The sequence below is a fragment of the Eublepharis macularius genome, chromosome 1 (assembly GCF_028583425.1).
Source record: "Eublepharis macularius isolate TG4126 chromosome 1, MPM_Emac_v1.0, whole genome shotgun sequence".
NCBI lineage: Eukaryota > Metazoa > Chordata > Lepidosauria > Squamata > Eublepharidae > Eublepharis > Eublepharis macularius.
The window spans coordinates 132,000,227-132,288,584 of record NC_072790.1 but is presented as its reverse complement, the minus strand read 5'-3'; the positions used below and the strand labels follow the sequence as shown (position 1 = coordinate 132,288,584).

Below are 288,358 nucleotides of genomic sequence, written 5' to 3'. Positions count from 1 at the left end.
CTTTCCTTATCCAAGCTATGCAGGGGGTAGATCTACGCTCCGTCAGCTGCTTGGCCACCACCACCACCACCACCACCACCCCTCCCAGGTATAAGAGGACGGGGGGGGGCACCTGAAAGGAGAGGTTTGAATGGAGAATCATGCATTTTATTGCCACATAAGTGTTCTTCCCATCAGTAAATGAGACATGCCAGATGTCACATTTCCAATTTAGCACAGGATGAATGACAAAAGCGAAGAAAAATCTGGGAGCCAGATTTGGCTTACAGCCATCCCTAGATTAGAAGTTTATCAAAAGCTAGGAATGAGACATGCTGTTAAGGCTTGCCGGGGTAACTACATATGTACAGTTTTACACTGCCCATTGTTTATACTGTCTTTTTTTACACAAATATTATCCACTGTATGAACTTTGCAAACATGGAACAAATACTGAAGAAGTTAGATTTGATTGCCTTTTTTTGAAAAAAAAAGTGTAGTACATAATATATAGCATCATTTTAAAAAAAAGGAAAAGACTCCCTACAAGCTAGCTGTACATGTTTAAAAGCCCCCTTGAAATTGTTAGCATCAGCACAGAGTTGCCAAAGTCACAAAACTGTCTATAAAAAGCAAGAAAGATAGAGAACTTTATTCCACAAAAGCATACAAAGATAGCTAAGGAGGAATCCGCTGTCTGCTAACACACACTCTACCAATACATACTGAACAATCACAATAGAAATATGCACAAGCTCCAGAAACCAGCCACCAATTTTGCTTGAAGCCTGTGAAACCTATTCAGAGGAAATGGCCAAAAGCACATCTCCTGACACAGAGGAAGTCATTAACAGGAAAGAAGAAAACAAGACTGCACGCCAAGCACTATCTTAATATCCGTTTGAGATTCCTATAAATGCCAAAACTAACGCATTTTTTTCTGTTTTTCTGTTGTAATCAAAGGGTCAGTCTAAGTACTTTCTTCAATACATCATGTTATTAATATTTAGAAAACAAACATTAAGAACAAGAACCATAAAATATGCAAGTTACATGATAATGCTAAGGTTGAAAGGTCATTTATAATGCAATAATCTCAATGCATTTGCCTGCTTAAAGCTGCAAACAGACGGTCCTGATAACTTAAGACATCCAAGATTAGGCAAAGATCAGATTGCTTTTGTGTGGTTTACGTATCATCCTGTCCCGCCTGCTACGGTATATCAATATATCTATTTCTCAATATGGCCAAATCTGTGGTTACTTAAATTCAGAGACTGGAGTTACAAACAAACAAGATAGATCTTTCCACAGCCTAAAAAAAGCCATAGATTTGCCAAAAAATATGAAATGTTACATAATTGCAACAGTATTGCCAACCTTCAAGCCTTTTTTTTAAAAAAGATTTTTTATTCTTTTTATTAACTACATTAACTAACAATACAGAGGAAAGGAAGGGGAACAAGGGAAGGAAAGAAAGAAAAAACCAACAATATATAACAACACTACATTACACAGAATGCTTTCCCTTCATACTGCCATTATTAAAAAAAATTAAAGCTTTGTATAATATTGATGGAGTGGTTGACCTTGCAAAATACAAATTACAATTCAAATTAAGTCTTCCTCCCCCTCCTGGGTCCCGGACGCAATTCTCTCTGAGCAACTGCAGCCGCAGTGCTCGTTTCCTCCCCCCCCTCAGACTTCGCCTTTTCTTCTTGCTTGGTGTTTTGCTGGAATTCCGGATTTTTGTCCTCAAAATCCCTTAGTTGATCTTCTGATATTATCTTGTAAGCTTGATCTTTGTAACTGAACCAGATACCTTCCGGAAATAGCCATTTGTACTTTGTTCCACATTCCCTCAGAAGAGCTGCGAGCTTTTTATACTTAAATCTTCTTTTCCGGACTAAAAATGGGACGTCTTTCAGTATCTTGACTTTATTGCCCAAAAAGTCCAGATCCGCGTTGTATGAGTTGTATAGGATAGTGTCTCGGATCCTTTTAGATGAAAAATCGATGATGATCTCGCGAGGCAGCTGACGCTTCGTTGCATATTTTGAAGAAGCCCAACGGACTTCCAAAATGGCGCTTTTAACCTCTTCTTTAGTTGCCTTCGCGGGTGTCGCCAATAATTCCGAGACCAGACCCCATAAATCCTCATTTTCCTCCTCTTTCACGTTCTGGAGGCGCAAAATTGTCTGTGTTCGTTCCACTTGTAGCCCGATCAGCTGGTTCTCCACCAGCTTTAACTCTTTATTCGTAGCCTTCACGAGTGACGCACTTTCCCGAGCAGACTTCTCTGCCCCCCCACTACTTCCTTAATGGTTTTCACTTCGCTCTCAATTAAGCCCACCCTTTGATCTGTTTCATTCAGCTTGTCAACAAAGGGTTTTATGGCTTCGATAACCGACCTCTTCACCAATTCCTCGAGCAACTCTCCTTTCCCCTGCAGGGCAGCCGAGATTGACTTGCCCAAAGCGGGACTCTGTTTTTTCGCTGCCATTTTAGGGGGGGGACCGCCAGCCGGATTCTGAAACTCAGCGGGGGGGAAGAACGAACCTTCTTAGATTCAGATCCCACCACTCCTTCGCATGCGCTTGTAATAACAGAAGGGATTCGCTTACTTACAGTCTTCCGCCTAGTTCTGCTCTTTGCCGTTTTCCATGGCCCGGCAGCACTTGAGGCGCTGCGCATGTCTGCCGGCCTCCATAGGGACAAACGGGCAATTTACCCCCCGCATTGTTTTTCAGGGGGCTCTTCCCGCAGCGTCCCGGACCCTGCCTCCCTCACTGGGAGTCCTGGGGGCTAATCTTCTCAGATCATCCGCCCGGTCAGGGTGCTCGGGCGCTTCCTCCCGGACCTGCGGAGAGGAGCATCCGACATGGCCGAGAAAACGAAACCTTCAACCTTCAAGCCTTGATTTCTCTCAGTAAAAGGCAGGGGGAGGGGACAGCCCTTTATAGGGTTGTTTTGGTCTTTGAGGGAGGACTCATCAGGGTTAGGCCTGGAAGCAATAATGAGTAAGGGTGTGCACTTCGGGTTTCCGATTTGGGTAAAATACCTGAATCAGACCCAATCTGTAAAGATTCTGGATTTCTGAATCGGGGCCAGCAGATGTGGAAATCCTGAACCAAAGCTTTCCAAAGCATTCGTAATGCTTCGGGACCGAGTTTGAAGAGCCCCTTTCCTGCCACTTGCAAGCAGCAGGGCCCTTTAAACATCCTCCAACCCCCAGCCCCGTTTATCTTGACCCTGCCGCTGCTGGTGGAGGCAGCATCGGCGGCAGCATTGGCTACGGCCCTCTTCGCCGCCCTGCAGGGCCATGGAGCAGCGGTGGAGAAGAAAGCCCTTCCTGCCCGTCAAATGGTCGCTGTGGTAGCTATTTGATGGGCAGGAAGGGCCTAAGGAGGCAGTTCCAGCCTTCCCTGCAGCCCTGCAGGCCCGGAGAAGGTACCACGGCAGCGGCAGAGGAGGTGGAGAAAGCCCTTCCTACACCTCAAATGGCCACCGTCCCGGCCTCTCGCATCAAGTTTTCTTGTCATGTCAATGACTGCATTCAGAAGGGACAAACTAATTATGACTGGATATGAAAACAAATGAGCAACAAATAATCGGACTTACAAGCTTCCCCCCTCCTTCACTTGTACATGGATCCACAATTGAAGGCTTCCTAGTCAGGGTATCTTCATTCTGCTGTAAAATCCCAATCTGAGTACTTTAAAAACTAGAATTTCAGCCTCACAACAAAGTGGTGTTAAATTGAAGGATTTCTAAACTAGGATACGTCTCCAGCTCAAAAAGAAGAGGGAGAGAACATGTAAGCTCAAGGACTGTGAGGCTTGTTCACCTTCCTAGCAAACCACAACTTGTCTGCGATGTCAGAATACAGCCAAAGTTTGTACAACTTAATTTTAAGATTTACAGGTTTCGTGACTGCAGAAAAAAAAGATCTCAGATAAAACTAATACTTCATTTCTAAAGCTAAATGCATTTCTAGACTCTTTAAAACAAGAACAGTAAGATACCATCCACTACTTAGTCCGCTGTTTCTTAACACAAGCTCCGTAACCAAGGTGGCTACTGTACATCTTAATCTGAGACCAAACCTTGCATCCTAAAGTAACATCCTATTGGTGCAACACCAATTTCTTTAACTGAATGGCTTTACCATCTGAACAGAAGGGGAAGAACTTTCATTGATTCCGCCTCCCCATACACACACCTGCTACAGACTCCCAATTTGACCCCTACACTGTTTCTTCAGGTGCACAGGAGCACAATTTCAGGAGGCATAGAAGGCTGTGGTGTGAGGGGAAAGCAGGGAAGTTGCATTTCTCAAGCACAGCCCTGCTTGAGCTTCTTAAAATCCAGGCCCAAATGTTATGTGTATATATAACAGGCTTACTTTTTAACCATAACACAGAGATGAAATGACACGCTCAGACCTTTGGATAATTCACAAATGTCAATAAAATTGCAGAACTACTCTGACATAAATTATTTCAGCCCATATTAGATTCAGGTGTGTATATGTATATACACATATAGAGAGAGCAATACACAGTAAACAAAGAACCCAACTGTGTTCTTATTTTCAATGCTCTTTGTAAATAAAGAATAGAATGCCAGCTGAGAAACAAGTTTTTCTTCAGAGATGTCATTTCCATCTAAGTCTCTGTCCAGGAGGTTTTTGCGCTATTGATCAAAGATTGGTGATAAAGACTTTAATTCAGCAGTTAACCAATGTGCCATAGTTTTAAGACTCACTGAAGATTGCATCTCAACAGAAACTCCATTTGGAAATTGATTTAATAATATTCTTTTAGATTTTTTTGAAACAACAATATGAAAGAGAGAGAGAGAGAGAGAGTGTGTAAAACAGAGAACAAGACAAAGGATTACATGGGGTCTCCTGTTATCATCAGTTCCCACCCCACCCATTGCAGAGCTATTCTGGAAAGAAATGGAAGAGATGAACAAGTGTCTAAAAGGAGTGATTTGTCAGCACCTGTAACAACAGCAAGGAAATAACAAGAATTGCCTGCTGACATTTGAAAAGGTATGTAAATTAGAGGTTTGTGTGTTTCTGCAATTTTAGTGGTATGAACATTTTCTCTTGATATATTATTTTAGAATGCTAAAATCTATATTCCCCTTTGGGGAAAAAATAAAATATTTTAAATACTTATGGAGCAAATTCACACAGCCAGCAAACTCAAGTTCATGTAGATAAGTCTGCAAAAAGCATCCCCTCTGTCAACAATTTTTTTAAAACATTTCCTACAGAAAAAGATAAAGGGTATCTGTCGCATACACACAGCATTTCCTGTCTTTCAGCAGTGGCATGATCTTTTAGATGTGAATAGATTTTCTTCTAAATTAAGTTCATCATCACAAATCTAGGTAATAGCAAAAAGAAAACAGATGTACTTAACTAAAGTGAGATGGTCTAAGTATACTACCAGGAAGTACATCCCACTAATCAGTGAGTTTTACGTCCAAATCATATTCAGATTTGGCTCCAATTGCATAGATCTACATGCCTGTTTTCCTGCCTCTAAACACATATTTTGCAACTTTCATCCAGCTAGCCTTCTACACAGCTTTCCTTAATAAATAAATCTCATCCCCTTTTTGCTGATATCCTAAAAAAGATTCACAACTTGAAATTCCTCAATGTTGAAAATACTTTATTATTCCTCAACACTCCCATTCTGTGTGTCTCCCCGCCCCCACCCACCCCTCACCCCCATGACTGGCCTTTTCACCCAACTGAGGGACCCATATAGCCTCCTATAATTTGGGGGAACTAGGTTTTTTTTTTAAATATAAACCTTACCCACAGTTGCTAGATGTTCTCATGGTAGCAACTTTAAAGGCTTTCGGTTTACTGCTACGAGGTAAGTTTTATATTGAGCACAGAGGGTACAGAGATCACTCAAGCAGGGGGCTTATAAAAATAACAAAGAGCATTTATGTGCAGGTTGTTCTTAAAGAACAGATCAGCAGCCCAGGTCTCCTAACATTCAAAGGAGCTAAGGCACATAATTCTAAACTAGTTATCGCTTCAGATTGTAATTTTAACTCCCTTTCAAGTACAAACAGGCACCAGGTTAGAACCTTTCACACACAAGATTACACCCACACCAGCATGCCCTTTACCAAGATTCAGACTAAAAGGTATAAGGGCTTCTCATCACCAGAGACAGTCCTCACAACTCTATCCTCTCACAGAGGTAGAGTTAAACCACTCTTCCACAGTAGAAAACAGCAAGAGTCCAGTAGCACCCATAAGACTAACAAAATTTGTGGTAGGGTATGAGCTTTTGTGAGTCACAGCTCACTTCTTCAGATACAGCTAAAATGTGAGTCCATCTGTCCTTATATCTAAGAGAGTGCAACTGATAACAAAGCTCAAGACAATGCATCCACATGGACTGAATCAATACCTAGGCTTCCTGCCTCATTACCAATGCTGATTTCTCCATACCCACTACCCCTCTGCATATCCCACCCTATCCAATCACATCTGCTATTGTCATTCGCTGGGTGTTAACATTCGGCTTCTGTAATCACTCCACTCTCCTAGATATAAGGACAGGTAGACTAACATTCTAGCTGTATCTGCAGAAGTGAGCTGTGGCTCATGAAAGCTCATACCCTACCACAAATTTTGTTAGTCTTATAGGTGCTACTGGACTCTGGTTCTTTTCTACTGCTACAGACAAACACGGCTACCCATCTGGATCACTCTGCCATAATACTAGGAAGAGCTACACACAACTTTTTCTTCTCTTTTGCTGAGACAGACACCAAATGAACTGCTGCTACTGCTCCCTCCAACATTCCATCCCCCCACCCCCACCCCGAAAGGTGATTGGATGCTGGGACAACCCTCCCATGGGCTCAGGGATGAAACAGGTGAGTAGCTGTTTTACCTTTCAGGGGAGGACAGTCTCCTCTCTGGTTAGTTAGGTGGGTAGCCATGTTGGTCTGCAGTAAAACAGCAGGATTTTTGTCTAGTTGCACCTTGGTCTCTAAAGCGCCACGGGACGAAAATCCTGCTAGCTTCCCATCTGTCACATCTCTCTATAAGAATATGTCCCTTCTGTATCTTTACTCTAAAGACAAGATTTAATGCTGGTTGTCTCCTAGCCTCCTGCCCACCAGTGACATCAGGATAACTCAGATTTCACCTGATTAGTTTGTTTTAACTTAATCAGCTTATAATGCTGCAAATTAGTTTGCTGCAATGGCTATGGGCTGCTTTAGCTAGCAGCCAGACAAATGTCAAGATGATCATATGCCAGAATTTTATACCCTATAATCAGGACATATTCAAGTACATGTGTCTTTTATGTAACATTTACAGAGCTAAATCACTGGGCTGCAACCTAATTTTTAGCATTTCTTATAGTTTACAGTCTCATACAAGAAATATAATTATCTCTGATCCATAAAACTCAGAGCACTTAAAACTTGTGATTGCTAGATGGCCAGATGAATCATCTCTCACTCTCTAGATTTCTTAAAGTGTTTCAGGACTTAAGAGGGCCTGAAGGGCAGAAAGCAACAGAAGTACAGTTAATGATGTTTCAACTATATAAAAAAGTAACCCTGTATTTACATTCAGGCATTTGCACAGGGCTGAGCCTAGCAAAAACAAACAGGCATGGCTAAATATAAAAATGCAGATTACTAGACGACAATATAGAAGAAATGCACCAGTTTGAATAGTTGATTACTTATATGAAGCAAAAAGGTACATGTATTTATCCAGCCACAACTGAGTACATTACCTGCAGGTACTTCATTTCTACAACAGCAAGTCGTTAGGCAGCATTTACTTAGGATAACTGTGAAGATCCACTAAACACTGCTTTTCCGTGTCTTCCTGACAAGAACCTAACGAAAACCAGAGCATGCCAGAGGTGCAAGCCAAAAGGCTCTTGGCCTTTGGTCCTATTTGAACTACTCCAGCAAGACATAGCACTGGCAATGGCCAGAACAACAGAAAGCTGTAATGAAGCAGACTACAAGTAAGAAGCCCACCAGCTGCCCTTATTTCTGGCTGATGAGTCACTCAGGAGGCTACTGACATCAGTAGTAGCAGGAACAGTGGCTGAAATCTGGAGGACTGGGATGTGCTACACAAGGAATGGGAAAGAAGTGCTGCTACCGAGGTACAGGCAGGCACCGAGACTAGTTCTGGTGGTGGGAAAAGTGCCACTACCAAGTTGGCTCATAGTACAGGAATTACTAGGAATTAATAATGAATCTAGGAATAAATACTGAATGAAGATGCTGATCTAGTATGGCAAGCTGGTGGGGGTGAAGAGCAAGGGGTTTCTAGCTTTGCACTTCAGGCTTCCTGATGAAAAGGATACACCATCTAAACTGTGCTTTAGTTTTGTTCTTGCTGATTCAGGTACACATCCTGACTGAGGATAAGAGGCAGGAGCCAAGGACTTCTTTGCCCTTGGCTCACAACATGTGACTTGGACAACTGATCTGTGAGATTTCAGACCAGCTTCAGAATATAGTTCTTTTCTATACTAATTAAGAAAACATATGGACATTCACGGAACCTCCAGAAGAACGGAGGACCATTTAGGGCATCCCACACAGAAGAATGAAGGTTTCTCATAACCCTTGTGAGCGAGGTTGATATTGATGTTGATACTGATGAAATGGTTGGCAGATGCTTAGACCACAAAGTGAAAGAAACTTAAAAAGAAAGTGATTTGAACTTGAGAGAGTATATTATCCATCAGGCCTACTCTGTAGCAATGATGATGGCAAAGAAAGCTCACTTCAGCATTAGAATTATGTCCATGAAGAGCTTTTCCAGATGGTGAGGACTTTTATCTCAATATACTGCTCTGGCTCTTGACCAATTTCCTTCCTGACCCTCGGTTCTTCCCAGACAACCATCCCTGGCTCCCTGTTGCCACCTCTCCCGCTAGCCTCCCCCTGCTCATCCCACCACCCCATATCAGCTCTTCCACTGACAATACTACTCCCTCCCCCAATGCTTCCCACCATCAACTCTAAGCCTCCCCAAGTCCCTGCTCTAGTTCTCAATTGACTCTTCTCTTACCATTTATTCAGACGCTGCCTGCTAGTGACTCAATCCGCATCCTTGGCCTCGGGCAACTTCTCTCCCTCTCCCAGCTCCTTTCTAACCTCATCTACATCCACACCTTCTCTTGCTAAGGTAGGACCCCAATGAAACTACTTGTGGGGAGAACACCATTCAATATTTTTTGTATTTTCAGCACTAGGACAATTTGCAACTTTATTGACTGCCATATGTAATCATTTTTTTCTGCCTGTTTTTATTAACTTGTCAATAAAAGTTTAAATCTGCTTAATAAAAGTCTCTCACTTTTTTCCCTGAGGAAACAGCACACCAAATCTGCTCCTGTATATACATAGACCATACTTGGCCATTAGCCTGTTGGGTCCCACAAGGCTCCATCTTGTTCCCTACGCTTTTCAATATCTGCAAGAAATCACCGGGTAAGGTAATCCAGAGAGACTTCAGCTGGGTTGCCACCAATATGCAGATGACACTAAGCTCTATCTCATGTTTCTGGCTGCTCTCAGGGAGGCTGCAGAAACCAATGCCTGGAGGTAATTTTGGAGAGGATGTGAGCTAATAAATTGAAGAATAGTCCTAACAAGACAGAAGTACTACTGGCGAACAGAAGGTGTGACTCAGGACTTAAGGTGTCACCCATGCTGGATGGGGTTGTACTCCCTTTGAAGGAACAAGTCTGTAAGTTTGGGGGTACTTTTGGACTCAGGCCTGCTGCATAAGCAGATGGTAGCTGTGGCCAAGAGTGCCTTTTACCAGCTTCAAACTGTTAGCCAGCTATGGCCTTTCCTGGCCAGAAAAGTTCTGGCCACTGTAATGCATGCCTTGGTTATATCTAGATTAGATTACTGCGGTGCATTCTATGTGAGACAGCCCTGTTAAAGTATTTTGAAATGTCAATAATTGTGCAGAATGCTGCAGCCAAGATGTTAACTGGAGTGAGTAATAGGGACCATTATGCAGTCTTGGCCCACTTACACTGGCTCCCAATTTGTTTCCAGATGCAATTCAAGGCGCTGATGTTGACCTTTAAAGCCCAATATGGCTTGGGGTCCCCATATCTAGACCACCCCTTACAAACCTACCTGACCACTGGAGTCATCTTCTGAGGCCCTGTTACCGCCCCCCCCCCCCCGGTGTCTGGCTACCCAGGAGAGTGCTTTCTTATGTCATGGCACCAAAACTCTTGAACTCTCCCCTCAAGAGAATCACCTGTCCCCTTCTGTTGCCATCTTCCACCAGCTGGTGAAGACCTTGGCATTACCACAGTGATCCCTTCTTCCTGTCCTATGTTTTAAAGGTTGCTTTTTATATTGTTGCATGTATAGTATAGCTTGGTTTTAAAGAGATGTTTTTGTATTACATTAATGATTGCTTTTATTATGTATGTTTTTATTGTTATTCACCTTGGTAAAACTGATGAGGCCAGAAAGGTAGGGTATACATTTTGTAAATAAATAATTTCAAGGAACTGGGTCAGGACATACACAGGTGGAGGTGCTGTGTGTACCCCTGATTTTAGGTAACAGGGGTGAGAAACACCTCCATGAGAAGATGTGGTTCCAACTATTGAGTAGTCACAAGAACGCTCATGAAGAAGGTATCCCTGAAACTGAACTGCCCAAATTATTATTTCTCCATAGCCAACATTCCACTTGAGGCAAGATGCTTGAACAGATGGCAGTTACATAGCTTCAAGATGAAAAGAAAGGCACATGTGTGATGATACCAGCAACAAACCAGGTTTAGGCACAAGTGGGGTTGCCAACCTCCAGATGGCACCTGGAAATCTCCAGGCATTACAACTGATCTCCACACTACAGACATCAGTTTCTCTGGAGAAACTGGCTGCTTTGGAGGGTAGATTCTAAGACACTATACCCTGATCAGGTTCTCTTCCCTCCCTGCTTATATCTTCAAGCAATGTGAAGTTTAAATGCCATTGAGAACTTAAGTGTACTGTCATCCAACTGAATCAGAAGTACTATCATGTTATTAATGAATTATGACTCACAGTCAACAGAATACAAACATCAATATAGGCCAAATAGATAGTTTAATAACACATACTTATACATGATCTCAGTTTTAAAAAACATCATATATTGTAATAGCCAAATGGCTCCAATATGCAAATATTTAAATCTAACAATCTAGGCCATGCAGATATTTCTACAAACTTGGGGTATCCCCAGCTTTATAGAAGAACATGTAAACCTACTAAAATTACATAGGGGAGTAAAAATCCTAAAAAATAACAAGATTTTTCTGCACAGAAATGCACCTCCCTCCAGGTGTTGAGGTGGAGGTGTTGAGGCTGGGGCTTAGTAGGGAGTCCCCAGTGTTATCACCACCAACACCAAAGGCATAAAGCTGGAACTAGCCAAGCTGGGATTCATCGCCACCATCAAGGGGGTGAAGGTGGGGGTGGGCAAGCAGGATTCATTGCCACCACAGCCAAAGGGATGAAGCTGAGGCCAGATGAGCAGGCAGCAAGCTCAGGAGCCACACTGAGCCCAGAGACAGAGCCCGCCCACCCCCCATGCAATTCTTGCATTGAAGCAATATGGCCAGGCAGCTACCCGGCCCAGTTACTCAACCAGCAAAGCCACCCACATTGCTTCAGTGCAGAAATTACACGGGACAGGGAGCTCCCAGCTTCAGATGGCAGCAGCAGCACTGCTGAGCCAGGCAGGGAGCCTGTCACAGTACCCTGCAATCCCCACACAATTTTCGCACTGAAGCAATGTGGGAAGATGGCCACCGCACCACTTCAATAAGAGAAGCATGGGGGAGGGGCTCCCAGTCTTCACTGACAGCGACAGTAGTGGGGTGGAGTGGAAAGCCTGGCATGGCTCCCTGGAATTCCATGATTCTCGATGGGAGGGGCCTTTGTACCCTACTACATTAGAAACAGGATTACAAATAGAAAATGGTTAGGAAAAAATTACGGTTTTGTGGTGATGCCTGAGAAAACAATTTTGTCCTGTATTACTATTTACAGTTTTTTTTATCTGTGTTGTAATTAGCAATAAGACTATGCTCAACAAGAGAACAACTAAGTAGTCTGTCAAGTGGAAATACTGCTATTAAGAAATGTAAATATTAATTGAACAATATATATCCTCTCAAATACAGTTCTGTGTGCCTCATGATCTACTTTCTCTGGACTTCTCTGAAAATTCCAGCTATTTCCATTCAAAGGCTAGTAACAATATAATAGTACAAAAAGTTCCTCTCTGCCACTTCTAATGGTGAGGTTTTCTTAGATTTAAAATAAACCAGTGCCAATCAAAACTTGACAGCCAACTGTGAAAATCCAAAAGTTGGCAAGAAAAGTTGACATAATCCTGTGGAGAAAGTAAAACTATGACAAATAAAATAAACTGAATTAGTTAGGAAGCAAATGATGACCATATTTTTAATACAAGAATCACTGAAGCAAAAATGAACAAAATGTACTAAAATCAACTGGTTACAAGCTAAATTCCCCTCTATATTATCAGGGTCTAATATCACAGCCAAACCACAGTTGGACAGTCATGAATATTGCAGGCTGACATGTTCCCTCTGCCTCCTCCCCCATGGATGTGCAAAGTTCCTCCACCCTTTTTTGGTTCCCTTTGACTTAGCTTACAACAACATCTAAATTGGGCAAACTATGGTTACAGCTAACTGGGAACTGCCTCCAAATCATGTCTTCACAAGTCTACTGGTTCACAGTAATCATTTCAGATGTCACAGCAAACTATGGTTTAAACAAACCAAGGATGGGAATCGTTGTGCAAGAGGGAAGGAAGAAGTTTGCAAGGCCATCATTATTCATGGTTTAGCCATGACAGCATCCAAGGTGGACTAATACCCAAGAAACTAAGACTAATGTTATGTAACATACTAGGGTTGGACTTAAAGGTGGGAGAGCTAGGATCAAATCTCTACTCAGCTATGAAGGGGGTTTTTTATGTAAATTACTACTGACCCTACCTTACAAACTGGGAGCCAGTTTGGTGTAGTGGTTAAGAGCGCAGGACTCTAATCTGGAGAGCTGGGTTTGATTCCCCACTCCTCCACTTGAAGCCAGCTGGGTGACCTTAAGCTAGTCACAGTTCTCTGGAGCTCTCTCAGCCCCACCCACCTCACAGGGTGTTTTGTTGTGGGGATAATAATGACATACTTTGTAAACTGCTCTGAGTGGGCATTAAGTTGTCCTGAAGGGTGGTATATAAATCAAATGTTGTATCGTTATTGAGAAGATAAAAAGGAACAGTAGCATGCCTCCCCAAACTCATTAGAGGAAGCGTATGTTGCAAAGATGGTCAAAATATCTCTACAAATTTTCCTTCAGAGCAAAGGCAAATTTGCCATTTTATAGGACATAAAGACCTGTTGTCAGCAAGATTTGTTGATGTACATCATGTACACAAAAACATAGCAAAATTACAATACATTTTTGCAGAAACAAAGCTATAGTTATATGTTGTCTAATGGGTACAGTGCTCTACAGACACATAAGCTACATCCAACATCATGAATGATTAGAATATAATGCACTCATCTCCAAAGATTCAAGGCACATAAACTAACGCCAATGGCTAAAATACAATAAAAACACACAAAAACAACTTCCTACAAATCCGAACACCAAACAACTTGGCCTGAATATCATGACGACACAGGGTTGCCAATATCCAAGTGGGGCATGAAGATCTCCCAGAATTACAACTGACTATAAAGATCAGTTCCCCGGAGACACTGACTGCTTTGGAATGTGAAGTTTATTGTGTTATATCCTGCAGAGGACCCTCCCCAAACCCTGCCCTCCCCAGGATCTCACCCTCAAATCTCCAGGAATTTCCCAGCCTGGAGTTGGCAACCATATGAGACAACAAGCTAGAAAGTCCATGGGAATTTGCTCTCACTCAGCTTTCCCTCCTCCTGTGCAAAATGGAAAATGTGATTTTCAACAGCATACCTATGGGACCGCCTCCCCTCTATGTTCCTCCACGGCAGCTTCGCTCATTTGAACAGGACTTCCCTGCACATGGGTGAAATCTACAGCTGCCTGTACACATGCATTCTCTGTGGTGGCCCCTACTCTGTGGAACAGCCTGCCTGAGGAGGCCAGGCTTTCCGCAAACAGTGCAAAACTAAATTATTCAAAAGGGCTTTTTTCTAGAGAGGGGTCTCAGCAACCGCAGATTTCACCATTATGTTGCCTTACTTGTTTAAGTATGTGCTCCTATGTGCTACCTGTGCTTCAAATCCTACTAGATAGTTATATGTTGTCTAATGTCAGTTCTAGAATTGCTTATACTTATGCTCTGTTTCAACATTTCTTCAACTCTGTATTGAATTCTTGCTAATGCTGTTTTTTTTTTTAAACTTATATTTATTTACCCTATGGCATTGTTTATGGAAATGTCCTGATATTGATTGTACTAAGCTCACACTATGTAATCTGCCTTGAGTCTCAGTGAGAAAGGTGGACTATAAATGACAAATAAAATAAAATGTCAGCCCTTTAAATAGTAAATAGCAATAATATTAAAGTAAGGATTTTAGCAGTTCTCCCCAAGGAAAGCCACAAAGATGTTACAAACAATATGAAGGAAATTGCTATGCATAGGGCTAAAATAGAGGTCAGTGTCTCTATCGAAGTATAGCCACTGGTACCACATTTTAGAATACAATGCAACAATGCAACAGCACAATTAACAGTGTTCAGATGGGTTGCAGGCAACTAGACAATCAGCCTGAGTTCTTTGCTGAAGACATCCAACATTACAATGATCACACAGAAGTAAAATTTAATAATCAAATGCCTTCCAATGCTTGACTGGCCAATTGCTTTCTGTAAAGTGTGAACAGATGATACTTAAAGCTTAACAATGTGGTATCCTGGAATTCTATTAATTAGATTAATGTTCAAACTGGCCTGCTGGCACAACGTATCTGGAACTCAAAAACTGAGCAGCAACAAAATTTGGGAAGATAACTGTTACATCCAGAAGAAAAAACAACGTTTTTTACAACTGAAAAAAATCATACAAACTTTGCATTTGTTAAACCAATGAAGTTTTAACCTCTAAAAGGGGACTACGTCTGGTTAGCAGAGCTTCAATTCACAACTTGCTTGTTTTGTTAGATATTAAGCAGAGTTACTCCATTCTAAGCCCACTGAAAGATTTCACTGTCTGTCTAGTAGGAAACAAATGCAGGGAATGGAGAGAATCTCAGCTCTGGCTGTGCAGTGAAGCCCAGCAGCAGGTCTTCTCATATTGTTGCATAATGCTACCTCATGAGACTCACAGAACTTCCCATTTGGGACAACCTCAGAAAGATTTAGGCCCAATCCACTTTGAAAAGACGCGTGCTTTATGTAATTTAAGCACGTCAAAGCCTAGCATGCCTGAGAAATACATTCACATCCCCATCACAAAGCTTCTGCTCTGGTTCTGACAGGCAATACCAATGACCAAGTAATTTGTCACTTATAGGAGAAAAAGACTGACGTCGATTACTATGCCACAGAACTAATGGCAGGCTAGATTAAGGGAATTTTAATCCCCTACTAAGCACTGGCAACAGGTGGTCTTCAGATATACTGAAGTAATTTTTGTATTATCGAGGGTTTTTTTTTTCAAAAGCTGCTTTAGAAATGCAACTAATGGTTGATATTCTACTAAACACAACTACCAGCACTTTTTATTTCAAGATTACTAAATAAGCAAAGCTGTACAGCTATCATATTGTTAAAATGTTTCACAGGTATAGTTCCATAAAACATCAACGAATAATTTCTTCTGCACATATTAAAACTAACCTATGGCTTGTGGTTACCCTTGCACTTCAAACCAGATTAAACAAGAAACTACAAACTACACACACACTGTCACCCACCATAAAGCTCCCTATACAGGCATGTGGCTGCACAGGCAGTTAAGGGCAGCCACAACAAGCCACCTGCCTAACTTCTATTTGTCAGGTAGGCAGAGAGCCCTTACCCAAATCCACAGCAGGTTCTCTTTCTTTTCTCCTCAGAGGCTCCATGCTCCCTATATTCACCACCCCTCACTCAGCTAGTGCCCAGGGCTATTAGGGAAAGGGGTCTCAGTGTTTAGTCCATCTATATGCTACCACCATTTAGTTAAATTAGTACCACTGGTCATCGTAACCAGAATGCTTCATGTTTTTGTGTGTGTTTTATTTCTCCTTAGCCAATAATTTCAGGCCAGCCAGGGTCAAAAGATAAACTAAAATAACTTTTATTTACAAGATGTTTAACACAGGAATTAATTATTTAAAACAAACAGAAATATTGGTGTTAAAAGGTGGGCATGTAACCTCACACTCTTATAAGCCCAAGCCTCCCAACTCTCCGGGGGGTGTTGTTTGCAAGCTGCAGAATGCAGGGTCTGGGACAGGGTGGCCACCATGCTCTCTTGGCCCGGATGGCTCCGAGTGGCCTCTGTGCCTCGTGTGGGGAGCTAATGGGCTTGGGTCACCCAGCTGGTTGATCAGTGGTGGCCTGATTGGGTAGTGGGAGTACCCTGGCCAGTGAACATGGCATAGGTGGGCTTTGCTCAAGTCTGTGGGAGGGGCTCAAACAGCAAGCCGGCTTGGCTTGCAGGTGCAGTTGCCTAAGATCAGCATTGGAGGCAGTGGTGTCCTTGGCAGCAGCATTTCATTAGAGGTGGCAGTGGATGCTTCCCAGTAGTGGTCCCCACAGCAGTGGCAGCCCCCTCCTTTCAGCTGGGTGCTGTTCTCAGGGTCTTCTGGCCCTGTGGGCTTTACCACTTCACGGCAGCAACTCTTTCCACAGCAGTGGCAGCCCGGGCAGCCAAGTGCCATCCTGAGGGTATTCCCAGCCCTGCAGGCTTCACAGCTTTGTAGCAGCAGCTCCCTTTCCCCATGGGGGCTCCTTCCCACGGTGCCAGCAGCCCACATTAGCTGGGAGCCATCCAAGGGGTGCCCCCGGTGCTGCGGGCTTCTCTCCTTCGCAGCAATGGCCCTCTTTCCTGGGGCAGTACCATCACATAGCAATACTTTTTTAAAAAGGGAACAAGAAAGATAAGAAGAGATGAAGGGGAGCAAAAGGGGTGCAGGGAGGAGAGACAGCCACAGCCAGGTACGTGCCAGGATCAATCAGAGGAAATATTCAAGCAGGTGTGTACAAAGGCCATGGCTCCCCCGCCCCCGCTGAGGGGCCAAAGCCTCAGTGCAGTCAGCCTATACGGAGGCAGCAGCCTCCATAAGGGAAAGGGACAGTTACCCTGTCCCCTCCATGGCTCCTGCCCAGGACAAGGATGGAGGGCTGGTGCGGCAGGCTCAGCCTGCCCAGGGACACATGGCCACACAGCAGGGTAGCTGCACACTGAAAAGGCTGTCCAAGGCCCTTGAGCGACTCACAGAACATGCAGAGCAGCTGGGCACCTCCAGATCCAGTGCTGTGGCAAAGGCTGCAGACCAGGATCCTATCGAGGACCCTCTCGGCTGGCTGGTGAAGTTGCCAGGGGGTCAAAATGTGTGACAAGGTGCAAACTTACCCAGTCCACCTCCACCAGCAGCTCCAGGAGCCCAGAGCAGAGAGTGAGACCTGCAAAGAAGCAGCACCACAGGTCCGTCAAGCCCTGAAGATCCTTGTGCTACAATAAGGATTCCGACAGCACTGGATCCTCTGGTGAGTTCTCATCCGACCAGAAACTTTGGCTGTGGCTGGTGAGTCCCCACAACAAGGGCAAGGTTGACCCCTCTTGGGGAGGGGGGAAATGGGCTGGAAGGCAGGAATAGGGCAAGGGCATATGTTGGGAGTATAACTATGGGAGGTGCCATCGGCCCAGGGGCCAATTTAGCCACAGCTGTGACAGCTGCTTTGGCCCACACCCCATCCCATATTGCTCCCACCCCACTGGAAGTCAGCAGTCCTTTCAGGCTGCTTGGCCACCTTCCAGTAAGAAGCAAGGATCCGACAGCACTGCTGCCCAGCCCACCACTGCTAGAAAGCAGCGGTCCAGCCACTGGGTTGGGTCTGACATGTACCCCCATTCAGAAGGAGGCTCTCTGCCCTCTCCTTGATTGCTATCCCAACCAGGCAGCAGTGGCTTGCTTGTAGGCAGTTTTCTGCAACCAGTTCCACATCCCTTTCAAGAGCCCTCAGATGACCACCACCTCCAGCAACCTCAAGTCTGCCAGGGAGCTGCCAGAGGTCATGGCTAGGAAAATCAACAAGGAGCTGACGGCGGGCCACATTGCTGGCCGTTTCCTTAGCCCTCCTCTCCCCAATTTAAGGGTTTCTCTTCTGGGGGTGGTGTTAAAGAAGGCCCCAGGCAAGTACTGCCTGATACACCATTTGTCCTATCCACGAGTTCCTCTGTGAACAATGCCATCCAAGCAGAATACTGCTCCACCCATATGTATCATTCGATCAGGGGGTCTGCCTCACTAGGTCTTGCAGCACTGGAGCCCTTGTGGCTAAGTGCGATGTGCAGTCGGCCTTCTGGAAGCTGCTGGAGTGTCCAGAGGACTTCTGCCTTCTGGGCTTTAAATTCAGGGGTGCCAGTACGTGGACAAGGCAATGCCTATGGGCTGCTCCATGGCCTATGTAGCTTTTGAATCCTTTAGCATATTCATTTAATGGGTAGCAAAGGAACACATGGGGTGCCCACACGTAACCCATCACCTGGACAATTTTCTCATAATTGCCCCGGTGGACAATACCACCTGTGTCAACTGCCTGGCTGCCTTTCAGGTGCCGGCCAGCAACTTGGGAGATCAACTTGGCCTAGGAGAAGGAGAAGGGTCCATCTTTCCACCTGACCTATCTGGGCATCAAGTTGAATTCAATGGCTGGGTGTTCCTGTCTCCCCTCTGACAAGCTCCATTCCCTCCATGCACTGATCCAGCACACCCTGTCCCACCTTAAGTGCACACTGAGAGTGCTACAGGCTCTGCTCAGGCACCTTAAATTTGCTTGTAGAGTGTTTGCCCCAGGTCAGGCCTTCTGCATTAGGCTCGCTAGGGCAACAGCTGTGGCCATCACCCTCCACCAGCACATCAGGGTCTCCTGGGGAATGAGGAGGGATCTGGAGATCTGGGTTTTGTTCCCATCTGGGTACAACAGGGTTTCACTTTGACAGGACTCGGTGGAACTAGGGCCAGAGCTGCAGGTGCACTCTGACACCACCAGCTGCATGGGTTTTGACGTTTATGTCCAGGGTCGGTGGTGTGTCCAGAAAAGACCCGCACACTGGGGAGTGTCTGGGACCAGCTGGGATCTCAAATTCCTTGAGCTCTTCCTGATCATGGTGGCGGTGGCATCTGGTAGGAGCAGTTTAAGGACAAATGGATGCGCTTCTGATGTGACCACCAGACAGTCATCTGGGTCCTGAACAGCCAGTCCTCGTGCTCTGGAGCGGGTCATGCACCTCATCCGCCCACTGGCCTGCTTGGCCACTAATATCTTGTTCTCAGCCTGTTATGTCACAGGCATTGATAACAGCATGGTGCATGCCTTGTCTCGATTTCAAATGGAGCAGTTCTTCGCCCTTGCCCCAGACACTAGTCAAACCCCAGATCTGTTCCCAGAGGAACTGTGGAGGTGGAGCGATCCGCCCCACTGTGATTCACACAGGCTCATCAACAGGAACATTCTTGCCAGGGTCGTTTGACAGCTTGTTTACACCTGCCAGTCTGCGTTCGAGGCTACCTTCATGCTGGCCTTTTGGGGGGCCTGCTGCGTGGGAGAAATGGTGGCCATCTTCTGTCATGACACCTCGGGGCGGGCTCTCAAGCTGACGGACATCTCCTTTTGGAGTTCCTGGATTCACCTCACCTTGAAATGGTCCAAGACTGATCAGCAGGGTCGGGGAATTTACTTGGGGTCAGCTGGACAACTAACATGCCCAGTCAGCACTCTGTCAGCTTACCTTGCAGCCCACCCACATGGCCAGGGCCCCCTGTTTATTTATGCTGACCCCCCCCACACTGCATTTCCAATTCATCATGCTTCAGGCATCTTTAAAGGCCTATGGCCTGCCTGCCAGCGAGTTCAGAGCTCACTCCTCTCGGATTGAAGTCACCATAGCAGCTGCAGGCCTTGGCCTTTCCCCTCCTGAGGTCCATACAGTGGCCAGATAGAAGTCTAACACATATAAAGCATATGTACACCTCAGGCTGGCCATTAATCCTGCTTGGTTTTAGTTCCTAACAAGGTGTTGGAAGGTGGAGCTCTTGTGGCAGTTTGGCATGTGGCACAGATCCTTTGGGGGGCAAACATAGCCAGCTGGCACTGTTCCTCCATAGATGAGGATCCCCTTAAGTGATCTTGGGAGTTACGCAAAGAAGGGGCAAGCACAGCTCAGGGCAAGAGAACTACATAGAGGCTTGCATGCACGTGGATTTCCACAGTTTCTTCCTCGGTTCGCTGAGGGGATGTGGGGTCATCAACTGGCAGGTGGGTCAGCCAATACTTGGACCCGAGCCCCATGCACTTTAAAGCTGTATTCAATAAAGTTGTGGCCTTTTAAACTCCATCTGATGTATCTGTGTATTTTCAGTCACCTTGCCCCTTGCCCTCCACCCCTCAAGTTGGCTTTGCAAGCCAACTCACTTTGCAAGCCTCCCAACTCACTGGGGGGGGGGGTGCCGTTTGTTGACTGTAGGGTGCAGTGCCTGGGGCAGGGCAGCTGCCATGTTGTCTCAGATTGGGCGGCTCCCAGCAGCCTCCACACCCAGCGTGAGAAACCAATGGGCTCAGGTCATCCAGCTGGCCAATTAGCAGCATCTTGGCCAAGTGGTGGGAGGGCCGCTGGCCAGCACACCTGGCATAGACAGGCTTTGCAGGTGGGGCTTAAATATGGAGTGGGCTGGGCCAGCAGGTGCAGATGCTTGCAATCGGCATCTCTCCCATCGTCCCCTTGGCTTCAGCAGGATTTTCCTCAACTGGAGTTTGGCCTCTCCTTCGCTCTGGGGGGGTCCGCTCTTTGCTTTGGGTCGTTGGTTGGGGTTTATATGTATTTGTGGGTTTATTCCCCACTCACACTTAACAAATCACCAAAAAATAAGTGTACTCTTACACAACTCCAAGGTACAAAACACTTCAAAAACATTAACTACAACTTTAAAGCCTGCCTAATATCACATTGGCAATGGCATCCACTTATTTTTACCAATTTTCTTAAACAATGAATCTTTAGAAATGGGAAATTTTCCATGGAAAAATGAAGCATTGGAAACTTTTCTAGAAAACTGTCTGCCCAGCATCTCTGGCAGCAGACCGTATCATAATGCTTTACTACTAAAAGCACATTGCCGAAACTTAAGTGAATACATGCTCTCCCTCCTTTGCAAAAGTTTCATTCAGATGCTATAAACAAACTGGAATTTAAACCATGGTGTGGAATGGTGGTTACAGGGGAAAGAAGGTGCAAGTTTGTTGGAAGTACCTGCATCCAGACTTCACAACAAAATGGAGTTTTGTACATACACACACACACACACTTAATGAAACAAACAAACCTTGATTATCTGCTATCTGGTGGTCTTACTCATCTTCACTGCATCTTGAACTGACAACACTGAGGCATGTTAGAATTCGAGCAGGCTGCACATCTTTACTTCTCAACCAGATGAGATACTCTTCTGAAAGATAAAAAATATTTGTATGTGGATGAGTACAGAAATGATTCAGAAATTGTCTAATAGCCATTTTCATATCAGCACTCCTCAAGGCTGGTTCAAAAACAGTACACCAGGATTGCTTTAACACAGACACATGTGCCTCCCTAAGCAAAGAAAGTATAAAAGGTAATTGTGTCAGACATTTCTGCTAATGACCAACTAATCTCCAAGGGCACATTCGTGCCAGTTACCTTGAAAGCAATCAATCCAAGAGACAATCTCTGACCTAACTGTTTATCTGCACCAATGATTATACCCTAGTATATGTTTTCACAATATAAAATAGCTATGATGTGAACCAAGGATTGTTTGTTTGCAAAGTTGTCTGTATGCCACTTCCTAAAGGGAATAGTACTCCCATGAGGGGAGGTACAGAGGACGTGAAGCAACTAATTGACTGCAAGTAAGCTCTGGAGGAACACAATTATACACAAGTAATCAGAACAAAATAAAAAGGGACAATATTTATTTCTCTCCTACCCTGCTTTTCCTCAGACAACCTCAGAGCAACTTACAGCTGACCTTATACCTGCCAAATAACTCTTACAGGCTTCCTTATGTTCAACAGAAGTGCTGTTGCATGTGCCTTCAAACCACTTGTGCCTGCCTAGGAACATGGCAACCTAGCTGAATGCCCCACTCTTTAGAACAATAAAGCAGCATGATAAAACTGGCTGTGTTAATTCAGACTAGTCAGGCCTTGCTTGGAGAAATCACTACAAACACAGTGAAACTGGCAAAGAAGATAGTATATGTAAAATATGTTTGGAGAACAAGACCTTTGTCCATTTTCACTTTCAATGTCCTTACTGAACCTTCATAAAACAGAGTTTTAAGAGTTAAGGCAGCAACAAAGTTTTGAGGGAACACCAAGTAGAATGAAATTTCTGTTTACATCTGATAGTGTTAATGTCAGCCAGTAGTTAGAACTGGCACCCCCGTGACAGCTTTTGGGGTATATGTCCCTAGTTTCAGATTTACCCGATGCAGAAACATGAACTTTATCAAAACATCAATTCTGAAAACAGCATTTAGCTATAAAATGGTACTAAAAAGAGCTGCCTCTTCTGGTGATGTTTCATGGTGCTGAACTACTGTACTATGGTATCTGTCCTTCTTATGTCATGACTGCAATGTTAAGGTCCCTGTGACTGTATGGAAGGAGCTCAAAACATGTCTCCTTCCCACACAATCTCTACCCTAGCCTCCAGGAGAAGCTGGTATGGGCTCCTCCCACGTGATCTTAGATTTCTGACCCTGCCAGAGTATAGGAAGGTGACATATGACAACAACAAATGTGCTATGAAGGGAAAACGAAGAGACACTACAAATTCTTTTCAAGGCACTGAGAGAAGTTCTGGCACAAGTCAAACAAAGTCAAAGGCTCTAAGCCATTGCTAGTGTTAGCACGTTATTCTTTCCCCTATCACCTTTTTATATAACAACAGAGGCTATCACCGCTCTGCTTCGCTATCCAAATAAAGTGGCTTGAACAGTAACAGCTCAATGGAGCTTTTCATTCCATACCAACTCATCACTTTCTAGTTGGCAAAATATCTCATATGGACCAAAAGTAAAATGGTTGCTTTTCAACAACCTCTTACCAGAATTTAGCATGTTGTCAGGCCAGATCTTTATTTACACAACTAATTTCACACTGAAAAGAAAAGCATTTGAAAAAACATTTGGAAATGAAGATTTCTTTCAAAGTCCAGGACAAAATAAAATATCTTGAAATCTTCACACCCTTCAAAAACTTGAAGTAATTGTCCATTGTTTCCCATTGATGTATACTGCTTTTGAGAGAGATTACATAGTGAAGCAGCAGCACCTGACCCTTGCCTGCTGGCTAGCAAGAAGAGTACTACAGTACAGAAGAATATTCTCTTATGTTCTCTTCCCACCTGACTTACTTATGAAGTTGCTTGGGGAAAGAGGCATCATAATCACTTGGCTATGCTAACACCCCTAAAGCTGTGACGGCTTCTCATTGTCAATAATCTTACAATCTCAAGATTCTAAAATCAACTCTAGGAATTTCCATTTTTCAATTTGACAACATGAAGTAGAGACTAATGATCATTACTGGAGGGTAGATAAGAAAGACAGTAGGAGAAAGGGAACTCTTGTATCTACACAAACATGCCATTCTCTTTAATTCATGAAAATTCTCAAACATGCTAATGTAGATGTTCACACAACCTATTCCATGTGCATGAATGCACACACAATGTCTAGAATGAGGCAGAGCAAAAGAGTAAATGTACACTTCATCTCTGGCCTCCACTACTTTACATCTATACTTTTCTTCTCCCCCTAGTCCCATGTCGGGCTAAAGTACCTCCAAAGATCCCCTCTGGATCCCCTTATGCTCAGAAAAACACAGACAAAATGATTGGTTGGAGCAGATATGCTGTTCCTATCCTCTACCTTGATGAGTTTCCTAGGAATCCTGAATTTTATACCCCTAATCTCCATCTATCTTTCTCCTCCCCATTTCATAAACATTGAATTTATGACTACAAGATGTTTCAGGATACATTTCCTAAACCAGCTGCTGAAATAGCGAGTGCCTAGATTAGGAAAGCTATCCAAAGATGCAGTTCAAAGTTCCTCCAAGACAACAGCAGAAAAGTTGGAAGTGGCAGACTTGCCTGATAAAATCACTTTATAGCATAGACAGCAATTTCTTTGTAAGCACATCTTGGGCAAATGTTTTAGACAGCGCCAGGTATCATCATTTTTGTTTTCACTGTGTGCACACAGTTGAATTACATCTGCTGTTTTCATTGTGCAGGCTAAGCCACCATTCTGTGCCTCTGTTCTAGCACAAAATGCTCCATCACTTTCACGCACTATCAGATGCCAAGACTTAGGGAATCAGAGAACCAGAGTATAAACTGGATCCTCAAGAGTAATCTGGTCTGATGGCAAAGCTGCAACTAAAGCCAATTCACAGTATTATTCCTGTTAATGTACATTAACAGTCTTTTAACAATAAAATATTCATTATGATTCATGTCATTCATATTCATTATATTCATAATGGGGAAATCCTAGGCAGATTTACTCAAGTCCAAACTCATTAATGTTAAGGAGCTTAAACTGGAGTAAGCATGTATAGGATTGTATTGTAAATACAATTATTTTCAAAAGATAAGCAAGTGGAATAGTCCACTGCCATGCAAACAGTTAGTTTCAATATTCTGGACCTACAAGATTTAGCAGCTAATTATCCACTGCATAAGAAGTGGAACTCTCTTCATAGTGCAAAGCAGAACACCATTAGCGCATACTAATAATGCTGGCAATCACACCCAAAAGGAAATGTAAGTAATAAGACTTTTGTTCCCAGATATAACAACATAATTACTTTGTGTTTCTGTTATATACTCTTCCTCAGCAGCAAAGCTACTTTCCAATGCATCCTGCCATCTAATCAAATGCTCACAATTCCAGTCTTTAAAAGAGAAGACAGAGCATTACAACATTACATATTCTTGTGTTCAATACAATAAGAATATACACTGGTTTCAATTAAAACTTCCAGGAAGTTATGAATGAAGAATGTCTTATATTTATTTGTAAAAAGAAATCTAATTAATAAAAGAGGCACAACGCCAAGAATAGGTTTGCGGAAGATTTGGGATTTTTAAAATTGTAGGGTTGAGGGGGGAAGGTGAGACACAGATGAGAGTAGGCCATTTTAAATTCTATAGTGTACATACTATCATTTGCTTACTGAGCATGGTGAAATATGTTTAACATGCCATTAGAAAAAAAACACACAGGGCACCTATAAGGAATGAGAAAACGTTATTGTAAGCCGACTCTCTTCAATTACAGTTCTGTTTAGGACTGCTCTGTAAGTCTTGCAGGCCTGTAATCAGAGTTATCCAGGAACAGTTCCTCCTCTCCGTCACCGTGCCATTTGCTGGACTCCTGCACGAAACACAGACTTCAGGCACAGTTTCACAATGCTACAGAGCCTACTACACTTGCGGCTCTCCCATTCTTACTGAAGAGCTACTAGCCCTTCAAGACCACAAGGCTAGACAGAGTATTTGCCGCTGTAGGGGTTACGCTATGAGCAGCTCTCTCCCTGCCTTAAAAAAATTAAAACACTACCAATAATATTATTGACAGGCTAAGTATTCATGTACTAGCTACAAGCAGGCAAAAGGGAAAGTTAAATGACTTAAGCCATATTATAAATAAATAGTACTTCCAGAAATACGTTTCTGAATTTTTATGCTCCATAACATTCAAAGTTTGATTCATAAATCCCATTGTGAGCCTTAAGCTCAGTAATCATTATCCACTCACATGATACACACAATCTCAAAAAGCTGGGAGAAATCCAAAGAGGAATGCAAGGACAGTAGGCTACATGCACTAGTAGAGACTCACACCTCAAGTCTAGCAACATATGGGCTTGGACCCTAAAGGAGCACAAGTAAAGTCGAACTACTGCAAGGCAACTTCTCTGCCTTCCGCTTTCAGCCCCTTGAAATTGTGCTCCTGCAGGTCAGTGGGACCAGAGGAACAGTGTGAGGAGCAAACTGGAAGTCTACAGTTGAAGGAGGGAACTGGCAAAAATCTCCCTCCCCCTTCTGTAGATGGAAACCCCATTCTGTCAGAGAAGCTACTCCTGCATCAACAGAGTGGCACCATAAAAGACAAGCCACAAGAACCAAATTAGCTCTTAAAACTGCAAAGATCCTGACCCAATAAATCTTACATTGTTGTGTCAACAGAAGTCAAGACTTCCAAACACACTACTTTCAATACCTCCTAAGACAACAAAGACATGCTCCACTAATGTTGTATGTCTGGACAGGCCACATGTATAAAAATAATAGATCAGTTACCTACACAATAAGAACTGTATTAAAGTTAGTATATTTAAAAGCAGTAAGTTAGTAACAAAGGGATGAGTGGTCAGAAGCACATTTAACATTAAAGCATTTTTATTCAACTATAGTAAAATCTTAAAATTATGTTGAAAGAACGGTACAGTCACTCCTCCTTAAAGCCAGTTTTATGCAAGTGATGTGATAGACTGCTGCTCCTGAAAATGTAAGTATCATGGACAGAGTCAAAAGGTTAGGTTCACTGCACGGTCTGATTTCCTCTGGCAAGATATCAACCCCTCCCTTTGCAAACAGCAACCCACATACTAACAGAATGATTAATTAAACAAAGAATTATCATGGCAAAACAAAATAATTCAATGTGTGCATTTGCCTCATTCATTGTACATCTTTTAAGTTCAAAAACAGGCTATGTTTCATGTCACATTTCTTATAGAAAAGGTTTAGCTGTATATAAAAATATATACAGCAGATCAAAGAGGTACTCCTGATAAAATTGTCACATATGGAACACACTGCGCTCTGTATGAAAGTAATACAGCCTAATTTCTCTGGAAACAGGTTTCTATGGGTAAAGGCTAACGGATGTACATTTTGCATTGTGCAGACACAAGCAATGAAGGGGAGCTGCTTAACAAAAGTCTATCATATGGAGACTCTAACAGCACGGGAAGGTGGGTCATCAACAGCTGTCAACTGAGCAACAAGCCAATCATTACCAAACATCTCCCACTGCCACCACTGTGAATTCTGTATAGAAAGAGAGAGATGAAAACAGTAGTCTTCTTAATATTGATTTAACAAAATTTATATTCCACCTTTCTTCCCTCCTAAGGGGCACCAAGGCAGCTAACAAATTAAAACATAATACTAAAATCACATTATAAAACCATTAAAATCAACCAAAACACATTATTTAAAACAGAGCATAAAAACATACAAAGTCACAAAAACAACAGTTGAAACATTTAAAACAATTAAAACATGGAGGGATCACTCCTCCTTCATATGTACTGTTTTCAGAGCTCCCCATGAAGCTCTGAATTACAACACTTTCTTTCTGAGGCAAAAGAGGACAAATATCTTCAACAAATTCCCCATTATTTAAATAACTCTTTTTAAAAGTTTACAGGGAACTATGGCTTGGATCCCAAGGTTCTGTTCGTTGACACAGTAGCAGCTCCTCTGATAAAAGAGATTTCCAATCTGTGGAGGCAGGGAGGAAAATTTTACCATCACCTCTCCCCTCCTGCTGCAAACTACCCCACTTTGTCCCAATCCACTGTTCTGGGGGGAAGGAGTCCAGTGACCACAAAAACAAAATTTCAGAGGGCACTGAATACAGTAGTGAGGGGCAAGTAGGAAAACTACTTTCCTCTAATGTGACTTAGGATCCAAGCCCATGTGTTCCAGTTACAGAATCTTGATTTTGAGCTATTTTATATACTAACAGCCAAATGGCCCTGATCTGAGGATACTTAAATCCAGAGACTGGAGTTGTAAACGGACAAGACAGATCTTCCTACACACCTGAAAAAAGCCCCAGGTTTGCATAAAAAACTGAAACCTAAAAAAAAAACACTAGGTTTTTTAAAAATATGAATATGCCAAATAGTACCATATGAATGTGAATATGACAAATTTTATACACTAAATGATGCTTCTTATGTTGTTAAAGCAATGTAAATCAAACCTAAGCCTACTGAACATTTTTGCTCTAAATGTCAGCCCCAAATGTCAAAAACAGGTAAACGAATTTTCTATTCTTTCAAAATGTTCATGAAATTTTACATCTCTGTGTAAGGCTGAGAACAGAATTCCTTCCTATTTTTTCCAATCTTTTTGCAGACACTGCACGGTTGCCTCAATGAGGAGGTGATCACTAGAGATGTGCACCAAAAAATGGTTTGACTAAATCTAAAATTGTTTACCAAGTCTGAGAATAAATTCAGAATTCCTTGAATTCCAAATTAGTTCTCTAATTCGGCTCAGCTATTTCTGAAAAATTCGGTAATATTCAGCCATTATTTCCTATGGGGAAATAACTTACTTTGGGTTAATTTGCAACAGTGTCCTGGTTTCAGTGGAATAGACATGATTCTCTGCTATGATGTTGGTCCCCTTGATTCATTTTGGTTCAGGGAGAATTCCATTTTTGTGCTTCAGTTTGGTTCTGTTTGGCTTTCTCAGGGATGAGCTCAGTTTCCATTTGGGAGTGTGTCTTGGCCAAGGCAGCCTTGCTCCAGTGTGTTTCTGCAGTGGGAGTTAGCTTGGGAATTTTTTTTCCTCATAGAAAACAATGGAGTGGCTTAGGGCATCTTGTTCAGGGGACCATAGAATTGGCCCCCAAGGTTCAATTTTCCTGAAACTTGAGGGGTCTTTAGAGGACAGTCAGAAGTAGATCTTCTGAAAATTTGGTGGAGGTTATTTGAAAAATGCCACCCCAGCCTTCCAGATAGCCCCCAGATATTTTTCCCCAAAGAGAATAATGAAGAGTGGCTAGAGGTACCTTCTTTGGGGGCTCATAAAATTGTCCTCCAGGGTCTAATATTCACAGAACTTTGGAGCACTTTAGTGGACAATCAATTGTAGGACTCCTCCAAATCTGATGAAGTGGGCACCCAGCCCACCAGCTAGCCTCCAGATTGATTTTCCTCTAGGAAAAAATGGACAAATTTTGCCTAATTAATTCAGTAAAAATTCAGAATATCTGAATTCAGTATTTTTTTAATTCAAAATACTCAGATTTCACTGAGTCAGCCAAAATTCTGTATATTAATCTGTATTCTGAACTGAACTGCACACCCCTAGTTATCACCTGTCTGGAAAGAACCAAAAAAGATTCTCAGGGTACCAAACTGATGCCAAGATGTCACATTCCAGTCCTGTGTGATAAATTTAAGTACACAACATACACACAGCCCCAATCATCAGGAAGGTCCAAATCGCAATGGCATGGTTCATACACTGTAGGATTTGGTGAAACTTGGACAGGACTGAACTAGATAGAACAGCAGTCATATGAGGCAGCTTTGTGGGTTCATATGGTTAAATAAACCTCTAAAAAGGAAGCATGATGTGTTTTCCTTTCAAAAATAAATTCATTTTCTTCAAATGGATGTAGCAACCTGAAAAACACTTCAGGGAGTAACTTTTCTCTCATCCAAAAGACCCACCAGAGTGAACTGAAAACGCATTTTATGGGAGTTTGGAAGAAGGAAGAATGTTTTTAGGCCAGTTTATGTATATCCAGGATATCCTAGACTCAAAATTCTATGCATCAAAAAGCAGCAAACCCAGGTATTTAAAACATTTGCATGGAAGATTCTCCAATTACAGGGTTTACGTGCCAGCAAAAACGTTAGTCATTTGCTTAGTAACAAACCAAAATGAGATCCTTTTAAATATGGCTTTCATACAATATCATTTACTTTTAAACTAGATTGGCAAAATGTTATTCTATCTTTAACACTACATTTTGTATAGTGTTTAATTTACCACTGTTGCTATATATAGACTTTGTTATACTAAAATAGTAATGTGCAAGTCCATGGGTGGAAACCTAAGAGTAAATATGGGCAGTTTAGAAAAGTGGTGTAAGGACACTTCACTTTATAGAAGGCACAGAGTAGCAAAAAAGAAACACACACTCAGGCCTTTGTCAGATCCACACATGACTACCTCATTATAACAACTTACAGCTAAATTCCATACACAAGTCCTAAAAATACTTAACAGAACACAGTTGGCTTTAATCTATAGACAAGAGCCGCACATAGCAAATCACAAGATCTCAGGCATATGGTCAGAAGGCACATGATCTAGCAGCCTTGCTAAGCTAAGCCATCCCTGAGCTTCACAAAGAAGACAGTAATGGTTGTAAATAAATATTTTTCATCTCAAAGCCTCAGGTGTTGAAACATTCTGGTATTGCAGGTCAATATCAAAGTGAAAACAGGAATCTTTAAAAAAAAAACAACATCTGAATCCTCTGCATTCCCCACAGTTTATCTAGTTGCTTTGTTACCGAGACACAAGTTTCTTCCCAAGTTGCAATTCTTCTATGCATCCATAGGAAAAAAGGCAAAAACCTGTTTTCTAGTACATAGAATGATAGGTTTTGACAAGGCATAACAAATGTGTTTTATTAAAAATGGAAGGAGGGTGCAGAATTGCTCTCCAAAGAGTTCCCAAATCACCTCAGCTCCCAGCTTACATGCTTGCATGGTGGGGGGAAAACAATGTTGGGTGCATGCGGGAAGATAGTGATTGGACAGCAACTGTTGAAGCGTCTCCCGTCCTTCTTCTTCAAGATAAACACAACCACAACATTAGAAGCAGGAGATGCTGTTTTAAGTCAAGCTGCAAAGCCAGAGATATTGGTTCTGTGAGAAAAAATCTGGGATTCCCTTTTGTAGTGGGGGCAGAGGGTAAAATCAAAAACAAAATGGGAAGGAGGGAAAAAATAAAGTTACTGAATTGTATCCGGGGTAGAAAAACGGAACAGGTTTGCGAGAGTGGGATCAGACCCCACTTCCTGCTTCCAACAGCAGCCAGCCAGTAAGTTATTCTGGAGGTTAATGTGTAGGGCAGGCAAACAGTAGCGTGCTCTATTTGTCCCCTGTATCTAGTCAGACACATACTGTGTTTAAATACAGACTTTCTAGTTAGCTACCATGACTAATGAAAGGAGATTCTATAGACAGGGTTGGGGTGGAGCAACTTCATTTTCTTCATTCCTTTCTCCACAATGTGGACCCAAAGCAGTTTACATTATTCTCCTCTTGTCCATTTTATTCTCACAATAACCACCAAGGGACAGAGTGGTGGCTTGGCTAGGTAGGTGGCATGTGTAGTGCCTTCATTTGGGGGAGGCACCAGTCACACCAACAAATAGGGTTGCAAATTTAGCTTCAGACACCCAGGGCTCTCTGCCTGTCTGTAATACAGCACTAAAAATATGTGAAGCTATTAACTTGCTTAAGAAGAATAATTGGCTAATTAGGCTAAAAAACAATACTCAACCGCAAATTTGCAAACCACCCTATTAATAAAGATTTTTTCCAGCTGCAAGAAACTTGATAATAGCTGAAAATATTACTTCTACCTGAACTGTTGCAGACATTTTTCCATATAAGGTGAAAAATGTGCTAAACATTCATTTCACATTCTTGCATCTTTCCTGGTCTAATTCTTAACGTTCAAGATAAAGAATTATATATGCTTTTATCCATATAATTCTTTAATCATACAGTTATGACCTGCTCTAATGAAAAAATTTCAATGGATGAAGAGCACCAATTTTAACCTAGAGCGGAACTACAAGTGACAAAAGGCACAGGTTGGACACTTGTCAGCTTCCCTCAAGTTTTGATGGGAAACGTAGGCAGCTTGGCGGAATGTTGGACAAGTGACAGTTGAAAAGTCCATTGGACAGCAGTCACAGAGCCAAGCTGCAAGAATAGGATGCCTACATTTCCCATCAAAACTTGAGGGAAGCTGACAAGTGTCCAATCTGTGCCTTTTGTCACTTGTAGTTCCGCTCCTAGTTACATTTTTTTTTTTAACTTTTGGGTTATTTGTCAGCAGTATACATTCTTCATTATGGGCAAAAACGCCTGTGCTCAACCCAAACCACTCACATATTTGCAAGTCTCCCTGCTGAGCACTCAAAGATGGTTAATGGCCATTTGTGCATGCGCGATAGAATACTCACATAATACACAACAGATGTCTGCCCTCTTCTCCTCAGCTGCCTTCTCCCAAAGTCTCCCAAACCTTATCTTTCCAAAGGGGAGGGAATAACCTGCTGCAGGGAGTGGCTTTAAAATCTAAAACAAGCTGTAACCCAACATTATCTTTTGAATAAGTTACCATTATTTTCCAGCATGGACTTCCTGCTAAAGTTGATGGAAATGAAATAGGTATAATTCCAAGCTACTCAGGCAGTTCTGAGCATATACCAACAGCAGCTATTGGTGAAAGACAATGAATTGGTGAAAGACAATTGGTGGGAGCTAATGAATCCAGACAACCATGCAAAATGCAAAAATACTGTTAAAATACTGTTCATTTTAAACCGTGAACAAATCATCGAAATGAGCCCAATACTTGACTGGAATGAAAATGGGAATTTTGAGTAAGGCCAATTTGGTTTCAAAATGCTGAGAAGACTGATTGATGCTCACATCATATTTATTTAAAGCATTTAGATGCTGCTTTTCCACGCAAATGGGGTCCCAAAGATAGCATATAAATATAAAACTTTGAACTTTGCAACCATACCCTAGAATGCTACTTGGACATTACGTTGCTGTGATATGGCATGGTATCCCACATTCTGACAAGTCAACTTCCTGTTTATACAAACTAGGAATGCCAACATTCAGGTTGAAGCTGGCCTTCTCCAGGAATTATAAATGATCTCCAGACACCGCATCAGTGCCTACATAAATTCTGAAGTTACCAATTCATGGATATTATTCCCAAATAAGCCCTATGCTCCTGAACAAAATAATATTGTATGAATATTGTTTGTCTGGGACATTGGAATATTTATGAGCATTTCACAATGTCACAACAGCTTAGCCATCGGTAAGATAGAGTTGGCAGGCAACAATTTAAAAAAAGCCATTTTAAACTAAGTATAAATCTAATGCTGCTAAAGTTGAGTATCTAATTTTGAATTATTCCAGTAAAGCAAAACCCTTCCATGAAAAATTGAAAATTCAATATTCATTAGATTAGGCATTTCAGACTCTGTGGAATTTTGAGAAAGAGTTTTAGACTTTTTTTTCTACGCTGCCAGAGGGAATCTGTTAGAATTTAGATTTGTGAGATGGGTTTTGGATTTTTAGAGCCCTCCTCCTTCTTGCATATTTTAAAATATGATTCCAAAGAATTGAAATATTTGGGAAAGGGAATGTAAGATTTCACTGTAGAGGATACAGAAAGGAAACAAGCCCTTTCTCATAATAGTGTAATTTCCCAAGCTTACTAACATTTATCTCATCGTAATGCATTGTGCTGGGTTCCGGGAAGCGGGGCCACTTCCGGGAAGCAGCGTCATCACACATTTTCAGGAGCACGCACACCTTGCGCTCACACTTGTGATAATAGAGAGTTCCACCACCTCTTTTCCCAGAAAAAAAGTCCTGTCCTAAAGTAACTAATGCTAACAGGCCCCATAGGGGAAGAAGCTAATATGTTATCCTTAAAACAAGTAAGAAATGTAATGATTAAAAAAGAACTATTATTTCAATTAAGAGATTATCGCTGCCCTATAACATTATGACACTGTACATCTTCAATATTCAGTGAAAATAATAATGGATATTTTACAACCAAGAACTACTCACAAAGATTACCTAAATGTTCTAAAAAGGAGTCAATTATATTAATTGCCCTTCTGAAATGTGTTCAGAAATTATCTACAAGAGCAACAACACAGAATAATTAACAATATAGCTTCTTTTCCTGGCAAAAAAGTTGGAAGGGAAAGTTAAGTTTGCTGAAGTCTAATTTAGATCCCATACAACGCAGGTAAGAAGCAAACGGCTCCTTGTACATCAAAGATAAAATTGCTGGAAAACATGTTAATCTGATTATGATAATTCCAGGATTTTTTTTACATTAATAAAACAGTATCTGATAATAAATTTCACATTGCTAAGCCATGTAAATATGCTTTTATACAGACATGGTACTAAAGCTACAGGAGCAAGGCAAGAGTCAAGAGAGTGGTTGCAGCAGTAGCAAGAATCCAACACATTGCTTCCACACCTGGCAGTTCCTCTAGACTGGCTTTTATAGTCAGGCATGGTTTGCAGCCAGCTGCTTGGCTCTATCCTGATGCTACTCATCGTTGCTATCCGCAAGCAGCTGGCGTTGGCCCAGGAGACGAGCACTGCGCTGTTTCTCCTGCTTCTCCTGCAGCTCCCCTCGCTGCCTTCGTCTGCAGCACTCTTTGAGTGTGGCAAACCTTGTGGGGTGGAAGCCCCTGGCTGGGCTTCACCTGTGGTGTTGGAAGTCCCTGGCTGAGCTTCCTCTGTGCTGTTGGTGCTGGAGGGCGCCAGTGGCTCTGCCTCAGCTGCTGGCTGTGGACTCTGATTAGCCAGCAGCTGTTCTTCCTGATCACTGGCTTCAGCTGAGTCAGGGCTGGCTACACAAAAAGCTCCTCTTCAACTGAGGAGTCCTCATTTTCACTGAGCCCAGACTAGTCCATGACACCAGGGCTCTTCCCACATATTCTGGGGCTCCTCAAATTATCCAAAAATGGAGGAAGGGGCCATGCTGCAGCCACTCACATACTACCAATGTAACATGAGAAGGGGCCCTCATATACTAATAGATCTGCCAAGTATTCATAAACTAATAACTTTGGGAAGCATTTCCTGGCAGCAAAACATTAAAAGGTGAGCCCCAACAGATCCTACAGTTGTGTTACCTTTCTCAACACAAACAAATCTCCCTCCCCCACAACTAGGTTTGTCTTCTTTCTTGGCTACTTCAGCCCTTCCAAAAGCATCTTTAATTCTCGGGGGGGGGGGGGGACACCAAAGTATTTCAGTCAACTTAAATTACTAATCTGCCCACATCACTTTGTTTGATAAAATAAATTCTTTACTTCCAGTCAGTTTGGTTGGAATAATAAGGATGTTCTGCATCAAAGTCAATGTTAAGTTAACAAAATGATTAGAAGTGACAGAAAGACTGAAGTCAATTTTGAATATCAGAAAGCCTAACTCAGGAGACAAAATAAGCACATCACACAGGAAAGTGCAAAAAGGGATGGTCATGTCAATGCTTGTGTGCTGCTCTGACTGAACTGAAATTTTTGTCGTTGGCTTCAGAGTCTTCCGACTAGCTGTCTGAAGAAAAACTTCTCACCATCCATGAAATGCGAGCTACTAAGAATAAAGAATAATGTACAAATCATAACCAGGAAATCAAGAGAAGCTATCAAAATACATTATTACAAGCAACAAGGCTTGTAAAATCCAAGCCACGGCAACTGGGCACAGTTGGGGAACCCAGGCACAGTGGCACCAGGAAGTATTGCTGGCATAAGTGGGGTTTACACTGGCATAGCAGGCAGATACACCAATGTGGTGGTTCAATGACTTCCTAAGCACTCCCCCCGCATAGGATTGAGCTGTGAAATTAGTAATATGATCCCTATAAGACTATAGCGAAAGCAAGTTATTCTGAAATTGCAACGGTCATACAGGAAAGTACTCTCATAAAACCTTTTGAGACATTTGATCTAGATCATGTTTTTTTCATTCCCCCATTGGAAAAGGAACAAGATGGAAAGGTAATAACATAATAATAATATTTGATTTATATAGTGCCCTTCAGGACAACTTAATGCCCACTCAGAGCGGTATGTCATTATTATCCCCTCAACAATAATCACCCTGTGAGGTGGGTGGGGCTGAGAGAGCTCCAGAGAACTGTGACTAGCTCAAGGTCACCCAGCTGACTTCAAGTGGAGGAGTGGGGAATCAAACCCAGTTCTCCAGATTAGAGTCCCGTGCTCTTAACCACTACACCAAACTGGCTCTCCAGGAGAAAAGAGGAACAAGCTGGCAAGAACTACTTCATGTGGTGGCTTATGATAAATTATAAAGGAAAGAGTCATCAGACAGCAAACACCAACACCTGGAGATAAGGGTACCTACCAATACAGTGTTATACTTGCCGTTTAATTATTCCAGAGGGGCCACTTGCAACTGTTATACCACAGAACTTGATTAGTATTTACAATATATTCAAGACTCTGAGTGGCACATTCAATAAGATTTATTTATTTAGAACATACCTATGCTGACAAAAATTCTGACAAAAGCAGCTCAATGAAGTTTTCAAGAAAGTTAAAAAGTATTACTTCCAGCAATGTTGATCATTTAAATGAATGTAAGTTAAATAATTATTTCGATGTTGCAGCTAGTAGAAGAGTAACAACAGATGTAGAAATTGAAGTTTTCCAAATTGTCTTCCATACGGTATTTTTAATCTTAAAGGTACACAATTCTGTAACTAGCTTTGTGATCTAAAGGATATCTTAATTCACTATTTTCTACTTTTTGTTCATACATAGCAACAGTCATTCATGCCATTACTAACTTCACACACAATTTCACCAAGAGTGCCTTCCTTTAAAAATTCAAGAATTACTCTCTAATTCCTGGTACCGTCTACCAAATTATAACTATTGCTGGGAATAGCAGTAGCTCATATCTTCACTCTAGATAAGTCTACCATCACAGAGACCAAACATATCTCACAAATCCCGAATTCCTTACCTGACCACTGGAGTCTCTCATCACCAAGTCTCTCATTACCACAACAGTCTACTGTCAACCTACCCCTACCCTGCACATATGCGATTACTACCCTGCACAACATACTCCTACCCTGCACACATGCCAGGGGAATTAATGACTAATTGGGGGGTGACTTTGGATGTTATGCTGAAGCAGGAAAAGGATATATGCAACAGACTCTCGTGAATCCATTTTCATGCTTCTAATGCAACATATAAAAGGGGAAGGGAAAAGTATGAAAATAACATGTGCTTCATTGGAAGATACGTATATATATACACATATAGAGAGAGAGCTCATACACCTACCTACAGAAGTGATGTAAAGCTTACCATTAAGGTCACACACACAGGAAATGGAAAACTACTTCAAAGGTCACCTTCAGATGTTACATATTTGCCAAACTCATTTTTGTCATTTTGTGTAAAGTGCTGAATGAAAAGAAGATTGAAATTCACAAAATAAACTTTGAATATTAATAATTAAAGATTCGTTTTACATGCAAACCTGCCTTTTCCCTCTTGCCCATCCCTGAGTAAAAAAATCACACAGAAAATCCCTCTTGCTCATCCCTGAGTAAGAAATCACGCAGAAAAACACCTTGTGCAAATTGTTACCAGTGTTTCTCAATCAGAACCCTGGAGTTCCACAGGCCATTGTCAGGGGCTCCTCAAGAAACAATAGAATAAGTTTTAAAAATGTAATACTGCAGAAAATTCCAAACCCTCAAAATATAGCAATTAAGGTGATGTAAGTTGACTCTATGTCATTATCTATCGATCTATAATCAGCACTTTACAAATAAATCTTTTTACAATTATTTAGCAGTAACTGAATTGTACTCCCTATCATCAACTTTTTCTGGCATGTAAGCATTTTCATATGTACAGGTTCTTCAGGATTTGAAAAGTTAACTTAGAAGTTCCTTCATGGAAGAAAGGTTAGGAAACACTGATATAGTGCAGCTTTTTTTAATGTCTGAAGAAGCATTAGACAAATTTCCTCAGCCCTAAGAATTCGTTATTCCACCAACTTCTTTAGAGCTCCAGAAACCACCATTATCAGTAACACATGATCATAACATTATACTACCAACGTACTTGTTTGAGTGTCAGACTAGATCTGGGAGACGGAGGTTCAAATCTCTGCTCTGTTAAGGAAGTTTGCTAGACAACTCTGGGCCAGTAACTTTCTCAGCCTAGCCCACCTTACAGGGTTGTTGTGATGACAAAATGGGGAAGAGGAGAATGGGTTCCCATTTTGCAGAAAGACAGGGTATAAATGATGTAAATAATATTCCTCAAAACTACCAAGTGTTCATTTCATACCATTAATTGTGCAAGAGGTCCAATACAAAACTTCTGTGCACATCTTTCAAAAGTAGTAATTAGAAGACACAGAGAAGGAAGTTCAGGTATTCAAGAACAGCACTACTCACAAGGATTCCAGCCAGATACTGAATAAAAACTCTTATACATCACATTGGAACTAATATCTTTTAAGTAGCAGACCCATTACAAAACTACAGCTTCATTCAGACTGAAATCTGATTATGATAGGCATGAACATACTTGCCACATGAATATACTCCCTCCCTCCACTCATTGCTCAGTCTGCTCAAATGTATTTATTTATTTAGTACATTTATATTCTTATTTTCTCCCTAATGGAGACTCAAGAAGCTAACAATACAGAGAGAAAAAACACAACAAACGAGAAAGATAGGGGAGACCTCTGACTGCCAAGCAGGTCTTCTCTTTCCACCAGCTGATCTTCCACCCAGTTCTAGGTTCCAACCTACAGGCTAAAAGTCAAAGAACAAGAGCCCTTGCCCTTTGGCTTCTGCCACAGGTCTCACACCTTCGGGCACACCCATGCTTTAAATATATGTGTGAAGAAATTAAAGCAAACTCAGCCAGATGTTACTCAGCTGCTGCTAATTAGCAGAATCTTCCCCAGACCTTCTCTTCCCCTGAATGTATTCAACTAGACCCAAATTGTTGCAATATCTGGATGAGAGCTCCTTAAATGGAAGTCCATCTTTTTCCAGTAACTGGAATTTTCAACCAGGATAAAACCACCTAGAGGTTTGTCAACAGGCCTGGAAAATAATGTTCTGTCTCTTTAAATAGAGGCTTAACATATATAAATGGACAGCTGAAACTTTTCATGGCATGGACTTGAATAACATCACCTGGTAAATAACATCCCATCCCAGCCTCTGTTAAAGGGACAGGATAGTTTTTCTTGAAGCAGTTGACAACCATAAAACCACAACGAACCTCAATTTATTAAGACACCCTATTCAAATGACATGGCACACTGGAGCTGGTCAGATGCTTGTCTTCGATTTCACAGCACCATACAAGGATGGAAGTGTTTGAGCCTGAATTAATCAGGTCCAAGCTCACTGGAATTGAGTCTAGGAATGGTTCCACATTTTACAGGGCAAACATACATGCTTGTATATCAGAGTTTTTACAGCAGACTCAAAGACAAAGAACATGTACATATCCATAAGCACCAAATAACATCAGCCCATTCCAGGTATACATATATGGATATTTAAGGACATTTACACTTCACATTTCACAAAGGAAAACACCATTTTTTTTCTCAGCGAGCATGATTGCTTTGTAATGTACAGAGCCATTCTGAGTAGCATAGCTACTATACTGCTTGAGCTAGGCTGAGCTTGGACTACCATTTAATAAATAGAACTAATGAAAACAACCAAAGCTAAATTGTGTAGTGTGCGGGCAGGAAGACTGAAAATGAGAGCTGTCCCAATGAACACAGTACTTCAGTTACTTATGGAAGCAGACGACAAGTCTCTGTGAAGAAACTCTTCAGCATGGTTCATGCAGATAAGTGTTTTCTATTGTAAGTGATAAAAGATAAAACCCTGTATCATATAAGCTGTTAATAAATTATTTATTGGAACATATGACAGCATATGTAATAATTTTGTTTCCCTTATCTGAACTACTAAAACAATCATCTCAATAAACAGATCAATTCACTTTCCAATGCCAAAGCTCCCACTAGTTTAGTGGAACCAGATAGTACCCCAATCTCTACAATTCAAGGGTTTGTACTTTCTTTTGTAAAAAAGACAAGCACATTCATAGATGGTGCCCCTAATGATGCAATCTGGTTCAATTAATTAGAAGAATATGTTCTCCTCCTTGGCCACTCTCCTTCTCTGTAAAGCAGGAATTTCCTTTTGGACAAACAATGCATGCAAGTGAAATTGTTACTGCTCATGCTAGCCACGAAGAATGCAGACTTATATTTCCACAAGAGACTAAACAGACCTAACTTCTTGATGTGCTGCCTTTCGATTCCTCTTTTTGAAATACACTATATAATGCCTTGGTGCCGAAATCTGATGGTAAAAAGCATTACAATGACAGTGAATATTCAGATTATTTGGGGGGAATCTTACCCAAAAAGTGCAAGAGTCAAGAAAGAACTTCTGTTTATCTGGATGTATACCCTGTGAACCAGCCAAGAGAAAGGGTCTTAAAAAGTAAGGCAGCTGGCTCGAGAAGTATAGGAAGAGAGAGAGAGTAGCAAAAAGAGGATGGGTTCATTCAAATATTACCCTGCCTACACAGCAGTCACCAAAACATCCACGTAGCCTTCCATATGTCAGGGAGCGGCATCTGCAAGAGCACATGCCATGTGACATGCAGATATGTAGAAAGCTTCCACTCCTGAGCACATAGCCAGCAGGAAGATATGCTAGGCAAGTGTAATGACAAACACTCGCAATCTTTACTCTATGCCTTATCCCTGCACTTTTATCTAATGTGATACTAGATGGGAACATTTTGGGCGGTCTATAGTACATGAGTGTAATAATATAGGAAACTGGCTATATCAGAAAGGAAACAAGGTTGCTCTAGGTTGCTTGGGCTCATTAGAGGAGAGAAAGGGCAGGAAAACAGGAAGAAATCAGTAGGAGGGGTTTATTTCACAAGTTGACAAGACTATAAATGTTTCTCTAGTTTCACATCCCTCCACTGGAGCTTGCAGCTTTCTAAAAAATCCACAAACTATATTCTATGCCACATTCCCTTACAAAACACAGTAAAATATGCCCGTTTCTGCACTTCCCTTTGTATATCAAGACATAAGCCCTGTATCACAAAAGCCTGGTACTGGCAAAAAAATGTTGTTAGTCTTCAAGGTGCCACTGGACTTGTGTTTTGTTTTGCTACAATAAACTGACATGGCTAGTCTACTGGAACTTTTCTACCTATGCACTCAGTGAAAACTTTTTCCTTTATTCCTTTATTCAAGCCATGACTAGGATGGGTGTCAACACTAGTTTCCACTCTTGCCCCATACAGAGCACAAGCCCCTTGCATTTACCCTCCAAGCCCTCCATGGCTTTGCCCCACTTTTCTCTCTCAATCCTCCCTCATCTCCTGTCCATTTAGATTCCCATCATTCCCTCTTGCAATCCTTGCATGAAGGCCATCACTATATATACACGTTTTCCTCTTCCTTCAACTCCCATCTCAAAACCCAAAGAACACAAGTGCTCTGCTGCATCTGGAGGGAGTTTTGGGATGGATGAGGGATAACAAACTGAAGCTTAATTGCAACAAAACATAGATGCTAAAGGGTCAGATTCATAACTTGGGAGTACTGCTGGATCCCAGCCTCCTGTCTGATAATTTATCTTGTTGGGCACATACATTACACTGGTGGCCTAGGGTGCCTTTCACCAGCTCTAGCCCTTATTGGGCAGGAAAGACTTTCCACTGTACTGTAGAGGTGTGCAGCGGGTTTTCCCTGAAGCAGGAAAATGATTCAGAATAACCAAACTGGAATCACTTCGGTATGCTTCTTAATGATTCGGAGCATACCAACGTAAATCCCCACCTCCCTCCCCCCAACCCCAACCCCACTTACCTTTCCCAAACGCCAGAGCAGGGTGGCAGGGAAGACTGCAGCCAGCACCTCTGCCGCCCGTGCCACCACTTCGGCCTCCACAGCAGCCAGCAGAGTGGCAACGAACGCCAGCACCTCCGCTGCCGCCCTGCCAGCCGCCACTTCAGCCTCCGTGGCGGCTGGCAAGGTGGCAGCAAGCGCCGGCGCCTGCGCCACCGCTTTGGCCTCTGTGGGGGCTGCCACGGAAGGCCACAGCTGCTGCCTCCACTGCCCATGCTGTCGCTTCAACCTCTGCAGCGGCCAGCAAGGCAGCAGGGAAGGCTGCTGCTTCCACCGCCACCAGGTAAGTGGGGTGGTGGTGGGAGGGTGCTTTGGGAATTGCTTCGGGAAGCTTTGATTTGGTATTTCTGAATCAGGGCCATCATACTGACCCAATTCGGAAATACCGAATCTTTACGAATCGGGCCCAGTTTGGGATTTTTTCCCGAACCAGGAACTCAAAGCACACGCCCCTACTGTACTGCATGCTCTAGTAGCATCCACTTTAGACTACTGCAACGTGATCTACGTTGGATTGGCCTTGAAAAGTGTCTGGAAGCTGCAACTGGTACAGAATGTTGCAGCCATTCTGTTGACTAGAATAGCTCATAGGGACCATATCATTCCAGTCCTGTTCCATCTATACTGGCTCCCAATTTGTTTCTGGGCCCAATTCAAGGTGCGGGTATAGACCTTTAAAGTTTTATATGGCTTTGGGAATGTTTTTTCCCATATGAATCCACCTGTCCTCTTCAATCAGCTATGGAGGCCTTGCTTCGAGTGCCCCCCCCCCAATTAGGGAGGTGACAACCCAGGGAAGGGTCTTCTCAACTGTGGCACTGAAACTTTAGCACTGAAACTTTGGAACTCCTGCCCAGGGAAATTTGCCTGTTTCCCACTGACATTGTCTTCTGCTAGTGGGTGAAGACTTTTTTGCTTCATTTGGTGTACCCCAGTAAACTCTTACTAACTCTCCTTCCTGGTAGGGAGTGCGTGTTTGCTGTTTGTTTGTATGTTTATATGTTCTTGCTATATTTATATATACATTTAAGTGTTATTTTAATGTTTTAATGTAGGTGGTTGCCATCTTGAAGACCCCATTTGAGTAGAAAGGCAGTATGCAAATCAAATAAATAAATGAAACTGCTATCCCCCAACACTTGCCCCACAAGCAACTGGTATGCAGCAGAATACTAGATCTGAACATGGAGGCTCCCTTTAAGCATAATGACTAACCACTGTTGATAGACTTATTGTCCATGACTTTATCTAATTCTTTTTGCCCTGCCTAAACTAAAATGTGCAACTGTATTTTCATACATTGTTCTTCTCTTTCAGCCAGTGCCCGTACTGTCCTCTTGCCCCATCCACCAAAATTTAAACTGTAAGCAGGGCAGGGGTCCATCTTTTTGCTTGTTACTTTCTAGTCACATATACAGAGATAGCAGTATGTCACAGTAGTGGAAACAATATATTCTGATTGTTCAGGGCCACTGAATTAATTTCTCAATAGCTTAAATTACAGAGATTTCTTTTGAAAGCAACCATACATGAAAAAATAACTATTAAATGCATAAAAATCATGAGATTACTGACCCATGGGGGGTGATGTAGCATCATGACATTTTCTTTGCAGACTTTTTGTTACGGGGTGGTTTGCCATTGCCTTCCCATCATCTACACTTTACTCCCAGGAAACTGGGTACTCATTTTACCGACCTCGGAAGGATGGAAGGCTGAGTCAACCTTAAGCCAGCTACTTGAACCCGGCTTCTGCCAGGATCGAACTCATGTCGTGAGCAGAGCATAGACTGCAGTACTGCAGCTTACCACTCTGCACCATGGGCTCTCTGATCTCTCTTTACAGATGTTTAAATCCAACCTCTTTCAGTTTATTACAAGTGGGTGTGCATGCCCTCTGTAACACTCAATTTTTAAGACAGGCTTCAAACAAAGGCATTTTAAATCTACATGTTAGAAAATAAAGCTATTTATAACTGGTAAGTAGTTAGCAGCTAATTATTCTTGCAAACAAGCAAGCAACCTTCTCAAGAGGGTATCCATTTCTATGGTAACACAATGTGAAAGTTTTCAGGAACTAGGGAAGGGAGTTATAAAATCAAAGTAGACTCAGTATAAGAATACAAGTTACTGGGAAGGAAGCTAACTGCAGTTTGTTCAGATGCTCACATTCAGACACCATGAATAACTGGATTCAGCCGAAGACCATCTTCAATTTCATTGTGCCATAAAAGGGAAGAAAGCACACAAACCTAACATTCAATCAGGTTTGTGTCTATCCTGAAAAACAGACATTTGTTCATGAAATTTGAACTGAGAAGTGGTGTTTGCTTCCAAAGTACCCTTTGCAAAACTTGCTGGGTAGTCTAAAAGGAGTTCTACACCAGTAAAACATCAGAGAAAGACTGGACAAGGTGCTTACATTGATCTATCAAAATTGTGACTACAGTCAACAGACAGCAATGTTTAGTAGTATGCATATAGTGAAGCAATAACAGGAGAAGAGGGGAGATTTTAATAGACTTTGGAAATACTCCGGAAATCTAGTTGGTCTTTAAGGTGCTATTGGACCTGGATCATATATTATACCGGAATCACCATGGGCAGTTCGCTGTAAACTTCAATTCACTGCATCCTTATAGAGGAGGGGGGATATGACAAGTGGATGGAACACCAAACAGAAATGCTAAGCGCAAACTATCGAAAGAAGGAATCAGCAACTGGTTCTACCAACAACTTTTTGATTTAGATATATCTTGAATGCTTATTCAAGTGACTGAAAGTACACTGTATTAACTGTTGTCCAAATCTGCAAAATTCAGAGGTAGTTTAAGAGAAGTTTGGGAGAAAGAAAATATAGTAAAGCTAGTATTTTCACATTCAACTTTCAAGAGTATGTGACATTTTCTAACTATAAAGTCAAAAGTCTATTCATTATGTTCTGTACAGTGTGAATCTTAGAAATCTAAGCACTCGTTGAATTCTGTCACAGGGGGCCATCCTCATGAAAAATGTATCTGACAACCTGTAATACAAGCTTTGCCCTTGCAGTGGCAGATCACTTCCTGGTTTCGCAGAATGTACATGCTCCTACGCATCCTCAAACAGAAAGCCAAGTAAGCAACAATCAGCACCAGCACTAATGAACTCATCCAGCTTCCAGCCAAGCTCTAGGTGAATATGAAATCCAACTCTTATGAAGTTCCTGCAGAGACACATTATACCATCAGATTCTCATGCAACAATCCATTCAATACTCCTTAAAGTTCCAGGCAAAAATCCTGAGGACACAATGCTGCCCAAATTACAGCTAATTAAAACATTCAGTTTTCACAGCATTTCTGCTGCTACAGTTAAAACACTCCTTACAAACCCGCCTATCTTTTTTGGCCCATTGCTGTATTTTTTTTTATTTTAAACAAGAGATTATAATCTGTATAAATTTAAGGCACACTGCTTTCGTATATATCTGGATTTGGAAGCAAAAGAACTTCACATTCTGACATTAAACCCTCAAGAAACCACAAATATAGAAGAATTGTTTTTATTTAAAAGTACTGAATTATAGAAGAAACAGAATTGTAAATTCAAGAAGAGGCTTAAGAGAAGCAGGTGCTTCTTGTTTTAATAAGTAGGTCACCAGTCAGAGCAGCTGGGGGGAAGGGAGACGCCATCCACAGGAGAGGAGAGATGGGAAGTGGCAGCCACATCTTATTTGCAAATAATGGCCTTATCACAGCACTCAGATGCCGTAATCGTTACAAGTGTCACCAGACAGTGAGTGCCTGGAGTGCGGGGACCCTTTACTTGGCAAAGGGAGCTTGGCAAGAGCTCCAGCTGCATAGAACTTAGTGCAGGACTCTACCCCTTCCTTTCAGATGAAGCCTAGACTCCACTGAAAGGAAATCTTCACAAGTGTAAAAAGAACCAGCTTTAATCAGGGAGCCACATGAAATCTATTCTCCCCTTTTTCTTAGCATTCTTTGTCACCAAAATCCTTTGGTTTCCAGTCACACAGTCACTCAAGAAAAAGAAGGGGGAAGAAACACAATTATTATTCTTTTGATGCTAATCTGGCTATGTGGACTTTCCAAAACTACATTTATTTGGTATTGTGGAAACAACACAGATCTCCCATACTATTTAACCTAGATGTTTTCATTTTCTTTAGTGAAAATAAATTTACTCTTCTAGCCTTAGTGATCTCTGCATTCAAAGTCTATTCCATACCCCCATACATTCACCAGTGTAGTCTATGGCAGGAAACAGTTTAAGATAATGAAAAGTGGTTTGTGAAAGGCATCACTTTCCAGGATGTGCAAATTGCTTTTGTCTCATTGTTGCCTCTGGACAGAGAGGTTTTGAAATAACACACCATGGAAAATTTCTTTGATGGAAGTAAAACTAGGATGTATACACAAGCTATGAGTAACTATCCCTCTATCAAACTATAAAATACTGCAAAAGCTATTATCTTTCGCTAGTCTTTGCTAAGGAAAACCTGAGTTTATGTGCCTCACCACTCCAGTATTTTCACTAAGCAAGGAAGCTATTAAACACAACAGCAAAATACTTATAAGTTAATGTAAACGAATTACTCTGTGGAACTATCTGGCTGGCCCCGCCCTCCAAGACTTCCAAAGCAGCAGTTCAAAAACATTTTCACTACAGTTTACATGCTTATTTTTAGCATCCTCTTAGATGCTTTGTGATGAAAGGGCTGCAGTGAAGTTAACCAGACACACCAAGTACAACTGCCTTCCCCGGAAGGGCACTAAGAAAAACACTCATGCGAATGTATGAAAGACAATTTGCACAATTCAAACCATACCATTTAAAATCGCTGCTGGATTATAAGGATGTAAGTAAGCATGGCTGCTCTGGGATGCGTGGCCAGAAGAATGAGGTTTAAGGCTACATGCACAAGATCCTATCTTTGCACTCCTGACGCCAACCATTACTGGACCCCATGCAGAAAACTGCAAAACTCTCAAGCATGGAGGCTTGTCCTGCCTTTGCTTTTAACTCGATGCTAAAGGCTAAAAGGCACCTAATTGTGTCACATGACTCGAACCAGCACCGAAGCGGTGGCCACTTAGGAAAGCCCTATGCCTGTGTGGTCCCCTTAGAATACAGTTCGGACTTGAACAACACAGTGCCACGTTGTGGTACTACACACTACACGCCTTTCCACTGTGTAGAAAGTGCCATCTACGTTCACCCCACAAGCTACGGTTAAAAAAGCACGCGTAACACAACGGGAGTGTGACCGCATCAGAGCGCCACAAATCTGGATCCTCACCGCCTGCGAGATTTACGGCTCTGCTTGCAAACTGACCGCGTGAAGTTTCAGAACGAAGGATTTATCCTCTATAGAAGCCCTTGGGACAAGGTCAGTTCATTCGATCCAAGACCCCCCGCTGAAGTTATCATCGCGAGTCAGACAATATAAGCAACGAGATAGATAAATGCTGAAATCGCCATCTGAAGAGCCTCCCGACTCAGCGACTCGAAGGCAGACTTGTTGACTTCAGTGGGTCTACGTGATCGGAGTCCACGAGGAAGTGCATCTTCTTCCTTGATGTGAAAACTGCATAACAGGTCGCCCCACGCCAGTCTTTAGAGCTTCCCCCCCCCTCCCAATTCCAGGCACAAGAAACAGAAACACACACGCATCCGCAAGGGAATGAGAAAGGCAAGCAGCCGAGTTTGGGCTTTGCGTCAAACAAGCGGGGGGGGGGGCTTTTCCATCCCTACCGTTTTGTCTCCTGAAGAGAAGGAAAGGTCCTTCGCCGCCCGGAGAGCTCCACGCAGAGTCCCGGCCAGTCTGGGGACACCCCAAAGCAGCCCAGCCCCGCCCGGCTGCTCTCAGCAGGCAGCGCCCGGCGTGCTGCCACTCGCAGAAAGACAAACAGGCGGAGCGAAGTTTCTCTTGCCTTGCTTGGAGTTTGCTCGGAGACTGGCGGCCGCACGCAGCTCAACTCCGGACTCCTTCCCTTCCCTCCCCCGGAGCCGCTGGGACTGGAACAACAGCAATACAAGCCGAGCCACTCCTCTGCGGTGCGGCGGCTGCCCCCTTGCGCGCACGGGGGCGAGGGAGGCGGCGGCGGCGCGAGATGCGTCTTCGCCACCACGAGGCAGCCTTTTGCCTCCCCGCCCCCTTCTGGATAAACTTCGCCCCTTTGTGTCTCCTTTGAAGCAGGGCCGGCGGACTGGAAGCGCTGTGACTTAACTGCTCGACGACAAACCGAAATTCAACCGGGGCGGCCTTTGCGATTTGCTAAGTAGCAACGGGGCGAAGGGGAAAATTTCAGATGCAGCATTTAATAATTCTACCTGGACTTTCTGACTTCCAGAAACATAAACATATAGAAAAGTTAGAGAGGTCAACATGGTGAACTCAGTGATCTTTCCGGGAATGAGATCGGATCATTGAGCTTAATTCTTTCTTCACGGGTCTGCGTTTAGAAAATTAGGGGTCTGACTGGACATAACTTTTCCACACGTCTGCACCTACTGAATAGCTCTTCAACAGCTTGCTGCGTGATTTTGCTATCAATTTCCCATCCTTGCCGTTGCAAAATTCTACTTGTTTAAATAATCTTTGTGATGACAGTTACCTTACTTTTCTCCTAGGTGGAGATTCGAAGCAGCTGACAGTGCTTCACCTCCTCTATTTTATCCTCACAACAACAGACTTGTGAGGTAGGTTAGGCAGAGAGAATATGAGTGGCCCAAGGTCACCCAGCAAGGTCTCAGATCCTAGTCTGACATTCTACCCACAACAGCACAGTGGTACTGTCAAGAAAGCAAATCACAATTGTCCTAGCAATGTGAACAATGTAAGTTTCAGGACTGTCTGCATAGGATCAGAAGACTGGATTTTAAGAAATCCTATACTATTTCTTTACTGGTCCAATAAACTTGGCCCAAAGCAGTTCTCACCACTATTCAGGTTCATCTGAGTACAGTCCCTACCTGTAAGGCTAATAGCCTTGTGAAAACTGTCACAATTAATAACAATAATAATAGCATTTGATGTATATACCACCCTTCAGGACAACTTAACACCCACTCAGAGAGTTTTACAAAGTGTGTTGTTACTATCTTCAAGACAATCACCCTGTGAGGTGGGTGGGGCTAAGAGAGCTCTGGAGAGCTGTGATTGACCCAAGGCCACCCAGCTGGCTTCAAGCGGAGGTGTGAGGATTGGAGAATCAAACCCAGTCCTCCAGATTAGAGTCCTGCCACTCTTAACCACTACACCGAACTGGCTCTTACCTGCATAACACCTGCATACTGGATAGATAGATTTTCTAAAGGAGGAATTGTAATTTAATTCCATCTTTAAATAGAGAGCCTTGAGAACTTAGGTTGTTGCTAAGGTGTGGAGTGTTTGTATGGAATCAGGCTTCCAACAGCCTCTGTCACACTGAACAAACCAGTCCTTTACTGAGAGTGATCTAGATAAACCTAAGAATTCTTTCCAGCTCATAAGTTGGGTCCCTTTACCTATAGCATTCAAAATCTATCTCAGACTTGCCAAATATAAATAGTCAGGATATTAGCTAAAATAGTTTTATATTTCTTTTAATATGCTTTTAATTATATTCCGTTTCCTGAATACATTGCCGCTTGCTAACAGTTCTTTGTTCTCAAGGGCATGAAGGTTTTAGGCCAGCCCACAAAGCTTTGCTCAGATGCTATTCCTATAATATTATGGAGGAGACATTAATAGTAGGTTGGAAAGCCATCTAATTTGAATGAGGAAGGAATGCATAGATGAGTGATACTCACTCTGTGGCTCTTATGAGCACTGCTTCCTAATATGGCATCTGCCCCATGTTACAGGAAAGTAAGCAAGGACCTTGAAGAGAGGTGGTGGTTGGTAGGTAGTTCCCACCTTGGAACAGCTGCCGCTGGAGGAATGGGTAAGCTGCAAGTCTCCTTGAACTGTAGGCCTTGTGCCAAGGATGCAAGTAAATGTGGCTGTTTTGGTTGAGGGCAAGTGTGAATGTGGCTGTCTCTGAACTGTACCAACGGCATAGACATATATCAGCAAAGTACTGGAAATTTTGACCTGGAGCCTCTAGCTGTCTTGATGTTTGAAGTAGAAAAGAGCAAAAGTCCAGTAGCAACTATAAGACTTAACAAAATTTGTGGTAGGGTATGAGCTTTCATAAGCCGCAGCTCAAATTTTGTTCTTATAAGTACTACTGGACTCTTGCTCTTTTGTACTGCTACAGACAGACTAACACGGCTACTCATCTATGGGTGATTCCCCACTAGTGGTTTTCTGCGGTTCAGCTTCCAAATGACCTCAAATTTTTTTTTCACATGTGGGAAGGCAATCCTAGTAGCAGCTTCGAAGTCACTGCAGGTTTTGTCCGGTTTTTTTTCCTTCCTGCTTTTCCCTGATTTATTTGTCCATTTGCTGCAGATTAGGGATTTTAATCATGCAAAATTCTTTATCCGATGTTTTCCCCACCCTTGCCCGTTTCTCCTGCCCTTCGAATAAACTAAATTTGATTGGCTGATCACGTTTTCCAAGCCACACCCACTACCCTTTCCCTTCCCCTCGTTTCTCTCTTTTAAAAAAAAAATTATAAAAAAACGTTGCAACGTTTCTACATGTCTATGCAGAAACATGTCCTGTGTCATGTGACGACAGCTGCCCAATAACGGGTCCGTTTTTCAATGCACCAAATTTGTTACGTTGCTTGCTGACAGCTGACAGCTTCTGAGGCAGCCAATACTCATCCCACGATATTGGCAGGAAATGCTCTGACCTATCAGATGTGTTTGTTTGATGCAACGTTTATACGTAGCAATGTTTTTGGGGGGAGGGGAATTTAAAAAATGAAGAAGATGCATGACTGTCAACACTTCCCCCGGAAAAAGCAATAAGGAATCGATTTTTATACTGGCAAATTCCGCACGATGGACTTTGAACATGATGAAATGAAATGTCAATGCGAAACAAAAGCCTTAATGTGGAATCGGGGAGCGGTGGATTCGTACGACTCCACTTCAGCATGACTGCTCAGAAAGTCCGATCAAAATCGATCATGTGGAATACCCCTTGATCTGTCTTGATGTTTGAAAGTTACCTAGAGCTAAAACCTAAAATTAAATCTGACTGCTATGGTCTCATAAGAGTTACCCAAGCTGTATAATATGGAGGATTTTCTGAACCTTGACACCTCTCTGACAAGGGTCTACCAAAACACTAAATAATACTTTGAATGATGAATTTGTTATATATTAAATAGCACACAAGCAAAGGAGGCATTTCCTCCATGTTCTCTGAATTGGGATTATTGTTTTACACATCTACTTGTAGAACAAGAGTCCTGTAATCAGGGGGGGGGAGCTCCAATCTATTTTTGCCAAAACATCTGTATTAATTCACTGTAATATGTGGTGCTAAAGTAGTTACTTTTCAGAACAGTTCGCCTGCTTAAATGGGGGAGGGGCTATGTCCATGTGAGGAAGTCTGATAGTATTCCCCCATCCCCAAAGGAACAAAATAAGACGATTCGGTTTCGTTTTCGCGGCCATGTCGGACGCTCCTCTCGGCAGGTCCGAGAGGAAGTGGCCGAGCAGCCTGACCGGGCGGCTGATCTGCAAAGGTTAGCCCCCAGGACTCCCAGGGAGGGAGTCTGGGTCCGGGACGCAGCGGGAAGAGCCCTCTGGCAAATCGAGGCAGGGGGTAAATTGCCCGTTTGTCCCTATGGAGGCCGGCAGACGTGCGCGGCACCCTGCGTGCTGCCGGGCCACGGAAAACGGCAAAGAACAGGACTAGGCGGAAGCCTGTAAGTAAGCGAATCCCTTCTGTCACTACAAGCGCATGTGGAGGAGTGGTGGGATCTGAAGTTAAGAAGATTCGGATTTTTCCCCCTCGCAGAGTCTCGGAAGATTGGCGGTCCCCCCCCCTAAAATGGCAGCGAAAAAGCAGAGTCCTGCTCTGGGCAAGTCAGTTTCGGCTGCCCTGCAGGGAAGAGGGGTCGCTCGAGGAATTGGTGAAAAGATCGGTTATCGAAGCCATAAAACCCTTTGTTGACAAACTGAATGAAACAGATCAAAGGGTGGGCTTAATTGAGAGCGATGTGAAAGCCATCAAGGAAGTAGCGGGGGGGGCAGAGAAGTCTGCTCGGGAAAATGCGTCACTTATGAGAGCAACGAACAAGGAGCTAAAGTTGGTGGAAAACCAGCTGATTGGGCTGCAAGTGGAGCGAACACAGACCATTTTGCGTCTCCAGAATGTTAAAGAAGAGGAAAACGAGGATTTAAGGGATCTTGCCTCGGAACTTTTAGCGACACCCGCGAGGGCAACTAAAGAAGAAGTTAAAAGCGCCATTTTGGGAGTCCGTCGGGCTTCTTCAAAATATGCAATGAAGTGGCAGCTGCCTCGCGAGATTGTTACTGAGTTTTCATCTAGGAGGGTCCGGGACAATATCCTATATAACTCATATAATGCGGACTTGGACTTTCTGGGAAATAAAGTCAAGATACTGAAGGACGTTCCATTTTTAGTTTGGAAGAGAAGACTTAAGTATAAAAGGCTGGCAGCTCTCTTGAGGGAATGTGGTATAAAGTACAAATGGCTATTTCCGGAAGGAATCTGGTTTAGTTATAAAGATCAAGCTTATAAGATTAATTCGGAAGATCAGCTAAGGGATTTTGTGGACAAAAATCAAGAATTTGGGCAAGACACCAAGCAAAAAGAAGACGATTCGAAGCCTGGAGGGAGGGGGGAGGCAATGAGCGCTGCGGCTGTAGCTGCTCAGAGAGAACTGCGTCCGAGGCCCAGGAGGGGGAAAAAGATTTAATTTGAACTGTAATTTGTATTTTGTAAGATCAACCATTCCATCATTACTTTATTAAGCTTTAATTTTTAATTATGGCAGTATGAAGGGAAAGCATTGAAGTGTAGTGTTTAGTGTTTGTATGCTGCCTTCCCCTTTTTTTCCACCCCCCCTTCCCCTTCTTTTTTTTCCTTTTTTTCCTCCCCTTGTATTATTGTAGTTTCTTGTAGTTTACTGTTTTAGATGTTAAAAATAAAAAATATTATATAAAAAAAAGGAACAAGATAAGACTGCTAAAATAACCCTTGCCACAATAAACAGAGAATCCTTATTCTCTTATTGCTTGTGACTGCTACCCACAATCTCAGGGTCTGATAAAAATGAGTTGATGCATATTGCTGAGGGATGCTGTCGCAGGTAAGTATGAGTAGAGAGCCTCTATAAGAAGCTTCTTTCTTGTAGAGAGGAAATTTCTTGTGAGGTTCTCTGAGACAGCTAGAAGTGATTAGGCAGCATCCTAATCTTATGCTATTCCTCAGGTAGAGTCCTTACTCCAACCTGCTAAAGGTGAATGCTGATTTATTCAGTGAATATCTGTGTTCTGAGTGTATCTATCGCTGCTCGAAATCAGGTAAGAGATGCTTTGGTTTGGACATTCTGGGTAACAAGCCCTTTCCCTCTCATCTAAGAACCCTTTGGGGACTTTCCGATCATTGACTGTGAGCAGTGATGATAGTCACTCCAGTTCTCAATTCTGGACTTGGTAGAAACAAACCTATATATCTTGATCAGTTGTCTTTCTTGAACTCCAAGTAACTGTACATTCTGATATTTGATGTCTATACTACCCTGAGGGTTGGCTCTCACTAATCTACAGACCCTATGAGAAGCTGAGCAATGTGCAAGTCCAGTAGCACCTTAAAGACCAATAAGCTTTTCCGAGGTATAAGCTTTCGAGTGTCAAGCTGTTTTCATCAGATACCAGTGAGAGTGGAGATCTATGAGTCTTTGTATCCCAGCCAAAAGGTAGGAGGGGTGTTGCAAAGAAGATAGGATGTAAAAGTACAATGTGAAATATAATTAGCTTGATGACAACAGGGAAGAGAATGCAGAAAATAAGCATCGATAGTGAGATAAGAATCCTCTGTCCCTATTCAGCCGTGGGGGGTGGGGTTCCATTGTTCTGAATCCCATGTTGTAATCTCTTCTTAGGGTTTCTCTGTTTGGGGAAAGCCACGTTTAGGTCAGTAATGGAATTCCCTGGAAGATTAAAATGTTATTCCACTGGTTTTAAGAGTTTTGATTTTTAATACCAGGTTTATGTCCATTTCACAGAATCACAGAGTTGGATGGGGCCAGATCGACAGGGGGGGCAGGGGGGGTAGTCTGCCCCCAGCACCGTCAAAGAGGGGGCACCGGGCGCAGCTGCCAGCCCCCGGGAGTGCACGGGCAGCTGAGCAGAGGGCAGTGGGAGCCCGCCCGCGCCATTCGCCTGCCGCAAGAGCACGGGGTGTGCGGCCAGCTTGCCGCCCCATCAGTGTGCCATACGCGCAGCAAGCTGGCTGTCCCAGCGCACTGTGAAGCTGGCATTGGCAGCGTGGGTGGCTGGGAGGCCGCCCGCACCATTCACCTGCCCCACAGGACAGGGGGCCTGCAACAAGCCGGCCGCCCCCTCAGCGGGGTAGGTGAACTGCACGGGTGGCCTCCCAGCCACCTGCGCTGCCACTGACAGCTCCATGGCGCGCCGGGGCAGCCAGCTTGCCGCGCGGGGGTGGCGCGCTCCGCAGTGCACAATGACGTCATGTCGCTGCGCGAGGCTAGACTTGGGTTGCCCTGGGCGCCGGCAACCCTAGATCTGGCCCTGATACAGACCTTCTAGTCCAACCCCCTGCCCAATGCAGGATGAGCCTAAAGCATCCCTGACAAATATTCATCCAGCCTCTTCTTGAAAACTGCCAGTGAAGGGGAGCTCACCACCTCCCTAGTAAGCTGATTCCATCTTTGATCTACTCTCTCTGAAAAAGTTTTTCCTCATATCCAGCTGGTACCTTTCTGCATGTAATTTAAGCTTCGAGTCCTATCGTCTGCTGCCAACTGGAATAACTCCTTGCCCTCCTCCAAATGACAGCCTTTCAAATATTTAAAGAGATCAATCATATCCCCCCTCAATCTCCTTTTCTCCAAACTAAACATTCCCAAGGCCCTCAGCCTTTCCTCATAGGGCAAATTTATTCATTTGCGTAGAGACTGACTTGTTTGTCCAATGCAGAGAGCAGAACGGCATTGTTGGCACTTGATGGCATATATAATCTTGGAAGATGACCAAGTGAATGAACCTGAGATGTCCTGTTTGGTGTTGTTAGGTCCAGTGATTGTATTGTTAGGGTGAATATGGGGACAAAGTTGGCATCTTGGTTCATTACGGGCCCTGGTCCCATAGTCTGTGTCCATGTTAGGAAGTGCATTACTGTGAGCGAGCAGTTGTTTAAGATAAGGGGATTGTCTGTGGGAAAGAAAATGCTTGACCTGTGAGAGAGCCATATAATTGTCCAGCATAGGTTTCAAGTAATTAAAGAAGTGTTGAACTGGTTTGAGCTGAGAGCTGTCTGTGGCCACCAGTGCTCTGTTGTTGTTCCGTTTGGACTTAGCAGGTTGACCCTTGGTATATTCTGGCTTTTTCAGTCTGTTTCCTTGCTATATCAGGAGGGCATTGTAATTCAAAGCATGTGTGTTATTGTTCTCATCTCCCACAGGTGAGAATCTCTGTCAGAGGGATTGGAACAGATGTGGCTGTAACATAGAGCTTTGCGGCAGATGATGGATTATTTGGAGTGTTCGGGATGGTGACTGGAGGGGGGAGATGCATTTCATGATCATTAGGTTTCTAATATAACATGGTTATTATGCTTCAATCATGAATTTGTACAGTAGTACAGTAGTGTCTGGAAAACTTATTTCTTGTGTGGATTTATTCATGGTCAGCTTGATGGTAGGGTGGAAGTTTCTGAAAGCCTGGTGAAATTTCTCCATTGTTTCTTTTTCATGTGTCTAGATGATACAAATGCCATTAAATATATCTCAAGCCTAAGAGGGGTCTTAATGGCTGGGAGATGAGGAAGCCCTGCTCCAAGTCAGCCATAAAAAGGTTGGCATATTGTGGTGCCACGAGGGTGCCTATGGCTGTGCCTTTGATCTGAAGGAATAAATCATTACTAAATCTGAAGTAATTGTCAATTAGGATGAGCTGGCGGAGCTTGGTAGCAAGATCAGCTGTGGTGTTCCTAATGGCTTGTAATCCATTTTTGCAGGGGATGTTGGTGTACATCCATGGTGGTCAATATGAGAAGCTGTATCGTTATTATCTATATTGCAGTGGACATATTAGCTCTCAAAGTGGTTGTTGAAACTTAAACTACAAAAATCATACAATAACCATAAATCTAAATTAACATAAAAACCACCAAAACAGAAAACATCTTCATGCTTGGCATCTAAATCTCTCTCATACACACACAACATGTTATTACTACTTCATGAGGACCTAAGAAGCAAGCAACTCTAACAAAATAAGATGGTAGTGGGAATAGAAATGAGGGGAGGGAAATGTCCCTTTGTTTCTCATGCTGGTTTCATTTCCCTGGGAAACTTGCTTGAACCCAGCCTTCTCTGTATCAGAACTTGCAGCTGATGCAGCCCATGAGTATTGTAGCTGTGCTTTTTAAAAACATCAATACAAGGAAATTTAGAAGGAACAGAGGCAAAATTGCAAGGGCCAAATGGAGCGACAGGGGTGCCTAATTATTCCTGGATAAAAACTAGAAACGTATGGAAATATTGAAGCTAGATCTGTTGTTTTGTTCTGTGTACTAAAGTGCAAACAGAACCCAGCGCTGGATTAGATTAACATGCTTTATGACATAATCCTTAATGTATGTTTTCATATTCCACTGTACTGCTCCAGCCACTATGTGGTGTGGATGGTAAGCCTGTCTGTCTGTTGAAATATGTTGGTCTTCAGCATAACCACTAAGTGATCTTGTTTCAGTTGAGTTTTTATCAAAAATGACTCTGGCTGTCAGTCTGGGCAGATTCCTGTTTGCCTTTTCTTTCACTCTGGCGTGTGTGTGTATATTGCTTACCATAAACTAGTCTTTCATATTTTTAGAAAATTACATTTTGTACTAACAAGACAAGAAAACACTGATGTTTGTTCTTTTACTTTATAATCATACCAGACAAGACTGTCAGAAAGAAGGCAATCCTGAGGCATTCTTTGAGCCTTAAAGCTCTTTATGCAAAAAATACACACCTGGATTTCATCCCTAGTGCACAAGAAAAGTCTGTCAAACCTAACAGTTTGTTCTGAACAACAAGACTACTGATAAGATGTTGGGGATGGGAGTGGGAAGTCCCACCACTTACTATTCCAGGCCTGTACAACTTATAGAAATGTAATTCACCACCCATGTATTTTGTCTATCAGGTGCTTGGTAATTTCTACCCAGGACTGCCCCAGGCAGGCAGCGAAAGAACTACTGGGGAAGGAGAAATGTGTGTTTGCTTATGCTGTGCAGGCCTGTGGTATTTTCTAAAAAATCTTAGCAAACAGCTACCTTGTTTAAACTTCAGTCCAAAATTATTAATATATCTTAAGGGTCTTGGAGGATCTGGTTGTAAGGCTTCTGAAATCAGTAGCTAATTCCACAAACAGAAGTAGGCACATGGAAGCATCTCAGAACGTTTTTAGATATTGAGCAGTGAAAGCATATCATGGTTTCCACTGATATGTGCAGGGAGCTTTCCATGTTTTGTTAATAGGATAATATGACACTTTCGCTTAGCTTTTTCTATTTGCAAATTAAACATGACTGAGAATGTGTACAGTTATTTTGACAGATCACAGGGGAGACTGGGACTTTTCTGGTCTATACATTCATGAAAGCTTAGAAAGATGGAAATAGGAAATCTAGGAAAACTAAAGATTGTGGCCAGTGAAGCCTTTTTGTGGATGGAAGGATTTCCCTCTCTACAGTATGATTTTCTTGCCTCCCCTTCCCGCTGAGGCCTGAAGTGCCCCTTGAAATGCTGTTCCTATGGGCCCCTGGCTGCCTCCCAGGAACAGCATTTGGGAGAGATGAGGTGAGAAAGACACTTAACAGATAGAAATCCTCCTGTCCTTAAGAAGGCTCCATTGACTCCATGCCATAATCCATGTGCAGATTAATTAGTTTTGTTGCTCTGATACAGTAGCAGTAGTAGAAGAAAGAAGAAAAGAGGAAAGTAACCTAATTGCAACCCGCTTGATTTACCAGCAAGCTTCACCTTAAGTGCACATGATGGTTATTTTCAAAAGGAAAGGCCTATTAATGTATGATGGGGTGGAGTGGGGAATTACCATGTGTGTAATAAGGCTAATCATGTAATTTAGTGACATGTGAAGTGGCTTTCTGCTTTCCAGAAATGTGGTGTAACCAACCATGTAGCCAAGCTGCAAGTGACGCCTGACACAGGTTGGGCACTTGTCAGCTTCCCTCAAGTTTTGATGGGAAATGTAGGCATCCTGGTCTTGCAACTTGGCTCTCCATTTAATTGAAGTTTGTATGGCTTATGGCTTTGGCCGGAAAAGCAATAAACATATTATTATTATTATTATTATTATTATTATTATTATTATTATTATTATTATTAATTGAAGTTTACAGAAACCCACACACACACACCCAGTAGAGGGGAAGGGGGGCGCCTGGCAAGAGCCCGACGCCTGCACTCCCCTCCCGACCACATGGTCTCCCTCCCATAGACTGCCGCTCTGTAAACTTCAATTAAATGGAGAGCCAAGCTGCAAGACCAGGATGCCTACATTTCCCATCAAAACTTGAGGGAAGCTGACAAGTGTCCAACCTATGCCAGGCGTCACTTGTAACTTGGCTCGTAGTCGCACAATTCAGGTATTAAAACATTTCACAAGAGGTGTTAGGATGCCTGTTAACCCAATCTGATTTTCTGTCAAGTAGAAAATTTGTAGAATATATATTTGTGTCCAGATGGTTTATAATTTAGTCAGTAAGTGTCATAAATCATTATTCTCCAGCAAAATTATAGCAAAAATAATTTAAAAACATGATTCCTTCCAGGCAACCACATGGCATTAAATATTCTATGTTAGTTTAACACTGTCAATAGCTGTTTCATTAGCACAGTTCTGAGCTGGGATGTAATCCGAAGTAGGGTTGAGCGTATGGAATGGCAAAGGTAGTCCAAATTACAAAAAATAGCTATATGGAGACACCTTTGCATATTACAGAGATTAATTCAGATCAATACCTTAATGGACTATAAACAAATTCCTGTCATCCATAGCTATTAAAGTAATGAAAGTATTTGTTTTATTTTATTTTTATTTTATTTTATCACATTTCTAGACCGCTCTCCCCGTCAGACAGGCTCAGGGCGGTTTAACAACAGTAAACAATAAAAACATTATTTTTATTGTTATTTATTGTTATTATTTATTGTTATTATTACAACAGTTATTATTTGTTGTTGTTATTACAACAGTAAACAATAAAAACATTAAAACATTATATCATAAACAATTAAAATTGGTGGGTATAAAATATTAAAATACAGCATTTTCCTGCATGGGTGGTGGAAGGTCTTCAGTGGTATGGCCAGCGAGAGGATAACCTAGCCCCCACCAAATGCCTGGTGGAACATCTCCATCTTGCAGGCCCGGTGGAAAGATAACAAATCCTGCTGGGCCCTAGTTTCCTCAGACAGAGAGTTCCACCAGGTCGGAGCCAGGACTGAAAAGGCCCTGTCTCTGGTAGAGGCCAGGCGGACCTACCTGGGGCCAGGGAGCATCAGCAAGTGCTTATTGGCTGATTGAAGCGACCTCTGGGGAACATATGGGGAGAGGCGGTCCTGAAGATATGCTGGGCCCAGTCCACATAGGGCTTTATAGGTCAGCACCAAAACCTTGAACCGAACCCAGTACTCAACCGGTAACCAGTGCAGCTGATGGAGGATAGGTGTTATATGAGCCCTGATTGGTGCTCTGGCAACCACCCGTGCAGCTGCATTCTGAACCAGTTGCAGTTTCCAGATCAAGCCAAGGGAATCCCTGCGTAGAACGAGTTGCAGTAGTCTGATCTGGAGATGACTGTTGCCTGGATCACTGTCGTAAGGTCATGGGTCGATAAGTAAGGGACAAGTTGTTGAGCCTGTCTTAGATAGAAAAATGAGGATCGAACAACTGCTGCGACCTGTGCCTCCATAGATAGGGAAGCATCCAGGACCACCCCCAGGCTCCTCACTCTTGACACCGCCGTAAGTGGCACTCCATTGAGAGCGGGGAGCCAGAGTCCCGCACCCGTGGACCCTAGACCCACATGCTGGACCTCTGTCTTCGAGGAATTCAGTCTCAGCCGACTCTGCTTCAACCATCCAGTCACAGCTCCGAAGGCACGTTCCAGGACATCTGGGGCAGAGCCAGGCCGTCCGTCCATCATTAGATACAATTGGGTGTCATCTGCATATTGATGCAGTAGAATACAGAATTCCAGACACCATGTTTATCTATAATGTTAATGTGAGCACTTGGGGCCATTTTCAGAGAGAATCACTGAAATTATTATTATTATTATTATTTTATTATTATTTAAATTTCTAAACCGCCCATCCTCAGGGGCTCTGGGCAGTGAACAACAGTTAAAATCAATAAAAACAAGAAAACAATAATTCTAAAATCAACATGCAATAAACAATAATAAAATAAATTAACCAAATACATTAAGGTGCAATGGTGGGGAGAACCCCCCCACCCCAAAGGTGAGAGGCCGACATGGCACTGCCCCCTTCAACCACTGAACGCCTGACGGAACAGCTCTATCTTACAGGCCCAGCAGAATGATAATATGTCCCACTGGGCCTGGGTGTCCATTGACAGAGCATTCCACCACGCAGGGGCCAGGACTGAAAAGGCCCTGGCCCTGGTTGAAGCGAGGCGGGCTTCCTTAGGGCCGGGGACCACCAGTAAACATTTATCTACTGATCAAAGCGGTCTCCGGGGAACATACCGGGAGAGGCAGTCCCGAAGATATGCCGGTCCCAACCCGCTCAGGGCTTTAAAGGTAAGAACCAACACCTTGAACCTGATTCAGAATTCAACCGGAAGCCAGTGCAGCTGGTGCAGGACAGGTGTGATATGTGACTGGTAGGATATACTTGGTTAGGACCCTCGCCGCTGCATTCTGGACCAGTTGTAGTTTCCAAATCAGGCCCAGGGGTAGCCCAGCATAGAGTGAGTTACAGTAATCTAGCCTGGAGGTGACCATTGCATGGGTTACTGTAGCCAGGTCCGGGGGCATCAGGTAAGGGCCAAGTTACCTGATCTGACGGAGAAGGAAAAATGCAGACTTGGCAACCACCGTGACCTGGGCCTCCATCAACAGGGAGGCATCCAGGAGCACGCCCAGACTCTTCAGCACTGGCAGAGTTGCCAGTGGTGTCCCATCCAGGGTAGGGAGCTGGATCCCAACATCTGGCAACCCCCCCCCCGTCCCAGCTGCAGGACCTCCGTCTTCACCAGGTTCAGTTTCAGCCTGCTCTGTTTCAACCATGCCATCACAGCCTCCAGAGCTCTGGTCAGATTGTCCGGGGCCACGTCTGGCCGTCCATCCATCAACAGAAAAAGCTGGATGTCATCCGTGTATTGATGACAGCCCAGCCCAAACCTCCGCACCAACTGGGCGAGGGGGCGCATGTTGATGTTAAATAACATCGGGGAGAGTATCGCCCCTTGCGGAACCCCACATACCAAAGGGTGACGGAGTGATAGATCTCCCCTGAGCGCCACCTTCTGTCCTCGACCCTGGAGAAAGGAGACCAGCCACTGTAAGGTTGTCCCCCTAATCCCCATGTCAGCGAGGCAGCTGGCCAACAAGTCATAGTTGACCGTGTCAAACGCTGCTGTGAGGTTGAGTAACACAAGCGGCGCTGACCCACCTCGATCCAGATGCCTGTGAAGGTCATCTGTGAGGGCAACCAAGGCCATCTCCATCCCATGGCCAGGACAGAAGCCAGACTGGAATGGGTCCAGGACTACAGCATCATTCAGGAATTCCTGCAGTTGTACCACCACCGCTTGCTCAATCACCTTGCCCAGGAACGGGAGGTTCGACACTGGGCAGTAACTGGATGGGTCGGTGGGGTCCAAAGATTTTTTTTCAGGAGGGGCCACACCACCACCTCCTTTAACGCTCTGGGAAAAACCCCAGAGCTCAGGGTGATGTTAACAATGGCCTCCAAATGGTCCCATAGCCCCTCCAAGCTGGCCTTCAAGCTAGAGGACCAGGTGGACAGGTGGTTGGCCTTATCCCCTGCAGGATCCTGTCAACTTCGTCCCAGGAGAGCAGCCTGAAATGATCTAATACAGACCCAGAAGACGGCCAAGGGGTCTCCAGTTTGCTTACTGTATCAACAGTGGGCGGCAGGCCACAGCAAAGGGACAAGATAGCTCGCAAAAGCCTCGTAGCCAATAGTCGAATTAAGAATTTGGCGGTCTTCCTGAGAGAGGGAGACCAAAGACTGAACTGTTTGAAATAATTGAGCCGGGCGTGAGCTAGTGGATGTAATGGAAGCAGCAAAGAAATCCCTCTTTGCTGCTTTCATTGCCACCTCATAGGCTTTCATAAACGTCCTATAAGATGTTCTTGCCTCTTCGTCGCGCTCCTGCCTCCACACTTGCTCTAGTCATCTCAGAGACCACTTCATCTGGCGAAGCTCCTTGGTGAACCAAGGAGCTACCCGTTTGCGGGCTCGGAGAGGATGTCAGGGGGCAATAACATCGATGACTTCGGAAAGTCAGCCATGCCAGTCATCCACCAGCTCATCTAACGTATTGCCAGGGGGCATCGGATCCCGCAGAAGACACCTGGAGACCAATTGGATCCATAAGTCTCCACGGGCGAGCGTAAATCCGCTCACCGCCCACCCAGGAAAGGAGCAGCATGCTCAGACGAGCCTTCAGAACAAAGTGATCCGACCATGGCACAGCATCATAGGCATCCAGGACCACCATCATCCCCGCCCCAAAAATAAAATCCAGCGCATGATCTGCTTGATGCGTGGGAGCCGAAACAAACTGGGAGAGTCCTAGGGCTGCCATGGAGGACACCAGGTCCATGGCCTGCGTGGAGGCGTCGTCATCAGCATGGACGTTGAAATCCCCGAGAATCAAAAGTCTTGGGAATTCCAAGGTCCAGCCGGCCACCGCCTCCAACAAACCAGACAGGGGAGATGCAGGTGCAGTAGGCAGTCGGTACACCACGCATATTGCCAACCTCTCCTCGGTGTCCAACACTAGGCCCACACAATCAATGCCAGTAATTTTTGGGGTGGGGTCTGAAAGAGAAAGACTCCCGAATGAGCAAAGCCACGCCTCCCCCCCGACCACTAGTCTGGGACTGGTGGAGGACCGTATAACGTGGGGGGGGAGCTAGTTCTTTCAGAGCTAGTTCTGAAAGAACTAGCCCTGGGGGGGGGGCTAGTTCTTTCAAGAAGAGGTGGTTTTAGGCCATTTTTCCTATGTTGTGTTTTGATTCTAGAAATAAACCTAATGAAGGGAAAATAACATTTGAGGGAAGCATTTGCAAAGTGTAGGAATTGCCCACCAAATTAATCTGCCACAACAAATGCCCTTTTCTACCTGAAATATTTACCTCAGCAAATACAAATTTGTGAGCTTCCAATTGCCAAGTTTGTGATATGGCAATTTCTATTTAAAGAACAGGAGCTAATTTTTGGAATGGGAAATTCTCCTGCTAAAAAAAGTATGACCAGTGTTCAAAGAGCTTAAGTGGTAACCTAAAACAGAGATGGCCAATGTCTTCAGCTGGGGGCTATGGCATCATTGATCCCCCCCCAACACACACACATGTACACACATGCATGCTCTCCTCATGTGGAAATGTTACATTCACCCCAGCCTAGCAAGCAGTGCTGGCTAGAACTTTGATATAATCATAATGGAGCTGGTTATACTAGCATAACTAAAACATCACCATCATAATCTCCTAAATGCAACCCTCAACCGGCATGTCACAATAGAAACAAAACCTGTCCAGAACTGTAAACCACAAACAGCCTATGCTTTGTATTTTTCAATTATGGTGTGATATCAGAAAGAAGCAGTGGAAATGCAGCGTATTGTATCTGTTCAGTTTCTTTCAAGCTCTCCCCCCACCCCTTCCAGGATTGAGGTAAAGCAAGCAAACAGCACAAGCCTCCACTAAATTGAGGCTAGCTCCATTGGGATGAATGGAGCTTATACTGCCAGAGCAGTCTGATGAGCAGAGCTTTATTCTGCCTTCAGGTCATAGCCTTACCATCTGCATGCAGGGAAAGAAGATTTATTGTGATGCATTCAAAGGAAGGAAATGTGAGTGTTCAAACCTTGTGCAATACGTTCAGTTTAGCAATGACAGATCTTTGAATGAGTGTTAAGCACTCAAGGTTTTAATAGCCTTCAAGATTTCTGAGTGCAAAGGTCAAATGTGAATTCATATAAATGCTGGGCAACTTTGTGATGAACGAGTGATGCAATAAAAAAATTAAACACTATTAAGGTAGCTTATTTTAGCTCTCATGTCTTTAAAATAAATTGTATATATTTAAACAGAAAGAGAACACCTTATGTTTTTATATGATAAGCATCAGAAGAGCCCTTCAGAAACTATGTAATTCAATACTTACTTTAGTAAAAAAAATACTTAGCATTTACAGAGCAATGTAGTGCTCTATAATAAAATCAACCCCTCTTAGAGGATTTACTAAGATGTATGAAAATTTGTGTGATACTCCATGGGTTTCCCACACATTTCATTTGGCCAGCGTTGATTTCCTCCAGCTTCTATATCCTTGTAAAACCATCACACAAGCAACAGCAGATTTTATAAAAGAGAAAAATAACATAAAATGTGCACAAGTAATACTGTTATACATTTTGTTGGGCCGAATTCCACCTAATAATTTTGAAACCATTAATCCAAAATCACATCCTGAGGACCTGAACCGTGGTGGTTCAAAGTTCACCTAAGTACTTTAAACCAGGTCTCAGTGGGAAAACTTCCAGCAATGGCCCGGTTCTTTTTGGTTGTCTCAACTAATATATTAATCTTGCCTCTGATCCCTTTCCTAAATCAACTCACCCTACACATCTCTGCTTAAAATGGCAATATCCCAATTTGATAATGGGAAGCTCTAGAGGAAGTAAAACAAACTGGGAGGAGAACTTGGTAGAGGAGTGGGGAAAGTAACAATGGGCAGGTTTGCCATGTCCCCTGACCCTCCCCACAGGGGAACGGGGACCTGGCACTCACCTTTTTTTTTGTTCCTCACATGCACATGCTTCACAGCGAGCTGATTTGGACTCCAAAAGGGCTTGATCGGCCTGTTTGGAACCCGAAATCAGCCCGCTGTGAAGCTCAAGAGTGCTCTCGGTGCAGTGCAACAACATCACTCCTGGGAGTGATGTCGTCACGCCACCCCAGAAGCATGCCCGGGAGGCCTGTTCCCTCACCTTCTCCCCTTGCTGGCCAGGTGAGTGGTGGGGGCAGAGGATGGAAATGGGGGATCCTCCACCCCCACCAGGGGACCTGGGATTCTTAATGATGGGTAACCTAGAATTTTCAAGGAGGGAAAGAGAACCATGCAAAATTTTGAGGCTTCAGCAGGACTTTCCTTAATCAGCTACAGCTATTTCTATACTTAATATGAGATAAAGATAGTATAGCTATACCAGCCTCCATTATCATAGGACAGGGGTGAACTATGTTCCACCTTGCATGGTTTACTTTGTTGGGGGGGATTTGTTGGGGGAGGCCTACTTTGGCCTACCAAAGTAGGAATACAGATAAGAATTAATCTGTTCCTTAACCGCAAGAGAGCCTAAATCTATTAAATAATCTATTAAGTGATCTTGCTTATACATAGGTTTGCCAGCCCCACTTACCTGAAAAGTTGGTGATGGGATCAGTAGGAGGCATCAATCTGCATTTCTTGTGTGCTCTGGAGAACCCAATTACACACTTCCGGTTGCAAATCAGATGCTATGGGGTGTCAGTGGGACCAAAACCAGCACCAAACATATGTTAGGGGCTGATTTGGCCCCGCTGAAGCCCCATAGTTTCTGATTTTTCAACTGGAAATGCACCATCAGGGCCTCCAGATAGGGTTGCCAGGTCCCTCTCACCTCCCACCAGGAGGTAAGGAGAGCTGGCACTTACCTTGTACCACGCACAAGAATCCTCTTCATACACATGCTTTGCACACGTGTGCCCCAGGGCTGACGCAATGATGTCACTTCTGATAGTGACATCATTGCACTGGCCACATGAGTGCTCCCATGCTCCGCACAGGGCTGATTTGGGTCATTTTGGCTCATTTGGGGCCCAAATCAGCCCCAAACGAAGCGTGGAAATGCTCCAGTGGCTGGTGCAACGATGCCACTTCTGGAAGTTTCTTCTAGCCCTCCATGCATCTAGCGAAGAGAACTGTGATTCTCGAAAGCTTATGCTACAATAAAGTTGGTTAGTCTTAAAGGTGCTACTGGACTCTTTTTGATTTTGCTACTACAGACTAACACGGCTAACTTCTACTTCTGGAAGTGACATCGCCACGCCAGTTGTGAGCGTGCGTGCAGCATGCATTCCTGAGGTGCCTGTCAGTGGCAGGCAACCTCCGAGAGCGATCAATGGACAAGGGGACAAATCTCCGGAAGTTTGCCTGCCACCGGTGGGCACCTGGGAACCTTACCTCCAGAACATGTGCTTGCCATTTCACCGGGTGCTCTGGTGGCTCCCAGCCTGCCTTCCCCCTCCTTCCCTTCTGCTGTCCAGGTGAGCAGGGCCAGGGGGCAAAAGGTGTCTGGCATCCCTACTTATATACCTTTGCTTAAGAATGTAAGGAATACTGCATCTTGGTGGATCAGTACAAGGTCCGCCTACTTCAGTATTCTGAATCCTCACAACTGATCTGTGCTGGATAGTCTATCAGAAATGTGCCTATCTTAAGATATTTTTAATAAGGCTTTGTTTCTTTAGTTTATTGGAAGCAGTCCTAACTGGAAACTCAGTGCTGCAGAATAGCCACAGTACACACAGTACTGAAAAAACTCCAACAGCAATTTCCGTACTGGAGCTGGGATCAAAGCATAAAATTGACAAGAGAACTTGCTGGGGGCACTCAGCAAATGGTGCTACAAAACAATGTTTTTGACTTTTCAAATTATATTCACTCACAGCTGGGTACAGTTATTACCCACTTTGCCTACATGTACAAGAAAGTGTTATATCATAGAAATAAATGTGTTCAAAGGGACTTTGCATTGCAGTCTGTGAGGGAGCAGCTCTGACTGCAAGATATGAAACACTGACCTAGAATCCAGTTGTCCATGAATGATTTAGCACCAGATTCCAGATGACTCTGCTATGCCCTATGAGTGGGAAGTGGCTCCCTCTGGGTTGTGCTCCAAGACAGATGGCTCTTTGCACCAGACACGGTGGTATGGCTCTTTGAGGCCAACTGAGACTCTGCAACACAGCTGTATAATATTGTTTAGTGAGGATTCTGACTTACAGGGGTTTAGTCATAAGAGCAACACTTATGGGAGGAAGCTAGGGCAGGGCCACAAGTACATTTAAAGTGACTGTGATCAATGTGCCCTACAATTCACATTAATTCTGGCTGCCAGCTGTGTTCTCAGGAACTCATGAGTAGACATGGACACGAACCACAAAAAAACCCAAACCATGCGGTTCGTGGGGTTTCCACGATCCAGAAACCACGAACTCCCACAAACTGGGGCAAGTTCACGAACCGGTTCGTGGTTCGTGGAGTTTAAATGCCCCTTTCCGGCTGCTTAGCATCAGGGAAAGGGGCATTTGATTCCTTAAAGGGCCCTTTCCTGCCACTTGCAAGCGGCAGGGCCCTTTAAATGGCCCATGGGTGCATGGAGGTAATCCTGTGGAATATAAGCAGAGAACTGGATCCTAAGGTTGCAGACATTTGGTGATGGGTTGAAATACAAGTTGTACAGTGTTAAGTAACCAATGTTCTATACTAGTCTCTCTTGGAGCCATTTTATATCGTTTGTAGCAGCCAATATTAACAGTAAGGGCATATTATGGTTGTTGAGTTTAGTTGTTTCCTGTGCTTGTTGTTCTCCCACCCTGTGCTAATACTGTTCCATTATGCTTCCTAAAATAGTTTCAGGTGGGTAGCCATGTCAGTCTGCAGTAGAAGAGCGACTTTGTGTGCCCTAAGCATTTAACACTTTGTCTCCATTCAGTCAACCTTGGAAATATTTGTTTAATTAAACAACTATGGTTATTGTGCTTGTGTGAATACAGACTAACTATGATTAGTTAGGGTATAGTAAACCAGGATCTGAAACTATCATTTGAAGTAGGTGTATTAAACCACAGTCTGAAAATGGCTTCATATGACATACAAATGCAGAAATTCTGTTCTCTTCCTCGTGCTACTCTCGCTGTAATGCAGGCTGGGATACCTCTTGGGGAGGGGGGGGCGGGAATAGAAGAAAGACTAAAGGAGCTGGAACAACCATTTGTTGAGATAAGCCAGGATTTTAACGGCCGTCTTCAAGCCAATTCCTGGTATGACGGGGTTGTCAACCTCCAGGTGGTGGCTGAGATCTCCTGGAACTACAACTGATCTCCAGACCACAGAGTTCATGGCTGCTTTGGAGGGTGGTTGCTATGGTATTAGACTCTGCTGAGGTATAATGCCAAAACTCCACCCAGAGCTGGCATCCTTGTTTCACAAACAAACCATAGTTAGAACAAAAAATGATTTTGCACTATGCCTTAGCCATGGCACTAGATACCGTCTGCAGGTCTGGGGTATGTGCATATGCATCTCTGTAGGACTGGGTGAAACTCCCTCTTATACCTAGAGAAACAATATCTTACACAAGCAAAGATATATTATTTGCAACATTTCTCCTACCATTTCCTGTTTCCCTGTTGTCAGTAATCCTGCCATTTCCAGAGAGTGAGCCTTAAGCACAAGCAACTTCCATGACCCACTGTATTTTAAATTTCATCCACAGAGATGCCTGTATATTTTTGGAGTCCTCTCAAAGTCCCAATTTAGTGGATTTAATATATGCATTATGGCTATTCTCCAGGATATTCACAGACCACAAACAGAGCACTCTTTTCCAATAAGTTTTATTCATAGCTATTTTTATACTAAAAAAGTAATGTATGGAAATAATTGGAAAGTAAACACTACAGGGCTATTTATAAATTTACCATAACCATCTCTCTTACTTTCGTTACTCAGTATCCCCATCAACAAGTTCTGTTTGCTGTGTTCCATATCTTTCCTCCTGAAAAGGAAATGCTGACAGTGCTGTCTTCCACTTTCCGCTGCATGCAGAGAAATCATCTAAATTTTCACATAGTTTTTAATGGTTGACCAAGCATTGGATGTCCTGGATATTTTATTTACTACAGCTTTTTAACTTGTATCATGAAAAGGCATCTATAGGAATGCGAGCATGGAATGACTCATAGTCACACTTGTACTCTTCCTGCTTAAATTCTTATGGTCTAAAAATATAGCAACAGAGGACTCTTTCTGTTTGTCAGGGATGGCTGCTTAGCTGAGCTAGGTAAGAAAATAAATTGGATCGTAGCCAATGTTGTATTCCACAGCGCTGCTTATTTTAGATTTGGCTGAACTGGCCCAGATTCACAACTCCTAAAATACCTACCTTTATGAAAAATGTGGTCAGTACTATCATTGTTGAACAGAGACGATTCCGCCTTTCCCATTCTTTTAAAAAGGTGATTGGGATTGTTAAAAGTGCCCATGGCAACCATCTGATATGTGTATGCATATGCAACTCAGCCAGAATGCCTGCACATGGAGTAATATGTTCTTAAAAATCTTCAGACTTACAAATAAGTTATGTTTATGAACTTTAAAAAGTTTAAAATAAAAAAAATATTGAAATGCTTTTATGGAATGTAATCCGCCCTGAGCCTGCCAGTGCGGGGAGGGTGGAATAGACATTGAAATAAATTAATTAAATAAAACATCTTCCATAATCCTGAATACTATTGCTTTCCTGCCCTACCCACATGGCCTGTATTTAAACTATGAAATCCTACAGACCCTTGAAGTAAACGATGCATGGCAGCCCTTACCTCCTTGGACACTCAGCTTTGATAACTCACATATTCTAACCTAACATTGTTCTACATTTACCCTGTTTCTATCTCACAGCCCCTTGCTTGCCGCCCTGCTTTTCAGAGTGGTAACTGATTTTAAAAAATGTTTCCTGAATAGAAAACAGAAGGCAGATGCTGAGTTATTATTCCCCTCCCCCACACACGCATTTTTGAACCATCAGTCAATGGATTCACATTTCACTTAGAATCAAAGAGGCACAATGCCTAATAGGCAGCAAACCTCCAAATTGCTATTAATCTAATTACTTAGTTCAGATAGCTGGGAGACCCCACCCTTATATCACAACCACAGCTTTTGCTCCCAAATCACATTTTTTTCTACAACTAATTTTATTGAATTTTGTATTGTTAAACTACAGGAATATGCCAAGTGCAAAATCGTACACTGAGAAGGAAATATCCCCTTTCACAAGTATATTCAGATGAATTTGCAAGGAGGAAGTCCGTTAGGAGTGCCTATGCATCCAAAAGACAGAAGTGCTAATCTTTCTCTTCATCCACTTCTCTCATAGGAACAGCAAAGTAGTTAAGAATAAGATCTCAGTCCAGGGCTCTCTCTGAATACAGATAAGTAGCAAGGAAGCACACTGAAAATGCTCAAAAAGAGAGAGAGAGAATTTAGGGAGGCTTCAAGCATTCCCTGGCCTTCACATTACTGATTCTGCAGTTTTGGGTGAGCTAAGCACTGACTGATCTTATGACTGGGCTTTTTTTTCAAGCTGGGGCAGGGGAATGTCACTTCCAGAACAATGGTAAATAGGGTTGCTAGCTTCCAGGGGATGGCTGGAGATCTCTTGGAATTACAACCAAACTCTAGACGAGAGAGGTCAGTTCTCCTGGAGAAAAAGGCTTCTTTGAAGAGTGGACTTTGGCATTATACCCTATCAAAGCCCTTCCACTCCCTAAACCCTGCCATCTCCAGGTTCCACCTCCAAAATCTCCTCAGGAACAATAAATGGGCATAAATCTGACTTCAGAAATCACAACACTCAAAAACCAGTGGGAGAACATTTTAAACTTCCAGGACATGCCATTGCTGAACTGAAAGTGCCTGTCCTCAAACAGAAAAACTTGAAAGGGAAGAGTACAACATGAGATTGTTGAAATGTTCATTCACTGAGTGTACAGTTACAGACTCTGGACACAGTCTGCTTAAATGCAATGTAGGGCCTTAGGGTTGCCAACTTCCAGGTGGAGCTTGGAGATCTCCCAGCTATCAATTACAACTGATCTCAAGAATACAGAGATGAGTTCCCCTGTAGAAAATGGCTGCTTTGGAAAGGGGACTCTATGGCATTATACCAAAATGAGGTCATTCCCCTCCCCAAACTCTACCCTTGCCAGGATCCACCCCACCCCCCCAATCTCCACCAATTTCCTAACCTAAAGTTGGCAACCCTAGTTGGCCTAAAGTGTGCCTAATTTTGTTAAAACAAACACTTTTTCTATCCGGTTACATTGACTTTAATAGAAACCCTGAGCAATTAAGTGGTTTAAGTTTTTGTTATCACTTTATCTCTCTAAGAGGAAAAGTGTCACTAGCTACATTTCTGAGTGTTGGGCTCCTATTAAAAGCATAGGTGCAAGACCTGTATAAAAAGTGAAACTCCTAAGCTCTGTGATCATTGTTACATCAGTATGGAGTTGTTGTTTTTTCATAACAATGCAACTATCTGGGTATATATTTCAAAAATAGAAGCTGAGCCTAGTTCTCGGATCAGTCCCCCTAGGTTTACACTTGTTGAAGTCACTTGAGGCAAATGAAATTACACCAGCATAAATCCTGGTGTAATGGAGTGGAGAATTAGGCCTATGGACTCTAATTTGTTCTGACAGAGTGGGGCAGAGCTATTTGCCGGATGTTTGTTTCTGAATTGTGGTACTGATGAAATTTGTCAGGGGCAACAGCCTCAGAAATTCAAGACTTCTTTCTCCTCCATTAACTAATTCTACAAAGGTAACTGGAGTGCAGGCTTCAGCAGCTGTGCATTTCTTCACCCCAAGCAGGATACAGCAAATCTAGTGTGACAAGGCAGTTTTGCTTCCAGGCCCATTAAAATCTTTTCAGCTCTCTATGGAGACTGCGGAAGGAGACCATGTTAAATGCCTTTCATAAAGCTGTGTTGTATAACGGCAGAGCCAATAAGAACTGAAAATTCAAACTTGAATTTTCACATGGCGTTGTCATAATTGCTTTCTCAATTATGGCCTCACTGGGTAATTTTTAATTCCTTCTAATGTAGCAGGTTTTCTGATGCAAAATAACATGGAAGATTTAGGTGGCAGCACTGTGGACTGTACCACAATAATGCGGGAGGTGGTGCAATGTTTTTGTTTATTCTAATTTTAAAAAATCCTTGCAAGTACTATAGTTAACTACCACAGCAGAGAATGGCCTATTGACAACCTTTCTCTGTGATATACAAGAAGGTTTGTTTGTTTGTAATATACAGGATTAACAAATATGTGCCACGCCCACTTTTAGTCTGAAGTAATCTTGATCTATCAGCTTATTAGGTGTAGAAGTTTGAAGTCTTGATGGAAAATAATTTGCTATAATGTTTGATAGTCATAATATTTGATCTTCAAGGGAGTGCTAGTAGATTTATCTCGTTTTATTAATAAAACATCTATTTTCAGATTGTAAAAGATCTAAGATAGTAAATATAGTAGATATTGAAAGGTCAACAATGTAGAAAATGCAACTGATAATAATGTCCAGAAATTGCAAGTAATTCATGTACACTGTATAGAATACGTGTTAATTTCAAAGAGAATGTAAAAGAAGTGTGAGGGCTTAGAGCTTGGCTGCAAGTATTCAAAGGGTTTAGAAACTGACAACATATATTTAGGGTCTCTGTAGACATTACTTCTTTTATGAGTTCGCTATGGAGCCGACCCTTGCTCTGTGCAGTCACACAGCAGATCCAGGGAATGGCTTGCATAAAAAGAGGAGAGCCCAAATGGGCTCAGAAAACTGTCACTGTGGGAGGGAGAGTGCCTATCTTTCGCCCAAGCTTTTTTTCCCTGTGCAAAAACAGTGCAGAATAGAGTTATTTCCCCATTTCTGCTGCTCCACATGGAGGTATTGTGTGCATGTGCAGCAGAAGAAGTGAGAAAACTCTCCCCTCCCACACTGTTTTTGCATGAGTAAGCATGGAAGAAAGACAGGCGCTCTCCGTCCTCCAGCAGAAGCTTTCTGAGCCCGTTTGCACTGTCATGGAGCAAGGGTTGTCACCATGGCAAACTCAAAAAAGAACATCTAGAGTGACCCTAAGTGTGGTAAGTAGAGGTGGACGCAGATCAAAAAATGGACCAAAATTTTACACAGACTGGCCTGGTTCGGCGTTTGCAAACAGGCGGGTCGTGGGACGCATGTTTTTCACAGACGTGATGACTTTTGGACTGGTCCATTGGTCTGTGAATCCAGACATCCCAGCACCGAGCAATCAATTCCCTAGGCAACATAGTGGAGTCACCTGCAGACCTTCTGCTGCCTTTGGAACACACTAATCTTAGCCCTGAAAACCTTGATAGGCAGCTCTGGCTGCCAACTAGAGAGCTCCCATTATTCTCTATGAGAGCAAGCACTATATATAATAGCCAGCGCTGAACTGTGGTTTCACTTACCAGCTGGCAGTTACCAAGGGAGGAACTGCTTGTTACTAGAGATTTTTGGATTGAGCAAGAGGGAGGCTTGGGGCTTGGGGCTCTAGGAGCAAGCTTATTGGGTTTCCTCATCTGAGGGCTCACTCTTCTGTTTAATTGTTTTATTTCAATTCTTATTTGCTTGTGGGGTAGTGGGCTAGCCTAGGGTTCTTCCCCAACCCCGTCTCAGAGCTGCAGTAAGACTCTGGGTGCAAGCTTACTGGGCTCCTTGAGGACTCCTTTTTTCTGTTTCATTTTTTTCTTTCAATTCTTACTTGCTTGTGGGATGTTGGGCTAGGGCAATGCACAGCTTGCTCCCCCTCTTGAAAGTCTTCTAAGGGCCTCTTGCTCCTAGAAACAGACCCCCCACACACACCAGTGCAGCCTCCGTGCCTCCTCGCAGAGGTCTGGCTTCCTCCATTGATGGTCGCTTTGGGGGTCTGTAACTCAGACATCTGAAATGCAATCTTGGCCAAACTTGGAGGGTCACTGGAGGAGAGCCTGCTGAAGACCCACTGTGAGTTTGGCGCTTTGAGTGCAAAGGAGGCAGTCCTAGGGCCCCCAGAAGTGATGGACCACAGACCAACGAACCGGTCCACGAACAGGGGCAAGTGCATGAAAAGTTTGTTGTCCGTGGTTCATGAAACGCAACGGACCATGAACCAATGGTCTGTGGGTTTTTTCCCAGTCTGTGCCCATATCTAGTGGTAAGTAAAATGCACAACAGATGCTTTGAAGCTCTCTTTTTATTATGATACTATTTTATTTATTCATTCATTTATTTTACTGTTAGCTCGAGCATGTGGGGTCAATACCCCCTTAGAAATACACTATGCCCTCTTTCTGACTTACTAGTTTCATTTTAAATAAAATGTACTAGCCCTTTCCCTTGTAGCACTATAAGAGAAAATGTGTAGGAAGATTTTCCCCCCAAAGTACATCTTTAGGAAGCGGTGGTAAGGGAAGCTGCAAGAAGGCTTTGAGGCTCTTGTTTTTGAGTCAGTTGGCCAATTAGTTATGGAGTTTATTCTCATCTGTTCCATTAACATTTTATCCTTGTTCTTTTTCTCTCTTCTTTAACATCACAAGTAAAAGCAATAGGCAGAACATTTGAATGAGATTTATGCTATTTGGGGGTTGCCTCTCTGTTTGCCATTGAATATGCAGAATAGCCATCACTGTCTCGTCCATATCTTCCCCTCCCCCAACAGCTGAGATGGGCCTAGAGGATCAAAGAGGCACAATGCTTAGGCAGTCTTAAAGCCAGGACTTCTAATAACAGCAAACAAAGTACTTTACAGCAGGGCATATAGGCCATGATTTCCAGGCAGTCTAAAGTCACATTGTTATCTCATTATAAAAGTTAGATAGTGTTTAATTAAGTTTAAACCAAAGATATCCGCTGCTTTCAGTGCGAGGTTTGCAAACAGGCAAGAACGAATGCTGTGGGTATGTGCAAGTGTATTTTTTTTTAAAAATGCAGTAACCATACACATGCACTTTTCCTATGTTAAAGGATGAGTTCCTAGACGGGACGAGTGCTTTGCAGGCTAGTGTAACTCTGATAATTAAAGCATTGCACTCTTCCACTCCCCACTTTTCCCATTTTACATCTGAATCCTACCCCACAGTCTTGTGCCCTGCAAATATCTTGAGAAAAGATAGTTAAATCAACAAAGGATGATCACTAGAAAATAACATCTTTAAAAATATTTTTACAAGAAATAGCTAACAAAGCATTAACCTAAAGAAAGCGTATAGCGTTTTACAGAATGTACATTCAGATTACATTTTCTGGTACCTTATTATTTTCTGGCACTGCCAACCTCCCCTTCTTCCAAGTCCCAACTAACTGAAAATCTGAGCTCTAATGCTTCATTGGTGAAACAACTTAGGGTTTTGCAGTCTAAAATTATTCCTTAAAATAGAGAAAGGTAGAAAAGCACATCCTGTGCAGGCCTTATTGACCTTCTAGACTAGGATCATAGACTTGATTTCTTGAACTCTACTGAGAAGTCATGGAAATCAGTAAAGCGTTTTCTGCAGAAACTTCACTCTAATTGTGTCTATCTTGCATTTTTAAATAACATGCCAAAAGTTTCTAAATCCCAGAAATGAACCAAATTACTAAGGGTATTTTAATGCTACCTTTTGGGAGTACAAAAGAAAGCACCAAGTAATTTGATTTATTGCTTTTAGAAAGCTATCACCTACCCAGGTAATTCTGCATGAGCCAACACTGATGTGTCAGCAGACTGAGGCATGTGCTATTTCTAAGTGCTGCCAGCACATTTTCACAGTGCATCTTAAAGAAGAAAATGAACAAAAAAATGATTCCCATTAACCCTTTTTGCTCATTTTATCTTGTGCAACTTTCTCTTTCAAGGAGGGACAAAATCGCTACGGAATATGTACATATTTTCAGGATTTTAACACTGTGGCTTTGCTCCACATGCCCCATTATTAATAAGGCATATTTACACTTCCAGGAGTTTCATTAATGGCATTGAAATGAATAAATAGAACACTGATTGATATGGTTTGCTTACTATGGTCTGGCTGCATGTGAAGTACAAAATACACAAGCACAGTAAATACAAACTGGTGAACATTCCTTTTCACAGGGTTTCTTTTTTTAAAAAAACACATAGGAAGTTGCTTGCCAGTTTCACATATTTAAAGGAGGAATGAAAAAAATGAAATGCAGAAATCTTACAGTCCTAGTAACTTTATTGTTAATGCACTGATGCATACTTGGTCACGATTTGGCCTGAAAATAGGACCTCTTACCTCTCCATTAGCTTCAGTTATCAGGAATGCAAAATGAATATCTGACAACAATCCTGATGCCTTCAATTTTTGAGAAACACTAGATTAGGGATACCAGTCACCCCAGTGGGGGGAGGGGATCCCTCGCTCCCAACGTTCACCCCCTGCTACCTCTCACTTGGCCAGCAGGGTGAAAAGGCAGGGGAACGGGCCTGGGAGCCCTACCACACGCTCCCATGTACTTCAGAGCACTTCCGCATCATGCTGAGAATGGCAATATGGAAGTGTTCCAGAGCACATTAGCACCTGTTGCACCCCTTATCTCCCCATCCCCCAGTTTCAAACCCAGATGTGTCAAGTATCATATACTAATAGCAATTAATAAAGTTGTACCTTTTGAAATTGTACTAAAAAGAAGGCACGGATATTTCTTTATTTCAATATTTACAGATTAAAAGCTTTCTTGAGTCACAATTAAGGAGGAGAACTTTCTTGAGAGGGCTAAAACCATTTGAAGAGCTACCTATACGTGGAAAACAAGGCATATTACCAGCATTTACTATATGCTGATTGATTTACAGTGCAATCCTGAGAGGGAGGGCTGAAAGCACCCTGGAAGGCAACTAGGAGTTACGCCAGCATATCCCAGCCCAATGCCACTCCACCCAGGTTGCCTGCTGGCACCCAGCCAAGGAGGCTGGGCATGGATGCAACTGGGGTTTAAATTCCTGTGACAGAAGCCCGGGGGAAGCACGACAGGGGCAGTGTGTGATTTAATCAGGTCTGTATGTTGTTTCAGGCATTAGAACACCCCCAGCAGCAGCTGAAAGTTACACTACAAAAAATAACAGTGCAGCCCATAGGTGCCCATTGTGTAGGAGAAGTGCGTGCCCCCTGGCCCCACTCGTGGCCTGGTGGAGCATAGGGTGCCAAATACAGTGGGGATCAATCAGCTTGTGCCCCGTGGCAGCTGAGCCCCTGCCCCTGCCCCTAATCATCCCCTCAGGCCCCCTACATAACCTCCAGCCAGGATGCCCATGAACCCAGGTAAATGGGGAGGTGGCCAGAAGCTCTGCCTGAGAGCTCTCTTCCATAGGGACATAGGGCATGAAGCAGGGGTGTGTGTGTGTGCTCACGGTGGAAGGGCAAGAGTGTGCAGGGGAAACTTTGTGAAATTCAGGGAGCACCTTGCAGTCACACATAGGAAGAGAGCTAAGTCCAGAATGTCTAACCAACAACCACCACCCAACTTTCCTTACGGGCTACCAGTTTCCTGAGTCCTGGTTAGGGGAAGAACGAGGGTGCACCAACAAACAAGGAGCTGAGAAGCGGGCTGCCCTGGCTTGCCTGTTCACACCTGTCTACCTTCTCCCCTCACCAGCAGCCCCCAACAATGGCCTCTGTAGTTGAGGCTCAACAGGAGTGGGGACATGGCCCATGTGTGCCAAAGAGCCAGTTGCCCAGGGAGCCACACTCAATGCAGCTGTTTCAGGGGGAGGGCTCCTAGCAGCTCATGCTAGGGCTTGGTTCATACTCCCTTGGCTGGGCTCCCCCCTTCAGGCAGAAGAGAGAGTGCAGCCATGGTGACTGGGTACTCGTTTTGCAACTCCCCCACAATGGCAGGTGACTGTGCACCTCACAGGTCCAGATCTCCAAGCAGCCACAGTAACAGAACAGCCAGATGCAGATGAGGAGCACTTTCTCACCAGAGGGGCATCCATCATCTATTTGCCAGCAGCACCTGTGACAATGGAGCCACTGCTGCTGTCCACAGCCATGGACATCCTCCCATGACATGGCAGACCTGGCAGTGGTCTGTGAGGCTCGGCCCCCTGCCACACATGTATCTGTTTCCCTTTCAGGCAGGTCAGAACCCATAAGGGAGGCCAAGGAGCATGGCTGTTTCAGCCCCCGAGGATCCTTCTGAACTGCCATCTGAGTTCTGTCTTTGGAGCTGTTCCCCAGGCAGCCCACAACTCAACCCTTCTCCTCAGAAGTCAGCATGACTTGGCCAGAGATGCTCAACCCCATGGCCAGACATCCTCTTCACTGTTGGCAGTTCAATAAAATCTGTGTTGAAGAAAGAATCCCTCCTGGCCTCTTTGCTAGCCTGTGGCTGACAGTAGCTCCACCCCACCCCCCACTCCATCCTGGGGCAGCCCCACAGTACATCCCTGGGAGTGGTCCCCAGCACTGGGCCTCCAGGAAAGTGGCAGCCGTGAGGATCTACCAGGCACCTCAGCTGGAGTGGGGGTCCATCAATCACATGGGGGCTGCCACCGCATGCTGCCTGTCCTGCCTGCTCCCCCTCACATGGCAGCAAGGCAAACAGGGTGGGATGTTGGGTCTCACCTGTGTGTGGTTGGGAGGCTATTAGCCCCCCTCAGCTCTACTTGGGTCTGAGATGCCGGGAAGATAGCTGTTGTGGCCAGGGGAGTGAAGGTGATCCGTGTGCACATGCCAGTAGGGGAAGCTTGTCAACCCTGTGGAGATGTTCTCTTTACCAGTGAAAATAAGGATCTGAAAAGGTGGCTGGCCGTCATTCCTCCATTCTGACTGGGACCATTAACCCAGAGAATACCAAAGAAATTGAGAGTAACAAAGAAAAGAAAGAGGTGGGGGAGTGCCATGCCCCCCCCATTGATCAGTGCTTCCATGTGGAATACCAGTCTGCAGAGATCAGAGTATGTATGTGGTGGTGTAAGTACATGCCAGTTCTCTTGTAGTACTCGCTAGGCTGACAGTCCCAACTGAAATGGCCCAGGAACCCAGAGAGCTGCCTGAGCTGGATGAGCCTCCCACTCCTGGTATCCCCATCCCCATGTATGAACTACTATGCAGTATGAACTGTAATATTTAATGCTTTTAAATATTTTTAATGTATTATTTAATGTTTTTAAATGTTTTTAATGGTTGGGTGATATTTGTATTTGTTATCCGCCCTGAGCCTGCGAAAGCGGGGAGGGCGGAATATAAATATAATAAATTAAATTAAATTAAAATTAAATCCACCATCTCCAGAGAGTCCTTTTGGTCGCAGCAAGTGGCCCTCTCACCCTGGCATGGGGAAGCCAGCCAGCAGCTGGGGGTACATGAGGTGGCCATGACAACTGCTGGGGTGGGTCCTGTATTGGCACCTTCCTGGCAGAATACAACTGAGAGCGGTTATTGCCAGGGGTTATTGCCTCATCTGCATTTAGGGATCCTTTGCAGCAGCCGGGGGGTCAGGGCCGGGGAGTGGTCTTGCACCTCTTGCACCCCCATGTGTGTGGCTGGGTGAGGGAGACTGGCCCTGTCCAGCAGACCATGTAATGCTTGCATGGGAGGGTGTCACAAGGCTGCAGACGCCATGGCACTGGAGCACGCCTCCTCCCGCACAGTAAAGGGCCTGCTAACTGGGCCAGCTGCCTGGGCTAGGCACCCCCAGCAAAGCCAGAGGGGCTGTGGGTCTGTGACTTGCATGATCAGTTCTGGGAGCTGTCCATGTGGCACTGAGGCTCCCCCCAGACAGCTTCTCCCCAGATGAGCTCTCTGATGTGGATACTGTGACTGCGGGGGCAGTCTGCTCTCTGGTGGTGGTGGGGGATGGAGATGTTGATGGGCAGTGGAAATCGCAGCCTGTGCATTGACTGCACCTTTGCTTGCCACTTGTGCACCTTTCATGGGGATGGTGCAGCCACTGGGAATGCTGGCAGGGTTGTCAGGGGAATGGTGGGGCGCGTGTCTCCTGCTGTGACCTTGCCATGCATTGTTGGGCTCAGTTGCTGACCTAGCTCTCCCGCGAAGGTCCGTTGGGAGCAGACGACTGGCACTGCAGATAAGAGGGTGCTGGGTGGCACAGTGGGTGTCAGGATTGTAATGTCCATTTGTAAGAAGGAAAACAGTGGCAGACTCATCTCGACCATCAAGTAAATCCAATTTCATAGAATAATTTGTTTATAAGAGGATCAACATTTTTGGCTGAACCTCTCTTTAAGAGAGAATGTTATTAAAATGGCAAACCAATGGTATTTATCACCAAATAGACTTTCTAAACTCTATGACTCCCTGATGAAGTGTTTATTTTGGGGCAATGCTAATACCACTTTTTTCACATGTGATGGGAGTGCTTATGAGCTGCGATTAACCTAAATGTTTACATTTACGTTCTGCTTGTCTCACTGAATTGTAAATTTACGTAATGTATTTACAGTGTGCTGATGTCATTCAATTCTGCTGGATATGTTTTCTGAGCGTAATAAAAAAAACATAGGAAAAGAAAAAACAGCACAGCTGGTTGTCATCCACATGTTAATGATGCCTTAGTCCAAATCTCTGAACCATGTCTCCCAGTGGTTTAAAGTTAAATGGCATGGGGGACAAGCTAGAGCCCTTAAAGACCCCATATTTCAGACGCTAAGGGATCAGAGGCCATTCCCTACTACCTCTTTCAAAAACTGACCTATGTTAGGACTGAAACAACCGGAGCTTAGTGCTCTGTTTTAAGACAACAAAAGTGAAGAATGAGGAGAAAAGGAATGCAAGCATGGTTAATATTTGGCACAGTGCTTGTGTATGTTGTACTTGGGCATTGACACATAAGTGCAAAAATATCTTACAAGACTGAGCCTTATTTTTATGGGACTAATGCTATAATCATAAATTGAGGGTCACTGTTGTATAATGGTTAGAGTGAAGTGGGTTAGAGATCCAGGTTCAAATTCCCACTCTGCCATGGAACCTTGCTAGGTGACTTTGGGATATTCACAAACTCTCATCCTAACCTTTTATGTTAAGATTATGTTGAGGGTAAGATGGTGGAAGAGAAGAATACTGTAAAGTGATTTGGGTCCTCATTGAGAAGAAAGGTGGGGTATAAATGGGATGGATGGATAGAGGGATGGATGGAGATATATCTGAGACTAAGTCCTAGTGAACTCACTAAAATTAACTTCCTGGCAAACATGTATAGGTATACGATGATTGATAAATGATATCTGTTAAATGATATCTGATAAATGATTCTGTTAACAAGTATTTTTGATTGTGGAACACGAAGAAACTTTTCTAGCCTGGACTGAGTACAAAAATTCAAGAAATTTGGGTCAGCCTGGAGACAGAGAGCTAGATAGGGTGCCTCTGGGGGACCAGAGCAGCCTACTTCTTTTGATCAAGAAATGTGTGTGTGTCCTTCTGAATGTGAGGAAGGAATGTTTGTTTGGGGGGCTATGGTGACTCTTCCTGGGCCTGTCTATGGCTGGTCAGCCCAAGGAATGATCCATCAACTGCCCCCCCCAACAGCTCACCACCTTTGTATTATTTCCTGTGAGATGCCTTGTGACCCCTGCCCTTATTTTGCAATCTCAAACAGAAGTGTGGAGCACCTCTCCCTTCCCCCAGTACTTCTCTATATGGCTTTCCACAACTTCTTTGTTTTTCACTAAAAACCAGCCATTATGTGCTTCATTTCTTAGGTTTGAATGTAACACATAGATTGCCATTTGTGTTGTATATTCTTGGGATTTTTAAAATAGTGATTAATTATGCCAAGGGTCAAGAAACTCCCACATACCTTTGTTGTATTCTGAATTAATTTTTGTCTGATTTGGGTTGAATGTATTAAACTACTTTGTTACCAGTTCATTAGTCCATCTAACTCAGTATCATCGGACTGGTAGCAGTTCTCCAGGTTCTCAAGTACAGCAAGGTCTTTTAAAGTTAGGTTTACCAGCTCCATGTTATGAAATTCCTGAAGGTTTTGGGGAGAGCAGGGTTTAGGAAGAGAAGTACCTCAGCAGGGTATAATGCCATAGAGTCTGCTCTTCAAATAAGCCATTTTCTCCAGGATAACTGACCCCTGTCATCTGGAGATCAGTTATAATTCTGGGAGATCTGAGTTTGGCAACCCAGTTTCTGACCCTTGTTACTGGAGATCCTTTAACTGGGATTCAATTGAGCCTGGAACTTTTCACATTCAAAGCATGCATTGTACCACTGGTAAAGTGGTTTCACAGTAATAAGAAGAAAATGCTGTGAACATGCCCAAAGGTTTTCCAGGTGTTAAAAGCAAATGAAAGGAATTAAAACTGGAAGAGAAAAATAGAACAACATGCTACCCTTTATTCCCTTAAGAATCCCCCCATAGGGTGCTATTTAGATATGGCACTGAAAAACAAAAGGAGAGCATTTTTGTCAGTTGGCTTCTACACAAACAGTTTAGTAGCACTGAAGCCTATTGAGATGGTAGATCACTCACAATAGCAGGATGCAGCTGACAGACATGACGGTCTGTGCCACCTACCCCTGAATTATTTCTATGATGCCCATGATAGGAGCTATGTTTTACAAAATCTTATTTTTGATCCTGTCTATGCATTACAATGTTAAACATCCAACTTAGCCTTTGAGGCAGGATTTGGGATTTGGTGCAAGATCATAAATAAGGGGAAACAAGACCATAGGTAATAATAAAGCTTTCTAACAGGACAAAAGTATTTACGAGAGGAAGTATCAACAACTGCCCGCATGCAACAGACCATGATGCTTGTATGGCTGCCAGTGATCGTTCCGCTGCTGAAGATCAGGATACAAAGAAGTTGAGAATCAAATGCATACATTTTATGAAAGTATTTTAGAAAGATTTTTTAAAAATGCAAAAGTGGAATTTTGGTTCAAGTTTTATTAATGTCAGGTTCTAATTTTTTGCAGAAAACCAGCGCAAGCAAGCAAGCAAAAACAACAACAGCAACATATTCTCCCATGAAGAATTGCAGAGGAGAGAAAAAATACACTGTAAAACATTGTAAGGATTGAAACACATTCAGCCATTTGTAAAATAAATATTCTGTATCTTTTTAGGATGTGTTGTGTTGCTCTTGTTTTAGGCACTAGACAAAGTGCTGTCTGGAAGAAGTGGAGAAATTTCAGTGCTGGAAATTAATGACTGGAAATCTGAACTGATTCTCTCTTTTAAAAATATATCATGTTGCATTTGAGTGCTAAAAGTTATGACCACTGGTAATCATCCACAATGCCTCTTATAATTTCTGTGTCTGTGCCTCTCACAGAATGTGGCAGAGGAGAACAGAGAGTTGCTCAATCCAATTCACACTCAGAAGTGTTAGCAAGTGTTGCTGCTGAAGAGGACAGTTTTCATTTTATTCCAATCATTGAACTCTCACAGTGGCCTTAACGGTGTTTTCTGAATCTGTGTAAGCAGACGTGGGTTCTGTTCACATGCTATTCCATTCTCTACTCAGGCAGAGAATGCTTGCATTCTCTGAAGACAGGAAGTAAATGCTTTCTCCTTCCAATCAATGGCAGGACCGGTTGGGGCAATACTTGACAGATCTGTGGTGGCAAAGGATCTACATGGTACATTAGAGATTGGTGAGGATCAAATTTTGAAGAATCTGGATGTTTTTAACTTTCCCCAACAAATAGTCCCCTACCATCTCCTAATAGCTATAGAAGCGGGGAAAAGATAATCTCCCAATCACATGTAAAGAACGCTGGAGATGTGTGGGGGAGGGGTTTGTTTCTGAACAAATCCAGGGGAGCTAAACCCCAGGGATATGTATCCAGAATGTAACTAATCAAAATCCAAGACAAATATGCCCTGTTCATTACCCTCTGTGTTGGTGATCATTAATCCAAATTAAATTGCCTCTGATACTGATAGTAAAAAACAGGACTAATCAAAACATTCTTTTGGGTGGTATTATGATGTCTGCTCCAGCCGCACTCTGCTTTTAGTTTCCATTTACCTGCACTGTCTTTACTTTTCCATTTCCCAAAGTAGCACAGGTTAGGGGTAGCGAGGCCTGGCTCCGTCCACAGATATATATCTGACAGAGACCTTGACCTTTCGTGCCAAATGAGATCTTCCTGACTGATGTTCTGTGGACAGCAAGCCTTTACAAAAGGTCACTTTTAAACTTTTTACCTCATTTTTTTTGTAATTTTGTTTGTCTAATCCATTTGTTGTGTATGTGTTCTCCATTTTTTCCTGTAGTTTTCTAGGCCACTTTTGATACGCTATTTCTTTTTAAATGAAATCTATCTGTTATCTGACAGCCCAGACTATTCCTTTATGTGGCATTGCCTCTGAACACCTCAGCTATCTTTGTGGACCTTGCCTCCTAGCAACAAATTAGCTGTGTGAAGAGGCTGCTTTGCTTCTGCAGGCTAAACTGGGACTTTTGTAATGTGTTCCTTTTAAGGGCTGTCTCCCCCTTTCCCTTCTCCTCCTTTAAAAGGTTGTCTGAAATTGCCATTCCCATCTCCCTTCAGAAAAAGCCAAGGCATCAGCAGAGAGAAATTGGGGCAAGGTAATCAGTGTCTGGGAACCAAGAGCAAGATAATCCAAACTTTGGTATTCCCCATTACTATGTATGGATGTGAAAATTGGATGGTGAAGAAAACTGATTCATTTGAAATGTGGCGCTGGAGGAGAGTTTTGTGGATACCGTGGGCAGCTAAAAAAACAAATAAGTGGGTACTAGATCAAATCAAGCCTGAATTCTCCCTAGAAGCTAAAATGACAAAACTGAGGATATTGTACTTTGGTCACATCACGAGAAGACAGGATTCTCTGGAAAAGTCAATAAGGCTAGGACAAGTGGAAGGCAGTAGGAAAAGAGGAAGACCTAAAACGAGGTGGCTTGACGCAGTAAAAGAATCTGAGCAAGTCTGTTAATGATAGGACATTTTGGAGGTCTCTCATTCATAGGATCACTATAGGTGGAAGGTGACGGCACATAACACATGCACAATCAGTGTGGAAGTGCCATAAGTAAACAGCAGTAAGTGCAGGCGTAGATGCTTGAGAGTTTTCTTAGTACAGCTTGTTTGCCAGAGCTATTCTGTAGTCTCATGCTCCCCTATCCCAACATCATAAGCACGGAAGGAAAAAACTTCAATGAGGAGGAGCAAGCTTTGCAGATGCCCACAATTTGCTTCCTCTCTAGGGTTCTCCTGGAATTACAGCTGATCTTCAGACTACAGAGGAAATGGTAGCTTTGGAGGGCAAAATCTATAGCATCACATCCTTATTGAATATCCTCTCCACACACCACCCCCAAATTTCCAGGAATTTCCTAACCTAGAGCTGGCAACCCTGCCCTCCCTCAGTGATAGCAGTTCACCTGCACTTCAGACAGAAACAATTGGGATTTAAGGCTTCCCTCCTATAGCACTGAGTAAGCAAACACAAACACACAACTAAAGGGATATAAAAGAAAATGAATAAGGTGAACTGTTTAAATATGAAAGAAGAATTTTTTCAGGATTTAACTTGTCAAAATAGAGTTAAAACAAACAACGGGGGGGGGGGATATCAAATATAAGGACATCCACCTAGTCAGGTGCAAGGACTGACACATGTACCTAATTGTCATTTGTGAATCGGGGCGGGGGGCAGCTTACATGCTACTGTTGATGCATCTCCTTCTGCCAGTTCTACAAACCAGAATTTTAATTGCCCTTTCCCCTTATGCATCTGAAACTTGGCAGAGAGGATCATGGGGTAAAGAGAGCGATCCCTGAAAGAATAATTTTGAGGGGGGATTGCTTTCAGAAACCTGTTTCCCATTGAAACAAATGAAAAATAAATCATACATACCTAAACTAATATCTTTAATTCCATAAAGGGTCCCATTAAGTTAAAACAAAAGAAAATACAAAAGTGAAAAAACAATCTTTTCACATGCCTATTGCTGGCTCCCAGCTGTGCAGAGACATTTTCCACATACAGACTACTGATTCGAAGAATGTATTACCAGGGCCACCCTCCTCCTTGAAATGCCGCTTTAATAGATACTTCATGTGTGAAAATAGGCAGGTGAAGCTTTTCATGGCATGGAGGCAAATGATATAATCTGGAAAATAACCTCTTAATCCTCTATTAAAGAGAGAGAATATTTTCCTCCAGGCCAGTTGGCAACTCTACATATTGGACATTTCTGCCTCTTTTTTTAGCAGTCCACTTTATCTCTTTTTTAGGAACACACTGTAGTCATTTTTAAGCAAGCCAAACACCTTCTCGTGTAGAAACTTACCAAAAATACAACTTCTATAGGCAGTTTATAGTTTAACTATGTATGCTCCATTGATTGTAATGGGGTTTACTACCAGACTGGTGTGCTTACAGTGGAGTCCTGTACAGACTTTCTCCATTCTAAGCTTAATTACTTTCAGTAAGCTTAGACTGGAGTAACATTGCATAGGAATACACTATTACAGTTGCAGCTGTATAAAACCACTGTGCATGGAAGAGTTCCTCTCCCATATGTCCTTGGTACATCTCTGTTAGCATCAAAAGGCCTGAATAAGCAAATGCATTAGTCATACAGTGGATCATACCATCAAAATTTTTGTTCAAATAATCAGAGTAAGTTTCAGTATCCTTCATGTGAGTCAGAAGGAAAACTTGCTGAATCCAAGCCAAATAGGGGGAAACGTAGTTTATTTTAACGTCTAACATTATTCTAACATCTTAAGCATCACATCAAAAGGCAAAGGAAATAAATAGACTTAGCAAATGGAAGCAATCTGCAATATAAAAAAGAAAAGGCAATATTGTTATATCTTTGATGAAATTGCATGCAACTTGTCAAATTTATATTTAGGATTAGATGAGTCTCCTCTTTCTCTTTTTGACTATTGTTTTGTTATTATATCTATTATTCAAGAAATCACACATTGGAGAAAAGAAGGAAAATCAAAGCAAGACAAGTAAGGCAGAAGGATGCAATTACCCTGAGAGTTCTCATTCTGAAATGTAATAAATATTCTACAAGTTGATTAACCATTTGTCTTCTTTCCCAAACTAATGTCTAAGATAAGTGAAAGACTGAGAGAGATTGCATTGTTCGAGGCTTTCTGGTAAGACTGAGGTTGATTCTCAGGTAAAGGTATTCTCAGAATTAATGCAGGCTCTTTTAGTTGTGGAGGCTGCATATGTATTATTTCACTGTTTGTCTCTTTGGAAGGGGAGGAGGTGGTGATGGTAGTAATTAACTTCCCAGTGTGTAAAAGGGTTGAGCAGACACATGTGTTCACTCCTTAAAACTGAGACTGTTCTATACATAAGCACAAACTGCTATGTGATAAGCTGCAGTGCGTGACACCTGAGTTGCATTTGAAGGCAATCTTACATATGATAACCCAGCACTCTGTCCATTGCTTGACTCTGCCCTTTAAGCATTGAGCACTGAATTGTTCACATTACTTTCTTTACTGATCAGTCACAAAACATTAAACATGGATGATGCAACTTTACTTTATTAACATCCCTTAGTTTAAAGGCAATGGCTGTGGCTCCAGAGATCTGTCTACACAGCTGGGGCCAGGTGTCTGATATGGGTGAAAAAGACTTGTGACGGTTCCATTGCTGTTTTTGTAGGCTTCACTTGCTACATGACAGGCAATGTGTTAAGGATCATTTCCTCAACAATACATTACTGATTGACAGATAGCCAATTAGTCAACTAAACATTAGGAGCTGGATGGGATCTTTAGCTGGTCAATGACTCAGTTCAAAACATTAGAAAAGCAGTGAAATTAATGTTCGGAAATGAAGCACTATTTTTAGTGCCTTTTCAAGAAATGGCGACAGAGTACAGACACATGCCATTATAATCTAAACACAATTTTTGCAAATCTGAAATATGGCTAGTCATAGTCCCACTGCTAATCCATAGGGACACATACATTCCTATGCTTTTGAGGTCTCTTACCACCAGTCTACGCATATAAAGGAATCTGCCAGGGAAACTCTATGCACACATCAGAGTTCTGGCATGCTGAATTACGAGTATGTATGATGCACATACAATGCCGAGTGTCTGTAGCCACTTTCTGATTCTTTCTTGCATGCATATTAATTACATGAGTTCATAAATCTAAATCTGAGGCAGTCCTCAGAAGAGTCTGTTTAGGCTGTTTTCCCGCCATTAGAACAGACCGCTTGTTTTCCAGGTTAGAGATGAGTCACTTCACGGCTCCAGATGAGTTAAACAAATCCATACATTCCAAGAGTGATTCATAGACAGTGGTTTCACAATCATTTGCATAAGGGTCAACCCCTGGGTGGTAATAGGGATCAGAGAAGTTGTATTCTAGTTCATTTTCCCCAGCCCCCTAAATCTGTGCACAATAAAAATAATTTTGAAGCAAACAGTGAATGGTATGATAAACTTTACCATATTCATGCAGTTTAATTATCTGGCACCCTCAGGACTACATAGCCATTAAAAATAGAAAGAGGAAGAGAAAGGGAGGGGGGAGATCCTATTATATACTGAACTTTCTGTTCTTTAATTGTTAATTGTTAATTGTTCTTTTTCTGTTTGAATCAGCAAGACTTGATTTGAGTAGCACCTGAAAGACCAACAAGATTTCCAGGGCATAAGCTTTTGAGAGTCAAAGCACTCTTTGTCAAATAAATCAGGTTGTTCATGGCATACAAAATCCCATTTTTCTATGGGGCACAAGCCCCACTGATACGAGAGTGATATTATGGGATCTACATAAGAAAGTAGTTTTAAGCAATGACAGTGACAGAATTCAGCGGCCTTTCACAACTGGTGTGAAAATGGTGGGCTAGCTGGTTTTTAAGACCAGGGCTGGTCTTAGTCAATGGGCAACTGGGGTTATTGCCCCAGGACATGTGCTAGAGGGGCCTGGCTCCCAATGGGGGGTGGGGAGAAGAAAAAAAAGCAAGCTTCTGCCACTTGTACCCAGCCTGTTTGGGGCTTGGGCTGCCCAATTGTTCACACTCACTGTGTCCAGGGCTCATACAGTCAACTCACCAGTGACCTCTTGTGCCCGTTCCATCCAGGGCTCAGTTAGCCAGCTTATGGTGATGCTTCTACCTGTCCTGTGTGGGGCTAACTGCCCCTTGCTTGGCCCTGGCAGAGGCCATGATTCTGCGGGCCAAGCTTGGATTTTGCTCTGAGACTAGAATAATTAATAAGGATTCAGTCCTTGGCACAGACCATTGGGAGCATTTCTGTGAGTGGAAGGATTCCTTCCATGGAACTGACTTTCTCACTTTCCCCTACCCACTGCAGCCTAAAATTATATTTCTGGGGTGGGGAAAGCAGCATTTCATGTGTCATTTGGGACTGCAGTGGTAGACAGGCAAGAAAGTTGTGTTCTGCGGGTGGAAATTATTCAATCCAAGGAAATGCTCCAGTAGACTTAAGCCATACATGTTTAATTCTACTCCCGCCCCCCAGCTAATCATTCCTGTGTGACCTAAGTGATCTGATAGCCATCTGTTTCTCTCTCAAACATGATATTATCCTAACGCATGACTGGTAGTGAGACATTTATATACAGTAATACAGTGAAATCCATATTGGCCTCCTAATGTATATGAAAAGATTGGAAATGCAAAGGCATATATTATTTTTTCCTGCATGTACATATTTTTCCCTACTGAGGAAATGTGTCAGGAACAGTAATGTTTCTAGAGGTCCCCTGGCAGCCCCACATGAAGGGAAAATTGAGAGAGGGCAGAGTGGGAAGAGAGAGGAATTTTGGGGTCCAGTACGGTGCCCTGGAGAGGGACTTGCAGCTGTTTTCTCCTTTCTGGCCCTCAGGGCCATTCCTTGTCTCCTCAGCAGGGCTCTCTGTCTGCTCCCCTTTTCTGGTGTTCTCTCAACCAGGGCAGCACAAGAGGAAAAAGTAGTGTGAAAGTATGAAGGAACTGGAGAAAGGGCAGAGAAATGGAAAAGAGTCCCACTGTTATAAATGGCAAGCAGTGGTGATGACTGCATCCAAACTGTTTTCTACTGCTAGTCTCATAGGCAACCACTTAAAGGGAAAGGTTGATAGATACTGTGGGGTAGGGTGGTTCTTGACAGTACAGTTTTAGAGTGACAAAATGAGGTTTTCCTGGGCAGAACAGTCTCAGTATTCAATGTTATCCTTCCATACTGGCAGATCTATAATTAATTTCTCTCTACCCCCCCTCCCTTTCCCCAGCTCTCTTATGTTTTGCCAGGTTGAAATGTGATGGAATGTTATTTCAGCCTCCCCCCCCCCCCGCCCTGCCCCTTGTCTCAAACGACAGACAGAAGCTAAATAGACGGCTTGGATTCTCTCTCCTTTATCTATGCCTAGCCAAGCATGGGCTTTTATTTCACTGTTCACATTTACCTTTGTACTTTGGTCTTCTCCCTCCTTGCATATCTACATTTCCCTGGGCCTTCCTAGGCATATAACAAATGAAGTGTTTATAAGTAACATCAGGCTTGATTGGTAGGCTAGCCTTTTCTGAGCACGGTGGCTTTTGTGCCATTCCTTGCCAACAGGTTGGGTGCCTCATCAGTCTCCACGTGGCCACCCCCTTCCTCTCATTAGCAAGCACAGGAATCCACTGCAAATTTACAACTCTCAGAAGCTCAACAGTGGGTTTTTCCGCAGAGGGGTTTTTTTTTGGTCAGTTCTGGCCTTATATTGTTTTGGTGTTTTCCCTGATTTCTCTTGCCTTCAGTTTTCTCTTCTTTTTTTTGTTTTGTATTTTTCCTGGATTTATTTCTCTTTTGAGAACACTTTTACTCTGATCTTTTTTTAGAAGCTGATTTTGAGCCACCTTTTTTCTTGTGTGTAATGTTTCTTTCAGTATTATTTGTCCCATCCACTCCAGCCCACTTTTCAATAATTAATTTTTCCTTATCGTCATCTACACCCTCTGCTGTTCCCCCTTCCTTCTTGTGTTCTGCAGCTTTCTATCACTTCCTGTTCTGTGCAGGGAGAAAATGGTGATTATCAATGACCAATCAAAGAACTGCCAGCAGGACAACTCTCATACACGAGCATCCCTTTCTCTTGCTTTTCAGAACCCTTAGGAGGCATGATTGGAAGGTTTCATTTCATGCTGGCTTCATTTCCATCTGGTCAAACACTTGGATGAATTCCAATATGATTATCTGGGCTACTTCCCTTTTAGCTTGGCATTTTTTCTCTTATCTCTCTCCCCCCATCTCCATTTGCCTTCCTGATCAGATATCATGTAACTTTCAAACTGAGAAGCCAAATGAAGTTTCTGGACAGTTTGCAGCTTTTTATGATTCAGTTGCTTTTCTCCCTTTGAACTTCTCATTTTTTAGCTTTTAATTTCTTTCTCTTTCTACACCCTCTATCTCTCCCTTTTTTCCTATTCACTATTGTCTGCTTTAAGTATGATTTGTACTGAGAGAAATAGACATTCATTTTTATTTATGTTATCTATTTACTTGAAGAAGAGCCCCGTGGTACAGAGTGGTAAGCTACAGCACTACAGCCCAAGCTCTGCTTATGACCTGAGTTCAATCCTGGCAGAAGCCAAGTTCAGGTAGCCGGCTCAAGGTTGACTCAGCCTTCCATCCTTCCAAGGTCAGTAAAATGAGTACCCAGTTTCCTGGGGGTAAAGGGTAGATGACTGGGGAAGGCACCCCATAACAAAAAGTCTGCCAAGAAAACATCATGATGCAACATCACCCCATTGGTCAATAATGACTCAGTGCTTGCACAGGCAACTACCTTTACCTATCTATTTATTTATGTTATGTATAGTCCACCTTTCTCACTAAGACTCAAGGCATATTGCTCAGTGTAAGTTAATACAATCAACAGCTGGGACATTCAATAAACAATACAACTTGGTAAGGATTGCAGACATTTGAGAAGAAGCAGAAATCCAATACAGAGTTGAAAAACAATGCTGAAACAAAACATAAGCAAATTGATAAGACATATTATGTGATCTGGAACTGTCCAGTAGGAGCATACTTAAGAGATAGTGCACAGTAGTATAACCTACAGTCCCTATCCCTTTCCAATACATCTCTTTGAATCATTTCCTTGCAGCACAGACCTATCACCTCTGTGTAAAAAACCCCCTCCTGAATAATTCAGTTTTGCAGTTTGTGGAAAGCCAGGAGAGTGGGTACTTTCCTGACCTCTTCAGGCATAAGGTGGAGAATGTACATGTACATGCAGCTGCTGCTATTATTCAATACAGAGTGGGGGTTTTTTTGTGGGGGGAAATAGTAAGCTCCCCTGGGAAGATAGATGGGGTTAAGTGGAGGTGGCATGGGGGGGGGGAGAAGGAAAGAGTACTTGATGAACAATTTGCCCTGTCTGTGTATGCATACAGACACACCCACACTGAACATTTGCTGTGGCTGCCCCCTGCTGTGCTTCATGGTAGCTGCACCGAAATGGGCCTGATTGGTGGCACACAACCCAATGAATTATTGAAGAGCCTGACTCTTTGACAATCTCCACTTAGTTGGAGACACACACACACACTCCCTTTCAGAGTTTGGTGAGAGGCTTAGCTTGGAGTTCCAGAGAATCTTAAAGCTTTGCATCCCTCCCCACCAATTTCAGAGAGAGGAGGTGCTGGAGACACTGAGAGAGGAAAATCAGGAGATTTTAATCCCCTCGGCTTGGTTGATTTTTTTCCCTTTATATTAAGCCCTTATATCTGTATAAATCTATATAAGCACGCACGACAAATTTAGAAAGAGGGGAGGTGCTGTCACATCACTGGTGATGCCATTGATGATGAAAACACCCTCGCTTGAAAATCCTGAAGAAATGGAAGAAAACAAACCAACTCCACAACTGTAAAAATGCAGGGGCAGACATACAGAAGAACCTACCCAAACTGATTCCAGTCCTTGTGGACTGACTGCTAAGAAAATCAGGAGGAAGTCAAGCCTGCAGAAGAACCCAGTGTTTGCTTCAATTTATTCTACTGGGCAGGCTCGACACTCTATTTGCTAATAGTTAACAGCCTGCAGTTTACTGGTTTTCTTTAAAGAAAGTTTGGTGACTATATTTCATCTAGATCATGTGTTACAATTCTTCTGTGGTAATCAGAAATCACACCTACTGAAACTGGAACACTGGTTTTCTATGTTGTGGTACTAGTTGCCAGCTCCACACCCATCTTTGACATCTCCAACCTGATACACAGGACATGTCCTTTTACAACTGGAAGCAGCTTTGTGATACGAAAGGCAAACACTAACAGTGCAATCTCCAGGTCAAAATCTGAGCTATTCACCCATCCCCCTTAGACTGAGTCTTGGCCAAGTCATGTAAGTAAAGCCTTTTTCCTCTTTAGCTGTCAGTTATGGATTCATCTACTCTACAGATTGCTACTGAGTCTCTCCATAATCGAGGGAGCAAAGCACCAGATGGGCTTCCACAATTGAGACAATTTTAAATTTTATGTACCTCATTTATACCCATCTTGTCCCCTGATGGTGACCCAAAGAGCTTACAACATTCTTAATTTCTCCAATTTTTATCTTCACAACAACCCAATCAGATAGGTTAGGCATAGAGTGTGTGACTGACTCCAGGTATATCTGCATGCATCTGTCCATCCATCCATCCATCCACCTATCTACCTACTTCATTTATACCCCATCTTTCTCCCCATGAGCATCCCAATCAGTTTACCTTATTTCCCTCTCCTCCATTTTGCCCTCAACATAAGCCTGTAAAATAGGTTAGGCTTAGAGTGTGTACTAGCCCCATATCACCCAGCAAGCTTCCATGGCAGAGTGAAAATTCAAACCTGGGTCTTCCAGATGCTTGTCTGATTCTCTAATATCCACACTATTCTGGTTCTCAGTTTTTAACAGTAGTTAGAGCACTGTTCTTATACTACTGGGATTGACACATTTTATTCAGACTATAGATGAACAAGCAGCACCACCACACCTGTTTTTAGAAGTGGCAATAATAACTATTTAATGGAAAACCTCAGAAGAGTAACAGTGGTGGCATAAATAATCAGAAAGGAGGGAATGGCTGGTGTTGAATGCATTTCCACAACTAAGAAGACTCAATTCTGGTCTAAGCAGTCATATCCTCTGTGAGATCTTGCATGTGAATATTCAACCATGGGGAGAAAAACAAAAGTGAATGTGATTGAACATGCATGAGCTAGATGTCTTGTATTTCCATGGCTGTGGCTGCACTTGATTTATCATAGCAATAGCTGCCATATAACAGAATGTGCAGCTTGATTCACATTCGCCTTTCTCTGTTATGTTGCCAGGTCCCTCCACCCTCCTGGAGGGAGGGGGGACCCAGCACTTACCTGCAGGTCACTCATTGCATGTGCGCAAAGCTGATGCAATGACATCGCTTCTGGGAAGTGTTGTCATCGCATCAGCAGTGGGCATGCTCCCACGCATCAGGCAGGGACAATTCAGCCCACTGGGGGCCAAAACTGCCCCCTGCAAAATGTGGGAACATGCCTGCCAGCAGACCAATGACGTCACTTGAAGAAGTGATGTTTTTATGCCCTGCTGGGAGCTCACCTGCTGTGCACTTGCCTGGGTTGCCTGCTGGTGGTGGGCAATTGCCCTCTGATTGGCAGAAATTGGCAGGCAATGGTGCAAACCCCTAGGAGATTACCTGCCACCAGTGGGCAACTGGGAACCCTATTTCTCTGTGCGGTTGCATACTGATGATCACAGGAAGGAAAGGCGAGGGGAAGTATTTCTGCTCTTCCATGATGCATTTGATTATTTGATGTCTTTCAAAGAAGCAGAATCGTAATCAAATGGCTCCCCTAGAAGGCTAATGAAACCCTCAGATTCAAACATTGAATATACCAGCTACCTTCAATCTTCAGGGTATGGACAGGGACTTCTTATGTATGTATGTATGTATGTATGTATGTATGTATGTATGTATGTATGTATGTATGTATGTATGTATGGCTTTTTTCTGGGGAAAGAGGTGGTGGAACTCAGTGGGTTGCCCTTGGAGAAAATGGCCAGGGTGCGGAGGGCAATCTAAACTCCCCTCTGTCTGGAGATCAGGAGGCGGGGCCACCAGCCCTGTGACAATTTTCAAGAGGTTCCAGAACTCTGTTCCACAGCATTCCAGCTGAAAAAAAGCCTTGTGTGTATGTATTTATGTATATCATTTATGGTCTGCCTTTCTCACTGAGACTCAAGGCAGATTACACAGTGTGAGATTAGTACAGTCAATATCAGGAACATTTCTATAAATAATGCCATAGGGTAAATAGATACAAGTTCACAAAGACATAGCATTAGTATGAATCCAATACAACATAGTGGTGAGGTCTATGGTTCCTAACTCATTAGTGGGTCATCTGAGATTCCCTCCCTACAATACAGCCCTTCTATCTGAGTAAAAAGCATTTTTGAACATTTTGGTTTTGCATCGTTTGTGGAAAGCTTGACCTGCTCGGGCAGACCATTCCACAGGGTAGGAGCCACCACAGAGGAAGCCTGTGTATGGGCTGCTGTCACTTTCGTCGATGTGCTGGGTGGCACCTACAGGAGATCCTGTTCAGAAGAGTGAAGCTGCCATGGAGGTCCATACAATAGGAGGCAGTCCTGTAGGTATGCTGGACCAAGGCCATGAAGCGCTTTGTAAGTGATAACCAATGCCCTGAACTCAGCATGGTAACTGATGGGTGGCCAATGGAGTGACTGTAGGATGGGAGTGATGTTCATGCTCCTGCTCGCTCCTGATAACAGTCAAGCTGCAGTGTTTTGCACCAATTGAAGTCTCCTAGTTAGTTTAGATGGGAGACCTATGTATAGATCATTACAATAGCCAAGTCTTGATGTTACCATAGCATGGATCCAGGTGGCCAGGTTGGCCATGTTGAGGTAAGAAGCCATTTTGCAGGCTACGGAGAGATTGTAGAAAGCATTTTTTGTGGCTGCCTTAATTTGCTTTTCTAGTAATAGCACTGGATCCAGTATAATCCCTAGTCTCTTAACCGAGCTTGCAAGGGTCAGACAAACTCCATTGAAAGTGAGGAATAAAATGTCCTTCAGGATCTCTGCCTTCCCAACAAGCATCACTTCCTCTTTAGTTTTTAACATAGTCAGGTTGCGGTCTGGATAGAGGATGTGGGGTAATCCTTCAATTATTTTGAGAGAAAGAATACAGTAGTTGCATTTGGAACTGCTATTGATTTTCCCTTTCCATCCTGTTTGAATGCTAAGTTTCTTAGGGGCTTGTCATTAACATGATAGTGGTCTCAGTAGAATAAACTTCTGTTTTAGCTTTGCAGGGCAATTCATGCATTGAAAAGACAACCTCCTTGCCTCACTAATATGTCAAGCATTGGTTAACATTGCCTAATAAAAAACATTTTAAGATAAAGTCATGTAATTAATTCATTCAACTGCAGTAAACCCCAACCATAGAAATATCTTGAACTTTTGAAAAGACATTGGATATTACTTTAGTAGGATATAAATACCTTTATAGTGCAATCCTTTGGTGAGTTACTCCAGTCTAAGATCATTGACTTTCATGGGTTTAGACTGGAGTAACTTGCCATAGGATTGCACTGTTAGTGTGCTTTTATTTGTCTTAACAATAAGGAACTAGTTTCATACACTTGTGTGCCTTTTCGAGGTTTATACTGTACCAAGTGTGCAAAAACAAGGTAAGGTGAGCTCCCCATAGTGGTAGTAAGAGGAATAACACCTGTATATAATTTATAGGGATTTTTAAAAAAATAGCTTTGTCAAATTATTTATTAAAGCTATTGATTTTTAGTGATTCAGTTTGATTTATGTTTCCATTGGTTTTAGTGAGATACATTTTACTTCAATCTCTCATCACTCCCCCCACCCCACCCCGCCGCCACATGGGGATGAAGGCCCCTTACTCAAGGGATCCTCCACATAAAATTTCAGACAAATAGAAGAAATTATCCCAAATGTATTGGCAATAAAAATCTCACTTGCAGAATAAGTACAGATGGATGTTTGGCAATGCAAGGCAATAAATTAGGAGCACAACTAAACTTGTTTTTTGAAAAAAATAGATCACAAGTATATAAGTCAACCACTCTCTTCATATTCTGTTATTTTGAGAAACAAAGGAAACTGGTTGAGGACTTTTGCTTAGGTTCAGGGGATATGCCCTAACTAGGTCAGTGCACTGCATTGTGTACACATTTGTTGAAAAGGTTAGACCAGACCAAAATGAAAATCATGAACAGGGAAAAGAACCTGAGTACAAGCTTGAGACCCGCAACACTACCGTGAGCCTTCTGTTTATGCACAATTACATGGATATGGAATAACGGGGACAGGGTGGTGGTAAAATATGTATCTTTGTTTTTTCCTGGATCTGAGAATAATAAAGTACAATAAAATATGAAGATGACATTTAAGGAATATCAGAAAGTGCCTACAAAGCATATGTGTTGAAGAACAGTGTTACAGTGACATGTGCAACTGTTTCAATCATATTTATATACAGCTGAGCACAAAATCACATTGAATCTGCCTACAAAAGGGAAAGACTGTTCTAATTCCAAATGTAGAATTTATTGATTTATCTATTTGACTTGCGTATCACCTCTCCACCATGTTTAGTGCTTGGAGTGGTTTACTGAATGAAGCCTTGTGCTTTGGAAGCCCCTCTACCCATTCTGAGAACTGTTGTGTTTAGAGTTGCGGGTGGTGACTGTAGAATCAAGACCCATAAGAGCACAGATATCATATCCTGTTACTTTAAATGGAATGGCAAAACATTGGGGGAACATTCGTATTTCATAACCAACAGTGCAGAAACCTCCACCATGAGAGTGGATGGTGTTTGATGGATTCAGGCCACTCTATATCACTTTTGTGTGTGTGCAACACATATGAGTAGGTTTGGATATGCAGGATGCTCAGGAACATTGGGTATGATTTCACAGAGGCATAAATAGATGGAAGTAATTAGCCACTTCCATTTTTGCAACTGTGAAGCTATTCTTACATAGAGTCATTTTGCACGAATGCTCCTCACAATGTGTGAATGATTAAATTTGCAGCCAGCTAGTAAAAACGTAATACTTGGTGGCAATAGTAATTCACAACTTATTTATAAGACTGTTACATTGTCAGAAGGTGGCTTCAGGATTTGTATATTTACACAGTGCAAAAGGAAAGAATTTCAGCAGAGCCATCAACATCTCTGACAAAGGCCTACAAATGGGCAACTATCAGGTGAGACACTGAAGTCAGAGGGAAGAGTGGCAGGCAAGATCGCAGTTTGTAGTACAAACTGGTTGAAAGGGTAGAAGAGTGCATAGAATCTAGTGAGAATGAGTGGCACTCAGGACTTTTTTTTCTGGGAAAGAGGTGGTGGAACTCAGTGGTGGAACTCAGGACCGCAGCTGGAACAAGAGGGGAGTTTTTTAAAGTTTAAATCGCACTCAGCGAAAATGGTCACATGGCCAGTGGCCCCGCCCCCTGATCTCCAGACAAAGGGGAGTTTAGATTGCCCTCCCCTCCAGTGGCATGGAGGGCAATCTAAACTCCTCTCTGTCTGGAGATCAGGGGGCGGGGCCACTAGCCATGTGACCATTTTCAAGAGGTGCCAGAACTCTGTTCCATCACGTTCCAGCTGAAAAAAAGCCCCGGTGGCACTACTGAGAATCAATGATCCACAGTTGTCTGCAAAGCAATCCGATAAACAGTGGGAGAAGACAGGGCAGGTAGTCTCAATGGAGGCAGTGGGTCATAAATAGGAACCTGGAAGATGCAGTGCTGCCTCTGGATCATCTCTTGTTCGAAACTACACTGGATCTATGATGATCAGTCTCAGCCAAGTAGCCTTGAACTTGCTGCTTGCCTTCCTATGTTCTCTATGATGTGAGGAGCTTCAGGAGTACAGGCTCAGCCCTAAACCAAACATGTCTGCAAGCAGTACAAGGTAGCAGCTCTCTGCCTTGATTGAAGTGATGATCAATGGCTTCAGCTTTGATCATTTTCCAAATTAGTTTTATGGCATTTATAGTCTGTATTCTTGTCTGTTGTGGATAGAAAATATGGTCAACTCCTTTTCCCTCGCTCCTCTAGTAACAGATGATCAGAGCTTAAAGCTTTGCTGAACTTGTTCAACTTGCACAAGAATAGGAGGTGATATATTGTCGAAGGCTTTCATGGCCGGAGAACGATGGTTGTTGTGGATTTTCTGGGCTGTATCACCGTGGTCTTGGCATTGTAGTTCCTGATGTTTCGCCAGCAGCTGTGACTGGCATCTTCAGAGGTGTAGCACCGAAAGACAGAGATCTCTCAGTGTCAAACTGAGAGATCTCTGGGAGATCTCTGTCACTGAGAGAGATCTCTGTCTTTCAGTGCTACACCTCTGAAGATGCCAGTCACAGCTGCTGGCGAAACATCGGGAACTACAGTGCCAAGACCACGGTGATACAGCCCGGAAAATCCACAACAACCAATGGGAGGTGATGTTGCTTGATTTCCCCTTCCTAACTGCTGCTCCTGCTCCACATGGCACTTTATTCAGCAGGGTCTCCTGTCCTGACCCACAGGATAGACTTTTCAGGTAGCGCTGCTGGGGGAAGTGAAAAGCAGTGAAGATCCACTTCAGTGAACTCCTTCCATTCATGGATGAGGATCATGTTGATATTGTATATATATAATTCTATTCAATAACTGGAAATCTGAATTCCATGAAAGTTTGAATATGTTCCTGTTACATAATTTTTCAGTCCAATTGCTAATATGTACATTTGTTTCAGCTGGCAACAAATAGTGATTAATGTTAATGTAAAACAGAACTGTTTAGGAGGGCATTTTTCATAAAGGGGTAGTGTGGCATTGTAACAGAGCGGTTCAAGAAGACATTTCAATAGAGGGAATGGGAATATGGACTGCACTACTAATACATATTATAGGTTGCTGTATATTTTTATCTTGCTGTCATTGCATTCTGTTTCTTCTTATGTAATACCTTTTCTTGCATTGTTTAATGTTTATTATTGTTATTGTTGTTATTATTAAAAACATTTGTTTGCCACTTTCTGTCCAAATAGGTTCCCAAAGGCAGCAAACATTAAAACATTTAAAAAATTTAAAATGCTTTAAACAATTTAAATTTTAAACATTTTTTTATAAAATAGTATAAAACCAATTCAATTGAAAAACCACACATGCAAACATACAATACAAAGAACAGGGAGTAGGGCTGATAACAGTCTTTGGTGGTATGCCAAATGAAACACAAAAGTTTTCATTTGCTGGGGAAGACAGCAATGGAGGGAGGGACAGACAAATTTCTCTGGGGAAGGAGTTCCAAAATTTTGACACCAAGAATGAGAAGGCCCTTTTTTGTCTAACCTCAGATTGTGGGGGCACCCAAAGCAGGGCCTCAAAAGATCACTAGAATGAACAGGCAAGTTCATATGGGAGAACATGCACTGAGTGAGCGCTGAGTAATATTCTATTTTGAATCAAGTATAGGAGTTAAGTTCAAATTATTGGGTTGGATCTAAATTAATATTTCTACACATGCAAGGATTTCAGCCCACGTAATGCAATTTTCCTGCCTCTCCCCTCCAACAGCAGCCCCAAATCTCCCCTCAAATCTCGTTCCTGGAGCTACCCTCAAAACCAAGAACAGGATTTGAAAAGAGGGTGGGCATTTCCCAACTGCAGCAAGAGGGGGGAAGTGGGAAAATCAAACTTTGGGGTCAGAAATCCTTGCACCCATGGAAATGTCAAGGGTAGAGCCAAAGCAGTGTCATTAGATAAGGAGACGTAGGTGCTTTCTGCATGGTCAGTTTAGGGCAATTCAGATTCCATCCTGTTTTTCCACATTCCCTACTGATCACTTCTTACTTTTTTATTTCCTTTCTTTACAATCAGGGCTCATGTTCACTGTGATTTGGAAATGGGGGTGGGGGGACTCATCTCAAGAATCCACCCTCCCCATCTCAGAACATGGTCACGTGATGTGAGAAGGCGAGTGAGAACTTCGTTGGACAGCAGCATTTGAACACTTTGCTCTGGCAGAGTGGCTCCATTCAGAGTGGCTCCAAGCAGACAATTCAAACAATCTGCTAGCAGCCAGTAGAATAAGCACAAAAAGTACTTTGAAGGTTTCTCTCAGAATTCCGCTGCCAATTGCCTCTCTGGAATTTTTTTTAAAAATGGCAGGCATAGGACTTCCCAATCAATGAATACAGGGACAGAGAAAAGGGGGGTGGAGTATCGGACGCACTGGGTTCCAGCACTGAAACGTTATGATGCATGTGCTGAAATTTTTTAAGAAGTGACGGCAGCTCTAGCCCCCACAAAAGGTGGCTTCAAACAGACACACCTCAACTCATCTGGAATAAGAAAGTGGACGCCAAATCACCTTGAGTTCATACAGTGCAGAACACCAAGAGCCCAAGCCAATTCAGTGCCAATCAGTATGAATACTCAGAAGAGCCAGCTTAAAGCGTACCGTGTGGAATGGGCCCTAGATGTGTGAAGTTGAGTTGTGTTCCAGCACCATTAGAAGAGTGGTCAATGAAAGAGAAGCCCATCCTTGTAATCCCATGTTTGCAGTTGTCAGTTATTATGGAAGCATCTATGGATTTAAGCCACAGCATTCTTGAGGTAATCTTGAATATTAATTGGACCAATAGGTTCAACAGGTCTAATATCCACATAATTCTGAATAAACTGGCTATCTTCTTTTGTAACAGATAAAGTTCTGCAAAAACAGATGTTTTTTGGGGGGGGAGGGAGATACTGCTCATTAAAGAACTGATTGAAAACCACCCATCTTATTTGAATATGAACATAATATTGTTCCAATTGTGTAAGTACTGAATTGATTCAACTTGTCAAAGTCAGCTAATATTATGTAGGAAACTAGCCCTGTCTTGCATCAAAATGTTCAAAGTTCCCAGAGGACAATGGCATTTGAAAGCTTGTCTTTGAAACTGCAGGAGGGGAGGGGCGGAGGGTAGACCTTGTAAATATTCATGCACATTCACAAAGAGAGACTTGTCCAGATGCTGAGGAGCAAGAAGCAAAGGCTTTTGAAACGCAGATTTATATGGGGAACAAAGACCCCCAACCCTTGTTAGAGTTCCCTGGGATTTTCCTCTGTCTTCAAAAATGATTTCTTCAACAGATGGAGTTTTCCTTACGCAGCTGCAGAGAACAGCCTCTAATAGAACACCACAGCTTAGCCTAGAGCCATTGTGATTCATAATATGAACGTATCAGGCACCATATAAATATAAGGTACCTAATAATACCAATAATGCAATGAATATGATCCAGCCAGTATTAAGTATGTTAAAGTCCCATTAATTGTGCACATTTGACTCTCTCCAACAAAAATTAACGGAACTTTGAAAGTACTTAACTATGGTTTTGATTCATAACTTTTTATTTCTTTTTTTAAAGTGATTTCTATGTTCCCCCTGTCATGTTTTTATAGTATTTTGCCTCTTTGTCATTTTGAGTTTGCTACAGGTTAGGTTTGATAGAACGCCTAGAAAGCACTCCATTCAATTGTTTAGTTCACTAGTTCTGTTTGTGAAATTCATCTTTTTTAGATCCAAAATTTCTTTTTTTCAATGGATGCCAACAGGAGGCCTGTGGGACACTGTGGACTCTCAAAAGCATTTTTTTCTTGCTCACAGACAAATTAAAAACAAACTTCCAAATGCCTATCTAGTTCAACACTCTGTCTGTAGCAACTTGATGACTGGCAGGATGTAGTGGCTCTGTTTCACCCCTTACCAGATGGTAAGAGGTATGGTCAAAATATTGCCCACACAGGGCCCGCGCATGGGAGAAGGTTACACTTTATGGGGGCCTGGAGGTCCAAAGGGGCCTGGTGGAGGTTGCAATTAAATTACTGTGAGACAGACAGACAGACAGACAGACCTACCAGTCCCAGTGTTCCTTTTGCATAGGCAGTAGAGTTGCCAGACTAAGCTGTCCTGGCAACCAGTGGGAGGTTGGGGGCAGGGATGTGGGGGTCGTGTGATGTTGGCAATGTTGCCAATATCACTACTTCACTTCAGGGCACAGCCCAGAAGTGACAAGGGTAGCTCTAGGGGTCATTGGAACTCAATGGTAAAATTCTGGCAATTTCTAGAGCTACCATTGCCACTTCTGAGTTGTATCGAGATCAAATCCCTTGGAGTTTGCCTGTCATTTATTCATTTATTCACTTATTTATTCATTTATTCCCTCAGTCACAAACACATATATGCTCCATGCTATCATGTGTGGTGATGGCTATAAATACAAATCAGGCAGCCAGAAATGTAAGGAGATAAAAGAACAGGAACAAAAATAAAGGAAACCAATCTATACTCCAGTTTTCAAATCCAACAAGTCTTTTCTCCAGTCAGGCAACAATACAGTGCCCAGGAAAGCAGATAAATAAAATCAAAATGGAAATAATTTCAATATAGGACTGAGTCCATGGCAACTAATTTTCAGTGATGTCTGCATAGCCCTATGGATTCTTTGCACACTACTTGTGACTGTGGGATAAGTTGAAAGAAGTTTAATCAAGTGAGTGCTCATCAAAAACTGCAGGTGCAAGAACAGTTAAGCCACCTAGCCTTCTTATCTATTGAGTATAAACTTGCATGATAAATTGACTTTTGGGGACTAGTTTATGATTTTGCAATGAAAAGGGACAGTAAAATAAAGCTTTAAGGTATTTGGCCTTTGTAGTAGGGTTGCCAGGTCCCCTGACTCCCCCAGCAGGAGATCAGGGGCCGGGCACTTACCTTGCTCCGTTCCCGGGTTCATGTTCATGCATGCTCCTGGCTTGAGTGATGATGTCACTTCTGGGAAGTGACATCATCGTGAGGGTCAAGGGAAGCCTGGGAGTGCTCCCATGCTCACCAGGGCACTGAATTGGCCTGCTGCGGAGCACAATTTGGCCCAAATTGGGCCCGCTGAAGGTTCAGGAGTGTGCCATGCCACTCAGGGGCATGCCACACCTCCCGGGAGGGTGCCCCATGAAGCAGCACTCCTGTGCTCTGCATTGGTTCAGATCATGCCACGGTGGTGTGTGGAAGTGTGCTGTACAGCCCAGGAGTGTGCCACATCCCCCCCCCAGCCAAGTAAGCAGGGGGGAGGGAGGAGGGGAGGATCAGGGGGATCCCCTGCCCCAGGCGGGGGAATGGTACCACTACTTTGCAGCGCAATAGATTTTTTAAAAAGTTTATTAGTTTAAAAAAAAACATTGACAGTATAACTCCTTCTTAGTGATTAAAAAGTTACAAAATAGTTAGGAACTTGTAGGACTCTGAGGTTGGGCATTATTAGTAAACAAAGTGCTTTCCATGGTCATAGATCCAGAGGAGTTAGCCGTGTTAGTCTGTAGTAGCAAAATCAAAAAGAGTCCAGTAGCACCTTTAAGACTAACCAATTTTATTTTATTGTAGCATAAGCTTTCGAGAATCAAGTTCTCTTCATCAGATGCCTGATCCGAACTGGTCAAATACAGAAGAGGAGGGGAGGGGAAAGAACAGGACATATATCACAAGAAGACAGAATGCAATTAGTGTGAAGGCAATCAAAACATTCCTTTGCTTGTAAATGTAAACATCTCCTTTTGGTGTGGAGTCAGTTTGCCGCAGTGAAGGTATACAATTCCTATGTAGTATAAGCCCTCGATAACCACAGCTCTCCCTGCCAGCTGCATCTGACAAAGAGAACTGTGGTCCCCGAAAGTCCACAGGCACTCAGGCTGAGATAATTGACAAACAAAGCCCACACCAGGCGTCTCTGGGCTCCCCCAGACCACGCCTCTGTAAAGGAAATCTGTTACCTGTGATAATGTGATAACCATTCATAGTCTCTATTCAGTCCCAGCTTGACAGAGTCAAATTTGCATATGAATTCCAATTCAGCAGCCTCCCGTTGGATTTTGTTTTTGAAGGGTTTCTGTTGAACCACAGCGACTTTTAAGTCTTTGGTGGAATGTCCTGGTAGATTGAAGTGTTCTCCCACTGGTTTTTGGACGTTTCCATTTCTAATGTCAGATTTGTGTCCATTTATTCTTTTGCGTAGAGGTTGGCTGGTTTGTCCAATGTAGAGAGCAGAAGGACATTGTTGGCACATGAGGGCATATATCAGATTGGAGGATGAGCAGCTGTAAGAGCCAGAGACAGTGTAGTTGATGCCATTGGGTCCTGTAATTGTATTCCCTGGGTAGATATAGGGGCAGAGCTGGACTTGGAGCAACGCTTCCTCAGCTCCCATCCACTGGAACCACTACTATACTTAAGATTCCTGGATGACATCTTCATCATTTGGACCCATGGGAAGGAAGCCCTTGAGAGATTTCATCAGGACTTCAATAACTTTCACCCTACTATCAACCTAAGCCTGGACCACTCTACACAACAGGTACACTTCCTGGACACCACTGTACAACTACATAATGGACGAATAAATACCACCTTATACCGGAAACCAACAGACCGATACTCATATCTACATGCCTCCAGCTTCCACCCTAAACATACCACTCGGTCTATTGTCTACAGCCAAGCCTTACGTTACAACCGTATCTGCTCCGATGCTCTCGACCGAGACTCACACTTAAGAGATTTACAACAAGCATTTTTGAGACTACAGTACCCACCAAATGAAGTGAAGAAACAAATCAACAGGGCCAGACTAGTACCCAGAAACAGTCTGCTCCAGGACATACCTAAAGGAACTAACAACAGAACACCACTGGTTGTCACCTATAGCTCCCAGCTCAAACCCATCCAACGTATCATCAGGGAGCTACAACCCATCCTGGAAAATGATACCTCTCTCTCAGAAGTCCTGGGTGGAAGACCTTTCCTTGCCTACAGACAGCCCCCCAATCTTAAACGACTTCTCACTTACAATCATGAATCGGCCCCCAATCTTAAACGACTTCTCACTTACAATCATGAATCGGCCAGCAGGGCCACCAGCACAGGTACCAGGCCCTGCAACAGACCCAGATGCCAGCTCTGCCCCTATATCTACCCAGGGAATACAATTACAGGACCCAATGGCATCAACTACACTGTCTCTGGCTCTTACAGCTGCTCATCCTCCAATCTGATATATGCCCTCATGTGCCAACAATGTCCTTCTGCTCTCTACATTGGACAAACCAGCCAACCTCTACGCAAAAGAATAAATGGACACAAATCTGACATTAGAAATGGAAACGTCCAAAAACCAGTGGGAGAACACTTCAATCTACCAGGACATTCCACCAAAGACTTAAAAGTCGCTGTGGTTCAACAGAAACCCTTCAAAAACAAAATCCAACGGGAGGCTGCTGAATTGGAATTCATATGCAAATTTGACTCTGTCAAGCTGGGACTGAATAGAGACTATGAATGGTTATCACATTATCACAGGTAACAGATTTCCTTTACAGAGGCGTGGTCTGGGGGAGCCCAGAGACGCCTGGTGTGGGCTTTGTTTGTCAATTATCTCAGCCTGAGTGCCTGTGGACTTTCGGGGACCACAGTTCTCTTTGTCAGATGCAGCTGGCAGGGAGAGCTGTGGTTATCGAGGGCTTATACTACATAGGAATTGTATACCTTCACTGCGGCAAACTGACTCCACACCAAAAGGAGATGTTTACATTTACAAGCAAAGGAATGTTTTGATCGCCTTCACACTAATTGCATTCTGTCTTCTTGTGATATATGTCCTGTTCTTTCCCCTCCCCTCCTCTTCTGTATTTGACCAGTTCGGATCAGGCATCTGATGAAGAGAACTTGATTCTCGAAAGCTTATGCTACAATAAAATAAAATTGGTTAGTCTTAAAGGTGCTACTGGACTCTTTTTGATTAGTAAACAAAAGTTGCAAAAGTGGGCATTTTTCAGAAATGTAGAATATCTAACAGTAATGTCATAACTAAAGCATACTTTTTTCATGGTGCATGAAATTGTATGTATGAGCTGAGGGACTGTAGTGTTGGTGTGTGCACGGAGCCCTTTTTACAAGTTTGTACTGGGACCAAAAAAATAATGATTGGGCCCTATGCCCTCAATTTGCATTCATAAGGAAAATGAAATGGTGTTTAAAAGTTCTGAAAGATAAAGGTACTCCATATTCTATTTCATATTTCTCTTTGGGTTTTATATAGAACACCTTATCTGATAGTTACTTCAAATATTTTATTACAGGGCTTGATGATACCGAACAGGTTGTACTGTCTGGAAAAACAAACTTCTGGAGCTTCTACCACTGTTTACAAAATGGCCTTTTAGAATGTAAAGGTGAGCTATCCTGATTATAAAGTAATCTTCTTAACCTTAATTCTTCCCTTTTCACTGCATATAAGCAGCAGTACAAAATATTTAGTTAAAAACAAAAAAAATCCCTAAATTCTTCCCTCTCCCTCCATTATAATTATAAGACACTCTTGATCTAATTTTGATCTAGACCAGCATTGTTATTAATTTCTTTGTTATTTGAACAGCAGACTAGTTAGTCTAGGTTACAACATGGTGGTTGCAGAAAGGACAGAGAATATTGTGCTTCCAGACAATTTGGCCACAAATCAGAATATGTGAGAATAATAAAAACCCTACAATGCATGTGGCAACCTTATACTAAACTGGATTTTGTAGTCCAATACTGCCTATACTAACTGCTAGGACACTGGTAGCCAGTGTAGTTGTTAGAGTGTTCAAATAGAAAGTCAAGTTTCTCACTCTGTTATGAAAGTTTTCTGTGTGTCCTTAAGCCAGTCAAGCACTCAGCCTAATCTACCTCAAAGGGTTGTTGTGAAGATAAAATAGAGGAGAAAAGAATAATATAAGCTGCTTTGGGTTCCTATGAGTGAAAAGGCAGGGTATAAATGAAGTAAATAAAATAAAATAGAAACTCTCCAGAGAAGCAAAAAGGGCCGATTCTCTAAAAATTGGTCCCAAACAATATGTTTTGGGCCAATTTTAGAGAATCAGCTCCCAGCACAACATAGAGTTTGAGGCTGATTTTTAGAGAACCAGCCCCAGCAAGACCCATTGCTTTTGCATCGTGCTGGAAATGATATTATTTGCTGGCGCCCCCTGGTCCCTGCCTAGTGTTTTTAAAAAGTAGGCAGGAACAGATGGAGCTTTGGCCATTGAAGATCTTATTGGCTGTGCAGATCCTTAAAATATTGCTTTGGCAACAGCTGCTCCCACAGTTCAAAGATGATCACTGGGTGAATAAAGGTAAGCTGCATGTAACTAGGGCTGCCAATCCTCTGCCCAGGGCGGGGGATCCCCTGTTCCCACTTCCTTCTCCTGATCCCACTTACCTGGCCAGCAGGGGGGGTGTGCTCCCCAGGGCGCCCTCCAGTGGTGCAATGCACCCCAGCGGCATGGCATGCCCCTGCACCCCGCAATGGGTCTGTTTCAGGCTGAATCAGGCACGGGGGAACGATTCAGCCCTTTGGTGAGCACGGGAGTGCACACTGGGCTACCCTTTAACCCGCGTGATGACCTCACTTCCTGGAAGTGACATCATCATGCACGCTGGGAGTGCACATACACTCTGCGTGCATGAGAAAAGAGACACTGAAGACCACGTAGGGTGAGTGCGAGGTTCCCAGTCTCCCACCGGGGGACTCAAGGGACCTGGCAACTCTACATGTAACTATTTTAAAACAGTATGCCCATTTAAAAAGGCATCTTATTAAACAGACTGTCTGCCTGACATAATGAAGAGTTGCTATTAGAGTTGCATAACCTAAGTCTCCGATATTTTGTGGTTGGTTCCACCTCCTGCAGCATCCATTTTGTGGCTGTGTCCATTACTCAGTGTTAGAATTCCAAGGGTTTCTGCAGGCTCAAAAGGGCTGGGGATTAGGGATGTGCATGAAAAAAAAAATCGGTAGATCTGGATTCAGTATACTGGAGTCCCCCCAAAATCTGGAATTCCAAGACTTCCGAACCAGTTCAGCTATATCAGCAAAATATAGTTTTATTCAGCCTTATGGGGAAATCAATCCAGGGGGCGGGGGAGGCGGTCATTTTTCAAGCAAACTTCACTAAACTTTGCAGGGAACGTACTCCTGACTGTCCTCTAAAAATCTCCCAAATTTTAGGACCAAACTGAAGCAAGGGTCATTGTTGCAACTTAGCCCAACAGAAGCAAACCGAAGCAAGGGGGGACTTTAGTTAATGCATGGGATCATATTGGGAAAGGCAGTCCACTTGATATGTGGATCCAAGGCCATGAAGGGCTTCAAAGGTAACCACAAGCACCTTGAATTGTGCCTGGAAACAAACAGTTAACCAATGAAGCTTCTAAAGCACAGGTGTAATATGACTGAACCTGTGTAAACTGATTAAAAATCTACCAGCAGCATTTTGTACTAGCTAAAGTTTCTGAACAGTTTTCAAGGGTAGTGCAACATATAATGGATCACAATTAGATTTAAGATTACAGTGACATGGATTAGCATGTTAAGGTCAACATAGGGAGTCAGTTGGCACACTCAATATGCCAACTTCAAGCTCCACTCACTTACCCCACTGGTATCCCTGGGAATAAAGGAGTCAGTCTCTACTGTGTCTTCTGTTCATTCTGTGTGAGCAACATGAGGGGGCCATAGCTGGCAATCATGTGGGTGTCAGCAGCAGGCTATTCTTTGATTTGTGGCTATTGCTATGGACTTTGGTGCACTCACTATGTGGTCTGAATCCTGGCGAGGGACATATGTCACTTATTTCAATTCTGTGGAGTGGCCATAGGATGCTGACTTGCAGTGCTGAGCTGGCACTCTGCAGCACTGGGATCTTAGGATAGGGCTGCCCTATTCCTAAAGAACCAGTCATGAATTCTTTTTAAAAAGATGCTGGTTAAAAAAAACCCCTCTTTAATATACTTTACTAATCACTGTCCACTAGGGGACAGTGATTGCCTTTTGCTAAGGCTTCATGAATTCTTGTATGTTAAATACTGTAGCAAATTTTAAAGGCTCAAAATGCATTGCACTTCTTTCATCAATAGTGTTTGGCATAGATCTGGACTTTTTTTTGCTGAACTTTTTAAAAGTTTTGCTGAACTTTTTAAAAAATCTATTGCGCTGCAAAGTAGTGGTACCATTCCCCCACCTGGGGCAGGGGATCCCCCTGATCCTCCCCTCCCCCCTGCTTACTTGGCCAGCGGGGGCGGGGATGTGTCGCACAGTGTGCATGCTCCCAGGGGCACGACGACCTCACTCCAGGAAGTAATGTTGTTGCACTGACCACAGGAGTCCTCCCGTGCTTCATTTGGGGCTGATTTTGGCCCCAAATGGGCTGAATCGGCCCTGCACAGACTGCAGGAATGCTCCCATGGCCAGTGCAACAACATCACTTCTGGGAGTGATGTCATCGTGCAGCTGCTGGAGCACTCCGTATGCAAGAGAACACACTGCCGGCACAAGATAAGTGCCAGGTCCCCCCCTCCCACTGGGAGGATATAGAGACCCAGCAACCCTAGGACACATACAAGCAGCTTCTTTTTCCTTTTCTCCACTTGATCTTCAGAACAACTCTGTGAGCAGAAGCAGATTGGAAGGGGAAAACCCTGCAAAAGGGCCCCTCCCTCAGCCTGCCCTGGCCTTGCTCCCCGAAGGTGGGAGGGAGGAGGAACAGGTAGCCAGCCTAACCAGTTGGCCAGCTGCCAGTTTCCTCACCTTGTATGCAGGGGTCATTTTGTAGAAAAAGAGCTGGAGGAACTCATTAGCATAACTCATTAGTATATGCCACGCCTCTTGCCATGGGACAAGAGTAGGCAACTCCCGGAATCAATATGTAGCAAGTAGAACAATACTCGGGAGGAACAAAAATAATAATTATTATAGTAAAGTCTATTATCACAAATATTTACAATGGCAACACGCTCCAAAACTTATATAGATTACAATGGATCATACAAAACACAGTTACAGCAGGCAGATCCTATCTGCAAACATAATATAACCAGCAAGTATATATTCACAGCAGTGAATTCTCATGGAACTGCCGCCAGTTCCAAGGTCTCAGAAGTGCATGTTTATAAATTGAAGAAGCAGCTTACATATGTTGCAGAGAAATGTTTTGCACGCTAAAGAATAACGCCTTACATGCAACAGATGTTTGGAATTGTTTGCACTAAATTTCAGAATTAACGTCATTCTTAAGAATCACGCCCCTGAGGAAGCAAGGGCACGAAATCTGCGGTAATTAGCCGGCCCCGGATCGGGTGTGATCTGACTATCTCTGCTGAACTATCGAAGAATTTACCTGTGGAACATCCACCTTGCATGTCCTCATTTCTGAGACATCCTGCACCTTTAAGAATCTTTTTGTGCATATCCATTTTCTGGACATTCAAAATACATAAGAAAATTACTTTGCTGTGTATATTATGTTTGCAGATAGGATCTGCCTGCTGTAACTGTGTTTTGTATGATCCATTGTAATCTATATAAGTTTTGGAGCGTGTTGCCATTGTAAATATTTGTGATAATAGACTTTACTATAACAGTTATTATTTTTGTTCCTCCCGAGTATTGTTCTACTTGCTACATCACCGGAAGTGTGTCATTAGTATAACTGATTTGCATATGCGACACCCCCTGACGTCACCTATTCTGGCTGTTTTGGTCCCAATCCTGGCCATTCAGGTCCAAAATTGGGCCCAAAATGGCAAAAAGAGGCTGAAAATGGCCGAAAAGGGGCTCAAAATGGTCAGGATCAGCCCCCTGATGAGCAGGAGAGTGATCTACCACCCGTCAGAGGCCCAATCCAGGCTGTTTTGTCCCCAATCCAGGCTGAAACGGGCCCCAAATGGCTGAGAGTCAGGTGGGCAGGGCCATCTGACATGTGACCTCTTTGGGGAACTGTGTTCCTGTGCATTCCCCCTTGAAATGAGCCCTGCTTGTATGGAGGTCAAGTGGGCTAGGTGCTACTTCCCTGGAAATTACACAGGGTTCAAGTAGAACCTGAGGAGCCTCCCTCACATTGCATAGGCTGGGTATCACATCCCTCACCTCATCTCAGGTGAGGGGGGGGAGTCAATCAGCTCACTGAGGAACATCCCAGTGCTCTGCAGCCAATCTGATGCTGCCTGTGAGGTAAATTAGGCTGGCTCCAGTTCACCCAGTGAGTTTTCAAGGGAGAATGGGGACTTGAGGTTTTAGTCTGAAATTCTAACCACTACATGACTCTGGCTTTAATGATGGTGGGGGGCTGTTGTTGAACAGTAACAAGCAGCCAGGCCTGGGTGGTATCAAGTCATTTAGTGGCTGCTGTCATGTCTGGCCCTAATGAGTCCTCCCTCAAAAGCCAAAACAATTCCAGAAATGCCCTGCCCCTTCCACTGCTTTTTTCTAACAGAAACCAAGCCTGGAATGCTGACAAAATTGTTGTGGTTGCCTAGCAGTGGCTACTGAGGGAATCTGGTTTTTAAAGCTATAGGTGCTCCTTTTATCATGTTGGGTTTTTACCCCCACCCCCAATACATTTTAAAAGATTTTTCTGCAAACATGGGGATTTTTTAGGTTTACTGAAAGATCTGTCTTGTCTGTTCACAGCTCCAGTCTCTAGATTTAAGTATCCTCAGATTTGGCCTGGTTAAGAATTAAATATATTGATAGCGAGTCCTGAGTATAGCCACTGTGGCAAAGTAAACAGAGGGGAAACATAGTGTAGTACTATAGCCAGAGTGGGACACAGGCCCCTTGACTATTCACCCACAGGGCTACTGCTACTATGAACTGTGTGTCATTTTTTGTTTAATGTGAGGCTACAGTAAGATTTAAAAGGTATACATTATACAGTATGACAGAGAACTATGAGAAAACAAAGCTCTGCATTTGTTTTCATTTATTGTTATACAAAGCTGTGGTCACCATGCAGGTACAGCATAAAGGGAATGATCTTCCTGAAAGGTTCTGACTAATCAGATTTCAAGAGGTCATAGACTACGACATTCCAAGTGACTGGCTCTTTAATTCTGAGAGAGCAAAACATAAATAGCAAAGAGACAAAAACAACCATTTCACATATGGCATGTAACCACATTTCTCTTTTGTTCCATAGCTGCTCAGTAAACCAAGACCACATGTTCAACCCTGAAATGGAGAGATTTTCTTTGGGAACTTAGAGAGGCTATTACCTTAATTAGAAAGATGCAAAATGTTGTCTGCTGAGTGAATGTTAAAATTAACTGATTGTAATTTTTCATCTCATCACCATTTTTCTCTTTGCTTTCTAGGCATTCAATTAGGGGAAAAAACAGCAAAATGAGTCTGACCAAATGCTGATGCTGATATTTTGATTTCCAATTCTTGTGGTATTTTGAAGATTTTAGGGTTGGCCACCCTGAACATGTTCACGTTTCCCCTAGACCTCCTGTGTCACCAATTAAGAGTTTAGGATGTGGTCTATTGACATGTACTGGCAGAACAAAGGTTGATGCTACTCTAGCGCTGCACTGCTTTCACCGCAAATGTCTAGAACTGTCAGCACCAATTACTATTCAAGTTCTACACAATGACAGCACATGTAGTATAACATCAATCTGGAGCCACCTAAAAATGCATTTTGAAATGTCTAGTCCTGAAAGGAAACACCTTTCCCACCAAAAGTTTTTCTTGCAGTCTGTCCTTCAGTTACTTGTATTACAAGATTCAAGTGGGTTTTGTTATAGTTTACAATCCAGTGTTATCTTCTGGTCCTGCAGAAGAGCCTCTCTCTGTATAAGACGCAAAAACTGTTCATCTGAGCAGAAAAAAAGTCTTTAAAAAACTCACAGAGTTTATTGGTTTCAATTTATAAAATTAACCCTGCTCCAGACAGGTAATACTGGTAGATACGTTTATAATCCCTGGTGTTTATCAGAAAGTGTGTACTGACACAAAACGCCTTCTCAATATGTAATGCCAGGTTCCTTCCTTCTAATATTCCACAACCAAGATCCGATGTGATGGCCTTTAGAACACAGAAGCACTTCTCATTTAACTCTGCCGAGCCCAGCACACGGTCAGTTGCCACAACATCCTTCATCATATTGCCTGTTGACAAAAGGAATAATTACTAGTCATCACTGGACGGGTATTTCCAGTTTTAAAAGAAAGAGGTCAACAATCAGAAGCTACTGTTGTCCAAATATCTCTGGATTAGTATTTGACTGTTAGCATACTGATAGCAAATTATTAAGTCTATTGTTTGATACTATTTGTTTCATATCAGCTAACTAGACTAAATGTAATGGATATCTCTGCTCAGTTTTCTGCATGAAATGAGTCTCTTTCTCTCTCACACACATATATATGATTAAAAACTTCAGGATCATTAACTTTTTTGACATTTGTTACAGTCACAGTACGAAAGGATAGTATACTTTACAAAAAGGGCGTGTTATTCATACTTGAATTTATTTAAATAAACTGCATTGTTATAAAGTACTTCAGATCAAGAAATGGGTCATCTACAAGTCCTGCAAATATTCCTAATATCTTTTGCTAGTTACATCATTATACCTCACACGTGAGTCTCCTATTGCATTAACTCATTAAACAAATATAAATTGGTTTCTTCTTATGGATTTTATAAATTCTTAAAAATAATTTCTTCTTATCTGTAGAGTGAGCACAAAATAAAAGCACTTTTAAAACCAAACAAGTGAGTACAGTTGCTAACCTCAGGATGAGTCCTGCAGACTTCCTGTAATTCCAACTGATCTGCAGAGGAAATGGCTGCTTTGGAGGATGGACCCTATGGCATTATGCATCACTGAGGTTCTTCCCTCCCCAAACCTCACCCTCCTGAGGCTCATCCCCCAAATTTTCAGGAATTTCCAAACCTGAAGGCAGCTCCGGGGTAGGGGGAATGACCTGAAAGCACTGGAGTAACGCATGATGCAAATACTGCAGTATTAACTAAATGTATCCATTAGCCAATCAAGAAGCAGCCACACAACAAGAGAAGGTCCTGATGAACTGATCCAGTACATCCAAACTTAGCAACATATCCTGTACCTAGTAGGACTGCCAGTCCCCTGCTGGGGGTGGGGAATCCTCCGCTCCCACCCTCCACACTCGTTTAACTGGCTGGTGGGGGGGGGGAGGAATATGTGCGCTCCTGGGCTGCATGGCATGCTCCCACACATCCCTGATGCTCCCACAATCTGAGCCCTATCAGGCCCGAATCAGCTCAGATCCGGCTACCTTGGAGAGCAGCCGTACTCCTGTGCTCTGCAGTGGCCATGGGAGGGCTCCCAGGGTGGCCTGTGGTCCGCACGATAATGTCACTTCCCAGAAGTGACATCATCAAGCAGGTTGGGAGCATGCACATGCATGACCAGTGAAGAGAAGGTGAGTGCCGGTCCTCCCACCTTCTGCCTGAGGGGTAGGGGAAACTGGCAACTCTTACTAATTGATCAGAGTGTAAACTAGTGGAATTGTGAATTATGGGGTCACGGCAGGTGAAGCAATTCCATGAAAGAAGAATGAGTCCTCCCAACAGAATCAGCACTCCTGGAAAGGGGAAATGCTCACTTAATGAGTCCCTCCTATGTGGCTATAAGCATTAGGACTTTAGAGGAACTCTGTTGGATGAATGTAAGGAAAAGCTCCTCCCACAATACTTTTGTAACATTTTGAAAAGGCAGCAATGATTTGTGAGAAGTAGGGCTACAGTGTAATGCTATTTTTATAATTGGGAGCTCCCTTCCTAGCAACAATTCATTTGTGATAGTCATGACTAGACATGGGCACGAACAGAAAAAAAAATAAACATGGTGTTCGTTGTTCGTTGCCATCCACGAACAATGAACATTGACTAACATGACTTGTTCACGAACATGTTCATTGTTTGTTGTTTGTGGGGGCCAGCAGGCTCTCCTCCAGTCATCAAGATCCCTACCACACCACTCCCAGAAACCCTACCTGAGCAGGCAGCAGGAAAGGTACCAATAATAAATAATACCTTGGCCCCAGAGCCTGGCAGCAGCCTGAAGGGGTAGATTCCTATCCCACCACACACAAAGAAAATTCAAGCTCCAATGCACTCTCCCTGTCTCTCTCTCAAAATGCCAACAGCAACTGTCTCTCCCTCTCCACTGTCTGCAAAACCAGAACTGGGAGCCCCCCTCCCCCCTGCTCTTTGCTTCCTTGTAACAAATTTGGAGCTCCACACTTGAAAGGAAGACCTGCCTATCAAGCTAAATTGGGCTTAGATTGGGGTTTCCAGGGCAACAGCAGGAGTTCAGACAGATTTCAGGCAGTCCCTGCCTCCGGTTGCCAAGGGAATTGATTGCAGGTGCCAGACTGTCTGGCTTGACGAACAGCAAGGAAGGAGGCTTGCAACTTTTAGAGTTAGTTTAGAATGGGGCCTCACAAACAGCTTGTTCGTGAACAGCTGATTGGGCTGTTTGTGGCTTTTTAAAGTTCGTATTGCTGTTTGTGCCCATCTCTAGTCATGACTCACACTTTAAAACCTTTTAAGAGTTTGGCTTTGATTAGAAAGAAGTAACAGGGATGTATACAGTATCCTCATAGGGAGACATTAAACGTAGGTTATTTCAAAATTACATCAAAAGCTATGAAAGCGATAATCAAAAATTGCATAAATGCTTCCTAGGAATAGGCAACCTTTCTTAGCAACCTCACACTTTAGCTTTCAAGTGTGTATATAATTAACATAATCAAACACATCCACTACCTGTTTTCTGAGCCAGTCAGTACATCATTTTTACAATTAATGAGAACACAAGTCAATATATTCTGTAATAAAAAATCACAGAAATCATATAATGTGCTCCTAGCAACCCCACCCCATAAGAAAACAGGTTGTTACCTTCTACATCAGCTGCAGTGTGTTAACAGTCATTTAAAGAAACAATGACCAATAGCAAGGAAAGAATAGAAGTATTTAGAATTCCTCATATCAATCTCACCCTAGGCTGGAGAAATAGGGTGGAGCAGGATGGAGAGGCTCATAAAATCTGGCCAGCATTCTACAAGGCCACCAGTAAGATTTTCAGGGCTCAGTACAAACATTGTATTCACCCTCCCTTTCTATGCATTGTATACCTCTGAGTTCTTGGAGGAAGAAGGGGATGGAAGAAGCCGCAAAATGGATGAAAGGTGAAAAGGGCTTCAATGCTAACAGGAACTGATGTCAAGTTCCAAACCACATCACTGTAGCCATCCTGCATTTAAAAAACCACACAGATTGGGAGGGGGGGGGTTGTCAGATGGCTGAAGTGCCTCTCCCCATAAACTAGGCTCCCCACTAGGTTCCTTATGTATCACCATCTATGTGGGGTGCAGACTTTGCACTTCACTATCCATTTTTTGCAAATCAAGTTGAACACAACATCAAGTTTATCAAAGGCTGATATTGACATGCAACTCAAAAGTCATTTGAGTTCAATATAACAATCCAGTCATCATTTAAGTGCTGAATAAAATAACTGAGAATGCATTCATAGAACTTCAGTAAGACAAGAGCAAACAGCACTTGATACATTCACTCTGAAAGTTTATGAAGTATATTGTAAAAAGTATGTTTAAATAGGCAAGAATTTGTTAACTTCTAAAAGAAACCTAAGATCCCATTAAAAACCCACATCTCCTTCTTTCTCTCTGTCTCCCAAGTTTAAAAGGGTCCCATATTCCTTCCTCATGACATCTTTTTCTAACAAAATTTATCTTGCCCTAGCTTGGCGCAAACAGTCATTCAACAGTATTGTATCATACTCCTCTGATTCATGTATGGTAAATATTTCAATTTCAAGCTACAGAAATTGAGTCCATTAAAATCTTAACAAGAATCTGTTAACAAATATGGAAAACAAAACAATGGCCCACAGACTGGAAATGCTCAGTCTACATTCCAATTCCAAAAAAAGGGGATGCCAAAGCGTGCAGCAACTATCAGACTAATTTCCCACACAAGCAAAGTAATGCTCAAAATTCTACAGCAAAGACTCTTACCATATATGGAACAAGAAATGCCAGATGTTCAAGCTGGATTGCAAATTTACACATTGCAAATTTACAATGGCTAATGGGACATACCAGGAAATTTCAGAAGAAAATCAGCCTGTTTTTTATAGATTATAGCAAAGCTTTTGACTGTGTGGATCATGAAAAACTATGGAGAATGTTAAAAGAAATTGGGGTGCCACAACATGTGATTGTTTTGATGTGCAACCTGTACTCTGGGCAAAAGGCTACTGTTAGGACAGAATATGGAGAAACAGAATGGTTTCCAACTGGCAAAAGTGTCAGACAAGGATGCATATTATCTCCCTACCTGTTCAACCTCTATACAGAGTATATCATAAGAAACGCTGGATTAGATCTAGAAGAGGGTGGAGTGAAAATTGGTGGAAGGAACATTAACAATTTGAGATATGCAGATGACACCACATTACTGGAAGAAAATAGTGAAGACTTGAAACGACTACGGATGAAGGTTAAAGGAGAAAGTGCCAAAGCAGGATTACAGCTGAACATCAAGAAGACAAAAGTAATGATCGCTGAGGAGTTACAGAATTTTAAAGTTGACAATGAGGAAATTGAAATTGTTCATGGCTTTCTATTCCTTGGCTCAATCAGCCACCAAAAGGGAGACTGGAATGAAGAAATCAGAAAGACACGGAAGAGCAACTGTGAGAGAGCTAGAAAAGTTCCTTAAAAGTGTCTCTCTGGGAACCAAGATCAAGATGATCCAAATTATGGTATTCCCCATTACTATGTATGGATGTGAAAGTGGACGGTGAAGAAAACTGACAGGAAGAAAATTGATTCATTTGAAATGTGATGCTGGAGGAGAATTTTGCAGATACCCTGGATGGCCAAAAAGACAAATAAGTGGGTACTAGATCAAATCAAGCCTGAATTCTCCCTAGAAGCTAAAATGACAAGACTAAGACTATCATACTTTGGTCACATTATGAGAAAACAAGATTATCTGGAAAAGTCAACAATGCTAGGAAAAGTGGAAGGCAGTAGGAAAAGAGGAAGACGTAACACACACACACCAGGCAGGGCCCAAGCATAATTTATCTGAGCTTGTTACAAACCCATGACCTCCCTCCACAGTACTTTTCTACATGCACAATCTCGTGAACTGTAAAAGAAACATTTCTTTTTTACGTAAGTAGCCCATGCAATTGCCATGGGGACTTGCAGCCATATGGCAGCTGCAACTTCTCCATGGGAACTCAATTCTGAAGCCCCACAGGTGCCCAGTTTGGATTGGGATCATGGTACAGAGGGAGGAGGGTTTTCAATCTTCCACAATAATTTATTGAGCCAGAATGGCCCTGTGGATGTTAACTGCCATACAGGGGTGGGGTGGGGAGCATGTGCACTGAATATTTGCATGTGCACCCCCCCCCCCGTGCAAAGAAATAATGTCCTACAGCTACTTTGGACCAAGAAAACAGTGTAAGGGGGAAGGCTGAAGCCTCTTCTCTCCCCATGCCATGTCTCCAATCTAAACCAGACCCCTGCAGCTAGGGCTACTAGGCCTCCCGCTATGGTAGGAGACCTCCTGCCAGCAGCCATTCTTGTAACATGCAGAAATATTTGTAACACAGAGACATTTTTTTAAAAAAAGATCAGTATCCTGTGTGCCAGTACTTCATTTCCAGGGAAATGAAGGTATTTTTAGGAATTGCTGGATGATTCCTAGAAACTATTGTAAACCATAGAGTTTCCAGCGATTCCTAGAGCTACTCTGAAAACCCAGAAGTGACATAGCGGAACAAAGAATGTTGCACCCTCCTATGTCTTTGCCTCTGATCTTCCTACTGGTTGTCTGGTAACCATACCTGCCACTCTTCAGAATTGAATTTGCACTGGAAACTAGAAGTTGGCATCTTGCTGCAAGTTTCTGTGGTGATCATATGTTAACAAAACATGTAGTTTGGGCTTCACCTCCCTGCTCCATACTTGGGCCCTTCCATCTCTAAATTCAGGGAGTTTAAAGAAAATGGGCTTTGTATATTTTTCCACCCCTCAGATTTCCTGGTTTCCTACATGTATGGGTTACTTAATTGCTAGGTTTGCAAATATGAATTGACCTCCAAGGGTGCAATTGATTTTTCCCCTACTACATCCTCACTTATGATCGGTTGTCTTTAACATTCAGGCCTTATACACAAGTTTTTTGTTATTCAACAAGAGGGTTTTATCATTTAACGATTGGCAGCCTCTTGACAAATCCCTCCCCACACACATACCCTGGTTTCATTTACTACTTTATGCTGTAGCATAGTGGTTAACCGGTTGAGCTGCAAATCAGCACTCTGTTGGTTCAAATCCCACTATTGCTATGAGCTCAGCAGGGGGTCTTTCGTAAACCTCTCCTCGCAGCCCCAGCTCCAAAGCTGTATTGGGGGGATAATAATAACACTGACCTTGTTCACCACTCTGAGTGGGGCACTCAGTGGGGAGTGTCTAGAAGAGCAGTATGTAAGTGCAGTTGTTGTTATGACTTTTGCTCCCTGTTATCCACATCACTGGCATTCACTACTTGGAAAACTCTTAACATAGTAGTCAGATCACATGGTGGCTTGTTCTACAGTATGTAGATGGCAGTGGGAAACTTACTATGTAGTGAGAGAGTTTGGGTGATAACTAGAGATGGGCATTACGATAGAAAAATACCCATGATAATGGCGTTCGCGCAATCGGGACCCGGGGGATCGGTGCCGTCCACGGCAACCGATCCAGCATTCGAGGGGGGGGGGCTTCATCGGGGCTTGATTTGGGCCATTGGGATCTGATCAGGGATGCAGACAATCAGGCGCCAGTAATCTATTCCCGGGGCAACGGAGCCAGGGGAATGCCTGAGCTGTTTGCCCTCCTTCTGTCGCCCTGGAAACCTGAATGGAAGCCCAGCTTTCCTTGATTAGCAGGGCTTCCTTCCAACCACAGAGCAGCAACGCACTCACCAGTTGGGAGAAGAAACCCAGGGGAGGGGGGAAGGGGGTGTTCTGTAGCCATGGGCACTCCATGGCCCGTTTTTAAAAAATGGGGCTTTGTAGGAGGAATGGCTGTTTTTCTGTCTGTCACTCTGTTTTTAACCTGCTTTTAAAACACTGTATTTTGTGGGAAAACCTCATTCACGGCTCTGTGAGTGTGTTTAAAATATGCTTTTGGAAGACTGGCTGCTTGCTTTTAAAATCGGGTGGGGAGGAATGGAGGATTCTGTCCCTGCTTTTTTTAAAAAGCTGACTGAAACATGTTGACGGGGTGTGTCTCTCTCTCTATTTGGAGAGGCAGGGACGGGTTAAAAACTCCCCCCCTGCTCTAAGTGTGTGTGTGTGTGTGTGTGTGTGTGTGTGTGTGTGTGTGTGTGAACGTCCCCTCCCTGAGGGGAGGCGGCTCGTCGCCGGGTTAAAAACTTCCCCCCCTGCTCTAAATGTGTATGAACATCCCCTCCCTGAGGGGAGGCGGCTCATCAACGGGTTAAAAACTCCCTCCCCTCTGGTCTAAGTGTGTGTGTGTGAACGTCCCGTCCCTGTGCCCACCGGGCCCAGCGGTCGCCGCCACCACCCACCTTCCCACATAGCTGGGAATAGCGGGGCGCCCCTCCGCTTTGGCCTCCCCGATCCGATTCACGGATCGGAAATGGGAGATGATTGATGTGGATTGGTGATTTGGGGTCGTCGTCGGCACCAATCCCTGATCAGCTTGATCGATAATTTTTTTTGGATTGTGCCCACCTCTAGTGATAACGTTTGAAAACTTAAGATGTACTGTATACTAATTCTCTCTTCCTCTTCTTTCCTCTTGACCCATGTGCCAGGTCTTTATGAGGACTGGGTAGTGCATTGGCCATGATTGTTAAAGGGAAAGTCTTCACCTTCAGAAACAGTCTATACATGGACATGCTCATCACATTCTGCTTATGAACCAGGCTTTTGGGAAAAGATCAAATCAAGCTATATGAATCATTTATGTGATTTGACCTGACATATGTCCAGCTCCACAGTGCATTAAGGAGTGACTCAGTGGGGCTATCTGCTTTGTCCTTGGTTTGGAATCACATCTGTAACTTCTGGAGATTTTGAGATTTTTTGAAGCAATTATAAATTGGATCCAGTGGAACATTTCCACAGATGGAACATAAGAAGAGTCTTACTAGATCAGACCAGTAGTCCATCTAGTCCAGCATCCTATTTAACATAGTCAACTACCAGTTGAACTGGAGGGCCAACAAACAGGGCATAGAGTCCCCTAATGCTGACTCATAGCACTGGTATTCAGAGGATTCCAGTGCCAGAAAGTATCCTCCGGAATGTGGAGGTTCCCTTTAGTCATCATGGCTAGAGACAATTGATGGATTTATCCTCCTTTAATCTGTTTAATCCCTTTTTATTAAAAAGGGGTAGTTATTTTTTTTTTGCCAATTCCCCCCCCTCTTCTGTTGTGGGCCTCCAACCCTCCTGTAATTCCTGGAGATCCTTTTTTATCCAAGACCAATATTCTGGGGGGTATTTTGATCTGCTTCAGGAGAAGAAAGCAGGAAAGTCTCATTCCATGGACGGAAACCAACTATGTTCATGGAAGTATCTGGTGGATCCGATCTTATATCTACTGGTAAGTGTATCTGCAGTAGAAGCTGCTAGAATCTATGAGTAATGTGCAAAGGAGCCACAAGTGGTGCCTCACCTGTCTATAGACATAACTCACCAGAGGAAAATGACTTCTAACATGGAATCTAAAAACTTAGTCTGTGCTATTTCTGTCATGACATTATGCTCAGAGGAAGATATCCAAATGTATTGTCAAATTGCCATACTTGTGTGTTTGTGTTTCTTTGCCCGTTTATTACATTTACTAAACAATTTATTACATTTACTAGACAGTGAGTGATTCCGCACATGTTGGATAATGCACTTCCAATCCTCTTTATAGATCATTTGGAATGGATTTTTTTGTGTGCGGAACACAAAATCCACCTCAACGATTGATAAAGTGCATTGGAAGTGCATTATCCAACATGTGAGGAATCAGCCAGCAGGATTTGAGTCTAGTGGAACTTTAAAGACCAACAGGATATTTATGGTATTACCTTTCAAGAGACAAAGCTCCTTTCATTAGATACAAGTAGGAGTGGAGATCACTGAGGTGGGAGGGGTGAAGCAAAGAAGTTGGAATGTAAAGTAGTTGGAATGTAAAGCTACAAAGTTACAATGCAGCTGGATTAGAGAAGAAATTAATGACTTGGCTGCCTGGATCCATGCTATGTAAACATCAAGACTTGACTATTGTAATGCACTATACATAGGTCTCCAAATTAACTAGGAGACTCCAATTGGTGCAAAATGCTGCAGCATGACTGCTATCAGGAGCGAGCAGGAGCATGAACATCACCCCCATCCTGCAGTCACTCCTTTGGCTACCTATCAGCTACCATGCTCAGTTCAAGGTATTGGTTATCACATACAAAGCTGTTTACGGCCTTGGCCCAGCTTACCTATGGGACCGCCTTCCTCCCTATGTTCCTCCATGGCAGCTCCGTTCATCTGAACAGGGTCTCCTACAGGTGCCACCCTGCACATGGATGAAATCAACAGCAGCCCGTACACGGCCTCTCTCTGTGGTGGCCCCTACCCTTTGGAACGGCCTGCCTGAGGTCAGGGGAGCCCCCACTCTCCTAGCTTTCCACAATGCAAGTCCAACCTATTCAAAAAGGCTTTTGTACTGTAGGGAGGGGCTCTCAGATGCTTCACTAATGAGTTAAAGACTATAGACGTCACCTCTAAATTGCCTTACGTACTACCTGTTGTCTTAAATATGTACTCCTATGAGCTACTTGTGCTTCATGTGGTCTAATGTCAGCCCTAGAATTGCTTATGTTCTGTTTCAACATTTCTTCAACTCTGTATTGGATTCTTACTAATGCTATGTCTTTGTAAATTGTGTTTATTTACCCTATGGCTTTGTTTATGGAAAGGTCCTTGAAACTGACTGTACTAATCTCTCACTGTGTAATCCGCCTTGAGTCTCAGTGAGAAATGCGGACTATACACTAATTAAATAAATAAATAAATAGAGAAGAATCCTATGTCTCTATTTCCTTACTACATAGATGGTAATTGTGATTCTAAAAATGTTTGTTGTAGATCCCGCAGGTGAGAATTTCTGTCAGAGGTAACACAGAGTTTGGCTGTAGACAAATCATTTGGTATGTTTAGGATGGTGACTGGAGGCATGTAGATGTGTTAGGTTTCTGGTATAAGGTGGTTCTTAAGCTTCCATCATGTATTTGTGCAGTTGTGTCTAGAAAATGTACTTCCTGTGTGGATTGATTCATGGTCAAGTTGATGATGGGTTGGAAGTTGCTGAACGGCTGGTGAAATTCCTCCAGTGCTTCTTTCCCATGTGTCTAGATGATAAAAATGTCATCAATAAATTTCAGTTACAGGAGGGGTGTTAGCAGGTGGGAGCTAAGAAAGTGCTATTCAAAGTCAGCCATGAAAATGCTGACATATTTTAGTGCCATGAGAGTACCCATGGGTGTGCTATTGATCTGAACGAATAAATCGTTAGTTGTGGGTGAGTACAAACTGGCAGAGCTTGGAAGCAAGTTGTGGTATTGTCAGAAATGGTGTTCCTAATGGCTTGTAATCCATTTTTGTGGAGAACATTGGTCTATAGACTGAACATCCATGGTGGCCAAAATAGAGTTAGCTGGAAGATTTTTTTTCTCAGAAAGTCGGTGGCATCTGGTGTCAAAATCCAGTGGGACAACATTTTAATCTTCCAGGACAGTCCATTGCTGATAGAAAAGTGGCAGTCTTCAAATAAGTTTCAAGGGGAGATTACAATGTAAGATTATGAGATTCACAAGTTCAGAACTATGCCCCCCCCCCCCAGGGCTGACTAGAGACATAGGATTCTTATCTCACTACAGATGCTAATTTCTCCTCTAGTCAAGCTGCATTGTACTTTTACATCCTGACATCCTTTTTTTGCTTCACTCCTCCCATGTCCTGACTGGGATATAAAGGCTCAGGATTTTCACTCCTACTTGTATCTGACAAGAGAAGCTGCCTCTTGAAAGCTTATACCTGGAAAATCTTGTTGGTCTTTAAAGTGCCACTGGATTCAAATCCTGCTGTTTTACTGCAGACCTACCCACCTGAAACTATTTACTAGACAATTTCATTAAAGGATTTCTTAGGTTATCATTTGTTTATGAACTAAAACATTTATATCCTGCCCTTTTTACCAGCTATGGTGAGATTATTAAAAAGATACAGGATCTTACAAAGCTGTACTTTTTAATTCATTTTGTTAAATTTGGTCAGTTATGAAATATTTTCTTATTAAAAAAGGTCAAGTATCTTTTAGAGTAATAGTAATAGCTTGTGGTCTGCTGAGCTAGTTTAAATCATTCTACTGAAACACCTAGAATACCTGCATCTATTTCTTATTAAAATAGAACTATAAATATTATATGGCATGTAATGTGTACAGTCATCATCAATACAGGGTAGAAATCCACACTGCATCAGCAGAAACTATCTCACTTCAGTAGGGTAAATGGATGACACACAGGATTCAGAATGTGGAGTCTCACCCGGGTAAGAAAAATACCACTGTGATACGCATCTCTTCTACATGGGCCTACCTTTGAATATTGCTTGGAGTAAAGGACCATGAATCTGGATTTATATCCCTCTGCTCTATAGCAGTAAAGGTCTGTGACCTTATGTCTAACCTAAAGCCTAACATTTCTGTTACTCTTTCTGAGAAGTTTATAGGATGTTGGACCCATGTGCTGTAAGCCAGGATATAAGATTGTGCCAGAAACATTGCAACATATGCATGGTCTCTTCAGCAATGTCACCCTCTAGATAAATCTGACCAAGCATTTATCTGTAGCATCTGAAGTCTCCATGTCTCTATGTATTTGCTCTTCTGTAAAGAGGAAATCCTGTTCTTCATCAGCAGTTTTAGACCATAAAATAATGTATATACCCTTTTCTGGCAAGGAGAATGTAGTTAGTGCATAATACAGAAGTCGGCAAACAGATAGGAGTACATAAACCCTTCTGGGCACAGTTAAAGGTGCTGGATTCAACAATAAACCACTGAGGGCCTAAGTATATCAGAGACTGCTTCTTGCTTTATGTCTTACTGTAATTTACATGGTAAACTGGGTATGTCCTGGGGGTGCCTTGCCTGTGGCAATTTTAAAAGGTAATGCTGCATTCTTGGTGGGACTGACATCCTCTTTCTTGTAGGACTGACATCCTGCAGATTTTGAGACTCCTGACTTTGCTTTTCTTCTTGAAGCAATTACGACTTGTATTATTTGGATGAACTCTTATCAAGAAAAACAGGTAATGTTAATGGTGGGTTAATCTAAACATGTGACTTTTTAAATGTAGTCCTACTAATCCTTTTTGTAAATAGATGGTGTAATTTCTCTGTCTCACTGTGTGAATCTTGGAGCATTATGTTGTGGCTCTGCTTTCATCAGAGAAGACGTCAACTAGGAAGAAAGATTCAACATGGTCATATTATAACTGTGCAGAGTTCCAGCTTCATCTTTGATAGTCCATCAGTCTCTACTCAAGAGTGTTTAGGAAAGAGTCACAAGCGCCCCGATCGGAATCTTGTTTTTTTCCCTTGTTATTGTCAAGGGACATAACTGATTCCCAGTGAACAGTCATGCAAGAAATGACACTCTTTTCTAGATCTCCTTTTTTATGCTTTGCCACACTGAAGGAAGAGACTGGAGGAGTGCAGAGGACAGCAGATACAGCCCAGCAGTGTATATTTCTTGATGACATTCACACACCTGTTTTAAGTACTGTTATTAACCTTTTGCAGCTAGGAAAGTCATGAATTAAAGAATTGAATGAAGTGTCATGATCATGAAATGACGTATCATAGACAACGACATACCATAGAAAATGAAACCACCTTGTTTTGATTTTGTTAATGGTTGTGTTTTATAACCAATATATTTCTTAGACAACTTAGGTGGTGCTAGCAAGATTTCCTTATTTGGAGTGAGGTTTGGTATTACAGTAATTATGAACCACACTGACCTTGTGTCATCAATCATATACACTTTCAGATACAACCATGTGGAAGATGTGATAGCCTCTTTCTCATGAGTCCACATGTTTTCAGTTATGCCAAAGCAACTGAGCTCAAGATGTGCTCACTATTCAGGATGTATAGGATGTGCTTGGCTATTTAAAATGGATCCCAAAAAGCTCAAGTTGCTTTCAGCAACCTTCAGAACAGTTTCATCCGGATCAAGTAAGGAGTTAAAGCTATCAGCTTCTGAAAGCACCAATGGTACTACTGACCTCTGCTTCTAGAAAAAAGTGACACACAAAAAAATTCTCTTGCAGGAGTTGCTGCACTGTGAACTCCAAAGATACTGAAATAACTAGTTCACAGAAGCAAAGGTCAGAACTTAACAAATCAAGGTGGACCGTGGGACATGCTTCTAGGACAGAGTGGAAAACATTTGCTACCCAAATTTTTCTTCACTGAATTCTGTCATAAAAGATTAAATATTCTCTCAAATATTCATATAAAATCCCTAGATATGAGGTTTGACATTTGACAGTATCTGATATGCAACTGCACTAATGCTTGGTTTACTATTTAATATTAGATTTGATACGTGCTGTGCAATGTCATTTTGCATCTGACAGCTGACAGTAAATGTCTATTCCTGTCTGACGGTTTCTGTATTGAAACAATTAAAAGATAACAACTACTGAATTTTCAGATAAAATCACACAAAGTAAAATCCAGAACTCTGTATCTGAAAAAAATTCAGTCTTATTTCAAACTTTTGTAAAAATTTATTTCAGCTAAAAGTCTTGAAGAGAAGAAAAAAAATTACAGCGTCATCCTAAACAGAATTACTTTAGTCTAGGCCCATTGAAAACAATGGGTTTAGATTGGAGTAACTCTTCTTAGGGATTGCACTGATAGGGCTCTTCATTGATCACAAGATGATTCTATGTAGCGATGCTGTGAAGTTTGAAAATAATGAGCTTGCCATGTGAATTTCCCCTACTCTTAATACCTATTATTATTAGTATGAGTCAAGTCCCCTTGCCCTCAAATTGTAACTCGGTAGTTAAAAACAAAAATATTTTGCATTTGTGAGTTGCTTTTTTCCAGGAGCTGAGTTCAGTATGGTTGGTGCTTTCAGAAGCTGGTAGCTTTAATCCCTCCTTACTTGATTTTGATGAAACTGTTCCGAAGCTTTTGAAAGTGACTTGAGCTTTTTAGAAAAGTAATTATAAATGTTGATGGAGCTGCCGCTGCTGACCCCTCTTCCAAAAAATACGCAGCATGGGACAAGGCATTCAGGTGACGTGGGTGCCTAGGCAATGTGCTACCTGCACCTGCACTGCTTTCCAAGTAGCAGCTGTGAGAACATGCATGTTTTAAGAGAGCCAATTTAGAATTCTTGATGAAAAAGCCGTGCTTACAGATTCAGATGCTGCTTGTAATCGCTGATGCAATTTCCATTCAAGGTATGGTGACTTCACCTAACACTTGTGCAGCACTTGTGCTATAAATCTAAATGCCAGTCTTTGGTAATTTCTCTTCAGAGCTTTGCTCCAGCTTGGCTTTGCGACGACATCATTTCCCCCCAACCTTACGCACTGTATCATTTGCTGGTCATTGCTTTGCTGATTATCTCCCAACTTTTCCCGTTTTTTTTTTCCAGACCACTTTTGCAACAATGTTCTAAAAGGAACACACCTAAAGCATTTTTTGTGGAGTTTGTACAGTTTGCTGTAAACATTCAATACCTGGCTTGTTGTAGAGTGGAATGGTTATGCTTAGTTCCTTTTTTCCCCTCTTTAATGTGTTGACTGCAAAGGACAGCTCCAAAGTCTGGGAGGATCAGACAAAGAGGATTCAGTGAGTTACCAAGCAGTCACTCACATACCCATTCTTGATTCTCTGAGGACCAGGGCCCCCCAGAGTGGCTGGAATGGCAGAGAGTAAGACAGGATTCTTGCTGGCAGTGACGGCTACTGGAACACTGAATTTCAACCCAAGGGGCTGGAATGAGGGGTTTTCCATAGCCAGGGGCTAGAATGGAATGTGCATTCAAACGCTGAGGACTGGGTGTGATTGGCTTATTGCCTTCCCGCACTGCAGACATGCATTCATGACAAGAAAGGCACTTGCTGTGTCATTGCCCCACATTCTGATCCTGCTCACCTTTCCATGATTGCATTTCCACCCTAAAGATTGAGAGCCATCAATCAGCCCTGATAAGTTCGCCACTCCTTGGGAACACTTAGTCAAAACTTCTAAATTCATCAGTTCAACTCATTAGAAAACTGTTTCTTTGTGAAGCACCAGGAGACACTATGCATTTCTTTTATCACACCCCAGTAGCATTAACCAAAGGTAATCAAATCTTTGTTATTCCCAGGAGATGCCCTTTAAGGCCTTTGTCCCAACAACTGAGGGAGCTCCCTAGTCTCAGGACACGTTTTGCCCTATAAAAACCAGAGCTCTTGCCCCGTTCAAACTGTGTATGCTTTCCTGGATCCAAGTGCTGTACTCTTAGGGTCTCCTTCCCTAAGACTCTCCTGGTCAAAAACGCTTGCCGTTTGAAGCCCTCTTCCTCCGTGGACTACTCCGCTCTACTCCCTGGATAGGTAATTATTGCCCCGAAATCCCTCAAACATATTCTACTTTCACCACTGCTTTTCCTAGGCATCTTGTGTGTTTGTGAGATTTCTTGCGTTTACGTGAGTTTTCCCCTCTCAATAAAATTACTCTTTAATACAAGGCCACCAGTCTTGTTTCCTTGGGGAGGGGACCCTTTAAAAATTGGTGGAGTATCCCTCTTTGTTACCCCTTTCTCAAAGCTTTCTCCTTACCATTAATTTCCCTCTTACTCGCAAGGAGTCCCATCCAGGTAACAACTGGCCAAGTTAGAAAAGCAGAGAAAAAGTACAAGAAAGCAACCCATCAGGAAGCAGGCCTGTGAGAGCTCTTCAGCCAGAAGTGCGGCAACAATAGAGAACACACAGAACAAGGATTTTATATAGAAACAGCCTGAGATCTGCTGTTTGAGGAAGGGGTTGAAAAGCATTAATTTGTTACACAAAATGCTAGTGAGGTCTGAATTGGGATGCTATTTCCACTTTTGGTCACTTGCATTCAAGAGCAATATATTCACACTGGATCAGGTGACAAAAATGTTTAAAGGCAATAAGATGATATTGTAGAAGAGAACAGGAGTTATTTAGCTTAGAAAAGCTAGCAGATACATGAATCAAGTGCTATACATAGTCCATTCAAAAATTCAGGCAGAAAACTGGTGGATTTCCAGTGCCATCCTGTGCCGAGTTACTACTGATTCCAATAGTCTTAGATTGGGGTGCACAGGAATACACTGCAAGTTTACAAGGCAGAAAAGTTAAAGGAGAAAAAGATTACGTTATCTTCAGCATGGAGAAAGAATTCATAACAGATATTGTATACTTTTTTCTGCAATCCACAGAAACGGTTCCTCCCTATTTTCTGTGGGGCAGCTGAGACAATCAAAATTAGACACAGAGTGCTGAGTAAGCGCCTTTGTAAATAAGTTGGCTTCATATCTAGGATGCATCTGTCAGCAAGTTTGGGACTGTGAAGGAACCTTGAGAAGGGGCGCTGGGTTTGCTGGCCTCCTGCTGCAGCTATGGCTTAAGTAATTTTGTATTCTCTTCAAATGGACTACATTGTGGTGAATTATACCTTGTTTGTTTAAATATAATATGGTTTGCATAATGAGGATCAGGCTGGGTGTGTGTATACACACACACAAATATCTTGCTTGGGTGGGATGAGATAGGCCTTGATGACTTTCTGACACTTTTCAATCCCATACTTGCATGATAAATTCTTTCCTCACATAAAAAGTGTGACAGCAAAATTCCAGGCTTTAACTTGAGAACTGTACTACCTGGGCTACTTCTATTATACTCTGAGATAGGATGCAAGTATGAAATAAAATACATTTGTTTTCCACAGAGTTTCTTCTTTGCAAATGAGCAATTTAATCAGATACCGTTTTGGTCCAATATTGAGAATCGTTTAAGATGGTCAAAGTCAAATATATACATGATTATCATCAAATCTGGATAAAAATGGAGCAACTGGGCTCTGAAGAAAGCATTTACAACGTATTTGATGATATTGGGAAGAAAAATAGTTCTGCAAATCCATTTATTATCTCTTTGAAATGTAACACCCTTTCCAGAAATGTCTGCTATCCTGAGATGTTTGTCCTCTTCTGCAGGCTGCTAGCCATAACAGATTGGGCACAGTTATTAAAAAATTGAACAATTTATGATAAAAACACAAATTTAAATAAAAGGTCTGATAACGGACTGAGAGATAAATGCATTTTTTTGTTTTACTGGCAGCATTTCATTGTTTTGTGAGACCTCCAGTTCATGTTCTTGGTTACATCATTTATTACTATTATTCATAATTATCTTATGCATTGTTAAGAAAAAGGCACTAATAAAATAATGCATATTATTTTTAGGATTATAACAACTGTAGCTATCTTGTTTTAAAAGGTAACATTATAACTGGTAATAGTAGGGAGAAAGTCAATGAAAATGACTGCCAGTATGTAATGACTTTCAAATGAGGAAAGGCTTTAAAAAGAAAATGACTAAGAGGGGATACAGCATGACATAAATGTAGAAGAAATAAATGTAAAACATTGTTCTTATTTCCTGAAGCTGAAAAGCTAGAACCTGTCCAGTTAATTTCAGATTGGTACCTTTGAAATAAAGTTATTTTTCATAGCATGAATTCCTGTTTTGTTTCATTTAATCCTATGAGATGGGATTAAGAGAAATAGTCTGCTACGAAAAATGCTATTAAGTTCATAGCTAAGAGCTCCAGTGACGGCTACCAGATCAGGAAATATACTCTCCTTCTCAGTTAATGTTTATCTATTATACTCACAGAAAATGGAATTAACTAACAAGAAATACCATGTTCCAAGTTGTTTTAAAATTTCCAACTTTCATGAAACCGTTTGGAAATAGATTTCTCTACCAAGGAATTCCTATATATTGTAAAGAATTCTAGGGTGCTGTGTAGGGTATACATCCTTGGTTTGAAGGGATGCCAGCAAGGATTGTTGAGTCTAAACCGTTGCTCCATGGAACTGGAGTAGAATCATAGAATGCTCACTGCAGGCAAAGATCTGTAAGGGCAGCCAAGGGTTTTTTCAAGATTCTTGCCTTGAATAAGTGGTGCTGTCACTGAGGAAGTCCTGATAAACATATAAGGAATTCAGGGGTTTTGAAGGACACAGTATGACAGCCTGTAACTAGACATGGGCACAAACCTCAAAAAATTAACGAACATGTGGTTTGTGGTTCGGTGCCACCAACGAACCCGAACAAACGAACCGTAACAAACATTTCCCGTTACTGAACTGGTTTGCGGGCGTTGGAACGGCCCCCATTGCACTTAGAGAGCCCATATTCACAGGGAGTGTTTAGCAGGCTCTCCTCCACCCAGCATCCAAGTTTGGTCAAGATTGCAATAGGGATCTTGGAGTTATACCCTCTCCAATCCGAGGCCCCCAGGAAACTCCCACTCGATACAATTAGAGCCACCAGTTGATGTTAGCCCAGTGTACAAGGGGTTGGCCATCAGAGCTGCCTATCAGGGTTTGCAGGGATGAGATTGGAGTGCCCATGGCTACAGAACACCCCCCTTCCCCCTCGCCAGGTGTCTTCTCCCATGTAACCAATTGTAACCAATCTGCAGCTCCATGGTTGGAAGGAAGACCTGCCGATCAAGGTAAGCTAGGCTTCAATTCGGATTTCCAGGGTGACAGAAGGAGTGCAGACAGAGTTCAGGCATTCTCCCAGCTCTGTTTCCAAGGGAATAGATTGATGGTGCCTGACTGGCTTCACGAACCATGGGCGAACGCAATGAATCGGGCTTCCAACGAACACTGGTTCATTGGCCATGGACCCTCATGAATTGCCGGATTGCGAACAGATGATCAGGCGGTTCGTGGGTTTTTTTGGTTTGTAATGCAGTTCGTGCCCATGTCTTCCTGCAGGGCTTTTTTTCAGCTGGAACGTGGTGGAACAGAGTTCTGGAACCTCTTGAAAATGGTCAGCGGTGTGGAGGGCAATCTAAACTCCCCTCTGCCTGGAGATCAGGCGGCGGGGCTGCCAGCCATGTGACCATTTTCGCCAAGAGTGATTTAAACTTTTAAAAACTCCCCCCCTTGTTCCAGCTGACCCAAAGTGATGTAATTGTGTGGTCCTGAGTTCCACCACTGCATTCCACCACCTCTTTCCCCAGAAAAAAAGCCATCTACCTGTAACATATTCTATTATTGCAACCTGCTCTTAATATACTTTCAGTATCCAGTACCAGCTGTCCGGGGTCTGAGTCCCAGCCCCCAGACTTGCCAGGAGGGGGCAGTGGGAGGCAACCGGGAGGCAGTGGCCCTACCACCCCAGCCAGCAACCAGGTCCAGAACCTGCTCACTCCAGGGGGAAGGGGCAAAAGGCCAAAGCCTCAGAGGGCTGGAGGGAGCAGGGAGAGACCAGCCAGTCCCACCCTCCAGGGGGAAGAGAGGGGGCTAAGCAGGACAGAGGAAAAGGGCCAAGACAGGGGGAATAGGGGCCCAGCAGCAGCCCAAACAGAGCCCTTACCAGCCAAGGAGGAGAAGCAGCCACTACAGCCCAGAGCCACACCCTGGCTAGAGGACAGCAGCCTGGCTCAGGAGTTGCTAGGAGCCAAGCCCCTCCAGGTGGAGCTGCCACAGGCATTCTGGGGGAGGAGATGGGCAGCCCCGCCCAGCATCAATGAGCAGGCAGCCCAGAAGCTGGCCAGGGCAATTCCTCATGAGCAAGGCCAGGCAAGCTCAGCAGCGCAGAAGCCGGCTGGGGCAGCTCCTCGTGAGCAAGGCCAGGCAAGCTCAGCAGCACAGAAGCCGGCTGGGGCAGCTCCTCGTGAGCAAGGCCAAGGAGACCTCAGCTGGGGATGGCTCGCATTCAACCCCACCCTGCCAGCAAGGCAAGGAAGCCAAGAAGGGATTAGTGGTAGGAGGGAAACACCTGAGGGAAGGCACAGCTGGGCCAAGTCAGGAGAGGGAACAATCCTAGAAGGAGGGCAGGGCGGGGAAAGGAAACCCTATATAAGGTGGCTAGGAAGAACTCTGAGGTGGTGGGTGAGAGCAAGGAGTGATGGTGTGGAGTGAGAGCAGAGCAGTGCAAGAGCAAAGGCAAGGAGGAGAGTGGATGAAGGAGGAGGAGATGGCAGAGGCCAAAGAGGGTGAGTGGCACAGGTTGAGCAGGCCAGCAAGTGGATTGAGAGGGAGTCTGGGTGATGTATACTGCCCCTCCTTCCACAGAGCAGGATCCTGCAGAATCCCTGGCCCCCCTTTGATGTCAGGAGCAGACCACCCAGCGCCCCGCCCAGCAGCGGCCGCTGGAAGCCCTGACACCAGCCACTGACTGACAAGATAATAGGCTAGTTGGAGGACCACTTCAACAATTATTCCAGGTTCAAACAGCATGGTTGCAGAGGGTAGGGGCTAGCTGCTCTTGGGAGACTGAACACATGAAGCTAATACTGAATCAGAGCACTGAGCTATCAAGGTCAGTACTGTTTATTCAAGCAGCTGCCCTCCAGAGTCTCAAGAGAAGTCACATCACCTAGTAACCTGATGATTTTTAACCAGAGATACGGGAAATTGAATCTTGGACTTCCTGCATGCAGGGCAAATGCTCTACTGAGCTGTGGCTTGGTGAGGAAGTTGTAACTGCTTCTTTTTCTTAAAGCCATGAATATGTGGGTTGGAGACAGGAAACAAGAGACTCAAAGAACTAAAAAGGGAATAAGGGGGTGTCACTATATCACAGGGAATTGCCGGAAAGGAGCAGTCTTGCAGATGTTCTCTAATTGCTTTCTTTTAAAAAATGGCATACAGAAGTGCACATCTAGAAAGATTGTTTGAACATTGTTAAAAAATGAATTATGTTGGAAAAAACATAGGCTAGGAGGAGGATTGTTCTCACACAAGTCACTGGTGTTGTCATGGACATTATGCAATAGATGTTTGGGACACTTTGGCCCTCCCTACCAGACGTATCTTCCGCCCAGCCTTTTGTTAAACATTCGTGGAGAGGACTGGGTGGTGGATCTTCTCAAGAAGTGCTGCTACATTGTTTTAAATATTTATGTGATTTTATCTGATTCTAAAGTGTATATTTATATTTTAATGTATTATATTGCATGTAATCTGCCCTGAGCCTGCTATTGCAGGGAGGGTGTAATATAAATAGAATTAATTAAATAAATAAATAATAAATACTTTAATCACTACTGCAACTGATGTGTAATCAAGATGGTATATCACATTTTCTCAAAAAAAAACCATGGGAAAATACAATCTTTAGGAAAGTTGTCTGCATTCTACAGCACAATGGAATGACAACTCAACATTTATTGCTCAAGATGCTAACTGTCTAGCAAAAGCCTTTACTGTTTTGCACGGGGTCAGACAAAACCTATGGTGGAACCATTAACTAATTAAAATGTAGAACCTCTAGTTTCACAATCATTTCTTTATCCTCTTTAACTCAACAAATGAGAAACACATTCAGGGATTGTTACAAGTGTAGCTTCTCTTTCTCAGAATGCAAGAAGCATCAAATAACATGACAGAAATCTAACGAATGATGTACAATATACAAAATGATGTTTTTTCTAAGGCAAGAAATACATAGGATGTAAATTAGGGTATCATAATGCTATGTAGCATTATCCAGGCACTACGGCAATGTCTTCTGCTGCTAGGTTTTAAAATGCTATATGACACCCTTTGGATGTGGCTTTTGCTCATGTTTTCAAAACTGCCAAAGTAAACAATGACACTGTGTATGATACAAATGGCTTGGCATCTAAAAGAAGGAATATCAGCTTCTCTGCTTCCGAGGAAGAGCTTAAGTCCTTCAAAAGGATGTCATGTTTTAACATGAGAATTTTAGACTTGATTATTTTAGTTGATATTAATTATGTTTTTCTTTTTCTTTTTAAATTCACTGTGTTTGATTGTAATGGCTTTTGGCTACACACAATAAGTGCTTTTGTACTTTGAGAATGCTATATGGAATGCAGAAAGTTTCCTTGGGAAAGGTAAATGTCTTTTTGATGGAACATAAAGAAGGAACCATAGTAGAGAACATACTTTGTTTGTTCTGTGGCATCTCCAGTTAAGGTGAACTTAGGTAGCAAGGCTGGGAAAAGCATGTATGACTCTATATTCTGCACTTCTGTATGTCCAAGCTGCACTCAAAGCAAGAAGCCAGTAAGACAAAGAATTAGTACTTTGACATCAAACACCTGAGACACACAGATGCTTTCAGAGATGGTGTTAGTGATTCTGGGGCTCCAGGCAAACTTGAGTATGGGACCCCAGAGGCCTCAGCCCCCAAAGGAGGGAGAAACAACTTGCCAACTGGGCCAGTCAGGTGCCTCCTCTCCTCCCTGCACCCAGCAGCTTCAGGGCTTGGCCTACTGAGCACTTCCTCCCCATGCCAGTGACTTCAGGACTTCAGGGCAGCTGGCTGTACACAGGGTGGAAATATGGGGTCTGGGGCAATTGCTCTAGATGCCCCATGCCTAAGACTGCCCTTGGATATTTTCTAATTTAAGAGATGACTTTTACAGTAATCTAAATCATTAGGCAAACGGGCTTTAAACTCTAGCTATATAATACATATAGTTTTATCTAAACACTGGAGTTGTCTTCCCAGGCTCTTCTTCATATATCCCTGCTTTTAAATGTGAGGCAGGTGGCCAAGGAACAGAGCCTTTTCAGTAGTTGCTCACAAGCTGTGGAATGCCCTTGTACTCTCCTTATGCCTGTCTCTGTCTCTGAATGCTCTTTGATACCAGGCCTAGACTCACATGAACCCAAGAAGCTGTCTTCTACTGAGTCAGACTGTTGGCTTATCAAGAGCAGGGACATGTAGTCTGACTAGCAGCAGCTTTCCAGAGTCCTCAAGAAAGGAGAGCTACTGTTTTTCCTTCAAGGGTGCAAGTCATTAATAGCTAGTGAAATTTCACTGCGTTGACAGAACTCTATCAATTTTTATCTACTCCCCAATGAAGCAAATGTGCATTCATATAAGCAGTGTATGTGATGATATTTGCAGGATACATTTATTGTGAGTTTCTTTCCCTGTTTCAGGAGCTACTTTCAAGCTATCATGTGGCATCATGTCAAAGACATTCTGCTCTAGCATATAATACAGATATCTTAGGGTACTCTTATCCTTCCTAAAGAACATTAAGCTTAAAAAAGATGTATTACAGTACCTTAATACCTATACCTGTTTATTCAGTAGGAAACATACTTACCAGAACTGTGTCTAATAAGATAAGTCCTAAATATTTGTGTACCAACACTCTGTGGCATAATATTGTGTTTTGTGATGTTCAAGTGATGTATCCATTGGTTGGATCCATCCAAAGTATTTCTATACAGATGCACTAAAGCTGAGGACCAGGGAGTTATAGTAAGGCTGCAATCCTAGGTATGCTTAGCCCATGAATAAGTCTCACTGAATACAGTAGGACTTACTTCTGAGGAAACGTACGTAAGACTGTGTTTTCACATTGTGTGTTGTTTTTATCTAGCTGAACTGTTACGTTGTTTCTGTGTGTCCTTGCAGTATATTTTTGCTCTGTTAGCTGACTTTAGTCTAAGGCACTAAGGTGGGATTAAATATTTTAAATAAATGACTGGACTGCAATCCTAGGCATATGCACATTTTGAAAAAAGATGTGTAGCTGAAACAAAGCCTCACTTTGTTCAACAGGATTTATTGTTAGGAAAAAGCACCTGACATATTGTTGATGCTGAACCAAAGTTTAGAGGTATAGGTCAGGTTGGTACCTACTCTCTTTATATGCTGGGTCAGGACTGAAGCAAAAGTTTTCCAGAAAGAGTTGAAATGATTTTCATCCAGAGTGTAAAAGAAAAGATTATCTGTTCCAACGTAAGAAGTCTAGCTTTATTGACAAAATACAGATTGGCGAACGCAATTAAAACTTTATTTTGTGCACCATCTATCATACAGATATTTTACAGAATTCAATAACACATTTTCAAAGTTAATGTAAAAGGCAAGCAGATGAGATATAGATGTATTTTTACTAATATACACAGATCCAAAGGAACTCACTGAAGCATCTTTTAGTTTCTTTTTAAGTCCCCTTGTGTCTCAACATCTATAGAACTTCATCTAGGACTACTGTAAATTGAAATGTAATAGGGACTGGGTTAAGAATAAGGTCCTGACTCACAGAGCTAATTAAAACTTAAATTTTAAGACCCAAATCATTGAAGGTGTATCCGACAACCTTGACACCCCTCTACACACATTTTTGAGGGAGATAGCGGCAGTCCCGAGATGCGTAGCAGGTACTGCACTTCGGGTGGAATTCGCCCAACCCTCAATTGAGAAGAGAGCATGGATTACAGCCTTTAAGTTGTTCTTGAACAAGGAAATTTACAAGGACAATTCAGGGAAAGTAGGTTTTGCACATTTGATCTCGCAGGATACCTATAAGAGTAGCTGAACTAATTTAATTAACCAGAAACTAAAAATTCTGGATATTGATATAACATCTTTACAGACAAATGAGGCCCTAAGAGTTATAAAATTAAAACTAAAGGATCTCGATTACAGCAGTACTCTCCAGAGAGCCAGACGTACATGTTCGGGCTTATCCCTGGGACTTTCACCCCCAGAGGGTATTCCATCTTATTGCTATTCTTTAAAGATTCCAGCTCAACACAGAGCCTTCACATTGGCTAGACTTAACTCCTTCCCCTCTAAAGTGCTTTCTGGTCGTTTCTCTGGACTCCCTTATTCTGAACGAGTTTGTGACTGTGGACAAGGAAAGTTAGAGACCTTGGATCATATAATAGTTTTTTGCCCTAAGTGGAGTAAGGAAAGAGAGAGATTTATTATTTCTATTATGTTAAAAGAAAAGCTTCCCTTCCTTCGTTGGGCAATCTCAGTGAATAACACTGAGATTGCCCAACGAAGGAAGGGAAGCTGATAACTTTCCTGACAATCAAACCTCTGCTATAGTGGCTTCCTTTTTAGCCACGGTGATAAAGAAACAAGATTTTCACGAGTTTAGATAGTTTAAAGTGATAATGATGAGTTATGTCTATGTGAATTGGGTATGTTCAAATGTACAGACCCAAATCAAAATAAATATGACAATGTGTCACAGCAGGCAGGTGGAAGCAAGGCAAGTGTTAAGCAAGCTAGCTGAAAGAGATCTTGGAGTATGGTATTGCTTGCCACTTCACACTGGCACCTCAAACCACTTTTTTTTTAATTGGAAAAATTGTATTGTGAAAAACTCACTACAGAAGGTGACAGAATTCCAAGTCAAGTTGCATAAAAATAAGTAAGAGTATCCTATGTCAGAGTCAAATTTCCTAAATAAATGGTATTTGGCATTGGAAAAAACTTTTAAAGAATGGAGATTTTACATAATCCTTATGCAATCATCGTTATTTTAATTACATTTTGTTAACTAACAATTTATATTTGCATATCACGATGTATATTTTTATGCACCTGAAACTATTTATTACATATATTGGCTAAAGTTAAGAGGATTTCACAACTGGTAGCAGGGCTAGGCAATCCGCTGGGTGGTTCTCAGCCTGATGGCTCTGTTAACAGTTGCAAATGAAAATAATAAAATAGTTTATTATACAAATACCCCTAAAGTCAGTGGGAGTCCTTCACTTACATTTAATATTAAATACTATTTTTTAACAGAGCATTTCAAGTGTTCCAAGAGCTTTCATATATCCTCAACATATCTCAGTGACAATGAATCCACTGCATGTGAGTTGGGTTAGCTCAGAATTTAGAAAATGTCAGAAAAGGTAATCATTGTGAAATATATGAAAAGACTCATAGTATTTTCAGTCTCATATTAAAGCATTTGGAAAGATGTTTCTCAGTCATTAGATGTAAAAGCCCCTTATAAGAGACTCTCAGGGGTCTCTTTGAAACCAAACGAGCAGTTCCTTAACTCTGCTGTTGATGGAGTACTCTTATCAACTCCTTTGGTATTTCAGAGGTGACTGAACATATGGATAGAGGGCAGGACTGTGCCTGCTGGCCCTGCCCTGACCTCTGCAGATTTATTAGAAAATCAGAATAGAATCCACATGCATATAATTCTATAGCCCCATAGGCTTTCTGTGCATGATCAGAAGCCTTGCTTTTTCAGGACCCCCAATCTGAGAGAGAAGTATATATACAAAAAGATAGGGGCTGTGAGAAAATAGCACCCCAAGTTTTCCAGCCTTTGTTATTGTCAGGCTTTGGCATGGGCGCAGCTGCGCAGAGCACCAGTGGGCCTGAACTACAGCTCCCAGGCACAGACAGAGACAGCACAGGTTCCAGCTCTGTGGAAGGAGGGGAGGTATACATCACCCTTGCTCCCTCTCTACCACTCGCAGGCCTGCTCAACCTGTTGAGCACCCTTCCGCCCCTGCTTCTTGCCTCCAACCCTTGTCCTCTTCTCCCCCCCTCTCTACATCTCTCTTTGCTCACATCCTCTCCTAAACTCTCCACTCCTTCTCCACCTCTCTCTCTCACCATCCTACACAACCCACCATGAGCTCCCTACTGAGCCTGCCTTTATAGGGCTTCTCTCAACTTCCCCCTCCCTTCCTCCCAGGTTCTGCCTGATCCTTGATGCCCTCCAGCTGGGTACGCCCTCAGGTGTTTCCTCTCTCATCCCAGTCTCTCCCTGCTCTCCTATTCTTCCTTGCAGGGTGGGGCTAGATGTAACCCACCTGGTGGCACCCTCAGGTGTTCCTTCCCTCATTCCTCCTTCCCCCCTTATCCTTTTCTGCAGGGTGGGGCTGGCAGGGCCTTTCCAGGCAATGCGGCTTGGCTGCCTCTGCCCACGAGGAGCCACCCTGGCCTCCTGGGTTATTCTTTCCTGCAGGATGGGGCTGGCCAGGCCTTTCCAGGCAATGCGGCTTGGCTGCCTCTGCTCATGAGGAGCCACCCTGGCCTCCTGGGTTATTCGTTCCTGCAGGATGGGGCTGGCCGGGCCTTTCCAGGCAATGCGGCTTGGCTGCCTCTGCTCATGAGGAGCCACCCTGGCCTCCTGGGTTATTCGTTCCTGCAGGATGGGGCTGGCCGGGCCTTTCCAGGCAATGCGGCTTGGCTGCCTCTGCTCATGAAGAGCCACCCTGGCCTCCTGGGTTATTCTTTCCTGTAGGATGGGGCGGGCGGGGCCTTTCCAGGCAATGCGGCTTGGCTGCCTCTGCTCATGAGGAGCCACCCTGGCCTCCTGGGTTCTGGACAGTTCCCAGGGGTAAACTTGGCTACTGGTTTCCCCCCAGGACTTGGGCAGGGGCATCTAGCCCACTTGTCTTGGTGTCAGTGTCCCAGGTAGGCGTGTGTGCCTCTTGCCCTTTAAGGCTTGGCTGGGCAGTGTGTGCCTGGCTGGCTTCTCCAGCTGGCTCCTTTCCCCCCTCCCTCTCCACTGGCTGGAGCTGCGTCAACTCCTCTAGGCTCTCTGTGTCTGCTGCTGGGGTGCTGTCAGTCTGCAGGTAAGGGGTCTGTGGCAAGTCTGGGGTGCTTGGGGTACTTGCCCCCAGACAGTTATCATCATGTATTAACTGTGCTTTAAAAAACTGTTTCTTGGGTTAAGTCTACATTCAGTTTTTTTAAATCTCATCAGTGCCTCCAATTTATCTCAACACCCCCTTTTTTTGCTGTACCAGATGAAAGTTTCCTAAAAACTCTAGATTGCTTTTAGATCAAATGAAAAACTAGGAGAAATGCAGAGAGTAGAAAAGACTATATATTCCTTTAACATCTAGCTCAAGGGTAGGCAATCCCAAGCAGGTGTGCCCACTAATGGTATACCAGATCATTTTGTTTAGCCCACTGGGCCAGTTCTCTACCCAAAGGACATGGGTGTCCTCTGAGGCACTGGCAGATTTAACAACAACAACTGCGCTTATATACTGCTCTTCTAGACAGATTTGTGTCCCACTCAGAAAGGTGAACAAAGTTAATGTTATCATTATCTCCACAATACAGGTGGAGAGCTGGGGCTCGCTGGGGAGTGGGTGACCAAGACCACCTGCTGAGCTCATGGCAGTTGTGAGATTTGAACCAGCAGAGGGCAGATTCACAACCCAACCACTTAACCACTATGCTACAGCAGCTCCCTTTACTTCCATTAATGAGGCTCAGCTGTCTCCCAGTCAAGAATAACTGTAATCTCTACTACCACTTTGTTGGCACATCAGCACCTTCACAGGTAGACACAGTGGTGGGGTGGATTTGGGGAGGGGGATACTTGGGTCAAAACAGGCAGTGAAACTCTTGCTCTCTCTGATCCAGTGACTTTGACTGGGGCTCTTAAGGTGCCTGCAGCCTGTTTTATCACAAATAACAGTTTCTACTATTTGCGTACCATTCATTTTAGGCACAGTGCTGTACAGTGACTTTTTTTTTGGCAAAAGCACAAGTAGTAACTACAAATGTCAGTAGAAAGCTCTCTTCATTCTATTCAGAAGAAAGTGATTCCAATTCTCTTCACTACCACCCAAAATTACCGAGTATTAAGAACACACTGTCTATGGTGGAGGAATGCCTAGAGAGTATACCACACCTCTGTATTTGCGGTAAAGGTAGCATTTGAGGAAATCCAGGAGTTCACGTTGTAGATAATCTAAAGTAACATACTTGATATGCAATGATAGACCTATACCACATATTCTCTTACAGCCCTACACATAAGGATATTTCATATGGAACATTTTTAATAAGAACTAAATATGTGAAGAAAAAACTGGAAAAATTCAGGAAAAAACTTCAGGCTTTTAAAAAAAGACTTACCCCTTCCCCCCGCCCCTCAGTTTCTCCAATCAAAGCATCAAGACATTTGAGGCAGCATTAAAAAAACTTGATTTTTTCCCCTTTTGGAATGAATATGTTTTACTCACTCAGAAGGTATAGTCTGAAATGTCCAAGGATTCCCTCCCCCCTTTCTTCAATGGATACATATTGGGAACAATGAAAGAAAAAAAAATCTTAGGAATTTTTTTCTCCTTGATTTTAGAATGAGCAAAATGCTTTTTAAGACCAAATTTTACTCGCACAAAATGTATAGCATTCAACTTCTCTAATGGAAAAATTGAGGCATTTTGAAGACCACTGAAAAAACCCTAATGAAATAAATACATATGCATACATTGTTGGAATAGATGAAATGTGCTGCTAAGACAGCACAGGGTGCAGCAGTTTGTTGCTTCCTCTTAATATTGGGTACATTTGCAATTTTTCTTGTAGAAAACTGAGGCATTTATACTTATAAATTTTATAGATATGCCAATTAATGAAATTGTAGGTGCAGTTATAAATGTTGCACTTCATGCTATAAAAACAGCTGTTTGTTTAAGTAGATATTGCAAGTATGTCAATTTCCCCCCATTACCACCAACTGGTTTTCTTCCATGGCTTCAAAATACCTGGAAATTTTACATCTCTAACAGAAAATTGTAATCACATGCTTGTAACAAATACATTAATGAATGGCTCTGGGTACTAGCAGTATGTATACATCATGGTATATACAGTTCCAAGGATATCTGAAGAAGAGCTCAGCCTGTACCAAAGTAACTGTGGCCACCTACTTTGCAGGGTAAATTGATCTAGCATACAATCCAGAATTTGATCTGGAACCAAAGCAAAACGCTCATAAAAATGAAAAATATAAAGATTTTCATAGGCAGGCTTTAATACTAAATTTTAAATATACTCGTGGCTAACCATGTGTCAAATGAAGCCTACGTTGTATAAAAATGGAAGACCCACCTACAGACTGTGAAGCCGGTAACCATTTTTCAAAGCCAATCTGAAAGCTGTATGAGTTGATTTAGAGTCAAGAATTACCATGCAATCTCCTCAGGATTGTTTACACTTCTCCTAGGGCTACATAGAAGGTGTATGGGTAAATCAGAAGTATATTCAAAGTGGAACCCAAATAGTTGTGATTAAGGAGGATCAATCACAACTATACTTATTGGTATGCACGTATTTTCTATTAACATGATATACCCCTCCACCCTACCCTGATCATTCACAAGTATGAGATGATAATGGACTCTATATCTGACAGTATGAACTAGACCTATGGTTAGAGAGATAGAAGCCATCTAACTGTTTTTAAAAGTGCACAGGGTGTCCCAGTCATTAGATTTTCAAAATGTCTTGGGTGTTTTATTTGGCACAGCACTTGTTAAATGCCTGAGTTCTTGTTTCTTTCCTTCTACTTCATCTTTTTCAATTTCCTCACCAGCTCTGCCTGACAACTCTCTGGGAGGATTTAGGGACAGGGAGAAGAGTGTAGGCATGCCAGCATTTTCCGACAAAAACTGGACATGATGTCCTGATGTCACAGGGGATGCCCTTGGCATTCATAAGCTTTGGACAAGGCTTCCCTCACAATATCTGGTGGACCTTCCATTTGCTCAATTTTTTCTCCTGCTGGCCTTTGAGGGGCCAGTGAGAAGAGGAAGGGAATCACTGGGGGGGGGGGTCTTCCCACTGTAACAGGAGACCTGGCCCCACTAGACATGATGTGGAGCAAAATAGTACAATAAATTGTGCAGTGAGTTCTTTGCCTGGGGGAAGGAGTAACTTTTTTCCAGTTTAACAAGTAGCCAGACCTTTCACTCAAACTGCCCTACAGAATGTGGGTAGGCATATGCATGCATTTGCATCTTTATTTTGTAATCCACAAAATTCATAACATAGCATTATGGAATGATTTCTTTGCATTAAACCACTGTAATTATTCCTTTCAAACCATTCATGAAATAGGCACAGATTTACAGTTGTATACATTTCCTAATGGATGGTAATGTCAGATGTGTTGTACTGAGCCTGACACTCATAAAACCCTAAGTTGTTGGAAGTTCAGAAGACTCAGAATTTAAATTTCCTATCTACCATCTGCAATCTCACTTTTTGAAACACCTACACAGATCAGCAGTAAAGACAGAAGTGAAAATTTGTATTGCTATCACACTACCCAAGCGCCCTGCCTGAAGCCATGTTAAACTCCAGAATCCTTGGACTGTTACTGGGAGAGTAGGGATAGCCCCATTTCATTTTGCAATGAGAAATTGCACACAAAGACATTGGGAAGGTATGTTTTGCTATGGAGGGAGCATTATTTGTATATTGTAAACCACCTTGGGTCCATATTTGCAAGAAGCCTGATGCATACACTAGGATACTGAAGCAAAGTAGTTTAACCATATGCAGCTAAAAAAAGCAGTAACAGGCCTGGAAGCCTGAATTCAACGAGGCTAATACATGTCTAAAATGGCTGACAATGCTAGTACATCCTGCAAATAATGAACTGGAATGAAAGATCATTGCCTTGAAGATGGCCTTACAAAAGATTGGCAGGTTTTCTTAAGGGAATGTGAGTATCTACATTCCATTAGATGGAGGGGAATGGGTATTCTTAGAAAATACACAGCAAGGAAGTGTATTCAATACATGGTAGAACAAAATGCCACTTTCCTCCTTCGTGTACAAGGGAAGGAGCATTGAATTCCATGGAGGATTTTCCAAATGAATGCAATTAACAACAGGATTTACAAAAGTTCTGACAGTATTGAACTTGTACAGGTTGTGTGGATTTTCCCAAGATTGCTTGCAGAGAGATAAATAAGTGAGTAAGATCTATGAAGATACCAGATTTCTGGTAGACAACTACTACCATGAAGAAACAGAGAATGGGGCTGTATGGTTTCTTAACAACAACAACAACAACATTCAATTTATATACCGCCCTTCAGGACAACTTAATGCCCACTCAGAACGGTTTACAAAGTATGCCATTATTATCCTCACAACAAAACATCCTGTGAGGTGGATGGGGCTGAGAGAGCTCCTCGAAGCTGTGACTGACCCAAGGTCATCCAGCTGGCTTCGACTGGAGGAGTGGGGAATCAAACCTGACTCTCCAGATTAGAGTCCTGAGTTCTTTACCACTACCACTACACCAAACTGGCTCTCTTAGGGCTACATGTGGCATTGCAAGACTTCATTCAGTATGCATACTTACACATACGAAATGCAGAAAAGAATATACCACTTGTGATCTAGAGTCACACAGAACTCTCTCACAACACTTTCTACCTTCAAGTATCATTAATAACGATCTTCAGACTTTATCTGCTGTGCATCAAGCTATTATGCAACATTTACATAAGAGGCTGCCACTAATGCCCAGCAGTATGAAAGCATCCGTGAGTCAGCTTGCCCAGAACATAATATAAGTCTATATATAGGGCAAATGAGGAGATCTAAATTACTACAATATTTAAGATGGCTTTGCCAGCCAACCCTTCCTTAATTCTATTTATTGTTGACGGTCTTCTGTCTCAGCTGAGCTCTCATCTTATGTGTGTGCACGTGCACATGTGTGGCTGGGGGTAGGGGAGAAGTGGCGGCTGCCTCCCTAAGTCCCCGGCCTCACTTCAACTCACCTCTGCCCGGCCCTGAGCTCTGGCAACTGTGTATGTGCTGTAACTTGGCTACTGTTTCCATTCATACCAGAAGTGGTTGCAGTGAATGCACTGCCAAAGGTTGTCAGAAGAGCTCTCCACCAGAGCCACTAGCCAGGGCTGAAGGAGGATCGCTGCCCAAAGATTGGACTTGGGAAGTCTGCTAAGCAAGGCTGGCAAGAGAATCTTTGGTTCCCTGCCCACTGCATGCAGCCTGAAGTGGTGGAGGCCTGGCAGCTGCCTCCTCCAAATCTGCCTCCCAGTCCTTAATCCTCTGCCTAAGGGCACTGGTGGCTTTGTCTGTGTGTGCATGTGTACATGCTATGGCTGCTGCCATAAAATTCCTGCCCAGCATCCTCAGTAGCCATGCAAACCTCTGGAGTTATACTCACTACAGAAGTTGCAAAAAATGCATCTTTTTGTTTCACATAGGGAAATTTAATGCTTTTCTCCAGATTCTGCATTGTGCATGGATTACTCTTAAAATACTCAGGGCAGGAACACAAAACATCTTTCCCTTGCTAGCTTGTTTAGGTCTGTAGAAATCATTTTCTCCAGCATTCAATTTGCATCCACCAGTAATATTTCTGTGCTAAACATGTTATGTGGGTGCCAAAGTGTCATAGACTAGCTTTTGAAATACTACTGATAATCACTAACAGCCCCATGCAGCACTCTTAAAAAAAAAAAGTTCTGCTTTTAGTGGCAGTGGCACTAGTGGCAGTGATCTAGCTTTTTGATATTTTAAACAGCAAATATTTGCCATGCTCCCCTTTTCCTGTGCAATACCATTTGGAATGCCTTTTAATTTTTAAAATTATATTCAAGATGCATCCTTTGCAGAGCTGGAGCTTCCATAGCCTGCTTGCAACCCTAACCCTAAGTTCATCCAGTATATGTATGATTCAGGCCAGAAACAAGATTGCACTACTTTAGCATTATACTCAGAACAATTTTTGTATGACCCTGCCCCCCCCCCACATCATCATTAAAGATCAAACAAGGAAACAGCTAGTGATCCCAAAAGGAAGAGAGAGAGAACATGTGCACTGCCCAGAATCTTGCTTACATATGCCAAGTGCAGATATTATTAGTTTCTTATGTTCAGCTGGTATATGCTAATTTATTTTCCCTTGGAAAAGTAACTTTTGGCCTTAGTTAGGGAGGGATGAATGCTCGCCAGAAACATGGCACTTTTACATACAGCCCTCTATAAAAAAGTACCCCCCCTACCTATATAGTCACAGAGGGCTCTGGAGCATGTTGTCTGTTCTCAGAAATCAGCAGCTATGATGTAAATAATTTGCTTTCTCCTTCCTCACCTTTTTAACATCCATTGACAAAAAAAGGATTTCTCATCTGGGAAAGGAGTTCTCTTGATTAACACAAATGGGACTAATTCAGATGGCCATGCTCACAATGACTGTATTGTCGGGGGACGAACTTATTGAACAGCTTTTTATTTATCTTGATTGCTTTGACATCAGTAATACCATTATTTTTTAAAAAACAGAAAGATGCTGAACCTGAGAGATTGACTTGCCTGAGGCTTTCAAGCAAGTTCATTTACGAAGAACAATTTGAAGCAGGTAGTTGCTAGGACTAGAGAGGGGCTGTGGCTCAGTGGAAAAGTCTCTGCTTTGCATGCAGAGAGTCCCAGGTTCAATCCTTGATAGCTCCAGTTAGAAAAAAACAAGGCGTTTGTCTAGTTTAAGCAGACAAGATTGACTTTGATGCATTAATGATTTAATTTACTGTAAAGTAGTTTCATTTGTATTCATGAGTAGGGTTGCCAGTCCCCTGTCAGGGATGGGGGATTTCCAACACCATGCCCCTGCTGGCCCACGGCCTCCATCTCCACTCAGCTAGCCAGTGGAGGAAGAAACAGTGGGACTTACTAGCTTGCAGAAAGCTCTTCTGCAACACTGTGACATGGTTGGCAATGCAATAATATTACTTTCTGTATGCCTGGAAATGATGTGAAGATCTGCTACTTGGGCAAAACCCATAGATTTGTGCCCGGTTCCGGTATGACCAGAAATGACATCATCATGTCCATCATTACCAGAAATGACATCATCATGTCACCACAGCATACTCATGAAGCATCCAACCCAACTGCCCAACATCTCTCCCTGGTTCCCTGCCTGTTGTCAACGGAGACCTAGAAACCCTTTGTGTGACTGACGCGTAGCTATTCCATTATGCTACAGTAACCAGAACAGCTTGTTTGGGTTTTGTGTGAGGGTGGTGTACACAAACATTTTATCGCTTACTCCTTCACTCCCTATTGGCAGAACAGAGGAGCAGTAATGAATCCCAGAAAGCATAGGATGTATCTTTCCTATAGTAGCCCTTGAATAATGTTTTAGGCACCAAACCTGTTTTTTCCCCAAGAGAGTTTCTCCAATTTAAAAAGCTCTTCCTCAAGAAGAAGAGCCACTTAAGTTGCAGGAAGGATTCTCAGGCTGGAGAAAGCTTCAGTCTTTGCACAGTGGAATGGCAGGACACAGAGAACTTAATCATTAGGCTACGTATTCAACCCAGTTTTTTCATTACAACAACAACCCAGATTGAAACAAAATTTCCAGAATCCCTGGAGATTTTAGCCAAGATCTTGTTCAACACCTAACAATTAGAGATTGTAAAGAAATGCATTTATTTAATTCGTTTCTTGTTCAGTTTAAACATTCTGGATCAGGCTTTTGAGACTTTTCTCCCCTTCTTTTAGGAGACAGTGAAATTCTAAGCAGAATTACTCCAGTCTAAACTCATTGAAATCAGTGGTCTTAGACTGAAGTAACTCTTCTTAGGATTTCACTGTAAGGCTGGTTTCCAGAATTTAAACAGCTCTCAAGGTCAGAGGCTTGAGGGAGGCTGGCACCAGCCTTTTAGATTAACACACATGGTTATGGGCGTGGAGTAACATTTTTTTTCTAAATCCGTGAGGACAAGTTACTGCAGGGCTTGTTGTCACAGGTTAAATCCTTTCTGATTAGCTAAGTTATCTGGATCTGCTGCAGTCAGCTGGTCTTCAAAAAGCTGACTTTTAGTCTATGTTCCCCCTTCCTTGGGAATACACTTTTCTGGACAAACTTTTTGTTCCTGCTTCTGAATGCTACACTATTGGTGGATTCCTGGAGCTAGCAGCCTTTGTGTTTTTGTCTTCTGGATTTCTGGACCTAACAGCTAAAGCTCCCATTTTGATTCTGAAACTTCCTAAAATAATAGGGTTGCAGGCATATGCTAGTCAAGCTAAATATCCTGATATTATTTGTTTCTCCTACACGCTTCTTTGCATATTTGCCTTTTGAATGTTCTTTAATAAATTTCCTTTATATTGGTGTGGACTTAATAAGTCTTGTGGCTTCAATCTGAATAAAGTACCTTGGCCAATTTGCCACAAGCTACATAGTTATTTGTTATTTGAATGAAGCTTGCAATGTGGCTACCTTGCAGGCTTGGTTTGGCCTGTTAGCACCCGGAGGGCTTGAGGCAAAAGAGGCTGGTGGCAGCTCATTATCTTGGTTAGTGAGGCTTCACTTGCCAGTCTTTTGGAAATGCTGCGTTTGGCACCATCAAAGATGACCAACAGCCCCCCCGGGGACCCAGGCAGGCTTACCAGGAACAATTTCAGGGATGTTACTAAATTGTTACAAATCCAATTCAATTTGAACATTCAAGCTTTTTTTAAAACAGTTTCTCCACATTTAAGACAATTTTGTGCTTATGCCTTTCCCCAAACATATTAACAAAATTTAATGTTTTAAAAAAGCACTGCCATTAGCTGTAGCACAGAGGTTAAGTGGTTCAGCTACAAATCAGCATTCTGCTGGTTCAAATCCCACTACTGCCATGAACTCAGTAGGTGGCCTTGGGCAAGCCACTTCTCTCAGCCCCAGCTCTCCATCTATATTGTGGGGATAATAACAACACTAACTTGTTCACTGCTCTGGGTGAGGCATTAATCTGTCTAGAAGAGTGGTATATAAGCTCAGTTGTTACTGTTGTTGTTGTTATTAAAAATATATGACTTTTCCTGGCAAATATATACAAATGGAATCATCACATAAAAATACTGTAAAAATGGCTTATAACAATAGTGTTACAATGTAAAAGAAACAAAAATGGCAAGTTCACCAAAGGAAATAGGTGTGACAAAAGTGGTTTTTCCCAAGAATGCACACAGAAGAAGAAAAAATTAAAAAATATTTGTACATCCTTAATGATAAACTAAGGGCCTCCTAAGGTTGACCTATGGCAACTCTATGAATGAAAGATCTCCAAAACAGCCTATCATTAACAGACTTGCTCAGATCTTGCAAGCTGGAGGATGTTGCTTCTTTTATTGAGTTAAGCCCTTTTGTTTTAGGCCTTCCTCTTTTCCTACTACCTTCTACTTTTCCTAGCATTATTGACTTTTCCAGAGAACATTGTCTTCTCATAATGTGACCAAAGTATGATAGCCTAAGTTTTGTCATTTTAACTTCTAGGGAGAATTCAGGCTTGATTTGATCTAGTACCCACTTATTTGTCTTTTTGGCTGTCCATGGTATCTGCAGAACTCTCCTCCAGCATCACATTTCAAATGAATCAATTTTCTTCCTGTCAGATTTCTTCACTGTCCAACTTTCACATCTATATATCATAATGGGGAACACCATTGTTTTTATAGTGAAACTGCAAGCTACTTACATATTGGCTGTAGGAGGCTATTTTTTGGCTTTGAAAATTTTGATTTTACGGCTAACTCCTCTGCATCTATCTACAAATATAGTATATCTGGATTGACATGAGTCAATCCAGATATACTATATTTGTAGATAGATGCAGAGGAGTTAGCCATGTTAGTCTGTGGTAGCAAAATCAAAAAGAGTCCCAGTAGCACCTTTAACACTAACCAATTTTATTGTAGCATAAGCTTTCGAGAATCAAGTTCTCTTCATCAGACGTATGATACAGAAACTGGTCAAATATAGAAGAGGAGGGAGGGAGGAGAGAGAAGAGGCAATTAGGGGGGGAGAGGGAGGGAGGGTGCAACCAAAACATTCCTTTGCTAGTAAATGTAAACATCTCCTTTTCGTGTTGGGGTCAGTTGGAGTTTGCCCTGTTAGTTTGTAGCAGCAAAAACAATTCCAATGCAGTATAAGCCTTCGATAACCACAGCTCTCCCCATCAGATGCATCTGACAAAGAGAACTGTGGTCCCCGCAAGCCCATGCCAGGTGTCACTGGGCTCCCCCAGACCCAGCCTCTGTAAAGGAAATCTGTTACCTGTGATAATGTGATAACCATTCATAGTCCCTATTCAGTCCCATCTTGACAGAGTCAAATTTGCATATGAATTCCAATTCAGCAGTCAAGCTGGGACTGAATAGGGACTATGAATGGTTATCACATTATCACAGGTAACAGATTTCCTTTACAGACAGAGCACAACTATACATTTTTGTATGTATACACAGTAATAAGATTCATCAAGAATACTGGCAGCTTTCTTTGATCTTTCTAATGGACACTATCTTAAAAGGCAATATATGGGATTTATATTGATACTGAAAAGCTTAGAAAGTTGTTGAATATAGTGCTGGTAGAACAAAATCAATTAAAATAGGTTCTACAAGCAGAGGTACTACACATACTGAAATTCCTTATGTGTAGGTAATTCGATATCCTAACTCTGTGTTTTTTAATTATTATGCCTATACTATAGCCAACTATATCAGCTTTTTGTATATATATAATTTTAACGGCTGAATTTTATTGTAGAATCTGCTATGTAATTGTATTTTATGACTGTTGTACCCCATCCTGAGCCCACTTGTGGGGAGAGTGGGTTAAACACTGAATAAACTAAACTAAACTATACTAAACTAAACTTAGATCTATTTTAGAGGTATCAGTCAACTACAGCAGAGGGGGGGAAAGGGCTATCCCAAATGACAAATAGGATGTGTGCTTTGCTACTGAAAATCACTCCCCTTTCTGCTCAGCTCTCAGAATAAGTTAGCCAGCAAATGACTCTTCCAGAGAGGCAGCATGAAAAAGCAGTGGTAATCGTCTCAAAAATGCAAGGGCTCTTTTACATCAAAAGCTGCAGTTTTATGTTTTTACTTATTAAAACATGAATACCCTCCTGCTTTTCCCCATAGTTCAAGATAGCGTACAATACATAATTTAAAATACCCAGGTGACAAGAAAACCCAATTTATCCACAATCTAATAAAATGCCTACCATTTGCAGTCCATTAAACCTCTAACAAATAAAGCAGACGTACAGATCCTTCTGAGGGTTTCCATGGACAGCACCTCCCACACCACTTCAGGGACCCCATCCCATAACATGGGAGTTACCATGGAGAAAGTGCAGGCCATAGTTGATGCCAGACAGGCTACCTTTAATGAAGGAAAACCCAGAAGGTGGTAAGGTGAAGAATATAGTCAGTACACAGGGAAATGTAGGGAGAGATGGTCCTTTAGATATGTGGGTTCCAGGTCATGAAGAGCTTTAAAGGTCATAACCAGCACCTTGAACTTGGAAGTAAATGGTCAGCAATGAAGCTGTTTTAATAGGCAATGTGTTCCTGATGGGCAGCCCCTATCAACAATTAGGCTGCCACATTCTGGACCAGCTGTATTTTCTGGATTATCGTGATGGGCAGACCATGATACAGCATTCTACAGTAGTACAAAGCATGGGTTAATGGGGGTGAGGCTCTCTGACTCTAGGAAAGAGCTGGTGAACTAGATCCACAAATACTCCCCAAGCCCTTAACCAGCTCTGCTAATGTCAACTTCAGTTCACCTACCACCAATGGATCCAGCCCTTCACAAGCATCAGCCTTCTTGACAATGAATTACCTCTGTTTTGTTTGAATTTAGAGACAGTTTGTTCTGTCCTGCCAACCTGACCGTACCCCAGAACACTTGTTCAGAGCTAGAATGGATTAATATGGTGGTTTAAATAACAAACTGTAGAGCTGAGTGTCACCAGGGCTTTTTTTCAGCTGGAACACAGTGGAACGGAGTTCCAGCACCTCCTGAAAATGGTCACATGGCTGGTGGCCCTGCCCCCTGATCTCCAGACAGAGGGGAGTTTAGATTGCAATCTAAACTCCCCTCTGTCTGGAGATCAGGGGGCGGGGCCACCAGCCATGTGACCATTTTCGCAGCGGGCGATTTAAACTTTAAAAAACTCCCCCCTTGTTCCAGCTGACCCAAAGTGATGTTATTGTGCGGTCCTGAGTTCCACCACTGACTTCCACCACCTCTTTTCCCAGAAAAAAAGCCCCGAGTGTCACCAACACATTGATAACATCTAGCCCCAAAGTTCTAGATGATTTCATTCAGCTGCCTCAAATATTGAAGAGTATAGATGACAAAATGGAACGCTGAAGCACTGCACAAGACAAGGTCCAACCTGTTGATTTTACTTCTCCAATGAAAACTGTGTGTAATCAGACAAAAAGAGAAATTGAAACCACAGAAGGGTGGCTACTCTAACATTAATCATATTTGAGCCAATAAACAAAGGTGGAGCAGTCAACTGTATCAAAGGCCTTTGAAAGATCTAGCAATATCACCCGGGAGGAGAGTCCTGCTAAGATTTAAATAGCGATAGTCCACCAGAATAAACAATGCTGTCTTGGTTCTAAAACCAGGCCTGAAACTTGTATGAAATGAGTCAAGGGCAGATGTGCTATCTAGGAATCACTGGGGCTGCTCTGCCACCACATGCTCCATCACCTGCCCTAAAATAGTAGATGACTGCTCATATCAACTCTAGCCAATGAAAATTTATGAAGCATTGCTTAATAATTGCTTTGTTCAAAAGAGATAGGGAAAACTCCCTTGGTCAGCAATGAATGATTTTAACCAGAGCCTACAACAGGCATGGATCAGGACCACAAGTGGCGGCTCTCTCACTGGCAAGATCAATCTGAGTCATTCAAACTATAGAAGGTTTCTAACATGTCCGGAACCAGATCTATTTTCAATTTGTCTTCCAAGCTGGCATCTTACAAAAGTGTCACAGCTTGGAGCCAGATGAGCATTATTAGCCAAGTCAGGCTTGGGGTCTTACCAAGTAATGAATCTGTGATGCAAAAGAGCCCTGATGCATCATGAGTTAATGGAACAGCTAATAACTCAGTTCTGCTAACTCAGTGAAGCTGGGTAAAAGATGTTCCAATTAACAACTCAAGGCCACTTCAGCTGGAGAATGATACAGCCTGATTTTAGTGTTGGGAGGGGGAGTAAAGAGCACTTAGATCAGTGTCCTGGAAAGTTACCAGAAACTGGCCTCCTGATTTGTCAATGTGAGCCTGAAGCCTATAACTACCCCAAGATCTAATTAGGAAAGAGGAAAGGTGGAACAAAAGAAGGCAGTGACAACAGCAATTGGATGAGTTTTGGTGTCTTGCTTGTGAAATGGCCAGCTGCTACTCAAATCATCTGTGCAGAGGAGCTAAAGAACAACTTAGCTCCAGGTAACAGTTGTAAGATCTAGCTCAGATAACTTGTTTTGTGCTTCAGAACTGCTGAGACTTGCACGGGAATTGATTTTAATAGATCATTTAATTGAATTAATAAACTACTTATTTTTCCAAATTTAGTTGTTTTACTTGTGAGTATCCCACCCTTGGAATCTAGGAGAGAGTAACTGGTCGTCTTGCCAAGGTTTATTGGGAGTTATGGGGTTCCTCTGACTTTCAAACATGGGGAGTCAGAAGGAGCAACAATGAATGAGCCTCCCTTCCAGAGAGAGTGCCTGGCAGGGGGACTTGCACATTACAGATTCATTTTAAACAACCAAAATATACAAGATTCAGCAGACACAAACATAGAGGGAAAGAGCTTTCAGCACCCTTCACAGTTGCTTCATAGGCCTGCTAATGGACTCTATGATGTGCTCTGACTTGCCCCAAATCTTCCACCAACAGCATTCTAGTTGTGTCCAAGACCACTTCATAACTCCCCCTCTAATTGCCCCCGGCCAGGCATCTTGTGAACCAAGGAACTGGGAGCCTTCTATAGAGTGGGAGTGCTCTATAAAGCACCCATTCTAAGAGGCTACAAGGGCCTTCAAAGAGTCTTGAAATCTGCCAAAGCTGCTTGGAAACCAAGAGGATTCATCAATCTCCAAAGTAAATCATTTTATCAGGTCCACTGCCCCTGCAGGAAGGAGACAGCAAGTTCAACCATGCCTTCAGAAGACTGTGGTCGAACCACAAGTGCTGAACATTCAGCTCCCAAATGACATCACTGACAAGCCATTCAGTACAGAAAAGAAGATCCAGCATAGGTCTGTTTGCATGTGTTGAGTCCATCACAACCTGGAGCAGTCCCATGGCTGTCATGGCAGCAATGATATAATCAGTGTTGCTGTCATCAGCCCTTCACTTATTTCAGTACTAGGAACAAACCTGTTGTGGGAAAAAATACAATGGGTTCTAGATAGGGGAAGGAGGGCAGGCAGGCATTCCTTCCTCCTCCGTCACTGATCCCGGCTGGATGAAGGCAGGGAGGGTGGGCATGGCCCCCTCCTCTGCACCTGATCCCGGCTGAGTGAAGGGAGGGTGAGCATTGCCACCTGTTCTGCACCTAATCCCGGCTGGGTGAAGGGGGGGGGTAGGCATTGCCACCTGCTCCACTCCTGATCCTGCTGGTGAAGGGGTGGGCCTTGCCACCTGCTCTGTGCCTGAGTCCAGCATTGTCATCTGCTCTGCTCCTGATCCCAGATAGGTGAAGGAGGGGGCACTGCCGCCTGCTCTGCGCCTGCTCCTGGCTGGGTGAAAGGGGTGGGTATTGTCATCTTCTCCTCGCCTGATCCCAGCCGGGTGAAGGAGGGCAAGCATTGCCACCTGCTCCACTCATGATCCCTGCCGGTTGAAGTTGGGGCGGGCATTACCTCCTGCTCTGTGCCTGATCCAGGCTGGGTGAAGGGGCATTGGCATTGCCTCATGCTTCACTCTTGATCTCAGCCAGGTGAAGGGGGAGGGCACCTGCTCCTTGCCTGCTCCTGGCTGGAAGAAGGGAGGTGAGTATAGCCAACTGGCTCCACTTCTGATCCTGGCTGGGTGAAGGTGGGTGGGCATTTCCTCCTGCTCCATGGCTGATCCCAGCCGGGTGAAGGGGGGTGGGTATTGCCACTTCCTCCACTCCTGATGCCACCTGGGTGATGGCATTGCCACCTGCTCTGCTCCTAATCTCAGCTGAGTGAAGAGGGGATGGGCATTTCCACCTGTTCTGCTCCTTATCCCAGCTGGGTGAAGGCAGTGGGCGGGCGGGCGGGCATTGCCACGTCCATCGCTCCTGATCCCAGCTGGGTGAAGGGGGGGGGCGGGAATTGCCACCTGCTCCGCTCCTGATCCCAGACGGGTGAAGTTGGGGGGCAGGCATTGTCACCTGCTCCACGCCTGATCCCGGCCTGGGCTTCCCACCATGGCACATTCTCTGGAGGTCTGGCTGTCTCATCTGGGCTTCCCTCCACAGCAGCGCCCTCTGGAGGCACACCAGAGTAGAAAGTGAGTTGTCTTGAATATGCTTAGCCTTTTATATAATAGGATATCACCGGCTTACACAATGAAGGTATCAATGTAGTTAGTATAAAGTGAGTGTGTCTCAGAATAGAGGCTCTTAACTCCCTGGCCAGTATATGGAGTTCAGGATTGAGTGTAAGTACACAAACTTGCACTTAACTTATGGTATTGTATAAGGTATGTGGCTAAAAAAACTAATCCTATATTAGTTTAGGATAATATTAAACGAGTAACAACTAAATTAACTTTAGATGCCTCTGGCATTATAAGTAAGGCCCAAGTATTGGATCCCCAAACCCCAATGTAATTCCCTCTTCTCACTGTAGCACCTGGTGCTGCATATACTGTGTGCCTCTGAAAGATCTCTTAATTCTCAAGAGTGACAATTTGTGAGGTACAAGGGGCAGCTTAAAATGTCACATGCCATGAAAGGATTGTCACTAGCAATGTTGTGTATTCTAGTTTTGTTTGATATGGAACCATCTATCCTTAAAAGTAGTTTCATTATATATAACACTAGCTTTTGGGAGTTCAGTTGAGTACTGTCTCCATAACATGCAGCAAGCAGTCAAAAAAACAGAAAAAATAATTTTAAAGCATTTACAAGCTGTATTTTATTAGATACCTTAGATTATGAACATCAGTAAGAACGAGGACACTTGCTGCATGTAAAGAAGAGTAGCCTTAAATCACCAGCCACAGTCCAAAGACTGCAAAAAAAGATGAGGGATGTGTTACAAGACACATGTTCCCCGGTTGATACTTTAGGAGTTTTGAAGATCAGTTGCACAAACACGTGTAGATGAAGGCATAGAACCTTGTCAATCAGGGAAGAAACATCTCTTTTTCAGCAATATATCCAGTAAGGTGGCAGAAATCAAGATTGATAAGGGCCAACAATGGAATTTGTCTTGCCCTACATTAGAGGGCTGTTTGACTAGAGGAAATGCAAAAGAATCCTATGCTATTTCCAGAAAAGACTGTCAAAGAAGAAGAAAGCAGCAGGAAACAGAGCACATGATGGATGGTGAAGTAAATAATTTAATCAAATGCTAATAGATTGAGGCCATAAGGACCAAAACCTAGCTACAATGCAACATTCACTAGAATTGGTGAAGCCCCATTGACAAATAAGGTTTTCTGCCAAAACCTTAAACATGTAAAACTACTTTGGCTGAAATTTCATAGTGTACATATTGAAAAACAGACATATAGACCATCTTCCATGTGAAACAGTGTTTTCTCCACATGAAGTGATACCTATGAAGGAAAACTGTTGTGTAAAGTAGCTAAAATGTTTTCAGTCAACATGTAATTCTCATTAAAAACTAAGAGATCTTCATGCTGACAGCATATTCTGTTATTTCGGGGCATTTATTGGGATTCCATTTATCAAGCTAAGAACTACCTCTAAACTGATGTAAGACTCTGAGGAGTAAGGACATGCAGCTACAAAGGCCATTGTTCTTTCAAAAGAAACATGCCTGTATCTTACAGGTCTCTTCCATGTGAAATTGTAAGATTCAGTTGAAGTATTTTATGTATTTTTAAAAGACCCAACTTTTCTATAATTGAACCTTTCATCCTCGTCTTTGCTCCCAATTTATAAAAACTTTTCTTCTGTTTTATCTTTCATTTTGTGAGGTGAACTCTGTTTTAGAGTGCAGAAAATACTTCATGAAAACATAACAAGCAGTTATGGGTAATCTTTACAGCAGCTCTATTTTCAGAGGCAATTAGGGTTTGCCAGGTGTCTGGTTTTCACCTGGACAGTCTGTTATTTTCTTGGACAGTCCAGGGGAAGTGGAGTGAAAATACTGGACATATAAACATCCGGTATTATTGTGTGTGGGAGGGGTGACTGGCCGAGGCAAGCGGGCAGTGGTACCAGGCTGGTGGCTGCTGCGCCTGAGCACGCATGAGCTGGTGCCAGCGCCAGCAGGCCCTCACTGAGGAGACCCCTCCCCCCTGTGCTTTCAGCACAGCAAGTCAATCATAGCAACAAGTGAGACAAGAGCAGCTTCTCCCGGGCAGGGGCCCTCTTCTTTTCCTGAAGAGCCCCCTGCCAGTGGCATTGATAGTAGCAGGCAGCACAATTATGTCACTTCTGGGACTGTCCAGGGGACATCAGTGCACCAGGACCAGGAGAGCGCACAAGTGAAGATCTTTCCTTAGGTGTGTTCCCCCCATCCCTGTCCAGTATTCTTGCAGAAACCATTTGGTAACTCCAGAGGCAATTGAAACCATGGATTACCTTTGGGATTATTTGGGCCCTATTATAGGAATGACAGTTTAATGCATACTTGGCTTGATTATAATGCCGGGTTATGCGTATTCTAGGTGGAAGGGGGAAATGGAAATACATGAGTGTGTGTGCGCACCATTCTTGGCTACCTATCAAGTTTCTCACAACCCCCTTAGAAGTAATGTACAAAGCACCTGAGCTTTTCTGATTCTATTTTTAGCTAGGTATTATACAGATGAGCCAGCAATAATTTCAACATTTAGTATACTGGCTAAATATATTCTTAGCTAGGGATCCACTGAATGTTGTGGATATCCCATATTCTTTCATGTAGCTATTGCTTAACAGTAGAACCCTTGCAGTGCATTTCCCTCTGTGTATGTCACAGTCCCCAAAATTTGTTAATCAAGGTACATTTTTTAAAATTAAAAACTTGAATTTTTACTTTTAGAACATGTAATAATAGAACATGTCCAGCCTTCGTGGTTCTGCATGAGTCACTGACTAAACGTATCTTCTGAGTGCAATGGAGTGCACTGACAACATTATGCATTCTCAAGGCCAAAATGACACACGAGTCTGGAAGTTGTGTGTCTAGAACACTCACTTTTTAATTTTAAAATTAACAGCTACCTAGGCTCTGAATTCCGATCAAGACAACTGTGTGGTCCCTGACCTACACACCTTTCGCCGTGCCCTTAAGACGTTATTATTCCAACAAGCGGGGCTGGCCTAAATGTGTTTTAACTGAACTGTCCTGTTTTGAGTTAAATTATTTAATATGTTTATTTTATATTCTTAAGTGTTTTATATTTGTATGTTTTACTTTTGCTGTACACCGCCCTGAGTCCTTCGGGAGATGGGCGGTATAAAAATTCAATTAAAGTAAAGTAAAGTAAAGTGTGAAAGGAAGGGAATTTATCCCATTTCCCCAAGCTTTCCTCCTGACACGAGAGTCTCACAGAGCTACTTGCTACACTGGGCAAAGACAAAGATAACAAAGTATCTTCTGTTTTCTGTAATAGGGCATATAACATCTCCAAAGGATCAGTGCAGGTCAGGAAAATGGCATGTGTGAAAGGCTTAAATACCTGCACACTCCACTGCCACAATCCTCATGATAAACTAGCGCAATAAAACTGCTAATGTTGGAATATATAACATTTTTTAATTACCATATTACCTCTCCCTACCTTTGTTGAAGCATAGCCAGTGCTTGTGTATGTGGGGTGAGGGGAAAGGCTCACATGTAAGACTTGCAACACAATACAGAGTGCAAGCTTTCAAGTTCTCCAGAACTCTTTATTAGGTTGAATGTTTTAAAAAATGCTTCCCTTTGTTGAAAATTCCCTTAGTTGAACCCTAGTGTTGCAGGAGATAGTTAGAATCACTCTTCATGTTAAGTTTTCCATTGGCAAGATTTGTCTTATGGAGCAGCATTCAACAAAGGTGTGCCCCATTCCTTCAGTCCGCAGCATTTGTTGATCCAGTACAAAAGAAGCCCTGTATCACCACAACATTGATGTAATCAAGGTCAAGTTATGTTTTAAAAATAAACTTATTTTTATCTTGGGTTCATATTAATGATGAAATTGTTTCTAAATAGCTTCTCTTATCTTTCCATTTCCTCTTCATCACCCAGGATAGGGTTGAATGCCACGTGAAGCCACCAACTTCCCCAACACAGGGACTATGAAAACACCATCAGTGTAATCTTTATGCAAAGTGCAATCTTACTCAAAATTCCCATTTTGTTCAATGGGACTTACTCTCAGATAAGTGTACACAGGATTGAAGACTAATTGTTTTTTTTCTCTGAAGACTCTGCTCACTCAGATCTGGCCAGCAGCTATATCATTCTCTTCTTCCTCATGATGGGAAGAGAGCCAGAAGGCAGAGATGGCAGTAAAAGGATACTCAGGCTTCCCACAGCAGGAGCTTCCTTGGGTCAGGCCATGAATGTTCTGAAGGGAGATTCCAAGCCAGTGCACTGCTGGCTGACTCAAAAGCAGGTCCCCGCAGCATCCTTTAATTCCCTACCCCTGCCTTCTCACACTCTTCCCAGCATGAAGAATGAGACAAGAGTGATACTGCCATGATTTTATGTGATGTATATGATTGAATATAGAATGTTGAGTACAAAACTTTGGGTATAAGTAATTGAGAAGAGGGAGATGAGTAATATTATGAAATTTAGCTATGTCGTTACATATATATATATTTGCTGTAGCTTAAGCCTATTATTCTGTTCAAGATCTTTTATGCACTTTCAAATGCCTTTGTTCTCTTTTAAATAAAGTTCATAAAAAGAGTGACACTGCCAAAGTGCCAAGAGGAAAAAAAGCTTGGCATGGAGAAAATGGAATAAAGCTACTCCCCTCCCCACTATGGCCAGCTTGTTCTTTTCCTGGGTGACTTGCTATGGTTGTGGTGTTTTTACTGCAGTCCACATGCTCTCCTTCTGGCAGTTGCTCAGCAGCTGAGAGCACACTGGCTGAGGAGAAGGAAGGGTTGGTAGAGGATAGTCCCTTTACTTCTATTCCTTGTATAAGGCCCACAACATAAAGAGGCCCATAGCTTACCATCCTCTAGCAGTGGTTATTTCAAGGTGAAAACCATCTGCCAACCACAGGCTCCAGTAGGCAATGACCTTATCTGCTTCCCTGGAACATACAGCAGGTTACATATTGGACAGCAGTATTCAGAATAGTTACAGGTCACATGTCAAAGAGCCACATGCGGCTCCCACGCCACTGAGCATCACTGATTTAAGAAGAAAAACACCCTTGGGAGTCTTGGAGCTTTGAAATATTTACTGCAGGTAATTACCTTCCTACAGAACAACCTCCTTATTAAGAGAAAAACTCAGAGGACTATGGAAATTAACTGAAATCTAGCATTAAAAATCCAACCTAGCATAAAAAGACAGAGTAAAAAAACAACTTAAAATAGTTTCCAGATTAAAAGTGTTAAAAGATCAACCCATTTATTAAAAGCCTGGGTGAACAGAAATATTTTAGCCTGGGCCTACTGCTGGATAAGCAGGTGGCAGCTATGGCTAGGAGCTCCTTTTACCAGTTTTGACCAGTTAGTCAGCTGTGGCCTTTCCTGGGCAGAAAAGATCTGGTCACTGTTTTACACGCTCTGGTAATATCCAGATCAGATTACTGCAATGAGCTGTATGTGAGGCTGCCTTGAAAAATGTTCTGAAACTTCAACTGGTACAGAATGTTGCAGGATGTTGACTGGATTGGGTCATATCTTTGCCCATTCACACTGGCTTCCAGTTTGTTTCTGGAACCAATACAAGGTGCTACTACTGACATTTAAAACCTTATACAGCTCAGAACCACAATACCTGAAGGACTGTCTTCTTCCTCAACAAACCTACAGGACTGCTACGCTCATCTTCCACGGATCTGCTCTGAGTGCCCCACTTTCTTGTGACAGACAAGAGGCAATCTAGGAGATAGCCTTCTCAGACATGACACCAAAAACTGTGGAATTCTGTCTTCAGAGAAATTTGTCCGTCATTGTCTTCTGCCAGTGGGTGAAGACTTTTTTGTTTGTCTTTCCCTCAATGATCCCTCTCTCTTGCCCTGTATTTTACTTACTGTTTTTATGATGTTTGATTTAACTGTTAGCCACACTGGTGGCCCTGATGGGGTAAAAAGGCAGGGTATGAATTTTTTAAATAAACAAACAAACATGGGGAAATTTTCTACAACAGTATGTGGAAAGGGCTGGCCAGTAACTCTACATACCCTCTCCATCCTTTTTCCTTCCATAATTTTGTTGTTGAGACAAATTAAGGACAAATGTATGCTGTAGTGACCACAGTGGTAGGAAAGGCAAAAACGTATGACAGAAGAGAGCTAAGAGAGACTAACAGAAACTCGTGCACTGTATAAAGATTGTACCTTCTTCTCAGAAAGACTTAATGATTATTACACTGCACAATGTGACAGAATTCTTGTAACCACCAAAGAACTCAACGTATGGTATCAAGAGTTAATTTTTGCATATCTACCCACAGCATATCACCAAAAATGGTTTTAGTTTATATTCCCCATTGGAGAGGTCAATCTCCTCTTCCATCTAGTCTATGATAAAATTAAGGAAAAATGTGTCCAAGTATACTCTTATGATAAACAAGTTACTTGGAATTTTGAAAGATGTGAACTTAATTATGCATTCCTGTGCTTCTTCCTTGACCACTATTCATTACAATATGGTCCTTAATAAGCCACTGTACTTTTAGCAAGGCTTCCTTGTCATCTTGTAAGTAATTATGTTACCCCAAACTGAGAGGCACAGAGGTAAGTAGTTAATCACTGCCTTTGGTGTAAAAAGTTTCACAAATAAAAGTATGTTCAAGAACATACTATCATCAGGTTGAATAATTATTGTCTTCAATATTAGTCAGAACTAGACACTAAGAGTCATATGAATATTGAAGAGCAAGCTTTTTGTTTATTCCAACTTTCAAGATTTCAGAGGTATACACTCAGGCAGGCACACAAATACCTTTATATAATGAATATTAAACTACTAGGGCAGCTTAATGAAGTCACAATTGTGTTGATATACCCTTCCCCCTGCTAGACAGAACACAGCATAATGTTGGAACTTGAGTCTTACGCTGTTAGTGGAGTGAGTAGGAAGTTAGTGTCAGGACCAGCTGAGAGCGGCAGGTACATATTACATATTTTGTATTTTCAGAGACTGATCTGATGTGAGCAGCTGTTTTACTTGAACAGTACTGGGGAAAAGTTTTACAGTCTCCAATCTGCATGTAAAAGCAGAAACTCCTGCTAGATAATAACTGGTCCTAAAGAGTAAAGGGTTCTGAAAACTGTTATGACAACTGAAGAGATGTGGTTTGACTGAGGAAAGTGTCCAAGTAAGAACTCTATACATCCTTGTTCAATTATACAGGTCACTACATTTTAATGTTTTTGTAAGTGGGCCCACTCCAAGTTTAAAGTATGCAATATGAAGTCTCTGTAAAGATCAGAGCTCCCACATCTATAGGCAAACAGGATTCAAAACTCAAGACCTTAATTCATCTAAGACCCTGAAAATATTATAGGAATTAAGTGCTGGAAATTTAGGTGCAACAATTTCACTACTGAGTAGTTTTACGATACATTTTGCTTACTTTTACATGGAAGTAGATTTTGCAGAGTTTACTCTATGGATACAACATTCCAGGCCATGGAATGGAAAGAGGTCATGTTCTTCAAATTCTTCTTCTCATCAGCTACTGGAAAACAGTCCTGATGTTTTTATTGGTAGCCACAACTACACAATTGGTAGCCAAAATTTCTGTTTTTAGGGCACTATGTAAATAGCACTAACTTCAGAAATATACATACCAACAGCAACAATCAAAATAAAAAGGCTAACCAAAATGAGGAATTTTTAAAAGGCTGCCAGTTATCACCAAAACTAAATATGAAATGATCTTCCACCCTACATAAAGAAAGCTGAGCTATGTTCAACTGCATGGAAGCTAAAAGCCTTTAATATTTATTACATTAAAACGATTCTTAAACAAAGATAATTAGTGCTACAACATACTTAAGAATTCGTGTACTAATTATCCTTTTTCTGAATCCAGTCTAATGTGAAAAAGCTCAAAAGACACCCCCTTCCCACATATTGATATGTATTATTACATAAACTAATATGCTTGAGAGATTTTGTTAAATTTTTAGACCACTTTCCCTCCAACATCAGAGCAGCATTTTAGCCCTGTAACAGCTCTGAGGTTGGTTATCCTGAGTGGCTTTCCCAAGGCTACCTGATAAACTTTACAGTCAAACAGGCATTTGAACTTGGGTTTCACATGTTCAAAACCAATAGTCCAGCTACCTTCATCAGACTGGTATATACAAAGCCCATATGTGCTCATTCATTTCAACTATGCATGCATTTTAAAAAATATCCCAGTGACCATTAGCAAAAGCACAAATTGTAACATTAGGGGCAATTCATTACATTGAATTGCAACATTGATGCAAATATGTTGACATACGTTTCTAACTTTCATACAGCTTATAATTGTAAATCTAAATTACCAAGCCTTTCAAATTCTCCTCCTGTTCAAATTACGAAGGGCTTGGCTAAAGGTAAAGATGTATTGCCTTGTGAACAGGTATATCTGGCGCATACTATTGAGTTATGTTTACTATCATTGCTGAAAAAAGCAAAAATCCCTTTAATCCACTGTATAGATCAGTAATGTGTCAAGTAACAGTAGCATTCTTTCTCTGTGTGCACCATCTTGTCATCAAGTGTGATTTTGTGGGGATGCAGCAACACCTACAAACAGCAGCACTCTTATATTCTTTGGAACAAAAAGTTCTGGTAGGCAATCCTCCTTCTGTGTTCCAAGAAGGCAATGGTCATGTTAGTCCTAGATCAGGTGTATCCAGTGCATACTGTTCTTTCCCCTGCCTGAGTCTGTTCTCATGTCATGATCAACATTCTCCATGGCTGCTCTAACCATCTCTCTGAAGTCTGCAATATGACAGGTGGTAGGAAGGTAAATGCAATAAATCACATCCATGTTAAACTGGCTTTGACTTTTAGCTTTGAAACTGAAGTTTCCATCCATCCATGTCACAAGAAGAATCCAATCCTGCACTTTGTGGTTGAATAAAGTACTGAATCGTTACAAAAGAAATGCAACATTTAAATATAAAGTAGTGTCAGTTCACACGTTTTTCCTACAGGTTAACATAACATTCTGAGATAATTCCTCCAGCGTTATGGAAACCCGCTATGTGATTAGGTTCTTAGGTGCTATCAAGAGAGTTATCATGTCTAAAGAAAAATGGCAAAACAGCTGTAAGACTGGTCATGTCTTACAAAGCTGTAAAATATTACAGTGCTGGACTTTTAAAAAGTATTGTAAGGTAATTAACTGAGGAAAAAGGGTAAAGAATTCAATTTGTGTTAAGTGAGACATGTTCAGTTATCATGGGTGAATAAATACAATTTTATCTTTGTATTAAGTCTAAGGGCTCTTTCATGCATTTTCATATAAACTGTAATCTTGTATCTGCAAATCCTGTACTGCATTTAAAAGAGGTAGATATACTAAAGGAAGAAATGAAATCAGGACTAAATAAGATAAAGGTGATAAAGGAAGTAACACAGCTTTCAACGTTTTAGGAATCATGGTGTGAGAAGCTAACCACCCCAAAGTTATTTCTCACTTGAGAAACACTACAGACACAGTCACATCAAAGCATCACCTTCGTAATACCACCTCTGAACAAATAGAGAATCAATTTTAAAGAGTTGCAAGAGTATGCCAACTCTATCACATCAATAAGGTTAAGCAAGTCGAAGTAAAAAACAAGCAATCATCAACTTCATTATATGCAAGTAAGACTGTAATCCTACACACGCTTACTTGGGATCAAGTCCCACATAATTTAATGTGAGTAAGCATTATAAAATTTGGCTGTAACACCTTTTTATTTCATACTAGGAAACAAAAGTAATCCTACGCACGCTTACTTGGGATCAAGTCCCACATAATTTAATGTGAGTAAGCATTATAAAATTTGGCTGTAACACCTTTTTATTTCATACTAGGAAACAAAAATAAAGGCACATATATATCAGGATTAATGGATAGGCGCTACAGGTGACATACTTTTGTCATGTTTTGAAACAAACGTTTTAGAATTGTTTTTGACTTTCAAAATGTAGATTTCTGGTGAAGGTGCCAAATACAAGTACTTGTGATTTCATACGAATTAGGAACACTGAAAATTTGTTTTGAATTGCAGTAAAATAAAATGGCAGTGAATATTTATATACATTCAAACAGTTAATAAAGGTAGATCATTTATATTTGAATAATAACATTTACTTTTTGAAGATTGTCAATTTATTTTTCCAAACAACTGCAAAACATTCCATGCACTATTATTTCTAACACATATTCATGGTCAAGGTGAACTACCTTCTCTTGAAATAGCAAAATGAAGTAACAATAAAATGCAATTAAATTTCATGCAAGGTTGTTAGTCAATTAAAATTTAGTAGCTTAGTCGATCTATTAAACAAATGCGTATACTTTATTTCTTTTGTACCATTTTGGAATGTTTTAATATATTCCCTATTAAAACGTATCAGATCCACAGATATATATCTGTGGGAAAAAAACTGTTTAAAAACTGATGGTTGCTGATTTGAACATTGTTAACTGCTATGGCTATTTGCACTTCTTGTTAGATGAAAATGCTTAGTGGTTCCATCTTAAAAAGTATGATATCCTTTACATCTGAGTACAAGTTAGAATGTTTTCCTCCTCAAAATCAGGACAGAGAAGAGATAGAAAGGTATAGAGTACACATCCCTAAATCTCACCAAATAACTGAGAAACTATTTTTGTCAGATATTAAAGCTTTAGTTGATTAAAGCTTTATGACTATCAATCATACATTAAAGCTATCAAGTTCTTGTTTCACAAGGAACAAAACATATCCTGTCCATCTCAGATAGCAAACTTGGATGCTACACTTTCAAGTCTTGTCTTAACAGCTCAGTTGACCTATAATGAACAGTAGAAACAGTAGAAAACTCTATTATTTACGGCTGAAAAAGGACAAGAAACTATAATAAACCTAACAGTAGAAAACTCCATTGTTTACAGCTGACAAAGTACAAGAAACTATACTACTATCTGCTTTGTTCATGAGTCACTGAACATCAAGGAACACATATCAATGGGCTGAATCCACTGACTCCCTTTTGCTCTGGCAGGCTTGCTTTTCATGGAAGATGACTTCTTTGTGGAAAGGTGTTAGGGATCTAACTATGTCTGAAGTAGTATTATTGAACAAGGTTTGAAAAATTAAGCACAATAACTAGATTCTCTTTTACAAAGTAGTGATACCAACAATGGTGACATTAGCAACAGCAGCACTTCAAGTTTTAAAGACCTGTGGAATAGCGTGATTCAGCTAAACACTCAGGCCAAACTTTATAGCAAGAATGCAACCCAACAAACATGTTATAGAACTCTGTATCTCTATTTGCTAGAATATTTAACAATCTCTTTCATGAAGAGTGGGTTCTTCTGCCACTTCCAAATGAAATCCAACTATTATTTCATTTTACCACATAAAAACTCAGATTTATGCATGTTGCATCACTGTTGTATAAACAGCAGTGATCAGATTACATAGCAATGCTCCAATTTGAAGATGATCTTTAAATTTGTAAACAGAACTAACCAGAAACATTCTAACCACCTATGGCATTTATTATTTAATGAATATCAACAGACAATGTAGTAGGAACAATGTTTTCAAATGCAGTCATTAATTTAAAACAGGAGGGGGGCTCCTTCCAATATAATAAATTTCACTGCAATTAAAAGATAATGGTGTATTACTATGGTTTACAGTTAATCACTACCTTCTTTGCAGCTTTCATATATTTTATCATCTTATGAAAAAAATGAATACTATAAAACCTGACAAATTAGCATTTTAATAACAAAGATCAAACTTGCTCTCTTTGAATTAAAAGCTCTTTTCTGTGTATAAGATCTTACACATCATAGCACATAGCCTGCTAGATTATCTTAGCCAAACGCATTGAGAAGATGCCTAATACACATTGAAATTTTAGAAACTTTTAAAAAGAGAAGGGAACAAATGGCTACATAAGGCCAACCTCTTCACTATTCATCAAATATCATGTCCTGAAAAATACATTCCATTCCTAGTGCACAGCACTACACTTTAAGGGAGCATTATATTTATGTAAGAAACGGGATTCCAGTAAATATGAATTTCTAGGTGCCAGCATCAAAACTTTAGAGAGCAAGCAGGCACTGGGATCTTTCCAGCCTAGTTTAAACCAAATAAAATACAAAAACAAATGAACAGGACAGCGTTAATTATCCACATAGGTTGCTTATTCATCTCAGTAACCTAGCTCTAGTTCAAACTATCTAGAGAGGGCTTGCTATCTTTGCGATTTTTTTTTTTTACAGAGGCTAAATATGTCTGCGCAACAACTGTTGATGTCAGATATTCACTGCAAACATGTAAGCACAAAGTATTTTAATTCTATGACTTTCTATCCAGAACACCAAAAGTATTACAAAAAAGGACAATTCAAACATTTGCTTAAATTTTTGCTTCAATACATATCCACACTTTAATCCCACCATCTAACTGTTCCAGACTTCACTTTTCAAAGTAATGAATTTAGAAGAGCAAATGTTAATTTAACCTGTCCCATCAGTTTGTATTATTTGTTACTACCTAAAGAATGTCAAAGACAAATTTTCATTTTATAACCTAATTCCATTTCAGTTTTATTTAACTGTCTACATTATTCTGTGAGTGCGTGCACATACACTATCACACACAGAAACAGCGGTATCTACATACAGTTTTACACAAATATTTACATACATAATGTTATACACAAACTAATGTGATTCCATGATTTTTTTAGTAGAAAGGCATATGCTTTTTGTAGCACATTTAATTGTTGCACTGGTCTTACAAGGGTACTATTAACCTTTTGCAACAATTAGTAAAGCACAGTTCATCCAGAATTTTATAGATTGTATATAAAAAATACAATGCCTAGAATGCTTATCAAACAAATAATGCTTTATTGGCATCTAAAAAAAAACATTAAAACGTATGTTAATTTGCAATTTTTTTTACCCACTGCAGTATGAGAAACAATCACGAACACTTACTTTTAAGAAACAGAGACTAGAATGCAGACATTTCAAGAACACCCCATCTCTGTATTATTTATGCTCCTTTTGCCAAACTGCAGGAACATACATCACAGCTCTGCCTATGTTTTAAAAATCTGCAGTAGCCTAAAAACCTGAACAAGATACACCAGCACCTGTTTTCAAGTATAACAATTTCCATGGCCAACCTAATAGCAATCTAAAACTTTCATTTCTTCCATAGGAAGTCTTTGTTTGACAAGCTGTTATTTATCCTCGTGAAGTAAAAGCAAGTGGGGGAACTTTGCATTTTATCAGAAAATTTTAAAAAGAAAGAAAAGTTTACCTACCATGTTCAAATTAAGAACAATATTCTATACAAGTCAGTTGTACAGCTACTTAAGTGAAAGATGAACATGAACATTAGATTAACTTAATTCTGGCAGACAAAAGTGAACTACTAAGGTCCAGTCAGCCATTCACCTATTACAGAGAGAGATGACAACTTTACAAAAGGTATCTTTTTACCTACTGAGTGATGATTATGTCCCCTCAGTTTCTGTGCTTTCTACCACTGGTTCACTTTCTAATTCAGCTTCTGTGTCACTCTTCTCTTTTTTTAAGTCACTTGAAGTTGCCAGCTTTTCATAAAGTTCCGATTCATCCTGTGGCTCCACATCAGGTGGCTGGCTCTCTGTCTCTGCGTTTTCACCATTAACTTGGGGCACACTGTCAGCTTTTGGTTGAGAAATGCCCCCTTCAAAATATTCAAATGCTCTTGGGTGTGGAGGGGGTATCCAGTTACTCTGTAATCTCTCTCTCCCAAATCTGTTTCCATTGATTTCTCTACCAAAATTAAAATCTCTGTCATCCCTGTCCCTTTGCCTTTCCCAGGGTCTACGGCGGTCATCAAAGTCTCTGTGTGAATCTTGCTCCAGGCCCCTATTCCAGCTAGGGCCACTTCGAGTTTCAAATCTGTAGTTTGTTTGTCGATATCTCTCTCGATCTTCCTGGAAGCTTTTAAGACCGCCATATGCAGGAAAAGCATGATGCTCTCTTTCATCATAATCTCCTCTTTGTCCCCAATGCTTATCTGAATTGTAAGCAAAATGCTCTCTCCGGCTAAGAGTATCCATACCTGGCCTTGCAAAGTTCTCTCTTAAATCTATGTGTGGCCTGGCAAGATGATCTCTTCCATCTACTGGAGGTCTTCCTAGACACTCTCTTGGATCTAGTGGTGGCCGTCCAATAGAATCCCTAATGTCCCCTGAAGATGGCCGATTAAGATTCTCTCTATTTTCCATGGGAGGAAAGCGATAATCCCTATCTCCTTCCTGCTGAATGCTGTCATCTCCAAGTGGCAACCTTTTATCTGGATTAGAAATGTTATCAACACTTTGTCTACCAGAAGTTCCAAAAGGCCTCTCTGTCTGATTAAAAAGATCTCCTGGAAGGAATGGAGCTCTAGGTGGGGGAGGAAGTGATGGGTCAAGGATTGCTGGAGGAGGAATACTACGCTGTGGTGGCATTCCAGGTTGTATTAGTGGAAATCTTGGCCCATGTGGCTGTGGCATTAGTCCTGGGCGGATATCTACAAGAGGCATTCCAGGCAACCTTTGACTTGCAATAGTTAAATGGGGTATGCTCTGAATCCCAGTGTGTGGCTGTAGCCCTATAAGTCCAGAACCACTTGAAATATTTGGTGGTGGTACACCTAATAGTCCAGAACTACTTGAGACCATTGGTGGTGGCAATCCCAAAATCCCTGTGTTACTTGACACAATGGGTGGCTGGAGTGCTGTCAACAGCCCAGAACTACTTGACACTATGGGTGGCTGAACTCCTGTCAAAAGTCCAGAGCTACTTGACACGATGGGTGGTTGAAGTCCCATGAGAAGGCTAGAGCTGCTTGAGACACTCATGGGCTGGAGTCCTGTAAGAAGTCCAGAGCTGCTTGAGACACTGGGTGGCTGAATACCAGTCAGAAGCCCAGAGCTGCCTGAAGCACTAGGTGGCTGCACTCTTGTCAAAAGTCCAGAGCTGCTTGTGACACTAGGCTGAGCAAGCCCTGAGCTACTTGAGACACTAGGTGGTTGCACTCCACCCACAAGCCCAGAGCTGGATGAGACACTGGGCGGTTGTAGTCCCCCAATAAGTCCAGAACTGCTTGAAACATCATCTAGAACTGAAATGCAAAAACAAAAATTTGTTAGCAGACGTGAACCTAATACTAAACAGCTAGATTTTTAAAAGGCTATTTATAGTGCTAAAGACATGGAAAAGCATACATGCACTGCAAATTTAACAAAAATAAACTGTCACCAGAACACCATCATGTGAGTCTAGCACATCCAAATAAATCCTTCCTCAAGTTTTTGCTATGTATTAATAGTCGTAACTCCATGGAAAATCCAGAAAATCTTATTCAATGCTGCTATCAGAACTGAAAACCTTTAACTCTGATCAACAGCAGAGTTAGATTAAATTGAGATCAATGTCTATGGCTGGGTTTCCCATTTCAATTTGGAATAGTATCTTTTTAAAGAAAAACAGAAACAGCTTATAAAACTTGAGACTGGGTCATGAAATGAACACAGTTTAGAACTACTTATAATTTAATCTCTAGATGCTTTAGGTAAGGAGACAAAGAGAACCAAAACAGAAACCAAAAATCTGAAGGAAAACCAAGGTTTAAGAATAAAATTCCCTACATTCCTAAAAATGTGAGCTACAAAAGGCTTGTGATACAATAATGAAAAATGTTATGAGATATGAAAAACAGCCCAAACTGGAAAAACAGTAGGAACTATGTTCTATACAAGATAGTTACTGATATGCTAAACCACTACTCCATTACTCTTCCAGAAAAGAAGTGGAATACTTCTTGGTCTTAGAGATAAAACATACAAGAACAGTAGCCCTACATGATGTATCTGTTGCTTGCTCTGGAATACTCAAGCAGTACATCATGTAAACAAGAAATCTTCCACGCACAGTAAAAGCCTGCATGTCAAGGGAAAGGGTCAGCTGCTCTGCTCTGTAGAGACGCCTAAACACCTGCTGGCTTGATTCACATCCTGTTTGCTGGTAACAATCATGCAGCTGATTAACCAGCAGTCTATTTGTAATCTGTTCATGTTTATATGCAGGAGAAGGCTATTTACAGACATGAGAAGCTGCCTCCCAGCTGATCTCTCATCTCTTGCTAGAGAAATTTTGCTCTGTACCAAGCATAACATTTTTGGAAGGCTGAACATCCAGGTGATTGTGGGGATCAGCTGGAAACCCCATTCTTCTGATCCTCCATCCTGGAAAATGGGCTGCATTACAGACTTGCTGAGATGCAGCAAATTCTGGGGGTGGGATCATAACGCTAACAGATTTCCATTCTCCTCGCCCCAAGCCGTCAACTTGATTTATATAGAAAAGGAGATCAACTCCTGTTCTCAGCAGCTTAAATTTTTTGTTCGAGGCAGAAGAAACAGATTGATTTCCTTCATCTTGCCCCCCCCCCATGCTGTTGGTTTGGGCTGCAGAGAAATTGAGCAGATATCTTAGACTGCAGGAAAAAATAAAAAGAGAGAAATGATCTCTGTCTCCTCTCCCTTCTGCAATGGAGAGATAAGATGCCAACTGATCTGCATCTCCAATTTTTCTGTGAAGTGATTTGGGTGCTGGATCATTAGCCTGTTACCAGCTGATCCATCCACTATGAGTCACCTTCTGATCCCTGCCCCCAATCTTTCCTGTGTCCCAGCACAACAAGGCTAGGATATAAGGCAGTGCTGGGAAACAAGAACCCCATGCCAGCTGATTCTTTGATGGCTTTTGACCACAGGGCAGTTAACAAACTTGGTTAGCAGTTGCTTGAGTTCCTCTATGCAAGCTGAGCATATCCTTGATCATCTCATGGTCTGATCATGAGTGTAGAACAAGGTATGTTCAACTGCCAAACAGGTTTGCTGCAAAATTTGTAGCATTCACAATTTTCTGGAAGGTTTGTAAAAATGGTAAGGCATATTTGAACTCCCATCTTCACTCTAAAGAGGTAAAATCCAGCAACAGTTACAATATGTGGGGCTGCCAATTGTGATGCTACATTCTAACACCTACCCTTTCAGAATAACAATGCAAGGCTTGCATGATGTCACTGCTTGATACCATTCTATTGTAGTACTGCTTACCAGCTCTGTTTTCACCAGATGACATCTGAAGGTCTGCAAGGTGTGAACCTTTTTCATCCAATTCTGACTTGTTACTTGAAAGAGGAGTAAAAACACTTCCAGCAGACAAAGTTGAGGTGGTAAGACTACTAGAAAGAGTGCCAACTGGTAGAACAAGGCTGCTAAAAGGAACCTCTTTCATTGTCTCTTGAGCAACTGGTAGTGAAGGCTGTACAAGAGCTGGGAAAAAAATGAACGTTCAGCAAGAACTTCTTTGTATTGCAAAATTCAATGCTGTAGTAAATGAAAGGCAAATTGTGCCATATATCAAATGCAAGTTCATAGAACTATGAGAAAGTTCATTTTTAATAATAACTTAGTGTAGACCTTATAATTGGCAACTTTCTCATGAACTAGAAAATGTTCTATTTCTCTATTATACTAAAAACACAGTGCATAATCCAAAGATGCATATGCATAACATACACATTGGTTTTTTAACTTTTTTTCAGATTAGGAGTTCTTCCCAAACTATGTTTTAAACTCCCACTGAGGTGAAGCAATAGCTTTAGGTTTAGTGTAAGAACTGCTGATTGTGAAAAAGCTCCCACTGGCTCATTTCCCCAATTCATGATACAAGCCCTACCAATCTGTGTATAAGTAACTAGATGCAGGGCTGCAACCATAACCTTTATATTTATAAAGCATATTATATTTATCCATAGTTCCAGTAACACCCACTTAATTCCTGCACTGAATTACACAGTAAACTAAATAATACATTAAAACATACACATCATCTAAATCATATAGAGAAAAAAGTAATGAATAAACTACTATCATTTAGATGATATTGTCATCAATTAAATCATATATCTATATAGACCTTCCTTATATATATTTTTTAATTTTTCACTTCTATTTAAATATATTTCTGTCTGTCTTCATATCTAATTATAATAATCTGTTATTATTCTTAATTTTTAACTATATAATCAAAAATACTCCCCATTGTTCCTGAAATTCTAAAATTGGCCTATTGTGTATATAAAATGTTATTTTTGCCATTGTCGCACGTTCATATAAGCTTATTCTTCCATTCCATCAGATCTGGACATTTTTCTGCCTTCCATTTTGCTACAAATATTACTCTTACTGATGTCACCATATACTTGTGGATGTTTGTAAAGGTGTGATTTAAGATGACGGTATGATGGTAAATTATGTCCTACGTGGCTGAGTTTAAAAAATTAATTTTTTTAAAAAAAAAAGTATTGTAAAGATATGAAAAACACAGTCAACTAACTGCTTTTAAAAAGTCTTCAATCTACAAAGCCACAAACATTCTGGGAATACAGGATCACACTGATGAATCTGCCAGTCAAGTCAGCTTGTCAGTGGAAGCCCTTCTTTAACACCCACCTTTGGAAGTTCAGTCAGTGGTGAGCATACATAGGGGTTTTCTGTGACTGCATTCTGGTTATGGAACTCTTTCCTGACAGATGTTCAGCTTACACTGTCCTTGCTATCCCTGAGATACCAGGCAAAGTCTACTGTGTTTACTGGAGACTTTTTTAAAAACAAAGAAACAAAAAATTCTATTAAAAAAATTCCTGTGGTTCGGTTAGCTGGTCTAGTCTATTTATATTGTTTTTTCATTGTTGCTTCTGGCTACTGCAATTTTTTAAACTGCTCTCTTTGTCGAGTGCTGCTATTTTAAATTGGGTTTTGGCTATGTATCTGTGCTTTTTAAAAAATTGTTCCTAACACTGTTTTTGCATATGTAGGTAATGTTTTTTTAACTTTTATAATGTAATGTGAATACAATATTTTGACAAAGAGGAAGCTCAGAAAAATTTTAAAATTTAATAAATCGAAAACCAACGTAAGTTAATACATAGCACCCCATTTTCCATACCATTGGTCTAACACTGCTTTACGGAAAATGTGAAGAATGGCAACAAACTTACATGTTGGGACTACAGGTGGAACAACTGGAGGTGGAACTGGAGGTGGAACAGGAGGTGGCATATAACCTAGAAAAAACAGATAACTACAAGTAGACAAAACTAGCAAATTCAACATGTATCAAGACATCTCTCTGTATATTTGCTTGTAAATTTATTTTGACAGTTTTAACGAATCAACAACAAAGCACTTGAGCAACATGCATTAAGAACAATGAATCAAAATCAAAACTAAGGTGTAATTCTACTCAGGATGCCTAGTTCCCACAGTATAAATGCACTATTTATTATCTGTAGGGACTTTTTTAATACTTAAGAGAAAATTAGTCTTGCTGCAACAATTAATATGAAACAAAAATCTTTCTTATTCCCTTGCAACTGTTTAAGTTGATAAACAATATTTTAAATCCAAGGACATTACTATAAATATTGTATTTAAATCAAAGAATCCAAGTCCAATATAATTCAGTTTTTAGGTATAATCACTAACAATACAGACAATCCACCCTGGTAAGACCACATTTTTAGCAACTACTATTAATACTGTCATAGGTTTTGGGTAACATATATGGAGCAGGATGCCATTGGGCTGGCATTTTATAAAAGTTTTTCTTTAGAATACAATGTAGGGTATACTTGTTAGTTTTTTCCCAAAATATATATCCAAACCTTCATTGGCAATCACAGAAAACCATTCCCCACAAACTTTTTAAAAAAATGTCAGTCTTGATTACATTATTTTCTCAAGAGGTTAACATAATAATCTTATACTGCAATCCTGTGTAGAGTTACTCCAATTTAAGCTCACTAAAAGCAATGGACTCAGACTGCAGTAACTCTACAGAGATCACTGCTGTTAAACTTAGGACAATTACTAGAAGCCCGAAAGCCTGCATCTTATTTTACAGTTGGTCATATTTCTACTTCACCAACAAGCATTATTTATTAAAATGGTAGATTACCAGGAGGTGGTTGTGAAGGATTGAAGCTTGCTCTCAAGAAAGGAGGTGGAGGAATTGTACTATAACCAGGAGGGGGGACAGGCATTGTAACAGGAAATGCTGGGGGAACTAAACTAACAGCTGGCACAGCTGGAGCCACAGGAATCTAGGTGAAAAGAAAATACATTCAGCAACTTCTTATATTTACATAACTTAGAATACATTCACTGGATAGGAGATGTTTTAAGTAAGGCTGCAGTCACAAGCCCAACTGCTTGTGCAATTGTCCATTCAATGTAGTGGAGTATCTTAATAAACATGCCCAGGATTGGGTTGTCACAGGACCTGCTTCTAAACTTAGGACTGGATCTAGTGACGATTTCCATCACCAGAATGGGATTTCTTGCTTCCACTCTCATACTGCAGACAGAAAGGCTCACCAAAATGTTGCTTCTGGGAACAGAAGACTCAAAAGTAATAGCATGAGGAGTGAACTGTTTGGTCTGCAATGGAAAGGGTGGAAACCTGTAAAAATCAACCACTCAGCTCTTTACTTTTCCCTTCCCAACATAAAAAGCATGAATCTCATATTAGTTAACCCCCATTTCCCTACCTAGACCTGTGTTTTGTTGAGAGTCATTAGAAGCAGCTCTGGTTCCAATCTCTGTGCTGCCAGATAAGTGCTTTCAAGACAGAAAAAAAACTAGTCTGCTGGGCTTGTCTTATAGAAGAGTGGGATGAGGCTTGCATGAGAATCTTTAAATCTGTAGAAAGGTGCCACGCTTCCTCTAGCAGCATCTCACCTATTGGTATTTGATTTGCTATGCCCATCAGTTATTATCCTGGTACTCACATCTCCTTCAAGGGGCATATGCTGCCTACTGCATCTAATTCAAGAGCCCTGATTGCTCTTCAAGACATCTCACACTAGCGCAATAAAAATCCTTTTAAAAAAAACTGCTATGGGGTGCTCTTATTCAGCATCTTCACCCTTTCTACCCTTGCTAGGGATGTGATAGGAACTGTGAATGCTAACTAAAAAAAACTAATTCCCTTATCTTTGCAGTTTGATCTGAGATTTCTATGGAAAAGCACAAAGATGATTTTGTGGAACGCTTTTCTTTCACCTTTGTAAAACTCTCACCTTTGAGTTGGACCTGCCTACAGTGTGCTTGCCTGGCAACTCTAATACTCTAGTTCAACTTAAGAGGGGAGGAATCCATCATAAACCAAGGATAGCAAAGGCAATTGAAGGCAACTCTCCCATGTTAGGGAGGTTGATCTTTTCCTCCTGCTACAGTTCAGAATGTGAGTCCTCCTCCCTTCCCACAGTGACTAATTCAGTGCATCCTATCAGTCTAGACAGCGTAGCAAACATTTTGCAGCTACAAGCCCTCTTTGTTGCAGAGTTGCCAGCTGCTCACAGAAAAATTGTCCTGACCCTTTACTGGGATGTTATTTTCCTCCATGTCATGAAAAGCTTCAGCTGCCCATTTCTACACTTTAAGCCTCTGTTAAAGAGACAAGACAATTGTCTCCAGGTCTGCTGGCAACATTGCTTGGTTTGTGAGGTAGTTAACCTGGATTTTTTGGAAGACCTTTGTGGATGAAGCCCTCGTAGGCCATAAATCTGTTAGACTATTTTTTTTTTAAAGCCTCTTCTGGGACTATCTGTTTCATTGTCCTTACTAACAGTGAAATCCTAAGCAGAGGTACTCCCAGTCTAAGCCCACTGACTTCAATGGGTTTAGACTAGAGTAACTCATTTTAGGATTTCATGATGTTGCCAGCATAAACGTTGGTTCTATTTCTCCTACAAATGGCAATCATTGGAAAAATTGCTACTAGTAGTTTCAGGTAAAAGAGAAAAAAAAGGAACACAATAGCACAGAAGGCTGCAAAGGCCCTACTCTCATGCTAGTTCCAAAACCAAACAGGCAGGGGGGACCACTCCACACATTCTGGTATCAGAAGATTTTGAGCCCAACTTCAGACACAGCTCAGAAATTAACAGCTTCTATTTTTGGCTTCCTTTCCTGACTACACAAGAAAAGCAGGAGCGCAAACAAATGCAATACTAACCTGTAACATAGTAACAGACTGTGTGTACGTTTCTGTTTGTGTTGTTGCAACTGTGGTTGTTTCAACTGTGGTACTCTGGGTTGTTTGCACAGGTTCTTTTACAGTTTCTGTGCTTCTTGCTGTTTCCCATTCTAAAGAAAAGTAGAGCAGGAAAATATTTCATAAAAAGGTTAATGGACAGGAATTTTCAAGTTGCTGATCTGGAAACCTTAAGTTTTGCAATAAAAGAATATGCAACGAGACAAACTGTTCATTAAAGGGCAATTCATACAACCTACTGAGCTTGTATAGCTCTTTGAATCTAAAGTATAACTAATCACCCCAGTGCCATATTGTCATTTGACATGCTCTCAGATGTCACCGCAGCATAATTTAAGAACAAAGCAGAAAAACTCACATCCAACCATAGTAATTTGTGTGAACTAGCTCCCCAAACCTATCTCTGTACCATTCTGACACTGCATTCAGACGTCATGATCAACCCAGTTAACTGTGTTGCTCGAATACAGACAGTCCAAGAAACGGCATTTGCTGGTGGGCACGAAACTAGGATTTTGAACTAAAGTTTGCAGATAGTTTGTTAACAGATTGTACTAATTATGATTTGCTGTGATGACACAATGCACAAACCACAATTCATTCAGAACCTTCCTTGGACCTCTTATCTGTCCACTGATTCCATAAAGATGTACATAAGGAAGATGTACACCCTACTGGCAGGTAGAGAAAAAACAAGCAGTGGAAAAATTGGGGTTTGCATTCAAAGCAAGATTTGTTCATTTTGCCAAACAGACTAACCAGACTAATAAATACAATCCTAACAGAGTCTGGGGCAAAATGATATCCACTGCTATTAGCTAACACCTCCCCCAAGAAGATTTCATCTATGATAGGAAGATTTAAAAGCAGGCGGATCTGATGGACAATATCATCCAAGAACTTTACTAGCTAGAAAAGCTGTGATCAACTCACATGCCAGAAAACCTATGTTGTAACTGTCAGGAAGCAAAAAACCTGCCATTGTTTATTCTAATGAACACATTCTGTATCTTAGAAATACATTTTTATATAATAAAACATTGAAAAAATTGAAATTTAGCTGAAAGATATGTACAAAATGTCCTTACCACTATTTACTGTCTCCTGGTCAATCATGCCTCCTTCTGCAAAGCCATCTAAATCATCCAATTTAACTTTTTCCCAAGGTATGTATGAAACTCCAAGATCTACATCCCAGAATTGTTTGTATTCGGTTTTCACCCCTTTATTTAAAGCCCATGCAATCTAAAACAAAAACACAATTCAGTAGTAGGATAAACAATCACAACTTTACTTTTTACTGTGGCATTCTGCCAAGTCCACTTAAAAACATGCTTAAAAATGGTCCATATATCATGCAGAATAGAGAAGAATTCACTGACATGTCAGTGTGACGTAGCAGTTAGAGTGCTAGACTAGGAGATGAAAGACCCTCACCCAGGTTCAAATCCTCACTCAAGCATGGAACCTTGCTGGATGACCTTATGCAAGTCACACACTCATCCTAACCTACCTCACAGGGATAAAATGGAGAAAAGGAGAACAATGTAACCCAATCTAGGTCCCCACTGGGTAAGAAAAGCAGGGTATAAATGAAGCAAATAAATAAAATTTTCTGAAAGTTTCCATGATACTAGAAATAGGAGTTACTTTATTTCCATGAAATAAATCTCCTCTAAGATTATACATTCTATAATCTTCCTTACCAATGGCCTACTGCAACCACCAACGGTAAAAGAATATTAATCCATCTTTGGTATTAAAAATATTCTTAGGATATTTAGCTTGCAATTCGGAATGTTCAGAAATAAAGCCCATAGCTGCATCCATCAAGCTTACCATAAGCAGATATAGATGATAAACACCTAATTGTTTTTGTCCAATCACCACCACTGTGCTGTCCCTTCAATTATCTAGTTTTTCATGTTACTAAATTTCTTTGTCTGACTGCAATTTATAAGGAAAACTCAGGAATATTAAAATTAATATGATTTTTTTGCCACTGATTATCTAGGGGTGTGCATCACAAAAAGATTTGGGTTTCCCGCTTCAGGTTTACCCAAAGCAGGAAAAAAATTAGGAAATACCAGAATTCTGAAGTGGCAAGCCACTTCAAAATTCTGATATTTACTCGCTCTGTATGCTCCGTAAAGATTCGGAGCATACTGAAGTGAGGGGAAGCAACCCACCTCCACCCCACCCCCACCCCTTACTTGGCTGGGAGGGAGAAGGGGAGGGTGATCAGCTGGGTGGCAGGATGCCGAGGCGGTGGCGATGACAGCAGCACGTGAGAGGCTGGGATGGCCCGGAGCCAGCTCCTCTGTCGCCACCACAGACCACCCGAGGCCAGGACAGCCAAGGTATTTTACCAGAATTGGAAACCTGAACTGCACATCCCTATGATCATCATTTACACTGCACTTTCATGAAAAGCATATGTGAGAAGTGGGGACAGTATACAGGTATATGGAATTTATATGGAAGCCTCCTGCTAGTTTTTCCTTCAAACACAGGTCAGCTACTTCCCACAGATGTCTGACCACTCTCCCAAAATGTAGATGAGTAACTTAGCTTTAGCATGGCTCCTGCAACTCATGGCCAACAAGATTTTAAGGGATGTTACCCTACAGCACAATAAACAGTTTGAATGTTTACATTTTCCCTTTCATACTAAATTGATACACTTTCCTCTATTATCCCAGTGGCATTATTTAGTATTTTGTAGTTTTCATTCTGAAAATCTTCTCCATTTATCACTAAGTATTGCCTTCACAAGAAAACTGTTCCACAGAACTATCCAGAAATATATAATTTTCTCAATACTGCATACATTAAGATTCCTAAGAATCCAGCTTTCTTTACATGTGAAATTATACAGTTAAAAAGTTAAGCAAAAGAAGGAAAATACTACTGAAGAAGTACCTTAATAATTTTTGATCCAATCTTGTAAGACCCAGAGCTTAATTTCTGAAGAGCACGATATGCATCCTGCCTATGAACCATGCAGACATATGCACAACCTCTGGGGGGAATCATCTATAAGGATGAACAATAAATTATGGCAGCATGAAAATGAATATAAATTTCTTCTCTGTATCAAGTCCAAATATTAACTAATATTTTTAAGCAGTAAAGGACTATGACTTCACTTACATTTATAGATTCTATTTGTCCAAATTCCTCAAATAAGTTGGTTAAATCTTGCTGTGTGGCTTTTTTGTCCACTTGTCCAACCCAAAGTGTAGTACTGCAGACTGTTAAAACAAATTTTGTTTAAATAATGTATATTTTTGTTGCATTACAAGATATATTTACTTAACTTGGAATCTTTTATCCTGACTCTGATCAAAGGTAAATTCATTATTTACAGTAATGCAACTAGACATTCAACACCGGTGGGTGCCTGCTAACTTCAAATACATTCTCCAGAACTCTTAAAAGGACACTGCTGCCATGAAGGTGTCATCTGTGACAAAGGGATAAACTCTAGATGACTATGGCAGACCTGTTAAAAGAAGATAGTCATGGAAATCATACAAAATGGGATGCTGTGGATCCACAATTAGGGGTGTGCATCCTGAAAAGATTCAAGTAAACCCAAAGCGGGGGGAAAATTCGGAAATACCGTAATTCCGAAGTGGCTTGAATTATGGCATTTTACTCGCTTCGGTATGCTCTGTAAATGTTCAGAGCATACTGAAGTGAATGGGAGCAACTCCCCCAGCCCCACCTCCCACCCCCCCTGGGGCAACCCCTCCACTCCGCACCCACTTACCTGGCCAGAGGGAGAAGGGGAGGGTGATCAGCTGGATGGTGGGCTGCTGCCGCAGCGCCACCGCTACGGCAGCATGCATGGTAGCACGAGGCAGTGACGGCCTGGAGCCAGCTGGCTCCTTTGCTGCCGCACCACCTCCTGAGCCCTGCAGGGCAGTGGGGAAGGCTGGAGCTGCCTCCTCCAGCCCTTCCTGCCCCTCAAATTGCCATGGCGGCCATTTGAGGGGCAGGAAGGACTTTCTCCACCTCCTCTGCCGCTCCGCGGGCGGCGGGGAGGGCTGGAGCCACTGCTGCCGCCAACGCTACAAAGGTAAGTGGGGGTGGGTGCGGGTGGGATGATGTTTAAAGGGCCCTGCCACTGCTTGCAAGCAGCGGCGGGGCTCTTTAAACTCAGCCCCGAAGCTTTCCAAAGCATAATGAATGCTTCGTAAAGCTTTGATTTGGGATTTCTGAATTGGGGCTGGCATACTTTACAGATTGGGTCCGATTTGGGCATTTTTCCCCGAATTGGATTCCCAAACCGCACATGCCTATCCACAATGAGATATTTAATTTACATTATGAGTGGGCCAAAGGGGGAACTGAGCCCACCCCTATCCTGTCCATCTTTTTTCCTACTGTGCCTCCAAAACTGTAATCATTTCCATCAGGAGAAACTGCTAGTGTTCTGAGGTGAAAAGTACATGCAATTCATGAGGACTGCCAATGTTGCTTTAAATCATGCCCCATACACACTGGAAGGAGTTTGACTGGACCTGCACAGGATAATAGCCATGCAAGTTGGGGGAGTTCTCCCTCTCTCTTTTCTGTCAACAGAATTCTTATCTGGAAGACAGAGGCAATTTGCTTTCTTCCCTCTTGGCTGCAGCCCCTCCTTTAAGTGACTATTAATCAACACAGGTACTGCAACCTCAGGAATCAACTTTCTTGGGGTCAAAAGTGACTGTTCTGTGTGTGTGGGGGGGGGGGGGGGGGGGAGAAATATACAAACACCTGCTCTTCTTCTGACCATGCCACTGAATCCAACCCCAGATATGAAGAGCCCAAAACTGCAGCCGGGGCTGGCTTGGTTTGTAGATTTTTGATCCATGTGAGATCCAGCTCTTGGCTACTAGACATAAGGATTATATTGTCTTAAATTACAAAGTGAAAACATGTTACCTACCACTTAGTGTTTTGGATCGTATGGGAGGTAACCCTTTTTTCTGTCGTTCTTTCTCTCTTTCTCTAGCTCTTCTTTCACTGGAGTATGACCTCGAGGATTTCCTTTTTCTTTCTCTTGATCTAGACCGTGAACGTTTTCTATGTTTACGCTTTCGAGAGCCAGATCGTGATCTGGACCTTCTTTTTCTTGGGGACCTATAAAATATTAATTTTAATAATGCCACTAGAAAAATATTCCACCAGAAATACACAATTAGATTTTTAAAAATTAGTATAAAAGTATCTACTGGGGTAAAAGAAATTATATAACCTTGAACGAGATCTTGAACGTGTTCTTGATCTTGAAAGAACTGTTGATTTCTTTTCCTCTTGCTCAAAGACTTCCTGTTCAACAACTTCTTGCCCTTCATCTATATCCATGTCCTAAGTATATAAGAAAAGGAAATATGGTGACTCCAATTCAGCAATACCAACCCATGAACATTAAAACAAAATCTTATTAAATGGATGTGGTTGTATACTTTCTCTCTCACACACATACACACAGACACAGAGGTTCAGGGGGGGACTCTTTGAGTGTACAATGTCATATTCACACAACACGCATGGCCCCAAGAAGCAATCAAGATTGTCAAAACTGACTATAAAATTCTATTTCATGGCCAGAACAGGGGGTACCCTTGGTCTCAATATGCACAAGTCATTTTTGCATATGGGAATATTTGAACAAAGCCATTGCATTTCTTATTTAAAAGCTTTCATCCTGCTAAAGAGTAAGTCAAGGCACTTTAGGAAAAAAATTATGACATAATACATAAAACAAAACACCCCCCTCAAATTAAAAACACACAGCAATCACAATTTAAAGAAGCAAACAGCCAAAACAGCTTAATATTAAACCACTAAACCCCTCAAAAGTCCTCTAAAACTCACTGCTTTGCAGATTTTTCTATAAGTCAGGGGGATTTGTCTGACAAAATGAGGAAGACTTTACCATGATGGGGAAGCCAACAAAAAAGCCTGTGATTGGAGTGGCACAGTGAACCACCAGAAGAAAGGGGATAACCAGATAGAGAGAGGTGACCCCTCAATTATGTCGGTTGTAGGTCATGAAGTGCTTTAAAGGTCAAAAACAGCATCATGAACTGAACCGACACAAGCAGACCACAAATGCAGCACCTTTACTGCAGGTGATATATGCACAAAATTATTTAGCCCAGTCAAACATTGGGCGGCTGCATTATAAACCAACTAAAGCTATTCAGTTCTCTTCAAGGGTAGACTCACAAACAGTCCAACTTTTAGGTTACCACAGCATGGATCAGAGTTGCTAGGTTGGCTACACCTAGGAAAGGCGCTGGTTTTCAGGCTAAGTGCAACTGAATAAATGCACTCTTAGCTACTGCCATCACTTGTTTTCCCCCAAGAAACAATACCGGGAATATACAGTCAAAGAAATTTTGGATTTTTGTAACAATATATTAGTGCAAAGTGTGCAAAATTGCAAAGTGTCCACAATAAATACAATTTCATACAAAGTAATAAATATATAATAAATACAAGGTAACAGTTATACAAGGTAACAGTTGTTTGTCTGTGTTTTTGTAATGTTCATAGAAAAGCATCTGGGTGAGAGCTGCAGTAGAGCCTTCTTAGGAATGTAGGCAGAGAGTCCCACAGGGAAGGGTGACCACAATCCAGATCAAATGAAAATATTGATGTGCCGACGGGATTATGCTTGCATATTATACCATTCCCGTTTCGTATAAACGGTATAAATGGTGGTTACTGGCATGAACCACCATTTCAGCGCAACGGACATGTCAGTAATGAAGATATCATGTGGTGAGCTGTTCTAATTGAAGACCATTAGGAAGTCCAATAACTGTGCCCAGGAAGAAGTTGTTTATACGAAACGGGAATGGTATAATATGCAAGCATATGACCCATCAGACTTCTCTTTAACCAGAGAAGTCATACTACATTAACTCAGAGAGAAATAGTGAGTTTCACCTGCTGTTGAACATCCATTGAATTGTCCAGGTTTGTTTCAACTTCTAAAAACTGCTGGTGGTTACTATCTTGTGAGGGCGTCGCAGAATGCTCAGAACCAAAATTTCCCTCTTGAGTTTCCTCAGGACTAGCCTGCAAAGTAAGAATACATGGCATTACTCTTTTTGAGCTGAAGATGTACGCAAGGCATATGTAGTGGCACAATTTGCATAAATTACTGGAGTATTTTTAAAAAATTTTATTTTTTAAAAAAACATTTCAATTGTCATGATTTGAGTTTGCCTCCAATGAAACAAGCTTAGGCAACTGCAATTTGAATTTAACTTTCCTTAAGCCCTTTTAACACTGCAACAGCCACTAAATACATGGGTTTTAAAACATCAGACTGTACAAACTACAGATACCATTAAACAACCAGTGTGCTAGTCAATCTTACCCAACTCTCAAAGAACTATTTCTCTCAGTGCCAGGTATAAAATAGAAATTCACATTTGGAATAAAGTAAATTTGTTACGAATGTATTCTTCATAATATGTTCTGGAGAATGCATTCTTGGTGAGTTTATTGTCTTCAAAAAATGAAATTCAATTTTATATTGCAGGATAGAGATGAGCACGAACCGAAATACAAACTAAAGTTCGTAATGAACCAGGGCGGTTCGTGCTTTGCGAACCAGTGGTTCGTCAGAACCCATTTCGGATGAACCGCCACGAACTTTATGCTGGTTCGTTTTTTTGGTTCGTCACTGTAGACAGCCTGGTGCCGATCATTTTCCTAGGCAACAGGGGATGGACTTCCTACAGACCTTCTGTTGACCCAGAATTGGCCTTCTGCTGGTCTGGAAGTGACTTTCTGCTGACCCGGAAGTGATGATTTGCTGACCTGGATATGACGTTTTCACAAACCAAACGAACCGATTTGTGAACCGAGGCAGGTTCGTGAGAGTTGGTGGTTCGTGAAATGCGATGAACCATGAACCGCATGGTTCTTTTTTCTGGTTCGTGCCCATCTCTATTGGAGGAGAATGTTGTAGAGATTGTAGGATATAAATGTTTGAAAAAAATTAACCAATCATTTTTTCTATCATCATATTGTGCATTTCATCTAAAAAGAAGTTCATCATATTAGACCAGCTTGAAGTTCAGCAACTAGTACGAAGCTATGATTAGAAATAAGTTATAGAAATATAACTGAGTTGGACACTATAAATAAGTCACAGGTAGTGTTGTAAACTTCTGTTCTGAATTTCAAGGACAACATCCGGCATATAGGACTTGAGAATCTTCAAACTCAACTAGACATAACAATTTGGAATAGTGGTGCTTACTATGAAGAGCCTTCCTTGATGACGAATGAAGGGAATCCAAGATGGGTTACTCCTCTCACTTGCTCAGCAGGCAGACTTTGCTAATTAGTAAGCCTAACTAGCCAGCAGAGAAGCAACATCCCAATTTCAGGACGTAGTATGCCAAGTAGTGCATGACTTCTCCACCACCACAGAGAAACAAAGAGTTAACTTGGTGAAAACATGCCTATAAAATAGAAAGGTGAAAGGTGGAAAAATCAGAAAAAACTGGAACAATAAGAATCTAACAGCCCCTGCTTGGGTGGGAAAGTCTTGGCTGAATCGACAGCCATGTCACAGCATGTTATTCCAGGTGGGTCTGAATCCCCACCATTCACCATCAAGGAAACTTCCTCATGGTAAGTACCAGCAGTCTATTTTCTGACAGTGGAGTACTTAGTCCAAGATGAGATGTTCAAAAGCAGTGTGCATGTCTTGGAAAGGATTCAGAATCACTGTAAAGCAGTTTCATCTGGAGAGACCCTGCTGTAGCACTTCCTGCCAAAAGTGCCATCAGCCAATGCACATATGTAACATGTAGTGCTGGATGACTGATGAGACTGAAGTCCACATGGCAGCCTTACAGATCTCTTTCGAAGGTGCCTGAGTGCAGAATGCTGCTGAAGTTATGTGCTGATACTCTTCTACGTATAAGAAGATGTTAGGTTTCACATTAATGAGATGCAGGCCCTAATCCACCTTGACACTGAAGACAATCCTCCTGAGTTGGCATTGTGTTTCAAGTAGATATGAAGGGCCTTGCATGCATCCAGTTTGTACCAATTCTCCTCCCTTAGATGCTGTGGTTGGGGCAGGGGCAGAAAGATGGTAGTACAAGCTGTAGCAACCTGTGGAAAATTCTCTTTTGTAGAAAGGTAGGATCTGTATACATAATTACTTGATACCTGTGGAAAACACAATGTTCCTTCCTGAATGAGACGGCTTTGAGCTCAAAACAAGTCAGTCGAATGTGACAGCAACCAGAAAATCTACTCTGAATGAGAGGTAACATAAGGATGTAGACAGCAACAATTTGGAGGATGACTTTGTTAGTGAGCGCAGAACTTTGCAGAGTCCCAGGAAGAATCATAACAGAACCGCATAGAATTATCTTACTGGAGTGTGAGATAAGAGGGATGTTGATCCTGTAGTAGACAACAGTGATGAAAGAGCTGATGCTGGCACTTTAAGGTCTGTTAGCGGAGGCCCTGTTGGTGGCCTGCTTAAAGAAACTGGAGAATCTCTTTGTTGCCCATGGTGGCATTTGAGACTGCACCATCACAAGTAGGCCTTCCAAGTCATATTCTCTAATGTTAGTGGTCTGCCTACAAAAGACCAGGATATTTATGAAAGGCTGAGGTCTGAAGAATGTGCTGCTCAATCTCCAATGGGGAAGCATAACCAGGCAGGATTTGAGTGGAGAAATAAGCCTTGGTGGAGCAGGTTGTGAGCTACAGGAATAATCAGTGTAGGATGAGTGGCCAGTTGAATTATGTCCAAAAAACCCTGTATGTAGGACCAGTGGAGCAGTATTAGGAGACTTCCAGTTACTTGGATCTCACTTTCCTAAGGACTCTTGTAGGGAAAAGAGTGGAGTATACAAAAAGCAGACCAGGCAGCTAGTCCACAGTAAGGCCAGCTACTCCCTCTGTTCTCTCAAAAAGAAAATTGGAATAAAACCTATTAATTATTTGATTTGCTGAAAAGACAAACAAGTCTAGGGAAGGCTCTGAAGATACTGAGGTTCAGTGGCCCATTCTGCTGAGTAACAGGGCCATGTTCGTGGTTGTTCGTGAGTCCCTGTTCATGGATGGCAACGGACAACGAACATCATGTTCGTGTTTTTTTTTCTGTTCATGCCCCTCTCTACTTCAGATGGGCTCCAGCCCCTGTGATGAGGAAAAGACGAGGGGGACATTTTCTGTCAGATTAGTACCACCAAAGCATTTGACTGTCACTGAAATTAATATCTGGAAATGGCACCAATACTGATTTGCCTTCTTATCCTGTTAAAGAGATCTTTGCAAGGTCTGAAATGAAGTCTTGCCTGTGCCATTACTTCTACTGAGAGGTTTATACGGGCTTGGGGTTGTACCAAAACTATGAGATCTGTCAGTCTAGGATATGAGTGACTGTACCTTGTCTATTCTCATTGCATGAAAAATAGTCCATCTAGGACTCAAAGAAGATGTGTAGATGCCTGAACCTCTTGGATGGGACTGGAGAACTCTTGTTTAGGTTTACCATAGAGGGAATGAAAGTTAATTGTTGATCTCATATTACTCTCCCTGCACCTAAACAGCAAATGAGCAAGTTGTCCAAATAAAGATAGAGGGAGATCCCCAAAAGTGTAGACGCTCTATCTTGGGCTACCATGAGCTTTGTAAAGACCCTGTTGGCAGAGAGAAGACCAAAGAGAATGGCTGCCTACAGTTAGTGTAGGTGGTGATAGGAAAAGTGTAGGAATCTCTAACGGCTGGGATGAATTGGGATGGCAGCACATGCCTCCATAATTTAGGGAATGTTTAGGGAAGCTACCGTCTCCATAATTATCTCAATTTCTCCAGGTTCCAGAGGTTTCAGAGCCAGAAGAGTAGAAGAACCTAGCTGTGGAACAGGCAAGATTGGGAAGTTACAGCCCCCTCTCCACAGCTAGTTAAACACAGTCTTGGTTGCAGAGCAAGTGGGCAGAGTAACTTGCTGGATTCCCTCCTCCACCATCCGAGTATTATAATTTTACACTGAATCTGCAGGATTCATCTGGAGTAGGAGGCAGCACACTTTTAGTAAGTGTAAAACTGGTTACCAAATTCATGTTAATGAATTTGCTCCTCCTAGAAGTTCCCAAAAATGACTGCATGAATGCCATATACAACACAGGATTGGTAATTCAGCTGAATAGCTATATCCCAACACTATCTGAAGTTACATTAAAAGTGTTTTACAGCAGCAATATTTGGTGACACCTAGTGGCAAGACTGTTCAGGTTCTTAACCTGAAGAGAAACTCTTAAAAACAAAAAAGGTTTGTTCAAGAATACCAGTGTGTGCACATAAAAAGTGTCACATTACTTCCCACCATCTGATCTCAGTTCTTTCAGCAAAGTTTGTGTTTTTTCACTGTCTCTATACATACTGAAAACCAGCTGTATAGCTTTGTCTAATTCTTTAGTATTACTTCTGCTCTCAGGATCTTTTATATTCCTACTCTCTCCCTGTCCCTCTTTCCCTATTTACTTTCATAAGCCACCCAAACTTTCTATTGTTACAAAAAAGCTGCCAAACATTCTTGTTTGATCCAGAAAAAATTCATGCAACTATAAAGAAAAGTTATCAAATAATAACGCTCTGAGATTTTGCCTGGGCTATGCATATTCTGCCAAACACAAGAGGCACTCAATACAAGAGGTCAAAAAGATAAAAGAAACAGTCTTGGTTTATGTATAAATGAATGATATTATTCATAAGGAGTGACTTAAAAGTGTGGAACATGTACAAATAGATAACACGTTAAGAGGATAAATACATGAACATCATTCAATGTGCAGAGCAACTGCAGTACAATTAAACAAAATTTGGGCTACTTAGTTCCTATACGAGTGGTACTGATGTAATTTTCTTTCACCCTGGCATTTTCGCTATTCAGCTGTACATGGATAGGTGGATTTCTGGAACTTTCTGAATTCTCACAGCGATTTCGTTATCATTGGTTATATTTTTTCCCTTTTTCTTTTCTCTCAGCACATTTTATTTAATTAATGTCTATATGTCTTTTGTAACAGATTTATGTTCTGTTTCCCTCCATGACTGGCTGATACAACTAGTAAGTGTTATTTCTCTGTTGTAAGAGTTTACATTGGTGTTGTATTACAGAGAAATATGTTTTGACTTTTTTTCAGACTGACAACAACACGGTCAGACTACAAACGTTTAAGCAACTTTGAAGAAAATATTGAAATGGGACTTAATTAACCAGCAGACTGTCAGTTGTTTGGCTCAGCTGTACAACAACTGCTCTGCATATTGAACGATGTTCACACAATTATCACAGTAATGTGTTATCTACTATATATGTTCCACACTTTGTCACTCCCTGTGATTAATATTATAATATTACAATTAATACATAAACCAGGATTTTGTTTCTCTTTTCTTTTTCCAATACCTCTGGTATTGTTTGTTTTTTCAGAGGTGTTTATCCCTTTTCCCTTGTTTTTTCTCTTATACTGCATGCACCAGGATAACCAAAAGCTTGTGATTTAATTATACAAACGAACCGTCTTTGCATAAATTTACATAACTATTATTAGAGATGAGCTGGAAAGGAAAGTGTTTTGAATTAACACTTTCTGCAACACTATGTGTCTCTGCAGCAACCACTTTTCAAAAACTGTTTAAGAAAGTGTTCACAGTAAGGACAACAAAATGGCTTCCTTCAAACTGAGCATACGATACTGTCAGCGGCCAAACAGTATTGTGTTATCACAATCAGATAAAAGAAAAAAAAAGGAGCAAGTTAAGAAAAAACTAGAGAAAAATAATGCCAGTGAACAGGCCTGAAAAAGCAACAGTCAGAATTATGAAGGGAATATTTCTGCCATTTTGGATATACTACCTTCAATCTCAAAATCAGAATGAGAACACATTCAGCACAGACTAATTTTCCCCATTTTTATGTGGAGGGCCTGTCGCTCAGTGGAAGAGCCTCTGCTTTGCATGCAGAAGGTGCCAGGTTCAATCCCTGGCACCTTTACTTAAAAGGACCAAGCAGTAAATGATGTGCAAGACTTCTACCTCAGATCATGGAGAGTTGCTGCCAATCTGAGTAGCCAATACTGACTTTCATGGACTGACAGTCTGATTCAGTATGAGGTAGCTTTATATGTGTTAATGTTTCCTTGATGTCCATTTTGATAATTTGAGCCTCAGGTTTGATAACTGCCTTAACTGAAAGTGTTACTGGAGTGCAGTGTGTTTTCTTTCTCTTCCCACTCATGTTACCTTTTGAACCACTTGTGCTAACATATCCCTGCCAGGTGCTTCTTAGTAGCAGCTGATGATATGGAAGGCTCTTCAAAAAGGTTTTGGTATATGGATGGCTCTTTACTTACCTTTCAAGATTCCACAGCTAATCAGTTATAATGGGTTTGTGTTTTCTGATAAAGAACGTTTACAAGGTGATATCTTTTGATGCACAGGAGCAGCAATAAACATTATAAAAATCAGCAACACTTATTGTCCAAAGACAGAGTCACATACCTTTGCAGGTTGCTGCTCTAAAAGCTGCTGGCGAAGATGTTCTAGGTTTTGTTGTTGTAATTGTTCAGCTAGCTGATGAAAAAGTGAATTGTTCACAGACTCCGATACAAGAGGCCTAGAATAATATGATCAGAACAATCAATTTATTTTACTTCATGGCAACAACCTAGTAAATAAGTTCCCTATCAACTATGATTTATGTTGTAAATTCATATTATGATCCATTCATCTGGTTCTATTCATAAGGGAAGACAACTAGTCAAAAAGAAAACTGATGTCCAACCACAATAAGACAAAATAGCACACAAGTTTTCAAATCCTGTGGAACACTTCATCAAGAAAGATGACAAAAAAAGGGAGGGGGAGAAAAGATAAAAGAGTTCTACAGATATCAATAGTAGTAGTAGTAGTAGTAACAACATTTGATTTATATACTGTCCTTCAGGACAACTTAACACCCACTCAGTGTCAGGTCCAGTGTATATCTAAACTGTACTGACTCCATTTTCTAATGCTTCTAGTGTTTGAGTATTCTCTTCCCAGGTGCACCAGTTCCCAGGCAGCATTCCCACCGGCGGAGACTGTTTTGTCTAACACCGTTCCACCAAGCATTGGCCTTGAAGGAGAGCAGCTTCCCAGGACTGAGAGATGTTGTTTTGAGAACTGTGGGGGGAGGCTGATCCAGATGGGTATTGTTACTCTGTATCTTATGCTTGCTCTTCATTGGTAACAATGATCATGTACCATCCTGATTCTCCTATTCAGGACAGTGGACTATAATGGACCTTTTCTGCAGTAAAGTTTCCTTTTCCAAACAATGGACTTGTGTTTGCTTCTAAAGGGAACCCTGTAGTGAGTGCCTTATTTAGCCACAGTCTGACATTTTGTTACCAATCATGTCTGAGTCGGGCCCAGCGGAATCCAAGGTTGTCCCGGACAGGGATCCTTTGTTTGATCCGTATGCGTCTCCCGACAATCAACCTGAGCAACCCGTGCAAGCCCAAGACTCCCAGGAGCTGGGAGCAGCCGGGAACGGAACCGGAGCCTCCACTTCCACCCCGCCTCTCATCGACCTCAGTACTCGGGCCGAGACCGAAGCCAACCTCGGGGCAAGGCCGAAAGCGACTGCTCTCCCTTTGATTTCGGTACCCACCCCGTCGGAGTGGGGAGCCAGACCCCGTGAAACCAGAGAGCGTCGGGCAGGTGGACTTCATCCACTAGTTTCGATGGAAGGGCGCCGAAGCCTAGGAACCGTCCCGGAGCTAGACAGCAGCCAACCATGGCGATATTGGAACAGGACGTCCGAACAGGCGGAGGGGGACACGTCTCGCCGCGGCGCCCTGAGTTGGGATTACTCCGAACTTGTTTCGTGGAAAGAGCCAACGGAGGTCCCTGAACAAAGTTGGGAGCAGATACAAGGTCGCACCTATGCGGTGGATACCAGCATCTCGGCTGTGACGGGTATGGCCAAGGGAATCCTAGCTGCGAGATCGAGAGTCGTCCAAGGGGACCCTCCTCCTTGGGGCCCCTTGTCCCCGGTGAGTGCAACGAATGAAGCTTCCATAAGCGAGCAACCGGGGGCAAGTCGAATGCAACAGCTAGAAGCTAAACTGATGGATATGGAAGAAAGTTTGGCCCATGCCATCCATTTAATTTCGGCAATGGGAGCAGGGGAAAGACTGTCCGCTGAAGAGATGGCGGTACAGATAGCTACCCTTCAAAGTGTTATCTCCTACCCGATGGAGAATGTCCAGCAGCGGCCGTTACCTACCGGCGAAGGGGACACCCATCCGGGCGAGACGGGAGAGCAACCCAAGGAACTTCCCGCACAGCAGGAAATTCCACCGGGCAAGGGAGACCCGGTTGAGCCACCCGGAGAGACCCCCACCGAACTGCCTAACCAGGCAGGAGATGTGCCGCCAGACGGGACTCCCGCTAAGAGGCCTACGGAAGGGGAAGAAAAGCCCAGTGATACACCGGTGAGACCCCCTCTTACTTCTTCTATAACGGTCCGGCCGGACCAAGAGGGAGCACACGCGGCTCCCTCTGAGGAGGGAGCCCCTCGGCAACCGCGAGACATTGTCCCCGCCGGGCAACCTACGGGGGACGGTCTAACAGCGCCACAAGGCCAGCCGCTGCTTCCCAGATTAACAACACCCGGAGGGGCAAGCCCGCGCGGCCTTCCACCGGTTCAACCCTCGCCGCTGCGGCCTCTCTCACCTCGACCGCAGCTCATATTATTGCAGCAGCCCCAGGACCAGCCCGTTTTACCACCCCCGAACCAACCGGGACGGCCTGCACCACTACGACACCTTCAACCCCCTCCTCAGCGGCCGATTTCCACTCTCCCACACCAACCTCCTCCACCTCGACAGCTGCCACTAACGCCTCCCGTGTTACCGGCCAGACCGAGACTGCCGCCTCCTGCTCGCCTGCCACTACAGCCTCCGGCCCAACCAAGACCAACCCCGACACAGCAACCACGGCAACCTCCGCCCGCACAACCAGCCCAACCCCAGCCGGCACCGCAAGTTCAACCGCCACCCGTACAGCAGGCACCGTTGCCCCGACCGAGACTCCAGTTACCTCCTCCTGTTCCTCAGGCGCAACTAAGACTGCCGATGGACTTTTACCCAGCGCCTGCTCCGAGACAGGAACTCCCGATGGGTTGGGTGAAGCTGGAAGCCACCTTCGATGGGGATCCATCCAAATTGGGATTTTTCCTAGTCCAAGTGGTACAGTTTTTCAACCGGTGGGGGCACCTCTTCGGCAGTGAGGCCAGTCAAATCGAACATCTTGGATCTCGTTTACAGGGCAAAGCAGCAGACTGGTATGTAGGACTATACAATGTTGGGGCCCCAGAACTCGATACTCTTCAGGGGTTAGTGGATGCTATCCGAGCGCAGTATGAAGACCCCTTAGAAGAAACCCGGGCCCGAACAGAGTTGCAAGCCATCAAACAAGGCAGCATGTCAGCAAGAGACTATGTCACAAAATTCCGGCAATTAGCAGCCAAGTGCCCTAGGTGTGAGGAGTCCACCAAAATTATTCTGTTCAAACAAGGCCTTAACCCGAGACTTCTGGACAGAGCCCTCATGCAAGACAATCCCCCCACGTTGTTAGGGTGGATCCAACTTGTTTGCGAAGTAGAAAATCGCATGTTGGAAGTCCGTTTGGTTGAACAACAACAACAAACGGGACAAAGAAGGCCATTGACCTTACAAAGGGGAACACGGGGAGCTAGCTACGCCACCCGTGGAGCGAGAGATGCTAGATGGCAACAAGGGCTATGTTTGCAATGCGGACAAGCTGGTCACTTTGCAGCACAATGCCCTTACCGGCCTGTGCAAAGACCTCCGCTCCAATTACGGCGTCCAACCCTTGCTCCGTTTCCTACGCTCCAACGCCCGACTCCAGCACCCCGAGCAAATAGAGGCCGCGGCGCTTCCCAAAGGCCAGCCTCGGAGAGAGGGCTGGAAGCAGAAGAAGTCATGGAATACGATCCCGCTTCCCCAACCGCAGAAGCTAATCCAGAAAGTCCCCAGTCGGGAAACGAAATGGATCTGTCGTGAAAGGACCCAAACGACAGATCCGTCCTAAGCCCGTCCCTGCACGGAACCGGCCGCCTGGGTCCATCTTATTCATGCCAGTGACTCTAATCAACCCAGAGAGGAAGATGCATATTCGGGTGCAAGCTCTTATTGACTCGGGCTGCTCAAGAGACATCATTGCCCCTGCTCTAGTCAATGGACTAGTCCTACCTACTCGGGATCTACAAAACCCAGTAATCTTTGAGCAAATGGATGGTACCAACATGAATCCTGTAACAACTGAAACCATCCCAGTGATCACAGGCATGGGACAACATTGGGAGAAGAGGTCCTTTGTCATCAGCTCGACTGCCAAGTACCCGTTAATTTTAGGCAGCAAATGGCTGTGTGATCACAATCCCTACATAGACTGGGCACAAGGATGTATTACCTTCAGTCATACCAACTGCAAAAATCACCGTTGGAATCAAAACTGGGGCGAAGATCCGACTCATAAAGAAAAGGCCCTTCTCACCCAAGAAGAAGTCAACCAAATACCCGAACCGTACTGGCCTTTTCTAAATGCTTTCTCTGAAGAGGAAGCAGATACTCTACCCCCGCACCGACGAACGGACTGTGCGGTAGAAATTTTACCCGGAGCCTCACTGCCCAAAGGACGACTTTATCCCATGAGTCTCCATGAACGCGAAGAGCTCCGGAAATTCATCGACACCAACCTCCAACGAGGGTTCATCCGCCCAGCCGCTAGCCCCCACGCCGCGCCAGTCCTCTTCGTGAAAAAGAAGGATGGGGGACTTCGACTGTGCACAGATTTCCGAGGCTTGAATGCAGTGTCCACCAACAACGCCTATCCTATACCGCTCATCCGAGACCTTCTCAACGTCGTGGCCCAAGGTAAGATCTTTACGAAATTAGATCTAAAAGATGCTTACTTCCACGTTCGTATCAAGGCAGGGGATGAGTGGAAAACCGCTTTCAATACGCCCCTCGGACAATATGAATACTTAGTTATGCCTTTTGGTTTGACGGGAGCCCCGTCCGTATTCATGTCCATGATAAACGAAGTTCTACACGAATTTCTGTACAAAGGGGTGGTAGTGTACCTTGATGATGTGTTAATTTACTCAGACACCGAGGAAGAACATGTTCAAACGGTACAAAAAGTTTTAGCCACCCTGATGAAGAATAAGCTGCCCATCAAACTGTCCAAATGTGAATTCCATAAAACCGAACTCACTTACCTCGGGTATTGTATCTCCCAAGAAGGCCTGAAAATGGATCCAGCCAAAATACAGGCGATCCAGGACTGGCAGAAACCCACCACCCGTAAAGAACTGCAATCCTTCCTGGGTTTTGCCAACTTCTATAGAGACTTCATAGCAAATTTCGCCCAAATCACGCTCCCTTTAACAGACTTGCTGAAAACCAAAGATAAAGGGGACCAAGCTAAAAAACCCTCTGCCAAACTGCAATGGACCCCCGATTGCCAAACGGCCTTCGATTGTCTAAAAAAGCAATTTGTAACGGAACCCGTCCTCTCCCACCCAAACGAACATTCCCCTTTCATAGTACAGGTTGACGCCAGCGATACGGCGATAGGGGGGGTTTTACTGCAGAAGGGGGAGGATGGCAGGCTGCGGCCGTGTGCTTTCTTGTCTAGGAAATTTTCGGAGGCGGAAAGGAATTGGAATGTGTGGGAGAAGGAGGCCTTTGCCGTAAAAGCGGCCCTTACTAACTGGAGACATTGGCTGGAGGGGGCGCGATACCCTTTCGAGGTCTGGATGGATCATAAAAATCTGGAGGCCCTCCGAAGCCCACGCAGACTGAATGCCAAGCAATTGCGATGGGCGGAATTCTTTTCCAAATTCAACTTCACTCTAAATTATCTCCCAGGCAAAACTAACTTTTTGGCAGACGCCCTATCGCGCATGCCCCAACATAAGAGCAAACGGGAGGAGACTGTCGACACTGTCTTCTCGCCTACGCAACTTGGGGGCGTGGTGACTACTCGCAGCCGTGCCAAGCAGCCCCTCCCGGCCAACCAAGAGTGGAAATCGAAACTTAAAACTGAGGTGGAGAAGGAGGGGGATAAGGCTCCGCGAAGCAAACTAACCCAAGCCCCACAAGGGGATTGGCTAGCCGGGAGCAAATTTTATGTCCCAGACAGCCTCAGACTGGAAGTTTTGCAGCGCTGTCATGACGCTCCCACTGCTGGACATTATGGGTATCTGAAAACTTTGCACCTAATCCAAAGACAATTCTGGTGGCCGGGCATGCGCAAAGACATTTCCCAATACGTTAGTTCCTGTCCTATTTGCCTCAGCGCCAAAACCAGAAAAGGGAAGCCTCCGGGTCTCCTGCAACCATTGGAAACGCCAAACAGACCCTGGGAAATAATATCTATGGACTTTATCACTGATCTACCTATCTCGAAAGGACATAATTGCATTCTAGTGGTGGTAGATCTGTTCTCCAAACAAGCTCATTTTATCCCCTGTACTACTATACCCTCCGCTCGAAAACTAGCAGATTTGTTTCTAAAACACATCGTAAAATTACATTCTTTTCCGTCCAAGGTGATTTCGGATCGCGGCGGACAGTTCGTTGCCAACTTCTGGCGGGAGCTTTTAAAAATGTTGAATATTGAACAAGGCATCAGTTCAAGCCACCACCCACAAACCGACGGGCAATCCGAAAAAACAAACCAAATTTTAGAACAGTTTCTTCGTTGCTACATTAATTTTCAACAAGATAATTGGGTGGACCTTCTCCCTCTGGCCGAGTTCTCTTATAACAACAGTGTACACGCTTCAACGGGGGAGGCCCCCTTCAAAATTGTCTACGGGACTCACTTCAATCCCTTCCCGTTGGATGCCCCCCCTCTCCATTCCTCTAAATCGCCAGATGTATCTTCGTGGTGGGGGGAGGCGGCGCAGCAATGGGATCTTATTAAGAAGCACCTTGACAAAGCCAAACTGGATTACAAAAAATACGCAGACCGCCACCGTGCGGCCGAATGGGAATTACAACCCGGAGATCATGTGTATATTTCCACAAAAAACCTAAGACTTGCTCAGACCAGCCGCAAACTCGCTCTGAAATTCCTAGGACCTTTTCCTGTGCGCAAGATAATAAATAAAGTGACTGTTGCTGTAACTCTGCCCAAGAACCTGCGCCATGTGCATGATACGTTCCATGTCAGTCTTCTAAAAAGAGCTCCCACCGACAACAAATGGCACGTCAGAGCTCCACCCATTCCAACGTTGATTGACGACCAAACACACTACGAAGTACAACAAATCTTGGACTCTAAACTTAAACGAAATCAGCTTTTTTACCTCATTAGGTGGAAGGACTTTGATTCTGGTTACGATGAATGGGTGAACTCTGCACATGTTCATGCTCCTAGATTAACCAAAGCTTTTCATACTCGCTATCCATATAAGCCAGGGGGGGATTTGTTTTAAGGGGGGCAGAATGTCAGGTCCAGTGTATATCTAAACTGTACTGACTCCATTTTCTAATGCTTCTAGTGTTTGAGTATTCTCTTCCCAGGTGCACCAGTTCCCAGGCAGCATTCCCACCGGCGGAGACTGTTTTGTCTAACACCGTTCCACCAAGCATTGGCCTTGAAGGAGAGCAGCTTCCCAGGACTGAGAGATGTTGTTTTGAGAACTGTGGGGGGAGGCTGATCCAGATGGGTATTGTTACTCTGTATCTTATGCTTGCTCTTCATTGGTAACAATGATCATGTACCATCCTGATTCTCCTATTCAGGACAGTGGACTATAATGGACCTTTTCTGCAGTAAAGTTTCCTTTTCCAAACAATGGACTTGTGTTTGCTTCTAAAGGGAACCCTGTAGTGAGTGCCTTATTTAGCCACAGTCTGACACTCAGAGCAGTTTACAAAGTATGCTGTTATTATCCCAACAAAACACCTTGTGACGTGGGTGGGGCTGAGAGAGCTCTGGAAGAGCTGTGACTGACCCAAGGTCACCCAGCTGGCTTCAAGTGGACGAGTGGGGAATCAAATCTGGTTCTCCAGATTAGAGTCCCATACTCTTAACCACTACACCAAACTGGCTCTCAAAAACATGAAAATTTGTGTTATTTTGATTAGTCTTAATAAAATATATTACTTGGCTTTTACTTTGGGATTTTACTTTAGACCAATACCTGCAACAAATGAAACCTAGGGCTCTGAAAATACATTTTGGGAACAGGGTGCAAAATTGCAGCAGTCATCTCAACAAATCCATTTTTGGAAAAGATCAACAGTAGTGTGTAGATCTGCCTCTTCTAGTAAAACGAGCCCCCCCCCAAAGGTCACTGCTTTCTTTTTAATTGCATTATCTAAAAAGTATTAGAAATCCTGATAAGAGATCATACTGTTCAACTACCTACTTCCATAGGGGGAAGAATAAAGTCCAGAAGTTATGATCTGAGAAGTCCAGTGTGTGAGAACATGAATCGATGGTGTTCACTTTCAACCACAGCTCCAACGCTGCTCCAGGGGATGGGATGGAGCTCCTACCCTAATGACTAGCTTATCAAAGAACGAGAGTAAAATTCTAGTGTATGACATAACACCAAGTGCAGGCCTTTGGATTATGGGGAGGTTAATTTTTTTGTACTTGTGGGACCAATTCCTGAAGGCAATAATAATCCTACTTTGAAAAGTCATTATGAAGTTACTGTTTAATTTAATCTGTGGAGCTGTTTTTAGCATTAAAAAAATACCAGGGAATTGTAATCTGTCTTATTCTTGAATTGGACAGTAAAGAAAAAAAATCAGTTTTCACTTGATTTTTTAAAAGGTTAAATGCATGAACTTGACACAAATATATAGGAAAATATCTTCCGGCATCTTAAAAGGTTAACTATTACAAAATTCATCATAATGGAAGGGATATCAATATTAGCAAGTATAACTGCATGATTAAAATAGAGGCTGTAAGAAGAGTAACTTGACTTTAAAAGATTTCATTTATACACACAGTGAAAACCTGCTCAGATGGATGAGATTTATGATTTTTTTAGGTGGATAATGTGAAAACATCAGATGGTATTATACTTCCTTTCAAAGTTTGTCCTAAAAGAAATCTGGGAAACTTTGACAAATTAGTGCATAGGAACAAAATCAAACTTTCCAAATTATTTCCAAATAAAGTGTTTCTAACTTAGAAAAACAAATCTTACAGCTGGGAAGTTGGTGTTTCTTTTTTAGGTTCTTCATTAATGTCAGCTTCTTCCCCAAAATCCCCAAACCTGTCCATCAACTTCTAGGAGAAAACAAACCAAACATTAGAAATGTACTAGGTGTGCAAGCTGAACACATGAAGCTACCTTCTACAAAGTAAGACCATTGGTCCCTCTAGTTCAAAACTGCATATTCTGACTAGAAGTGGCTGTGAAAGAATTCAGGCTCAGAAAGGTCTCTTTCTCAACACCTGCTACTTGAGATCCTTTTAGTTAGAGATGCCAAGGATAAAACCTGGAACCTGCAGCATGCAAAGTATGAACTGTACCACTGAACCCCTCCATGTGATCAGCTGGACAGATGTCTGTTTTCAAGTATTTCAAATATTAGATACATACACCTGTCATGTTAAAACAATAAAATACAAATTAGGTATAAAAAAGGATATAGTAGGGACTAGGACTCAGACACCCTCAAAAAGCAGTTGCTGTGAGTAGGGAAAGAGGTTATTGATCATCTGGCTAGCTACCATGTTGAGGGAAACATGAAAAGTTGTGCTGCCCCCTCAGCGGAGCAGTAGCCAATGGGGGGGGGAGTCACATGGGAAACCTGTCCTCCTGTGAGGGAGAGAACTCTTGCAAGAGGCTCCAGGACCCTGTGGGGCCTACTACCCCAGGTGCATTATGCTCTTTGAAAGGGCTGTCAAGGAGTACATTGACCTTCCACTCTTAAAGGCATGGAGCGGAAGTGAATGGAAGGAAGAGGAGCTAGATGCTGTAACCCATGTCTCTACTAAGGTAAGCTCATGGGGCAAGCATGGACGGAACTGAACATCAGATTGGGCCTGGAGGGGGTGGGCTGATCAACTTTGGAAACTGTCTCCTCCCATTACAAGAGGCTGCTGAATACCTGTTAACTCTTTTTAGAGTTACATCTTATGCTTTAAAGGGAATAGTGGACATGTTAAAAACAACCAAAAGTTATCCAAAGAGCCAAGCACCCAGGTACATTTACAGCAACAGCACACCAGGGATCTGTGTCTTAGTGTACACAGGCATCATTAATCTGTTTAAACATGGTACTAACTTTGTTGGTGCCCTCATAGGCAACTTGTTTTACATGCCTAACTTCATATTTCAAGATTTTTTCTTTACTTATAGATCAATTTATCAGCAACACAGCTGCTTCTCTGTAATACAGTTATACTTTTAAAATCTTGAACAGTTTTTACTGAAAAAAACCAAGAGCCCATCACTCCAAGCTCTTAGTTTTTTCTGAAACTCAATTAAGAATTAGTAAACATGGTACCAAATCGAGGCAAACTGATCACTTGCTTCTGGGAACTGGTACTAACATCCTAAAAAACCACCCTGCCTCCCAGTTTGGACAGTAAGGCTTAAGATTCAGGCCCGAATCCCTCCCAAACAATTTATTTGTTTCAGTTCTAGTCTATCTTTCTTGCTAGCCATTGACAATGTCAAAGTTGACATTGTAAATGTGGATAGCCAATGATTTTGAAAGAAGCAAAAATACTCAACGTATCATTTCTGAAACATTTTAATAAATTCTGTCATAATTAGTAATGAGATTAACATCACAAAAAGGTTTAGAAGATATTGGAATTATAACTTTTATAATAAAATCAAAGTTCTGACACACAAGAAAAGTATAGTCAAAATCCACAAAAAATATTCTGTAAAAATTCAGGTTGGAAGAAATACTTTGCTGCTATGCTAGCTAAATAACTTCTACCTTGTTAAAAGAGACACTTTGTTCTAGTGGATTAAGTGTATTGGCGGCAGCAGCAGCAGCTGTAAGTTGTGCTGTGAGGGCTTGTAACTGAACAACAAGACCAGCATCCAGTGCCTGTAGCAGTGATGGTTGTGGCTTCTGCTGTTGCATTTGCAGTGTCTGTATTAACTGTTGAAGCTGGAATTTGGGGGGAAGGGGAGAGGAAAAGGTAAGCTTATGATAGAATTTTTACTGAACAATAAACAAATTCGAGTTAAATATCAGCTCTGACATAAAGTATTCTGCATCTGCATTTACAGACCAGACTTTTAAAGTTTGCTGTGGCAGACAGAGATAGTAAAACAACAAAAGCACCTACATACAGGATATTCAAACTGTTCAAGCAATTTTGATAAAAAATATTATATTATGTAGTATCTAAAACAAGGCACAACATGTTGTTCGACTCCAATATTGGATTTGTAAATCTGAGCACAGATTATAATAAGATGCTTGCTGGCATTCAATTTCACATTCTGGATTGTCTTTGACAAAACAAGAAAGTGAAAGCAGGTTTCTAAAAATCTGAAAGTATGTGTAGGCCACATAAACTACATGTAGCACTGAAGTTGCATAATGATCCAATTTGGACATTTTTTAAAAAGCCACACGTATATTATTTTTTACCTGCTGCCCTTGGGGACTCTGGAGAATCTGTGCTACAGCAGCAAGAGTATCTGTATTTGTTATCTGCGACACCCAAGGATCAGGTAAGCTTTGGACTACATTTGCTGGTGTGGCAGGAGTCACAGGAGTGCCTAAAGATGGGGAGAAGGGGTGGGGGAGAGAAGCAGGAAGTTATTGTTACATGTTTATGATTAGCGATAAGCAACAAAAGGCCAAGATATAAATCTGCCCAAATGAACCCAAATAAAACAATATAAACAGAGGACTTAAGCACTATTTTTGTTGTGCCTGGAGTGCTAAGATTTATTTGACAAGAGATATTTACCCAACTGTTTATAAGTGGCGGAACTATTCAATCACATTCAATCACCTATGCTAAAACTACTGACAAGAATTATAAGCTACCCCCACCCCCGACCCCCCTCACTGGATGAACAGTGCATAGATAAGCAGCTAATGCACTGCCTGAAAACCTACCACCAAGAAAGGCCCTCTGTTATCATCAACTGGGCAAATGTCAAAGAGAGCTTAACTGTCACCATCATTTCCCCACTCCACTCTTTATATTGATCCATACCTGCTTAAGCATTTGGCATAGTTTACCTAAGCAACTGTTTAGTATAAATCTGTACATCTGCTTGGATATACTCATCTACCTTGTTAACCCTGTCTTCCCAGGAAGTCTGTCTGATATCAAGCAATACATTACTCTAAATCGTCACCCTGTCATCTCAGAACAGTCTGCCAGAGGCCATGTGCCATTTTTGTAGGGCCTATAAGACCTAGTTATTCCAGAGGCTTTTGTTAAAAACTGAGGAAAGAGAATCAAGCCTACTTTTTCTTACCTGCTTTTCTAAATTTATTGACATTTGAAAATTATCTTGAATTTGCTATATAAAGGGTTGTTCTTTTAGTAATACTTCTATGCTAATTTTTAAAATTGTGATACTTGTTTTAAAGTCTGTTAATTGCCCTGAGACATAGAAATTCCCTATGGAGAAAACTATGGGGACTATTCAGGGGGATGGGGGTGATACTTTGCAAAAGAAATCTACAAAATTTTCCATGGACATACCCCTGAGTGTCCTCTAAAGACCCCCAAATTTCATGAAGATTGGACTCTGGAGAGCCATTTTATGGGCTCCCAAAGAAGGTGCCCCCAGCCACCCCATTAGTTTCTATTGTGAGGAAAAAATGACTTCCATTTCAGAAACATATGGATCATGGCTGCCATGGCCACAGGCACGCTCCCAATTACACCAGACAGCCCAACAGAATGAAAATGAAGACCCCTCCCAAAAACACCAGCACCGCCTGAGCAGGCTGACTGGCCACTCTCCATTAGTTTTTATTGTGGGGAAAAAATTACTCCCATGGCAGAAACACATGGCTCATGGCTTTCATGGCCATAGGCATGAGGACCAACATCACACCAGAAAATCACCCAAACTAAAATGAAGCAAGGGAGGACAGTCTAGGCAAAGTGTTCAACAACCCCAGCTTCCCACAACACAACAATTTTCAGTCCAATTTATTTCAACAGAAAAAATGCAACACAGGCTTAAATCTATCACTGAAACCAATGACTAAAGGAGCTTAACTTGGCTGGATAGAGCTTTGAGCTTGAGTTCGGGGGCGGGTGGGCATTCCCTTGCTTGAGTTTGCTTCTAGTTGCAAGACTGTCCCTTGCTTCATTTTGGTTTGGCGTGATCCTCTGGTGTGATGTTGGTTCTCATAGGAAACAATGGATAGTGACTGGTCTGTATTGCTGAGCCGAACTGGAGAATGAATTTGGTATTCTGGGAATACCAGATTTTTTTTCCAGCATGGTATACCGAACCCAAATCAACTACACAATTTTAAGGTTGACTGTGAAGAAATTGAAATTGTTACAGATTTTCTATTCTTTGGTTCAGTCATCAACTAAAAGGGAAACTACAATGAAGAAATGAGAAGGAGATTGAGACCTGGAACTAGAACAGATCCTTAAGAATAAAGAAGTGTTGATGGGGAAACAGACCCAGATAATTCATACTATGGTATGGTTCGGTATTATTATGTATGGATGTGAATATTGGACAATAAAGAAAGTTGAGAGGAAGAAAATGGACTGAAACGTGGTGCTGGTTTTGAAGATACCATGGACAGTTAAAAAGACAAATAAGTGGGTTCTAGATCACATCAAGCCTGAATTCTCTCTAGAAGCTAAAATGACAAAACTGAGGCAACGGTATTTTGGTCACATCATGAGAAGATAAGAATCTCTGGAAAAGTCAATAATGCTAAGAAAAGTTGAAGGCAGTAGGAAGAGATGGCTTGTCTGAATGAAAGAAGCTACATCCTCCAGTTTGAAAGAACTGAACAAGTTTGTTAATACTAGTACATTTGGGAGGGCTCTCATTCATAGGTCAGAGGTGACTTGATGGTGCACGTGCGCACACACACAAAATCACATACTATCCTTTGTCCACTTTTCCCACAAGAAACTAATTCAGAGCTTCATTTCCCATATAACAGCATGACACATTCTGAACACCAACAACATTCACCAGCATAAAAATAAAATGATATAATCATTTTTATTACCTGGTGTATTGTTACTCATGGTAGCTGTTGTGCCAGGCAAGACAGGGGTCACGACTGGAGGAGGAATTCCTGCTGCCATATCCAATAGAGGCTGAATAATTTCACTCTTGAACACATTATTCTTCTGCCATAAATTTAAAACTCTGACAATTTTACTCTGAAAGGAGAAAAAGGCAACACACAGCTTAATACCAGCACTGGTATGAACTATCAGGAAAGTGCTATAGGTTTGGGCGCTTCCTCAATCTCATATACTACTTCCCTCTTCAACTTCCAATTATGATAACCATAGCTTGCTATGACATCCAAATCTGGTAACTATGATCAGCACTAATCTCCATACCATGGTTTACAAATCCATTTCAAAACTGGTTTGGAAGTTATTACTAAGCCAGAGTTAGTCCAGTTTGGACATCCTTTTAAATATAGCAATTCAGAAATGGAAGCATATGAGGAAAGATTGGAGCATTCAAGCTCAAAGCATGTGCCCCCAATTCTTCAAAGGCTGGGTTGGAGGACCATTCAAACTGAGCCAACGTGGTTCAGTAAAGTACTAGATTCGGACCTGGAAGAAAAGGATTGAAATCACACTGCAATCCTATAACTGACAATGTAAACCTAAATAAAAGTAAATCTCACTGAGTTCATTGGGAGTTAATCCCATTAAGTGTGCACAGAATTGTGACCTAAATGACCAAGAAAACAGGGTTAACATACCTGTAACTTATGTTCATCGAGTTCTTCTGTGCTGACACACATGGGGGGACTGCGCAGGCGCAGGCCAGCCGCCAGAGAATTTTCTAGAGCTTCCATGGCTCCGAAGGGGCCGTTCGTCGCGCGCCTCAGCGACCGTCTTCCCGCCCAAACGGTCACGTGCTCCTCCAGCGACCAACGGCCCCTTCCCTCAGTTCTCCTTTGCCGCCGCTTGACCAACACACTTAGCCGTAACACCTTAAAACACATCAGATTCAGTTACAGCCACCACATCTTTGTGCATTGGAATTCACAGCGGGGTAGGAGGGAGGGTTGTGTGTCAGCACAGAAGAACTCGATGAACATAAGTTACAGGTATGTTAACCCTGTTTTCATCTTCATTCTTCTGTGCCTCCACACATGGGAGTGTACCAAGCTTCACACAATAAGGAAGGTGGGGTGAAGTCCAACACAATTTTATTGAACAAACAAGAACAACAACAAATAGATATGCATATATACATCTATGTAAACTGTGCAGTGATACATCAGTACCCAATATTTACACATATATACACACAAATATACATATATACACTCTTCACTCAAGGGTACCTAGCAGGTACGCCAAGAAAGTCTTTCCAAGACTCCCTCAGGAAAAAAGGGAGTGTAGGACAGCCTTGGCCACAGATACATCCTGCCCCGCATTGACATCAATGGCGTAATGCCTGACAAAGGTGTCTGCAGAGGACCATGTGGCTGCTTTACAAATGCTAACCAGGGGCACCCCCTTGAGGAGTGCCGAAGAGGATGCTTGGGACCGCGTGGAGTGGGCTCTAACATGAAGCGGGCAAGCTACTCCTGCCAGGGAATAGGCCCTGCTAATGGCCGCCACAATCCACCTAGACAGGGTCTGCGAGGAAGCCCTGTTACCCTTGTCCTTGGCTCCAAAACATACAAACAGGTGAGGACTGGAGCGGAATCCCTTCGTCCTATCCAGGTAATAGGCTATGGCCCTCTTCAAGTCTAAGGAATGGAGGGCCTTCTCCCCTTTAGAGGAAGGGTGAGGAAAAAATGCAGGCAATGAAATATCCTGTGAGAGGTGGAAAGCGGACACCACCTTGGGCAGAAAACCGAGGCAGGGACGCAGGACCACCTTGTTGGGATGAAACACAAGAAAGGGAGGGTCAGACCGCAGTGCAGACAGCTCACTGACCCTTCTGGCCGATGTCACAGCCACCAAGAATGCCACCTTGTAAGATAGCATATCCAAGGGGCAGGTAGCCATAAGTTCAAATGGAGGCAACATGAGACGTGAGAGCACTAGGGACAGCGACCACTGAGGCACCGGCGCCGACACAGGTGGGTAAAGATTGTACATGCCCTTAAGGAACTGGCGGGATTGTGGGTGAGAAAACAGTGTAGCACCCTCAACTCGGGTGTGAGCAGCTGATATCGCTGCCAGGTGGACCTTGAGGGAGGAAACCTTCAAGCCCAGGCCACGCAAGTGGCACAAATACTCGAATACAACCCCCAAGGGACTGCTGTCAGGCACCACTCCTTTAGCAAGTGCCCAAAGTTCAAACCTGCGCCACTTGGCCGCATAAGCGCACCTAGTGGATGGCCGACGAGCATTCAGGAGGACTCTCTGTACCTCGTCAGTAAAGCCTACAGGGGAGGAACGATCCGCCAAGCCGTCAGGTGCAGCTTCCTGGGATCGTGGTGGACCAAGCTCCCGTTCAGGAGAAGGTCCTGCCGAGGGGGCAGACTGACATATGTCCGTTGGGACATCTGCAGGAGCTTCGGGAACCAAACCTGCCGTGGCCAAAAGGGAGCCACCAGGATGCAGTCCGTCCTGTCCTCCTCTATCTTGCACAGGACCCTGGGAATCAAGGGGAATGGAGGAAACATGTAGTGCAAGCCCTGCGTCCACGTAAACTGGAAGGCATCCCCAATAGAGAGGGGGTCGCTTCCCGCCCTGGAACAGAACGTGTGGGCCTTGGTGGTTGCCGCAGTGGCGAACACGTCTATCACTGGATGACCCCACATCTGGAAGATCGGCCCAACGCACTCTATGTTCAGTTCCCACTCGTGGTCCAGCAAGGGGACCCTGCTGAGGGCATCTGCTCGGGCATTGTCTGACCCAGCCACGTGTATAGCACGGAGCGACACGCCGTTCCTGATAGCCCACTGCCAAGTGAGCGTGGCTTCCCGGCACAGGGCCATGGACACCGTGCCCCCCTGCTGATTCACGTAGTACATGGCAGTCGTGTTGTCCGTCTGCACCAACACCTGACGATTTCTCAGCAGTGCTGTAAGAGACACAAGTGCGAAACGAATGGCCCTTAGTTCAAGCACATTGATATGGAGGGTCTTTTCCCTCTCAGACCAGACATCTTGCACAGACACATCACCACAGTAAGCCCCCTATCCCAACAGAGAGGCATCAGTGGTAACCGTGACGTCATGGTGCTGATACCCAAAGGGGGTCCCTTTAAACAAGTTGTCATCAGACAGCCACCAGTCCAAGGAGGAGAGGATGACCCTCGGGATAGAGAATTTGAGGGACGGAGGGTGCAGCAGAGCATCGTACCTCCGCACAAACCAGTTCTGGAGCGGGCGCATACGCAGCCTAGCAAAGGGCACCACAGAGGTGGCCGCTGCCATATGCCCTAGTAAGCACTGGATAGTGCGCACAGACTGGAATCGGTTCCTCTTAAACATGGACACTAGACCCCTTAGGGACCGAGCCCTCTCCAAAGGGAGCAGAGCCTTACCCTCCACAGAGTCTAAAAGTGCACCAATGTAGGACACTTTGCAGTTGGGCACCAGTTTGGATTTCTCCAAGTTCACCAGGAGCCCCAGGCGTTGGCAAGTGCTGAGTACCAAACCAATGTCCTGCACCAGCCTAGACTCCGATTCAGCCACGATGAGCCAGTCATCGAGGTACCGAAAGATGGTACAGCCTTCTTCCCGTAGGAAGGAAACCACAGGGGCCACACATTTCGTGAACACTCGTGGGGCAGTGGACAGGCCAAAGGGGAGCACCTTATACCGGAAAACCCTTCGCCGGTAAACGAAGCTCAGGTATTTCCTGTGCTCCTCCCGTATCCCCACGTGAAAATATGCGTCCTTTAAGTCAAGGACCGCAAACCAATCCCCGTGTTTGAGCAAGGCGATCACAGCCGCCAACGTAACCATCTTGAATTTGGTCACCTTGAGGAAGGCATTAAGGCCCCTCAGATCTAAAATGGGACGTAAGCCCCCATCCTTCTTAGGGACCAGGAAGAACCTAGAGAAGAAACCCTTTACAGAGTCCTCATAGGGCAATTCTTCCACAGCACCCTTGGCCAAGAGCGACACGATCTCCGCATCCAGCTCGGCCATAGTGTTATTGACAGCTGTCAGGGGTGAACTGCATCTAGGCAGCTCAACGAACTCCAGCCCATATCCCAGTTCAACAATCGTTAAGACCCATGAGTCAGATGTTATCGACTCCCACTCAGAGAGGAGTGGACTCAGTCTGTCCGAAAAGTTCGGGGATACGGCTGGCGCGACCCGTCAGTACTGCCTCCCGGCGCCCTGCTGATCTCTCTGCTGGGCCGGTTGCTGTGACGGACGAGGCTTGAAGGGCCTACGCCTCCTCTGCTGCTGTGCGGGAGGGTAAGGCCGCTGCTGGTAGGCCGGATACTGCTGGTATCCCGGCCGCTGTTGTTGGTATCTGCCCTGGAAGTGGTAAGGGCCAGACCGGGGAGCGTACCGTGGCCTGGAGGCGGGTTTGTCCGCAGGAGCCAGACCCAAGGACCTAGCCGTTTGTCTGTCTTCTTTTTTCTTTTTCAGGGTCTCGTCGGTGGACTTGGAGAACAGCGAGTCCCCCTCAAAGGGCATGCTCTCCACCCTGGAACGCACCTCCTGAGACAGGGCGGTCGACCGCAACCAGGAGTGGCGCCTGAGGACCACCGCCGAAGCCATCCCTCTAGCAGCAGTGTCAGCAGCATGGCTCCCAGCATTCATTTGCTGTTTAGACAGCCGGACAGCCTCTGTTTGCAGCAGGGACACCACAGCCTTCTGCTCAGGTGGGAGGTCCCGGGTATAGGACGCCAACTTCTCCCAGAGGTACAGCTGGTACCCTGCCATGATGGTCTGGTAGTTGGCAATCCTCAGACCCAGCGAAGCGACGATGTACTGGCGCCTGCCCATGGCATCAAGCTTTCTGCCCTCTTTATCGGCAGGCACCGAGGAGTGACCCGACCGTCGGGGGTTGAATTCCTCTGTGACCAAGGAGGAAGGTGGAGGGTGCTTCACCAACGCCGGCCAGGTGCCCTGTTTGATCTTATAAAGCTGCTCGATCCTCTTAGATGTTGGAGGCTGGTCACAGGGCACCTTCCACACCTTCTCCACGATCTCCTCAATACCCTCGAGCATGGGGAAGCCAATGGACGCCGGGTTGTCACCGTATATCCGCTTGAGCAGCTTGTCTTTGGTCTGTGGGGTCGCCGAGGAGATGTCCATCTCGAGGGCCTGGGCCATCCTCGCCATCTGGTCGGCGTAGATGCGGAGGTCCTCGTACGGGGAGCCCGTAGATGGCACCAGATCATCAGCCGGCGATGGTTCAGACCAGGATTCCGACTGGTACTCGGCCAGGCTCTCCACTTCTCCTTCTTCGGAACCGTGCTGGGAGTCCTCACCCTGGACTGGAGGGGGAAACCACGTTCGCCTCGACGTCGATGGCCCCGGTTCCGACTCGGAGAAACCACCAGGTGCCCCTTCCCACTGGCAACGGTATGGTGAGGGAAGGTAGGAGGCTTGACGATGCCGGGATGCAGCGGATCGGGCAGATCGAATGCTGTCCCCGGACCGACGGCGCTCACGACCGACAGCAGGCGGAGATGGACGGGCAGGAGATGGACGGCCCCGATGAGGAGACGGGCTCGGTTCCAACCTCGGCGACCGAAGGGCAGGAGATGGTCGGCTCCGACGGCGCGGGCTCGGCTCCGGCCCCGACGAGAACTCTGCGGGCACCGTTTCGAAGGCCATCGGATCCGGCACCGGCACGGAGATTTCCTCTGGTTCGGGGGAACCCAGATGAGGGGAAGGCGTATGAGGAAGCACGATGACCTCCTCCTGGGGAGCGGGATGCGGCGACCGATGATGTTTGGTCTTCTTCTTCTTTTTTGCTGGTTCCGAAGAAGACCTCGGAACCGACACGCTCCTCGCCTTCGAAGGGGACCTCGGTTTCCACCTCTTAGATTTTATAGGGATCGAACCGGTCGTCGGTTCCGACCGGGGACTCGGCACCAGGATCCTTGGTTCCGACGTCGGTCTCGGATCCGACCTGGTGGATGACGCGCTGCGGGGCGGCCGCGCCGGACCCTGCGCTGGGGAGGCCGCTCTCGACGCCGAGGCACTCGGGGGACGCGGTTTCGACCCCGACCTCGCGGAGGCCACAGAGCCAGCTCTTGAGCGCCTTTCGGCAGAGGGGCTAGGGCCGGCCTTAGGTAACGGGGTCCCCTCGGACATGACCGACTGCCACAGTGACGAATTCAGTCGGGCCCTCCGATCCTGCCGGGCCTTGTTGGTGAAGCCCTGGCAGATCTTGCAGGCCGACATGTTGTGGGTCTCCCCCAAACAAAAGAAGCACAGCTCATGGCCATCGGTTTTGGCCATCTTGGTGTGGCATTGGAGACAATGCTTGAAGAGAGCCGTTGAGGCCATCTTCAGGGGCACGCGAAAGAAGGGTCAAAAAACAGTCCGAGTCAAATTACCGAGTCCACGTCAAAGTCCAAAGCGAGATCCGAAGAATAGTCGAGGTCACGAAGTCCGAAGTCAAAAGCCAAGCAATCAGTTAGAGAAAGGCACGAAGCACAAAAGCACAGAGCAACGAAGCTCGCGTTCTCTCCAAGCGGCGGCAAGAAGAGAACTGAGGGAAGGGGCCGTTGGTCGCTGGAGGAGCACGTGACCGTTTGGGCGGGAAGACGGTCGCTGAGGCGCACGACAAACGGCCCCTTCGGAGCCATGGAAGCTCTAGAAAATTCTCCGGCGGCTGGCCTGCGCCTGCGCAGTCCCCCCATGTGTGGAGGCACAGAAGAACGAAGATGAACAAATAGTTTTCAAATAGACTCAAGTTTCCCATTTGTGAAAAAGTTAATCACAGTGACTTCAATTATAAATTGTGATGGAGGGATGGGTGATACAAACAAGAAAAATAATGTACAGCTGAAGAGCAGAAGTTTTACACTTTATCTCTGTCTTATGTCATCATCACCTCCCCCCATCACCTCCCGAGAATATAAGTTAGCTTTAGAGAAGCCACCCTCCCAGCCAGGTACATCCCCTCACCTACCATATGAGGGTAATAATATTGGCCCTCTTTATTAATATTATTAAGGCTCTTGGAAATATTCCTGAGGTAATATAAAGTACTTTGAGCACTTAGCAAAAACATTATAAAGGTATTATTAATGTATACAACAACAATTTAAGACTCACAATCCAGAAAGTAACATTCCTATACAATTACTACATCAGTATCCAAAACAATAATATAATTTTAATGTAATGTCTGAAAGCTGTATTAGAAAGTCATTAAAGTGTTCCAAAAAGGAAGACAGAATTTTGTCCAGATGTGTTTGACTGGAGGAATAAATTGTATGAATATGCCTCTATGGCTAAATTAATTTTTTACATGCATAACAGGCCAACACAGGAAGGAAAACTAGAGAGATTTCTTCGAATACGTAGCTGGAAATTAAGAAATATTAAGAATAGTTAACATGGATACAGATCAACGATAAAACTAAGATTTTTTAAATGGTGAATATAAAATGTGATATATATGATTGAATATAGAATGCTGAGTATAAAATTCTGGGTATAAGCAATTAAGGAGAGAGGAATAATATGAAATTTAGTTGTGTCGTTATATATCTTGCTTATATTATTTGTTATAGCTTAAATCTACTATTCTGTATTCTGTTCAAGATCCTTTATGCAATTCAAATGTCTCTTTTTCTATTTTAAATAAAGTTTATAAAATATGTTTAAGCCATTAAAGTGTTAATCCTTTTTTTTTCAACCCCTTTTTTCCTTTACCAGTAGGCACTTTTCTACAGAATTCTCATTGAGAATATATGACTCTTTCCCAGTGAAATTACCAAAAAAAAAAGTCATCAAATTACCAAAAAATAAAATAAAGCATTAAAGTTTACAAAACTTTTATGAATGCTGTAACTGGATTTATTTACTTTTAGAGGAGAAAATGTAGAATACAAAATACCTTGTCATCCCCAGGGCAACGATATAAATTCTGGAAGGTGCTAATGATGTTATTGCTAAACCTAGGAGCAAACACATCCTTTTCGTGCCCAAACTGATGTCGAGACTGTCGTACAATAGAGTCAATGACATACAAGCCAGGCACCTTGTATTCTGGTTTACACTATAAAAGAATACAACAAGAAGGTGATCTATTGTATACAAACCATTTGGTGAGCATAGTTTACAATTTATATTCTAAAATTCTAAATAGTGGACTCAAAATGTGGATAGCAAATTGCACGTACTTATGTAGCCACATTTCTCTTTAAGAACATGCAAAAATATTCAAGCTACTTTTCTAACTTTTAAATTGATATATTATTAACCTAGTAGAAAACGGGTACCTTTAAAAAACATTACTGAACATATATCCTGCTCTTCCCAATGGACTCCCACTGAGATAGCTGATCAGGTTCCCACTCCACTTTATTTTAGTAATACAACATCTGTTGTTCTCAGAGTATTATTACAACATTTAGACAGTTAAAGAATTCACCAATCAGTATAACACATGATTACAATTAAACCTCCACTTTACAGCTTCAGCTATTAAGTAATGATTGGTATTAACTTCAGTGAACTTTAACTGTTTCATATAAATGGAATGCTTCCGTTATCAACTAACTTGTTTAACTCAAGATACAGTGAACAGTTACAACTAAGATGGAATAAAGTTTTCTTAGTGATTATGAAAATTAATTTATTTTCTATGTACTTTTCATGTTAAAGCAAGTTGAATTAAAATCAGTACCTTGTACATATTTTAGAAAACAGTCCAGTAGCACCTTTAAGACTAACCAACTTTACTGTAGCATAAGCTTTAGAGAACCACAGTTCTCTTTGTCAGATGCAGAACTGTAGTTCTCGAAAGCTTATGCTACAGTATGGTTGGTTAGCCTTAAAGGTGCTACTGGACTCTTTTCTATTTTGCTACTGCAGACTAACATGGCTAACTTCTCTATGTACATATTTTATTTAGCTTTAAAATATCTATATATCGGCTTGAAATGACAAATTTAACAGAAAATCACAATAATACAGTACTTTGGTAACTTACCTTCTGAATGAATTTCTCAACACTCTGTACAACATGCTTGTAGAACTAAAAAAAAAACACAAAGAGGTTTACAGCAGAATACAATTATATGGTTTGCTTCCTATTTTAGCAACTTCTCCGTTAATTAAAACATGTTAATTAAAACATGTCCTGAATTCACTGGTTCAATCCAGTTGAGTGTGGCTGCAGTTCCTATGGGTAGAGAACTCTCACATGGCTCAAGAGATTTTTTTTCCTGCTCCCATTTCTCCATGCATAAAGGGCAGAGGCTACCTGAAGCATCTGTTTTAGAGAAGGGCTGAGTATCGCTCTCATATCCTATCCAGCCCCTCCTCTATTAGAATTACTAATGTCCCTATTTCCTGCAGTGCAGTCTTGTACCTAAATGGGGGAGCAAAGGAAAATAAGCTTCTGTTGGTGGACTCTGGGCACTGAGACCAATATTGACACAAGCCATCTTGTTTCTTCCATATGAAAATGATCTCTAATTTCTTCTGTTCAATGATTTAAGCTAGTCTAAGAAATATCATGGGGCAAATAGAAGAAGTGTTGCTGATAAAGTGTTTGCTACTTAGTTGTCTACATAAAGCAGTTTCTTGTTTACACATTTGTGTAGCAAGTCTGCAGTACTATAAATATTTTTAACAATTCTGCACTGACTGCCTAACACTTTAGTTACAAGGCAAGTATGTGCTGGTAAGAGTGAAATATTTTCACTTAGGACTAGACATGGGCACGGAACGGGGAAAAAATGAACCACGTGGTTTGTGGTTCATTCATTTTCACAGAACATGAACCACAAATTAGCCAAACTTGAGCCAGTTCCAAACCGGTTCAAGGTATCCCAGAACAGGCACCTTCATGCTCACAGCCAAACTAAACAAGACTTTCCCAATGACCAATACCCACCAAATTTGCAGGGGACATAGTCCTCACTGTCCTCTAAAGACCACCGAATTTCAGAGAGATTGAACCCCGGGAAAGGCATGATCCATGGGTCTCTCCCTTTCCTGTCATTTTTTCTTCGCAGTGGCAGAAACTGGAGTGTCTGCTGCCACCTACTTTAAGGGGCTGGCCCTTTTCCTGGCTGAATAGGCCGGAGTGGGAGCTCTCTAGTTCACAGGGACAGCTGCCAATCAAGCACGGAGGCCTCAGACTGGAGGCAACCAAAAGACTGCCACCGTTGCCTGGGCAATGGATTGAATGGCGCAAAGTGTCTGGCTTCCCGAACCAGCAATGGAATGGAACAGTAGGAAAAATTGTTTGTTCTGTAAAAATGCGGACCCAAGGAATGCGTTTCTTTGAAAATGAACCAGCTGTTCCATTCGGAATTTTGTTCCGTGGTTCGTTTCGTGCCCATCTCTACTCAGGACACGAAAATTTGGAATCCTGGAGTGGGGGCTAGCTTATTAAAAGTATCCTCCTTTCACTGTTTTCACAAGCTGGATGTCTATTATCTACTGCCAAAAAATCTGACAGTTTTGCTCCTCCTGCCAGCTGATAACAACACAGGAGAACTCTCTTACTCAACACGGTCCCAAAGCAAAGAAAAACAGGCAAACTTAAGAGGCCATACAAAATTAGTTAGTAATCAAATGCTACTTTGGGGCCATCAGTTAGCCATCTTTCTTTAAAATCTTAAACAATGTCCAAATACAGGCTAGCATTCTGTGAGGCACTATCATCAGCTGGTCAAACCACAGAAGCAACAGTCAGTTTTAACAAGGGACAAAGACATGTCCTGAACACTATACAGCCTTTTCATTAGGACCACAGACTGTCAAAACAATTTAGGCAGTGAGAAGGTAAGAGCATCAAATCATCTAAAAGGCACTGTACATTCTGCCTCAACTTATCTGCCACAGCCTTCACAGCATTACGGCAGCCTCAGCTTTTACTTAGGTAAGTCAGAAGAGGAAGGGTGACAGATGCCAATGCAGCAGCCACAATATAGTGTCTGGTTCATTAACTGTGGCTGCTCCTTTTGTGCACTTTTTACTAATCGTTTATTCATTTTCTTTCATTCTTAATAGGCAAATGGTCTTCCTACTCTATTTTAACTTGCAGGCTCTCCCTCTCATCTCCCAGGTAAGTTTGGGGGAGGGCAGACTTGGATAAATCTAGTCCGGATCTACAAGGCACATCCAATATTTAGGAAGCTTATACTACCTCTCCTTTCAAAATGTACTGATAAAGCTATAAAACGTCTTAGTAACATAAAATACACTAAAAGCTGTCTTAACTGGCATCCTTGGCAATCTGGGGTTGCTTGTTGATCAAGCAAGAAATCCACTTTCTGCTCCTTCATAGCATGACAGAACTCAGAGAAGGAGCAGTAGAAGGTGGTGGGCTCCTCACTATGGGGGCACCACCCACTGGTGCTCATAGCCATAACATGTAGCCCCCTCAATACCATTAATCAGCTGTGGGGCAGGCCAGTAATTTAAAGAGACAAGATGCTTTCCAACCCTTTAAACTCCTGCCTGGTACACAGCTGATTGACAGAACGGAGGCAGAGGATCTTGGCAGCAGAATCTTGGCCATGAGCACCGCCTACGATTCAGCTTGCAATTAAGCATTTTTAAAAGGTATCAAACTGGACATTCAATTTTCTTTATTCTCCTCCTCCTCGGAAAATTGCCCTCTGCAAAATGAGGAAGCAATCCAAAGTATCAGTGCCTCTATAAAGCCGCCACAGTTCATACATGTTTATGCCCATAACTTTGGAATAACCCCCCAAATGGCTATGGAAGTAAGCTTCTCTTCTGCGGAGTTAAATGCATATTTTTTATTCACACTACACTGTACCAGAGTGAAGTCAATTTACTACCTGGCAACTCCAAATCATGTAGTCAAGATGTACATTGTCGCCATTTTTATTTGTCACAGGTAGCTAGTCATGCAGGTAATTACAAATTTTAAGTATAGTACAGTTCTTTATGGAAAGCTAACTGTAGTCATGTTCCATACTTTTAATTAATTTAAGATGTCACATCATTACAAAAAGTCCTAAGGATTAAAAGTCACAGAAACAGAGTGTATAGCAAGACTGGAGGGCAACAGATTTCAATTATGTCACTTATTAAGTAGTGGAAAAGAGCAGACAGTTGCCATAGAGCCAGGATACTTCCTCTTATAACTGTATTTTAACTTCAGCATTCCCTTGGTAAAGGCAGTTATATACACTCCACCTCCCACAGCACTTAGAAGTTACAGGGTTTAGTTTCTTTTTGTTAAGACTTCTGGCGCTTTTGTGACCATTGCCCGACTTACAAATATAAACATATATAAGCAGAGTCCAGTGGAAGCAAGCAGACTCCTAAAACAGGCAGTATATCCCTGGAGTGCTTCCTCTTTATTGTCATTTTCAGCTAACTTCAGCTAGAAACTTACACTCACCACATCCCTCTTTTAATTCAAACTACTTTTAGTAGGTTGTTGTGGATTTTAGTTGTTTCTATACCTTTTCTTGGTCCCCTTTCCCAAGCTCTGACAGATATTATATTCCAAATGTGACAGACAGACTCCAAGTTATCAATGTATTTCCTCCTTCAATTTGCTTTCCTTGATGAAACATCACTGAAACATCTTGGACTCTTAACAATCAGTCAAAGAAAGAATGATCTGTTAGCTGCCTTCACAACATATTTTCAAAAAGTTTCCAAACATTTGTGTCTAGAAAATGCACTTTTTAATCAGTGATCAGTGCATACTGAACATCATCTGATAACATCCAAGGTACTACAACATAGCCCAAATGGCTATGGAGTACTCGCAATTGCAGCCAGTAAAATTTTCTGAGACAGATGTACATAATTTAATTGAGAGCAGATGTGCATAAACAAACTAGCTAGTTTGCTTGTGTGTCTTATAACACTTCAGATGTTTCAAAGGAACTTCATTGTGCTCAGAAAGAAAAATACTGTATCATCAGAAAGTTGCATAATGTCAAGCACTTTTTATGCTTTGCTATCAGTATAGAGTACCTTTATAGCCTTGATTGCTGCCTTGGTAATCTGTGTCATTTTAGCTTTTGAAATAGGAGGTTTGTAGTCATTCAGCGAGTACAACTGAAAGAAAAAATAGATGTCTGTAAACAAAAATGGAAGGAAAAATCTTCCTATAAGCTTTACAAAGTTTGCAAGTTTTATACATTCATTCTTAAGTTTTAAAGCGCTTTGGCTCCTTAATCCTTGGAGAGGGTGTCAACAGTACATTCCTGGACTGAAAGAACAACACAATACTGACCAAAGAATATCCTTTGGCTTTTAAGTGTCAAGACAAACACCTGAGGTGAAGGCAGAATTAGGACTTACTGATCTGGAAAACAGCAGACTTTATCTCTATATTTAATTGTTGTGAAGGGCAGACCACACACACCCCCTCCAGGCAGATAGCAAAACCTGCACAACAGAGCCAATCACAGCTACAAATGAAGTCACAACGAAACCAACAGACCCCAAGACTGGTAGAAAATTTTAGAATGATCAAAACATGGAGAGTTACATCCCGCCCCCCGCCCCCGCTTTACTGCAATGTCTGTGTATGTAGGTATGTGGGAAAAAATACAGCTGGAGGGACCATAGGTTAACAATATGGCATTTGTTTTGCATGCAAACGCTCCAAGTTTCAGGAGAGAAGGCAGCATCATATAGCCTGATCTTGTCAGATCTCAGAGCTAAACAGGGTCTGTACATGGATAGGAGATCATCAAGGAAGTCTCTGTAGAGGAAGGCGATGGCAAACCATCTCTGCTTCTCATTTGTCTTTAAAGACCCCTTGCTGGGACTGCCATAAGCTGGGTACAACTTGAAGGCACTTTACACACAGAGGAGGTGACGTGAAAAAACCCTACATGAGGTAATGGAGAGCCACTACCAGTCTGAGTAGACAATACTAACTTTGATGGACCAATGGTTTAATTCAGTACAAGGCAACTTTATATGTTCACTGTGGCTTGTCATAGAAACCATTGTTCATACCTACATAACTGCCTACAGATTTAGCATTGGGAGGGACCATACAGGGCCTCACAGGGAGACAGAACAAAGGAGGGGGTGGGGAGAGATATGGCACGGTGGCAAAAATGAGAGGGAGAAGGCAGGGAGAAAGTTACCAGAGATTAAGGGGGAAGCAACAGTGAGTTGGGGAGATGTGAGGCAATGGTGAGCAGGAGGGGGGGAAATCAATTTCCCTACTTCCACAAGTCCTTGTGACTCCCTATTCTGTTACTCCTATTGCTGCACAAACTCATTACCCTCCTTCTCTTCCAGAAGTGAGAGAAAGAAGCTGGAATAGCAGCACAGACAATAGTAGGAAAGAACCAACAGATGCAATTACCAAACTGATTTTCTGTGGGCAAAATCCACTACCTGGCATCAAATCTTAACCCTCTTTTTTCAAATAATTTTTAGAGTCCCTAACTGTATACAAGTTAACACTAGTCATTTGTATACTTAAAAGTGCACATTCAAATTTATAATATATTTTGCTTGCATTTTTGAATCAAGCTGTTCAGAGTGCACTTGCATGGAAGAACCAGAAGATATCTAAGACTTCCAGAAATACAAATCTGTCAAAAATTCAAGAGGAAAGCACAACATAGACAGATGTCAGTTCCAAGTACCTCAGATAAACTAAACTGGCCATGGAAACTAAAGTTCAAACCAGTGCTTAGCTATGAAGTTCATTACGAAGATGCTATGCAGAGTTAGGTAAAGTACAGAGCTTAAAATTTTTCCACTGGAGTTAATGGTAGCCCTTCATTGTGCTGAAGAGTTAATGAAAACACTCAGGGACAATGTTGAAATGGAAGCTAAACCTGCTCCAGTTACTCCATTGCTTGCTGACAGGGCAGATTCCCCACCATCACCATCTTCCTAACTGAAGCTTTGATTCCTAACCCAGTAGACCCATTTTACTTTTATAGAAGTGTAAAAGTAAGATATCTAGACTCTGGGTTAGGGGACATAGTTTGACCTCCTTCAATTGTCAACACATTGTAGCTCCTACAGAATTCCAAAGAAGCCACTGAGGATTGAGCCAGCCCCTAACTGAATACTCCAGCACAATCATCTGCAAATACACAGCTTGGGTTCTGTTTCTACAACAAACAGAAACCAGCAGTTAACATTTTTATATACTTGACCAATATGCTGAAGTTTTTGAAGAGGATCAACTATCAACCAGAAAGTTAAATTTTAGAGCAGCATTCTTTGGCAAACAGAATATTCCTAGATCTCAGAGAAGCGCTAAAGTACCTACATAGAACAGCTCTGTGAGAGAGACAATTTCAACCAGATATTTACATATACCTTTATGTTGTTATAACATCTATTCACAGAACAAATCTCATGCGGCTCAATCTGTTCTACTCAGATACAAATTCATCCAGAGTATCCTAAATAGCCACTGCTTGTGATAACTTCCATTTATAAGTGTCAGCTATAAAAAAAGCTTGGAATTCAAAGCTTCTGTGAGGTGAAGAGGGAAATATCTATGCTAGAAACCTACCTCCAGGTTTTTTTGTAATTATTGCAAAAATGTATAAACATTTTCACCTTTTAAAAGTGACAGTTCTACATAGTTTTGTGACTCTTTACCAGCACATTCTCTACTAGCCAACTACTATTCAAATTACTGGCACCACATAATTCATTTGTAGCATGTTTTTTACCCAATTTGTCATACATATATGTACCACAATAAAACAAATGGACGTTTTACACAATTTGTGAAAACACTTCCCTATCAACTCAAATACCAAATAGCAATACTGTTCCATCTAAGTCCAATCATCTTATTTATTTATTATTTCATATTTATATCCCGCCCTCCCCGCAAGCAGGCTCTTCCTAAACATTTTGAATTTTCCATATTATCTGAAAACCTGCTGGCAAAGAAAACAATGGAAAAATCTCTTTAATGTTTCTTAGGAAAATAATTAATACCAACATGGATTTAGAAGCAGCATAATGGTAATCTACAAATTATGTGTAAAATTACAGGAAAGTAAACAGTACTACCAATATCTTTCTAGTGATTAATTCAGACTTTGAATGATTATGCCTACAAAAACGCCTTTTACTTCTGTTTCAAAATGCTCAGATGCAATTCTAGGCATGCCACATACATCTTACCAACTTAAACGGCAGATTTTGTCAGTTTACAAAGGGAAGTACAATTCAACTGACACATTCCCCTGAAGATAGATCAGTAGAAGCTGAAGAGAGGAAATTCCAGATCCCTATTCTACAGTGAAATCCTAAACAGAGTAACTCTAGTCTAACCCCACTGAAATCAATGATCTTAGACTGGAATAACTGCTTAGATTTCACTGCTAGTCATATTCCTGTTGGAAGCTTATTTTGTTAATTTATGTGGTTAAATATTACCTGTGTGCAAGTATGTTTCTTACGAGTGACAGCAACTGCATGCTTAGTTTTAACCACGTGTCACTGAGTTCAAGGGGATTTATATATTAAGTATACAAAGGAATGCATGATATAAAATTAATCAGAAATTTTGAAAATATAAAAAAAATATTTTCCAAGGTATGTGAGGAAATTTTATGTGAAGTACATGGGGTACTTTTCTTTCACAGCTAAACTTATTTTAATTAACTACTTTAACAAAATAAAATGCATTTATAACTTATTTAGTATATAACATTGTTTTATTTGTTACATAAATGTCTTAGTTGGAAAATGTCACAAGAAAAAAAAAAGAAAGAAGTTTCTTTCGGACATCTACATCTTTGGGAGCGCAGTCTATGAGTGTTTCTATAAGAAACCATGTCCTGGTATTAACAGCTGCTCTTTCCTTCTTGAGAATCTAGATAACATTTATCCCAACTCCTTCCTTCACTACAGGAGCTATTCTAGCTGTATTTGCAAGACAACAACTATCTGAAATTTACAAGTCCTTTGGTAAGTTTTCCTTCTCTCCTCACAAACCAACAACAAAATGGTATTGGACCTCTCATCAAAACAGACTGTGGGATCTAGGGAAGGGGGAGGGGGCTTTTCCCCCTCCAGGAGAAACAGCAGCACCAACAACAACTGCCAATGGTCTTTACAGTACTATTTAACAACCTCTCTTTACAGAGATGTGAAGGTCTGGATTTTGGAGAGGGTCATAGACTTGTTCCCCCAATATGTCCACTGGAAAACTGGAAATTTTACAGAACATAGGGAAAAGTCTCCTTTAAAATATGTTTTGGAATGAATGTTTTTAAAGAAATGCTTTCCAAAGTCTGGCTTGGATCCACAGGTAATTTTATGGACAGAAGAGATTTCTTTCTGTAGATTTCAGCTTCCTTGCCTCCCCTTCCCACTGTAATCCAAAATGCTGTTTGTGAAAGACAAGGGATGCCACGATCAGCATGTGGAAAAATGTGCAAAAATCCACCCTCCGACCACAGAAATCCTGGGTTATCTAACACTTTGAGTAAAATGAAGATACTTATATAGGACAATCTAAAGCAGGGGTCCCCAACATGATGCCCATGGGCACAACTGCACCTGCTGACACTTCTTCTGATGCTCACTAATTATTTTTAGAAAGTGGGGCTTTTACAAAACATGGCTTCTGACTGGCCATTAGAGTATTAACTGGCTGTACAGATTTTTAAAAACATTGTTTTGGCAGAAAGTGTTTCCATAGCACAAGGATCTTCACTGTGTGACTGAAGGCAAGATGTAGCTGTCAGCGCCTGCCATCGCTGCCAGTGGGCGGGGCGTCAGCCGGGCCTGCCCTGGCATCAGAGGGGTGCCAGGGATGCCGCAGGACACTGCTCTGTGGAAGGAGGGGCGGTATACCTTACCCAGACTCCCTCTCAGTCCACTTGCTGGCCTGCTCAACCTGGGCTGCTCACCCTCTGCGATCTCCGTCATCCCTTCCTCCAAGAACTCTCCTCCAAGCCTCTGCTCTCGCACTACTCTACTCCAACTCCACACCATCACTCCTCCTCAAACCCACCACCCCAGAGCTCTTCCCAGCCAACCTTTATAGGGCTTCCTTTCTCTGCCCTGCTCTCCTTCCAGCCTGGTCCTGGGCTGCCCCAAGTAGTGGTAGCTGATCTGGCGCCACTGACCAGCACCAGCTGTGTCTTGTTGCCTGGCTGTCAAGCCTCCCTGACTCTGCTGATTGCTGAAGGCAGGCCCAGCTGTGGCCCCTTGGCTGGCTGCCCAGCTCCTCCCCCAGAATGCCTGTGGCAGCTCCACCTGGAGTTGCTTGGCTCCTGGCACTCCCTGAGCCTGGCTATTGCCTTCTAGCTGCTGTATAGGCTGGGGCGTGGCTCTGAGCTGTTGGGGCTGCTTCTCTTCATCAGGTAAGGGCTCTGCTTGGGCAGCTGCTGGGTCCCTATTTCCCCTGCCCTTGCCCTCTCCCTTCGTGTTGCTTGGCCCCCCACCCTCCCCTTGGGAGGGTAGTACTGGCTGGCCCCTCCCTGCCCCTTCTAGCCCTCTGAGGCTTTGGACCTTTGTCCTGTTCCCTTGGGGTGGGCAGGTTCTGGCCCTGGCTGCCAGCTGGGGCAGCAGGGCAGCCACCTCCCGGCTGCCTCCCATTGCTTCCTCCCAGCAAGGCCGGGGGCTGTGTCTCAGACCCCGGACACACGCAACCATTTTGTGGCTGGCTCCGCTACGTGCAGCAGCCGTTTTGTGGTAGCCATATTGTTGCTGTGTCTACCACAGTGTTAGAATTCCAAATGTGCCCACAGGCTCAAAAAAGTGGGGGGATCACTGATCTAATGGATTAACTAACAATAATTCCTGTTCATACTGTGACTGCATACGTACAAAATGCAACCCCAATTATGTGTTTTGCCACCCATAAGATGCTCCCACCTTCAGAGGCGGTCTATTCTTTGCTTGTGAATTGCTGCCTGCCTTCTTCTGGTAACTTTGATAGCGATATCATAGCCAATACCCTGATTCTGCTGCCTTCTTCATCTTCCCCACTTTTCTACCTCTCTCCTCAAAGAACAGTAACAAAGATACCCGACTATAATCAATCTGCAGTTATGCCTTGCTAGAGTATAAAGATGTCAGGGTAAGCGGAAGCACGAAATGCAAAAGACCCACTGTTGTGAGCTACAAATCCTCAGAAAGTAAAAACTAAGGTATATTTATACCTGCAATTCTCTGTCTCTTGGGTATATTTGCAATTTTGTTTGAATAAAATCAACATTTATACTTAACTTAGATAGGTTTCAACTCACGTTTACAGACATCATGTATTCAGAAAGTGTAGTATCACATTTTTGGGGAAAATATTTATAGAAATGGAAAATATTATGCATCAAATCATTTATGGAACGCCAGCGCTGGCCTTGTTAACTATTTAGGGAGAACAAAATGGAAAAGCGGCATCCAAGAGATAGTGTTTATGTTGATCGCAACCCGTAGGGTAATAGCAAAGTGTTGGAAATTTGCATAATTTTTAAAATTACATTATTCGTATTTTGAGCTCTGGCAAATAGCTCTGGCAGAAAAATTGACACATCAACTTACAGTGCAATTTTATGCAAAGTTACTCCAGTCTAAGTTCACTGAAATCAATGGGCTTAGATTGGAGTAACTCTGTATAGAATTGTGCTGTTAGAATAGTTAAAAGTAAAGCTAAAATGTCAGATTTTTAAGAAACATGGCACAATTTTATTTCATATACAAATCAGAAAGATATTCAACATCAAGATCTATCTAAGCCCTTCCTCATATTATGGAAAAATAATTAGGTATACAGTATACAAAGAAATACTCTTTAAAAATCCCGTGTTATCAAAGAATTCCTGTCTTGGTTGTATCTTCTAAGGGCCAAGCTACAAGTGACGAATGACACAGGTTGGACACTTGTCAGCTTCCCTCAAGTTTTAATGGAAATGTAGGCAGCTTGGCGGAATGTTGGACAAGTGACAGTTGAAAAGTCCATTGGACAGCAGTCAGAGAGCCAAGCTGCAAGACCAGGATGCCTACATTTCCCATCAAAACTTGAGGGAAGCTAACAAGTGTCCAACCTGTGTCATTCATCACTTGTAGCTGGGCCCCAAGATGTCTTGAAATATGTGTTGAATATCAAGCCCTCTGTCAATAATTTGATTCAGCATTGTCTACTTTTGATTTTTATGTGCTTTATTTTTGTAATCTTGTTCTCCACTATTGTAATTTAGTCAGTGGTTGTATTCCTTTCTGTTATTTTAATTTGTTTGGAAATTTAATAAAATGATTTTTTAAAAAGTTTTCTAAATTTTCTATTTAAATTAAATTTTAAACATTATTATTTTAAAGATTTTACACACATAATATTATATAATATTATAATATCATCTTGTTACATTCGCCTGTAATAGGGTCCCCAACCTTTTTGAACTTCTGGACACCTCTGGAATTCTAACACAGGGTGGTGGGCACAACTCGAAAATATCAGGAATTTTGACTCCAGAATTTAAAGATTTAAAGAAAAACTGTTATTTTTTATCTCCTATCTGTCAAACAGTCAATCTGGAGCCACATCTGAATATTCAATATTTTGAAACTTGTCCAATTTTTAGCTACTGTTTGGCAGCTGTCAAAAATACACGTGGTTAACTTTAGGAATCTCTTCATCTATCAAAGCCAAAAATATAATCTTTGAAGTAGAGATGGGCACGAACCAAAGTTCGGCACGAACCAGGCCAGTTCATGGTTCGCGAACCAGCTGTTCATCAGAGGCTATTTCTGACAAACCGTCACAAACTTTAGGGCGGTTTGTTTGGTTCATTTTTCAGTTTGTCACTGCAGACAGCTTGGCGCTGATCAGTCAGTTTCACTGGGTCAGTTAATGATAGTATAACATCACCAGCATAGTTTCAGGTGGGTAGCTATGTTGGTCTGTAGCAGAAGTGCAAGATTAGGGTTCAATAGCCCTAATAGCTCTAGACCAACTAGACGTTCAAGTTGTTAACTTTAAAGCTTCAGCTGTAAATGTCTTTTTTCAACTAATCAGATTTAAAATGTAATCTGAAAAGTTTTGCACAATCTTAGAAACTCACATTTTAAAAGATATGTATAAAAATCATTTCTAGATCACAACTGCTTCTACTATGGTTACACTCTCGCTGATCTTTCATCTTCCATGTAACATTCTTGAGGATGGTGACCCAAGCTGGCAAGGTGACATGAAACAAGCACAATTTAATTAATTATCAAGCATTAATGAACCAAACACTATGGAAGCCACAATGTGAAATAGGAGATACTTCCAGGTCAAAATGGGCATATCCATCTATGTTTGAAGCAACACAAGGACACTCTGACTTCACTCAGCTATGAAACTGCAGTTGACAAAAAATATACCTGCCACATAGCACTGAAAACCAGAATGGGGCAAAACATTCTGAAGCTACTGTCAACACATACCAGTTGAACCGTCAATATTCTGATAAATGTATTGTTATGCATCAGCATCAACATGCATTAATTAATTTGGTATGTTAGCTCACTACTTCTGTTTAACTCTTCTAATAATTCAGGCATATATACCCTGCTTTTTCCCCCAATGGAGACCCAAATTGGCTTCTAACATCACTCTCCCGCCCCCATTTTACACATACAATCATCACCATTCAAAGGTTAGGCTGAAAGAGTGACTAGCCTAGCTCACCCACTCAAACTTGGAGTCTTCCAGATCCCAATTCATAAAAGTCAAAAAAATTATACTTGCCACCAGACATCAGTCCATAAATTTTAATTACTAAGCAATCAACCCAACTTTTGTGTCTCACTCTGTTGATTTTTAAAGTAAAAATGTCCTTAATGTTGCCACAAATAGCCATTCTCAAAGAAAAACAGTCCACACAACAATCATAAAAGAGTGGACAACTTATTATTCACATTGTACAGGTATACCTAAAATATATATAATTTGGAAGATAAGAGTACTTTTCAGTTTTTTCTAGTCTGCTGACCACTGGGAGTGAGACTTACACAATTCCACGTGCCCGTAAGTACAAGAACAGTGAAATAAAGTAGCTAAACTTAATTTCCTTCTATTTTGTACGAAAAGAACCTTAATTGCTTCACTATAAGGTTCTTTATAAACAAATATTATGACTTTAGGTTTCCTTAATCTTTACCTTTTATCTGATAAAAACCCAATATTGTTGTGCTACTATTGTTTCCTTATAGTTGAGAAAACATGCTGGAAAAAAATCATTCACCTTATACATTTGGTTATTTAATCAGCCATTAAAGATCCAAGCATATTGCATATGACAGTTGAGTAGTTTGCAGAGATGTGAATTCCCAGGGTCTTCGCCACAGAACTCCCCCCCCCCCATCCCATTTTTCTGTTGGGGAAGCACTGGAAAAATCTGCAATAAAATATTTTCTCTTTGGGAATGAACAAAATACTTTTAAAGGTGGTTTAACTCAATCAAAGGTGGCAATATAAAGATGTTAAGAATCTATAACATTAGAAATTAACTTCTATGCATACTTGTAGATTAAAGATTTTTCAAGAAATGTTTATTGTTTATATGTCACTAATTTTGTCCACAATTAATGTGTGATAACATCTGAAAATAAACTATTGAGTCCAACATTTCCAATTCTATATAGTTTACTATGATATTCATACATGCTGTTAATTTTCATGTATTGGTATGAGTGATTCTGTTCATTTTTTTAAGAGATCATGTTAGGCACTTTGGGTCCCAGGGAGAAAGGCAAGCCCTAACTATGTTTTAAATAAATAAATATGCCTATGAAGAAATAGTACAATTGACTCAAACAATATGTGGAACGCTACTCCCTCTGAACCCTCCAGAATAATTCACCAATTTGACCTTGAGGAACATTATTTTTCAATATCAAGTATTTTCTTTAGTCTTACCCCTTACAGACACAGGAAGGTGCACTTCTTTTAAAAAACCGGTAAGTGAACAATCACAGCACTTGAAAGTAATATCTAAACTCAGAAAGCAAACGTGTAAAACTGGATGTGGGCATTAATTTAGTCATGTTTTCACTATCTAGCAAGCGTAAAACATGTGCAGTTCAAGAGCAGTCCCAGATCTAAATTTATTACATTTAATTATTTAATCCAAGTCTTACAATGGGAGGGGGAGATAAAGAGGGTGTGTTCCAAGGCAATGAAGGTATTATTCAGCAAAATAAGTATGTTATAAAATGTAACTGACACTCATTCTAAACCTAGAAAAAAATCTGCAACCCTCCTACCCAACAAATCCTGAATACTACATAAAAACATCCAGGATAATACACCTATGTAAATCAGCATAACAGAGGAAATGAAACTCCATCAGTATACCTCACCCTTTCCTAACCAGTCAGGAAAACCAGCATAACTTTTGGTGTTCCATAAGCTTCTTAGTTAAGAACTTGGCCAGATGATCATGCACTTCCTCCACTAGTCCTTTCCTAATTGCATATTCTTCCTGTCATTTCTCCCATAGCCTTAAATCATGGTTAAGAGTTATAACTGCACTACTCTTAACTAAGGCAAATGCTAAACATCTCATCTCAACTAGAATGCAATAACACTGTCTGAAGCAGATTCAGAAAACCTGATCACCACCCTGATTTGCATTAACTATGTTTAAAGTTAGTGCAGATGTAAATCAACAGTTAAGCTACGACAGTTAAGCTACGAGAGAAGAGTGAGGCTGAGTTCACTCTGGAGAAGGGAAGGAACACGTGAGTCTACTGCTGCTATCTTGAGCACCTTCAGCAAAATTGCATATGCTTTGACCATCTTACAGCCAGATTTTAAAGGGCAAAAAAAGCCTCCCAAAATCTGGCATGGAATTCTACTGCTGGCATAAGGAAGCAATCTGCCTACCACGACAACAATAAATTCCAACTGTGTTGATGCTTTTCCTCTAGCTCTTGCACTGCTTACCTGTGCCATGCAACACTCTCTCACTGGAACATCTGCCTCACAGAAGTCATAGTGCCTATGTGCACAGGTGGGAACTAACACTAAAGAAGCTATAGTGTTCCTTTCCCAACCCAAAGATTTGAGATTTAGCTGCAGAGGCACACCTATGGATTCTATTCACTGTATGGATATCTTGCTGAAATACAATACAGAAGTATTTTATTTTCCCTAAGTTTTGAGTGACAATTTAAGGGTCCTAGCCATAAGAGTTGCAAAAATTAGAACCTTAGAGCTTCCAAAACTCACACACACAAACTGAAGTTATTTGAAAGATGCCTCTGAAAAGACAATGTGCCTCAAAAGGCTCTATAGTGAAGCTCAGTGACTTCAAATGTTCTGACTGTTAAAGCCTCTGGGAAATGATATGTGCAAAATTAAGAATAGCTGTCTCTCTCTCTCTTGGTATCATCACCCATCATAGTGCCAGGCTGGGAGCACAAAATATAGCTCTGCTACTTAGAAGAACTCCACTTAGGGAAATAAGGGCAAAATCTAACAGGTAGAAAAGCTGTGATTCATGCTCCCAATCCGTCACAGTAAACAGTCTAGAAAAAGTGAGGTGAAGGTTTAATCTGAAAAACTATAGTCACAAATATTTAATAATAATAATATTTGATTTATATACCACCCTTCAGGACAACTTAACACCCACTCAGAGCGGTTTACAAAATGTTATTATTATCCCCACAACATTCACCCTGTGAGGTAGCTGGGGCTGAGAGAGCTCTGGAAGAGCTGTGACTGACCCAAGGTCATCCAGCTGGCTTAAAGCAGAGGACCGGGGAATCAAACCTGGTTCTCCAGATTAGAGTCCCGTCGTTCTTAACCACTACAACAAACTGGCTCTTAGGGACCACAAGAGCAATTTTTAAATGGCAAAATTTATGATCAGCTATTCTGCTTCCAATTACATTAAAACAGAGACCCACAAATCTTTCCTAGGCTTGGAAAGGTTAATTTTCTCCACAATTCTCACATTCTGCTCCAGAGAGACAAACAGTGCAATCCTAAACAGAGTTACTCTGAAATCAGCGGGTTTAGACTACAGTACCTCTGTATGGCATTCCCTCATCCTTGAATGGCAGAAATGGCACCAGTGGAGTTTTTAAAATTAAAAAATAACTAACTAGTTTATTTATTTTAGAGGAGAAAGGTCAGGTGAAATCAGGGGTTGAAAATATCGGAGACAATAGATATATCCCTCTCTGAGGAAAAATCAGTACATGCAGACTTTAGTTCTTATGCTCTTCACAGATACTTATATGTTTATGTTGAGACTTTTGTTCCTTTGTTTCCCCCAAACAATCTAGTATACTTTCTTTTAATATTCTCTCTCTCTTTTGGAGTTAGGAATGCTGGTACCCACTTTCTAGTACAGCGATGCCCTTCTCTCCAAACACTAGTGCTTTCCTTCATTTGTTAATTGAATCTGAAGGTCTACACAGACAGTTTCCAACCACGTTTGACCTGGGATCTCTTCACTCTCCAGAGCTACATCCCTGTTTGACTGAGTAGGGAAAATCTCCTCTCCTTAGAAGATCTATCCTTTTTCTTTGGCCCAATTGTGACTCTGCACCTACTTCCCAAACTTCCTTGCCAACTTTTTCCCAGTTTTCCTGTTGGTGTTAGAACTGCTCTCCATTAGGACATCTCCCCCAACTCTTTACACTAGATTCCTCTCAGCTAGGACTAACCCTTCTCTTTCCAGCTCATGCTATCTAATCAGATTCCTTGGAGTAGCCTGCCACTCCAGGTAGGTGTCTGTGCAGGATTAGCCCTTGACAGTCCTGCAACTATGTATACAGCACTTCCAGGCTTTTTAAAAAATGCAGTCCATCACACTCTGTTTAGGATTGCACTGAAAGTAAGCATATCTTTTTTATCTGCTAGTTGGTTAAGTGGTTTTACAAGGCAGGAGCATTATATATTTATCTATAGCAACCCCTCACCACCAACCTGAACAATACACAAACTGGCACCATTCTGAAGGATGTACTGTCTCTGTGTTGCCAGAAGTTTTAAAACCTGATAATCCCAGATCCTGTGCACTGGGAAGATTCCACTGTCCTAGTCACAGAAATTAAATTTCTGGTTGACCATACTCATGGTAGGGATCTGAACTCCCCTTGCCCAGAAAACATCCCACCACCTGGATTTTTCAGAGGAAAAATGAAAAAGATTCTTATGAAGTTATTTTTGGAACAAGGAAAATGCTTAAGACAGGGTTTACTCACTCAAAGTGCTTTCTGAACCATATGAAGATTTTATGTAAAACATCTACATTATTAGATAATTATTCTGTAGAGCATAGACTATGATAATTTTCAAGAGTATGTTTTTTGTTTAAATGTGAATAATTTTGTTCACAATTAATACTGCTGTGTATATGATATCGTTGAAAAATCGATGCTTTCAGTGTTAAAACTTGGCTCAGTATCAAACTACACTAATATGGGGTGGTGGTGGTGGTGGTATGTGTGTGTGTGGGGTGTGTGTGTGGATCAAACACCTATCCTAATACTACCCTGAGCAAAGTTCGAAGCCCTTCTCTAACCTAAGAAGGCTTCCTCCTATTGAACAGTTGGATTCACACCACTTTGACTGTGTCTAAGTCAAATTATAATTTTCCTTTTGTTTACTAGAAAATATATAGTTTCTATTTTCAATGTTCACCATTCTCTATTTTTTAGACAGCAGAAGATACATACAATTTTAGTAGTAAAAGGTATTCCAGTTTGCATCTCTCATATTTTGCACAGTTACAATTTAGTTTGAAGGAAATAACATTTATACTTCTAAATTTCATAAGTATGCTAAAAATGTACTATTGATAACAAAGTTGTGACTATGCATGTTGGTTTAAAAAAAAAAACAAGTGGAGGATTGATAAAAAAAAATTGCAAATATTTCAGCATTTCCAGGGTTTCTCCCCCCCCAAAGTTTACACACGTTCCTCCCTTTTCTGAAAAATGTTAACATATCCTATTCTGAAATACAGATTAAATCAATCTAGATTTGCCTTGTACCTACCTTTCAACAAATAGGACTAACAATGCAATCCTAAGCATTTACTACAGCTACTTCAGTGGGTTTAGACTGGAGTTACTGTTTAGGACTACACTGTAAAACTGGCCTAGCCTACTTGCACACTAGCATTCTGATCAATTAAATTAAGAATTCCAGGTTTATTATGAGACTATTACATCAAGAAATAGTGTAAATGATTTCTGAAGAGAAAAATAGATGAATACAGCTAGTTAGTTCCTTCTGCTTCTAATCCATTAACTAATTAGTTCCTTTGATTTAACTATTCCATGTAACTCATTTGTAAATTTCACAGAGACATTTTCAGATGAATCAAGATAGGCCCAGTAACTCTGTCGTACCCTCACACAATCTTCATATAGAAGTTTCAAATCTGAAAACTTGAAAATAAAAACTGATTGAAATTAAAGTCTTCATGTACATTTCAGTGTTAAGACTATTTTTCCCAAACAAAACTGAAAGTACGTTGTGCTCTTGATGACTACATTTCCTTAACTATGGAAATAATAAAATTATTAAAATTAAAGATCAATTCCCACAAAAATTTATTGTTTCCATTTGCCAATTTGTAAGCTTACAGGCCAATCCTAATCGTGTTTTCTGGAAAGTCCCATCCATCTAAATGCAACTTGCTTCTGACTGCTAATAGAGGTCCATATGAATATGCTTAAATTGCAGTCTTATAACTATGTTGATTCAGAAGTAAATCCCACTGAGTCCAACAGAATTGCAACTTTACATTATATAATAACGGCTCAACCATGAAAACAGATAATTTGTATCAATTTCATATACATATTGAACATTAACAACTAAAGCTCTATTAATATACAAGTTAGTATTTGGATGCTTTGATCCTAGCTCACTGTTCTGAAGGAAAAGTATGTGTGTTCAACTATGACCCAAATAATGTTATTTTTTTTGAAGAATCAAATCATGTTTCAAAATAAAAAATACATTATTTGTATAGTGGGAAAGCTTTTAAGAGATATGTGGGTTCATTCAAGAAAAGCTAACACAGAGGTTCTTAGTGACCTGCATGCCCTTCCTTTGTGTACTAATATTTTTTCTAAGGAAACAACCAAATTTTATCAGATACATGTGAAATCCCATCTCCTTAGCAGTGGAGCTGTTTTGATTGGTTGCTCGTAACGTGACCAACCCCCCCCCCCAACACCCCCCATTTGGCTTAATACCCTGCATTTATAACAGGAAGCTCATTTGGTACCCTCATGAGAAGAGAGGGATGTACAGATGATGCTGTTGCTTTAACAGGCTAACGGAAATGCAGACTTTGGAGGCCTCTTCCATCATCTGCAGTGTTGCTGGTCTTGATATCCCACACACAACCTACAAAGCAAAGACTGGTAACAGGGGTTTTTAATTTTGTCTGCAGTAGCGGAAGAGAAAGGGAGAAAGAATAACTCCTCTGTTGCTCAACTGGGATTTTTCCTTACAACAGAGATCTTTATGCATTTTCCAAAATAATCTAGGCCATCACGGTAATGAGGGGCAGCGGGGGAGGTGCACAAGGACGGTATTTAAAGAAGAAAGTGGAGAAAAGAGGGGATAAAAGGTTAAAACCTGCTTGGGGGGGAAATTCAAACAGGAAGGAGGGAGAGCGAGTAAGAAAGCAACCTACATGGGCCAGAAGAGGAAATCAGAGGTTTTAATTTTCCCTTTATAGCCCCTCCTTAGTATTTCATAAAAATCACGGTTTTCCCAGCCTAAAAGCGAGCCCCTCACCAACCAAGCCCCTCCAGACAAACAGGTCTCCCTCCATCCGTATTCCGAAAACGACGGCGAGCCTCCCTCCCCCTTGGCGTGTCGCAGGCAACCGAGAGGGCTGCCTACCCACCGTCCGTCCCCCTAGGAGTCCCAACACAGACCTCGCTATTAAAAGCTTTCACGGCCTCCATGTTGTGGCGGAGGGAGACGAGCTGAGCGGGAGGAGGGGCTGGTCTGTTCCCTGCTGTGGTAAGGATGGCCGGTTTCGTTCAGGAGCCACCGGGCCTCGTCGTCATGGCGGGCGGTGGCGGAGGGCTGGCGGGGAGACGGGTCGGGGGAAAGGACTCCTCCCTGCTTTGCTGGGCCGCCCCAGGGCAGGATCCGTTGGCGCTGCAGGGACAAACACGCAATAGCTGCGGCGCGGGAGCCAATATGGCGGACGGCCGGGCGGGAGGGCTCCTCGCTCCCTTGCAGCAGCGTAGTTCGCTCCTAGGAGCAGCCGAGACGCCGGCCAGAGCGGCCCCTAGCGGGCGAGCGAACACCCTACCGGCGGCCGGAGGGAAACGGCGATCACCATCGACGTAGGGAGCAGAGCGCCACTCGGCGCCAGAGGCCCGGAGACCGCGATGCTTGAAAAGCAGCGCCACTCACAGGAAAGATTTGGATACTGCAGCGGGTGGGCTGTGAGAAGGAAGAAAACGCCGTTGTCGCCTGTTGTTCGTTGCTGCGGCGGCCGGCAAAAGGTTTCTCTAAGATCCAGCTTGGGGTGGGGCGGGGCACACGACGCTGTTTTCTTTTCACTAAAGCAGGCGTCCCATTGAGTTCAGCGGGGGGTATTCGCAACTCGCGTAGAACAGCAGGCGTACCGTTTTAACGATATACAGGAGACGTGAGGGAAAATTCCCTTTATTTCCTGCGGATGTACCCCTGCAATAAAGCAGTGATGTGAATTATGCCTTATAGAACGTTTCTGCAGTCGGACAGCACTGTCGGTTGATTTCTGTCTCCGTCCGATTCCGGGAGTCGGGCATAGAATTGTACGGGACCCTTCCTTGGTCTGCTTTTAGCCGCTCAGACATGGGAGATGCCTGCCACATGGTAAACTCAGCCTACATTAATTATTATTATTTAAAAGTATAACCCTTATACAAAACATGGTCTCAGGGTGGCTTGCAAAATCGTACAAGTAAAACAACAACTGTATCCAGAAAAGTATCCCAGGGATATATCGTAGTCTTAATTTTCATATAGGTAAGAAAACAGACATGGTAGCTAGTTGTAACCCAGTTTACCAGAAAAGCAATCCAAGCAGTTATATTTATTAGCACAGGGCATCCAAAACAATCACTGTGAGAACCCGAACAGATTTTGCCTAAAAGAAAAAGAGTGTGGCCACCTCACGTATCTGTGCAGGGAGTTCCAGCTTCTAGGTGCAACCACAGAAAAAATCAATTCAGTTAAACGAGACCAATATGAGAAGAGGCAGCCTTTCAAATGTGAGGGTCCTGGGTCATAAAGTGCTTTTTAAAAAATGATGCATAAAATACCTGACTGGGACTGAAAGCTGAGTTTCCATCATTTCCAAGAAACTGCTACTGAGTTATTTGAGAACAGCCTGCAAGTCACAGGGCAGTTGGATCCTGGTTGTCTTGACTTGACTTTTTAACTATTTGCCACTTGTCTTAGACTCAGAGCCTCAAGTAGGCACATCAAGTAAGATTTGCAGTGCATCTGTTCAGGCTATAGCCTGTGGTCTGTTTGTCAGCTCTGATGCCAGAAACAGCATTGTGCAGTTTTGTGCTTCTGTTTCCTGGTAATTAGTCTGTTATAGGACAGGTGTGTGTGTGTGAGGAAAGTATACTGCTTGTGCCAGGTCTATGATCTTGCTTTAGTTTTTGCATTGCCAATTCTGTACTGCAGTTTTGAAAATTAATCCACATGATCTGGCTTTCCAGGGTAATAATTCTAAGCCAAATATTGGAGGCAGGTTCCATCACCACTGGCAAATCCTTCTAATAAGAGGTTTAGAGCTGGAGTGGTATATGGGATAGGGAGTTTCTTGTTCAAATCTTTCCTCTGCCAAAAGCTCCTTTAACTATTCAGGAAAGGCACTCTCAATCCTCCTATCTGCATGATGGGAACAACTGAGGCCAACACTGGAGGATTGTTGGAAAGATTTCTGAGAAAGTATGGCAAACACTGTACAATATAAATACGAAGTATTCTTAGGTCTATTGTCGAAGGCTTTCACGGCCGGAGAAAGTTAGTTGTTGTCGATTTTCCGGGCTGTATGGCCGTGGTCTTGGCATTGTAGTTCCTGACATTTCGCCCACAGCTGTGACGCATCTTCAGAGGTGTAGCACCAAACTACAATGCCAAGACCACGGCCATACAGCCCGGAAAATCTACAACAACTAATATTCTTAGGTCGCTTCCACATGTTTCTTTTTTTTCGGGCTTTCTCTGTCCTGAAGCCAAGTCTTTCGACTCACTTTCAGAACTCACCTTCCACACTCAGCGTCCTCATGCGTACCTTGTGTATGTTCGTAGCGGGGAAAAAAGATCCCAAAATGGAAAGTATATTCTTTCTGCACCTTGTCACAAATGGTGTTGGTGTATTCCCGCCCACCTTTCCTTTTTTTTTTTTTTTTTGAGCACATGCGGGATTGTGCTATATCGTTGTTCTGCCTTTCAGCTTCTGTAGCAGCTGGGTGTGCATAATACTCTTCTCTACTGTTGATTTCCCACTCAAAGTTTTAAATGCAAAAGTGTTTAATAAATATGTGAACAGTAGAATAGCGCAATCACACAATTTCATATCCTACTATATAAAAGGCAAACCATGTTCCCTAGCACTCCTTATCCCCATGGAGGCACAGTATACAGGGATAAGAAGCGAGTGAGGGGCAAAATGGTTTGCCTCTCTGCTGCCTCCTTGGGGCCTCCAGAGGCCCGGAAGGCTCAGTGCAGCAGGGAGGCCCTCCCAACATCCCACAGCAGCGGGAGTGCTGCTCCCCGCCACCTAGACGTATATATGTGTATATATATGTATTTTTGCTTTGTTTTAAGGGTTTTAACGATGTGTTTTTGTTTGGTTTTAATTGTTTTAAAACTATTAAATGTTTTTTTTTATTATTTATCCTTTTCTTAGCTACCTTGGTAGCTGTGATCAGGGCAGAAATGTAAGGTATGAATTCTGTAAATAAATAAGCTGCTGAAAACAGTACAGAGGACCAGAATGTTTCATCTCAAGGACAACAGCACCATCTAGTGAAACATACTGTGGTTAACAGGGCCATGCCCATTTTATCTTAGATTAAAATAATACTTATACACAAACAACACCCTTTCATAAGACTTGCATATATATCTGTTAGGAAGGAATAGGCAGTAAATGACAATGAAGATGTAAGGGAGAATTTGTCCACATCCAATGTGTGTGTGGTGGCTGTACTGTGTAAAGCTGAAAAAAACTGAACCACAGGAAATTTGATCTAAAAACATATTAATGACCAATGAACTAGTAATACATCTGATGTTATTTCCTTATCACCAATGGTACTCAGTTATTAGGGATGTGCATTGGATCTTAGCTAATCAAAATACAAAACTAGAACACCCTGTTTGTTGATTTAGTTGTTATAACTAATCCAACTTGAAAACATAACAACAGTTGGTAATATTCAGAAATCTTCAGTCCTGGCTTTTACTCTGGCATCTGGCTATTTGGCATAGAGTTTATGAAGATCAGAGAGTCTGAGGATTGTGACTTTGCAGATAATATAATTCGTAGGGACATTTTCCAGTCAGTAGAGTCACATTGGGGTACCTGCATTTGAAGAAGACTATGCTGTTTCAATCTGTCTTTCCAAAGAGGTGGTTACACTACTTGACCCCATTGCAGGGCTCCCTGGCTTGGCAGGCTCTTGATTTTATATAAGTAGTAGTTCTTGACTGCTTGTTGTTCTCTTCTCTTGCTGGTATCCTGCCAGACACAGAGAGAACTGTTTGCTTGCAAGCTTTGCCCAGGCTGCACTGCAAGAGAGGGGGTCAGAAGCAAACACTCCACACTTCCCCCAGATGCCAGACTGTGTCTTTCATCTTCTCTTAATAATGTGTGGGTACTGCAATCTGTACAAAAATGAGAGGGACAGAAAGATACGTGTGTGAACTTAGGGCCAGACCAGGTGAAACACGAGGGTTACATGATGAGGACCTGAGATGTCTCAGTCTCTTTCATTTACCTTAAAAGCAGATGCGGGGGAATGCAATTTGGATCAGGATCACGGCACTTTCTCTCCATGTGGTTTCCTACAGAAGTTGAATTATTAGCATTACTTGCAAAAGAAGACAAGCCCATCTTGTTTAGTTAAACTCCAAGCAAAACTAAATGTCACCAGGAGTTGGGGGTGAGGTGGGGGGAGGCATACCCACACATTTATTCAAATGCCCTCCCATTGATATGGCCGTTTGGGTGTTGTGAGCTTGTTAGTTGGAGAAACAATCCCTGCTTTAATAGGGTTGGGTTTGTTGGAAATACAATGTCTTGTGTACAGAGAAGGCAGAAGACACGGAATACCTGCAGGGGGCAGCAAATCTGACAGATAGATAGATAGATAGTAAGGTAGGATCCTCCTTTCCTTCTCCTGTTCTTGCATGTCTCCAGATTGGTATTCTTAGGCTACTTCCTGCTTCTTCCCAGAAGTCCCTGTCTCCCTGTTTAGTGAGGTGGGTAGTCAGTTTGATGTAGTGGTTAAGAGCGTGGGACTCTAATCTGGAGAACCAGGTTTGATTCCCCACTCCTCCACTTGAAGCCAGCTGGGTGACCTTGGGTCAGTCACAGCTTCTAGCTCTCTCAGCCCCACCCACCTCACAGGGTGTTTTGTTGGGATAATAGTAGCATACTTTGTAGACCGCTCTGAGTGGGTGTTATTATTATTATAGTATCTAATCTGTTTCTCTGCTTTATATCAAAGTTGTAGTTCCTGAATAAACTCTCTTCATTCACTCTTTAATCAGACTCAAGATCATTCCTAAGATATATCATACCCTACAGGGTATAGGGGGAATCCTTTTTAAAAAATAACATTGTGCATGAGTGATGGGGATGTGATGAAATGACACTTCTTCCCAGTTACCTGTATAAAAATTTATATCTTTACAAACTGAATGTTGAATTTGTACTCTGTAAATTGTACTCTGTAAAGTGAAACTAAACCTGCCTTGATAGATGGTCAAATGGTTGCAGAAGAAGGGTTCCCTTCTTGCCCAAGTAGCAGAACGTCAATTCATATGTTGATGGCTCTCCATATCTAGGAGGCCTCTCAGTTTGCATCCATACAGTGTAGGATATGGTATATCTTTGGAATGATCTTGAGTCTAAGGAGTGAATGAAGAGAGTTTATTCAGGAAATACAACTCTGATAGAAAGCTGAGAGAAACAGGATACTGCCTCACTAAACAGGGAGAGAGGAGGAGGGACTTCTGGGAAGAAGCAGGAGGTAGCCTATCTAACTGTCAGATTTGCTGCCCCCTGCAAGTATTCTGTGTCTTCTGCCTTCTCTGTACACAACACGTATTTCCAATATGCAAGAGCTCGAAAGGGGGGTTCCCTGTGGAGGCTTGCGGTGTTTCTCACACTACAAACAACTGTAGGTTCAGGAAGAGGTCCCATTGGTTGGACTTCTCATGGGTGAGCTTCTGTAGCACGGACTTCAAAGTCTGGTTGAATTGCTCTACCACCATGTGGCACAGTATCTTGTGAATGTGATCATGGAAGGGGCTCCACAGTCGTTGAGGATCTTAAAAGGCAGCCCCACCTGAGAGAAGAAGCACATTAGTGTGTGTGCGACCCTCAGCTTGCATGTTCTGCAGTGGGATAGCCTCGGCGTATTGAGTGGTGTAATCCGTTGGTACAAGTATCGGAAGCTGCAGGGTGTCCATGGGAGGGGCCCCACAAAGTCCATGGTGACCCTTTCAAAAGGGATCCAGATGACTGGTAGTAGGAACAGTGGGGCCTGTGAAGGGGGGTCAACTTGTTGTGCACTGCCACACCTCACATGATCGGCAGAACTCCTTCATATCCTTTGACACTGAAGGCCAGAAGAAGTGGGCTAGGACCTGGGCAAGGGTGTTCTTAGCCCTTGGTGCACTGCCCAGGGGTGGGACTGGACACCGTCCAGTACTTCATCCTGGTATCTTAAGGGGACTAATAACTGCTGCACCTCAGCCCCCCGCAACTGAACTTGCCTCTATACCAGACTCTGCCCTCATGTATGATGTGGGGTAGCCATTATGAAGCTGAATACTGGGCTGGGAAGTCTTTAGTAGCATGATTGATGGTTAGCTTCAACTTTCTTTCTTGTCCCACCCTTCAGGAGCATATACGTGGTATGGTTAACCAGCCAAGTCTAAGTAGGGGAAAGATCAGGGGTTTGCGCTTCCCTTGAACAGGAACTGGCACACAAGGCTTGTGGAGATTCAAAATGAAACAGCAGGTTTATTTACAAGGAGGTAAAATAAGAAGGCGTGTAGACAGGTGTTTAAACTGAAATAATGGAGAGGTTTTTGTACAGAATACTTCACTAGTGTGAGACACAAAACACCACTCGGTATGATTCTTAAGTTGCTGGCTTGTATTAGAGATGTTGGTGTTATTAGACTTAAAGATGTTAAAGTAAGCTCTTTCTGAGGTTGGTACTCCTTCACGTTAGGTGCTCTTATTTTCACACACACAGCACGACCTCTCCTTTTTTGCAGACCTTAGGGTACTCCACTGAGTCAAGCTCTTTCAAGATACTGGGCAGCTGTTATAGTTATGCCCCAGCTATGTTCCTGTGGCCGAAGGGGAGACTCCTCTCTACCCACTTCCTTGGCCCACTACAATTCCCAGATTTCTTGTGTCTGCACAGAAGTTAGTGCTGTCTTTCCCACTTTAGCCTAAGGACTACAAGTGCTTCATAAACGTAATGATTTTTCCTTAAAGGGTACACCTTCCCTTTCCTTCCTCACACAGAAGACTCTCTGGCTGACCTTTCTCTGCTCAGAAGCCAGACTCCAACTCCTTTCACTCGTCAGTTTACTCTAACTGTCAACCCCTCAACATTCCATCACCAACTGCCATTTCAGGCTAGCCACAAAGGTAACCTGTCAATCCTCCTCCCCTCTTTACTGCCCAACAATCCCAGTATTTGAAGCTGAGTCCATCGCATGTCCCACCCTTAGAGACGATTGCAGTAGGAGTAGTTCTGCAAGCCTCTCCGATGCAATGTGGTGAGCCATGTGTGAAAACAAAATCATTAACAATTAAACAGCATTAACACTTATATAGATAATAACATTCATGCACTATAACCAAATTTAGTCCTTATCACATACACATATTTACAAAGTGTGGTTTATCATATCCTTAGTTGTTCAAGTAATGTTTCTAGATAGAGCATCAGCTATAATATTTTCCTTGCACATGAACGATGTCAAAATTATAGTCCTGTAGTTGCAAGCTCCATTGAATTAGCTTGCTATTGGTGCTTTTAACTTGATCCAGTCACCGCAAAGGTGAATGGTCTGTGCACGATGTAAACGTTCTCCCCATAAGTAGGGCTTTAATTTCTCTATAACCCACACAATAGCTAGGCATTCCCTTTCAATGACAGCTGAGTCCGTCACGGGCCAATTCTCCTCTGAGGCCTTGATAGACCCTCCTCAACTTAGGATCCTCTCCACTCCCTCTGCCAAATGTCAAGGAGACCCTCCCCTCCAGTCATGTGGGTTCCTTTGGGACTTCTCAGGGTTCAGCTGCCAGGAAATTCTCCAGCAGAGTGGTGACTTCTTTGAGGTCAGCTAGCTTGCTGCACATGACCCAGTAGTGTGTACAGTGCAAGAGTGCCTGCAACAACTGTTCCATGATCACCTGGTTTGCTATCCATTTCTCCCCTTCAGTGATGGGCTTCAGTCAGTGGTAGGCTGTGTCCTGGAGAGACATGACCAGGGTCTATGGGTGGTCCCCTTTCTTATACTTTATGGACTGCAATCTCTGGTGGTATGTCTCTGGTATTACTGGTCCAGAATGCCTTCTTTCAGTTCCTTATAATCCACTCCAACCTCCTTGGATAAGGCCCTCATTGCTGCCTGGGCTTTCCCGGTCAGAATGGGGCCAAAGACGAAGGCCCACTGGTCCTGGGGCCAGTGGGCCACCTTTGCAGTCCTCTTGAAGGCCTTGAGTAAGGCATCAAAGTCGTCTTTGGCTTCCCTTTTTGTGAGTTGATATACTGGGGCCTGTTCCCCTCCAGGGGCCCTGCCTGCTGGGACGGCCCCAACATCAGCCACTGGGGCACGCCTGCTGCACTTTAGGGCTCTGCACAGATCTCTTACCAAGGCTGCCTGGGATTCCCAGTGCTGTTGGGTGAGTTGCTCCTGGTGCTCCACCAGCCATCGACCAAGCTGTGTCCAGTCCATGTTGGGGGCGTCCCTGGGTACAGGGTTCCCCTCAGCTGTTGCTGACCTGGAGGTGATCACTATTGCGGTCACAGGTACTGGGAGCCCATAAGAGAGGATGGCTGGAGCTCTACCTGGTGGAGCGGGGATTCAAGGGATTTGAGGGAGTGGTCGGCCTACCGTGGGTCAACTGCCTGCATTCTCTGTCCTGCCTCTGCTGTCACTTCCTCTTCACTGCTGGACATAGAAGATTTGGAGAGGTGGCAGGTTATATCATCCCCGGATTCCTCTCTTTTGCTTTCTTGGATAGACTCTGGCTCCTGGGTGTCCTGGCTAGTCACTATCTTCTCCCCAGCTTGTTGTGGACTCCCTGGCTTTATCCCTTACCAATTACAGCTCCCTTCCCCCGGTCCCACCCTCAGCAGCTGAACTGCTGCCTGGGCTGTCCTAGGCCACCACACCTGCCTGAGCCCCATCCCTGAACCAGGCCTCATTAGAGCGCCTCTTGGCCTCCATCAACTCCCTTGCCTTGACTGCCTGCTCACTGTGTCCCCACCTTGCCAGAGCCTGTCCCAGGGCTGTGAGGCCGCCTGGCCTTATCTTTCGGGCTGCTGTGTTGTTTGCTGACGTGGCAGCTCTAGGAGCCTTGCAGCCATTCTCCATAGGGAGATTCTCAGCCAGCAGGCAGCCCGCCCGTAGGGTTGCCAGCCTCCAGGTAGTAACAACCAAAGCAATAATCCCTGCAACAACACTATACCCACTATCAATCAATGTTCTTCATACAAATGCAACAGTATAACTACTTACGTGGGGTGTAGAGTATTCCAGGACACTAAAATACTGGACAACACTTACAACTACTTTGTCAGATTGCACAGGGAAGCTATTGAAATTCATAAGCATAAGCACAATTTCAACAGGAAAGAAGAGACTTTAAGAATGAATAGAGCATGGTTTCCAGTCCTGAAAAACACCAGGCTAACAAAATACTCTATACTCTACAATAGCCCTGCAGAGAAGATTAGCATATCAAGCACCAATCCATATGCAAAAGAACCTCCTCAGGATAGAGTGAAGCTGCCCTCCATTAGCATTCCACACCCTCGGAAACTCTTACAGGATGACTCAGCCCAAACCCACCTTCCTGAGTAGATATAAATTACCTGCCAACATCTTCTCCACACTGTGACACTGAGCGATCTCTGTCTTTTGGTGCTACACCTCTGAAGATGCCAGTCACAGCTGCTGGCGAAACGTCAGGAACTACAATGCCAAGACCACGGCTATACAGCCTGGAAAATCCACAACAACCATTGTTCTCTGGCCGTGAAAGCCTTCAACAATATATCATCCTGACAGCCTTATCTTAAATTGTATTTCTTCTCACTGGAATTCACTACGTGCTCTGATACACACATTCATGTGTGGAAAGGTGATATTTCCTTCATCAGGTGAGTGATGGGATATGCCCCATATTGAGAGTTAGAGAGATATCTCTCTCCCACCTCCTCATACAGACAACCTTATCCACCCAAATGCAACTTCCAATTTTCACACAAAATCTTCTTGGACTGACTGGTTACTGCCATTATATTATCTACCTGAACCGCACTTGCAGTAGCTCTGATACGATCAATGAAGATGATGCTAATCATATAAGCAGAGATTGAAACACAATAATAATGAATACTGCATTTGTATTAAGTTCTTTGTGTACCCAAAGCACTTCACATATATTATCTCAGACCTCATATGTCAACTCTGTAAGACAGGGCATATTATTATCCCCATATTCCACATACAGGTAGAACAGAAAAACAGTACCACTGCAATCCTAAACAAAGTGTCCAGTGCCTATGCTGGCCTCAGAACCTCCCCCCAGGAAGTGCCCCTCAGATGCCAGAGAAGCAGCCCCGCCAGCCCTGTCTGCCAACATAGAAAGCTCTTATCTGCCAGATATCTTCACTCACAGCAGGGAGGGGCTACTTCAGGAGCTACAGATAAACTATACAAAATATAAAGCCCTTCACTCTGCAAACACCCTGCACATTCAAATGAGACCACAGTGCTTTATTCCGACAATCCCCTTCTCACTGTGCCTCATTTGAATTAACCAAATTTAATCCATTACGCAGTTTCTCAAAATTCTCTGCACTTAAAGGCTTAGTTAAGATGTCTGCTACCATTTGTAATGTTGGACAATATTCCATTTCGATAAACCCTTTTTGACACAAATCATTTATTGCATGACATCTATATGTTTAGTGCATGCATTTATTTTTTCTGATTGCACTAACTTTAAACAACTCTGATTATCTTCAAACATTTTAATAGGCTCTGAGTTTGGCACTCCCAGATCTGCTAGAATCTGGCTAAGCCATTGTGCTTCTTTGCATGCCTCTGCTGCAGCTACATATTTTGCCTCTGTGGTAGAATAAGCTACTGAGTTTTGTTTCCTGCTAGTCCAACTTATAGCAGCATTTCCTAATAAGAAACCAAACCACTTGTAAACTTATGTAACCCATAGAGTTTCAAGGACCAGGTTCAATATGTTTACCAATTCAAATATAAATGCCAATCCTTGATGTAAGAGTTTGACTAATTAATTTAGGAGATAAGAATATGTCATTTAAATATGTAATTTAGAAGATAAGAATATGTAATCAATCTTTGTGTATATATTGTGGATAGAAGAGAAGTATGCATAGTCTGTTACCAGTGGGTTTTGAAGATGTCACTAGATCAATAGATAAAGCCTAAGAGCCATTAATTGATCTTAGCAGCTTAGTAACTGTATTGTTAATTTTAATTGCTTTGACACAATAGGCAGTAAAATTTAAAAGGTCATTCAGAGAGGAGTGATACAAATGTTTACTGCTGACACATTGATTTACCCATGCTGAACGAAAACAGAATTGAAAGCCAAGAGAATCGTGCACTCTGCATGAAGACAGCTCGCCAGGTTGTTTTGATCTACAAGCAGCTCTCCACACTGAAAGCAGTGAAAGCAGCTTTCTCAGTAATCATGCTTTGCGGTATTATCCAATACAATTTTTAAAGTTTGTATATGTACATTCACACATTATGCAATGCATTTGTATTTTGTATCACTTTCATATTTATCAAAATACTTAATTTCACAGGTCAAGGGATGGTGTCATGGAAATATAAATAATAATAATAACTGTGCTTATATACCGCTCTTCTACACATATTAGTGCCTCACCCAGAGCAGTGAACAAGTTAGTGTTATTCTTATCCCCACAATGGAGCTGGGGCTGAGAGGAGTGGCTGACCCAAGGCCACCTACTGAGCTCATGTCAGTAGTGGGATTCAAACCAGTAGACTGCTGATTATGGTTTAGAACACACATTTAGTGAAATATATGCATTCTAAATAACGCTGTATGAACTTCACTGTAGTTCTTTTTCTAGTATGGTGTATAACTGGTGCTTCTTTATCTTTGACAGCCAATTAAAAATAGTGAACAGTATCAGATAAATGTTCCGTAATTGTTAGCAGAGACCAAGGATGATCTGGTCATGTAACTTTTCCTGTCATTTTTACTATCCATATCTCTTATCTTGCAGCTGGGCATAGTGGTACTTTTGGCTAGGTAGAATGTCACATGATTGGAAATAGTAAAAAAGAAATTATGATTGGTTTGATATTTATCTATGTTATCATATGAAAAGATGTTAGATTTCTGCATAAGATAATATATAAAAATGGTAATCCAAATAGCAGATCAGGGTTTTGGCCAAAAGAAATCTCATGAAGATCTAGGCAGGAAACTTACCCTTGTAATATGTGCTATGGTAACTTGAATGCATTTCATCGTTAATCTGACTTAGAGCCAAAACACACAAGAAGAAATACCTAGATTCAGCACGTGTTCTCTTACCTCAAGGTTTGCCGGGATCTGTAGGCATCCTGGAAGCTTAAAGTTTAGCATTTACAGAGCAGCAGGAAGGGAAATACAGGCGCCTGTATTTCCCTTCCCCTTCCTGCTGCTCTGTAAATGCTAAACTTGTTCTCTTACCTCAAGGTTTGTTGGGAAGTGTAGGTGTCTTGGCAGCTTAAAGTTTAGCATTTACAGAGCAGCAGGAAGGGGAAGGGAAATACAGGCGCCTGTATTTCCCTTCCTGCTGCTCTGTAAATGCTAAACTTTAAGCTTCCAGGATGCCTACAGATCTCGGCAAACCTTGAGGTAAGAGAACACGTGCTGAATCTAGGTATTTCTTCTTGTGTGTTTTGGCTCTGAGTTAGATTTGATTAAGAAATGTTAGGAAACTTAATTCTTGTTGTGTTCATCTGTTCTATTTTTCTATGTTTTATTTAAATAAACATATTTTGATACCTCACTTAATGAAAAAGACTAGCGTTTGTTAATGAAAGAAGCCATTAAACTCTTAGGAGGAGTCTGTCTCCTGGTTGGGAGAGTGCAACAAAAACATCCATCCCGTTTATTTTGTACTGACAAATAGTTTCTCTAAAACAGAGAAACGTGTTTTCAGTTCTCACTTGAAGGTTTCAAGCTGCTCAGGATTTAAGATAAAACCTTCAACCCATCTCTACCGAGTATTTAATACTTTTTACTTAATGTTTAAAAGTTATGTTTAATATTTATGCCTAATATGATTATAGAAGCTATACTGTTTGAATTATCTATATACTTATTTGAGTTGGATTGTTAGTAAAATTACAATTTTATGAAATGTTTACCATTTTATAACATTACAACTTTGTACCACAAAAGTTTTAAGTTTTGCATGTAGAAGAGGTTGCCAAAAATAAATTTCCCCATCCCCAGGACAAGGACAAGGACACCTGCCCGCTGGACGCGGGCCAGGGGGCCCCCGGGGGGTCGCGGCCAGAGGCATGCCACATTCGAGGCCTCAGGTCCAGAACCAGAGACTGGATCAGCACCAGCACATGTCCTCTTGTAGGGGACAGTCTCTGGAGTTCAGGGGTGTGTGATTTGGGGCGATCCAAAGATTATTTTGTGGTGCAGAGGGCTTATATTTTCCCCACTTCCTTATTCACAGCAATGTAAAGTACAAGGTTCTGAGAGAAAGGTGAAATAATAGGCCTCAACTCTGGAACCAGAGACTGGATCAGAACCAGCATATGTCCTTTTGTAGGGGACAGTCTCTGGAGTTCAGGGGTGTGTGATTTGGGGTGATCCAAAGATTATTTGGGGGTGTAGAAGCCTCTTATGTTTCCCAGTCCCTTATTCACAACAATGCCTAAAGCAAGGTTCTGGGAGAAAGGTGAAATAGTAGTTCTCAGCTCCCCAAGTAGAGACTGGATCAGAACCTGCACGTGTCCTCTTGTGGATAGCCTCTGAAGTTCAGGGGTGTGTGACTTGGGGTGATCCAGAGATTGTTCTGGGGTGCAGAGAGCTTATATTTTCACCACTTCCATATTCAAAGCCATGTCAAATACAAGGTTCTTGGAGGAAGGCCAAATTCGAGACCTTAGGTCCAGAACCAGAGACTGGATCAGAACCAGCACATGTCCTCTTACGTGGAATAGTCTCTGGATTACAGCGTTGTGTGATTTGGAGTGATCCAAAGATTATTTTCGGGTGCTGAAGTCTTATATTTTCTCCACTTCCTTATTCAAAGCAATGTCTAATACAAGGTTCAGAACCAGCAAGGTTCAGAACCAGCACAAGGTTCAGAACCAGTCTCTTGTGGGGAACAGTCTCTTGTGTTCAGGGCTGTGTTATTTGGGGTGATCCAAGATTATTTGGGGGTGCATAAGCCTCTCATGTTTCCCAGTCCCTTATTCACAGCAATGCCTAATGCAAGGTTCTGGGAAAAAGGTGAAATAGTAGGTCTCAGCTCCAGAAGTAGAGACTCGATCAGCACCAGCACATGTCCTCTTGTGGGGGACAGCCTCTGGAGTTCAGGGGTGTGTGACTTGGGGTGATCCAAAGTTTTTTTCTGCTGCAGCTGCCGCCCCTTCTTGTTTTGAATTGTTCTGGTGGCACCCTATTTTGAAGATGTTAACTCAATATCTGGGTTTTGTAGGATGACCCAGTATCGGTCCACTCAGAGGGCTGAGGGCCAAGCTACACATGATGAATGACACTTGAACGGCAAGTGGATTGAGTGGAGGGCAAGTGAACAGGGAGAAATACACTTGCCATTCAAGTGTCATTCGTCATGTGTAGCTTGGCCCTCAGTCTGCTGAATATGGAGGTGTATAATATGTGCCCCTGCAAACTTCATTTTGAGGTTCAGAGCTTTTCAGTTTCCCCACAATATTTTTCTTTGGCTTTGCGAATAAGGAACTAGCAACTGCGAATAAAGAATTGGGAACTAGGAACCAACTTCAGCTTTGTCTTCAGATGCAATATCAAGTCTGCATTGTGTTAGCCAGAAACAATAGTTTTCCTATTACAGTTCTGTGTACATCATTATCAGATAAAGTTTTACTTTCATCCTTTTATGAAATGAAATTAGTACACATTGGGGTTGTCACAACATTTGCTTCCTTTAAAACCCATAAATTCTATCAAGTCAACAGTTTTCTGGGTTTGATTGAAAAGAAAACTATCATCTTCTCTTTCTACTTGCATACCCAAATAATAAGATTGTTATGACCCCTTCTTTCTCTAGGGTAGATTTTGCCTTTAATCGTTCCCTTACACCCTCTGGGTAGATTGCTGCCACCAGGAATATTATATTCCAAGATATTTTATTTAAGTTTTCCCTTTTGTAACGTGCCTAACCATCGGGCTCCTTTGTGGGTCTGTGTGTCCCTGAGGATAGGAATGGGATATAGCAATGACAGCTACTCTGGGATATAACAAAAACAAAGTAAACTTTTTTTTTTCAAGAAGCGTGTCAGTTTTATAAAAGTAGTTCTCGGTTCTTAAAGTTACTTCATTTGAACTCATTCACACAGATCTCTTCTAAGGCTTCACACACAGTTAGCCTCTTTCTCTGACTCAATATTTCTCACAGACGTGCTTAAAGGCAGCACACAGCTAGCCTCTTTTCCCCACTAAATATTTTGCACAGAAATGCTTAAACTGCTCAGGCAGCACACAGCTTGCCTGCTTTCTTCTGACTGAAACTTTTCTCTCCGCTCTCAGTCTAAACTGCATTCACTTCGCCCACACTCAGTCATCAACCAATCATATCACTCACTCATCCCTCTCTTTCACCCTCACTCTTCACCTATCTCACACCAAGCATTTAAAGATACATGCACACATTTACTTGAAATCATTACAAAGATAAATTACCAAGTCTCTTAACTTCTACTTCCTTATTTAAACATTCAACAATTTTTGTACATTCTTGTTTGTTTTCACTACACAATATCATATCATGTTGATCTAACTTTTTTCTTAAACACTCACAACCAATAGCCTTTTTATCTTTTGGCAACTTAGTAAGTGTCCAAGTATGATTTTTATTCAATGCTTCAATTTCTTCCTTGGCCGCTGTCATCCATTTGGCTGCTTCTTCCACAGGTAATTTGTCTATTTCTTTCCATGTTGCTTTGCTATTCTGTACTGCCTTTGCTGCGTATGATAGCCATTCTGCTGGCACTCCTTTATTCATTCGAGATGAATATCTGGTAGAAGGTTCTGCTTGCTCTTCCAAATTTCACATTGTCTCTTTCTCTGTCTCTATTTCCCCTTCTGTTTGTGAATTCCTTTTACTTGGGTTCCTGTTTTCTATTTTCTCTTCTAAGAATATTTTTACTTCATCCTCTTCAGTTGGCCAATTAGTATTAATCTGTTCCTCATTAAAACCTTTCTGGTTAGGAACATATGTACAAGACTTCTCTTCTTTAAAATATACTACTATTCTTACTTTCACTTCTCTCGTTTCTCCGTTAAGAATTCTATAACCTTTACATCCTTTCTCATATCCGATCATTATTCCCAGTTCAGTTCTATTGTTAAGTTTGGAGCGTTTTTGCACTGGCACATATGCAAAAACTTTTGATCCAAACACTCTAATGTGACTCTTCCAAACCAAAGTTCAAATGCTGTTTTATTAGTAGCTTTTGTTGGCAGTCTATTCTGCAAATATGTTGCAGTCATCACAGCTTCAACCCAATATTTATGTGGTAAGTTAGATTCTGTTAACATACATCTAACCATTTCCATCAGATAGCAATTCTTTCTGTCACTCCGTTTTGTTCTGGGGTAAATGGTACAGCGTGCAAGTGCTCTATTCCATTTTTATTCAAATAAGACTTGATGTGGTGTGACATAAACTCACCTGCATAGTCAGAAAGTATTGCTTGTGGTTTTCTCCCAAAGAGATTCTCAACACTTGCAACGTAGTTCTTCAACTTTTCTGCAGCTTCAAGTCAATGTTACAAGGTTTACAGTGCAATCCTAAGAAGAGTTACTCCAGCCTACACCCATTGATTTCAATGGTCTTAGACTGAAGTAACTCTGCTTAGAATTGCACCCTTAATTTCCATTCCTCTTACCAAACATTTCTTTTGCATTTCTTCTATTATGTTGAAGTCTCTATGACCCAGCCTTTTATGCCACAGATGAATGCATCTTGCACTTGAACTCTGTTTTGCCAAATTCACTCTCTCTTGGCTTGTATCTAGAACAAACACTCCATTATTTTCACATAATGGAAACAGCACATAGCACACCGTTTCTAGTGATTGTGCATCTGTTTCCTCTAAAATTTGCATTAAAACCACGCTTGGTCAAAGCAGATACACTTAACAAACTGCCCTTTAATTCTGGCAAGTAAACCAAATTTTTCACCTAACTGTAGACAATTCTTCCTCCTGCCACACATTTAAGCAAGCCTTCTCCTTTACCTTGAATGGCTATTTTATTACCATTTGCAATTATCACATCCTCTGATGAGGTTTCATTCAGTTCTTTGAAGAACTCAGAATTACAGGTCATGTGTATGGAAGCAAAAGAATCTATTACCCAACCAGAGGATTTAGTATTAATATCATTATTTCTTCCACACTCTGAAATTACTAAATTGTTCTGGTGAGCAACAAAAACATTTTTCATGTGTCTTTTGCTTCCACTCTGTTGCCTTTCTTTGCAAACACCACTTTGCTTTACAGAGTCATGAGGAAAATGACCTGTTTTTCCACAAGAAAAGCATTTTCTAGTTTTATCTTTCTTGTTTGCAACTTGTAAAGTGGTTCTACGCTTAGACTTATACTCAGTCCTTCATGTAGAAAATGCCTGTGTCTCACTCTCGTGTCTCTGCTGCCTTCTCTGCTCTCCTAGATGCCTTTTCCTTAAGTCGTGAGACAACATATTTCATAGAAAGTTCATCTTTTGCTTCTATTGCATGTATCAAAGAGCTGTAACTTTCAGGCAGGCTTGACAAAATTAAAATGATTTTGTCGTCTTCATCAAACTTCTTGCCTATAGTATTCAGGTGATCCATTAACTCTGTCACTTGACTTATATGCCTTTCTAGATCACCACCTTTGTTTCATTTTAAATTAAACAACTTTCTTGACAAGAGCCTTTCATTCAGTGAGTTTCTCTCATATAATTCTCTCAGTCCCACCCACAGTTCTCTGGGAGTCCTAAAGTCTCTTATGTGGTGTAAGTCACATAAGTTGCAATTTCTGCCCTTGTCTTTCTGTCTTGTTTTTCCCAATTCATTTTTTGGGCTTCTTCTGGTGGGATTTGTTCCACTGTTTCCCACAGACCCTTCTTCACCAGCTCATTCTCCATTCTAAACTTCCATAAAGAATAGTTACTAGACGTTAGAACAGGCACAGCGGGATCTAGCGATTTTACTGCCTTTAAATATGTGGCCGTTATGAGCGGAACTACAAGTGACAAAAGGCACAGGTTGGACACTTGTCAGCTTCCCTCAAGTTTTGATGGGAAATGTAGGCATCCTAGTCTTGCAGCTTGGCTCTCTGATTGCTGTTCAATGGACTTTTCAACTGTCACTTGTCCAACATTCCGCCAAGCTGCCTACACTTCCCATCAAAACTTGAGGGAAGCGGACAAGTGTCCAACCTGTGCCTTTTGTCACTTGTAGTTCCGCTCTATGTCTTTTCTTTTGTTTCTCTTAAATATATTTACTTCTCTTCACTGGCTGGCTGGGTGGCTGGCTGGGCCCATAACCCTCTGTGAGGGAGGAGAGAGATCTCTGTGACCCTCAATATGGGGCATATCCCATCACTCACCTGATGAAGGATATATCACCTTTTCACACGTGAATGTATGTAGCAGAGCACACAGTGAAGTCCAGTGAGAAGAAATATAATTTAAGATAAGTTTGTTTAGTGAAAGAAGAGTTTCATTTAAGAATTATTTACAATAATATATACAACAAACTGAGAGAAACATTCATAGCTCTTATACAGGAGAGAGAGAGAGAGAGTTTCACCAACAGACACTTTACAACTGACACAGAACAGAATAGAATCTTCACTCACAACAGGGAGGGGCTACTTCAGGAGTTACAGATAAACTATACAAAATATCAAGCCCTTCACTCTGCAAACACCCTGCACATTCAAATGAGACCACAGTGCTTTATTCCTACAATGTGAACCTAGCCTATTAACCACTATCATATTTTATAATATTTTCCCACAGGTTAATTTCTTTTCCCCTGCACTCCCAGTTGAAAAGACAACACTGTTCATCCTGTGACTCCCGATTCTTTGGGCAGCATTCTGGCCATTATAGAAGGCATGCTAGATTGGAACCTATGCCACAGAAAGAGAACAGCCTTTGTTTCCTGAGCAAAAGGGTCCCTAGAAGCTTTGGTAAGCATCTATGAAGACATGTTTGCACTAATGTACTAAAATGGATCATTACATCTACTTATTTCATATAAACTGTACTAACTACCTGTAATTTATATAAATAGTAACACTTATGTACTCCAGGAATTTTCATGCTACATTGATTTTTGACAAGATACCCCCAGGATTCTCAGGGAAAGATATCAGTGCATTCAGGATAATGTACAATGTCACAGCAGCTACTCTCATAACCTGGTCAGGGATGCTTGATTACCCATTGTTTCATCTCAGGTTTTGCCTGTGGATAGTGATTATGGAAGACGACTTGTTGGTGAACTGATCCTCTAATCTGAACAGCTCAAATGGCTCCTTCAGTTTAAAAGGTATATTGTAAAAATATATATAACTCTTTGGATTGAGATTTATTCTTTTTATCTCTTATTTTGACAACGTAACTTTCTGTCTGTTAATGACTGCTTCAGTGACTGGAGCCAAATCAATTCATGCATGTGCATTCTTGCACTTCTGTGAGAGTTGTTTATTGCCTCCCACCCAGCATATAAAAAACTTGTTTTTAAAGCTACCAAAAGGAATGTATATGAGAGCTTTCCTGATGGCACCAACAATAACGAAAATGAAAGGCAGCCCAACTTTCCTCATCCTGGATAAAAAGAGAAGGCAAACTGAAAGTGACCTGTGCTTGAAAAGTAGGTCACTTTAATTACCACAACCACAACTTTGTGAGATACATACCAGCCTTTCCAATGAATGGGCTTTTCTGCACTTTTTTTTGTCAGTTCTGGCTCCATACAGCTTTGACTTATCTCCTGGTTTCCTCATGCATTTTTTTGTCTTTAATTTTCACTTTGTTTTTTTTTTTATTTTCCCTGTTTCTTTCTGTTGGAAATACAATGTCTTGTGTACAGAGAAGGCAGAAGACAGAACACCTGCAGGGGGCAGCAAATCTGACAGAAAGATAGCAAAATAAGATCCTTCTTCCTCTCTTCTGTCCTTGCATGTCTCCAGATTAGTAACCTTAGGCTACTTCCTGCTTCTTTCCAGAAGTCCCTCTCTCCCAGTTTAGTAAGGTAGTTAGTATCTATTCTGTTTCTCTGCTTTCTATCAAAATTGTATTTCCTGAAAATTCTCTTCATTCACTCCTTAATCAGACTCAAGATCATTCCTAAGATATACCAGAGCCTACATTTTCTTGGTTCTTTTGAGACCACTTTTACACAAATTTCTTTTGAAGCCGATTGTGATTCCCCTTTGTTCCCACACACCTCCAACCTACTTTCTGATGATTGGTTGTTTGTCATAGTCAAACCACTCCTTCCCTCCACCTTCGTCCACCTTCCTGGTTTCGCTATCTTTTTTTTAATTGTCAGTTTCATAAAGTTGTAATGATCTAACCTTGCAAAAATAGATGCAGCAGAATCTCTGAATTCCCAGCGTTAATTAAAAAAGTAAGTATCCAGTCTTTTACATTGTAGAGATATACCCTTTTCTTTATAAACAAAAGGGAAGAGGTTCTATGATGCCACTGATGATATCACTGATGATGCAGTACCCTCACTTGAAAATCCTGAGTTTTAGGGCATGTGAGGGAGAAATAAACTGACTCCACAACTGCTACAAGAGGAGGCCGTACATGCAGAAAAACTGTACCCAAACTGATTCCAGTGCTTGTGGATTCACTGCTAAGAAAATCAGGAATAAGTTGACTATGTAGAAAAGTTCATTGAGAATAACGTGTTTGCTGACTGCGGAGGTGCAAAAGCAGGCACAAGGTAGAATACAGAAGTAAATTAAATTTATCTACTAAGGCATAATTGAACTATGATCCTGTAGCACAAGCAGCTATTGTGCAAGAACAAAGCTGCTCAGCACAGTGTTCAAGTTGAACACCAAGATCGAGGAGGTAGGACAAGGAAACTTGACTCATGTGTAAGTTAGGTATTTGAGCAAAGTTGAATTGGATTGCAACTGTGTTCACATCAATGTTCTCATCATCCTTGATCCTTGTCTTTTGCTAGGGAAATTCTGCCTCCAAATTCTTACCATCAGTAGAGATCTCTACAGCATTTTTTATCTACCTATCCAGGTGCTACATAGATGCTGACAGCATACATTCTGAAACAAGTAATATATATGAAGGTAACACAGTGAAAAAATGGTATAAAGTGTTATTGAAAAAATAACAACAAATGTATAGTCAATTAAAGTGTAATATGCTACAGTACCATAGTAATACAATCAGAACAGGCAGCGGTGACCAATACAACCAACCAAGGTAATGGAGTACAAGGTGAGTGCTACATATAAATTCATAAAATTGTTTTCATATTAAAGGTACTTATGTTCTTTTTTACAGGTGTCAGGAAGAAAGCCTGGAGGCACAAGACCCCAGCGACTTTACAAGGAACCAGGCAAAGAACTTGTTTCAAAATGTCTTCCTCAGGAGTCGCAACACAGATAACACCTGAAAATAATAAATCACCACCATGAAGCTCTTTGGTGGAAAAGCAAGCAGGCACACTGGCCACACCTTTGGAGGTGCTTGCTTTTCCACCAAAGAGCTTCATGGTGGGCATAACATTCAGATTTCCATCTTCTTGCCAAGTCAACTGAAAAAGAAAGAGGAAACATATTGTAATCAACTGAACTTTATACTTACCTTGACTTGGTCCCAGAGCTTCTATTTTGGAGGTGGATTTGTGGTTGAGAAGTGATGTATTATTATTACTAAGATTGTTGTATTTATGTATTAATTACTTGTTATGAAATACACAAAGAATTTGGATTAATTGTATGAACGTTGACACTTTATTAATAAGCTTAGTTATCTTTGGAGTGATCGATTGTTGGGAATCCTGGGTAGAGTGGTCCCACTCTTGATAGCTTCATCTGCATATTGATCGCACCGAAGTCTGAAACTCCATACCAGCTGGGCAAGGGGGCATATATATATGTTAAATAGCAAAGAGGAGAGTATTGCCCCTTGAGGGACACCACACACTAGCTGGTGGTGGGATGACAACTTCTCCCCCAGTGCCACCCTCTGACCACGGAGAAAAGAGAAAAACCACTGCAAGGCCATCCTTCATATCCCCACATCGGCAAGGTGGTGAATCAACAGGTCATGATTGACCGTATTGAATGCTGCTGATAGATCTAACAATATCAGCAGTGCCAACCTGCCTTGATCCAGCTGGCTACGGAGATCGTCCATTAAGGCGACCAGTAATGTCGCCGTCCCATGTCCTGGATGGAAGCTGGACTGGAAGGGATCTAGGGATGAGGAATCATTCAGGAAGACCTGCAGCTGCTCTACCACCGCCCGCTCAATCACCTTACCCAGGAACGGGAGGTTCGAAACTGGGCAGTAACTAACCAGGTCAGCAGGGTCCAAAGATGATTTTTTTCAAGAGAGGCCTAACCACAGCTTCCTTCAATGCTTCAGGAAAAATCCCGGAGCTCAGAGACATGTTGACAATGGCCTTCAGGGCATCCCATAGCCTATCTATGCTGGCCTTCACCAGCCTCGAAGGGCACAGGTCCAAGGAGCATTTGGTAGGCCTAACTGCTCGCAGGATCATGTCAATCTCATTCCCAGAGAGTGGGCTGAAATGATCTAATATTATCCCAGAAGGTGGCCAAGGGGCCTCCAGTTCGCACACTGTATCAACTGTGGCTGGGAGATCGCGGTGGAGAGACAAGATTTTATCAGCAAAAAAGCTCCCAAAAGCCTCACAGCCAATATCCAAATTTAAATTTTGACAGCCCCCTCCTGACAAGGAGACCAAAGACCGAACCACATTATATAGTTTTGCTGGGCGTGAGCTAGCTGATGCAATGGAGGCTGCATAAAACTCTTTCTTTGCAGTCTTCACTGCCATCTCATAGGCTTTCATAAACGTCCTATAGGATGCTCTTGCCTCTTCATCGCGAGTTCTGTTTGTGCTTTGAATCTGTTCAGGAAATTGCATAATGAGCCCAACCATTTAACAGATTAACTTTATTCTGATATGACAAAAAGCCCCAAGTAAAAACAGGTTGTACTTGTCAAAAAATTGCAGAAAAATTCCAGATATTAGAACTCCTTTGTGGTCTGAAACTTTTTAACCTTAAGCCTTGAAAATAATCAGTTATCAAGAAATCACTATAAAATGGAATGGCAAGGGGGGAGGGGCTACAACTCCAGGCAGACTTGCAATCCTATACACACTTGCCTGCAAACAAGTACTATTCAAATCAAATCAAATTTATTATTATGGTCATAGACCAGAAAGCGTGATACAGTAAATAGTAAAACATATGGGTAAGTAAATCAGTAGGTCAGCCAGTAGAGTAAAATATCACATTAAAATTATTTTAAAACCTAATACAGCATAAAAACAAAAGTAGGAAAACTCCCATTAGTTGATAATGTAATGTCTCCTGCTCTTCATTGCCAACCATCCGAATTTAGCAACCTTATATGTTACATACCGTTTCTTATCTGATAGCAATCTGTTATCAAGAAATCAACATAAAATGGAACTGCAAGGGGAGAGGGGCTACAACTCCAGGCAGACTTGCAGTCCTACACACATTTGCTTGCAAATACGTACTAAATTCAATGTGTCTGAGTAGACATTCATATGTGTTTGCTGCACAACAACTAAAGTGTTGTCAATTAGGACAGTCCTGACCTGGATAGTCCAGGAGAGCCTGATCTCACCAGATTTCAGAAGTTAAGCAGGGTTGGCTTTGGTTAGTAATTGGATGGGAGACCTGCAACAAAGACCCGGGTTGCAGAAGCAGGCAATGGCAAATCACTTATGTTAGTCTGTTGCCATGAAAACCCCATCAGGGGTCACCGTAAGTCAGCTATGAGTTGAGGGCACCCTCTACCACCACACTGAGGTTTACATTCACAGAGCTGACCTATTAAGAGAGTATATAGGCACTGTTGATTACAGTACCATCCTGAGCACAGTTATACCCTTCTAACTCTTCAATGAACTTAGAAAGGCTTAACTCTCCTTAGGACAGCATTGTTAATATGCCTGTTTGTCTTCAGTTTTGTCTGGTCAGCTGATGAGGAATAACAAAGATTTTGAAGGATACATTTTAAAAAGACTTAGTCCTTATGGAATTACAGACTGATTCTTGGAAAAGTTAGCTGTAGATGTTACACTTATAATTGATAATGGAGGATAAATGGATAAGTGGTGATTTCGTTTTGAAAGTTGGGGTAACATAAAGTCTAAGACAGGAGCTTGGAACTCTCTGTTTTAAATCTTACCTCAGCCACAGAAAGTCGTTATTTCTGTGAAAATATAAGGGCAATGCTTAGTGTTTATGGTGAGAATGATTAATCAGTCAGCACTCAGTAGAGTCTTGGATACTTCCATTGGATCATAAGCAGGGGCATGCAGTATTGTTAATAGCAAACAATTTTGAACAGGTTGCCTGGTTATAAAGAGCCAGAGGTATATACATCTGAAAGCAGAAAGACAAGTGATATTACTCCTTATGGAGCCACAAGACTCTGTCATTTTGATTGCAGCAGACTAATATAGCACTCTCAAAGACAAACCAGACACGACACTGGAAGTTCTATGTCTGGTACTTACAACATTTTCTAATATAATTATCAGGCATAAGGGGGCTCGATTTTTATAAAGACGAGAGGCAAGATTAAGCCCCACTTCCATGGTTTTCCCAACCTGAAATGGCACCAAAGAGCCACTATTTAAGCCATTGGGGAAACACATGGGTATACAATACTGATACCAAGTTTGCCCCCAAAGTGCAAATAGCCAGAACCCTTTCAGGTTAGGGAAATTGAGGGGGATGTTCCAAGATGATTGAACAGGGGCCATCTTGACCTTATCCAGCCTATGTAGATCAATCTTCTCAAGGATATACACCTTCCCACCTAGCACCTTTTCTACATTATTTGGATTTAGTTTCAGTTTCTTAGCCCTCAACCTGTCCACAGCCTTCAGACCCTAATTTAGGACACAGAGTGCTGCAGCTGGAGGATGTTGATAACACTCAACTTCAACATTCTGTATGGATACTCGGTATGTGTCTCTGTGTCAATTGAATTAATTTGGGCTAAGATTGAAAACTGGGATGCTTCAGTATGTGGCGGGTGGGAGTACATAATGAATAGACCATTACACTTGTATAGGGACAGAGGTCTGAATACCTTGGGTTTGGGGCCAGAAGATCCCGTTAGCATCACACCTTAGGTGTGAGTAACAGGACTCTGAGAGGATGCAATATCCTGAGCGAATGCTCAAGAGAAGAAAGTATACACCTAGGCAGCTTTGATGCACAGGATAAATCAGAGCAATACAGTGTGCATTGACTGGCCAGGGCCCCCAGGCCAGAGTCTAAGAGAACAAAAGAGGGGAACCCAGGTGATGATATAACTCACCCCCATCTCCTTCTGAGGCATGGGACTTTCATGATTTACCCTGCACTGGTGACAACTGCAATGGCTGACAGCAAAGAGGAGGCGATAATGGAGGCAAGGTGCCACACTAAGTTACAGCCTTCTGAGTCCATTGAAGTCAATGGGCTTAGAAGGGTGTAATTCTGCTTAGGACTGCACTGTAACCTATTTGTTTATTTAGAAGATTTTCATGCTACCTCTCCAGACCTGCTATATCTTATCTAATATCATAAACTGGCATATTCTGGCTCACAGCTTTGAGTTTTATATTACATTAGCTCCCCTCCACCCATCATTCCCTTAAAGGTCAAGGTCCACTTATGTGGTGGGAGTGAGAAATCTTGGTTTATGGCAGGAAACAGCACTGTTACAGCACAGCCCAAATAGGCTAGTGATGCACCTCAGCAGAAACCCATCCACAGGCAGAAAGGGAATCAGTGTGGTGTAACTGCTGAAGTGGTTGACCAGAACTGAAGAAAGGCAGGTTTCACTTGGCCATGAACCTCATTGAATGTCCTTGGGCCCGCCACTCTCTCTCTCAACATGTTCCATTTTATCCTCATAGTGAGGATAAAATGGAACATGCAATAGTATGAGGGCATCTTGTAAACAATAATAACGAAAAAAATGGGTTACAAACCCTGATTTTGATAACTTCCCATCAGCTCTGAAACACTCTTAATGTGTTCCCTCAAAACTGGAGTGACTGCCAATTATCCCAAAGCACTTAAATGAATATCCAAGTGCTTCTTCAACCTCTGACAGGAGTCAATAAATCAGGGACCAATAAATCAGCATAAAGTCCTTGTTTGGTTCATCATGAAAAATTTACAAGGGTTAGCTGGAGTTTAGCCCTGCTAAGGCATTTTGGCTGAAATGGTGAATTTTAATCTCTTGCCTTTTTAAGAAATAAAAACAAGAACATGTGAGCTGAATAAAATTAACTTTTCTGACCCCAAGACTGGATCTATTCTTGGCATAGTTCAAAACCCAAAGCAGTGTGACTCTGGTCAGTGGGTGCGCTCCAGTTGGACAATAGGCATTACTCAATCCAGTATCGCTGTGCTCTATCAGATATTGGAAAAGGTCTTTTGACATCACAGCCATAGTCAGCTGAGTCCCCAGTGAACAGAATCTGACCTTTCAGCCCTCCCTCACTATGCCATTGATTTGCTGGCAGGAAATACTGCTGAGATAACAAAGGAGGGAATGGTTTGACAGGCACAGGAAAGCTGTCTTGGCTTCCTTCTCTGTTGCTCTTTCCATTGCTGTACAGCCTGTTTCAGAAAGAAGAAAAATCCCTGTGCCTTCTGTAAAAACAAGGTCGAAGACATTTGCCATCATGGCAATAAAAGTCAATTAATATATGCAGTATTTGTTTTATAAATGTCCTAACAACTTAAAAGAATGTCATAATATTAAAAGAACATTTCTGGAGAGAGAATACATACAGTCAGGTTCAGTCCTTCTTAGAGGTGCAGGTTTTGAAGCCTCTAGACATAACAAAAGAAATGACAACGTAAAAACAAGACATCAGAGAAAGTGGTGGTAGAGAGTGCCCTCAAGTCATAGCTGACTTATGGCAACCCCTAATGGGGTTTTCATGGCAAGAGACTAACAGAGGTGATTTGCCATTGCCTGCCTCTGCAACCCTGGTCTTCGTTGGAGGTCTCCCTTCCAATTACTAACCAAGGCCGACCCTGCTTAAACTTCTGAGATCTGACGAGATCAGGCTCACCTGGCCTATGAAAAGAGTGGGACATAATTTTAACATTTTATTTAAGAAATGCTTTTCTAGCCTTTTTTCTGTGCAAATACTGTGCAAGTAGAATATTGGATACCAAAAACATGCTAGGATAGTTCTACCATGCAGAGTTTCTGAAATATCAACAGGTCCTGCTGAGCATGAGTGCCTTCCGAGAGGGCATTCCAGAGGGAGGGCACCACAATCATAAAGGCCCTTTTTCTGGTGGAAGAAAGTCGTGCCACCCTGGGAGTGGGAACCACCAACAAGCCCTGCGAAGAAGACTGAAGCAGGTGCAGGGGGTGAGGGTCATAATGAAGAGGCAGACCCGAAGGTATGAAGGTCCCAGACCATGAAGGCTTCAAAGGTATGGACCAACACCTTGAATTGGATCTGGTGGCTAACTGGTAACTAGTGCAGCTGCTTCAAAAAGCAGCTGCATTCTACACTACCTGAAGTCTCCAGAGTGTCTTCAAGGGTAGCACTACGTAGAGCAAATTGCAGTAGTTTAAATGAGAGATGAGCATCTCATGGATCAGTGTGGCAAGGTCAGATTGAGATAGCTATGCGGAGAACTGTTGGGCCTGGAGAAGATGGGAAAATGCAATTCTAATCACCATGGACACCTGTTTTTCCATGGAAAGCTTGGAATCAAGCCGAACCCCCAAACTCTTCATGGAGTCCGCAGCAGAAAGCTGGGCTCTGTTGAGTAATGGGAGTGACAAATTTCCAACAGCTGAAGTCCTTCCCAGCCGCAAGACCTCAGTTTTCAAAGGATTTAACTTCAGCCAGCTACCTCTCAGCCATTCCATCACAGCATCCAGCCATTGGGCCAGGGAAGTGATACCTGCTTCTGGTTGCTTATTAAGTAGAAGATAGAGGCCAAATCCACACTTCCCTACCTTCCGCTTTTCATGTGCATTAATCGCGCTGGATTCTATCCCGCAATGTCCCAGTCTGTGTTCACATCCCTTCTCTTACTGCCTCTGCCTCGCGCTATACTTCGTCCACATCCCTGGTAGAATCGCGCAATATGGGGCGGGTTTAGATCCGACGTCGCCGATGATGACATCACATTCATTCCCCCCCCCCATTTTTTCATCAGATTTCCGCTACAGCATTTTTTTTGCGAAATTGCTATGGCGAGGCCACACCCCTATGATGCCTGTGATTGCTTAATATTATTCTATGCCTTCTTCTTTGAAATCCATTGGACCATTATTCTGGTGGGCTAATTTGAACTGATATTTAAGGTGGGGGAGATCCAAATTCTCCAAATGGGCAGACTAATTATTTGATGCTTGGATGTAATGTTAGAATGATGGATTTCCGCTATAACGGTAATTTCAACAGTTAAAAAAAATTAATTTTAACAGCCACCGATATATTACCGACTGTCCGGCATCCTAAAAATGACACGGAAATGGAAATGACGCCACCCCTTGATGTCTCTGCGGGGATTTTGGAGCACCCCGATTAAGATTCATGGTCGGGATTGTGCAACAATGCTGGGAAAGTCCCCTTTAAAAAAGGGGGGGAGGGCGGGCAGGCAGGCATGCTGCGAAGAGAGTGGAAAAGCTTGATAATTGCACGGCAAAGAGGGATGGTGTTCCAGAAAGGCTGCAAACACGGAAGTGGGGTGGTTTGAAGGGGGCGGTTTCCTTGTGAAATGCTTCTATTTGTCCACATCCACGGTGAGAACCGTGTAAGAGAAGCGTTTGAACACAGGACAAATTCGTCTGAGGCGCAACGCGAAAGACGCGAGAGAATGGTGGGATTGAGGTAAGAGTATGTGAACAGCCCTCTGAGAAGCGAATAATGGGCGGGGGGAAAGCGGAAAACTTGAGAAGTGTGGATTCGGCCAGAGTTGAACCCACATCCCCAGTGACCACCCTCATTGAGTGTCTTTGGATGAAAGAGGCAAAGTATTGTAAGGTGGTAGTTCTTACACCCAGTGTGGCTAGGTGTTCAACAAGGACCAAATGGTTAACTGTGTAAAACACTGCTGACAGTTCTAATAAAACCAGCAGCATACAACCAACCTTATCTAGCTGAAGCAGGATGTCATCAAACAGAGCTATTAAAACAGTCTCAGTCCAAAAGCTTGGCCTGAAGCCAGACTAGAATGGATCAAGTGCTGATGTATCATTCAAAAACCCCTGAAGCTGGTCAGCCGCCACCCTCTCAATAACCTTACCCAAGAAAGGCAAATTTGACACTGGGTGGTCATTTGTCAGTGTCTCTCTATCCAAAGAAGACTTTTTCAATAGAGGTCTCTCTATCGCCTCCTTGAGGCAACTAGGACTGGCCTGATGTGAGAGAACATTTAATAATTGCTCACAAGGGGCTTCCCACCACATAAAAGCAAGATTTAATTAGCAAAGAGGGGGCAGCATCCAATTAGCGGGTGGTGAGCCTTACAGTCATCAGGGTTTTATCAACATCTGCGGAGATAAGTGGACTGAAGGAGTCTAAGAAAGGACCCAGCAATGGAGATGGAGGTGCTGGTATGCTACTAGCAGCAAATCTGGCAGCCAGGTCAGCACGAAGAACAGAGACTTTATCTGTAAAATAAGTCGCAAATAAGTCATAGCTAAAAATCTAATCATCTTCCACTTTAGATTCTGTAGCAGGAGTACTTAACTGCTGAATCAATCTAAACAATTAAGCTGGACACAAACTAGCAGACACAACGGAGGAGAAAAAGTAATTCCTCTTTGCCACCTCCACTACCTCTTCATAGCCCTTCAGCTAAGCCCTATAAAGTGTTCTCATAGTCTTTCCATGAATTGAGTGCCATTTAAGCTCTAGTCGTCTTAATGACCTCTTAGCCTCCCTTAGCTCCTCTTTATACCATGGAACCACCAAGGGCTGAGGGCAAAGAAGGCATTGGGGAGCAACTCTATTGATGGCCTCCTGAAGGACTCCATAAAACCATCGAGCGAGCTGCCAGAAAGCCCAGAGAAATCTCACAAAACATTCTAGAATCTATTATCCCATGGCAGCCATAAAGTCCAAGTCTGGCCCTGACAAGACAGCCTCTGTATGAATGTTGAGGTCCCTCAGGACCACTCACCTGGGAAACTGCAGTACCCAATCAATGACAGCTTCTGACAGCCTCAGCAGCATGTCAGCTGGAGAGCTGAGCAGTCAGTGTCCCAGCAAAAACACCCATTCTCTCCCCAGCTTCCCACACTAGGCCTACATTTTCAATGCCAGACATCTTTGGCACAGGGATTGCTCAGAATGAAAAATATCTCGGAGAAATATCTCAGCCACCCCAACCTTCTGTTTGAGGTTGATGAAGGATCAACTAACCTGGTGGCGTTAATTGCATGAGAGAGACCACATCCTCCTCACTCAGCCATGTCTCAGTCACACAAATCAGGTCACAATTGCCCTTCCTAATAAGGTCCCTGAGGGTATCAGTTTTGTTCTTCACTGACTTAGTATTACACAACATCAAACTGGAAGAGAATGAAACACACTGGGTCCAACCATCATCATTCTGAGGGATGGGGCAGAGGTTAGAAGGGACCAGAGCATATCCATATCTTGACCCATTTCTTTGAATTCCATATCTCCTTCCCCTGCAATACTTCCCCCCCCCCAACCAAATTGCAATGATACTCTGATCCCGGGGGCACATTCCAACCTGCCGGCCTGAGATGTTGACAGCTAGAACTAAAATCCAGCTGAGCAACAAAACGAGGCATACAGCAAATTAATACTATTCAAAACAGCAGATCTCTCTCAGCATAGGCAGGCGTTCTCCCTCCCTGTCTGGCAGCACAGGCCCCTGGAGGCAAGCTCTCTTACAGTGCCTCAGGCACAGAGCTGGGCACGGCTGAACAGCCGGCTTCTCTCAGCACAGGCAAGAGCTCGTTTGTTCTCCTCTCTCTGTCTTTTGCAGCATAGGTGCCTGGAGGCAGGTGTTCTTGTAATGCCTCAGAACTAAGAAGAGGAGTGATAAAAAGGTAGTTTGAGGACTATGGAAAAGAGAAAATGTCAAAGTTCCTAATAAGGTCCCTGAGCACTGGCCGTGTGACCCTAGCAGCATTTTAGGGTGCAAAATCAGCAGAAGATTGCAGTTGGGATGAGGTGACTTATGTGTCTTGCACCTAGGATTGCCACCTCGAGTATGGGGAATTCTGGGAGATTTGTAAGTGGATACTAGGGAAGTTAGAGTATGGGGAGGGAAGGCACCTAAGTGGGGTGTGATGCCATAGATTCCACCCTCCAAAGCAGCCATTTTCTCCAGGGGATCTGATCTCTGTAGTCCATAAATAAGTTATAATTCTGGGAGATCTCCAGCCACCACTTGAATATTAGTGGGTAGCCATGCTGGTCTGTAGTACAAGAGTAAGATTTGTGTCCAGTAGGACCTTAAAGAGCAATTGGAGTATTAGCTTTCTAGGGTTAGAGTGCCCTTCTTTGGATGCAAGGAGTGGAAAAAGAAAGTTTGAAGTTTCTCTGCTTGAGAACAGCTACTTTTAGGTCAGCGATAGAATGTCCTGGAAGATTAAAATGTTATCCAACTGTTTTTTGAATGTTGTGATTTTTGATATCAGATTTATGTCCATTTATTCTTTTGCAAAGGACTGACCTGTTTGTCCAATATAGAAAGTTGAAGGGCATTGCTGACACTCGATGGCATATATAATGTTGGATGATGAACAAGTGAATGAGCATGAGATGGTATAGCTGGTGCAGTTAGGCCCAGTGATTGTGTTGTTGGTAGGGCTGCCATTACCCTGCTGGGGGTGGGGGATCCCCCGCTCCTCCCTCCACCCCCTGCCCCTGCTTACCTGGCTGGTGGGGGAGGCACGAGCCCCACGGGCGCACTCCAGGGTAGCTTGGTGCACTTCTGCGGGCCCAAAACAGCCCAGATTGGGCCCGAATCAGCCCTGATCAGGCTGCAGCAGGGCAGGGGAGTGGTCCCCCACACAGCAGCGACCCATTCCAGGCCAATTTGGACCTAATCTGGGCTGTTTTGAGCCTGATTCGGCCCAATTCAGGCCAGAAACAGCCCAGATCAGGCTGATGCCGAGCAGGGGATGCCTGCACTGGAGCAGCCTGTTCCAGGTTGATTCAGACCTGATCCTTGACAAATTCAGCCTGAATTGGGCCCCCATGGAGAGCTGGAGTGCTTTTGGGGTGGTCACGGCCTGCATGATAATGTTACTTCCTGGAAGGAGACATCCAAAAGGTAGGTGCTGGGGCCCCCACCTCCTGCCAAGAGTACAGGGGGATCTGGCAACTCTAGTTGTTGGAGTGAATATGGAGGCAGATTTGGCAACTTGGTTTATTGCAGGCCCTGGTCTCAGAGTTCATGTCTATGTTGGGAAGTGCATTGTTGTGAGCAGGGCTTTTTTTCTGGGAAAAGAGGTGGTGGAACTCAGTGGGTTGCCCTTGGAGAAAATGGTCTCATGGCTGGTGGCCTCGCCCCCTGATCCCCAGACAGAGGGGAGTTTAGATTGCCCTCCCTGCCTCTGCGGAGGGCAATCTAAATGCCCCTCTGTCTGGAGATCAGGGGGCGGGGCCACCAGCCATGCGACCATTTTCAAGAGGTTCCGGAACTCCATCCCACCGCGTTCCAGCTGAAAAAAAGCCCTGGTTGTGAGTGAAGAGTAGTTTAAGGTTGGGGGGGCTGTCTGTGGGAAAGAAAAGTTTTGCCTCCTGATGCCTGTGAAAAAAGAGTATCATTGTCCAGCATAGGTTGCAGGTCATTAATGATGCATTGAACTGGTTTGAGCCAGGATGCTACTTGCACCTCTCATAATGTCCTTGTCCAATTTCTTGCAACCATCCTTGAGCTGTTCCAAGAGGTGGCATATCCTCCCCTGCATTTGCATTATTAAGAAAGTTAATTCAATTCTATTTGTAATTGCTCCTTCATTTCTTATTGCACACCACCCATTTAAAGCAGTAGGTGGCACAGCAACCAAACCTTTGATGACCAAATATCCTAATTTATCTGCGATGATGAAAAAATCTGCACTAGTTTTCAAAAATGATAAATACCCAGGGCAGTTTACTTACTTCTCAAATACTAGGGATAATACAAATCAGTTCATTGACAACATATAGTTATTCCATGGTAGTGCATCTATGACTCTACTTAAAATAAAGACCTTATTTACAATACTTGTTTTGTAAACAATTGATAATTAATCTGGCAATTCATCTAGATTTTCTGGTAGCATTGTTGAGTCCCGCTTCCTCACCTACAACTTACCCACCTTTCAAACAAGACACTGTATAGTGGCTTTTAAAGCCATTTTCTAACTAAAGGTACTCAAATCAATATATACTAAGAGAACAACTGCAATGAAAACCAAGTTACATTTATTTACATATTTATATATATTATATACAAATTATATGTTGTTATCTTCTCATTATGAATCTGGCCCCTGGCCCCTAAAATATGCTGACATCCCACTTTCTTAAAATTACAATAATAATATAACCACATTATCCTACACATAAATGAAACTGGTGAATCTTTGTTGTCAGATGTTGAGGACAATAAGGAAAGTCCTAAAATGTCCACAAGAAAAGAAAGATCATTTCAAAATTAGAGGACATTTTGTTTTCATTGCTCATTTGTCAGGGCCACAAGTGACTCTAATAGTAACTCTTTGAGTAGAAGCTCTGTTTAACACTGGACTCCTCATTATCAATGGAGGCCCAGGTCACAGCAGTTGCCCAGTCTGCCTGTTTTCACCTTTGGCAGGCCAGGCAACTTGCCCCCTATCTTTCAACTCATGACCTAACTACGGTGACCCATGCAATGGTCACCTCCAGATTAGACTACTGTAACTCGCTCTATGCAGGGCTTCCCTTGGGTCTGACTCAGAAGTTGCAGCGGGTCCAGAATGCTGCTGCATGTGTCCTGGTGGGTACACCATACGGGACACATGTGACTCCAACCTTGCAGGAAACAGGAAACTCTGAACAGGACATGAACATGAACAGGAAACTCTGTTTAACAGGTATATTAGTGCATCTACAGTGCAATGCTAAGAAGCGTTACTCCAGTCTCAGCCCATTGAAATCAATGGGCTTAGACTGGAGTAGCTCTCTTTAGGATTGCACTGTTAATCTCCATATGTATAGAACCAAAATCCAGATGCATTTCGGCTCAGTGGTATATATATCTCATAACAGCATTCCATTAATATAATTAATAAATCAAAAATACATGACTCAGCACAAAATCAACCTAGAATGGGGGGAAAGGAAGAAAAGGGAAAAGAAAAAAATATGAATAATGATTTGTATCTGGATATTTTGTAGGAAACAAGGTTAATTAAAAATCTAAAATTATTATGTTTATGATAAATAAAAAAATTACACTACGATTTTCCCGCTCTCTTGTTGCCCTTATGAGATCCTTTGAAACACAAAGTTTCCATGCTCAATGCTAGCATCTCAAAGGAATTCAGATGAATGTATACAATGCAAATACATTCAGTGATATAAAATGCAGAGTAAAAGGAGATTTTGAGATACAAACAGAAGAAATTCTCTTTCACTGTCCTGAATAAGGCCCCCCTCCATTTACTTCTGGACTGTCAGCACAAGGCAGTGTTGCCTCTGACACAATTGCTGGGATTGCTAATACTTTTGTTGTAGAACTTGCCCTTGATAGCAGAGTCAGAATTAGCCCAGTGAAGATTTACATTTAACATTTCATCATAACGAGTGGTTAAATCACCATGGGACAGTGGGTTCTAAATAATAATGTGTTGGATCCATAGGGCTTTTAAAGGAGCAGAGAGAGGTTTTCCTTGATTTCCCATAGATTTCCCACTCGAGATGCTGCTATGATGGTCCTATTTATTATTTGTATTGTTACACTCAGCAGTTGATAGCTCCACTGATCCATGAGCACAGTTGCATCTTGCCCTCCATGGAGTCAGGGCACCAGTTGCTGTCCAAGTCTCCACCTGACAACGTGCTACTCTCCTGGCTTCCCCCGGCCTCTGGAGAGGCTTTCACTCCCTCTTTTGGTACACCACTGCCAGCACTTGGCCTTTTCAGGAATTACCCTCTGAGAGGTCCATAATACCCAAAATTTTTCTCTAAAAGTTGTTAGTGATAGTTATTTCTACTATTACATTGTGCTTTGTGAGTGACACTGCTACTTCATTAAAAAACTTCAGGATTGCTGGCTGCTCAGATTTTAACTAATCCATAGTTGATATTTAGTGTTGGTTTTCTGGGGGGGGGCAGTTTTTATTATTTGTTGTTTTTATTGTTATTATTATTGAGAAACTTCAGCCTAAAGTAAAACTTTTGCAGTGAGTTGGAACACACAAGAAGCTGTCTGTGCAGTTGAGAAAGTTTTCTAGTTCTACATAGTCTGAAGTTGTGACAGAATGATAGAAGACATGAAAGACGAATGAAGGCAGACTAAAGAGGTCTGGGACCCTGCAGATTTGTGATGTGTTTCCACTGAAATATAGCATATTTACAGAATTATTGAGCCTTGATTAAACAGACTCTAATGAGGGCAAGGTTCCTAGCAGGGCAGTTCCATACACTGCCAAAGAGCTGGAAAAAGAAGCAGGATGTCAGCTGATGGGGTGGTGGATTAGTGCGGGAGGATTTTGTTTTGTTCCAAAAGCAGGCGGATTAGCTGACATCCCAGTTGCCTCTGGTTACAGGGATAGAAGGAGATAATAGGGCAACAGCCACAACACCATTAGCTTTTGTGGCCTTCTGTGTTTATGCTGGCAGTGCCATTTGCTGTACTTCCATATGCTTTTATGTGAGATAGACTATTTTGTGAATCTTTGTAGGTGACAGGCAAAGAGAACTCTCTTTTTGCACTTTGACAAGAAGTGAATTGATCAATTGATCCTGGCCAGAACGACAGTGGCTTGACTTGTGGTAAGCAGTGGCCTTTGGAGCTGGTGGTGGGGAGAGAAATGTTTCAACTCCCCTGAAAGAATACCAAGAGGAATTTATCAGGCAAGGCTTCTCCCATCACTCTGTGTTCCTACCATAGTTGTTAAAGAGCCGAACCAGGGAAAAAACCTGCTAATTCTAGTTCATTGTTTCCAAGCTTTTGATACCAGGGACAAAAATTTTTTAAAACTAACATTATGTCACTCAACCAACCCTCAGGATAATTGTTAGGAACCCTCCATGTATTTGTGGGACAGCCTAATTGTTTTGACTCCCGGTGGCCTCATGAGGAGGATTGGGACTGTGTTTTTAGGGCAATATGGTGCCTTTGGGATTCCCTTACTGTAGCATTACCTTTTGTTTGTAGGTCAGGGTTAGCATACTCATTCAGGTTTCTGCTCTTAGGTTCAAACAGCAGAGACAAATGTGCTCAAAACAACATCCATTACCAAGAAGATACAGGGATGGTTTCAGAACTGGTTTCAGAACAAGGGAACTGATAGAGTCTACATTTCTAACTAACAAACACAATCCAGCAGGGACACCACCATATGAGACTAAAGCAATTCACACAAAGACCAGGAGGAGGAAGCAGGCTGTTCCATTGCAACATATACAACACTTGCATCGCACTTAGGCCTGTGAGTCACCGCAGTGCATCCTTACTCCCTCATCAGGGAAAGTGTCATCATCTCTATGTTGGCCTTCACAGAGCCTTCTGAATCCAAGGGACTCAGAATAGTGGATGTATCCAATAGGATATATTAATTTTTCAAGGCACATTTCATTGTATCTCCCAGCACAATACCCCTAGCACATGACTAGGAACCACAGCTTTAGCTCCTACAATTCACTGTCACGCTTTGAACTTTACCACACATTTAATATAGACATTTTTAAATCCTCTGGACAAGAACTGTGGTGTTTTGCAACTGGCGTTCCTTTGATTCTAACAATAATAGTAGGAGAGATGAAATAGTAATACCTAACACTAGCCTACTCTGACCAGGATAGACCAGGCAAGCTCAATCTTAACGGAACTTGGAAGCTAAGCAGAGTCAGCCTTGGTTAGTAATTGGATGGGAGACCTCCAACGAAGTCCAGGGCTGCAGATGCAGGCAATGGCAAACCACCTCTGTTTGCCTCATGCCTTGCAAAGCCCAGCAGGGGTCAGCTATGACTTTACAGCATTCTCCATTACCACTACCCTAAGCTGATCCTGCTAAAAGTATAGATTTACCTGTTCTAGGTCTAATAGCTTCATTTCCACACCACTTAAAAATAGTTGGCCTATTGAATGGTTCATCAGGGCTTAGCTACACAACAGGTTTGTTTATGAGTTGTTCCTGGGTTTACTACTTTGATCAGTCACACGTCAGCTCCATGAATGAGGTTGATTTGGGCTGACTGGGTAGCATGAGAAGGGGAGGGGGCTTCTGCCTCTCCCACCTTCAGCCTCTTTCCTGATCCCAAAGAACCCTAGTGAGAAGTTATTTGTATAATTGTGGAGTGGCACATGGAGTAAAGCGAGTGCTTGGCGATTCTTTAGGCTCAGGAAAGGAGGGGGGGGGAGCTCCTTCCTGTTCCTATGCTGCCCAATCAGGAAAATCAGTTTCTCAGACTTTTAAAGTGACATTATTGTGACTCTTATCAAATCGGTGAACCCAGAGACAATGCATAAACCGACATATTGTGTAGCTTTGCCCTCAGATGCAGCCCTCAAGGCTGGGGGTGGAAGTGGGATCAAATGGCAAAATAGTAATAAGACACAGCAGAGAGGCAGGCTACAACAGGACAAAGGAGGGTGGCTGCAACAGAAGCAAGAGAACCACTGACAGGGACTTGTTCCCTTCCAGTTTCTAATGGCGTTCTCTTCATCTACACATTACAAAATGTGTAGATTCTGTCTTCCATTTTGTTGCATGTAGTACCATTTTGTTCAATTTTGTTGCATATAGTACCATTTTGTTCCATTTTGTTGCATATAGTACTCTCGCAGCTGTCACCACATACTTAAAAAGTTCTCCCTGTTCTTTTGTAATATTACTCGGTAGAATATTTAATAGCATATTTTTCAGATTCAACTCAAACCTTAGCTTGAAAATCTTCTGCATTTGGACAGTATTGAAACTGTCATTAGAATGTTGGAAAGGGATTTCAATACACTGTCCAGATTATACACTAGCTTGGGCAGCTGGCAGTGAATACGGCAAGTCAAAGTTGTAGCTGTGATGTTCTACTGCCAATAGTTCATGAAAGGATCCTCTAGACAGTTTCCCCAGTATGTGACAGAGTACAGCATATATACATATTCACATCCTTACAAGAAAAGAGAAATATTATTAGCTGTCCATCTTTATTTTCTCAGTTTCAAGTCTCTGATCACTGTGGATCAGTCTATAATACATGACAAAAAGAAGATAAAAGACTGTAGGTATCTCTTTGTTGGCCCCTGAGTGCCAGGAAATGATTTTGTTCAAGTAACAACTAGAGTTTGGAAGAGGGGAACTTTCCACCAACCTGGAGGGAGAGAGCAGATGTGTTAGTGTGTGACAGCAAAGCATAGCTTTAGATCCTACAATAGAAAAAGAAAGCACCAATTCCACGAATTGTCTGAGGCACCTGGAGAAGTGGAGCATGACTAACAAACCAAAAACATTCTTATACCATAAGGAACTCAGAGTGGTAAGTGGCAGAACTGCAGCCCAAGCTCTGCTCACAACCTGAGTTTCATTCTGGCGGAAGCTGGGTTCAGATAGCCGGCTCAAGGTTGACTCAGCCTTCCATCCTTCCGAGGTCTGTAAAATGAGTACCCAGTTTCCTGGGGGTAAAGTGTAGATGACTGGGGAAGGCAATGGCAAACCACCCCGTAACAGAGTCTGCCAAGAAAACATCGTGATGCGATGTCCCCCATGGGTCAGCAATGACTTTGTGCTTGCACAGAGGACTACCTTTTCCTTTACCTTTTACCATAAGGAAACAAGTAAGGTATATTAAGAAGTTATATATAAAGATCCTCTTACATCATTCTTGTCAAACAACTAGTTACATACACTTAATTTCTTCATTGGTCCCATATTGATAAATTATTGCATCATTTCCAGCAGGCTCTGCTACAATTTGCCACATTTAAGCCAACATCCAATCATTTCTTTGTTCGGATTGCCAGGTTGCAACCTAGAGAGCTTACATTTCACTTTAATGGTTATTAGGTTGCACTATCTCTAATAGTAAGTCATTAGAACTCCAACTGTATTGCGCTGCTGTCAGGGCAAGAAGATGAGTAAAGGGATGTGGTTGCGAGCTGGCCAGGAGAAAAATATCCTGCTTTTTAAATAGCATGTGGAAATGGGGAAGTTTTTTATGGCATAGAGATGGTAAATAATATCTTTTTATTCAGTATTAAAGGAAGAGCATTTTTCCCTCCAGGCAAGCCTATATCTAAAGGGACTGATGCAAGAACTGGGAAGGAGAAGCTGTGGCTGATCATTTTAAACATACATCTCTCATCTGCACTATTATGAGAGTCCTATCTTTATCATGATAGGCACCATCAGCAGTAAGAGGGCAGACCAAGGTAATGGTGTTAGAGGTCATGAATTTTGAGGTAGCAGGAAACAAAATAAGACAGATTCCAATGATTAAAGCTAAGACTGCATGAAGCCAGGCTAGCTTGATGCAAAGGAGGATGAAACTCCTGTATCTAGAATAGTTATGTAAAATATAACATTTCAGCTAGTGTAACTTCCTCACTTAACCAGCCATAAAGCTGACATAACCTGAATTAGACCACAGGACCATCAATTGTCTACTCAGACTGGCAGTGGATATCCAGAATCTGCATTCCAAGCACTTGTTCCACAACTGAGCCACAGCAGCTCCTCACCCTGCTGCCTTCAGCATGCAAACCAGATGCTCTCCCACTCCTTTAGGGCCACTTCTCTCTCCCATGCCCCACTATTGCCTCCAGTCCTCCAGACGTCCTGCCCCTCTTAATCCCACAGCTCAGGCCTGTGGAACAAGTCCCAAAAAAGGAGAAACTACTATGGTCTAATACAACAAAGGGAATGCCCTCGTGGTATACAGTAAATAACACTAACAAGTATATAAATAAAATGTATAAAGTGCAAAAGTGCAAGGTGCTATGATACAATAAATAAATAACAGTTTTATAAATAGTTATTAAATGTATTGTCGAAGGCTTTCAACAGAGATCTCTCAGTGACACTGAGAGATCTCTGTCTTTTGGTGCTACACCTCTGAAGATGCCAGCCACAGCTGCTGGCGAAACGTCAGGAACTACAATGCCAAGACCACGGCAATACAGCCCGGAAAACCCACAACAACCATCAGTTATTAAATGCATCAATAAATAACATTATCATAAATGACGACCAAGATAATACAATTCACAATCAATATTGTATACAATACATGTAAGAGAAAATTCTCATCCTGCAGTCAGTAGATGCTGTACTCTGGGTCTGAGGCAAGTAATTAATTCATAAAGATAATCTTTATGGAGTACAAGGTAGTACAAGGTAGCCCCAACAGGCTGCTAGCACATAGCCAGTTACTTGCTAGCAGCCTGTTGGGGCCACCTTGTACTTTCCAGCTTCTTCTCTGGACCTGGGGTGACCTGAAAAAGAAAAAGAAACAGTTATTACAAAGACTACCAGACTACTGGCAAAGAAGCAAGCAAGCAAGCCATCCAGCAGGGCCTGCCTGCACATCCCAGCACTATCCAGTCATAGCACTGGGAAACACTACAGGTCCTACCCAGAGCCCAGCTCCTCCTGGCCTGACAGAAACTCCTCCACTCCTGCAACCTGGGTTTGCCTGGCCCAAGAGAGCCCCAACTGTGGCCCAGAGCCAAGATTTACCCTCCAGAGTTGCAGTCTACCCAAACACCTCAAAAGCTGCATGGGGAAAATATCCCCAAAGATCCCTCAGGAGCCTAGCTCTACCCTCAGGAGCCCAGGTCTACCCTCCTTCAAGGAGGCAAGGAGGGGATGAGGAAGGGGTGGATTCCCAAAGCTCCATCTGAGGCCAAAGGTCTACCTAGGCCCTAGCCAGCCAAGGAACAGATCTTCCAAGGTCCCCTCTGAGCCTGGTTCTGCCCAGCCCTCAGCCAGCCAGGAGGAGGAATTTTTCCAGTGCTCCTCCAGAGCCCAGATCTACCTGGCTCCAAGCCAGCTGAGCAACACTTCAAAGTCCCTTCCAGGAATAGTTGTCTCCACACTGCCAAAGGACATATGCTCTGTTAAAGCAGTCTTGAATATGCCACCAAGCAACTTGAAAAACAGGGGTTGTGAAACAAACTATGCGGGGCATGGCATGCATGCATGCATGTGTTGGCGGTGGCAAGGAGGTGGAGGAAAGAAGATTACGAGGAAGAGAAGGAGAAAGACTGACAACTGGATGGAGACAGCTGTTGTGGAAGGCAACCAGGACTGTGCCAGGTTGAAGGGACCTGCAGGTGGATTGAGAGGGTGTGAGGGTGAGGTATACTCCCCCTCCTTCCACAGAGTGAGATCCCACATATTCTCTGCAGGTCATTTAAGGCTGAAATCAGGCATGCCGGCGTCTCACAGGGTGGCTCCCATGGTAGAACCTGACAAAACACTTTGACTTCAATAAGACAAAATTAGACATGGTAACAGGTCAGATATCTCCACATCTTCATATTGCCCGTTCATGTACAAGTTCCCTGTCTTCAGATTATCACTCTAGCAATAGACTCAGACTTGGATTTTGGACGCTTGGCTCTTCCTGACCTTTAGATTAATTGCCTTAACCTTATCTGTTTCCCTGGCTTTTACCCATGGCCAGCATTACCCCTGCCTCTGACTTATCCCATCATTCACATCTTGATATATTGTTGTACTTACACACCACTTACGATATACTGTCTACATTTTAAAAAGTATATAGTGCACATTTTGATGATAACTAAACTTCAGACGCCATAGTGAGAGAACATATGAAGCTGTAACGTATTTTTCAGTGATACAATTAACACTCATTGAAAAGAAAAAAAAGATGAAAGGGGTTTCTGGCAAGGGTTCAATAAAGCAGTTGGAAGATAAAAGGCACACAGCAGATCTCTTTCCAAGGATGTGCTGTGGGATCTCAGATCCCTTTCTCTATCTTGGTTCAAACTGCTTTATGAAATATCAAAGCAGTTTAAAAAAAAATTATACCAGTCAAAAGGAAAACAGCAGATCTGTTTAACCCTTTCCTAGACCTCCTTTTCATTCAAACATATTTATACCAGATCTTTACCTTTGACTGTAAGCTTCTCTAGGATTCCTTTGGGACAGAAAAGTAGAATATTATTATTTTAAATAAGAGCACCCAACGGTTCTCTCATCACACTAAGGAGCAAAAATTGATAGTGAAAAAATTTAGGCAAGCTCTCAAGCTGAATACTAAGTATGTTTATTTGGAGTAAGTCCCACTTGTATAGTGGGACTTACTCCCAGGTAACTGCAGTCTTAACTGTCCCCTTCAGAGTAAAGCCATTGAGGAACTTGAGAGCACACTTACTTCCTCAGTGGTTTTCTTCAGCTTATTTATTAGTCCCTGTATCTAAGAGCAGGAACATGTGAAGGAACAGGATGCAGTACCAAGTAGGCTTGTCAGGCTGCAACCTGGGTATAGCCTCTGTTTTTTTACAATCCCTTAAGAGTATAACAAACTTATGCTTTACTATATAGTATAGTGTTCTCTATAATATAAACTGTAGTGTAACTTGAAAGCAAAAGAATTGAAGACAAACTACATATTACAACTTACATTGTGTTCATTTTAAACTACATTTTTTTCATTTCTAAATGAATCTTGTGAGGCTGATTTTTCAAGGAGGAGAAGGGTTTTCCTACTGAAAAACATTGCCTGCAAGCTCCTTTTACCCTCAATGGAGCAAATATATCGGTTGGTAGCCCTCCTCCCCAGCAGATTTATGAGCAACTCAGGAATGGTTTTTGTCATTTGTAAGAGCAGAGGAGAAAAGGGTTTAAAGGCCTGTTTGTCACAATGCTATTCTCCTTTAAAAGGCAGGCTTGTCATCTACATTTGGAAAAGAAATTGGGGGTGGGGGTAAGGTGGGGAAAGTTTTAAATGAACGCAGAAGAAAATGTAAAGTGTGAAAGGCTCAGCATGCATGGTTTCTCTTGCCTTTCTCTCCTCTGGTCCTCTTGTGTATCCTCTCTCTTGCTCTTTACTCTGTGGGAAGTGACAGGGCCCCTCTTCAACCCTGGATAAAAGAGTCAGATGGGGAGTGTGGAAGTTCTTTGATTAGACCACTTGGCTACTTTGGGCTAAAGCTTCAGCCAGACCCCTTGCTTGGTTAATAAACACTTTCAACAGGGAGAGAACACAAACCAGAAGCCATTTTGCCCTACAATATGGATTGTTAGGGTCAAACTAGATGTGAAGGTGTCCTCATGTCTATCACAGGATTAAACGCTTACAGCATTTTAAAATCAAAATGGTGACTGCAACTCCGTGGCGGACATAAGGACACTGTCACACTAGTTTGGCCCTTAGAGCACTTTCCTTACAGTCAATTGCTTCTAACAATTAAACATAAAAGGCAAACCGTGTTGCTGACAACTCACCTCATCCTTGCACAGGCGCAGTACGTGGGGATAAGAACTTAAGTCGGCGATAACAGGGTTTGTTTTCCCATCGCCGCTTCGGGGCTTCCAGAGGCCTGGGAAGCCCCAGCAGCACAGGCAAACTGGGCATGCAGAAACCTTCCCTCCCTTTCCCTGCGACGGATGGTGGCAGCTTGCCAGCCTTGCCTTCCCTTCTGCACCTTCCTGTCCCAGCCATGGCTCTTCCCAGCAAGGTAGGTGTTCTCAATGCATTTGTTATGACTTGGAAGCCATTAATGGCAGTGCTCCTAAATGGCTCCACTCCTCCCACCATTTGCCTTCGTGGCAGAGGAGTGTGCTCCCTGTGCACCAATGGCATATGGGGCCACTTCGGCCTCCCAGATCCTGAAGGCCAGCAGAGCGCAGGGGATGGTTTCAAGGAGGAACAGAAGGCAGTTGCCATGGAAAGGCTGGGGGGATGCCGAGATGCACTCTGTGAAGTCAAGCACCAGGGCAAAACCACTGCCTGTTGTGCACCAGGAAGAGAACGGGGGTTGCAAGACGGGGCTGCCTCTCCCATCCCAAGCTCTGCCACTAACTTCCCCCAACCCCCTACTTTCACCGAACCCCCCCTTTCTTCCTCCAACACTTCCAGATTTGCAAAATGGGCTACCAATGGGGCAATCCTAATAGAAGGGCAAGATCTGGGTCCAATAGCCCCTGAAAGACTAAGAAAAGCAAGGGCCCAGTAGCATGTATAAGACTAACAAATTTTGTGGTAGGGCATGAGCTTTCATGAAAGACCAATTAGATTTCCAAGGTCGCTGGTCTTCAAGGTACTATTGAGCCTGGATCTTGCTTTGGGCTGCAAGCCAACACAGCTACCCACCTGTAACTATCCTGTTTGGAGTTACTCCATTCTGAACACATTGAAATGAATGGACTGAGACTGGAGTAGCTCTGTGTAGGATTGCACTGAGAGACACTGAATTGGAGCTCATTATGTGAGTTGTTTTCAAACCCAAGCCTTGGGCTCCTTCAAACATGTGCAGAAGCAGCAGCTACGGATCATAAGCAGCCCACTGCCTGTCACACATTTGGGGAGAGGGGGGGTGATAGGAGCTTTTAATGTCAGATGTTTAGACATGTAGGAAAGCTTGAGGGCTGGTAGGACAACAAACTGGGTTTGGAACATTTTTTTCCAGTTCAAGTGGCTGTATGATTAGGAATGAGTGAAAATCAGCATTCAAATAGCACATTGAATATTGTGAAGTACGACTTCCGGTTTGGGATCCATGAAGGTCTAACGCAGCTTTAAGTGCTGAGCTGACCGGACTGCCGTTTCAACGGCCGGCGGGGCAAAAAGACCCCCGCGGCCAACTGTTCTCAGGCGGAGAACAGGCATAGAATGCTCAAGTACCTCAGGGCGCGTTGATCTCGGGCGAGGGGGGGTCCTACGCAACGGACTCTCTCCCGACCCTTGAGGTCCCACCCGAAGACAGGGCGGCTAAAATCTCTGTGGCAGTTCTGGAGCCAATGCGGTTGGCATAGGACCTACATGCCCAAGCTTCAACAGGGACAAGAAGAATTGATGGGAATCTGAGATTGAAACAGCGATTACAACCCGCGAAAAGCGCTGGAGAAGGTAAAGATCACTATCTCTTGAAACGGGACAGATTACTTAAAGCAATGAAACATTAAAGCAGACTTTTAAACTGCAACAGATTGATTAGAAGGAGGGGAGGATCCGGCAAGAACTATATTAGAAAAAGGACTAAGTTAAACGGAGTTATTAAAGAAATTGGACTATTGTTTTACATACCTGTGGTCACAAGGAGATATCAGGCTGTGAGAAAGCTTTACCATCGCGAGAACTGCTGTGGGAAGTCAGGAAACAGGAAGTACGTAATAGTGATAGAGTTGCTGGAGAGGAGCGGCCCTTGCCAGATGACAGGAAGAAGGGAATCGCCATTTTTGAAAGGGGAAGAGCTGCGGCTTCAGCGGAAGAGGAAGTAAGCCATATTGGATTACAAAAACCATAGAGGAACCATAGAGAAAAGACGCCCGACATTTTGGACTCTTTAAACGACTTTTTTGCAAAAAGACCGGGACATTTAAAACAAAAGAACACTAAGCCAAGCGCCACGGAGTTAAGGAAGCGAGCGGACACGTGGGAGCGAGGTAAAGCAAGCCCCACGATGTCGAAAAAAGAGTGGCAAATGGCTATAGAGAACTTGGATAAAAAACTTTCAGAAGCGATTAAAGAACTCAAGGATATGAAACCTGAGCTGGTGAAAGAGGTTAAAGAGACAGTAAAGAATGAACTGGCAGAAGTGAAGAAGGGAATGGAAACAATACAAAATGACCTGCAGGCGACACAGCAAAGAGTCAATGTAGTGGAAAATGCGGTGGAGAACCTTGCAGACACGCAACGAACAGAGATGAGGGTGATGAGGGGAAGAATGGCGGTTACGGAGAGCAAGCATATGGAGAAGCAGCTGAGGTTTCGCGGCTTGCCGGAGGTAGAAGGAAAGACGGCCCAAGAACAGATTACTGAGGTGTTAGCTGAATACCTGGGAAAGGAGGAGGAGGAAACTGTGGCTATTCTGGATGTGGTGTATCGAACAAATTCAAGAATTGCGACCCAAAGGAAATTACCAAGAGACGTGATTGTGCAATTTACGACTAGAAATATAAGAGAAATGATTGTGAGTAAACAATTTCAAGAACCATTGGAGGTTGATGGCAAGACGGTTATTATTATGAAGGAGTTACCCAGATCGGTGTTGCTAGACCGGAAAAAATACAAAGCCTTAGTCCAGACTCTGAAGGACATGAAAATAAGGTACAGATGGGAATTACCAGAAGGAGTGTCCTTTGAATTTGGAGGAGTGAAAAAGCGCATCAGATCTGAACTAGAAATGGAAAAGTTTATGAGGGACAATGAAAAGGACTTACCAACAACAAGGTTATGAATATGGAGTGTAAAGTGTTATCTTGGAATGTAAATGGACTTAACTCACCGAATAAGAGAAAAAGTATTTTCCACTGGCTATTAAAACAAAAATGTGATATTGTGTGTTTGCAAGAGACTCATATCAGAAAGCAGGATGTAAAATATCTTAAATTGAACAAATTGGGCAATGACTTTGTAGCGGCCTCAAAAAAGAAAAAAAGGGGAGTGGCATTGTATATAAAAGAGGAGCTACAGCCAAAATTAGTGATGAGAGATGTGGAAGCCAGATTTTTAGCAGTGGAATGTACATGGAATTTAAAGAGAGTGTTGGTGATTGGAATTTATGCACCTAATGGAGCAAAAGAAAGCTTCTTTGAGGATTTAAGGAAGCAATTAGATGAACTTTCGTATGACCAGATAATTCTTGCAGGAGACTTCAATGGAGTTACAAACTTGGAACAGGACAAAAAAAATCATCAACTGTACAAAAGAAAAGAGGATTACTACCAAAGACTTTTTTTGTATTAATGCAACAGGAAAATTTGGAAGATGTATGGAGAAGACAGAATCCTAAAGGCAGACAATATACGTTTTATTCTGCGAGACACTCTACGTTATCACGAATTGATATGATCTGGGCCTCAAAAGACTTAGCGCTTTGGACTAAGGACGTAGAAATAATGCCCATGGTAGTCCAAATATACCAGGATATTAAAATCCTTCAAGAGCAGTTGACGGCAATGAATAATAAAGAACTGGAATGGAATCTTAAGAGAATGAACCAAAAGTCGTTTGAAGGTGCAAATAAACCTGGGAAATATTTGGTGTGGCAATTGAAAAAGAGAAAGGAGAAGAAGACAATAAATAAAATATGTGAGAACAATAAAGTATATCTGGAACAGACGGCTATTAGCAGAGCCTTTTATAAATTTTATGCTAAACTGTACAACAAAAAAGAAGTGAATAAAGACTCAATAGCGACGTACTTGGGGAAAATGAAGCTCCCAGTAATTTCGGAAATATGGAGAGACAAACTGAACAGTGAAGTAACGGAGGAAGAGATAAGGAAGGCAATACAGTCAATAAATCTGGGAAAGGCGCCAGGACCTGATGGACTTACAGCCAAATTTTACAAGGTAATGGTCAATGAACTGGTGCCATTCCTAAAAGAAGTCATCAATGGTGTCTTGAGGGATCAAAGGATTCCTGACACTTGGAGTGAAGCTAATATATCATTGATCCCCAAAGAAGGACAAGATTTGACTAATGTTAAAAATTACAGACCTATTTCACTACTTAATAATGACTATAAAATCTTTGCGAAGATATTGGCGGAAAGAGTAAAGGGATGGCTTTCCGAAGTTATTGAGGAGGAACAAGCTGGTTTTTTACCAAACAGACAAATTAAAGACAATTTAAGGACAGTTATAAATGCTATTGAATACTATGACAAGCGTTGTGATAAGGAGGTTGGTTTCTTCTTTGTGGACGCTGAAAAAGCATTTGACAATTTGAACTGGGATTTTATGTTTGCCACTATGGAACAGCTACAAATGGGGGAAAGATTCATAAGAGCAGTGAAAGAAATCTACAGAGACCAGAGTGCAGCAATTGTGGTGAATGATGAGGTGACTAAGAAACTGACTATAGGTAAAGGTACAAGACAAGGTTGCCCGTTGTCTCCACTGTTGTTTATTTTGGTTTTGGAAATATTGATGATACAGATTCGAGAAGATAATGCAATCCGTGGAATAAAAATAAAAGACTTTTCCTACAAGGTCAGAGCATTTGCGGACGACATAATGTTAATTGTGGAAGATCCAATTGAGAATATGCCAAAGGTAATAGAGAAAATCAAGGAATTTGGAGATTTGGCAGGATTCTATGTAAATAAAAAGAAGTCCAAGATATTATGCAAAAATATGACCAAACAAAAACAACAGTTATTAACGGAAATAACAGATTGTGAAGTAACAAGTAAGGTGAAATATTTGGGAATTGAACTGACTGCAAAGAATATAGATCTATTCAAGAATAATTATGAGAAACTGTGGACTCAGATAGAGCAAGATTTGATTAAATGGAATAGATTGAATTTGTCATGGTTGGGAAGAATTGCAGTAGTTAAGATGAATGTGCTGCCAAGAGTGATGTTTCTGTTACAAACAATACCAATTATTCGGGACTCTAAGCAGTTTGAAAAATGGCAGAGGAAAATATCGGACTTTGTTTGGGCAGGCAAGAAGCCTCGAGTGAAAATGAAAGTATTACAAGACGCAAAAGAGAGAGGGGGAATGCAACTGCCCAATCTAAGACTCTACTACGAAGCAATCTGTTTGGTGTGGCTGAAAGACTGGATGACGCTTAAAAACCGCAAACTACTGGCCTTAGAAGGATATAAAAAAATATTTGGATGGCATGCATATCTGTGGTATGACAAAGTAAAAGCAGACTCTATGTTTTTACACCATTACATTCGGAGAAGCCTCTTCACAATTTGGAAGAAGTATAGAGATTACCTACAAGAAGGAATTCCCTCCTGGGTGGTTCCTTACGAAGTAATAGATCCGAGAACTGTCGATAATGAACAACAGTGCTTAACGTACAAGGAGATAACACGAATAGAATTTTCTAAACTAAGAATAAAGACGCAAGATGAGTTGTCTCCAAGCTACAATTGGTTTCAATATAGACAGATTAGAGATCTTTATAACTCGGACTGTGCGAAAGAAGGGGTAAGAATGGAGAATTCGGAATTAGAGGAGGTAATTTTACAAGAGGATAAAAAGGAAATCTCTAAGACTTATAAAGTGTTGCTAAAATGGTACACAGAAGATGAGACAGTTAAAGTGCAAATGGTGAAGTGGGCTATAAACTTTAATAAAGAAATAACAATGGAGGCGTGGGAATACTTGTGGAAGAATACATTGAAGATCACGACATGCACTAACATTAAAGAGAACGTTTATAAAATGATTTATCGTTGGTATTTGACACCAAAGAAAATTGCGTTAGGGAATTTGAACATGTCTAATAAATGCTGGAAATGTAAAAAGCATGAAGGATCGTTGTACCACATGTGGTGGACTTGTGAGGTAGCTAGGCAGTACTGGGGGGAAATAATAAGAGTGATAAGTGAGATTTTACAATTTCAAGTTAATAAGAACCCAGAACTCCTGCTACTGAACTTGGGAATGGAGGATATTCCGGCACAATACAGGACATTGTTATTTTACATGACAGCAGCGGCTAGACTGTTGTATGCACAAAAGTGGAAAGTACAAGAAGTGCCAACTATCGAGGACTGGATTTACAAATTACTGTACATGGCGGAAATGGACAAAATGACAAGGAAACTGAGAGACCTTGATCCAGGACAGTTCAACATGGATTGGGAAAAGTTGAAGCAATATTTGGTGAAAAAATGGGAGGTGGGAGGAGAACTGTGGCAGTTTGAAAATTACTGAAACACAACAAAAGAAGAGGGAAGTGACTTTACCGAGGGGAGGAGAGTTAAATGAGAAATTCTAAGCAAATATTTTATTTGACTACTATACATAGTACTAAGTAATAGAGCTGTTACTATAAGAATTATAAGGATAGAAATTAACTAATTTTATTTCTGGCAGATAATTGTATAATGGAGAAATTATATAACTAAGATAGAATGAATATAAGATAGAAGGGAGTAAAGAGCAACATATAGAGTATGAGTTAAATTGATTGACTTACAGTGAATGTATACAATGCTTATAGAAGTACTTAAAGTTATGCAGAATAAGGGACAAATTGTTTGCCCCATATTGACGGGACAAGAATGAAATAAGATAGAATATGGAGTACAAAAGTAGACAAATGACTGTTATTATTAAAGAATATATGCCAGGAATGTAACATTTAGTCGATAAGTTAAGTGGGAAAGGGAATAGAGATAGCACTGTGTTATAATAGAAGCTTAGAAGAGAGTGAAAGTATATGTTTAATAGAATAAAATTAGTTTGAAATGAGTAGGGGGAAAAACGGATAAGGGGTTGGAAAACTGTTGGAAGTCAACAAAAGGGGGGGGGAAGGGAGGGGGTTAGAACTGTAATATTTAAAGGAAATTGATTGTAATAGATATTATAGAGATTTCTAATCCAATAAAAATTTTTGTAAAAAAAAAAAAGAATATTGTGAAGTGCTTCAGGTACATGTTCTTGCAAAACAACAACCCTATCAAGGCAGGTCCACATTATTTCCATATTGCAGACAGGGTGGGTGCAGAAAGAGAATAGGATGGGTGGCCCTGCCTCCCAGCCATTCCCTACATGATTGGCCAGCAGCGGAAAGAGCCTGTCCACCTGCACAGGCCTCTCCCAGCAGGGACTGGGGCATGGGGGAAGTGTCCATGCCCAGCCCAGTGGCCCTGCCCTTCCCCAGCTGGGATCATGGTATGGGGAAGCCAGCAATGGCCAGCCCAGCCCCCCTTCCCTTTCTAGAGCCCATTGTTTGTTTGTTTTTTGCCACAATGGGTTTTGTTACTAGTTATATAGAATTGTCTAAGTTTTTAAAGGATGAGTCATCTGGTGAGAGAGGAGATCCTAGGGACAAAGCAGATGGACATGCACAAAACTTGTAGAGGTTTACATCCTATTTTATGCTGCACTTACTGCTGCTTGTGATCTGTTGTTTGGACACACTAAATACAGCTCTTTGAAAAAGTAACCCACAGTTCAATCAAGCAGAATTTCTTTTTGCTTCTGCCAAGAAAAGTACAGAGCAACTGAAGAACTTTGAAGCATTCTGGTCAAAGACCATCATGACAGCTGAAGATTTAGATTTGGAGAGTTTCAAACTCTCCAAACGCCTCCAAAGCATGCAGGGTGTGAACCTCACCAGTTTGATTCTCCTAAGGAATTCAACAGGAAAATCTTTGAAATCATTAATAATAGCAGCAGCAGTTTACACAATCACTTTTACTCCAATGTGTGTCAACATAGGAGAAAAATTGAAAAGTTCCTTATAGGGGATGATGATAACACATATGTGGCAGGTTTTAGCACAACTGACCTGAATGTGTGTTATGTAAAGTTTCATCATTGGCTACTGTTGGATGTTACAAGGGAACTGAAAGTTAAACTTCCAACACTTCAGGATGTGGTTAATCTTCTGACTGGAAGATGAGGAGACCATCTGAGACAGCTACAAGAGAATTGACAGAAGTAGTTCAAATAGGCCTTATACATGATTCATCCAGTGTGTCAGGCAGGTCATTCTCATGTCTTTGTAGGAAGACATTGCTGTGGTCAAACATGGGGCAAGCCAGACTCAATCACATGGCTATTCTTCATGGACATAAACAGATCTCTCAGGAATGGATCCTGATATTTAATCAAATTAATCAACAGGGGACCAAGGAGAAGAAATACATTCAGTACTTGTATAATCCTAGCACCTATACAGAGAGAGAGAGAGAGAGAGAGAGAGAGAGAGAGAGAGAGAGAGACTGCGACTGCGACTGCGACTGCGACTGCATTTGTTCTAAGTAATACTTTAGTTAGGTGTAATACATGTATTGTTAATGTAATAAAAGATCTGTTTTACATAGCTTACTTTTGAACAGTCTTTTTGGATCTTGGGCACCACCATCTTTCCAGGTATCCCCTCCTCCCAGTATTAATGTTGTTGCCAAAGTCTGGGAAACCCAGATTCAAATCTCCAATCAGATATGAAGGTCACTGGGTGACTTTGGACCAGCTAACCTATATAAGGTTGTTATGAGAAAAAAATGAAGGAGGAAAGAACTATGTATACTACACTGATCTCCCTGATCTTTTATTGACTTATACACTTCATGGGGAGCATTAGCAAAGGGTGAAGGTTGAGAA

General features: G+C 42.4%; 2 protein-coding genes and 1 long non-coding RNA gene across 5 annotated transcripts in view; 1 reads left to right on the top strand and 2 right to left on the bottom strand.

Annotated features, from left to right (window-relative positions):
- Window positions 1-47,848, bottom strand: part of TIAM2 (TIAM Rac1 associated GEF 2) — a 215,442-nt gene extending 167,594 nt beyond the window's left edge. The window contains exons 1-2 of the mRNA XM_054969841.1: window positions 47,682-47,848; window positions 21,596-21,718 (exon numbers count right to left, since the gene is read on the bottom strand). The gene's annotated coding sequence lies outside the window, so the exon portion shown is untranslated. The remainder of the gene's footprint in view (window positions 1-21,595; window positions 21,719-47,681) is intronic.
- A 66,082-nt stretch (window positions 47,849-113,930) lies between these two features.
- Window positions 113,931-236,098, bottom strand: SCAF8 (SR-related CTD associated factor 8). 3 transcript variants are annotated; one of them, XM_054969837.1, is made up of 21 exons: window positions 235,803-236,098; window positions 219,918-220,001; window positions 215,932-215,976; window positions 214,834-214,995; window positions 206,865-207,021; window positions 204,279-204,409; window positions 203,613-203,789; window positions 201,860-201,942; window positions 193,108-193,222; window positions 186,505-186,636; window positions 184,802-184,914; window positions 184,493-184,686; window positions 182,707-182,807; window positions 182,476-182,589; window positions 180,642-180,798; window positions 179,515-179,645; window positions 177,454-177,598; window positions 176,495-176,560; window positions 174,546-174,764; window positions 170,890-172,546; window positions 113,931-114,236 (listed from the first exon to the last, which is right to left on the bottom strand). In XM_054969837.1, the coding sequence occupies exons 1-20, from the start codon at window positions 235,830-235,832 to the stop codon at window positions 170,904-170,906; spliced, it is 3,999 nt and encodes a 1,332-aa protein (XP_054825812.1). In that variant the 5' UTR covers window positions 235,833-236,098; the 3' UTR covers window positions 113,931-114,236; window positions 170,890-170,903. The 3 variants fall into 3 exon arrangements, with proteins under 3 accessions (XP_054825812.1, XP_054859984.1, XP_054825813.1); XM_055004009.1 differs by lacking the exon at window positions 113,931-114,236 and having other exon boundaries at window positions 169,952-172,546; XM_054969838.1 differs by lacking the exon at window positions 113,931-114,236 and having other exon boundaries at window positions 169,952-172,546; window positions 201,860-201,939.
- Window positions 236,099-236,507: 409 nt separating this feature from the next.
- On the top strand, window positions 236,508-255,188 carry LOC129323342 (uncharacterized). The gene is made up of 3 exons (XR_008596454.1): window positions 236,508-236,739; window positions 254,669-254,841; window positions 255,112-255,188. It is a non-coding gene; the product is annotated as an uncharacterized LOC129323342 (long non-coding RNA).
- Window positions 255,189-288,358: the final 33,170 nt, after the last annotated feature.

Bases quoted from the DNA above. Each gene is read 5' to 3' on its own strand.
- SCAF8 (XM_054969837.1), bottom strand. From the start codon at position 235,832: ATGGAGGCCGTGAAAGCTTTTAATAGCGAG. The intron at 215,977-219,917 runs GTACTCTATACT...TTTTTTTTTTAG, and splicing joins CAGCAATCAAGGCTATAAAG to TTCTACAAGCATGTTGTACA. The intron at 201,943-203,612 runs GTAGAAGTTATT...GTTTTCTCCTAG, and splicing joins AAAGTGTCTCTTTTAACAAG to AAGTTGATGGACAGGTTTGG.